The sequence below is a fragment of the Pristis pectinata genome, chromosome 8 (assembly GCF_009764475.1).
Source record: "Pristis pectinata isolate sPriPec2 chromosome 8, sPriPec2.1.pri, whole genome shotgun sequence".
Taxonomy (NCBI): domain Eukaryota; kingdom Metazoa; phylum Chordata; class Chondrichthyes; order Rhinopristiformes; family Pristidae; genus Pristis; species Pristis pectinata.
The window spans coordinates 68,534,949-68,823,306 of NC_067412.1; the positions used below are offsets into that span (position 1 = coordinate 68,534,949).

Below are 288,358 nucleotides of genomic sequence, written 5' to 3' on the forward strand. Positions count from 1 at the left end.
TAAATGAGCTTGCTAATAAATAAGTCAGCATGTGCAGACTGATGCTTTGGTTTTCAAGGCAAGAATTTGAGATGGTAAGACATCTATAATTACTTGGGAAGAATTTTCATAAGGCTCTCCCAATCTCCTGCATTAACTTTGACTAATGATTTGCAGAGGTTACATGAATGGTTGATTATGGTTGATCTCTAGCAAAAGACTGATCTCTCAATCTGACAGAGTAGTGCCAAGCCCCTGTGTGCCATTTCCTGGAAACCCTGGGCTTACCAGGGTGGATCTGCTTTGAGTAGGATATCCAGCCACATCACAGAGGTACGACTAAATCAGGCCCACTTTTTGTAATTCTGCATCTCTGCCACTGCTTCAGCTCATCTGCTGCTGAATCCTCATCCCTGCATTTATGACATGCAGATTCAAAAGTCCGAATGCTCTCTTCTCTGGCATTCTGACTTCCACTCAGACAATTGAATTTGACCAAATTTTTGCTGCCAGTATTGTACCTTGCACTATCCATAGTTCAATCTGCCTCTGTTAAATCTTTGATGGATGAAAAACAAAGTATACATGCAAGGCAACCATGTCAAGTCCCAAATTCCAAGACCTCACAACCCAGAGGAACAACATCTTTCTGCTTCCAAATCCTCAAAATTCTGGAACTTTTATCTTAATAATAATGTTTATTGATTTTCACTGATAACATCATCTGAAACAAGACTGGGCAAATTCAGCGTAAACTGGTAATGCAGAAATGCATAATAGAGAATCGAGACCACATCAGTGTTCTTTTCTATGAAAGAAAATGGTAAATACAGTTGGGCCTGATGTAAAGCCAGTCAATGTTCTGAGAGTATAGAATCCTCCCTTCTGAGTCCGAATCAGATTCTCCTGATCTTCCCTCTGTAACTTTGGAAAGGTGGTTGGCAGAAACCTTGGTGAAATGTCATGGGTGTCTATTTTTAACTATTTCCATTGTTTCTCTGGAGGTTTCTCTGTTCTCCCACTGGAACACTCCAGTGGAATTTCAAAAGGCAGAGGTTAAAGGGCCGTAGAAGTTCTCCACTGAAAAAAATGCATAATTTTATTGGAATTTTCCTTTTTTGTTTGAAATGTTTGAGAATTCCACAAGATAACAATCATTGCAATGAATATAGGTGAGCTCATTTCAGCAAAATTCTTTCTAGCTGTATCAAGGTGCCATCTCTATAACAAAACCATATTGAAAATTGCAGTGATGTGTAGCTACTTGAAGGACTGAGGTACCTTTGGATGAAGTTATTGATTAGGACATCTAAATAAGTTGATTTTTATAACCAATAATAATTCAAGGAAGATGGATATGCTTCCCAGTAAACAACCCTGATGTGGACTGACTGTGTTTGTACTGATGAAATTTATGCGTATTGAAAGCTGTTTATAAGCCAGCAAACCTACCACTTCTTTATATTTTCTAACAGAAATCTGGGCACTTTGGTTGAGAGGTTGTGTGAACGGGCTCTTTGGCTATTTCGAAATACAATATGAGCTTCCAGCCCCGCTTGGAGTCACAATGGCTATGAGTCGAGAGTTGCTGTCAACATTTCAGCTCATCTAAGTGTAGAGATGTCTGCTGATCGATTTGCTGTCATTTCACCTGTACTCTGCTACATACCTAGCACCACTGCAAAGAAGTTAATGAAAATGGTAGTGGTATATTTTTCAGGAGGTGTTTTACAATGAAAATAAGTTATGAGCTGGTTAAGGAGTTATTCTGTTACTTTTAACAGTGGACAGAGAATGAGAATTTTCATATTAAATTTGCATGTTGGGACTAACAAGATTAACAGTAAGCGTAAAATAAATATTGTGCTGAAACTCATTATGATAACCATCCGCCAAAAGTAAACTGACCATGTAGTTTGCTACCTGTCAGAATTTCTGAGTGATTCATCTGCTTGGCCACGGTATATTATCTATGTATAAATAGACAAAATGTTGTGGAGCCTCAGTCTAGAACATTTCTTGAGCTCTGTCTCAAAGCTTGACTATCACATGTTGGCTCTTTTGACTGAATAAAAAGGAGCAAACTTTGAAGGAGCAAAATCTGATTAGATTAACTTGAATTGATTTGAAAGTATGTGTCAATTTATCATGAGCTGTTCCACGAGTTCCACAAATCTGTCATTCTGAGTTAGCTGCATCCTTAATAATATCCATTATTAAGGATGCACCTAACTCAGAATGACAGATTTTTTTAAGGAGTTCAAGGTTTATCAAGTAGTGCGGGACACAGTTGTGTCATCTCTTTCAGGAGGAGCTTTAAAGACTGTCAATATAACTGGGATCTCAAAGCAACACTTTAGATGTCCTGACCAATCAGATATAGCATACTATGCAGTCCAGAAATCTCCACACCCCTTCCCTTGGGTGTTACAAATACTTGTCATCAGTTGTGTTATGATTTACCATGGAGGTTAAATAACAGAAGACAAAGCTTTGCAGAGCAAAAGTGTAAAAGGACCATGGTTACTGAAGGAATAAGGCAAAACGATTGCTGCTTTACGCATTACCATTCCTATTAAAATGTAACCCACATATACAAAACAGTTTTTGCCAGATTAGCATTATGCACATTTTCCTGCGTCGTTCTGTTATCATATATTCCCATCTTTTGTTCTGTTTGTGGGTTATTCTAACCAAAGATAGCGGATTCAATTAATGAATAGTCAACAGTTTAATAACGTAACACTCGTGTGAGCTCAAGAAGTCACTCATGTAGACATCCCCATTCAAATAGAAATCTACATTTGCATCTAGTCCTCAGACAAACCAGCAGGCAGAAGCAAGACTGAACTATCAACTAAATGCTCAAGCTTTGATAAAGCACTTTTTTCCTCACTCTGTGCAACTTGATTCAACTTGCTTTCCTCCCCAACTATTATATCTAGGTGCTTCAAGGGGATTTGTAGCTGTCGTGCTACTTGAGAAGTTGTGATAATGATATCTGGGTGCTGAAAGTGTCAGGATGTTTTGCAGGGTTTTGGTAGCTAGACTGTGATGCTCTGTTCATGTAAAAAAATGTAGAACAGAGAAAAATGTTGAAATACTGCTTCAGATAGCTGTGATTAAGCACCACTCATATTGCATGATATTGAAACTGAGTGTGATTGGTAAGATGCTCACTTAACAGGACAACATTATGTGATGTCATTGTTCTAACATTCCCCAATTCCTGATGTTTCAAAGCCAATTAGAATGAAATGCTCCTCAAATTAGCATCTTAACCAACAGAAATAGTAAAAAAAAATGAATGAAACAAAGCAATATAACCACACTGCTTTGAAGCACTACTGAAAATGCCAAACTGCAAGTTGTTACAGAACTATTATATGGACAGAACTACTAAATGTTTCTCAGATTTGGCAAGTAAATGTTTTTAATTTTATTCTTTTGATGTAAAAACAAATCATTACTCTTATTTTATTGTGACAGCATTGCACAGGGTAACCTATGCTTAGTAATTCCCAGAATGAAATTCCAGAATAAATTGTAATTTGCATATCTGATTGACGCTGATGGTCACCAAACATAACTTCAGCTCTGATAATTGTTTTCCTAAAATCCTTCTTTGTTCTTTGCAGTTATGAATACATCACTGATCCTTTCTGCAACCTTACTTCATGCCTGCTGCAGAGGTTGCTTCTGGAAGGAGGTGTGCCCATCAATCTCATAAAATGCAAAGCTCCTCTGTCTCTACTAATACTTTGCTTCTTATAAGCTTTGCTTTCCTGTCGAGAATTACTTTGTCAAAAACCACCTAGAATCATTCATGGGATTGCTTTGTGCAACTAACAAATACATATCAGACTCGCTGATTGTTGGACACTAAAAGACATGTTTCACTCTATAATGCAGCAAAATCATAGATTAAGAAGCTTGCCTGGTAATGCTTAGAGAGTTAGTGTATAAGTCAGTTAACAATGTAAATTACAGTGGTAACCTCTGTGCTATTTAATAGCAAAAGTGCCAAAAAAAGTAGTTCCTCTTAAAATTTGTGAGATTAAAGTGGTATCAAATGATCCTCTCATGGAAGTGATGTCTAAATGGGCAATACAGAGCACAAATGTGAGCAGGAAGGAGATATAGGCATTTGGCCCATCAGTCCTGTCCATTTACAGAGTACATAAATCACTCCTATCATGGATGCTACTTGAACTGTCTCATCTCAGGAATGAAAATTTTGCACGTTCATCGATCCCCAAGAGCAATAAAGCAAAACTCCACAATTCTCACCCATCATCACATCTTCTCTAATCAATCCTACCTGGATGCCCATAGCTGACAATCTTTCTCGCTTCTTTCTCCATCATTAAGTAAACCATTTAGCCATGAACTATTTATCTTTCTCAGTTTTGACCTGATGCTTCAGTGAAACCTTAAGTTTATTCAACAAACTTAATGTGCCAAAATATCATAAAGTGCAACCCAGTGGCAGGAAGCATATTGGGGGATGTGTGGTAGAACATGTTGGATTAGGTGTTTTCAAAGTGGATGAGATTTAGCAAAGGTAAGACTTCAGGTCTAGAATTCCTGAGTTAAACTTCAGTTGCATTCCCAATTGGATATTAAGCCAACTACTTCAAAAGGGAATACCTGGTAATCATAAATTTGCAATGTAACTTCTGCAGAGCATTTATGCCTGAGTTATTGTCACCTCCTAAAGAGAACACATCAACTCAGCTGTAATTATTCTGCAAGTAATATTTGGGTCAAATATGGTTTCCATTATAAAAATAATTGTATGAAATACTTTGAACTATTTGATGTAACAAAATGCCATACATTAAAGTACATTTGTACATAACATTAGAGTGTGTGTGTGATTTCTTTTTGAGGACCTGCTGCAATGAACCAGATTGTCTGATGTTGATGTTATGATGTGAGGTTATACAGAGCACCACATTGGGGTTTATGACACAGATTTGGAAGTATGGAAAAGAAGGTGGGTTCACACATTACTACATCAAACTTTGGTTGAAACTTTGCACACAGTAAAGGAAAAGCAGTTGAGGTTAGCACGGAAAAGCTTAAAGATATCTGGCTTTTTCTTTTAGCGAATGGGCTAGCCTGCTCTATTGGGCAGCATGATATTTATGCATGCTATATAATAGAGTCTCTCAGGAAAATGGATTGCAAGCCATGATCATGTATACAGGTAAGGCTTACAAGGTCAGCAGTTTTTTTTCCTGGATCTTTCTTTTGTTTGATACAATAATGCATGGACATGCACAGTGGCATCCATTTGGAGGCTACCGTGACTTGCGTTGGTGTATGTGTGACCTGCAGATAACGAGGACCACTCCTACAGAAGCAGGCCTTAATGACACATGTGAGGTCTATTGTGTTGTAAGTTAGTTGGAGTCCAGAGCTAGGAATGTGCTTCAGTTAGATCTACTTTAAATGATTTAACTCTCACTTCAGCTCCCGCTCTGGCTTCATAACTCAACACTTCCACCCATCCCCCCATGCCCCAGTGTAAAAGTTCCCACAAACCGTCCCTTGACCTACAACCTGACCCTCCACCCGGACTCCAACAGGGCCTCTGTCCTTGGTGCAAACCCGCCCCTCCCCCTCACCCCCATCCACATCACTTGCAATCCAGAGCTGCAACTGAGCCATTTACCTCTACTCTCTCCAGAATCTTGGATAGGACAGAAAAAAGGCCTTTGAACATGTTAGTTCTAGGCCCATTCTATTATGCACAACATTTGAGGACCTCGTACATGACAAGTCTGCAGTGACTGAGCTTTTACAAAAAAAACTTCCATTGGCCAAATACTCCTCCTTTAACACACCTTTTCAGGAGCTGAAGAACGTTTATAATTCACTGAATATCTTATGATATGCAGCTCAGTATGACTGCTGAAAATGAGACCTGATCACCCATCATAATCCAGTTGAATGTTTTAAAGAAAGGCATCAGTATCTCATGGTGGCTGCATGAAGCTCCATTATTATGCTCGTTGTTAATAGCATATATTTATTTTGTATTATTTTCCAACAGTGCAGCATTTATTTTCAAGTGAATTTTTCAACTGCAGCCTATCTTTCTTGGTGTTTGATTTGGAAACCACAGTGTTTTGAGTACTTTGTTGTTCCAAATTTACTCATAAACCATTGGTGCATTGGCAAATGTGATAATAAATGACGAATGGAAACATAAATGACTATTATGAGATGTTATTTTGATTTAATTTCTATTAATGTATTTATTTGCAAAATTGTACCCTTTATGTTGTGGAAATGTAGCACTCTTGAAAATTACAGCATTCAGATTTAAATGTTATTGCCGCAAAGGCATACATTTATACCAAATGTTGATCTTTTTTTAAGAAGTCACATCTATCTTCTGGGGTGAATGGAGTAAAGCAAATTTATCCCAGGAGGTTGGAGAAGTAAAGTCTGTCATAAGATGGCGGGTAAGTGACCAGAACTATAAAATACAAATTACATAGATATTTAACATGGTAATGGCACTGGTTCACAATAAAGGCTAGGTTTCGTCCTTCTCATAACTCTTAGACTAATAGCATCTTTCCCAGTATGCGTTATTGCACACATTTCAAATTAATTATATTCTCCATGGCTCAATCACCCTAACAAAACTTCTCACATGGATATCAACTTTTCTAGAAGCTCCTTGTACCATTGGGAAGATAAATATGAGATATTTGATCTGCAACTGGATGAAATCATTTTGTAGTTCATTGCATCCCTTCACCAACTCTGCAATATTTCAGTGGGCATGCTGCAGCATAGTAGCTTGTGGGGATTAAACCTTAAGGCAATTACTGTGGCACAGGACTGTTCACCAGCTTGTGTGTGAATCGAGCTGAAACCTCAAAATCAAAAGTACTTATTTCTACTGACATAGGTCAAAACAGACCTGACAGGTGCTTGGAAAACAAAAAAAAAATGCAGATGCTAAAAATTAGAAATAAAACTAGAAAATGCTGGAAATGCTCAGCAGGTGAGGCAATATCTGTGGAGAGAGAAACAGAGTTAATATTTCAATTTGGTGACCTGTCTCTCCACACGTGCTGCCAGATTGGTTGAATGTTTCCAGCATTTTCAGATTTTTGTCTTTTGCTTAATTAACCAAATCAGTATGCACCATTTCAGAAAGCTTAAATTTCAATTCTTTCTCAGTGTTCTGAAACAGATGTCCTGAAATAATTTTTGCTTTTACAATTCAGAACGTTGAAAAGGCATATGAAGAAAAAATTGAAAAATAATAGGCTACTAATAAGCAGAGCCATTTAGCATTCTATAATCATTCTATAATCACCAGGAATTACCAATTTATTTGATTTTTTGCACCAATATAATCTGACATATTGTGACATGAATTTTATTTCAGATACAAAGACCTTTAAACATTAAGTGCTAATACTTCTGTTATTTAACTGTGTTTAGGCTTCTGTTATTTTTAAAGCACATTTATTAATGCCAGGGTCCCTCTGACTCCAACGAATTGCTGATAGCCTGTGGTTGCCATGAAATTATCATAGGTGCTTTAGCTTCACACTGAGAGAAATCTCTCCAGCAAGCTAGTTCTTCATTCTATGTTGCCTAGTGATTACAACAGATGATGTTAAGTTGATTTGAAAGACACTAATGTCAAAACTCTGATATGACTCTCTTGCCTCCTATATGACAGGCAACAAAACAATTTTAAGAACTGTAATTGTTCCAATTAGTAACTTAAATTATATGATCTCTGACCAAGAATGAGGTGCCTACCATCGAAGCATGTCAGTTAAATGTGAAACAATCTGAATAAGACTAGGAGAACAGAGACATAAACCAAGGACTATGGAAAATAAGGTCGGTGAGTTGCAGGCCCAAATTGCTGTGTGGGACTGATAGAGTATAAGATATGACTAAATAGTAACTGAGGTCTGGGTCAAAAAAAGGAGAGAACTGGGAACTTTGTGTTTCGGAAAGAAATGGAAGTTTAAAAAAATTAAACATCAATGAGTTAAAAAGAGATCTGGCATTAGATTGCAATCAAAAGTCAGTGATCACGACAGTAATCAAACAACTTGAGCCTTCAAAAAGGAGATGATTTAGAAATTAAGTGGACACATTTCTGCAAAACGGAATGGGGCTAAAGGTATAGGAGTTAAAATTACAGAGAGAAACAAATCCTATGGGAACTGCAAGCTTCTCGGTACTGCAAGTTGAATATAGAAAGTACAAGAGAGACCTTAAGAAAGTAGAACAGGAGAGGCAAAGAAAACTCCTGAGAACAGATAAGCAGCTAAGGCAGAGGAAACCCTCCCAAATTTTAAAATACTGCGAATAGTTGGGGGTAGTCAATGGAAGGCTTGGAACAATAAAGAGAATCTTCTTATGGGTGCAGAGTACTAGATAGAAGGATGCTGCCAAGGTGACAATAAAGAGAAGACAGCAACAATATTACTTAGAATAAACATAGGTAAAAGGGATATACTTAAAAGGTTGGCAGTGCTTAAAGTAAAATTGTCACTGGTTTTAAGGGAAATTCATCATGGTTTAAAAAGGGAATTAAAATTGGAAATTGTGGTGACTCTGTCTACAATTTTCCAACCCTCCTTGGATATGGGATGGTGTCAGTGAATCGGAAGACTAAAAATATTGCGCATAGTTCTGAAAAAGAGGGAGAAGGATAATGCAGATCGGTCACTCTAGGCTCTCTGAGAGGGAAATGGGAGAATTTAGTGAGGAAAAATTAATTGCTGTTTAAGGAAATGTGGGCCAGAAAATGAAAATTGGCATGAATTTGATAAAAACAACTCTTATTAGACTTTATTGAGTTTGATGATGAAATATCAAAGTGGGTTGATGAGGCTAAAATTGTTGATGTTGTGCTTATGACTTCCAAAATATTTTTAACAAAGTAGCACGCAACAAAATTAAAGCTCATGGTATTCAGGGGTTGGTAGCAGGTTGAATTGAAAGTTGATTTTAAAAAAAAGCAAAGAATAATTGTGATCAGTTGTATTTCATGCCAGAGAGAGGTATAGAGTGGTGTTTCCCTATGATTAATTTTAGAATCACTGTTCTTTTTGGTGTATGTTAATGCCCTCGGCTTTGGTACAGAAGGCATAATTTCAATATTAGTGCATATGCAAAACTGACAATTGGAGTGAACAACGAGGTGGACTGTAACAGACTTCAGGAGGACATAAGTAAACTGATAAAATGGGCAGAAATGCAACAGACAAAATTTAAGGGGAATAAGTATGAGGTGATGTATTTTGGTAGAAATAGTAAAGGCAATATAACCCAACTGGTATAAATTTAACATGAGTACGGAACAGAGTGTTCTGGAGAACGTGCGCAGATTCTGGAAGACAGAAGGATATCAAGAACGCGTATGGGATTAAGAGAGGCATAGAGTACAAGAGCAAGTAAGTTGTTTGAAATCTTTGTAAAACACTGGATGATGCCTCAGCCCGTCTATTTGATCAGTTCTGGGAATCATTCTTTAAGATCTTGGAGAGGTTGCAGAAGTAATCTACTAGAATGGAACCAGTAAAGAAAACTCACTTTAGTAATCTGGCTGTAAAGTAAATGAAAGCAGTTTGATAATGACAGCAATGCCCAAAAGAGATTTGGATAAATACTTGAAGGAAAGAAGTTACACGGCTACAAAGAAATAGTATGATTATGGGATCATTAGGCTTGTTCTATCACAAATAATGGGCCAAATGGCCTCCTTCTATGTGATTTTCTTGCATGGTTATATGGAATGAAAGTGTAATTAAACCCAATTGCCAAATTTGGATGAATGTAATCTAGCCGAGTAACTGACAAAGAATATCTATTTCTGAGTTTGGGGCAAGGCATTGACTAGGAGCTGAATTCCAAGCTTGTCTTTATTGAAATTATCATTTCTGAAAACCAATAGAAACTCATTATCTATTTGATTATGTGCGTGTAAACTTGCTGACATATAACACCTCTCATTTAACTCAGATTAGCAGAAAATGTCATTCGGAAAACAATTGTGCATGTAGTCATTTTAAATAGTCTTATCTGAGTTCATCTGCTTAGAGACTTAATTGCTTCTACTGATCTTGGTAGCTAGTCAAACAAAGTATTGATCTGAATATTTTGTAGCTGAATACACCCTCAGAAAATGTTGGAAAGAGGTGATTAATTAATGAAATTCAAGGGAAGTCCATTTTTGTATGAACCCCTGGATGATCCCCTGGATATTTAAAAGGTAATACCCTGGATATTTATCTAATGGATTCTTAAGTAACAGATGGGAATTGTGCAAGTGACAATACTGGAATACTTAGATCTTTACACCATTCAAATGCTATTTATAGTTTGTCAAACTGCTGAGTAATTATGATAACACAATAATGTAGTGACTCTATTTAGCTGCAAGGACAAGCCAGGGAACTGCAGACCAATGAGCCCAACATCAGCAGTGGGAAGGTTATTGGAGGAGATTCTGAGAAACAGGATCTACCTGCATTTGGAAAGGCAAGGACTGATTAGGGATTGTCAGTGTGGCTTCGTGCGTGGGAAATCATGTCTCATGAATTTGATTGAGTTTTTTGAAGAGGTGACCAAGTGGATTGATGAGAGAAGGATAGTAGACATTGTCTTCGACATGGTCTTGCATGATAGGCTGGCCCAGAAGGTGAGATCACATGAAATCCAGGGTGAACAAGCCAATTGGATACAAAATTGGCATGGTGGTCGGACTCAGAAGGTGAAAGAGGAGGGTTGTTTATCACATTGGAGGCTTGTGACCAGTGGTATACCACAGGGATTGGTGCTGGGTCCCCTGTTGTTTGTCATCTATATTAACGATTTGGATGAGAATGTAGGTGACATAGTTGGTAAGTTTGCAGATGACACCAGAATTGATGGTATTGTGGAGAGTAGGGGGCTGAGGAGTGACCCTACAGAGGTATATAAAATCATGAGGGGCATAGGTAAGGTGAATGGTCAGTCTTTTTCCCAGGGTAGGAGAATCTAAAGCTAGAGAGCATAGATTTAAGGTGAGAGGGGAAAAATTTAAAGGGGACCTGAGGGGCAACTTTTTCCACACAGAGAGTGGTGGGTATATGAAATGAGCTGCCAGAGGAAGTGGTGGAGGTAGGTGCAATTACAAAATTTAGAAGACATTTGGACAGGTACATGGATAAGGAAGGATTAGAGGAACAGGGGCCAAATGCAAGCAAATAGGACAAGCTCAGGTAGGCACTTTGGTCAGCATGGACAAGTTGGGCCAAAGGACCTGTTTCTGTGCTGTAAAGCTCTATGACTCTATAGACAGACTGCTCCATACTGGATCCAACATGACAGAAAAGGCAAGCACACACTACCCTGCTGCCTCCTGCAAAATGCCACACAATGATCGCCTTATCTCTCGTGCAACAAATTTGAGGAGCTGACGCTCCCTTGGAATCTAATTTGAATCTCAAGTGTAAAATGCCAAAGCTGGAAATGAGCCGTGACATTACAGAAACTTAACAAGAATTCATCAGTGATTTGTTCACTTGTCTGAAATCTGAATCACAGGGTTTCTTCAGGTTTTTATAATTATGTAATTTCACAAGTAAAACAGTTTCAAGAAGCCCTCGAAAATCCCAATCATCCATAGTTAATTGTCTGTCTGAGGGAAACTGATCCTGATTAATGGTCCTTTCATCAAAGTTGGACCTTGACAAGCAATTACACCTGTTTTATATACGTACAACATAAAAAGGCAATTGAGTAAACAGTGGTAGATAGCGAGCTGGAAAAAAAAGTGCTATCAGCTGAGTGAGCAGAAAATGGCTAAAAGACCATAAAACATAAGGGCAGAATTAGGCCATTCGACCCATTGAGTCTGCTCTGCCATTTGATCATTTTTTGATTTTTTGATCATTTGATGATTTATTTTTCCCTCTCAACCCCATTCTCCTGTCTTTTCCCTGTTTCCTTTGACGCCCTTACTAATCAAGAACCTATCAACCTCTGCTTTAAATATACCCAATGACTTGGCCTCCACAGCTGTCGGTGGCATTGAATTCAACAGATTTCACCACACTCTGGCTAAAGAAATTCCTCCTCATCTCTGTTCTAAAGGGACATCCTTCTATTCTGAGGCTGTGCCTTCCGGTTCCAGACTCTCCGACTACTGGAAGCATCCGCTCCACGTTCACTCTATCCAGGCCTTTCAATAATCAGTAGGCTTCAATGAGATCCCCCCTCATCCTTCTAAACTCCAGCGAGTACAGCAGGCCCAGAGCCATCAAATGCTCTTCATATGTTAACCTTTCATTCCTGGGATTATTCTTGTAACCCTCCTCTGGACCCTCTCCAATGCCAGCACATCCTTCCATAGATATGGGGCCCAAAACTGCTCACGATACTCCAAATGTAGTCTGACCAACGCTTTGTAAAGCCTGAGCATTACATCCTTGCTTTTATATTCTAGTCTTCTTGACTAGAATCTGATCATGGCATGATCAGATTACTTTTAAGAATGACACAGTATTTGAATCTGTTTTTGTTCATTGTAGGGAAGTATTTTCCCTGCATTGTAAAGCACCTAAGACAAGGCAAGTGGTACTGATGTGGATGCTTGCTGTGCTCCCAACACTCCTGCTTCTCTGTTTGATGCCTGTGTTATATTTCCAGCAGACATGTTATAAGGCAGAAAAATGACAAGAGACCAGGGTAATTGGGTTTGACCAAATTTCAGATTTAACCTACCATGAATACTTTTCTAGGAATATAGAAGAAGAAAATTCAGGGCCATATATTTTCCTGTAATTTCAATACCTTATGGTATAGATGTGTTAACATTTGACTTCTTGATCATCTGAGAGCAATCTCAGAATCCATCCTATTCTTGTTCAGTTCCATATAGGCAACCCCCCATATTATGGCTTTTTGGGTTACAGAAATTCACCCTTACAGGATTCACAAATCACTACCCAAAAATTTGAAATGTAGAACAAAATTTGCTCTCATGGAATTTTTGTGGAAAAAAAAGTCAAAACAAAATATGTTTTTCAACTCGCATTACAGAAAATTGTGATACAGGCGGTTTTCTATGAATGTAACCCCCTATAACATGGGGGTCAACCGTATCCAGTTTCAAACAGCAAAATTCATTGATGTTACAAACTTAGTTAACCTATTTCAAATCCTCTCTTGGGGTCCCTTCTTCCTTTCTCTATCAACTTGAGCTCATCCAAACGCTGCTGTTCAAATTCAAATGTCCATTTTTCTCAAGACCAATGTGCTCACTGATTCACATTAGCTTCACACTGGCTCCTACCCCAGGCCAATAATGCTTCTTATTTAAAATTTTCATTCTTGTGTTCAAAGCCCTCCATGAACTCACATCTCCCAGTCTCTGTAACCCCCTCCTGTCCATCAACTGTCAGAGGTCATTCAATTCCAGCTTGTTTTACACTTCGTTTTTGCTCTATACTTAAGAAGCATGCCTTCACTCTTTTGCTCTGAAGCTCTCGAGTTCCTTCCCTTATCTTTGACCAAATCTTTGGTCACCTGGCCTAATATTTCCTACTCATGCATTATTTTCAAATTTGATACCATTACGCTCTGGTGAAGTGTTTTAGTACATTTTACCTTGTTAAAGGCATCATATAAATGAAATATGTCATTGATTGTGGAAAATAAATGGTTAGCGTAACGCTGCTACAGCGCCAGCAACCCAGGTTCAATTCCGGCTGCTGTCTGTAAGGAGTTTGTAAATTCTCCCCATGTCTGTGTGGGTTTCCTTCGGGTGCTCTGGTTTCTTCCCACATTACAAAGACGTGCGGGTTAGGAAGTTGTGGGCATGCTATGTTGGCACTGGAAGCGTGGCGACACTTGCGGGCTGCCCCCAGAACACTCTATGCAAAAGGTGCATTTCACTGTGTGTTTCGATTTACATGTGACGAATAAAGATATCTTATCTTTTCAACAGAATATGCAATGGGGGCCTCAGTTTGTCTGATTTTACTTGTCGTAGATACTTGTAGAAGATTTTGTTGGAAGAATGGACATCTATCCAACAGCAGAAGGAAGATAAAAGGACATGCAGCTTGACAAAGGTGGGCAGAAATAGAGGAGTAGATAAGAACCAAAAACATCACCTCAAGGAATCTGGCTGCAATAGCTGAAAATATTCAATAACCTCACAAAGAGACCTAAACTACATCTTCCAACCCCTTGTCTTTCCCTAGATAGCTGGAAAGTTGATCTGAAATCCAGTCATCTGGGTGGAGTAGAAGGGGCTTTGAGGAGTGTCAGTGTGAGAGTGGGATTATTAGTTCCAAGAAACCTGCAGGACTCACTGCCCAAGGTCAAAAGCAAGAAATATTTATAGCTGTGATAAGTTTTACCACAGGGGTCTCTGGCTGAGACGTAATTGTCATGCAAGTAGGCGACTTGGGGAACCCCCTTTTGAAATGGAGCTGTCTTGTACATTACTGGTCAGGGAGGCACAGATACGATGATCAGTTGCTTCCTCCATCTGTCACTTGTGTCCTCTGCAGGTCTTTCTTAGTGTCGTTCTTCTCCTTGATTTGGAGCTCTCAGGAGTAAAGCCAGCAGTATTCCCAAATTCAGACTGTGGGAATAAACAATCAAACAGTTCTGAACTTTCACAAATTCACTCTCAAGAAGTATTTTGCCATGCATAGACAATGAAAAAAATGTTGCTGTTAAAAGAAAAATTTCCTCCCAAAATCATTAAAGAACTCCTTTACACTCAAAAGCACCTTACTTCCACTTGTCTCAGCTGATGAAAGCAGTACACCAATAGCTCAGCAGATCATTCACAGCTTAAGTTGATTTGAGTGTGTCACAAATGTAGAAACTGCATTCTGGCAAAATAATTGTTCATCGACATGATGGGCAAATTGGCCCTTCTGAACAGTAAGATCTTACCAATCTATTGTTATCAGAGCTCCTGTGTAATAATGATAGGGAACATAACATTCAGTGGGCAGATTGTAGAAAGGTCCAAAAAAGTGTAAAGAAACCTAGAGTAAATGGTATTAAGGTGGATATTCGGTGACCTCCTGGATGTTGATGATGGGAGACTTGGCAAGATGTTGAACTTCAGGGGTAGGTGGCTGGATTCCCTCTTGATGGAAATGATCATAGTCTGATACATGTGGCATGAATATTACTTGCCATGTTCTTGTCTTTTGCCTGAATGTTGTTTGGAAATTTCTGTGCACAAGAACAAATTACTTCATTGTCTGGGGAGTTGTGAATGGAATTGGACATTGGGCTATCATTAGTGAACATCCCCACTATCCAAAGAAGGAAATTGATTGACAAATCAGTTGAAGGTGGTTGGGCCTAGGCTAATGCCCTGAGGAGCTTCTGCAACATCCTGGTTGATGTGATTGGCTGCTAGCTAACACAAACATCTGACTTTGTCTAAGTATGTTTCCAATCTTTTCAATGTTTGCCCTTTGATGTTCACAGGCCTCGGATTTACCTGGGCTCCCTAATGCACACTTGGTTAGGTGCTGCCTTTACGCCACTCACACCTCAGCTGTGGAATTCAGCTCTTTGGTCTTTGTTTGGATCAGGGTTGTGTTGAAGTCTGGAGCAGCATGACTATTTTGAAGTGCTTGGAAATGAGGCAGGGATGAACTGTTTGAATTGAAGAAATAGTTTTTAACACTACGGACAGGAAACTTTTGGTATCATGATAGAAAATATACCAGGAAGGCTGCAAAACATGAGTTAAGATAAGGCCCTAGTCTTTAGCAACTTTCATCAAGTAAGATCATCATAACACATCCCTTTACTGATATTTTCCAGAATTCAAAGGCCTCAGACCATTGTAGTGAACAAATATGACCCTGGTTTGGAACAGAAAGCAAAGGACAAACCATCAAATTTCAGAGCAAGGGCTTGGCTCAGTTGTTGGGAATTCATTTGCAAAGATAATGATTGAATGGCTGGTTCCTATACACTAGTGAGCAGCAGTACATTGGAAGGTAGCCAATTGTTTATTGTGTTCATTGGACTGTAGATAGGAAAGTCTTGAGAACACTCCCATTTATCATTTTTTCATACAAATTTACATACAATTGTTCTGTAGTGAATGAGTACATAATAGGTGTATACAATAAGACTTGGGAACAATACATTTGGAGAAAGTTATAAAAGTAGCATATATTTGTTTGGAATCTGTTTATACAAGGGAAAGGGGTTGGTCCCATCTACCTAAGGTATTCAGACTTTTTTTTTGCATATTTTTTGCAATGACATTCATCATTAATTTTACAATCTGAAAATATCCGGAGAAACCACATCTGTGGCTGCAGAAGGGTCAGATACAATTTTGTATAGAGATGAATGAAACCTGGCAGAGGAAGAGATAAAATAGAATTTTAACATTCAGTTGTCACAAGAGAAATTCCTTGGGAGTTTGCAAATGTAAGTAGCTAAAACTATTTTGAGAATATTTTCGAAAAAAGAATGCAAACAGAGATTTAAATCATTTAGCTAAGCCTATAAGTTACACAGAAAGGGAATTAATTCTGAAATGATATCTGCCCTTTATGAGACCATGCCTGTAGTATTGTTTGCAAATTTTGTCTCTCTATTTTGATGGATGTTATCAGAGACACAAATTGTAGAATTAAAAGGAGATCCTTGAGCTGAGGTGGGCTATACCACGAATTTTATGTCTTGCAGCAAACTGAGGGCCCATTTCAAAACTGGGATCGAAGAGAATAATTTACGGGAGGTCAGGGCATAGGAGTTGGGAAGTTATGTTGCAGTTATATGAGATGTGGCTGAGGCCTCACTTGGAGTATTGTGTACAGTTTTGGTCACCATGTTATAGGAAAGATGTTATTAAACTAGAAAGAATGCAGAAAAGATTTACCAGGATGTTGCCTGGACTTAGGGTCCTGAGTTACATGGAGAAGTTGCGTAGACTAGGACTTTATTCCCTGGAATGTAGGAGATCGAGGGGTGTATAAGCTCATGAGGGGCATAAACAGGGTGAAAGCACATAGTCTTTTTCTCAGGGAGGAGGTGCTAAAAACAAGAGGGCATAGGTTTAAGATCAGAGGCGAGAGATTTAAAAGAGACATCAGGGGTAGCTTCTTTACACAAAGGGTAGTATGTATTTGGAATTTGGAGTCACACATTTGCCAAACTAAGTAAGAACAACAGATTTTTTTCGCTGAAGGTTATTAGTGAACAAGATGGTCATTTCATTTCACTTTTACTGATTCTAACCTTTCCTTCTGGATTTATTTAGTTATTTGGGTTTAAGTTCCCCAGCTGAATGGAGGGATTTAAACTCATGTTACCACACCAATAGTCCAGTCTTCTGAATGTGAGTGCAGCAATGTAATCACTATACCACTGAAGCCTAAATGTCCCCCCTTGCTGCATCTGTTATTATGGACTAAGTGGGTTTGTCAGGAAGCCATGCCAGATAATTTCCTGACACAGAATGGACGCGGTTGATTTTGGGATAGAACGTTTTCCCTGTGTTCCAGGATACTTTGCTTGTATGGCCTGGTCCTTTTTCGACTGTCTCTTCTGTCTGTCATTGCTTTGCAAATGTTGGGACATAGAAACAGAGCTGTGTACTGAAGGGAGGTTTCTGCTTGCCATTTTGATTGCTACCCCAAATCCTTGAGATATGTCATTTATGTATTCAAGGTGGATACCTCCTTTTGTAAAGGCACAATTGATGTACTTGTTGTGGAATTTGGAGACACCCTACTGCCCGAGGCCTGAAATCCTAGGCCAAAATTCATTTCATTCTTCACAGGATATGTTGCACATCTTTGTAAACATAATCAGTACATCAGGGATCAGTGACTGCTGTTTACAGCAATAATGGAGACTTTATAAGACTCAAAACAGGATCCCTTCAGCAACATGGGTCTTGGCAATTCTGGGACAACCTAAGCATTTCAAGTGATGCTCATTAAATAAAAATGCAGCATGTCTAACAAACACCCACCGGCTCCCAAGAGGATTTACAAAGGGAATATAAGAGGGCAAATGATGTAAAGAGCCAGGGACCCAACATTAACGTTGACCCCACCCAGAATTCCTACTCCATTATTGTACAGAAGCTTGGATCCAGTTCAGTTAGAGCCATGGGTTACAAATGTCTGCGCTTCATTGTGCTACCACAGGGTGGCAGCAGCATCTATCCCTAAGAGTGCACAAAGACCTCCGTGCAGAGAATTTTGTTAGTGGTGTACCTTTAACTGCAGAATAAAGCCCCAAGTGCTCTTCAAGTAGAATAATCAAACGATGGATACAAGGGAAAGTGTCCAAAAACTTGATGCAACAGGTATATTTTAGGAAGGGTCCCGAAGAAGGAGAGAGATTGGAGGGTGAAGAGATTTATGGAGGACATTCCAGATTGGGCCAACATGTCTGAAAAATGGCATTAATAGTGGAGGAGATTCTCAAGATGCTCAAGTCAGAACAGATTTCAGTGTGGAGGATGGAAGTAGTTTTCGGAATGCAGGACATTTCAGAGATTCCATGAAGAACACATTGAAGATATTTAAACATGAGATGACAGTTATAAATTTGAAATTTTGGACGTTTGTTGGCAAGTATAGGTGAATGGAACATGCAAAGATATGGTGTTTGTGCTGGGGGAGAAAGTTTTGGTTATCAAAATATTCAGCACCTCTAAAACTAAATGTTGAGCTAGTCACCTGAAGTGGTGGAGAAGTTATAGTGTTATATTGTCAGCATACATTAGAATCAGACCCCATACCTACAGATGATACTGTAAGGGGGCAGTGTATGATGAGGAAGAGAACAAGACCAAGGATGAATTCCAGAGGTAAGGGTGCAATAACAGGAGGAAGGCATTACTGTAGACCCTTGCTTATGACTGAATAAGTGCACGACAAAGAGAAGGACATCTCACCCCAATGGGTAACAATGAAGGTGATGAAGGAGGATGATTTGCTCAGATATGCCAAAGACCGCAGAGAAGTTCAGGAGGATGAGGATGAATAAAGCGCCTCGATAGAGATATTGTTTCTATTGATTTGGTTTTTTTTTAAATTTATATAATAAATCTTTCTCTTTCCTTTCTTTTATATTATATTCATTTACTATGAGATCGTTGGATCTACAGATTTTTTTTATATTTTATTGTTTTTTATGATTATATATGCTATGATTGTTATCCTGATCTCTTTGTATTACATGTATAAATATTGATGCTATATATCAATCTGTATTAATTTGAAAACTAATAAAAAGATTGAAAAAGAAAAGAGATATTGTGTAAGATATAGGAATGACGTAGCATCAGTATTCTCATATATGTTCATTTTGGAAGCAAGGCTTCCTTGAATACTGTCACCAAGCCAATCATTTGTTAAGCTGTCAATCACCACATGGAAATTATGAAATGTTTGAATTACAAAGGAGCTTCGGATAATCCAAATGAAAATCTCCAGCTTGGTACCAACATAGAGCTCAATGGGAATCATATATTAGTGGGGCTCCAGCAATGCCACAGTCCTGGTTTCTCTCTAAAGTAAAATAATGTTAGCTTTCTCCAACCTCAGGAAACCCACAGTCTGGACTTCTCTGCTTTCTTGGCTGAGGTACACCCTGCAGAAGTAAGAAAATATTCAGGAAAACTTAATGGGATTAGTGGTGGTTCTTCAGCAGAACTCCAGGAATCATGCAGACTCCCTGAATGTAAGTAAACAAGAACTGTTTCTCAGCTTTTCAAATATGTACTTTTTTCTCTTTTTTTCCCCCCTGATGGTCCTGACTCATGTTGTGGTGTGGTTTTTATAGCGATTGGCTATCATCCAGTAACTCCACCAACTAACCATTATTCCTGTAAAGTTTAAAATAAGTGCTGTGGTAGGCTTCACAGCCTTGCCTGATACTGCCTTCACTCAATATTTTATTTCCCAGCAAGAGTTTATAGATTGAGATCAGGTGAGACATCCCTGGAGGAATTTTACTCTCTTTTACTGATGTTGGTTGCAGTAACCAAATAAGTGGGATCAGCTGACATACGACAGACCATTAGCCAGGTCTGGAACACACTGAACAGCCTCCCATCCTTGTGGAGATTCAAATAGTTCCACTCACGCATTGTATCAGACCTACCTGATAAGCCCAGGTCTGAATGGAGTTTAGGAGTTTTTGAATCTGTGCGATATCTCTGGTCAACATTAGTCTTGTAAGAAATGAATGGAGGTTCTGTCCCCAACATAAGAGTTTCTATTGATTTCCTGCTGGAATGAAAGCTGCAGAACAATATAATCGGTGAGGAATTTCAAGGCTTCCATCCTAAAACGTGTCCAAGCATGCACATTATAACCTAGTTTTTTTTCTCCCCTTTATTTTGCTGTATAACAAGTCTTTCCCTTGCATTCAAGGCAATGTGCAATGGTGTTTTAAGTGACAGTCATGTAATCAATAAAAGCCAACTTGAAGGCTTGAACATGTAATCTATTTTGAGCAGATGTCCCTTTTGCTTCTTCAGGCAACATAAAAGATCCCATGTCCTTATTCAAAGGGATTAACTGTATCCATTGAATACCTATCCCTTAATGGGATATATTTCACCTTGACCTGGTGATTTAAAAACTCAAGGCTCCTAATACTTCCTCTTCTACCTCTTCTAGTATTAGGAGCCTGGTGTTTTTACCCCACGTAATACTACATATTTGTTTGCCTTAACTGCAACATTGACATTATACCTCACTTTTATGAAGGCAGCCGTACAACATTCATTAAGAACCTTGTCCACATCCTCTGCCTCCATCCATAGGGCTATCTTTTTTTTCTAACTTAAACTTTGCTAGTTACATACATAAAACACCTTTGGATCTTGCTTGCCAATTACTTTTCATGCCTCTCTTTGTTTTTGTAATGTTCCTTTTCATTTCACTCCTACATGTTGTATGGTCTTCCAAGCTTTCTGTTGTATAAAGCTCTGAATGTCTGACGTAAGCTTTACTTTTTTGTCTTAGTTTACCCTTCAAGCACCTTGCCCCTTGAAGGTTCTCAATCTGGAACTCTTCCTCTGTGTTTTGTGATAACATGTTTTCTCTGAGCCCCTTCTGAAATGCCTCCCATTGCTCTGAGACAAATTTACCTTCGTTGCCGTTTCTAGTCCACGTTTGCTAGATCACATCTCTGTGTAGTAAAAGTGGCCTTCATCCAATTTAGAACCTTTACTCCAATTTTACATTTAACCTTTTCCATAACAATACTAAATCTAACTGAATTCTGATTCCTTCAAAAATAATCACTCAGTGCTACTTCTTCAACCCACCCAAATTATTCCCAAAATCTAGATGCAGAATTGCCTCCTGCCATCTTGTTCAGCTTGCTATACAGAGGTGACCCTTGCATTACAGCGGGGTTGTGTATCACCGTTTCCTGTAGTGCCATCTGCACACATGTCAAGAAGGACAAATTGGAAAAAAATAAAGTTTGTGTTAATTTATTTACTTTTTTTCATGTAAATTTCGTGAGAGCAAATTTTATTCCATATCTCAAATTTTTGGGAAGTGATTTGTGAATTCTGTAAGGGCAAATTTCTGTCACACGAATGGCTGTTATATGGGGGGTCGCCTGTACTGGCTAAAGAAGTTCTTATGAATGCAGTTTAGGAATTCTGGCCCTCTGAACCTTTTATGTGGACTGTATACTGGTTAACATTGGGGTAGTTGAAATCTTCCAATACTGTCTTGGTGTTTTTGCACGTGTCAGAAATTTGCTTACAAATTTGCTCTGTCATTTCTCTCAGACCATTTGGAAATCCATAGTATACCCTACATACAGTCCGCCACAACAGCCAGGACCTCCCGGTGGCCACCCCTTCAATTCCACATCCCATTCCCATACTGACATGTCTATCCATGGCCTCCTCTACTGCCACATTGAGGCCAGGTGCAGGTTGGAGGAACAACACCTCATATTCCGCCTTGGGAGTCTCCAATCTGATGGCCTCAACATTGACTTCTCTAACTTCCGGTAACCCCATCCCTTCTTCTTCTTTCCCCCCACACTTTTGTCTTCTCTTATTCCTATGGATCCCTTCCCCTGCCTTGATGACCTGCCCATCTCCTCTCCTCCCCTCCCCAATCCTTTATTCCATGGTCGACTGCCCTCTCCTACCGGATTCCTTCTTCTTTGCCTCTTCTACCTATCACCTCTCAGCTTATTACATCCTCTCCCCCTCCCCTACCCACCTACCTTCCCCCTCTCACCTGGACTCACCTATCACCTGCACTGACCTATCCCCTGCCTATGTGTGCTCCTCCCCCTCCCCCCACCTTCTTATTCTGGCTTCTTCCCTCTTCCTTTCCAGTCCTGATGAAGGGTTTCAGCCAGAAACGTTGACTGTTTATTTCCCTCCATGGATGCTGCCTGACCTGTTGAGTTCCTCCAGCACTTTTTGTGTATTGCTCCAGATTCCAGCATATGCAGAATTTTTTGTGTCTATAGTATACCCTCAATAGTCCAATTTTTTTGTTCTTTACTGCAGCTCACATTGATAATCCTTCTAACATATCATTTTCACAGCTGTGATTGTTTCTTTTGCCACCTGCTCTGCCATTTCTAATCCCCTCTCTATCTCACCAAAAAACACTGTAGCCAGGAATGTTTTGTTTCCAGGCCTGATCCACTTTAACCATGTTTCTGCGATAGTTATAATGTCATTCCTCCATGTGTCTGTCAATGCCTCATCTGCATTATTGATTATACTCCTTGCATAAACGCCAGTCAGACTCCTTTTCTGTCTCGTTTCTAATCGTTGTTTTCTCTGCCTTTCACATTCTCTCACTTATCTTCTCCCTTTCATTCCCAGTTCTGATAGTCTCCCTTCAAAATCTTTGCTGAGATTCCCATTCCCCTGCCAAACTAGTTTAATTGCTCCCCAGAAGCACGAAAAAACCTATCCATAATGATGTTGGTCCTCACCCTGTTGAGGTCCAACCCTTCTGGCCTCTCCAAGTTTCACCTTCCCCAGAACTGGAATCTGAAGTCCTCACTCCTGTGCCAGCCCACCTCTCCAACATGTCTCCATCAGTGCTATCCTCCTATTTTGACCACTGTTTTCACCAGGAGTGACGTGGAGGTTACTACCTTAGTAGTCCTGCTTTGTAATCTCCTTACTGACTTCTTAAAACTGGCCTGTAGGACCTCTGTTGTTCTTAGCAATGTGAATCATGACCTTTGGCAGTTCACTCTTCCCTTTCACAATTTTCTGCAGCCCCTCCAATGATATCTTTAACCCTGGCAGCAGGAAGGCAACATATCATCTTGGAATCAGTGGCAGTGCAGAAACACCTGTCTGCTCCTCTCACTATAGCATCTCCTATAATCAATTCTTGCACTCCAGAACAAATCACACCTCCAGCCAAACTGGTCCAGTACAACAATGGCACAGAGTCATAGAGTTATACAGCATGGAAACAGGCCCTTTGGCCCAACTCGCCCATGCCGACCAAGTTGCCAACCTGAGCTAGTCCCATTTACCTGTGGTTGGCCCATACCCTTCTAAACCTTTTCTGTCCATGTACCTGTCCAAATGTATCTACCCACCAATGTGGAAGTTACATATGTCACATTCACAAAAAAGCAGGACAGCTCAAATCAGGCTATTTAATACCCAATCAATCTACTCACAATCATCAGCCAAGTACTGTCGCAGGTATTGTCACAGCACTAGTGGTGGTACTAACTCACCAATACCCTGCTCACCAATACCCAGTTTGGATTTCACCAGGACTACTTGGCTCCAGCCTTCATCCCAGTCTTGGTCCAACAAGAGGTGAATTCCAGTGGTGAGGTGAGAGTGAATGACCTTGACATCGAGGAGGCAGTTGAACAAGTGTGGCATCAGAGCGCAGGTAAAACTAAAATCAGAGAGCAGGGAGAGGACTCCAGTGGTTGGAGTCATACCTTGCCCAAAGGGCACTGGGTTTTGGTTGTTGGAGTTCAATTATCCCAGCCTCAGTGTCCTAGGCCCAGTCTTCAGCTGCTTCATCATCCACCTTCCTTCTATCAGAAGGTCAGATGTAGGGATCTTCTTTTATGACTGCGCAATGTTTAATTCTATTTGTGGCTTGCTGGGAAGTGAAGCAGTGAGACTCAGGCAACATTCAGATGAGGGAAATAGCATTTGTGTCACAAATTTCCAGGCAATGACCATATCCAACAAGAACTGAACTCCCTGTTCAATAGCATTGTGAGAATAAGTTCACCAGAAGAACTGTTACAGTTCAAGAAGATGATTCACTGCCACCTTCTCGTGAACAGTCAGGGATGGGCAGTAACTGTAGGCCTTGCCAGCAATGCCCACATCCTGAAAACCAAATAAATAAAAAACAAATTCTAGTTGTATTAGACAGGAATGGACAAGTATTGTAACCTTCCTGTATGCATAGAAAATTGTTTTGTTATTCTATTGCTCCCTGCTTCAATACTTCACTGATGCACATATCAGCTGCCTTTGAAATTAGTTCCTCAGAAATTCAAGCCTTCGCTCCTGGGGCAAAAATATATTAGAAGAGCAAGAGAAATACCAAAGAATAATATCCATACAGATTGTTGTGATGTTGGTGATAGGTGTTGCCTCCTTGTTGTTTTTCTCCTGGTGCTGTTTTTGACCTGTCAATAACTGTGATTTACTGCCAAGCAGAAAGTTGTTGATGCTAAGGCTTATTGAGTTGATTTTAACACTGATTTCCACTGTTTCTTTCCAAAGCAATAAATTTACTGCCTGTGCATTGTCTGTAAAGATCATTGGAGCCAATTAGGAGACAGATGCAATTCAGTTTAGCAATTATGCCATATTCAGACCCATCCTAACATTAATTATCATAACAACTTGCTCTCATACAAAGAAAGGCAGTCCAGAGTTTCAAGCTATTTAGCAAAATTGAAATTGGTTTGGAAATGTTGACATGTTAAATACCACGATCAATCTTCAATGCCACTAGACTAAAAATGATTGTCTAGAAATTCATTAATTCCATTTTGGAGTATTAAACATCATGGCATTACGTACCTAAGTAGAATTACCTTGTTTCCCGCAACACTTCCAAATATCAGAACCAGCAAGGGTCTCGATAGTTGCCCTGAGAATTTCCTGTGGCTGCAGGCAGATTGACACGCACCAATCGTGTCAGGTCTTCAGTCTTTAAATGGACATCCTTCATGGCACCCCAACTGCTGAAATAGATGGTATTGCAGCCAGAGAGAGGCAGGAGAGAGAGTACCTGGCTGTCAGAACTTGTAGGGGTCTGGAGTTCATGACGTTAGAGATGTAATTCACATGCCCAAGATTCCCATTGGTGTTGGAAGGGTGATTTTGCTGTCCATCTGCAGCATGTCTATTTCTCCTTTACCCCATTGTGGCTCTCGGGCAATATGCTCACTGTTGCTCCACTGTTGTACTATCCAAGACTGGGACAATGCATGGCAGAACATGCCTCAAGGACCAGAGCACATTGTGAACATCGTTCTTGAACACCTGCTAATCTTTTAAGTAAGAGGAAGCAGCCTTCCACCAGCCTGGCTGCGGCCACAGAGATGACACCTCATCAGGACATTCAGTCTTCTGAGCCAAGCTGGAAGGCACACACAAAGCAAAGGCAGGAGGGTGTTTAAAATTAAACAATGTACATCTGTTATGCTTTGTTTTGTTGTTCTTATAATGGTCACTCTAATATTAATTAAATTACATTTGTTTAGATATTCTCTTACTCATATTACACTGTAACTAGGCTATGGAGTTTGTGTGCAGATGACTGAAAAAATAACTAGACTATTGTACAATAGCACCCCATTAGCAATGCCATAAGCAGGAAGGCTGAATGTGTTCACTGTAGTGTTTGGTCCTTAACATGGATCAATTATTCTCTATTATGCTTTCAACTGGCATTAACTGGATCAATTTCTTTAAGTGAATGGTTTGACTCCCTGCAGAGCTGATGAAGCAGGTGGATTGATGAAGAAGTTAAGATCCTGTCATTGCGACAGTTTATTCCAGTGAAACAATGCTACCTTCTGGATGATAGTTCTCAGTAGATAATATTGGGTCCAGCATGATGAATGCTTATTGAAAATATTTTATGTAACCTTGGCAGCCAAGGCACTTCCACAGTGACACAATTACCACTGTTACGTACCAGCAACAATAGAAACACACCGAGTCATGTATAAGTGTTAGAAACTATTTTACTAATAACTACTTGTGATAATAAGAAAAGCAAAAATGTTAGATGTTAAACATTAACCCCAAATCTAATAAACTCAAAGTGTGTGTGTGGCAAATTCCCAAACCCCAGGTCTAGGAATAGTTCTCAAAGTTCAGTTCAGCAAGTCATCAGGTGAAACATGAGCAAAGGCTTTTGCAAAACTACCAACTGAAGAGTAAATGTAGAGAGAATGTAGAGAGAAATTACGAAATCCACATGTTCCACGATGGAACACATACGACACCTCAATCTCTGATGATCTCCACTGCTTTGTTCCGAAGTATCTGCCACCCTGAAGGCATTCGATACGTGGCCACCCGCAGAAATATCTGTTTCCCAATACACGTTAACAGCAAAGTGGACTCCACTTGTTTGCTCCTAAAAATCCATACGTGGATTGTAGTGACAGACACAGCTATTGTTCTTCATCCATTGATACGGAGACCAGCAGTCAGTCTCTCTCTCTCTCTCTCTCTCTATCTCTCTATCTCTATCTCTCTCTATCTCTCTCTCTCCTCTCTCTTCTTTCTCTCTCCCCCCTCTCTCTCTCTCTCCCTTCAACTCACTGAGCAAAACAGCCAGCACATTGTTATAGTCTTGCTGTCTTGATAACACCACACACACACTACTACTCTACTGTCCAGGTGCCTTAAAGGGACATTCACCAAATAGCAACCTGGCTCGTAACACCACAGAAGTCTTCAAATATTAGCACTAATTTGGCAATGTGGGCCTGGAGAAGTTTGACCTTTCAGTGTGAATGGCCCTTTAAATGACAACATTTGAGCACAAGGAGTACATGGGGCACTGTTGGTTTTGTGACTGACAAGCAACAGTCATTCCTGGAACCAACAATGTTTAATTTACACTGGCAACATTCTAAAAAGTGTGGCATGAGAATTGACTTCATTAGGTGCATGTCTAGTACTAGAAATGTACAAGACACTGAACCTTTTAAACTTCAATGCAGAACCAGACAGGGATGCCTTTTGAGCCCTTTGCTATTTGACCTGGTCTTAGAACATTTAGCTATTGCTTTCTGAGAATCTACAGAGATTGCCAGTATTTTTAGGAGAGGTATTACCCACAAAGTTGCGTTCCATGCTGATGATTTATTGCTCTTCATTTCTAATGTTGAGACTCGGTTACCTTCTATGCTTTCTCTACTTTCCCGTTTTAGCCAATTTTCAGGATATAAACTGAATTTACACAAGAGCGAACTTTTCCCTTTGAACAATCTGATGCCATTCGATATTGACCTTCCTTTTAAAATTGTAAGAAATCATTTTCCTATTTGGGTGTAACAATTACTTTGAAGGCACAATTTGTCTGTGGACGTGAATGTGGCATTGATGTGGAGGTAACTGTTTATCTCTGGAACATTACACCCCTCCCAAAAATACATTAACCTCCAGGAAAATTGAGTACTGCTGAAGTAAACAGTCTATAACTGTTTACAACAGCAGTTAGTGGAGGGAGGAGCAATGACTGCACATGGATATGGACATTACCAATAGGTTGAAAGGGCTTCTCCAACAGGTTCTAGCACAGTGTTAAGGGTATTAGGATGACCAGTGTTTGGCTGCAGCCAAAGAACACGGCTTCCTTAATCTAGGCCTTATGGGGGAAACCAAATATTAAAACTAAGGTTTATTGTGACTTCTTTAAGCAGAAGTGTGTGGGGTAAAAACAGAAGTGCTGTAGTTATGACACAGGTACACAATTGGAGTGTAAATTTGTATATGTCATTTACTCTAGTTTCAATGTAGACTGCGTGCTGACTGATGGTGCCCGTCATCAAAGCATTACATATTTGAAATGGCTGGAAGTTCCACTACTTATGTTTGAAATGCAACAAACTTAACCCGAAGGAAGAAAAAGTAATAGCATGATTTACCAAACCAAAAGGAAGTTGTTTTCAAAGGATCTAACTGTCCACAGTCTTTGTTTGAAATGTAAGTTGTAACTGAAATGCTGCTGAGAATGGAAACACAAGAGACTGCAGATGCTGGAATCTGCAGCAAACAACAAATTACTGGAGGATCTCAGCAGGTTGAACAGCATCTGTGGGCGGGGAAAGAATTGTTGACGTTTCGGGTTGAAACCCTGCATCAGGAGTGAGAGCGGAGAGGGAAGATAACTACTATAAAGAGGAGAGGGGAAGGGGCGAGACGTTGTCCAGCAGGTAGAGCGAGGGGGGTGAAGGATGATTTACAGAAGGAGCCAGACGGGAGAGGGAGAGGGGTGGAGTTGGGAGACAGAGGCAGGTGGGTGATTAGGAGGAAGCAGACAAGGGAAAATAAAGAGGCAGATGGAGCCAGGTGAGGGGGGGGAAGGGAGGGTGAGAGTGGAGACAGAGGCTGGAAGGTGATAAGTGAGGACGTAATATGAGGTGGTGTTCTTGGAACCTCATATTCTGCCTGGGTACCTCCACCTGCCAGCCTCCCATCACCAGTTTTTGTCCCCCTCCTCCTGGTCCCACCTACTACCCACACACTTCACCCACCGGATCCCCTCCCCCATCCAGCTCCATCTGCCCTTCATCGCTCCTTAATTGTTCCATTATCACCTTCCTTACTTATAAGATTCCAGCACTTGCAACCTTTGTGTCCCCCACTTAACTCCCTCCATCCGTTGTCTCCCCCTTCCCCCCACCTGGCTCCATTTGGCTTTTTTCTTTCCCCTTGTCTGCTTCCACCTGTCATCCATCTGCCTCTGTCTCCACACTCCACCCCTCCCCTCCCACTTCCCCGCCTGGCTCCTCCCGCCCAGCATCCTGCACTCCTCCCCAGCCCAGCTATCACCTACGAGCCCCTGTCTCACCCCTCCAACTCTCCCCTTTATACCGGCTAACTTCCCTCTCCACTGTGTGTCCTGATTCAGGGTCTTGATCTGAAACATCAACAATTCCTCCTCCCCCACAGATGCTGCTTGACCTGTTGAGTTTCTGCAGCAGTTTGCTTTTCTCTTTCACTGCTAAGAATGGATTTAAAAAATGCCTTAAAATAGTTTTAGACTGTGGAATTTGTAGATCTAAGCACTTCTTTGTGAAGTTATTTTCACGGAGTTCACCACAGCATTCTCTTGTACGTATGTAAGGGGGAGATAGGATAGGGACAGAACAGGAAGAAGAGAAGAAAAGAGTCTCATTCAGGAGAAAGCTAAAGCAAAGCAGATGACAACCAAATGTAACATCTCACATTTAGTTATATCGAGATTAATTTGCTGATTCATTCATGCTTTTCCATATTTAATTTATTTCTTGAAATTCGTTGCAGCCATCCTTAGTGTTGAACTCTCCTCCTCTTTGAGAATGTCTGATGAATTTGGACATGGAATACTCCTTTTACTTTCCATTATGGATTTGAATATCACTTATTTCCATCGTGGAATGTGATTGTGCTCATTTTCAGTTGAATTGTGACACTGAATTTCAGTTGAATTGTGGGGCAGCATGGTGGTGTAGCAGTTAGCGTAACACTATTACAGCGCCAGCGACCCGGGTTCAATTCCCATCGCTGTCTGTAAGGAGTTTGTACGTTCTCCCCATGTGTCTGCGTGGGTTTCCTCCGGGTGCTCCGGTTTCTTCCCACATTCCAAAGACGTACGGGTTGGGAAGTTGTGGCAACACTTGCGGGCTGGCCCCAGAACACTCTACGCAAAAGATGCATTTCACTGTGTGTTTTGATGTACATGTGACTAATAAATAAATATCTTATCTTATATCTTGAAGTTTTGACCAGGTACTTCTGGTTGTGCTGGAAATATTGCTACAATTCTGGGGTAGTATTGGCACCTATTTGTCCAATGCTTGATTTCCAAAGGTCACACCAGAGATGGATAAAGGGTGTGGATTGGAGCAGTAGAGGTCTCCTTCCAAAGAGAGAAGATGTCATTTGTAATCTACTGAGAGATGTGTTCCATGGGTGCATAGAATAAATCCCCATCATTGTCTTCCATGGCAGACTCCCCAACAATGGCTCTGGTGAGGACTGTACCGTCAAGGATTGCTTCCTTCTGTGAATGCCTCTATTGCTGCTGTTGCCCAGTTGTGTGCTTACTCCATTGCTGTAGCAGTGACGTCCAGTAGTGTGTCAAGACAGAACAGCCGTACCCTTTGATAATCACTACAGAGAACCGCATGAATCTGTTTCCTTTTACGACAATGTGTTCTAGGAAGAATATGATCAATTTTACACTTTAATTCACTGAAAAAATGTGTCCTACATGATTGAATGTTTGAATGAATTTTTCTGCACATATTAGTATTACATGGAAGAAAAGTGAAAACTTTGACTATACTACAGAGATCACAAAATGTTAAGATGTAGATAACAGGAATGTGAGTGGAAAGAAGGAATAAATGGTTAACAACTGATTCATTGTTATTCAAACTGAATTGGTCTCATTTCAATTAAAACATATCATTTACCAAAACACCAATTTTATATTTTTCTATTTACCTTCTACTTGTCTCCTGTATAACTTCATGCTTAAACAACTTCCAGTGGAGGCAATATTACAATACAATATACTCTTTACATTAGATGAAGACATGTACCGATAAGCTACATTGCTTTGGAGATGTAAGACTCCTATTGATATTTTCCCTCAAGGATGCAAATCACAGGCATCTGACTTGCTTCTTCTTTTGAGCAGGGATGGTTCTTGTTATACCTCGGACCAAGCTAATGTAATATTTTAAGTAAATAGATACTTGTCCAAAACAAACTGAATTTCAAATGATCATTTTAACTGATGGCAATAGTTCATGAATAAAAGAGACATTGTGTATGATCGGGATATTTTCAGATAAGCTAAGGTCATGGGAGAACCGAGCTGATAGTTCACAATGTAATTCATAAGGTTTTTGCAGAATCTTTTTGTGAGTTTTTCATTAGTACCTCTCAACGTTATTCTGTTGCTGTCTTCATTTTAAATGTCAGACTATAATGCCAATACATTTTGTTCTATTTCATTAGGAAACTTGCTAATTTTATAAAAATGTCCTTTTCCATTGTTTGGGGGAGGGGTTATACCTTGTTATTTTCTTTCTCATTTCTCATTTAATGTGACCTTGTTTCTTAAGAATTAAATGTCAGCGATCTGGATGAATATAAATGCAAAATGAAGGTTTTAGTTGGCAGTGAAGGAGAACTCCTCCTGGTGGAGGTGAAGTTACTTTTGGATTTATATTGTTTCTAATTTGGTGTGAGCTTTATATTTGCTGAATGGGCTGGTTCTTTGCACTATATAAACAGCTCAATCTGTTGTTTACTTCTGTTCTTACGATGATTTAACCTTTCCTGTAAACCATTTTTGTTGGTGTTAAATAACACCAAGTACCAAGACAGAGTACCAGTGTGGATCACAATGCTCTGAGCTTCCTAATGATCTTAAAGTAACATTTTATGGCATTACTTTGGGCAACTAAAAATGAATGGAATCCAAATATTGTGTTCCTTTTACTGCACTTTATTTTGCACGACCTCTCCTCTCTCTCTATCTCTCTCTCTCTTTATCTCTTCTGTTTTCCTCTATTCTTTTTCTCTGGCTGATCCTCTGCCTTATAATAATTTTTTCTCTGTCTCTTTTCTCCCTCTTGTCATTTTCTTTGTTTAGTTTTCTCCTGGGTGTTTGTAGCACATACTGCTTCATTGATGGATTCATTCAGTATTTTTAATAGTTTTCAGATATCATTCTGTGATAAATACAGAAATAAAGGAGGATACAACAATGTATCAACCAGCAAGGTTCTTGCAAGGTACCTGCTGCAAAGACTCTCAAGTTCTTGTTGAAACAGTCTACCCAGTGACCCAGTGTGGACAGACCATGACTGATATATCCTTCACACGGCATTTGCAAGAGAAAAGCTGTGAACAGCAAGCACCTCCACATGAAGCAGTTATCAATTTTCAAAAGGTTTCTGACACTGTTGCCAGTAATAACATCCTAAAGGCTCAGTTGCAAAATGGCTGTCCACAGTATGTATACTTTCTTTGCAAGGCATTTCATGAGAGAATTAAAGCAAACATTCAAAAGTTCAACATTGATACTAACATGATCAATGATTGTCGCTTTAATTTTTTTACTACATAAAAGTTTGTGAAAATTCTAGAGAGGCATTCTAGAAGGAACAGTTGAAGAAAGAAGATGCACCTTGTTTCAGATTCTTGTGTCTTGTGTACTTCTCTGCACACTCTGCAAATGGATGTTGATAGACGTTAGAATCCATAGAAAAAACACCTATCTCCCACATGTTTGTCTCCATACATTTCAGCTTTGGTGTCTCCTTTGCTGATCTCCCCAAGTGTGCTTTTGAAGCAAGCAATTTGAATCTAGGGTGGACTGCAGCTGGTTCAAAGTGGCTGATTTCAGAGTAAAAGGCGAGTTTCTAAGTTCAATATACAGTATCAGCTCTTTGCAGATGATTGTGCATTCATGCTTGATTCAGCAGAAGACTTGCTTGTCATGGTGAATGAGTTGTCCAAACTTTCACCATGTTGATATTGCATAAACTGTTGTTATTTCTCAGGGCACCAACATCCCACCCAAAATCTACCACAACAGTGTGGCTCTACAGAATGTATCTCACCTCGGCTGGCATAAAATTTAAGCTTACAAGGGATCTTGATATAACAATCTGTAAAGTCTCTGCTGCTTTTGGCAAACTTAATTGATTTGTTTAGAAAATGAGCTGCTAGCTTTTAACACAAAGGTGTCTACCTATCAAGTTTACATCCTCAACACCATAAGACCATAAGATACAGGAACAGAATTAGGCCATTTGGCCAATTGAGTCTGCTCCGCCATTCAATCAGACTGATTTTTTTTCAACCCCATTCACCTGCCTGCTCCCCATAACCCTGAACACCCCTTTACCAATCAAGAGAAACTCCCTTCTTTATCAGTCTAAAAGGCAGGCCATGTACTTCAAGTAGGAACATAAATTACACATTTTCCACCTTCTCTGCCCTCAGAAGGTTCCTTTAAATCATGTGGATTACCAACAACAAGATCCTTGAGAGAACTAGCCCACAGTCCATGCAGACAACACTGGGCACTTGCAGGCTTTGCCTACTGGGACTTGTGGAGCACAGACCCCAAGGTTGTTTGAGAAAGCTACAGTCAAGGATCACCCAAATGCAGAAGGCGGCTCAAGGTCAGATACAATGATAAGGTCTCAAGATTTTCTACATCCCCACTCATATTTGGGAGAACGGTATTAACAGTCTGGTCAACAGTATCAGAACTAGGTGAAGACTGATACAGTCACCATGGAGAGCACCGGGAGAGCCCAGGTTCCTGCTCTGTGGGGCCACAACCACTTCCCATAATGCACCACTCTCAGTAATCAGTTGGACTACTACAACACCATGCAAGCACCTAACACATTATGTCTGTCCAGTAGGAGCTTGCATGACAGCAGCCTGATCTTCCTTGGCAACGCCCAGATATTAGGAGCCTTCTGCTTGTACTGCATTTGAAGCTGAGATTTTGCCCATTGGATTGGTTGGGCACACAAGTTTCCCACCACTGGGAAAGATGGACTGATCAGCAGTGAAAATTAAAAATCCAACCCACTATATCTTAGAACGACACTAGGCATGCGATGTGTGGCAAATTAATTTTAATGCATCAGAGCCAAACAATATAGCCGTTCAGTACACAGTAGGATTTCACATGCAACATTGAAACAAAAGGCTAGTTCCCTTGCATTTTGTCACATTGTGTGAGGGAGGAATGTGTACCACTTCAGTTGAATGGAATGGAATAATGATGCAAAGTCCTCAGTGATTACCTGAAAACCCAGGATGGACGGGTGTGAAAACAGACGTGCTCAGAGGATAACACTTTGGCCATTTGTTGTGTTTATTTGCACTTAATTTTCACAAATTACAATCTGGCTATTTGGTTGACAAATTTCCAACCTGGTGCTTTAAATGGACAAACACTTTCCTCACAAATGTGCATTCAAAATTCAGGTTCAAGCTGCAAATGATTATATGGCTATACAAAATTATACTCCTAATATTGCACACATCCTCCTTCCCAGGTTGGGAACATCACCAGCATGGCCAGAATTTATTGCCAATCCCTAATTGCCCCTGAACTGAGGAGACAGTTAAGAACCAACCACCTGGTGGGCCTGGAGTTGCATAAAAGCCCAACCTGCTGACAGTGGATTTCCTGTCCTGAATGGGATTAGTGAACCAAATGTGTTTTTTTGACAATCCAGAAGTTTTCACCGAGACCAACATTTTAATTCCAAATTTATTTAATGTTGAATTTAAATTCCCCAGCTGTGAAAATGAATTGAACCCCTCCCCGAATCAATGCTTCAGAACACTGGCTGCTTGTCCAGTAACTTAATCATTATGTTGGTTGATAAATGGGCCATCATAAAAAATCATGACATCTTATTCCATTTACTTTCTCTGATGTATCCATTTCCTTATTGGGTCTTCTTTTGTAATTGTGTTGAATCACCTTACTTGTAAGATGCTGTCACAAACTGAATTGGAGCCATTTTAGCCCTGTTCTGGGTTAGAATCAGAGCAACATGCAATTCTAACCCTGATTGAGGTCCACATTTTCTTGCAAAGGACACTGAATATCAAGACTGGTTGTCTTGTCTTAGTGTCTACTTCCTGTTCCAAACTGGATCTTGCAGTCAATTTTAATTCCCCTGCATCAGCTGAAGTATTAAGAGTAGGATTTCTGATGGGCAGACTGATCTCCAGCATTCATCCAAGATTCTGTGAGCCCTTTTGTTGTTATGTGATGGATTATCATATTAAGCAATATCTTCACCTAATGAACCACCGTAGAAGACTGTTGGTTTGTTAAATGGAGGTTTTACCCAAATCTATTGCTCATGCAACATGTCAAAGAATCAGCAATAAAGTGAGTGAATAAGATGTGATGAGCTTGAAAAGGTGACATCCGCCCTGGTTTATGGAGAAATTGTGATTTGCACAAAATGTGAGAATCCAAAACAAAATATACAAGACTATTTAATCCAAAGTAATTGTTTCCCTGTGTCAGGCTTTGGAATACTGGAAATGCTATGCCAGCTGACTGAGTCATAGGTCTGCACACAGCAGTAAGCACATTTACTTTTTGGGTGTGTTCTGGGTTCCACCCTGTGCAAGGCTGTAATGGAAGCCCTCAAAATTGTTTAGTGCTATAAATGTTGCGTTCTCACTTCAATAAGCTCTGACATCTGTGATTAAAGCTCCAAATGAAAGCAAAAATCCTACTATGTGTTTTAGTAATGAACAAAAACATTGTCATATCGGTGCCAAGCCTTAACACCCAAATAGTTTGATTAGAAGCAGTTAGATTTCAATTGAATTTTTTTCTGACATTCTTACTTTAAGTTTTTTTTCCTCTGAAAACTGTGGACTATTTAGTAAAAATTCACCTCTGGTCTTTAACACTATGTGATTTTTGCAGTGTCATCATCATATTGTAATCTCGCTCTGAAGTTCATTCTATTGAAGCCAATGGAATGAATTTCAGGGGTAAAGTACAAAGAATTGGTGATACCATAGTAACATTTTGAGCTACTAATTGAGGATGAATATCTGGTCATACATCCTCAAAGCTTCTCAAAATGAAGGTAACTTTGGATCTAATTTCATTCAGCTCCTCATCTGTTTTCAAAGTGGAAACTCCAGGTATTTTTGTTTTTTTAAAAAATGGTGGCAGGAGAGTGGCAGGAACCAGCAACGGCAACATCAGGGGCCCCAGCCACTCCAGATGAAGGGTCTCGACCCGAAACGTTGACTGTCCATTTCCCTCCACAGATGCTGCCTGACCGACTTGAGTTCCTCCAGCAGTTTGTTTTTTGCTCTGGATTCCAGCATCTGCAGTCTCTTGAAAAATACCCGGAAGACACAGCAGATAGTCCATGTTGCTCAGTTGCTAGTTTTCATTTCTCCATGCTTACTCAAATGCAGATACCACAACTGTCTGCCACTGAGTGAAGGTGTTTATTTTTGTTAGGATGCCAGGCAATGTCTGGTATTCTAACAAAAATAAGGGAACAATAAGGGATTGGAACCATTTTCAGTACCAGTATAAACAAGAGTTGATGCAGTCAACAGCACCTTGCACCAACTGGAAGGCTGTAGTCCTAGGAAGTTCTCAGCATCTCTCCACCTGCTGGTTCCTGGCAAGAGAGAATGAACTAGAGTTGGGTATCTTTTTAATAGAGAACTTCAGTGATCTCTTATACACAACAATGGACAATAAACGGAAAAAAAAACACAGCTCCGGGGAAATAGCCCCTCCCACTGTGACAGTCACAGAAAGTGCAGTCTTGATGCTGCTAGGGTTGGAGTTGGTGTTGTAGCCACATCTCTCCCTAGACTTTTGCAACTTAATACAAACAGAAAAAAACAGCAAGCATTTTTAGGATTGTAGCAAGAACCTGAAAAAAAAACAAGAAATTGTTGAATCTGGCCAATGATCTGTTTAAAAAGTGTTGGGAGTGCACATGTTCAGCCATACAATTTAACACATTAAACCTGAAAATAAAAGACCTGGCATTAAATCGGTATGAATTATAATCTGCCTGGTCTGCCTTCTCTTAGTGGACATTCATTGTGTGGATATTGATCACGTGATCAATAAACACCAACACCAGTTTCCCATAAGTCTGTGTACCATGTTGGATTTCTAAGGTTCTTTTGGTGACCAATAAATGGGAGCTAACGATCTCGCCTTCTCACCCATTGCTTTCAGAAGAGAAAAATAGGAAATTAGGTAAGATGAAAAAAAAACTTTTTTCTTTGTTGGTGTTCATTTTCTGGATATTTTGTATGGGCAGTAGGTATTCCTACTTTCTCTGAGGATAATGGTACAACGTAGTTACTGATACTGACTGCAGAAAAAAAGCTAAATTAAGGCAGATTTGTAAGGTCATTAACATGCCTGTCTTCTTTGCTCTTTAATTAGGACATTCAGACATTATTGTTGAAAACAAACATGATTTTTCAAGACTGTCAAACATGGTCATTTGACATCTGTAGAGTGAACTGCATTTGGTCCTAATTTTGATTTGAATTCCAGTATTTCAACAGATTGCAGGTTAAAGTTAATGGGTTGTTAACCTTGGCAAATGATGCAGTCTATTTTTTAATGCATGTATTTTGCATACCAGATTTTTAAAAATTAATTTTAATAATTATAAGATTATAGTTTTAGAAAATGGTTAGGAAGAGATCTCAATACTTTTTTACCTGTTGGTATAAAACAATATTTTACCCTGCTTGGCCATAAGTGGAGGTATTACATATGATCTGGAGCACAGAAACAGCTCATATGGCCCAATTGATCTTGCCAGTGTTTATTCTGCATGATCCTCCTCCCATTCTGCTTTATCTAAACCTAATCAACATAATTATTTATTCCTTCATCCCACATGGATTTATCCAATCTCCCCCAAGGTGTGACTACCTGTTATAAATGCCCTATCTACGCCATGATATAATTTAGTTGGTTTCAGATGGATCAGGACAAAGATTAAGAGTTTAGTTTTTGAGAAAAGATTAAATCCATTGGAAATAAAAGACAGAGAAGATGCTTCCGTTCAAAACAACAGCATTGAACTGTGGGAGGATTGCTTTCCTCAGCTGATTAGAGACAGATAATGCCAAATCTGGGCAAATGCACCTTATGCAATGAAGGAAAGAATGGATGAAATGGTTCAGGCTGAAAATGGAAAAAATGTAGAAGTTTTTGTTCTTGGAGTAACCCCTGGAGAACAAATATGATCTCTTCCATATTGCCCTTATCCAGAGTAAGGATAGAATGTGCACCCTTCAGTGGATTATCAGCCAAATCTTCGAGGGAAACACTTAGATGTTGCACATCTTGGTCAAGGGAAGGATTGGCTGTGCTCATTGCCATCCCTTTTCTCTTTGCTTTCTCTTTTCACTATTTTTCATTGCACAAGAGAAGTGATATTCTTCAAAGTGGGAGACTTTCTCATACAGATTTTACCACTTGGGCAGTTTCTTCATTGATTGAACTGCCTAACTTTTAGTCGCAATTCCAAATTTCATCTGAAGTGCTTTGAGCGTATCTTTGTAATGCTTGTTCAATGCCATGTTACTGCAGAGGAAAATAAACGGAGAAGATTAAATGCTCAATATTATAAATTACGTCAATTTTGCAGTGTGGATCTTCAGGGAGCATTCTAAATGATTTACTCTACAGCACTTACCTCTTTAGATACAGCTATTCTTTCTGTTCACTGTCTGCAGTACATAAATTACCATGTGGCAGGTGGGAGATCCTGTGAAGTCACAGGTCTTTCTGGCTTCCAGTACTGGAGGGAGAAAAGGCCTTACCAAAAAAACATATGGCAACAAAACCTATCATAAACATTAAGCACCAGGTGAACCTTGCTGACAGGAGTTGGTGGTATCAATCAGAATTCCCAGCACTCAGCCATTTAGACTTTGGTAAGTTTGTGTTCCCTGTATGCACTGGTGAATATGACTTGACATATGAATGGAGACTTTACTAAGTTTAAATGTGAATTCTAGACTGGTGTATTAGGAGGCACGGGTTTTTCTTAATTACTTTGGTTTAGTGGTTCTAATTATGTCAAATTGTTTTCATTTGTTTTAAATAGCTTTGTTTTTGAAAAAAAAATAAGATTAGATATCAGAGGCATTTAAACACTGTTGAGAGGCCTCAAAACTTACCATGTGGCAGGTGGGAGATCCTGTGAAGTCACAGGTCTTCCTGGCTTCCAGTACTGAAGCTCCAATGACAAAGCTCCATCTCTAACATTGCCTTCTGTTAATATCCATTGAGGCATTCTGGGGCAGGGTGTCTGGTCCATCCACCTGTAGACCTAGTGACCAATGGGCCCACACTGCTTGACTCAAGGGTACAGAAGACCAGTGACACTGGCTATCCTCAAATAGCCCACGTAAGTATGGACATGAGGGAAATGCAGGCAGTAGTTCCTAGCAGCTGGCAAAGACCGGGATGATTTATCCAGTGGAAATGAATTGTGCTCAATCTCTGTGGTCATCCAGCCAAACCACACCACGGTTGCTGCCTCCACTTCTCTCCATTGAAAAACAAGGGCAACATTCAAGCGTGGAATAGGTAAAAAACACATTGGACAATTGAGCTATGAGGAAAAGTTGGGGAAGCAGGGACTTCAAGCCATGAAAGGACTCTACTGAGAGGGTATTTCATGGAAATGTATGGATGATGCTAAGAGGTAAATCTGGAAACTATTCTGAAAAGTTCCTTAGTTCTAGGCTCATTTTTCACAGTTTGGGAAATGGTGCACAACTTCTACCATTGCCACGCCCCTGCATTTACACTGTATTTCTGTGTACTTTTGTGTTCTTGCTGCCATCCCAGGTGCTCCATCTTGTTTGGTCATGTATCAGGGATTCCCATGAGTTTGTTTTGATGTTACGCATTTTCAAGGAGGCCTTGAGAACATCCTTGAAACAGTTCCTCAGTCCACCTGGTAATCTCTTGCCATGATCGAGCATGTTTTGCCAGGAAATTGCTTTTCAGATAAGTGTCTGTTTCAGGAGTTTGCTGTTGGGCATGTGAGTGACATGGCCTGCTCATTGGAACTGACCAAGTGGAACTCATCCTGTAAACAGCCCTTATTCTGGTGATATAATACTGCCTTCACTACACATTGTTATGATCTGTTGCTCAGACTTGATTTCTTTTCAGCTGTAATGCTCTTTCCTTTTACTTTATTGTGAGGCATCCTGATTTGTTGATATTTCTAACATCTTTGCAGTATACTCACTTAAGAATTTTTAGTAAGTTATTTCAATTTCCATACTAGTTTGACAATGTGTATGGAACAAATATATCAATATGTAAATATTATCCAGTTCAGTGCTTGCTGAAAGTATTGGGTTTCACTTTTCACTTACCGGTACGATATCCCTTCAGACCATTGAACACTATTACAAGTGAGGCAAAGGAGGCATGCAATATATTCAATGCAAGGGCAATTTATGCATTCCAATCCTACCCTGGAATTTAGGAAATAATTTTTCAAACTAGTGTAGCTCAGAGGCATGATGAAGATCACTTAGGCATGCACCCTGAATGGGAGCACAAACATGGCTAAACTTGCACCCTTTCATTATAATATGCAATTGAGTGGTAAACCACCTTCAGTCTACTACATCTTCTGTAGGAATTCTTTTTTAAGAAAGGAGTGCATTGAAACATATGTGATCAGTGTTACCCATCGTCCTTTGGTTATGCTGGAGTCTACAGGGTGTGTTTCTGAATGATATCACGGAACAGTTCTTGGATGGGATTATTCCAGTTTATGGTAATGTGTTCCTGTTTACGTAGAGTCATTTTCTATAATAAGCCTTTCTGAGTTTTTGGGTGTCTTCTCTCTATTGTTTCAATATTTTTGATCCTATCTTAATCATCAGTTTCCTGAAATAATTATAAAATTGTTAATAAGATAACAATCAATTTGCAGTAGCACTTAGCATTTAAAATTCTATTTAAAACAATATTGAGATTTGAGATGCCTGAACACTTTTCACATCTGTGTCTATCGATATGTGGGTTTTCAGTATAAATTATACCAATTGTAAATCTCTCATCTGAAATTACAGGAGGTTCAAAAACTTTTTAAAATTCTCAGTATGTCTTTACTACCTCTACTTCCTTACCCCATATGCCTGTCCCTGGAAGTTGCAGTGGGTCGTACAAGTGGCAGAGAAATTCACACAAAACTTGAGTCTACTGACATTTCTACATAAAACTCTGGTAATTCACAAACCGATTATTTGCAAATCCTGATGGTTCAGCATCTGGCTCACTGGGTAATGTTTCCTGTGCTTCCTTTAAACTTGTGGGGCCCCATTAAACTGGGTACTTCTTGTACTCCCTTAAACCTAACAGAATCCTATTTCCCATCTCTCTTTAAGCTTACTGGGTTCACTGGAAAATTTATTATACTACTGTGTAACTTTATTTTTAAAATGTGAATTAGAAGTGTGTTGGGGTAGTAATAGGAAAAACACCCAATGGTCCAGAAAATCTGCCATTCTGGCATTACCAAAGTTCCAAGTTTGCCATATTAATGGAGTTTTATTGTATGTGGTTGTTATAAAAAGAACAGTCAATTAAAGTATTTGCATGGGAGAAAGGAAATTCCAGTCAGGTGGTGCAACTGTCTTATAACCTTCAATAAATCTTTCATGTAGGATCACAAAGTTGAATTACAGTGAATGAAGCAGTAAAGAGGTGTGTGTGTGTGTGTGTGTGTGTGTGTGTGTTTGTGTATGTGTGAGACAGAGAGAGAGAGACAAGAGGTGTATAGAAGATATTTTAAAAAATTACTGAGAGTGAGTGAGAAAGTGAAGATAAAGAATGGATGAGAACAAAGTCAGAGGGAAAAAGAATGAACTGAGAGTAGGAAAAGTAAATAGCAAGATTCCTTTGGGTTTCAATTAATTTGTTGTTTGCTGAACATGAAATGGGGTTATTCTGTTTGGACTTGGGTGTACATATTAAGAGCATTCTATAGCATGTTATAAAAACAGATGATACTGGAATAACTCAGCTGATCAGGCAGCATCTATAGAAAGAGAATATGGAAAAAATATGGAAAGAAACTATGGAAAGAGTTAATGTTTCAGGTCAAAGATCCTTCGTCAGTGTTGGGAAAGTGACAAAACAAATTAGTATTAAATTGCAGAGATGGTAGGGAGGAATGGATGTGATAAAGGGAATAGCTCTGACAGGGTGGAGCCAGTATTGCCATGGTGATATGCTGTTATGCTGTTTAGTTGATACACTAATGACGGTTATTAGAAAGAAACACAGGGGCATATTAAAGCTGTACATAACTTGCATATTAAAGCAAGTTAGAACTGTAAGAAATGTCCAGCCCATCGGACAGTGCCAGTGAGAGAGAGAAAACAAGTTAATACTGCAGATGGATAACCAACAGTAGAACTAGCCAAAAATGAGTTGCCTGAAGTTGTTGAATTTGTCATTGAGTCCTCAACGCTGCAACATGCGCCAATGGAGATGAGGGGCTGTTCTTCAAGCTTGCATTGGGCCTAAGAAACAGTGCAGGAATCCACAGGCAAATAGATCAGAGTGGGAGTGGGAGGGAGGATTAAAACAAAGGCAAATAGAAGCTCAGGGTCACCCCTGCAGACTGAATATAGGTGCTCCCAAAGAGGTTAGCTAACCTGTGTTTGGTTTCCCCAAGGTAGACGACACCACATTGCGAGCAATGCTTTTTATTTCAGACAAAAAGAGTCAAAGATTCAAGGATGTATTCAAAGTATCGTCATCAACGACTCTGGAGCAATACACAAAAAAGTGCTGGAGGAAATCAGCAGGTCAAGCAGCATCCATGGAAGGAAATAAACAGTCGATGTTTCGGACCGAGACCCTTCATCAGGACTGACTCTGTCAATGACTCTGCAAATTTCTGAGCCCATGACTACTCAAAGTGGAGAAGGAGCATTTGAGGTGATATGGAGAACCTTGAGACCTTGGATCAGGAGCACACTGAAGCCCCGTGTAAACGACAGAAGGAGTGGACAATCTCACAAATTACCTAACTGCCCATCCTGTCACCTGTCTCCTGTGGAAGAACCTTTAGTACTCACGTTGGCCTCATTAGCCACTTCAGAACCCACAACACTTGAGTGAAAGTATGTCATCCTTGATTACAAGGTCTGTCTGAAAGACCAAGATCAATTCTGCTGAGTCCTGGAGAGAATGAACAGTTCCATCGCTACAAATGCTGCCTAACCTGCTGAGTATTTCTAGCATTTTCTGTTTCTGTTTCCCTACATTCATAAGTATTTTAAGCAAGAAACCCCATGCAAATTTAAAATATTTCATACCACCAAACATGCTTCCTTTAAAGTCATACAACAACATATTACTCAGCACCTAAATAAAAGTGAAATCCTAATAAATAATAATTTTAATACCTTCTGTTAACATATATGCTCATTTGTTAAAGTTCTTTTCACATGATTCTGCAAATAGTTTCATCCATCTAATTTTATACATCTCGGCTTAGACCTGAATATAATTTGATAGAATGAAAGCTTAGCAATTAAGCATGACAGATTGCATCAATTAATGATTTTATAAACTAAAACAAATGAATGTTAAATGCCAGAACCACTGTTATTTTCCTCATCTCAGTGAGTTTTTGATCATACAATTTATTTGACAGTTTTACACCATTCCACAGCTCACACTGGCATGCTTCAACTTCTAAAGGAGGAAGGTTGACAATCTATTGGACACACTTCTTCTGACAAAGTGCATTCCAAAAAAAGAAAGTACAGAAAAGAAAGTTCTCACGATTCCATGTCCTCAGAAACTCTGGAGAAGACTGCCTGTGGCTTTGGAGTTGTGGGAACCAGATTCTATGGATATTCTCTCGGAAATATAAGCCTGAGGATCATTATACACACAGTGCAATCTCTGAGATAGCCCTGTGGAAGTACAGAGCTGGGACTGTTTGGAGTTGACTTGCCTGATTCTGTTGTCTCTCATGAGATCAACACATGGTATCTCAGTATTTCCCTTATTCATACTCTAAGATGCTGGAAATAGTGCTTTCATTGATGAGTTAAGTTCTTTATTTGTTGCAACAGTTGCTTTCTCTTATGAAGCCTCTTTCTGGAATGTTCTTCAAAGAATCCTGTGCAACATTGGCCTTCCATTAGTCTCATGAAACCATCCTTAAAGTGGTCACAGCATTTAAAGAACAATTATTGGCCACAAACTAATATTATGTATGAAGCATATGCTACACATGACAGGACTTGCTCCCCAGAATAGTACAGCAGTAAACTGTTGGGGCAACTCTAGGTTTCTCAAAAACATGTAGCAGAGATACTGCCACAGTGAGTCTGTTCCAGTAGCTGAGAGAGGGCCAATGATTCTTCTGGAATGTGAACTTTCTAATCATTTCTCCAGACACTGATTGTACCTACTAGAAATGTGAGATTTGGTAGCAATGGCCCCTTGTGATTTAGTAGGGTATATGTGGCTTCTTTTATCTTGTTTTGATCACCACGGGTAGACAGAGTGGTGAAGAAGGCACTTGACACACTTGCCTATATCAGTCAGGGCAATGCGTACAAGAGTTGGGATGTCATGTTAGAACTGCATAAGTCACCGGTGAGCCTGCACTTGGAATATTATGTGATGTTCTGATCACCTAGCTGTAGGAAGGGTATCATTAAGCTGGAAAGGGTGCAGAAAAGATGTTACCAGGACTGGAGTGCTTGAGCTATAAGGAGAGACCAGATAGGCTGGAGCTTTTTTCCCTGGAGTGTAGGAGGCTGAGGGGTGATGTTATAGAGTTATATAAAATAATGAGTGGCATAGATAAGGTGAATGATCACAGTCTTTTCCCCAGGGTGGGAGATTGTAAAATTAGTGGGCATAGGTTTAAGGTGGGAGGGGAGAGATTTAAAGAGGACCTGAGGAGCAACTTTTGGGTGCGTAAATGGAATAAGCTGCCACAGGAAGTGGTAGAGGAGGGTAAAATTACAACATTTAAAAGATATTTGGACAGGAAAGATTTGGAAGGATATGGACCAAATGCAGGCAAATGGGACTATCTCAGGTAGGCAACTTGGTCGGCATGGACGAGCTATGACAAAGGGCCTGTTTCTGTGCTGTAAAACTCTATGGCATTAGTGCATAGGTAAAGGATACTAAGCAATTCTCCTCACAGCTCTTTTTATTTCAAGGTGTATTACCCAGCTCTTCCAGTCAAATCCTCATCTCTTGTACCCTTCAAGTAAATCTTTTCTGCCTCTCTAGGATCTTCATATCCTTGCTAAAACGTGGTGACCAGAATTGAATGCAAATTTCCTTTTGTGGTCTAATCAATGTTTTGTCCAGGATCAACATATCTTTTGTTCTCTGACTTCATCTGTGAATCCCAGAATCCCATATACTTCACTAATTACTTTCTCAGCACTGGGTGCTGCTGACAAAAGTTCACAGACATAAGTCCCTTGGTTCCTCTGTTCTTTTTTTTCATTTTCATTCAAGGGATGTGGGCTTCACAGGCTGAGCCAGCATTTAATTGCCCATCCCTAGTTGGCCTTGAGAAGGTGGTGGTGAGCTGCCTTCTTGTACCGCAGAGCTTGAGGTGTAGGTATACCCACAATGCTGTTAGGGAGAGAATCCCAGGATTTTGACCCAGTGACGGTGGAGGAATGGTGATAAATTTCCAAGTCAGGATGGTGTGTGGCTTGCAGGGCAACTTCCAGGTGGTGGCGTTCCCATTCTTTTGCTGCCCTTGTCCTTCCAGCTGATTCAGGGGTTTGGAAGGTGCTGCACACTCTTTACACTTGCACCATTTAGCCTGCATTGTATCCCTTCTTCCCTTCTGTCAAACACACTTTTCTATATTAAATTTGGCTGCCCAGTTAGCCAGCCTATTTATATCCTCTTCCACCCTATTATTATCCACTTCATTGTTTACCTCATCTTCAAACCAAAGTCTTCCATGATCAAAGATTTTAAGGAGAGTTGTAATAAAGGACAGAGTAGAGAAGCAGGGAAGTTAAATGAGGGAGATCCAGAGATGATGTGTATGATAGCTGAAATCACAATGCCAGTTCTAGAACAATTAAAATCATACATTCAAAAGAAGCTTGAATCGGAGGAGTGGAGATGTCCTGGACGGTTGTGCATTATTACAGGTAAAAAAGCTAAGGATCACAGATATATGTCATGCTAACAAAAGGTGATCCATAATAATTATCCCTAATATGAAGCCAAGATTTATGATCTCATTGACAATCATTGTGTTTGTATAACTGGACACTGCAAAGTTGACAATAAAATTGGAACAAGGCTAATCTTAATCCCATATACAAAGAGGGCAAGACCAAATCAGATAGGCTCTAACTTCCATATTAGTGTTTACTCAATCTTAGCTGAATGATTAACCATTTAATCAACATTAGTCAATGTGAAGTAAGAGGAAGGGAGATATTTCTTGCATATCTGTAGGTGGAGGTGAAAGACTTTCAAGAGAGAATTGAACTGGGTTCCCTAGGACACAGAGAAAGGAAAACACAAGGCTTTACATCAACTTGAATGAACAAACAAAACCATCAAATGTTGTAAGCAGTGGCGAGGTTGCGAACTATAAGGGTAGGGACCATGCAGGCTGTAAAGAGATCTGGTAACTGTAGAGCAAGAGAAAGATAAAGCAGAAATGAAAGATAGACTACAGGGAGAAGAAGGGAATTACAGGAACCAGGAGATGTTTTGGATTAATGAGAAGGAGAGAGTGAAGCTTTCCTTGCACCTGACCAATTGTTTGACTGTTAATCAGAGTCTGGTTTAAAAGAGAATAACCGCCGTGATATTCTGCAGAGGCTGTACAAGTTTATAACACAGCAAGAAAGTACTCAAAAATTACTAAGTTCAGATCAGCTGTTCTTTTGGTTTCATCCATTGTTGTGGGGAGGGAATATATGGGCTTAGTTATCCCCGCCATGCAAACCTTTTCACATCCTTTGCTTTTTTTTATGTTTTGTTTTCCATCTGTTAGGAGTTGGTTCTGTGAATGTAGCTCATCCTCCAGTCCCACACTTCCTGACCAATTTAAATAACTTTTTAACCAAATAACTCCAAAAACATAGATTACTCATAAAGCATTTGTTAGAGTTCTGAACAAGAGGCTATTCAAGTTCAGAACTGCAAGGATTTTGAATAAGTCCTTGGCATTGATAGGAAAATACTTGAAAAGTAGAAAACAACGGGTTTCTGTTTAAAAAGTTGTATCAGAATTGGGGCTTATATAATGGGACAGCTTGCATAGGACTGATGTGGGAGGGCATTGCTGTTTCTAATTTACATCAATAATTTAGACCAAAGTTCAATGCAAAGTGGTCAGATGACATAATCTAAGAGAAGCAGCACAAAAATTTCAGAATTAACTGGATAATATATGAAAATGGACTGGATAATAGCTGCCAAGATTTGGTACAAAAAATATTCAAAGTACTTGACGTGGGAAGCATCAAAAGTGACATCACATGAATGAAAATGAAATAATAAAGGCAATGGTTGAAAAGGACTTAAGAATTTTAACAGATGATGCTAGAAATGTGTAGAATAAATGTGCAATAAAGTGCAGAATCATGGAGTCAAAACAGTAGGTGGCAAACCAACTATGTTGATCAAATTGTGGAGAGCTGCTTAGATTATATCTTGAGTAAAAAACGAGCTGCTAGAGGAACTCAGGAGGTCAGGCAGCAGCTGCAGAGGGAAATGGACAGTTGACCCAAAATATCAACTGTACACTTTCCTCTACAGATGCTGCCTGACCTGCTGCCTGCTAGGAGTTGGTTCTGTGGATTTGGCTCATCCTAGAGTCCCACACTTCCTGACCAATTTATGGAACATTTTGACCAAGTAACTCCAAAATATAGAGCACTCAGAATGCATTTGTTGAAATTCTGCACAAGAATCTTTTCAAATTGAGAACTACAGGAATTTTTAATAAATCCTTGGCATTGATAGGAAAATACTTGAAAAGTAGAAAACAGTGGGTTAATGTTTAAAAAGTTGTACCAGAATTGGGGCTTATATAGTGGGACATCTTGCATGTGTCAATTGTGCAGTGCAAAGGAGAGATCTGCTCAGGTATAAAATTGAAGCCCAACTCAAGCTTGACCTGAACAAAGCTAATTTGAATCCAGCCCAAGCTTGCTGACCTGTCATCTTTCCCACATCCAAATTGGCCTGACCTGACTGTTGTCATAAGTGTACCAATCTCAAGTGTACTATTCACATGCCAGTAACATATGAGTAAACTATCCTGGCCTGGATAAGGTGCTGACTCAGGTTGGGATGGTGGAGCCTGAGCTGGCCACATCCATATGTTTAAACAGAGTAGACATCCAACCTGACCTGAACCAAACACAGGTGGTCATGTCCCATTAGGCTTGGGTCAGGTATCCTGGTTCTACTCCGAGCAATGTGATTGTATTGGAGGGGCTGCCAAACATTAAGTGCTCTCCAAGCTGCACAGTGGTAATCAGCAATGGGTCAATTCTCCTTTACGATATCAATCTGTCTCAGATTAAGGACAAGTAATTTCAGAAGACACTTGAGGCTCCTAAAATTACTTGTCCTTAATCTGAGCCAGTGGGAAAAGCATCACAGTTGGTGTCTCCAAAGGGGGCATGCACTTGCACGAGATTCTGCTTGAAAATCACCAACTAAAGACGCAGTGGTAAACTGCTGCGGGACTCCCCACATTGTCATTTTAGGTCATAGTTCTAGGGGCTGATGAATTTCCAGCGCAATGACTTTGTTGTAGTCATGTTGGAAGTGTCAAGAGGGTTGTGCTTGGAAGTCAAATTGTATGGCTCCTCGATGTTCAGAAAAGATCTCAGGTCGAAATAGATCAATGAACAATATCTTTCAAGGTGGCTGTATAATTCAGGTCCTCCTGCAGCATCATACTCCCTAATTCTGCACAAGATGTGAGATAGTAAGTTTCTCCAATGTAATTTGAGTGATTTGATCCAGAGAACCCATAATGTGTTTTGCATATCTTATGTAGAAAGATCCAAAGTTTGATCCTTGGATTATGTTGAGTTGGCTGATTGTTGCTGGAACAGCATTAGCTGATGTCAGGCTACGCAGATAATGACAAAAAAACTCAATCAAACCTCATTCTTGATTATCATCTAATGGATATCTGATGGTGAGAACGTAAGTGCTTCCTCATCATGTCAGTTCTCTCATCCTTTCATACTCTCGCTTTAATTTTCAATTTCTCCTGTTGTTTCCTTTTTCAGTTTTCTTTGTTCAATGGGGTGTTTGTGCTTTGTGTCCCATTTATTTCAGTTTCAGTGGCAATTGAGAGGAAAAACAAATGTAGTGTGAAATCATCAGCAAATGCAGCAGGAGAGCAGTACTGCACGTCTGTACGCAGAGGAGGAGGAGTTACAGGAGACAATTGAACTGGGTGCCCCAGGACACAGGGAAATGGCAGCAATAGGCATCAGCTTGAATGAACAAACAAAACTGTTAAGCGTGGTCAACAGTGGGGAATCTGTGGAGTGAAGGAAGGGGCCATGGAGGCTGTAAAGAGAACTGGTAACTGTAAGGCAAGAGAAGGATAAAGCAGAATGAGAGATCGACTACAGGGAGTGAAAGGGAATTATAAGAAACATGAAGAAGTTTCAGATGAATGAGGTCTACAGAGGAGAGAGTGAAGCTTTCCTTGCACCTGACCAATTGTTTGACTGTTAATCAGAGTCTGAGTTTAAAAGTGAATATTTGCTGTGATATTCTGCAGATGCTCTACATGTTGACAGCATGGCAAGAAATTACTCAAAAATTACTAAATTCGGATCAGCTATTCTTTTGGTTTCAGCCATTGTTGTCGGCAGGGAAAATATTAGCTTACTTATCTCCTCTGTGCAACCCTTTTCACAGCCTTTGTTGTTTCTTTTATGTTTTGTTTTCCATCTGCTGGGAGTTGGTTTTGTGGATATAGCTCATCCTTCACTCCTACACTCCTTGCATGGATCAAGGCCATGAATGCCAAAGGTTATTTGATCTTGTTCTGCCTTATACCACAGCCCATACCTGAAACCTGCAGATACTATTTTCAGCAAATGTTGCTGGTAGGTGAATAGGAGAAAAAACCCTGACAGGTTTGTCACCTTCCCATTCCACATCCTGGGGACATTAAGGCAAATAAGTCACTGGCCCCCAGGTTTGCTGCCAACTTGGGTGCATTTGGTTAACTCATCACTAATCAAGAATTGAACAATGGCTCTTCTGCCCTGTGTGAATCAGTTGCAAGCTACTATTGGGTATGCAAAGCATCTTTTCCAAAGTTGTTAGAACCACTTGGAGATTTAATGCTGAACACAACTGATTTGTCACCCAAACCCAAGACTGACTCACAAGAAATTCTGCTGATGCTGGATGTATCTGGAGCAATACACAAAAAGTCCAGTCTTGATGTAGGGTCTTGGCCCGAAACGTCGACTGTTTATTTCCCTCCATGGATGCTGCCTGACCTGCTGAGATCCTCCAGCACTTTTTGTGTATTGCTCCCAACACTGACTTCAACAATTCAAATGAGGTGAGCTTCCCTGGAAGGTCGAAGGTCAGAGTTACCTGCTGCTTTTTCTTTGTCTTTGCTGATGTGACGGGTGGTGAAATGGGATCATACCCTAAACAATTTCAGCAAGATTCTTCATTCTGAACTTTCTTCAGCTCATCTACCTCCCTGAGCAAAAGCAGAGTTGTCCCTGTCCCTCTCCTCCCTTAAGAAAAATCACGAACTGCAGATGCTGGGAATCTGAAATAAAACCAGAAACTCCTGGAAATGCTCAGCAGGTCAGGCAGCATCTGTGGAAGGGGAAACATGTTAACATTTTGGGTCCAGAACCTTTAGATAGAACTAGGAAATAAAGAAATACAAGTTAGTTTTCAGTAGGAAAGATGGTGAGACAGTGATGTGTAGAACAAAGGGAATGTGATAGGATGAATCCAAATGGCTTAATGGGGACAGTTATCAGCACATTAAACGTTTTTTCTGTGTAATGTGTTGTAAATAGTGACATAGTGAGACATAGCCTGCAGGCCAGACTGTACAAATAGAATAATCTAAACTGTGCTAACATGATGACAGGCAGAAACAGCCAGTTCTGATGCAGACAGAAAGAAAGAGCGAGCTACCTAAAATTGAGCAATTCAATATTGAGTCTGGAGGCTGCAATGTTTCCAGAGAGAATGTGATGGCGCTTACCTTGATTTTATTGTAACACTATAGGAGGAGGCTGTACACTGAAAGATCAGGGTGCGAGTGGGGTGGTGAATTAAAGTGGCAGGCAACTGGAAGCTCAAGGTCACTCTGGTGGAGTTAGCACAGGTGCTCCCTGAAGCAATCCCCCAGTCTCCAATCTCTTTGCAGTCCACACTATCCCGACCTCACCTCTGTCCATTACCTTCAGAGTTATGGGAGAAATATTTAATTTCAAAGGGACAAAAATCAACATTGTGGTGAAAAATCATTGACCTGAAATGTTAACTCTGTTTCTTTCCCCAAAGATAATGCCTGATCTTTTAAGTAATTACAGCATTTTCTGGTTCTAACTCAATGTTCCATCTTAAATTTTTAAAAATACAAAACCTAAGCAATTCTGAAAGCACATGGATAACCTTAAGGTGTGGTGAGCATTGATAAGCAGTTTTATTTTACTCCATTCATCGATGCAGGAATTATGGCTGATTCAGCATGAATGTATTTGGATGGAATGAGTAGCTTACAGCATAAATATTATACAGTAGCATGCCAGTGGATGAAGAGTTTGAACTTAGCAGGAATTGGGCCTTGGAGAGTGCATCACTGAGATATCCCGACAGGAGCAAGGCCGAGCCTACCTTCTCTAACCAAACGTATCAACAGCTGTAAACTTTTAATATCTCAGACTCTAAGTTATTAAAAGCATATTAAAACAATAAGTAATAACATCAAAATGAACTAACTTATGCAAAAGGTAAGTAACTTTTTAATTCCTCACTTTCAGGTTGGGAATCCTGATCCAAAGGAAAGCCTATTCTAATCCCACACCAAGTATGGTTGGTGTAGAATTACCGAGGCAGATTCCCATGACATCCATTGCTGAAGAATCCCCGTGCAGTTGGGCTCCATCTGGAGTACAGCAATGGCGCTGAGTAACAGACACACGAATATCTGATATCAGATCAAAACTGGATTTTTTGCAGGTCCATGTAAGTATGGGGCTTACGTGATTAACTTGAAGGAGCAGACATGATTGGCTGAATGTCTTATTTTTGTTTTACTTCTTATGTTTTAAGTTTTGTCCTTTCCCCACAGATGTTGCCTGACCTGCTCAGTATTTCCAGCATCTTCTGTTCGAATTGATGTCATTGACCTATTTCCATTTTGAGTTGGAAACCCAACTCTTCCAGGGAGGTTGTACCTGATGTAAAAGCTGTTGGGTTGTCATCAGCTTTCCAATGGGATCATATTTTTAATGGATTTCTCTTCCACCTGCATCCAAACTCACAAACTCACCCGTGTTAAAACTCTGCCCTTGTTTCATAAAATTCACAAAATTTAAATCCCTGATTTCTAAACCTTCCTAATGGAAAAGTGATCAAAAATCCTCCAGAATGAGAGCAATCTTTTGATATTGATTTCAAAGACCCACTCTGCTTCTGTGTTTCTGCTTGTTCTCATTTGAAAGATGGGACCTGACATCAAAGGCAGAGACTATTAATCAATGGATAAAGCATATTCCACATACTGGCTAGAATCATTATAGAGCTTCTTTAACAAAACGGTAAGCCTAATTAATGCCTTAAATTCCAAAAGGCATGCACTGTGCACAGGAGTGTAAATTTGACATTTTTTGAGGGCCATGTTAAAGGCAATCAGAAATTGGTCTTCAAAGTCCTATGCCCATGCTTGCTTATGCTACCGGTAAGACAGAAGCGTGGTGAGGTTAATTACCTGCTGTAAATTGCCACTACTGCGGGTGGCTGGTAGGAGTGAGTGAGCGTGTGTGTGTGTGTGTGTTAATGGGCATGAGTGAGGGAATAGGTTCAATGGACATAAGTGGGGGCGATGGGACTGATGGGATGGAGCCAGCACAGTCTCGATGGGCAGAATTGCCTCCTCCAATGTTGTAAGGAAATATGAAAGTGAGGCTGTTGTTGAATCTTAAAGCTGTTTGTGTTGTCATTGCACTGCTTGTTACCCATCTGCTGAGAACTCAATGCCTGAATCCTAGGAATGTTCTTAGAGTTCTGAAACTGTATCTGCAATGAGCATTTGACTACTCACAATGACTACAGCTGTTCATAAATGTGGCTCACCACCACCTTCTCAAGGCCAGTGAGGAAATGAACACTAAATTAAAACAGAAGATGCTGGAAAAACTCAGCAGGTCAGGCAGCATCTGCGGAAAGAGAATTGGCCAATTTTTGGATCTGAGAAGTTCTGACGAAGGGTCACAGACCCCAGTTGTTGACTGTTTCTCTTTCCACAGGTCCTGCCTGATCTGCTGAGTTTTTTCAGCATTTTATTTTCTGTTTTTATTCCAGATTTCCGGCACTTGCAATTTTGGTTTTATTTTCATGAGCACTGAATGATGTTCTTACAATAACTGCCCACATCCTGGGGATGAGTAAATAAAGGTGAAGGGCACACAGGTGGCATTGTTTTGCACAGATTGTGGGAGGATGGGGAGGTGCAGTAGGAAATGCGCACTTATGGTACAGTTTGTATATCATAAGTAAGTGAAGAATGACAGGGAGTGGAGTTGTGAGAAGGAGGATTAGATATGTGGATACTACAATGGTTTCAGGTCTGCCGCCAGCCACAGCAACATTCTCCCAATAATGGCTAGCGCCATCTTTACATGGTGGTTAGGAAATGTGATAGCTTCTGTTGCCTCTGGTTCTGTGCTGCATTGTCTTGCAAGAGAATAGGATTTCTATCAGTCATTGTTGTACAATCTGTGGCAGTTACATTTGAATGGCTATCAGTATTTTCAAGCTGTGAGATGTGGGTGTGTGGCTTGTAGAAGTGCTAAGCGTGTGAGGGTGTGGCGAAGGTATGAGCCTTCATTGACAGATACCGTTTTTGTTCCAGGCATAATGTACCTCCCTATCTGAAGTGCAGTATAGACTAGTTTTAACCGGTGCTAACTGCTCTCAATATTATCTCCCTGCAAATGCACCCAGCTAAAGAACACAAAGTTGGGATGCTACCTTTACTGCAATCAAAAGCCACAGATCAATCACACATTACCATCTCTGCAGAGGTGAAAGTAAGTTGGTATGGGTCAACATGGCATATGGATAAGAAAGTGGCTAACACAATCAGTACAAAGGAGTTAAATCACCAGTTTTAGCAATGCAGCCTTATGATAAGAAATTTACCTCTAGATCTCTATGATTTTTGGGGGGGGGGGTGGCTATGAAATTTAGCCCCAATGTAGCCAAGATAAGAATATTTTTTGGTAGATTTTTACGTGTTAATACAACTTTTAAGTGTTGTAAATGAAAGCTGTAGGACTAATGACACAATCCACCTCGAGCTGACAGCCACACCTTGAACTCTGCCCTACTTGGGGCGGTTTCAGAGACACAAAAACCTGTTACTTGTTTTTTCAAATAATATGGTTGTTCTGAGTTAAATGGTGTCTGAGGCTAACAGCTGGTATGATATGACATCTGAAGAAGTATTCACTGTCTTTGATCACTGAATTTCTTCTGGAACTGCATAAGATGTGGTCAGGACTTTACACTGAATGTTGATCTCCGTGGAAATTTATTCTCATTGGTTCTGAGCATATGTCTGGAAAGCTGCTTAATTCCCCATGGACATTTGAGGTTTGCTCCACATCTTCCACTGAGGCTTTCAATGAAGCATTAAAGCTTTTTCTCCTAATCTCAGTCACTTTCAATGTTTTGCAGATTGCGTTCAATTCAATTCCAGTCACAATGCCCCTCCCTGTAAGCGGTGCAGATCAGTTTCAAGCCAATGAATAGCATGGTGAGGAGCATAACGTTGGTGCATTGCCTGACTTGCAAACAAAGGTCATGGGTAAACCACACATCACAATATCTGTGCCTATTTTGGGGGCTATTAAATTGGGAGACATCGGTTTCAAATCAGGATGCACTGACACTAACCTCAAGCGAAAGAGAGAATTGTCCACTGCAAGGTTTTTGCTTAAGAGGCTGGGACAGGTATCCTGGGAAATGAGATAATTAAGGTTTAGATGGGGTAGCAGTAAGGTAGAAGGAATTGGATGAGGAGAAAGTTAAATAAATTCAAAGGCAAATATCAAGGTCATAGAACAAAGCAGTAATTTGGGAAATAATGAGCAGGAAGGGGCAGGGAGTTTAATGGTTATAATCCCTCAGTGAACAAAGTCACACTGAAGAAATCTGGTGAAGAATTAAATCTGTGCATTGTACTTGAATTCAAAGGCATTTGTAACAAGTCAGCCACTAAAGAGTTTGGTTGAATGGATACCAAGGTCAGCAATTAAATATTCTGTGGTACTTGACATTGGAAAGGACAGGCAAAATGGAAAAAGGTGAGGATTGGGAGAGGGGTGTTGTTAACTCTGTTCATAAAAGATGACAGAAGGGCAATAATGTGGAATGATAGTGGATCAGAAAAACAGAGAGCTTAACAGTTATGGGTGAAAATAGCAGCATACTACAACATATACAGCTGCAAATATTTTATAAATTCATCTCAGGAGCAAGACTACTGGAGAAAATATTAATCAAGAAATAAGAAGGGCTTATAGCAAAAGTAATAAAATAATTTGTAGGGCACATTAATATCCTTACCCAATTGAGTCTATATGTGATCCATCAATGTAGATGACTTTTTAAGTGCCCCTGAAAAGGCAGAGTAACCCATTCAGTTCAAGGGCACATTGGACGGGCAATAAGTGCTGTCTTTTTCAGCTATGCTCATTTCCTGAATAAATGAAAAAAAAGAAACAAATTTAGCCTGATATCAGTTGCCAAGAAAGTGTTGGAATATATGAGAAGGACATGGTAACATGGCAGTTCTGTGATTTCCTATCATAAAATGATTAGACAGAATCAATTTAGTTTTTATGAAAGGAAAGTTGTCTTTGATAAACCTAAGAGTTCCTTAAGGGGATATAGGCAGCAGGATAAATAAGAAGGAATCAATGGATGAAATATATTAGGATTCTTAAATGTATTTGAGAAAGCTACCACATAAAATGTTTGTTTGGGGTTAATGTATTGCAAAGTTAGAGAACTGGTTAAAGGAAAGAAAATAGAGAGTGGGTACGTTTGCATGCTTTCAGCTTGGTATGCTGTTACTCATGGGAAGAAACCCTTACTTCTCTACTAAGAAAAACCAGGACTGGTTTGATCAAGGAATTGAGGAGTTAATTAACGGCAAATATAAGACGTTCTGGGATTGGAAGCTCCATCAGGCACCTGAAGACAGAGGTCCATGAACTAAATAACAGATGGTGGATGGACAGAACACTGGAGGCTCTGCTACTCACTGACAGCCATGATATGTGTGGGTTCTTCAGCATTGTCAAAGCCATCTATGGCTCAAATGACCAGGCTCTACCTCACTGAGAGCCAAGAACAGAGATAAACTGATCAGGTGGAAGTAGGCAGTCCATACCCATGGGAAGGAACACTTTCAAGCTGTTGTCAACTGTCACTCTGATAATGAAGTGAATCCCCTTGACTCCATCCACAGCAACCTATTCAGTCATTGACTTATTGTCCGTCATGTGAGGTGTGCTTGCCACCACACATAACCTAAAATAAATTGCAAAAAACATATACCAGATAAAGAAATAACAAGTCTCAAGAGCAGACAATATCCCCACTGAAGTTCTGAAACTCAGCAGTGAAGATCTTCATTCACAAATCCACAATCTCATCATTCAGAGTTATCCAATTAGGAGAGATTAAGCATGATTGGTCTATACTTACTGAATTTATGAATGAGAGATGGTCTTATTGCACAATATAAGATTCTGAAAATGATTGAGAACATAAATGCATAGAGGCTGTTCCTCAGCACAGAGAATCAAAACTAGGGAAGACAGTCTGAGGCTCAGGGCTTTTAGGACTTAGGAAAAATTTCTTTATTCAGAGGTCTGGCATTCACTATTCCAAACCTCTGATGCTTAGTTGTCGAGTACATTCCTGGAATGATATTGCCAGATTTTCAGAGAGAAGGATGTGGGAAACGGGTGGTAAAGTGGATTTGGAATGGATTTGCAGAATTAGCCATGAACTCATTGAATGCACAGCAGGTTTTAAGATCTATTTCCTATTACCTCAAAATAAGATTTGAGAAGGACATAAGTAGATAAGGTCCAAAGTAATATATTGGAAGAGCAGTTGATTTTAAGAGGATGGAAATTGAAACAGGGAAAATAAACTCCAAGAATATTCTGATAGCATCAGAAAAGAGCAACAGCTAAAAGGAAAGTGCAATTGGATTCATGAAAAATACCCCTCCCCCCCAACAAATAGCAAGTTAATCTCTTTTGACACCATAAATGCTGGCCTGCCAGAAATACTCACATCCTGTAAATGAATGCAGTAAAGTAAAGAAATAAGGGCATAATTAGAATTTAGGAAAAGGAATACATTAAATACACAGACAATAAAGGAATGGATGACAAAAGGATATTTGAAAAAGAGAGAAACTACATTCCAGTTGCAGGGTTTCACCCCAAACGTTGACAATTCCTTTTGTCCCACAGATACTGCTCAATCCAATAAGTTCCTCCAGCAAATTGTTTGAAACTACAGTTAAATTATCACAAAACATTTGAAAAAAAGGTAAAATATTCCAGATACACAAATAAAAAAGACATAGAACATTTTAGAAAGGGCAGAGATGATTGATGAACTGATCAAAAGAAAGAGAGGATAGAGCTACTTATGTCAATGGATTGAATACATGGATATTAAAAGGTTTAAGAGAGATAGTGTTAGTTACGTATGAAAATTCATTAGTAAAGGTAACAGATCCAAACTAACTGACAACTAATGTGATTCCTGGTATTTAAAAAAAGAGTTGGATCAAGTCCAAAGAACTGTAACTAATTAGTTTAAGTTGCTGGTGGGGAATGTAATGAAATCTTTCCTCAGAGATGCAGTAGAAAAACATATTTAAATTGTAAATACAATTGCACACTCAGTATAGATTTTAAATGAGTATGTTATACTTGACTAAACTTCCTGAGTTCTTTGAAGAAGTAATGGATAATGTGAGAGACAAAATGTATTTTGATTTTCAAAAAGCTTTCAATAAAGTGCAGCACAATAGATTTGTGTATAAGGACAGACCATGTGGAGCTAAAGGACACATGGCAGCTGGCTACAGAAAAGAGGCTGAGTAATTTTAACCAATAAAAAATGGATGAATTAGGGTTATGTGAAATGTTAAAAGTAAGGATATTTCAAACCCGTCACTTTTGGCTTCGTTGGAGGCAGGATGGTAGGACCAACCTACCCCCAAGAGCAGTTTGTCCTTTTATTACGATAAGGCTTTTGGACATCAGACTAACCCGTTACACTGATTTAACCCTGGTCATCCAGGAAGTGTGAACCTAGAAAATGGAAGGTGTCGTGTCTCTTTTCTTTAGATGCTATCTGCACAGAATTTGATTTTGCCCCATATATATTGCACTAGTGATCACTTTTGGGTGAAATTGCACCATTTAGATCAGGCATGAGTGGCATCAAGCATACCCATGACATCACTAGTTGTGCACATTTCCACCCATAACAACATAAGTTGGACCTCACAGCTATACACTATGATCATCATAGAATTAGGAGCACATTGTGCTAGTTTGTTGCTTTCCTCGCTATTTTAGACTTCAAATAATATTCTGCTGACAAAGGAAATCCTAACTGTGCAGCTTCAGAACTAACTTGCAGGATGCTCAGACACCTTCCAAAACCAAGAACATATGGTTAAGTTAACAGGGAATGTCACCTCCAGTGTATTGCTGCTGAGGGACTCATTCCAAAGACCCCACCCACCCGGGACATTCTCTCTTCTCTCCTCTTCCATCAGGTAGAAGATACAGGAGCTTGATGGCATGTACCGCCAGACTTGAGGACAGCTTCTACCCCATTATGATAAGACTATTGAACGGTTCCCTTAAACAATGAGATGGACTATGACCTCACGATCTACCTTGTTGTGACCTTGCGCCTTTTGCACTGCACTTTCTCTGTAGCTGTGACACTTTACTCTGTACTGTTGTTGTTTTTACCTGTACTACATCAATACACTCTGTACTAACTCAATGTAACTGCACTGTGCAATGAATTGATCTGTACGATGAGTTTGTAAGACAAGCTTTTCACTGTACCTCAGTACAAGTGACAATAATAAACCAATACCAATATCAGAGGAAGATCAGCAAGGGAGATCCAAAGCCTGAGGACCATGAGGCAGAGCTGCAAGGCAGCAGGAGGCAGTGGTCAGGAAGAAGAATCTAATTTGTTCACATTAAACAAAGAAAACAGGTACAATCCAAATTCTAAGCACCAGAGTCTAAAGGGAGGCAAGACCGTGTTGTTCCTTTGACCACTACTTGTGCCTGAGGAGCAAGAACACCTGTCCCAGTTCAAAAAGCACATGTCCTTCTATACTGATTTCCTGACGCTTCCCCCACCCACCATGATCAGCTCTTCCTGGATCTGGTCCTCAAAGTAATCAAACCTTCCCTGTGCAACCAGACACCACTCCCCCACCTGGTTATTGGAGCTCCTCTGCTATCTGCAGTCTATCCCCAGCAAGATCTGCGGTGCCCCTCATCCCCACTATCCCCAGCTGCACTCTCCCTCCCTGCTCCTAGCCTATGGCCAACTACGGAGACACAAGAGATTCTGCAGATGCTGGAATCTGGAGCAACACACACAGAAAGTGCTGGAGGAACTCAGCAGGTCAGGCAGCATCTATGGAGAGAAATAAACAGTCGATATTTTGAGTCAGGACTCCCAGTTCCTCTGCCTCTGCCGCATCTGTTCCCATGATGAGGTTTTCCACTCCAGGACATCTGAGATGTCCTCCTTTTTCAGTAAACAGGGTTTCCCTTCCACCACTCTACCACTATCAATTCTGTCCTCACCTGCACCTTCTCCATTACCTGCACATCTGCCATCACCCATTCCTCCCCCGACCCCACCCCGACATAACAGGAACAGGGTTCCCCTTGTCAGTCCTGATGAAGGGTCTTGACCCAGAAACATCGACTGATTATTTCTCTCTACAGATGCTGCCTGATCTGCTGAGTTCCTCCAGCACTTTTTGTGTATGTTGCTATGGCCAACTACAATATATTCCTGGCCCAGAATCAGTCGAGTTAATTGATGTTGTTGGCTTTGCTGTAGGAAACCAAATAGAAAAAAATTTCCACAGCATGTGTTCCTGAACAAAACTGTTCCCCACCCACAAAACCCATCCCAGTCAAATACTGATAAATTAAAGGCTGTTCCTCAGATTGGTGAAAGGTACGATGTTGTTTTTCACAAGAATCCACTCTTGCTCATTATTTAGATTAGATTTTGAGAACTGGACATTTGGAAGTACAGTTTAAAAATTTGCACTGCATGCCAATTTGGGAGTTTTGGATAATATATAACAATAAGATACAGGAAGGCACTACTAAAGTTGCAGAATGAGTGTGCATGTGGCAAATAATCTTCAATGTAGGTAAGTCCAACATGGCACATTTTGGTAGCAGAAGAAGTCACAGAATCCTCAGCAAATGTCTATATTTGTGATGGAATAGGAGATCAGTGAGTAAAGATACAGTAGAGCTGCAAATTAATAAGGACACATTATTTATGTTGGCATCAACACATGTTTACTGGCACCCGTGAATTTTAGCCACTGTTAATTGTTGTAGAATCATAGAAAATTACACATGGAAAGAGGAGATGTGGCTTATCATGGCCAAGTGAGCAAAAGATGGATGTTAGACCAATCCCACTTTCCAGCTCTTGGTCTGTAACCCTGCAGGTTTTGGCTCTTCAAGTGTTTGTCCAGATACTTGTCTACTGCTCTTATAGACAGTGAGTTCCAGACATACAACAAAAAAATACTGAAACACTCAGCAGGTCAGGCAGCTTGTGGAGAGCGCAATATAGTTAGTTTCAGGTTAACTTTTCACTGGAATAAGGAAAATTTAGGAATCAAATATGAATTCCAAGCCACCCCCACTCATTGTGATGATGGTATTGTTTTTAAATACCATTGCTTTTAAGAAGTAGAATTTGTCTGTCACTTCTGAGACTCTGACCAGTGATTTACAAAGGATGAAAATCTACTTCCACTAATGGCAATTTAAAGCAATTGCAAATAAGAGCATCACTTCAATGTTTCACCTCAAAATGTATCAAGCAAACTGAGCTCTGAATCTTGCTCTTTGGAGCATGGAGGCAAAGCATGTCTGAAGCCATCTGTACTGTACAGTGGTGCACTGCTGTCTTGCACAGATATTAAGAGCACATGTTAAACTCTTGCTGAGTTCCAGACAGGAATTATCACTGGTATCTTTTTATCATTGATAAGATAGGATAAGATAAGATACCTTTACTAATCACATGTACATTGAAACACACAGTGAAATGCATCTTTTGCGTAGAGTATTCTGGGGGCAGCCTGCAAGTGTCGCCATGCTTCCGGCACTAACATAGCATGCCCACAACTTCCTAAACCATACATCTTTAGAATATGGGAGAAAACCGGAGTACCTGGAGGAAACCCATGCAGACACAGGGATTGTCAACATCCTGGTTGCCTTTGCTTTCAAACTTTACCTCACCACTCCAGAGAATGGGACTATTAGGATGCTGATCCAGCTTGACTTAACCAACCTACCATCAATCCATCTCAAATCTAGAAGGCTATATTGCATTGTAACTGAAACCTTTCTGTAATCTCTGTTCAGCCCTGATGATTGATTCCAGAGTTATTATCCAAATGTTTCCTTCCCCTCCTCTTTGTTTTTTTTTGGTAGTAGTAGAACAATTCAAATTTTAATGTCCAAATCAAATATCCAAGCCAGAGCTTCCAGTGTAAAAGCATGATATTTACAATGGGAATAACTTTATGCATTGCTCATAATGTGATCTGGTCCTATGACACACCTACTATCAATAGAAAGCTGATGGTCAATTGCTGGAAGTAAATGCATTAGAGAATTGATTAAGAAAGTAGAGCAGAGAGACCATTATTATGCACTGAGGGGTCTCCCTTCACTAACAGAATGAAGCATTTCAGATCTGGTGATAAATGTTTATTCCTGGTAGATATAGGATACTCCTATTTTCCCTCCTGTCAATCCATGACATCATGTTAAAGAACAAGAATCTGTCTATCACTGAGGAGATGCTGTGAGAGCTATTTGGGATAATTGCCCTTTGCAAGGAATTTGTCCCAGAGTACAACCTGAAGAAGCAAACCTCTTTGCAAAGAATAGACAACTACTAACTACTTCAAACTCGAAGAAGCCATCACGAGCTGTAGAGATGAATCATGCTAGTGTGAGGACTGGATGGACAGAAGCATGCAGCAACACATCACAAAAACATAAGCCTGATTTAATGTGATTACGGCTGATTTAAACTGGTTTCAACTCCTCCCGCTTGTTACATTTGTCAGTTTCTTGGTAAACTGAAAAAGTGACTTTTAAAAGCTTTTAGAAGGTCTAGTGATCAAAAAATGGTGCTTAATTTTCAGAAGCTGTTCAAAGACCTGTAATTGGCCGCAGTTGTTGGAACTTCCCGGTGAATAATCTGATGTGGGGCAGTTCCCAGTATTTTAGGTGGGGCTCAGTTCCAAACAACAGGATGTTTTTTTAAACTTGCACAAAAGATTGCAGAAACTGAGATGGACATAATATTGTTTGAAGTTGCATGATATTTTGAGCTGATTTGGCTAACTTTGAGTGAAATGAGCAAGAAAAAACAAAGTCATAGAGTGGTATTTCTTTGCATTTAAAATTCCCATCACAGTGCCACCCACAGGCCAACAAATGGCTATTTAGAATAAGTGAATAAAAATTTCACCCAGATATATAAGTATATAATAGAATACAGTTGAAAGGCTACATCGGATGTTTTCTTTTGACATACAGACTGGGAAAAAAAAATTATTCCTCAAGAAAGATTTTGGGGAAAAATGAACAGAATATGCTGGAAGCTATTAACATTATTCTTTGCTGAGGATGACAAAATAATAGGAATATATTTGGAGAAGTTGGTGAACAATCCAAATTCAACCTTAATCCTCACAGTTCCTTGAACCAAAATCCTATGTCAGACTTTTTGGGAGAAGCATACTTCTTCATATTGAATCTTTAATGAAAACAATTAAAAAATAGAAAAAAACAATAGCTAAGTTTTTCATGCTTTTGTGACATGTAAGTATTCAACTTTTATTTTGTTCTTTTTCATTTTGAATATAAAAATGTTATTAGAGAAAGGTATGCAAGATGGTTAAAAAAATTGAGAAAACAGTTTGAAATAAATGATTGAACTAGGGATGATGAACAGGCTGAACAACAATTTATGTAGGTGCAATCCCTTCAAATTGCAAATATTTTTTCAAATACAAAAAGTTGATTCAAAATCTTTAATAAAAGTGACAACAGGAAATCAATTTTTATAGACCAGTTCATCAGAGTAAGGCTTAACAGTGTCAACTTGAATGTTCTACTTCATTTCTTGAACTTAAATTAAAAGATTACACAAAAGACTCAACATTGATGTTATGCAGAATTACGACAGAAGAAGCAGTCTGTTTAGCAAAATAAGATTTAAACAATGATGAAAGCCCTTTGGTTGATCTCAAATGGGACTGTGCTGGTCCTACAAGTGGCTTTGATATTCTAAGGCCAAGCAGAGGAAAAATCAGCAATGTTCCTATGCTTGATTCCCATTCAGTTACCCTAGGTAAAAAGCGGGGATATAGATGTGTGAATTAAATTAATTAAAATGGTTGGAAAGTCAACTACACTAAGCCTTTGTTTATCTGCTGATTTACTATCCATGTTCTGCGTAATCATGAGGACAGCTATGTATTACTGGAAGTGTTGATAAATAGAATGTGTTCCTCTAGAACCCTCTCCTGTGGCGTCCAGTGAATACTGTTTGCCATGAGAGGGATTGTGTTTGGTGTCTTATGCTGCCAGGTAGTGAAATATCAATGCTTGGTGTGTGGCCAGAGTCAGGTACTGGGTCACCAACAGGAACACTGGGGATCAGGAACCTGGGTGGGTATGCAGCCAAAGCCAGAGTCCAGGGCATGAGCTAGATTTGTGGCCAGAGCCCAAGTCATAGTCAGGAACACCAGGGGTCAGGAATTCAGGTTGGTTTGCAGCTGTATGTTTGAGAAGCTGCAACATACAGGCTGAAACATACAAACTGAAACTTACATAGAAGTTACCATATCCATGGAGGGATTCTCTGCTCTGTCTTTTTGCAGCCTTAGGAGCATTTGCTAGCAGCTTTAGTAGTATCTGTGTTTTTGTTTTGTTGGCTTTGGAAAGTCCATGCCTTTATCCCTCATGAATAACAAGATTAATGGCAAGGAAATAGCCATTTGTGTAAAGTACCACCTTATCCTTACCAGTGATAAAGTGGATTAGAGCACACATGAGCCCCTTCCAGAGAAGTGCTTAGAAGAATGAGGAAAAAGAAAGGTATTAAAAACAGGAGAATAACTGAGTTGTCATTGCAGTCTCACTCACCACATAGCATAATGGTACCAGGTTGTGACATTTAAAGCAGCAACTTATTTACTTATTTATTATCACCAATTTTCTTCCCTCCTCCTTTTGAAACTATTGACTGGTCACATGGGTGATGCAAAAAAACGGGTGGATTTTTCCAGATAATTCACCAAGGAGTTAGGGATGCATCACAACAAAGCTTCTGCTGACTGCTAAATGTGCATTTTCTAAATGGGATCAATGGACAGGAGTCGTTTAATGTTACCTAATTTCCCCCTCTAATACAGTGATATACATGGGGGTTAAATTTAAAATCTGCTTGGTTCGGCCTCTAAGTATATGAACTCATTTTGGTATCGAATGAGGCAAGCAGCTTTTATTTATTATTATTATACCATTCCATTTCATCAGCTTGGCTTGCATTCAAGTGGATTTGCTTATCCTAGGCATGAACATGCAGTGCTGTTAAAAATCCTGCAGCATATTGAAAAATACTACTCTTCAATGGAACCTCACAATTGTTCTGCCCAGTGCATTAAATTCATATTGCACTAAGAGGAATCCAAACCATTTAACGTCCAAAATTCAATGGTTTACACTAGTTGGGAAAAAAGTAGCAGCACAAATGAGCTGCTCTGCCTCAAAGATGTCCCTATGTGAGAGCAGGGCGTGGCCAGGGATAGGCTTTTTTTTTGGAAAATTAGTTGCTCTTATCAGTTGGGACCAAACCTTTGCCTAGGGGTATCAACTTACTGACAACAAGTGTTTTCGTGCTCGCAAATTTTTAATTTTCCACAATGGAAAACAAATGCTTGAAATGAATTAATTAAAACAAAGCAACAATTAAGGCCACCTTTCTTTTGCATGGCACCAGTTACATTTCGTTGTTGATATCTCAACACTACAATTTAGAACAGTCCTGGACAAACATTGTGAGCAAAAAACTTACTTCTGGTCGATAACATAAATAATGGAAACCCTTCAGTTCCCTTCCAAAATATGGTGCAGGGTAACACTAAGCTATTCAGACCAGTAAGGAATTAGGTTTGATCTTTTGTTTGTGCTGGATTGACTGAACTCACCTCAGAAAAAAAGTGGTCCATGGTAGTCAGCATCAATATCTTGCAGGTTCAAGGGTAAATAATATGCTCCTTTTGCAAATAGAGGTATTACTTTGGATCATAGCATACCGAGTTTTAAACAAATTCAATGGGAGAATCATGAACAGGGGTACATAGCGACAAAATTAGGGGCCAGTCATTTAAAACTAAGATGTGTAGAAATTTCTTCTCTCAGAGAGAATTGAATCTCTGGAATTCTCTGCCTCAAAGGCTGGAGGCCAGATCATTAAAAGTATTTAAAGTGGAGATAGATAACTACTTGAATGAATGAAGAATTGAAGGTTATGGGGAATTGGCACAGAAGAGGAGATGAGTTTAATATAGAACAGCCATGAATATATTGAAAGGTGAGGAAGACCTGTGGGGTCTGATGGCTTACTCCTGCTTCTATTTTCTTGTGTTCTTCAACGTGATCAATCATTTACTACATGAAATGTTCACTGCATGATCTAATCACCTGAGGAGAGTGAGAATAAGGAATCACTTAGTCAATACCCATTGGATAAACCTATTTCGTTGGGTAAGACATAGCAGGAAGCAATTGCTGTACAATGTGAAACATGCAAACACATCAACCGTCTAAAATAAAAAAAAACAGATCTGAAACCCTTTTGGGTCTTGGGAATAATCTTAGATGATTTTCAGGGGAGGCAATTTCATCCAGAGCTTTCCATATGAAGTCTGTGACATGAAGATCAAACAATTTCTTTTTATTATCCAGACAAGGTTTGCAAACTGAGGTTTCTGGGCAGCCTCAGAGCACTTTACTACTTGATAGCAATTGAAGTAAGTCCACTCCTGTGGTTGGAATGAAATCAACACATGAAATACCCTTGCATCTTCAAATAATTTAAAATATGCTATCTGGAGACCAGGAGCTGAATGATTCTCTTGGCTTGCAGGTATTGTGACTGAAAAAGGGGACCAGAAGAGGCAGAAAAGCTCATAAGATTGTAATAGATGTTACCTGGAGGGAGATGGCATTTAATGCAACCCAGCCCAGTCTGGAAAAGATCATTTAGTAAACAAAGAGACTGATGATCTTATAAAATTGTAAAGTTATGTCAAGGCATTCTTGTGAATAAACATCCTCCACCATGCTTATAACCTTCATCAGCTTACTTCACCTATTCTTTCAAAACTGAGGTGCCATGGAAACATGCTTCTGCAAAGGAGTTTCCATTCCACACAAAGAGTTATGTTCTTAACACAAAACCACCCTGGCAGCTATCACCCATGATAATGACCTTAAATAGGAAGAGGAAGGAAAAGTATGTTTGCATTTACATTGTGCCCTTCAAGTCCTCAGGATGTTCCAAAGTCCTTTACCGCCAATTAGGTTTGTAGACTACGTGTATTCTGTGAGTATTTAAACTCTAATGAAGTCCACTGCTGATTGCATTGAATAATAGATGTAAGACACAAGGAGCTGAAACAAGATTTGGCTAGTTTATTGAAAGATACTACCCTGTGCCATAATGTGTAATAAATGTGGGTAATATGTAATGATATTTACATTTCTACATTGCTTACCTCATTTTTAGAATAAAAGCTGATGTTGCACTATTACAAATTTAATGAGCCAGTCTGCATGATCTTTGAAGTGGTACTGATGCAAATTGTGTTGAACCAGCAGATTCACCAGATATTGTTGGATGACCATCCATATCTGGATACAGAGGAGCATGGGCAGGGTCACATGAGCATGAGTGGCGCAAAAGCAGGTCTGGTAGGAAATACTCAGCACAAGTGTGTTCGTTCAGAGCAGCAAAATGCTCTGTTTATAGAAAGCAAAACACATTTCTCCATTTGCTTGGAGTTTTTCTCCCCCGCAGCAGAAGCCAGTGCGCAGGTGTGGGAAATGACAGCAGCGGGAAGAGAACGGAGAGTCACCTGACCCGGTGAGTTTTTCTTTCTCCATATGCTTTGAGTTTTTTCTCCCCCCAGCAGAAGCCAGTGCGCAAGCACAGGAAGCGGCAGCAGCGGGAAGAGAACTGAGAGTCACCTGACCTAGTGAGTTTTTTTTCTTTCTGCGTTTGCTTGGGGTCTTTAACCATAAAAGAGAGGTAGGGTTTAGTGGAGTGGCCATCTTTGGAGTGGCTATCGTTGGAGTGGGCTAGAGTCAGAGTAGGAAATTAGAGGCTTTGACTCAAGAGGCTTCGACGAGAAGAGGCTGAGGCAAAAGAACAGGTAGGAAGGGTAAGTTTGTCCTTTTATTATTGCTGCTTTGGTCTTAGATTCTCTTAGTACAGTGTAGGCAGGATGGCAGATACGGCAATGGAATGCTCCTCCTGTGGGATGTGGGGATTCGTGGAACTTGATGGTCTCCCTAATAACTACACCTGCAGGAAGTGCAGCCAACTTCAGCTCCTGAAAGACCGGATTAAGGAGCTGGAGCTGGAGTTGGATGAACTAAAGATCATCTTGGATGCTGAGCGAATCATAGATAGGACATCTGACCAGGCGGTTACACCCAGAGTGCAGGATTCAGGTAGTGGATGGGTGAGCACCGGGAGAAGTAGGGGGATAAAGAAGTCAGTGCGGGGTCCCCCTGTGGCCATTCCTCTCAGCAACAAGTATACCCCTTGGGATACTGCTGAGGGGGATGACCTGTCTGGGCAAGGCAGCAGCAGCCAGGCCAGTAGCACTGTGGTCGGCTCTGAGGCTCAGAAAGGAAGGGTGAAGTCAGGCAGATCGATAGTCATAGGGGACTCAATGGTTAGGGGACAGACAGGAGGTTCTGCGACTGCAAAAGAGATGCCAGGGTGGTGTGTTGCCTCCCGGGTGCTAGGGTCCTGGATGTCTAGGAGCAGTTGCAGAATATTCTTAAGGGGGAGAGTGACACAGCCAGAGGTCATGATACCAATGACATAGGCAGGAGAGGGGTAGAGGTCCTGCGCAATGAGTATAGGGAGTTAGGCAGGAGGCTAAAGAGCAGGACCTCCAAGGTAGTAATCTCCAGATTACTCCTGGTGCCAAGAGCTAGTGAAGGAAAGAACAGGATGATAGCACAGGCAAATGAGTGACTGGGGAGATGGTGCAGGGGGCAGGGTTTCAAGTTCTTGGATCATTGGAACCTTTTCTGGGGAAGGGGTGACCTGTACAAGAGGGACGGGTTGCATTTGAACTGGAGAGGAACCAATATCCTGGCAGGGAGGTTTGCTAATGTTACTGGGGAAGGTTTAAACTAGATTCACAGGGGGATGGGAACCAGAACAACGGGTCAGTAAGTGAGGGAACGGGCAGGAGGTCTGATGTCAGGGAATGTAGTATTAGGCAGATTCCTAATAACAGATGTGATGGGACAAATGGATTGAAATGTTTGTACTTTAATGCTAGGAGTATTATGGGCAAGAGTGATGAACTTAGAGCATGGGTCAGTACATGGAACCATGATGTTGTGGCCATTACAGAGATTTGATTGAGGGAGGGACGGGGTGGGTGATCAATGTACCAGGGTTTCAAAATTTTAGGAAGAATAGAGAAGGGGGTAAAAGAGGGGTTGGATTTGCAATACTAAGTAGAGATAATATATCAGCTGCACTTCGGGGAGACATAATGGTGGGCTCAGACACAGAGTCCATATGGGTAGAACTCAGGAATAGGAGGGGTGCAATCACTCTTTTGGGGGTGTACTATGGACCTCCCAATAGTCAATGGGACATTGAGGAATGGATATGCAAACAGATTAGGGAAATGTGTAAAAATTACAGGGTTGTTGTCATGGGAGACTTCAACTTCCCAAATATAGATCGGGACCTTTTTAGTGCAAGGGGGTTAGATGGGGTAGAATTTGTCAGGTGTATCCAGGAGGGGTTCTTAAATCAATATGTTGACAGTTCAACAAGGGGAGAGGCTATTCTGGACCTGGTGTTGGGTAATGAGCCTGGCCAGGTGATTCACCTATCAGTGGGTGTACAATTGGGGAGCAGTGACCACAGATCATTAACTTTCAGGACAGCTATAGATAAGGTTAGTTATGGGGCTAGCGGGGGGGTTTTAAATTGGAGCATGGCTAATTATGAAGGCATAAGGCAGGAACTAAATAGAGTAAACTGGGAACACCTTTTTGCTGGCAAGTTCACGTCCAACATGTGGAAAGTGTTTAAGGATCAAATACACAGGGTACAGGATAGGTATGTCCCGATTAGAAGGAAGGACATGAATGTCAAAATAAGGGAACCTTGGATGTCCAGAGAAGTGATGAACGTAGTCAAGAAGAAAAAGGACAAGTATGTAGAGCTTCAGAAGTTAGGATCAGATAGAGCACGTGAGGACTATAAAGTAAAGAAGCTAAAAATGAACTCAAAGAAAGGAATTATGAAAGCCATGAGGGGCCATGAAAAGTTCTTAACAGGTAGGATTAAGGAGAGTCTAAAGGCATTTTATACCTACGTAAGGAATAAGAGGATAACGAGGGAAAGTGTAGGACCACTTAAAGATAAAGAAGGGCATCTATGTTTGGATGCAGAGGATGTTGGTGAGGTTCTGAATGAGTATTTTTCTTCAGTATTTACCCAGGAAAGGGACATGGAGGACGCAGAAATTGGAACTGAGGGTGTAAACATGTTAAGGCATTTCGAGGTCAAGGATGAGGTAGTGTTAAGTCTCCTAAACAATATTAAGGTGGATAAGTCCCCGGGGCCTGATGGGATATACCCCAGGATACTGAGGGAGGAGAGAGAGGAAATTGCAGGGTCCTTGACCAGTATCTTTGTGTCCTCTTTGACCGCAGGTGAGGTCCCGGAGGACTGGCAAGTGACTCATGTTGTTCCTCTATTTAAGAAAGGAACAAGGGAAAATCTGGGGAACTATAGACCAGTGAGTATCATGTCAGTTGTAGGGAAATTGCTGGAGAAAATTCTTAGAGGAAGGTTATACGAGCATCCCGAATCCAATGGCTTGATTAAGGAAAGCCAGCATGGCTTTGTTTCGGGCAAATCATGTCTTACTAACCTGGTTGAGTTTTTTGACAAGGTGATGAGAGAGATTGATAAAGGTAGAGCTGTGGGTGTCATCTATATGGACTTCAGTAAGGCATTTGACAAAGTCCCACATAATAGGTTAATCAAGAAAGTTTGGATGCATGGGGTCAGTTGAGAATTGGCTGTGTGGATCCAGAAATGGCTTGGCCATAGAGGGTGGTGGTTGAAGGGACTTATTCGGGCTGGAGGCCTGTGAGTAGTGTTCTTCCGCAGGGATCTGTACTGGGACCTCTGCTGTTTGTGATGTACGTAAATGACCTGGATGAGTATGTCGATGAGCGGGTTAGTAAGTTTGCAGACGATACCAAGATTGGTGGAGTTGTGAATAGTGTAGAAGACTGGCAATGGATACAGCCTGATATAGATCAGTTGCAGATGCGGGCAGAGAAATGGCAGATGGAGTTTAACCCAGACAAATATGAGGTGTTGCACCTTGGTAGGACTAATGTCAAGAGGCAGTACACTCTTAAGGGCAAGACCATTAACAGTGTTGAAGAGCAGAGAGACCTTGGGGTGCAAGTCCATGGCTCACTGCAAGTGGCTGCACAGGTAGGTAGAAGAAGGCTTGTGGAATGCTTGTTTTCATTAGTCGAGGTATTGCGTATAGGAGTCAAGAAGTTCTGGTGCATCTCCATAGAACTCTAGTTAGGCTGCATTTAGAGTATTGCATGCAGTTCTGGTCACCTCACTATAGGAAGGATGTCGAGGCTTTAGAGAGGGCGCAAAGGAGGTTTACTAGGATGCTGCCTGGATTAGAGGGCATGTGCTATCAGGAGAGGCTGGACAAACTTGGGCTCTTTTCTCTGGAGCGGCGGAAGCTGAGGGGTGATCTGTTGGAAGTGTGTAAAATTATGAGGGGCATAGATAGGGTGGACAAGCAATATCTTTTTCTGATTATTGAGTGATCCAATACCAGAGGGCATGTATTTAAGGTGAGGGAGGTAGGTTCAGAACAGATTTGAGGGGTATGTTTTTTACTTAGAGAGTGGTGGATGCCTGGAATGCATTGCCTGATAGGGTGGTGGAGGCAAATTCATTGGGGGCTTTTAAGAGGGCCTTGGATGGGCACATGAATGAGAGGAAAATGGGGCAATGTGGGCATTCTGTAGGTAGGAGGGATTAGATATTTCGGCACACCATTGTGGGCTGAAGGGCCTGTTCTGTGCTGTACTGTTCTATGTTCTATAGACTCTGTATGCAGGGCTAAAGAGAGTACAACAAGCCAAAGTAGTGACAGTCAAGCATTCAAAGCAGCAGAGGTGGGAAAATAAGGAGGAAGACAGTTACAAGGAGAGCAATAGGCCCAGGGGAAGATGGTGAGAGGTATGCAGAGCAGTAGAAGGACAAGGCAGGATGCATAGACTTGACATCCTGATTACATAAACAATGCTGGACCTCCTGTAGCATCTTATCCATAGTCACCTGTAATATTTTTTGTGGTGATTTTACCTCCCATTATAGCCAGCTGTTTATGTATAACTGCTTGTTGGTGTTAACTGCTAAGTAATGTTGGCTTTCTCTGCCTTCATTAAAATAGGCACATGTGTTGTTGAGCGGTCAAGTGGCTATATCAATATTCCATATTGCTGTCTTGATTATTTTTAATTTTGAAATTGTTGCTTTTTAATAAAGTGGTATAAATGCTGCTTAAATAGGTTCCCTCTTAGCTCATTCTCCCTCAATGTTATGTAATTTTCACTTCTGTGATTTCCTACTGTAGCCGTTTCACTCCTGTTGGGACACTGTTTGACTGTCACTACTTTGGCTTGTTGTACTCTCTTTAGCCCTGCATACAAAGTCTACGTGCCTTTGCTTTCTATAATCAGAGCATTTTGCTGCTCTGAACTAACACAGTTGTGCTGAATGATTTCCATTACAATGGTAGCTTGTTTTCTGCTAGACCTTCCTTTCCTGCCATTTATGCTCAGATGACCCAGACTTCCGGCCATTGCTCCCGCCATGGGCCAGTACTCTGTATTTACATGAATGTCTTAGGAGGATAGGTTGAGTGAACTCGGGCTTTTCTCGTTGGAGCAAAGGAGGATGAGAGGTGACTTGATAGAGGTGTACAAGATGATAAGAAGCATAGATCGAGTGGGCAGTCAGAGACTTTTTCCCAGGGCAAAAGTGGCTCACATGATGGGGTGTAGTTTTAAGGTGACTGGAGGAAGGCATAGGGAGGATGTCAGAGGTAAGTTTTTTTACACAGAAAGTGGTGGGTGCGTGGAACGCGCTGCCATCAGAGGTGATGGAGGCAGATACATTAGGGACATTTAAGAGACTCTTAGACAGCCATTTGTATGATAGAAAAGTGGAGGGCTATGTGGGAGGGAAGTGTTAGATAGATCTTAGAGCAGGATAAAATGTCGGCACAACATTGTGGGCTGAAGGGCCTGTACTGTGCTGTAATGTTCTATGTTATATGTTCCATGCTAGCCAAAATTGCTCGACCTTTTTTGAAAACATTTCCATAGATGTAGCTACCTTGCATGCCTGTTCAAGCATTAGATCTAATATTTTTTAGTAACTTGGACTGGATTTGCTGATCAATTAGTCCGCACACAGAAGTATTTCACAGTGTGTGATCTAAGAACTCACCAAAGTTCCAATGCTATGACAGATATTTTAGAATGGCTATATAGTCGCCAGTCACCTTGCCCTTCCCCTGATTCCAGTCTAGAATGGGATTGATATTTCGTACTCTCTTCTTTTAATAGTTACTAGATTGTCTTCCTTTTTGCATCAAATTTTGCAGTGACTGTCTCTTTATTCATTGTCAAATTTGAGTCAGTACTTCAGTCTTGTTGTGATTAATGGTGAACTTCTTTGACTTACCCTACCAATGCAGTCACGGGTGACTCAAAATCCTCAATGAGTTTGTCATCTTTAATAACTGCAATTCTTTGCTATGCCATCCTTGTCACTAATTTAGGCAATGTGTACTCACTGAGTTTTAAATCCTAACAAAGTCAATTGAGGAGTGTACAGACTGACACATGAGACCTAAAGAGCTCAAACAAAGTGGGTCTAGCTTATACAGGGCTATGCACAATGATTTGTACTTTTTATATACTCATTTTCTGGATCTGTGCAGTGATGGCAAGGCTAAAATTTATTGCCCATCCTTAATAGCACTCAAGAAGATGGTGATGAGTTAATGCATTTTACTGCTGCAGTCCTTCTGGTGAGGATATTCCTACAGTGCTGTTGGTTCCAGGATTTCGACCCAGTGATGATGAAGAGTTCGTATTATATTTCCAAGCCAAGGTGATGTGCAACTTGGAAGGAACCCTGAAGGTATTCCCTTCCACTTGCTGCCTTTGTCCTTCTTGGTGGTAGAGTCTGCAGGTTTGGGAAGTACTGTCAGAGTAGCCTAGGTAGGTACTGCAATACATTTTGCAGATGTTGCAACTACTGTGTCATAATACACCGTAAGTGATGGCACACTTATTTACATATACTACAAAGTTCTTTTCACGGAATCACAAAATGGTTACAGCATGGAAGGAGGCCATTTGACCCATCAAGTCTGTACCAGATCTAATATAAAAGTAATCCAACCTTTTCTACTTCCTCACCCTTTCCCCATTGTCCTGCAAATCTTGTATTATATTCACTATTATAATGTAAGAAACTTGACCGTCAATTTCTGTATAGTAAGCTTCCTCAGGCAGCAATTTGAAAATGACAATATAATCTGTCTTCTTTAGTGATGCTGATTGTGTGATAAATAGTAGTCAGGTCTCATGGGATATTTCCCCGATTTCTTTCAAAGTAATATTATGAGATCTTTTAAGTCCAATGAAAAAGTTCACCTCCAAGAATTAAATGCCCTCTCAGTATTCCTCTGGAGTTTCAGCCCAGATCTTTGTACTTGAAACCCAACCCAACCCAACCTATGGCTTAAGTACAACAAACTCCAGATCGTCAGATCTGGAGAATCTTCCTTGGATAAATCAATTGAATTGTACTATATCCATGATAAGCAAAATTAAACACAATCTGAATCAAATCAAAGCTGCTTGAAATCCTTACTGAAACATTAATAGGTAATGAGTGTTTGTAAAGAGCTCAAGTGGTCAGGTGGGGTCAAAAGGTGATAAAGCGGGGAAAGAATTTTAGACCCAGAAACAAACTGCGAAGCCTTTCATAGACTTCACAATGATTAACTGTAATTTTTACAACAGATCCCAGAGTCTTCCCTTCAGTGAATGGGGATTTGCACCGTGCAACAACTATTTTGCACAATTGGTGTGGAGGAACTATAAATACAATGTAACAAGTATGCAACTTTTACCAACAGTTATATACGTAACATGACATTTGCTAGCTTTTATCCAGGTTTGAGTGTGTCATAAGAGTATAGTTCCAAACGTTAACTTTCTGTGTCTTTTCTAGAAATCAAGATACCATTCCAAAATTTCCAGTAAGTGAAACACCCCTGATTCGTAGGCTATTGTGCTGCGATGGAGTGTTTGACAGGGTGGAATCAGTTGTTAACATTTAGTGATTAATAGCTCCAGCCATGCACAGTGAAGATCAAAGCAGAAGCATTGGATTTAAAACATAAAAGATACTTTTCTTGCTGGAATTTTGTAGAAAATGGACATCAGGAAACTTCATAAATGTACTTTTCTGCTCATCTTAACATATTACAATGGCTTCAGTTAGTAATTATTGCCATTAAAAATAGACTGTGCATTTCAGTATTTGAACAATGTATTCAAAACATATTTCTATATTTGAAATAATTACATGTTGCACAAATGGACGGTAAAAGGGATATAGCTTCCAACAGAAAGGCAATGCATTCTGTGCTGTATACACAATTATTTTTTTCTGTAAGTGTAGTTGGGGGTAAATGTGCTTAATTTAAAAGAAATACAAAGATGTAGTAATTTCTCACTCTTTTTCCTCTAGTCCATCAGAATTCAATTCTGTAGCAGAGAAGCAGACAAAGATAAATGGGAGAGCACACGGAAAGGTTTTCAACTTTTTCATTGCAGCATTCCCTTCTCCCTGGTCATTTGCCTTTTCCCATGATGCTTCACAGAATTTGCTTTCCTCCTGGCCTGATCACAGAACAAATGATGTTTTTACATTTAATGCTACAGTGCACCATAGTTGCCTAGCAATGAAAAACCTTCCCCTAATGTGCATGGTAGCTAAAGATAATAGCCCTGACAAATAGCATTGTTGAACTTATTTCACTTTTCATGTCAAAATTATAATCTTTTTGCTGAGTGATCTGTGGACTGGCCCAGTCTTTATGCCTGATCAGAAATAAAGCAACAAACAGTACCAAAGTTATGGATTCCTGGCTGGTCTCTGTAAGTACATAGATTGAATTAAAAGGTTCAAGCTCTTTCATAATATAAATATGACAGATTGCTATCCATGTACAGAACATTGGACTCGTACAAGGCATTCTGAGTTGAAAGGGGGTGTGGGAACTGTGGCCTTGGTGAGTCCAAAGTGAGTGTAAGAATCAGAGCCACTGTGACTTTAAAGCTTTAAATGGAACCATGGCCCCAGTGTATTAGAGGAAGCTCAGGAACTGGGGCCCTGATGTGTTCGAGGAAGCTCAGGAACCGCGGCCCTGGTGTGTTAGAGGAAGCTCAGGAACTGGGGCCCTGGTGTGTAAGAGGGAGCTTGGAGTCTGGGGCCCCTGTGTGTTAGAGGGAGTATGGGAACTGGGGCCCAGTGTGCTAGACGGAGCTCAGGAACCAAGGGCCAGTGTGTTAGAAGGAGCTTGTGATCTGGGGCCCCAGTGTGTTAAAGGGATCTCAGGATCTGGCACCCCAGTTTGTTAGATGGAGCTTGGAATCTGGGGCCCTAATGTTTTAGAGAGAGCATGGGAATAAGCATCTGCTGAGCTAGATACTTGCTGAACTATAAGGATTAGGATTAGAATTGGGATTTCTGAACAATCAGATAGCAGAGTATCAGAATTTTACTGTGATAAAAAAAGCAAATAGTGCCCAAGGGACAAGAAGCATGGATATATCTGAAGTTATCATCTGATTAGCTCTGCCATTAGCTTCACAAAATATAGTATATCTCTTTTAGACACTCTTTTAGGAACTTGCTGTTTTGCAGATTAACTGAAAGTTAAGTCTTTGGAGAGAAGGAGGATGAGGGGAGAAATGATAGAGGTGTGCAAAATATTAAGAGGAATAGGTAGAGTAGACAGCCAGTGCCTCTTTCCCAGGGCACCAATGCTCAATACAAGAGGGCATGGCTTTAAAGTAATGGGTGGGAAGTTCAAGGGAGATATCAGAGGGAGGTTTTTCACCCAGGGGGTGGTTGGTGGATGGAATGTGCCGCCTGGGGCGGTGGTGGAGGCAGATACGTTGGTCAAGTTCAAGAGATTGTTAGATAAGCATATGGAGGAATTTAAAATAGGGGGATATGTGGGAAGAAGGGGTTAGATAGTCTTAGGCGTGGTTTAAAGGTCGGCACAACATGGTGGGCCGAAGGACCTGTATTGTGCTGTATTGTTCTATGGTTCTATGGAACTCAGCAGGTCAGGCAGCATCTATGGTGGGAAATGGACAGTCAGCAGTTCGGGTTGAGACACTTCATTTGGACTGAAAGAAAAAGCAGAGATAGCCAGTCTAAAAAGGTGGAGGGAAGGGTCGGAGCAAGAGCAGGTGATATGTGGATCCAGGTGAAGGGGATGAAAGGCAGATGAGGGAGGGGGGAGAGTGGGAATGATGTCAGAATCTAGGAGGTGATAGGTGGAAGTGATAAAGGACTGAAGATGATGGAATCTGATAGGAGAGGAAGGTAGAGCATGGAGACTAAACATAGGTTCTCCGTAAAGCAGTTACCCAACCTGATGCAGGGTCTGGCCAGAAACATCAACCATCCTTTTGCCTCCAGAGATACTGCTTGACCCACTGAATTCTTCCAGGTTCCACCATCTGCAGTTTCGTGTTTCTCCATTTGGTTACCCAATTTGTGTTTGGTTTCTCCAATGTAGAGTAGAACACACTGTGAACACCGAATGCAGGACACTAGATTGGAAGAAGAGCAAGTGAATCATTGCTTCACCTGGAATGACTGTTAGCATCCTTGGATAATGGGCAGAGGTGAAATAAAACATGTTTCATCTTTTGTAATTGCATGGGAAAGTGCCATAGTCCCAATTGCATGGGTGTGGTTGGTGGGGATGGAAGAGCGAACTAAGGAGTCACAAAGGGAGGTGATTCTGAGGATCTACCGGCATTTGGATAGACAAGGTCTGATTATGGATAGTCAGCATAGCTTTGTGCATGGGAAATTGTGTCTAACAAATCTGTTAGAGGTTTTTAAAGAGGTAACCAAGAGTTTAGATGAGGGAAAAGCGGTGGGAGTTTTCTATATAGACTTTAGCAAGGCCTTTGACAAGCTCCTACATGATGGGCTAGTCTGGAAGGTTAGCTTGCAAGGGATTCAGAGAGAGCTAGCTAACTGGATTCGTGATTGGCTTGATGGTAGGAAGCAGAGGGTGATGGTGGAAGGTTGTTTCTCGGAGTGGAGGCCTGTGATTAGCGGTGTACCACAGGGATCAGTGCTGGGACACTCGTTTGTTGTTTATATAAATGATTTGGATTAGAATGTACAAGGCATGGTTAGTAAGTTTGTGGATGATACTAAAATAGGTGGTATCGTAGACAGTGAAGAAAATTATCAAAAATTACAGGGGGATCCTGATGGTGATCAATCCAGATAAGTGCAAGGTGTTGCATTTTGGGAAATCAAACCAGGGTACAACTTATACAGTGAATGGTAGCATCCTGGGGAATGCTGTTGTGGAACAGAGGGGCCTAGGAGTACAGGTCCATAGTTTGCTAAAAGTGGTGTCAAAGGTGAACAGGGTGGTGAAGGAAGTGTTTGGCATGCTGGCCTTCATCAGTTAGGGCAATGAGTGTAAGAGTTGGGATATTATAATACAGTCATACAAGACATTGCCGAGACCTCGCATGGAGTACTGTGTACAGTTTTGGTCACTCTGTTATAGGAAGGATGTCATTAAGCTGGAAAGAGTGCAAAAAAAATTCATGAGGACAATGCTGGGACTCAAGGGCCTGAGTTATAGTGGAAGGTTGGGCAGGCTAGGACTTTATTCCTTAGAATGCAGGAGAGTGAGTGGAGACCTTATGGGGGTGTATAAAATAATGAGGGGCATAGAAAGGGTGAATGCACACAGTCTTTTTCTCAGGGAGGGGGAACCAAAAACAAGAGGACATAGGTTTATAGTGAAAGGGGAAAGATGTAAAAAGGACCTGAGGGGCAACTTCTTCATGCAGAAGGTGGTGAATATTTGGAATGTGCTGCCAGAGAAAGTAGTTGAGGCAGGTACAGTAATGACATTTAAATGATATTTGGATAAGTATATGGATAAGAAAGGTTTAGAGTGATATGGACCAAATGTGGGCAAATGGGACTAGGTTAGGTGGGCACCTTGGTTGGCATGGACGAGTTCTGCCGAAGGGCCTGTATCTGTGCTTTATGACTCTATGACTCTAACCGCTGCCTCAGAGCACCAGAGACCTGCGTTTAATCCTGTGTGTGTGGACTTTGCGTGTTCTCCCTGTGACTGTGTGGGTTACATCCAGGCGCTCTGGTTTCCACCTACATCTGAAAGACATGTGGATCGGTAGGTTAATTGGCCACTGTATATTGTGCCTAGTGTGTAGGTGAGTGGTAAAGTCTGGGGGGAGTTTGATGAGAGTGTGGGGAGAAGCAAAAATGGGATTAACATAGAATTGGGGTAAATGTGTGGTTGATGGTTGGTGTGGATTCATTGGGCCAAAAGCCCGATTCTGTATTGTATGTCTCTACGATTCTAATTCAGAATAACACCTTGATGGAGTAGATTACAAATAATTTGCATCTTGAACTAATTTATGTGATGTGAAGCCCAGCAAAAGCTGGAATTAATGCAAGGAACAGAGAGATGTTTGACACCAACTTTGGCAGTTGGCATGGCTTGCAGGCCATCTTTACTCAGATGGAAGTGATGGCAAGTGCCATTAGAATAACGTGATTTCACCTGTGGTGTGGACATTGATGGCTAAAGTATTCAACTGTTTCTACTCTTGCGCAAACAACGGGCATCCATTTTTGCAATGCAAGCTCAAGCTGGTCCCATTATGACAATGGATTACTGTGTGTAAAGGGGCTATGTCAGCTGTCCAATAGTCTGGCTCCAATAGATTCCTAGGACTTCTGAGACATAAGGCAAGTGGTGTGACAGTATTTCCATGGAGCATAAATTTATTGGCTTCTCCAAGGAGGATATCATTCATCCTCCATTCCATTGGAATCAAATGTTTACTTTGACTTGGGTTTTATTGTCACATTATGTCCAATCACATGGTGGTCAGTGAAAGAAGGAAATGACATGTGAGACTGTTGGTAAAGAGGGAAGTAGGATTATGGTCACTGATATTGCAATCAGAAGATTTGTTTGAGGATATCTGGCTGAAAATGGGGTGTCTAATTTCTTCTCCTGAACATTCTCGTCCTCCTGTGTCTTAGCTGTTTATTTTATAGCTTTGTCCTCATGATGTCAAGGATATCAATCTACAACAGGCCACCACAAATTCTAATACGTTCTCAACCAATTAAGGCAATGTTCCACTAAAGTAGTCCAACCTCAATATACCAATGGCCTGCTTTGCCTCTCTGTTTGCATACTGCAAATAATTGTGCAGATTCTGCATGTGATCATTGAATTGACTTTATCAGCCAGTAAATATATTTTGATGTGTAGTAGCTGAACTACAGATAGTATAATGGAGTACAATAGAATGGAAGTATCATGACTGTAGCCAGGATACTGGAAATGGTTAGCGGTCTAAGGTCACAAACTTGATGGACACTGAGAGATTGGGAAGTCTCTTATTTACAGTATATCTAGAGTTTATGTGAGTTATTTTCAAAAAGATACATGAGCAATCAGTGGCACCGTGCACCATCTGGAAGCTTGCAACTCATGTAAAACCATGTGCTTGCTTGACCTGCTCCTTCTTGCAAGAGAGAATAAGTAGCTGGCCCTTTGAATAAAGAGCATCATTGACCTCTAATATGCAACAGTAAATGGCAAAGAGTTGATGGAGGTTCTGCATAAACACAGTAACTTTGACTGCCACTGGCCACATGTTCCTTACCCTAGTCTAGGGTGGCTACAGCAGGTATTAGATTTCACTGAAAATCCTCTAATAAAGTGTGGATATATGACTTATCTTTTCTGGCCTGTGTGCCCTCTGCCTATTCTCACGGTCAATCTGTATTCCAATGGCAATGCTTACTAATGCATCCAATGACTGGGAGGAACTGGTTTATGTGGAAGCCATGAAGACAGGGTATAGGAGCATAGTGGTTAATTTGTTGGACCCATATGTATAGACCTGGATTATCGATCTAGAGACATGTTCAAATACTGCCATGGCAGTTAAGGACATTAAGTTGTAGCAATTAATCTGGAATAAGAAAAATAATATTGTTGTTTGTTGTAAAAGCTTATCCTGGTTCACCATCTCCCTTCGGGTATCTTTGCCCAGTCTGCATTGTGGTTTACTCTGAACTGAACATTGGTCTAAAGTAAGAGTTGTGTGTTGATTGCCAGCTAGATTTCCCTGTTTTCTATATATCTGGGTGTGTGTTAGATATACACCTACCAATGCCTTCAGCTATGCAATATGCAGCACACATGTGCATTGGATATTATATTGGCACCAAAGCAACACCAGTACTAACCAAAGGTCAAGCAAAACAAATTTTGTGATGATATGTTTTTGGTTAGAGAGTCCTTGGAATGTATAATCTTGCCCAAAATGAAAACAGGTGAAAAAGGAATGTATTAATCAATCACTTGCACCCACTACCCAATCACACAATGCGTGAAACATGCAGTGTAAACTCTTTCAATGGGAAAACCAGTGCTAAATAACATTGGAATGGCACTAAGCTGTCAAATGATCAATTCTCCTAAATTATTCACAACCTACTGTGCATTTTCTCAACCTGTTAGTATTTCATTTGCTTATGTTTTCCATTTTGAAACTCCTCCCAATTTTGCATGATTTGGACAGATTTCTTTCTGTCTCCAGTTACAAATGACTTTGCAAACAATCATCTTACAAACAATGGTCTTTGCAATGAATACTGTATAATCCATTTCATTCTCAACCACAATTTGAATGCACTTGAATTGCCAATGCATAGAAGGTTATAGGATTAATAGAGCTGGGTTTCAACATTTGTCATGGATGTGGTGGGCCGAAGGGCCTGTTTCTACTCTTTATGACTCTCTGACAATTTGATTTTCTCTGTTTTTTCCACCTATTTCCCACATTTTCTAATCACTTCAGAAACTTATCTACTGTTCCAGATTTTCCTAACGTGGCCTAATCACTTGTTAAAAGCTCAAATCTAAGTACAATGCAACAACTGAAATTCTTTTGACCTACCTCCCTTAAATCCATTATGATTCTCCTTTATTGTACCGTACCTAACCTGGTGTTTCATAACTCAGGATGCCTTTTAATCCACAATTAACATCAGTTCTGTGGACTCTGCTAGGTTATCTATAAACCACTTTTCAAATTTTGTGATAATGTTCATTCCTAACTATTCCTCAGGGACTTGTCGTTTTTGAAACAGTTCCCTGAAGGTGATTAATGTGAATGAAGTACATATTTTTGAAGCCCATTTGGACCACTTGTTTCCTTTTAACTTCCTCAGTTGATTAATGACCTCAACATCTGAGTTTTATTTCACACCCATCCCACTCCAACCTTAGAAATTCAGATGCCATGCTTTGGAGAACTGTTCAGTTCTGTGGCCATTTGGTATATTGAATCAATAACTCAGAGCAGGCCACCATTCAGACCATTTCACTCAATCTTGCAAACTAAATGATTAAAATAATTTACATTTCTGACATCCTTCACAAAGAAAAGCTCATCTACTACTTCATTTGCCCTGGCCAGTTTATTTTCCTTTTGTTTGATTTCATACTTATCATCATCCACCATCCACAATCTTTTTCTTCCTTTATTTTCTAAGTTACTTCCTGCCCTGCCCATTTTCCTCCAATATTTTTCTTTCTTGATGATAGGCATCTGTACTTGGTGGGAAGTATTTCTAAAAACAGTTCACTTTTCTTTTGTACTTTTTCCTTCCATCTCCTTGGCTCAAGCCTAGTCCCTTAAAAATCCATTCATCTGAATCTTAATGTTTCAATTTTATTCATTTTTCACTGTCATGAGCCAAATGCAATCTTCAACATCCTCTCTGTTGTTAGAGGCTTATCATCTCCTATTTATGATCAGATATTTGGTTTTATTTTAAGCATGTTAGAGGTGATGGCCAAAAAAGTGAACACTTGAAGATGAGAAACCTTCTTGGACCTGAGAATGAAAATGACAGAGAAACTCAGAAAGATATTTTGCAGTTTTTAACCAAAAATAAAGTAAAAATATGATCCAATAATATGCAATACTACAACTGAGGATGTTGAGTCAAACCACTTCACAGGACACTACTAAAAGTATGGAAATGTCATCATGGAAAAATGGTGTGTTAACCAAGAAGGTAATCCAGTTTGGGAGGATATCACAAAGGCACCAAACAATAGTATTTGTTGTATTATAACTGAACTGTTAGGGCTTGTAATATGGGATAAAGAAAGTGAACACGAATGGAAGTCATACATGATTTGACTGAAGTTTTTGTTATAGAAATCACAATTTGATAAGGGTGTGGTGGATGCTTTTAGAACATTTTTGGTAGTTGGCTAGAAATTTAAGGCACATGTTCCAAGTAAAATATAGCCAAGTACAAAGCTACCACAAATCTTAATGCTACTCAGCTCAGTTCTTCTGGAGAATCCATGTAGCAAAAATATAGAGCAAGAGAATGAGCAAATGGGTGCAGATGTCATTCATTGTTGAGAAATGTGAAGTCAGACATTTTAAAGAAAAATATCTTGATTGGTAAGATTCTTCTGGGTGGAGATTTTCAACAACATCCACTTAAATAATACCTTTTTGCAGCAACATAAGTGGGGGAAACAGTTAGATTAAGGAGGTGTGTTTTAAGAAAGGTCTTAAAGAGGAAAAAGGTGGTAAGTTTTATAACATTAATAGTGGCTATAGGGGGTGAAGCAATTTGAATAGGAACACGTTCATTGAAAGATAACCGAGCGGGCATTTGAAGAATATAAAGCAAAACGTGTGGGAAAAGGGATTAAAATGGATAGCTTCAACATTCTCATGCTATGTTGCGATTTTAATATATCGGTGCATAATGATGCTATAATCATTAAAATATAGCACTTTGTTTAGTTGGAGTAGGGTTTCAGCACGTTGTAGCTCACCCCACCCTGTATTTGTCAGTCAACACCTGCAGCAGATCTGAAGGATGAAGACAGGTTGCTTACTGTCCATGCTTCGCTGCAGCTTAAATATAACCAGAAAGGAAAGCAGGGAGTTTTATTTGGTGGGCAAAATAGATTTCAACGTTGGCATTTAGTTTCGAAAGGTGCATTGTAACATTGGCCTATAGTTTGGTCGGTTGTGAGAGAGAGGCTCGTGGGATCAGTGGGAATCAGATCCAAGCCGGCGCCGGCGCTGCCGCTTTGAGGCGGTGCCCAAGTGCGTGGTGCTCAATACAGCGACGGGGCGTTGCCGCAAGGGTGGGGTTAGGGGCAGGCTGCTGGTTCCGATAGGCAACCGGGCAAGGTCGGCCTTTTCATTTATATATAACAACCCAGCCGACCTATATACCTCCCCGCACCAATATACACACACACCCAGTCCCAGGCCATGAGAACGTCCTCCCGCCAGGAAGCTCAGTGAGAGAGGCAGCGACCGAGGGAGGAGACAGCGAGGAGCGGCCACGGGCAAGCGGAGCGACGCTAGCAGCACCATGCACTCGGAGGTGGAGAAAGTAAGTGCGGAGCCGAGCCGCGGGCTGGGAGGGAGGGAAACCCAGCCCCGTTTCCCAGTCTGTCTCCAGTTCCGCCGCCCGCTGTCGTCGCCAACAGTCCGCCTTCTCCCGGAGCGGGTGACCGCCCTTTCCCAGCTCCTGCACGGTGCAGGGCGAGGGTGGGTCCCCGGGCCGAGGGGCGGCTGCCGCAAGCGCCCGCCTCCGCGCTCACAAAGACAGGAACTGGGGCTCTGAGCCAGCCTGGCTGCTCTTAAAGGAGGACTGCGCGGCTCCCGAAAACGCCCGGCTCCTTGGTCATGCCCCGGGCTTTCAGCCTGTCTTAAACGCGGCGCTGCAGAGTTGCCCAATGCAGAGTAAGGGAATTTATTCAGCAGCACCCATAACACCATTTTATTTTTGCACCCAGAGTATTACTTCTGCTTGCAATGCAGCATTTAACCCTTTTAAACATTCTGTGGATGGGGGTCTGGTGTATTTGAAATAGCAATTTTCCGCGCTGTCGGTTTAAATTGATTTATGCATTTAACTACTTCTTTTGCGAGGTCAGTTTTAATAGGAAACAGGTTTTAGGATAAACCTCTACAGTTATGAAAGGGAACCAACTAAAAGAGAATTGCATTATACAACACCTCTCTAGAGCGTCTAAGTAGGATTGTCCAGCTGAATAGAACTGAACAATGCCAGGGTGATCAACCAGCACTCTGTGTACAGTACACCCTAAGAAGATATATTTGAACAGTAAATTGAAAGTTCTTCAAATTTACCAAGTTTCCACTTTAAAGAAAACCACAATTTTGAAATAGAAGAGTATTATCTTGTGTACATAATTAATAAGGTTTTGCTTTATCTACTGGCTTGCTGGTTCAATTTCTACTGGATATGCTACATATAACAATGTTTGAAGATTCCTATCAGATGTGAACAAAAGACTGAAACAGTAACAAAAGGGGTGAGAATGTCCTAATAATTGTCCAAAAATGAAGCAGTACCAATTTCTGGCACAAAAGAACGGAAATTTCAGTGTAATTGATTTACACCTGTTATGCTGCATCCAAATTTTCTCTATTGTGTGAGTGAACATTTTATAGAACAATCTGCCAGTCATCAATATAACCTACGCCTTTTCAAAAGTGACTGTGGCATAAATTTTTTGGATTTGTACAGCTTTTAAAACCAGTCATACAGTTCTACTAAAAATTTTAGTTACATGGGCTTCTGTTGGATTGACTCTCTTTTCAAGCATACTAGTCATAACAATGGAATTCCACGGCCATATTTGGTTTCCAGAAAACTATTTTAAACGTATCTCCTTGAAAGTTTTGAGAAGTTCATTAGAATTGATTTTTTTTTTTGGAACCATTATTTATGGCTGATTTCCATGTTTCTATCCATCTAATGTATCCTGTTTAGAATATATTTGAGTTGAATTGAGCAGCCTAGTCTCTCTTTGATAATTGGTTTAGCTGAGGTAGGAATATAGAATGATAAAACAAAGAATGAGGGCATTCAACCATTCTGCCCATGAGACTGTTTAATGGGATCAGCCAGTCAGTGGAGGCACAAGAGACTTGGTCCTAGCCAATTAATCCCTGATCTTTCCTTGCAGCTCTAACTTTTGTCCCTTTTGTGTTTCTTCAATTCCTTTATGAAAATTACCATTGAATTTGTTTCTGATATCCTTCTAGCAGTGTGTTTCAGATCGCAAGCTGCTACATTTAAAAACAAAATCTTGATTTCCCCTCTTTACTAATCATTTCAAATCTGTTACCTTTAATTACTGATCTTACTGCTGTTCCTTATTTCACCATATTAAAAGTCTTCATGATGTTGCACACCCTCTTGGAAAATTCCTCTTAACTGCTTCTGCTTTGAGGACAACCCCAGCTTTTCTAGTCACTCCATGTAATTGAAGTTGCTTATTACAGGTCCCACCTATTCTGCACCCTGTCCAAGACCACAGTGGGCAGCAGAGTGTGCAGCAGCATTAAAACCTAGATTCAAACCTGACCTTGGGTGTTATGTGTGTATTCTCCCTGTAACCATATGGATTTCTCCAGGTGCCTTCCATGTTCCAAAGATATGCTGGTAGGTTAATTGGCCACCATAAATTGTACCTAGTGTGTGTGTGTGACTGGGGGAGGGGAGTGGGAAGAGGAAGAATTGGTGGGCCTGTGACGGAATAGATTGCAGGAAACTAACTGAGGGCTGACATAAACTAGATGGGCCAAATGCTGCCCTTTATGTTAGTGTTTGAAAGAAGCAGTTCTTGGCAAAAACCTCCGTAGTTTGATTCCATTGTGCCAGGATGCCATTCATTTGGAAGTTTTACTCCCCGATGCTTATTCTAAAATGAAAAGTTAAATTTATGGTGGAGGTATTTCTAGCTGCATATTTCTTTTTATGTGGGTAAACTACATTGTACTCATAAAATGGATAGTTTGAGTGGGTGTACACATTAAAATTAATGAGAAAATCTGTGGTATTAAAACTTTGATTTGTATTGTTAAAATTGCTCTTGTTATAGTAAGTGAACTACATCTTAAATTGCAATAAACCTTTGAGAATATGACCAGACAGGATCAATATTCAATACCTATTTATGAGCTGGATAGGGTAGTGATATTAGTACCACTTCTGCATCAGTACCAAATGTTCTGGGGATGAAACAATATTAGCTACTCTTCTCACTTGTGTATTATGTAAGCAAAATTATTATTTTGCATGTGCTTAATAAATGCTACCTTTTAATGGTTACTGATTCTGGCGGGCACACAAATTTATTGTGTTTGGCATAGATGTGGAAAAATACATTCTTTGCTTTCAATGCTTTTATGGATGCTTATCTGATGTACACCTTCCACACTGTACGGTTTAGATTCACGATAACCTAAGTCTTTTGCACAAGCCCACAGCTCAAAATGCTTCTCGACACACAAATGTATGAAGCTGTTCACTTTACCAACAGGCCAATACAATATATATCGTTTAGCTCATGGCCACTGGTAGAACCCCATCAGTTAATCAGGGGCAAAATGAAATGTCAGCTGATTTGGCCTATTTGCAACATTTGCAATACTACTAAATGCGTAAATTTGGATTTGCGAATCCTGGATAAAGGAAGTGGAAAGAAATACCTGCTTCGGTTAAGCTCTTTGATTGGATCCTAGTGCCCCTGGCTGGGAAGCAATTTTATGCAGATGTTGGGCTAAGATTGGATTTGGGTGCATCACCCTCAGTGCCATCTGGAATGAGATTGTAAATTATGTTTACACGTGACAATAGATCCAAGAAAGATAATCATCATTGATGAAATATTGTTCATGCTTTCATGGGGAAAAAGAAAGGTAGAAAATTAGACAAGTCCAATTAATTGACGTGTTGGCTAGTGCATTGTGATTTCTGCTCTGTTTCAATTGCGAATTGAAATTGACAACATTTTAGGTTTTGATGTGATATCTATGTCTTTCTCAAGAGTTGGTAGTTAAGCCTCTGAAGTTTGATGTACAAGATGAAGTGCCAAATATTTAAATATGGTGTGTTTCACAAAAGTGTTAGCTTCATCTGAATTGGTATCATGCAGAGGTAGCATTTTACCACATGTTCATACATTTTGTAAAGAATGCCAACATGGGTTACTTTGCAGAAATTTCTAACTCTGGAATAATTTGTGAAGAGCTATGAAAGTTAAGTCCTGTAGTAAAATGATTACTTATCTTGGAAATAGTAGTAATAGATTCTGAAATTGGTGCCTTTAAGCATTTTGCAAAACAATGATTTAATTAACAATAGTTACAAAGCAGTAGCAGTAAGTTAAGTGCAAAATAAGACTAGTGAATATTGGGTTTGGATTGCTTATATTCATCAAAAATGGTATGATTAATTATAAACATTATATTTTGTTATTGAGAAACATTGATTTACTTGCAGAGTTAAAAAAAATTGCACGATGGCACATGCAAATTGAAGGATTTGGGCTACTTGCCCATGATCAAGTGGTTGTGGTACTGTTTATTATATATGTGGAACAAACTTTAGATGGAGGTCGGCAAGCAAAGATATTCTGAGATTGATAGCATTTCACAGAAAATGGAATAGTGATCCATCAAGATACTCCACTCTGTAAGACCAGTGTAATTTGAAATGTTAAAAGTCTGCACAAATGATTTTAAAAATGATGATCCCTGAACTTCTAGACTGATCCTTTTAAGGGACAAACTGTTGCATGAAATCCTGTACAATTTTGGTGCAGACCTTGGCCCAACTGTTGAACATTGGAACAATGTTATTGGAGTGCATTTTAGCATCAAAGTACTTGAGAATTGTGGCTTCAAAGTTTGTCAAAGATGTCCCTGATAATTTTTCTCACTTATTGCCAGGATGCTCTGTTGTGGTGGTGGGGGGGTAGAAAAAGAATCTTGGTAAACGGTAACATTTCCTGCTAATGATGCTTCAGAAGGTGTGGGTACATTTTGGCTTGTCTACCAAGTTTGGTGATGGTTGACAATACACTGACTCTGGCCCTGTAGGTGGCTTGTACTAGAGGATTCTTCCTGTCCTCTGTTGGCCTGTGATTTTTACAAACGACACTTCTACTTTTGCACGTTGGAGAATCTGGACCCTATCAAAAGGCAACAGCAACTCTATTACTGTTGTGTGTCAATGTACTGAAAAGACTGGGATAACTTGATATATTAAAGGTACTGTATAAATGGAAATTGTTACAGTTTTAACTTGTTGAAACCTTGTATTTCTGCCTCTTAGCATTTGTGCTTGAACAGTGGCTCAAGTAGGTTTGTTGTCATTTCACCACTCTAGCAGGGTGCTGAACTGTTTCAGGTACAAATAAGAAAGTGGTGCACCCGGATAGAAAACTTTGTAATAATGGGAGTTCTGTTTTGTTTTAATGTACAGGACTACACTAGCATCTGTTTAGTAAAATGCTGACTTGGTCCATTGCAAGGAAAGTAAAGATTGCAGAACCACAGTGTTGTCATTCAAGTGAGATCAGAGGCCATTGCTTTTGCAGTTGTGTGTCATTTTATAACAGTGACTTGTCTATCGCCAGTGGAAACCAAGGTGGATGGAGTCTGATTTTGAAGTTTTCTGGTGTAAATTTGAGTTCCTTTATAGATTTTGTATGTTGATTTGCCTGAGCTCTGAGAAGAAACTGAGGAACACCATTGTGAAGCAACCTCGTGGACAGTTGGCCTTTAGGCACTACAGAGGTATTTCTTGGCTGAAATCTTTGAGTTGTCCTGAGAGGTCATGGGTAGATAGGATTGCAACAAATATGGTTAGACTTTCCACAAGCTTCTGTGAAATGGTACATGGAGATAGCATGCAAGACCTTGGTGTGAGCAATGGTGATTGGGAGGGCATGGTGACTTGGTTTTTTAAAATGATTAGTCCTTGAAGAGCAAAATCCTTTTATGCCAGGAAAAGTGTGTATTGAGAAAGTGGAAGAAAAAATGGGGTGGGTAAGGAATGTGAATTGCCACCAAACCTTGAGATTAATGAACCTCTTTCTGGGAATTATGGTGATGGTTGAGAATACCTTTTTGGAGCCTGGTTTTCCTGTACCACTCTCTCTGGCTTCTGCCTGTTTTCCATGCCCTGTAGACATGTCAACTTGGAATCCATTAACAACTCCTCTACCTCCTAGAAAATCTGGATTCTTCCATCTGTTGACCACTATGAAGCTGCTTCTATCAGGGTGCTAAAAGTTAAGGATGCTTTTACTGTGTGAAAGGTTTATATACACAATTTCTCGTTAACATCTTACTTGGTTGAAACCTATTAAAGGTTACACTAACATTTTATATTTCTGTTTTTCATATTTGTGCAAAACAAATAGAGAGGTGTTTCTGGCCTCTCAACTATCCTAATGAGGCGTTTTTGCTTATTACTGGGGCATTAGGACTACCCAGCTCCAAGTCCACCACTAAGTAAAATCTGGTCATAAAATCTGAGTCTCAGTGTGGTAAAAATGATCGAGCAATTTAACACATTGCATTTTAAGAATTATAGTCAGACAGTTCAAGTAACGTTTGTGTACATGTTGCTGAATAGCTTATGGTTGTGCTAATGTTTGTTAGTGACATAGTTCTGGGAAATTTGACTTTTATATCCTGTTCAGTAAAAATACTGGATGGTCTGAACTAAATCCTGTAGTTCCAATGAGACAAAACAAGCCAAAAGTGTAATGATTAACATAAATTAAATATGGAAAAAGCTGATAGATGAATGTGATTTAAAATATGGTTCGTCCAAGATAGAGGATCATTAACTTCGGAAAAACTGACATTACAGAGCCTTGAGTGATTGGAGGGATAGTGCGCAAAGGGTCATATGAGGGTCATCTGCCTAATATGACATAATGAGCATTTTAAAGAAATCGGGGGAATCTTTTTGTTCCCTTGTTACAGTGACCTATCAGTTACTCACAGTGGTCATTTGTGGAGGATTTTAAACTCTTCCTCAATGCAATTATATTCATTTAAAGAGCAGAACAGACACAAATCGTGGGCCAAAACCCTGGTACAGATTCTAGCTTTATTTTCTGATACAATTCTAGCTTTATTTTTCATTACAATCATTATTTGATGTTCTTGTGTCACATTTGTAGTAAGTCACAAGCCCCCTGTTTTAAATGGCTGCAGATTCTGGGCACACACTGTAGCTTGAAGCAGAGGAGAGTATTGTCTTGCTTCAGCAGACGTCCCACCCACTGACCAGCAGTGCGGTAATGTGTGCCACGTGACTACTGACGAATGCTGACAAGTGCTGTGGGCGGAAGAATAGACTAAGCTCAGAAAACCAGCAATGCAAGAAGTTTCCTTTCACTAAAAATATCCTGGACTATGTAGAATAGCAGGTCAGTGGACTCAGTTTACATGTAAATGAATAGTGTTGTGATAGCTTCCTATGTCAAACAAAGCCATGGAGTAGCAATACTTTAACATACCGACTTTAAGTAACGTTTCTGCTAGGCCCTTATGGTTAACTATTTCAGGAAATGGTGCAGGTTTTTACCAGGCTGCAACAGTATGCTTCTGTAATGTCTCAGCATGCACATTATTTTTACTTTGAGTGTTAACTTCACTTTTTTTTTGTTTAGCCCTTCCAATCTTTTGCCTACTAAATTCCTTTCTCTTCTTCCGAGCTGTATCCTCGGACTGTCATATTGATTTTGTTTCAAGTGTCTTGGTGTGGCTGTTGCCTGAATTGCACTTGTGTTTGATTGTGAAAAGCTCACTTATGCAGAAGAGGCAGACACCTGCCCTCTTGACACTGAGTCACAATGTTGGGCCTAGTTAAATAGCTGCTGTTCCACCTCTGACTTCTGATGTGGGGCACATTTTTGAGTTTCTATTTAAAACTATCATGGATACGATTTGGAGATGGTGCATTGATTTGGTAGATACCTGCACAATTTGTGGCTGGCAGAAACTGCTTTTGTTCAGATCGCCATTTTAATTGGTAATCTATAAATCTGATAGCAGTGAGGTCAGATGCAGAACCTTATTCTTTTGGATGGGACCTCATTGTGCAGATAGCCCACATGTTAGTAGAGGACATACAATCTTGGAAGTAAATGACAATCATTGTGCAGGTTTAGTTGAGCCAGTGACTTCTTAAAGGAGAAGTGGTATTTTTGGTTACTGCAACATTTCCTCAAATGAGTATGCTCTACTTTTGAATTTTTGGGCATAGTCTTGAGAAAATGTTTATATAAAAGTTTGCTTGCTTCAGATTTAGATTGCTTGCAACTATTTTTCAGAACTAAATACACTGAAGAAGAGGCCTGGATCCCACTTGCATCTCGAGATATAATTCACGTGCAAAGCACTTTAGGATATTTGTATAATTAGTGTTGGTACATCACTTTAAATGATTTGCACACAACTCAACTGGACAAACAACAGTGGGGGGGGGGAATATTGTTAATCTGTTTGTGGCAGTGGTTGATAGCTAAATATTGATCAGGACACCAAGATTGTTCTTATTTGAAAAATACAATGGTATTAGAATGAAACACTTAACTTAAGACTGCATTTTGATCTGTTTGCAGCAATGCTTGAATTTTCTCTAGCTAATTAGAAAAGTGATGTGGCACATACTTCAACCTAACTTACAGATAACCTCATGCCAAGGAGAAAACTCATTAGTAGCCATCAAGATTGTCATTGCCCTGAACTCTTTATGCCCTGGCTCCCTGCAATGCCCATCAATATTCAATATTAATAAATTACACTGTAGCTTTGCAATGCCTGAGACTTGCCTCCAGTTCTACGTCACGTGGTTGACACTTATGACCCAAGAAGAAATTCATTTGCAAAAGCACAACTGCCACAAACAATTGATGAGGAAAACTCACTAATCCTCTGGGGCAGCAGTAGATGGGCAAACAGTTTTTAGAGCACTGATCATGTCATGGGAACAAATGTTTTGTGTGTTTGTGTATATATAAATTAATGCAGCAAATTTAGTTTTTTTCATGAGACCAAACACTTCCACCATTTTCCAAACATTTCCGCTTAGTTTGCATTATCCTGACAACTCCCTTGACAATAGAAAAAGTGCAAAGTAAACACTTTATTAAAGTATGAATGACTGTCCCAAAGTACTTCAGAGAAGAATGCTGTGCAAGCCTGGGGAAGAGATTTTGGGAAGGGTGCCTGGTGGAAATTGTATTTTTTTTCTTTTTTTTTTTGAAGGCTGAAAAGAGGTAGAGGCATATGGGGTGTGGAGAGTCTTAATGGTCTGAATTCTGAAGTGTACATTCAGCAGTTAAATGGTGTTGGAGGACAGGATGTGGTGGGCTAAATGGCCTGTTTGCATGCTGCATGACTTCATGACTTGAAGGCACAAAAGGTGAGTTGGGAATGTAGAGTACACGAGAAAGTTTTTAACAATTTGTGGCAGTGGATGTGGTGAAATCCACAAAAGGGCCTGGAAAAACAAGAGTGAGAATTTTAAGATTGAGACAATGGAAAACAGCAAGCGTAGCTCAATAATGGATGAATGGGACTTGGTGCAGGGAAAATGTACCAACAGTAGGGGACTTTGGTCAGCTGATGCAGAAGATCACTGGTGGATCTGAATGGGTGAAGTACCAAGGAAGGAAGAACTGAACGGTGTCATGACCTGTGACAGCAAAGATAGCAGTTTAGTGAGAAGGACTTGAGAACCTTTAAGCCATCCCTGATAATTTCTTTATTTCATATTCCCAAATGCAACTCTCTTCCTTCTATATGCATTCTGGAAAAAGCTCCCTTCACAATTTGTTTTGCTTCTATCTGCACTTTCAGTAAGAGCTTTGGCCTTTTGACTGTTTGTTACAGTACAGCTATTGATTTATCTAATCAGACCCATGTCTCCATCTATTGACACCCTGGTTCTCATTAAAGCCATTGTTCTTGCTGAGCTTGGATGCAGCTCATGTATAGCTTGGAGCTCCATTCCCTTAAGTCCAAATAAAGTAGATTCGAATGGATGTGGTTGACGCTGTTTGAGACATTCACAATCAAATCCTGCTAGACCACAAAGAGATGCTGGGCTCAACTCTGCCAAAATTGGTTATCATTCAAGATCATCCTGGGCTACAGATAACTTTGGATTTTTTTCCTTGATGACAAACAGTCTTGAACCTGCTTCCCCATCCTCAGTAACAAAAATGAGAAACTCATTAATGAAAAACACGATGATGCTGGAAGAACTCAGCAGGCCAGGCAGCATCTGTGGAGGAAATCAGGCTGTCAATTTTTCGTTAATGGCCTGCTTTTCTCCACATATGCTGCCTGGCCTGCTGAGTTCCTCCAGCATCATCGTGTTTTGCTTCTAGATTCCAGCATCTGCAGTCCTTTGTTTCTCTGAGAAAGTCATTACTTTGTCACAGAGAGAGAGAGCATCCAAGCAGCTACCTTTGCCATAACCTTTTCTTGCCCTGACCCACAAAGTCAAAAAGTTTTCCTCCTTGGTCATAATCCTTAAACTTATCTTGTTCCCTTTCTATGTTCATGCCCTCTGCAAACTTGGCACACCCATGAAATTGCCTCTTCATCTCTGTTACCGTTTGAAATACCATCTCCTCAGTTTCCCTTCCTGGCCCCTAATGTAGGCACTCGTTTCTATTCAGGTACCTTTCCCTGTCCTAGTATGACATTGTTTTTTTTAAAAAAAAATTGAAGCTTCCATACTTAAAATTAAGAGGCATCTCCAACCTTTCCTGAAGTTAGTGCATGTGTGGTACCTCATATTCTTACCCATGTTACCCGGATATCATTGAATGAAGGCCTCCAATCAGGTCCTGCCCCTGCTGTAGTACTGAAATGGTTGATCGAAGTCACTAAAGTCATACCAAGTGATTGGCACACAGGTAATCTCTGTCCTTTTTGACTAGCTTGTAGCCTTTGAGATGCTTTACCACACCATCCTCTCTCTGATTACCCACTTGCATCCAGCTGAAAGTATGCCCTTTCATTTGGTCCAAGTCACTGTGTAAGTGGTTGCATCACATCTGCCTCTGATGTGCCTGTCTGATTCAACATACTTTCTGGAATGTTTGCAGTGATTTTTGTTGTCTGTGCATTAATAGAGCTGCTATCTCGCAGCTCCAGTGACCTGGTTCAATTCTGGCCTCCTGTTCTGTTTGTGCGGAGTTTGCACGTTCTCCTAATGATTGATTGAATGGATTTCCCTGGGTATCCTGGTTTCCTCCCACATCCCAAAACTGTGGATTGACTGTAAATTACTCCTATTGTGTAGGTGAGTGTTAGAATTAGGAGGTGGGGTTGATGGGAATATAGGTAGAATAAAATGGGATTAGTGTAAATGGGTTCTTGATGTTTGGTCTGGACTCACTGGGTTGAAGGGTCTGTTTCTATAACTCTATTCAACATTGTGGAAATAATGTCCAATAGTGGTTCGGGAACACTATTTCTACCCAGCTTTTTCAAGCAATTGGGGTTGGACCATAAATGGCTTGCCAGCAGTTCTCGTATCCCTGGATTAAATATGCGAAATAGTTATCTATTATTTGAGCTTTGGGGTTAAATGGGCAAGATTTTGCAACTGTTTCATCCATGTTTACTACAGTTGTACCTGGGCTGCTGGGCATACCTGAGAATGCACATTGATCTGGAGGTGAGGATTTGTATGGGTAGCAGTGATATCACTAAAACAGTCATACTCTTGGTAAATTTAACCTAGATGAGAACCTTTTGCATATTTGAGCCAAAGGCTTCCAATTCAGCTGACAAACTTTCAAAAATTAGATTGAGATGGCTGTGGCACAAGACTTGTTTGCGGTTGGAGTTGCCATATTTTCTGTAATGGAGTTCTGAAAGCCATTCTATGGCATTGGGCAGTTGTGGACATGGGTCTCCAGAGTTAGTATTTTGAGTATAGTTTCAAGTATCTCAAGTAACAACAGTGCTCTGATTACCTCTTAAATGCAAGCCAATGAATTTTGATCTTGGGACTTTGCAACCAAGGAAGGGTGTGTGTAGGGCCTTTGGCTAGCAGGTTCCTGTTTTTACATAGCCACCACCACTGGCCATTCCTCAGTTGTGTGCCTGGAATTCACTTATTGCTGCATCTTTGACCTGAAGGTATATTTCTATTGACCGGTAGAATATAATGTGTCAGGAGGTGAAACAGAGGTGGAACACTGATACATTCCTCCAGCAATCTACCTCTTCAAATATGGCCTGTGTGACATTCTTTTGTTGCTTTTGTTCATTGTTCTTTGAATGCTTCCAGTAGCCTAGAGTAAGCTAGTGCGTCATTGTGTACTAGATTTTGTCTTTGTGGGAGTGACTGTAGGGTCATGAAATAGTAGGAAGAGTGTGGAACTAATTGGTTTCATCTGCATTGACTTTGTTTGACTTCAGCTACCTTCTTGCAGGTGTATAATGGTTAGGTCACTTTTGTAACTAGTGTTATATTCTGAATTGTTCTATGTGGAAACAAGATGGTGATGTTACAAGCATCTGGTGGAGATATGAGCCTAATACCTCTTAGAATTTTTCAACTGGGAAAAAAATAGAAAGTCAAGCAAAATGATAATTTCTGTATCATTTTTGCATTGTTGGGAAACTATGACTGGGCATTCCCTATGTTGAGTCACCTTTGCTACCTTGTCATGATTTCCTCATCTCTAATCCTGGCATCAAGCAGTTCATTGGGTAGGAACTTTTCAAGGCACAGCTGAATTTTGATGGATTTAGGGCAATAACCAAAATGATCATTGTTCTTCTACTTCTGTGCCATTCTAGCACAGCTTTCCTTATGCACCAGAATTTTTAGCCAAGTGTTATTCAAGTGCACGCCCAGTATATATAGTTAGCTTTTGTTGGAAGATATTTTTCAGAGCACTTCTTCAAAGATATGTAACTGGATTTCCAGTGGTAATTTACAGGTGGAAGGTTTATTGCTGCATTGTGGTGATGTATGTTGAGCACTGTATTGATTGTTTTGCATGCAACCACAATCTGTGTTCAACAGAGTGGGAGGAAACTGAAACCAGGCCCATCTGACTGATTTGCTGAAATTTCGAGCATTCTCAGCTAACAGGTTTTGAAGTACAAGAATCTATGGCAGCTCCCTTTGTTTGCTGTCTGATCCTGTTGACATTCATGATGGCTTCAACCTTTTATTAGCCATTTTGTACTATTTCCATGGTACATGTTGCCATTCTCTCCAAATATTCTTGGAACTATCTGCTAAAATGTGTTCTCTGCAGTATGCATTAAATGACAAGTTGGATAGACCTCTGTGGTTGTCTGAAAGTAAAATTGTTTGAGAGTTGGCATGACATTTTAACTATTGGTTATTTACCTGAAAACCATTTCTTAGTTGGATCTATGTAGATCATCGTACTTTCATCTATTTTGTTGAATACCTTAATTTGTTGGTGTTTTTTTTTGCAATTCCAGCAGGCAGTTAGATGAAATCAGATTAAGCATGTTAAGTTTTATTTTACCAATCATAAGACTTGTCTGTTCTTTCTTTCTTTTCTCAGATGGCAGGCTTGACTTTGAGTTTAATGACAGCTGCTTTACCTTCTGGTCATTATTGGGTTGGTGCTCCACACTGCGCAAAACTTCATGTTCACTCCCTGCTTAGAGGATCACCAGTAACTCTGATTACTTGCATCATGCCAGTATTTTGCTATGGACTTGAATATCACTTGCCTGCATTGGCCAGTGGTGTTCAATTAAGTTCTGTAACATTCAATGAGTGGCATTTTTAATTATGTGGTTATATTCACATTCTTGAAATTTGCAGAGATTTGCTTTCCTGGAAGTGTATTCAATAAAAGGTTGGATGAAAAAAATAATCTGTTCCACAAGCATTGTGCAAAGGTGAATGTCATTCTTGAAGTAAACTTCGTCAGATAACAGGACAATATACCGTTCTGGTGATTATTTGAAGGCCCTTTTTACAAACCATATCGATAGCTTTTTAATCCAGATTATTGCATGCAAATTCCTCTGGTATCATAGTGGATTTGACCTTGTGTCACTGGATTATTAGTCCAGGCATTTAGATTGTGAGGTCAATAACTTAGTTCAAGGGTAATTAGGAATGGGCAATAAATCCACTCCCTCTAAATCAAAAGTGTAGCTACAAGCACTTGCATGGACCCAAGCTATGCCTGTCTTATTGTGGGATATGTAGCACAGTTTTTGTTTCAGTCCTTTCTGGGCCCACTCCCTCAACTTTTTCCAGTACATCGATGACTGCATTGGTGCTGCCTCCTGCACTCCTGCAGCACTAGAGTTTCAATACTTTAGCTGCCCATTTCCACCCTGCCCTTGACTTTACATGGTCAATCTCTGACTCTTCCCTCTTCTGGATCTCTCTGACTCCAACTCAGGAGATAGGCTAGCTACTAATATCCATTACAAGCCTACTGACTCCCAAGGTTATCTTGACTACTCTTTGTCCCACCTGCCTTCCTGTAAGGACTCCTGTTCCATTCCCCCAGTTCCTCCATCTCTGTCATATTTGGTCTGATGAGACTTTCCATACAGGCACCACTAAAATGTGGTATTTCTTTTCTGAATTGCAGATTTCCCACTAGATTTGTTGACAAAGGCCTTGACTGCATCTCATTTCTTGGTATTGGTATTCTTGTACCTCTGCTCTCATCCCTTCCCTGGGACAGAACAAGGATAGAGTTCCCCTGGTCCTCCCCTTCCACCCCACCAGTTACTGCATTCAACAGATCATTCTCTGCAGTTTCTGTTACCTTCAAAGAGATTCCACCACCAGACACATCGTACCTTCCCCTTTTCAGCGTTTTGCAGGGACTGTTCCCTTTATGACTCCACTTTTCCCATCCCATCAATCATCCTCCATCTTGCAGCACTTTCTCTTGCAATTGCAGGTGATGCCACACTGGTCCTTTTCACCTCTTTCCTTCCCACTATCCAGGGATCTAAACAGCCTTTTCAGGGGAAGCAAGGATTCACTTGCACTTCTTCCAATCTAGTGTACAGCATCTGGTGTTCACAATGTGGTCTCCTCTCTGTGAAACCAAATGGAGATCCAGCAATCACTTTGTAAAACACCTGCATTCGGTCTATAGGACTGACCCTGAGCTTCCTGTTGCCTGTCACTTTAATTCTCCATCCCCCTCCCAGTCTGACCTATTGGTCTGTGGTCTCCTGTACTATCACACTGAGGCCCAATGCAAGTTTAAGGAACAGCAGCTCGTCTTCCGTCTGGGCACATTGCAGCCGCCTTGACTCCATATTGAATTCTACAACTTCAGGTAACTTGATTTCTTGGTCTGTATCAGTCGTCCATCAGTGATATTAGCTCAGGTTGTTTTTTTTTCTTTCTCTCCTTCTCTCTTGGAGTAGAAGGCATGCCCAGTCTGACCCGTCTACCTTTTATCTATGTTCTCACACTATAACTGCTCTGATTCATTCATTGACCAGATAACCTTATGGCCTATCCCCATGGTCACCCTGATTTCACCCTATCAGAGACACTCCTCTCACCCACTCTCCCTGCAGCTTAACAAATCTGCTTTTGTTTCCTTTTCAGTTCTGACAAAGGGACTGCAATCTGAAACATTGACTCTGTTTCTCTTCCCACAGATGCAGCCTGACCTACTGAATATTTTCAGCACTTTCTGTTTCCAGCATCTGCAGTTTTCTTCTGATTTTCATGGGCAATAAATGCTGGCCTTGCCAAGTGGTGCCATCAAGTTCCAAGAAGTAAAACCTAGAAATTATTATTGCCATGTATTTTTGTGTGACCAGTGTGTATCTGGGATGAGAGTGATCCTCTTTTAATCCTGTTTTAGAGAGCAGATTTTAAAGTCATCTCTCTGAGCTTGGTTCATGTGTGGTCCTAAAGCTGAGAAGCAGTCTGACGACACATTCATCCCTTCAATTCTACAACGAAATATTCTCAAAATAAACCAGTGATTTCTCATTTGTTCATTAGCCAAAAGATTTGTCTATTGCCAAGTTAGTCAAGCAAGACTGACGTAAGTAATCTCTGCTGTGGCATTGGTCAAAGTGTACTAATTATCTTGTATGTCTGGTTAAGAAAGGTCCATTTTCCTGCTCCTCTTAGTAATCGAGATTCTACCATGGAAGTCCTTCCACGTTAATATTGGCTGAGAATATGATCTGATTTATTTGAGTTTTGTTATGCTTTAGTACTCTAATGCACACTCACTGGTGCTCATGCATGAATATTGGTTATCTAAGAGAGCGATATTGGGTAGCATCAAGTACCATGTGGAACTGTATCCAGAATGGCCTGTATCTCAGTGTATCATTTGCAGGAAATACGCTTGTTGTTATTTGATGTTGCTGCCATGAGATGCTTGAAGAAGATGGCATTTCTGGAATAAGAAATGGTGTAGCTAATGAAGTCAGAGGCTGCATTGGTATTGAAGATCCATAAGCATTTATGATACCATGTCATAAGACTTTGAGCCCTTCTACCTGTACTAAGCAATGTAACTGAGAACAAGCAGTGTTTTTATGCAGTGTATCTCTGTAGGCACCTTGATTTATTTTCCTCTGAACTGCTTGAGGTTGCAGTGAATTAATGTTCACATTACCCAGTCAGCTTAGAATATGGATTTGTTGTGGTTTGCAATTCAATTTCCATGGGAATTCAAATTGGGAAAGTCATATAAATTGGATGGAAGTTCACATCCTCCAGTGACACTTGATTCTGTGAATTAAAGGGAACAGGTTAGTGCTGGGAACCTGACTGGTGAGTCCACCTTGAAAGTCTATACTCGAGTAGCTCCTCCTTCTGAGCCCTTAACTGAACACCTCCCAACCCACCCTTTCCCAGACTTGTCTGATTTCCTCTGGCCACCTTGCGCTGGTGAAACTATTACCAGCCTTGCATTTCCCTTCCTCCTGAAAAATGTGCACTTACAAGTCATCCCTAAGCTTGAGTGTACAAAGCTTGTTGGCATGGGCAAATGTGCTACTGAATTTCCCAGTGGTGGCCGGTTAGAGTACTTTTCCTGGCCTTCATTGAACTGATTGCTTAATGTATCTTTAAGTGCTGACTAACTTTAAGGCAGTCAACCTTGGTCCTTCTCTCTGAAAGCTGCCTTTGTGAATTTTAAGATCAAAGCATAAACACATACTTATTCCCTTTTATGGTTAAAACTGCATGGTAATCATGGGTGAACCTGTGCATTACGATATTTGCTCCCATAGCCACATCATTCCTTGGCAAGTAACTTCAGCGTAGCTTTAATCTACACGAATTTCAACTGAAACTCTACCTGCACATCAGATGCCCTGCTACAGCCAGCACAATTACCACCACTTGTGTTACTCAGGCACTCCTGGCATTCACCCTATCACAGACATTCCCTTTCCTTACTCTGTCCCGGTATTGATGAAGGGTCATTTATGTAGAATGCTGCTTATTTCCACAGCTTATTTCCATCAAGCATACTGCTTGACTTGTATCTCCAGAATTTTCTGTTTTGTTTTGTTTTCCGGAAGGCACTGGCATTTTGCTCTGCCACCAATGTTAATTGATTTAATAGGCAAGTTGGGTCTTTCCCACCCAGTGATTCCAAAATGCATGGACAGGAATCCTACCTGGTCAAATGAAACTTAGTTTTGAATGATGAAGGAATCATAATTCCCAAACCATCTCCATGACAGGAAAAAAACTAACCAGCTAGGATTTCCCTTGCCCACTTCCATTATATCTGATACTAATCCTTTTCCTGACCATTATAATTTAACAATACTCATTTTATTAATTTCAAATGACTTTTAGCTTTGCCTTTTCAATGCTCGGCAGGAAGACTGTAAATAAGTGAATTTTCCTCTTGGAAAGAAAGACTTGCACTTATGTGGCACATTCACATTTCTTTCACGACATCTCAAAGTATTTTACAGCTAGCAGCCGTCAGTTTGTGCCGATCCTGCTCCCACAAACATTAATGTGATACTATTTTGACAATCTGTTTAAAGTTTCTGAGTAATAAATATCAGCCAGAGCAGCAGGGGAACTCTAATTTGAGAAAATATGCAGGATAGGAAAAGTTTAGAGGGATATGGGCCAAATGCAGGCAAATGGGACTAGCTGAAGGAGGCACCTTGATTGGCATGCACAAGTTGAGTTGAAGGACCTGTTTCCATGCTGTACAACTCTATGACTCTGAGTAGGATCTTTTACATCCACTTAGAGCAAACTGCACCTTATTTACTGTTTCATTTGATAGAAGTCACCACCAATCCTGCAGTACTGTGTTGTGCTGGAGTTTCAGCTGAATTTTGTATTCTGGTCTCTTAGGCGTGATTACAATGGTGAAAAATGTAAATGATACAAAAAAAAAACTAGGTAGTATTGGGAAAGGACAGGAGTAAAAGCAATAGAAAATTTGAAATTGTCATTAATTTGTTAAATAATTTTCTTTTTTACAGTTTTCCACAAATTCAACATCTATTCTTGAGTTGTACCGTTCACATGGAGAAAATCTGGAGAAAAAGAGTGAGGTAACACAACTTTTGAGTAATGTTGAAATTACAGTGTGGTGCATGGATATCTCTTTCTATATTTTTAACTAAACAAATGGTATGTTTATGTAAAGGAAAAAAAATGAGCAAAATTTCTACTTCTAATGTTGAGTTTCTCGCTGTTTCAATGTCCTAGTTCTTCCAAAAATTACCATAGCACAAGTTTATTCTGCAGTTTGTTCAGGATTTTGTTATTCAAATAAGACTTTCTGTTCATTCATCATATCTAACTTATCTTTCCTTTTAACTAGAAAGATTTATTATGTCTTTTGACTTCCATGCGTACTGAGTTATCACCTTTCATATTTGTAACGTTTCATTCCAGTGTCTGGTCCCATGGGCATTTGCAGTTACTTTACCAAAGCCATCATTCTTCATTCTTATGAGCCTAGGCACCAGATGTTAATGCAGTGTGGTGAATCATGGCACAAACCTGATGTACAAAAAATGATTTCCAACAGGAGTTACTGCTGATTTTGCTTGAAGCAATACAGCTAATTTTAATACACAACTGAGATTATTTAACTTGGCATGGAAAATGGTTTTGACTTGGTGGTGTTGCATGGCTGCAGAGGGGTTTATTTTTAAGAAAGTGTCACCATGTCCCACCCATCCTGTTGAAACTGGGCATGTTTAGGATTGTTGCTGGTAAGATCAGCATTTATTGCCCATTCCTCATTGCCTTTTGTATTTTGTGACTTTGAAGGGTAGTGAAGAGTTGGCCACGTTGCACTGAGCCCAAGTCGCCAATGGGTCAGGATTTGTAAGAATGTTAGTTTTTGATTCTGTCAGGATGGTTGGTGACTGGATGGATTTGTATGACTATCTCATAGGTTCACGGCCACCATTGCTAATGCCAGGTTGTACAATAATTGCATAATGTTCACTTCTATATGCAACTTCTCGAAGTATTCAGACATGGCTTGGTAAGTGACAGGCACCACATGGGCCACACAACAAAGATCTAACCACCTACTCTGGCTGTTCAGTGAATCATTGTTACTAAGATCCTACCATTGGCATCCTGGGAGATGTCACCATTGACCCAGAAACTTAAAAGGACCAGCTGCAGAAATGTTGGGCTACAAGAGCAGGTTGGAACTGATCATCTTGCAGTGATTTGACTGACTGGTTTTCTGATTTTTTTTTTTCATTTCCTCCTCTCTCCCCCCCCCCCCCCCCCCCCCCCCCCCAATCATTCTGCCATCAATGGAACACTAGGCAGCAGTTTGAGTGAAAGCTGTCCACTTGTCTAGATGTGCAACTTTGGTTGCACTTGGTGCCAAGCATCCTGCTTGATTGACACCCCAATCACCACCCATAAACATTAATTCCCTTTTAGTCCCTCCAGCACTGGCACACTGTGTAGCTATACTGTGTACCATTTACAAAATGTACCTCAGTCACTTGACACCACCTCCCAAATTCTTGACCTCTACCGCCTCACTGGAAAGGAAGAGCAGATGCATGGAGGCACAACTACTTGCAAGTTCCCCTCAGTTTGCACACCATGAAGTATATTGCTGTTTCCTTATAGTGATTGGACCTAACTAATGGAACTTTCTACCCAACAACACTGCAGAGAAATTTCAAATGGATTGTTTTTCAAGGGGATGGTTCGCTGCTGTCTTCTCCAGGATAAATGGGGATGGGCAGTAAATGCAGGCCTTTCCTGGTGGCATTCTTTTCCCTTAAATGCAATAATGATTTAAAAAAAAAACCCACAGCTGTCTTGGTGAAATTTGAGTTCAAATCTCTCCCTCAATAGATTACTGGATCAGCAATATAATCATGTTGTTACCATTCCTCATTGTGCACTTCTGTTAAATCCCCTTCAGTATCTTGCCCATGTCTCCATCTTCAACTTTGAACCTAGACTGCATTAGCTGAGAAGATGTTGATCATGATGGGCATTACAACTGAGCCTAATAACATCCTCATCCTGAATCAGCATGCTCATTCTACAATAGGGTGCAATGGAAGAGGGACCATCAAATTTTTATTTCTCCCTGATACCACTCTGGCCAGGAAAGGACACAATGAGGAAGTTGTTGCTGGCCACTTATACTGAATTAATTGATCTCAACCGGGACAACAGTAAACTTGTAAACATTTTAAGCTTGCCTTTTTTTTAAAAGGTATAATTACTCATCCAGCAAATGTGCCAACAAGTTCAAGTGTACTGAAGCGAAAAGTACAATAATGACTGTGTTTTGGGTTATTATGTACCACTTGGGAAAATTTGACTGGTCTCTTGCTTTTGTAAGTACAACTTGAGACCCTCACATGTTTTCTGCAGCAAGGATGTATGAGATGATGGTATTCCCTCACAAAGATGGGAACTTGAACCTATCTCCCTTAAATGAAAAAGTATGATGCCCAATTTTGATGTGGCACAAAACCAAGATGGTCATGTTCTACCAAATCTATGCTATTTTATCTTGCTCTTTCATGAACACTAGAACTTATGCCTATTCATTCCTTGCCAGTATCTCCATTGGTTTCTGGTTGCCATGAAAGCACAAATGTTGCTATTTAAATGCCTGCAGGGTTTTACAATTTTAATGTAGCAACACTGTGGTTAGTTACCAGGTGATCGGCACAGAGGCATTTTCTGCCAGTAACCCGTGGGCAGAATCTGCTCGGGTTGTTAATTCTGATCTGTGCTTGAAAATACAAGTGCCTGAATGAGTCCATGAGCACTTCATGAATCATGAAAGAATGATCATGAATGAGTGATGCTCTGATCTATTGAGACTCTGAAAAAGGTGACTAGGAAGAAATAAAAGCATACTAGTAGAACTTAAAGAAGTGTCCAAGAAGACAAGACAGGGCTAGCTTGGGAGTAGGCCAGAAGTACAGTCTAACATCATGAGTTTTGGCCCTGTGGAAAGCTATTCAAAAATAATTATTTTTCAATGTGAGTTTATGTGCATTCACCCTCTTTTATGATTTGCACATTTTCTATGAGGATCTTTCCATTAAAGGAATTTCCATTCCTTGTGTATCTGAAAGTTAGGGATGATGAGCTTATTGAAAAAGCTCAGATGACTAATAATAGCAGTAAAACACTGATGGGGGAGTGTTGACAGGCAGTTACTCAGTAAGAGACACTGCAACCCAGTCTGATTTTGGCCTTCACTACTTCAAGCAGGGATGGCCAATGCAATTTCTGCATTGAAATTGAGTGGCAGCAGATTTGTTTTAACTTTATTTCTTCCTTAATCCTGAAAACAGCTGCTTTCAATAGAATATCCTCCATTCTCACTTCCATAAGATGGGTGTCATTTGGTATTCTTTGCAAGATGCATTTTATGACTTAATAGGTTTTTCAGTACCTTGGAATGACATGCTGTTCTATTCCTTTTATAATCATTGAATGTTTTGAGGATTGTCTTTATCCTACTATAATCCTGTAGATGTATTCAGTCTTACCTCAGCTTCACAACCTTTGCCTCGCACAGGATGGCAATTGCAGATCCTGAGTGATTCAAAATGCCTGTGGTTTTTTTTGTGCCTGTATAAAGTAATGAAGAGAAGTTTTGGGCCAAAATTACTCATTTTAATTTTGTTTTTGAATTCTGCAGAAAGTTTTCCCAAACTTATTGAAGCTTTTATGCATTCCTTTTGCTTGCTTGCTTAAAGCCTTTTGGCATAGTCAAAAATGATGGCAGTTATCTTTTTAGCTTTGATGACAATCATATCAATAACCTGTCATCACCTTGTAGTATAAACAATCCTGAAGGCAAAAAATTTGTCTGGTATGGGGTTTTCACTCCCATCTTCAATCAAGTCTGGTTCTCTGTCCATCAAATTTCAGCCCATCTGACCAGGGCAGCAGTTTGTTGGATCCTCATGGTAGAAAGTGTCTTACCCAGAGTTGCATACTGACAACTGTGACCTGATGCTAATTCTGCAGTAGTATTAGAGCTTCATTGTGCAGAATTGCTGCAAAGATACTACAGTGGAGACTTGAAGCAAAACAACTAGAACCAATGGGAATTGGTACTGAAGTTATTCAGCATTGTCAAAGAGGTGCATGTGTGTTAGTGTGTTGCTTGTGCACTTGGTCTTAAATGTTTGTTGAGATACTGTAGTGTATTAAGCTCAGGTGTGCATTTTATGTTGGTCTCTGTTGCACACTGGTGCAATGTATGATTTTTCATGACTGGTAGACTGCAACAGCATTATCTTAGTGTATTCAAAGTCCTGTTGAAAATTGCCAGTTCCACTGTTGTGTAAAGCCAATATGATGGCATTTCGAGTTCATGACAGTTTGGTAATGGGCCTGCAAATTAAAGTGGTGCTACATGGAGGGCAGTGGGTTGAGGGGGAGGGCATGTGGAGAACCATGTCAACTATTCTGTTGTACAAGAGGCCCAAGTTATTGTGCACAATACATTAGCCTTTGCACAAGGAAACTTGCATAAAAGATCTTTCCTCTGCACGCTATGGTCGTGGTGGAGGGTGGTACTTATGAAGGAAGTGAGTTCAGTATTTGATTGGGGGAAGCGAGGGGGAAAAAATCAGAATAGGGCTGGCATTGACTAATGACTTGGAGGCAAAAAAAACTGCAGATGCTGAGAATCTGAAATAAAATCAATGAGTCAAACATTTGTGGAGAGAGAAATAGTTAACGTTTTGTGGGGTGTTGGTGCTAGGAGGATCAGAACCAGTGTCTGTGTTAGGGAATCCATCAAGTTGCACCAACTGTTGTATAAATTTGAGATTATTCAGTGGACAAGTGTTGCTGCAGAATTGTACTGGACTTGGTGTAGGGATTCTTTTGAAAACCGCTGGATGTGAGGAGATTTTAGTTTCTCTTCATTTTTGAAGATACTGGGACATTGGTTCAGTGCGTCAGCTTGTAAGTCTTGAATTGATCCACTAATCAGACCACCTAAACTGTTAACAACCAATAAAGTGGTTGTTAAATTTAACCATTATTGTCATGTGGAAAACACTGACCCATGTGCTCTCCTGTAACTTATAAACGCAAATGAAATAATGACTAGAATCCTCTTAGTGTTACTGTTTTTGTGTAAATGTTACCCTGGGCATCTGGAGAATTCCTCTGCTGTTCTTTGGATTGGGTTGTGGAATCTCAGGGGGCATGTGGGATCTTTATTTAATCTTTTATTTGAAAGAGAATACCTCCTAATAGAGTAGTACTACATAGGTGCCAGCCTAGATTCTCTGGAGTGGCACATGAATGTACAACCTTTTGGCTTAAAGCTACCTATTAGCCAAAATTGACTTGAAAGAATCAAAGTATTGATGGATGATTGAATCATCGAAGGGTGAGGATGGTGGAGGAGCAAAAGCTTAGGTCTTTGGCAGATTTCTACCACTGCACACTTTCTAGTGGGCATCATTGGAAAGCAGATGGACCTGAAAACACATTCCCCACAAAATCCTCACCCTTCTGCCCTATAGGAACCAGTGTTCTATTGCTACTCTGGCTGAGAACAACTGAGTTTTTAAGTCGTGGATCCACAACCAGGAAAAAAAAATCTGGGATGTGCCACACAGCAATATTTTTAACTATGCAACCTTAAATGTTGGATCATTCATGAAGCTTTATCAGTGAACGTTATCTTCACCATTTCTAATATTTTTATGTCACATCTACTTGCATACAAACATCTTTTACCAATTTTTCAGCCATGGGAGGAGGAAACTATGCAATCCACCAATCTCAGCGCAAACAGGAAATCAAGTTTTTTAAAAAACATTACATTCTTTACTTGGCAGCCAGAGAAAGAACAATGTTACTAGAGTCAAGACATTGCATCCACTTCAAGTGCCTCTGAAGTGGGTTTCCAGAATTGTGCATGGTATTCCCAAGAGTGGTCTACTAAGGCATTGCAAAATCTTAGTTATAACCAGTGCATCTTTTCAGATTTTTACACAATTGTTGTTCTATACATTCGGGGAATACATCTAATTAAACAAAAACATTGTGCCTTTCCAAGAGTCTCAACATCTCTACTTCCTTTTTTTTCCTTTCATTATTAGTGCAGTAGATGTGGTCTACATGGATTTTAGTTAGGCTTCTTCAGAAAGTCAGAGGGCACGGGATCTAGGGAAACTTGGCTGTGTGGATTCAGAATTGGCTTGCCTGTAGAAAGCAGAGGGTTGTGGTGGAGGGAGTGCATTCAGATTGGAGGGCTGTGACTAGTGGTGTCCCACAAGGATTGGTTCTGGGACCTCTGCTTTTCATGATTTTTATTAATGACTTGGATGAGGGGGTAGAAGGGTGGGTTGGCAAGTTTGCAGATGACAAAGGTTGGTGGTGCTGTGGATAGTGTGGAGGATTGTTGAAGATTGCAGGGGGACATTGATAGGATGCAGAGCTGGGCTGAGAAGTGGCAGATGGAGTTCAATCCAGAGAAGTGTGAGGTGGTACACTTTGAAATGACAAACTCCAAGGCGGAATACAAAGTTAATGGCAGGATTCTGGGTAGTGTGGAGGAGCAGAGGGATCTGGGGGTTCATATCCACAGATCCCTGAAAGTTGCCTCGCAGGTGGATGGGGTAATTAAGAAAGCTTATGGGATGTTAGCAATCATGAGTTGTGGGATCGAGTTTAAGAGCCGCGAGGTAATGATGCAGCTCTACAAAACTCTGGTTAGACCACACTTAGGGTACTGTGTCCAGTTCTGGTTGCCTCATTATAGGAAGGATGTGGAAGCGTTGGAAAGGGTGCAGAGGAGATTTACCAGGATGCTGCCTGGTTTAGAGTATGCATAATGAGGAGAGACTAAGGGAGCTAGGGCTTCTCTCTTTGGGGAGGAGGAGGAGGATGAGAGGAGACATGATAGAGGTATACAAAATCTTAAGAGGAATAGATAGAGTGGACAGCCAGCACCTCTTTCCCAGGGCACCAATGCTTCATACAAGAGGGCATGGCTTTAAAGTAATGGGTGGGAAGTTCAAGGGAGATATCAGAGGAAGGTTTTTTACCCAGAGAGTGGCTGGGGCATGGAATGCACTGCCTGGGGTGGTGGTGGAGGCAGGTACATTGGTCAAATTCAAGAGGTTGCTCGATAAGCATATGGAGGAATTTAAAATAGAGGGATATGTGGGAGGAAGGGGTTAGATAGTCTTAGGCGAGGTTTAAAGGTTGGCACAACATGGTGGGCCAAAGGGCCTGTATTGTGCTGTACTGTTCTATGATTATTAGCTACAGCAATCATATTAAATTTTAATTTCTCATTTGTCTTTCAAGTTGCATAACTTAACAATTTGCATGAAATTTGGGTAACAATCACCCTGTCCCTAATACCTTAATTTTTAGTGCAAGTTGGAAATGTAAAACGTTGAGGATTCTTGATATCCTTTTAGTTTATCTGGACTCTTATCCAGCCACAAATTCTATTCATGGATTTTCATGCTTTTAAGTTTTATTACAAGTTTTTCATGTGGTTCCTAATCAAAGACCTTTGGATAGTTTAAATAAATTACAAGGGAGTTCCACTGGCATCTGCATTTTTGTAATTAAGCAAAACTTTTCTCAATTCACATTCGCTGTTTCTTATTAAGTTAGAGATGTATGGTGATTTACTCCACCCTGCACTTCAATTGGCTTGCCTTTGTATTTCATAGTTAATTAGTTCAGATTGTGCCCAAGTTTAGTTATGGTACTTTATTGGCTTGCTTCCATTATTGTGGAGCTTTTCCAGCACCCAATAACTCTGACATACATCTCCCCATTAGTCTCTTTCAGTTCCCTAAAAGTGACCTGGTGTCCAAATGGTTTGTTATTCCTACTCCAAAAAAAAGTGATTTTTTTTCCCCCCCCCCAGTCCTGTTTACTTGATTCTTAACTATTAACATAAATTTGTAAAGGAGAACTGGTAGTGTTGAAATTCTTTCCTTATGTCTTTGACTTTCAAATTTTGCCTTGATCATGCAGCCAGCTGATAGCTGTAGCTTAGTGTGGCAACAACATATTTACAGTCCCTGAATGATGTTTTCTAGGGATTTTTTACATGATATTATGGAGAACTGGAGCTTGGCAAAGGCCCAGTACTTGGTGTGGATGATATCCCAAAGATGATGTCACTGTGGAAACAGATGAGGTTGTTGTATGGATTGCAGGTCCTTTTAGGTTGTTTTTCTGCATCTCCCTCCACCCTTCTGCTCCCACCCCAGCCTCCTCACACACCCCTTACCAAATGACGTGACATACCTGTTTGAAATGTTGCGAATATTCCAGTTAAAATGGGATGATATGTTACTGTTTACTGCCACAGTGCCTCAGCTGAGCATTCAAGCCAACATTTTGTTCTGAACCAATAGGTTCCTTTTACTGTCCTATGCAATTTGATGCAAAGCAGTTATCGGGTGTAATTTTGGCTTGCTATGTACTCCAGTGAGAGACTATTTAAAATAAAACAATATAAAAAGAGAAACATATTTCCCAGTTTTTTTTTCCCCCTCGTTTTCTCTCTGTCCTCTTCTGACCTGCTTAACCTATTAAGTAAACCTAAAAGTCTCTGTTGGCTGCCTTTTACCTTGCCCAAGTGCCCATGTGAGCCAAGATATTGAACTCTGGCTACCTGGTCAGTCACAAGTGGGGAAAATCTCTACTTAGGGTAATCTTGATCGTCTTCATTTCATGATGGATCTTTGGGAATAGTTTTTTATTCTTCTTCCTTACTCTGGAATATTGAGCTCAATTGTGTAGTTCCTTTTGGTGCTATGGCTAAGATCAGTTAACTTAGTCAAGACTGGAGATCCAACTAGGAATCTTCTTTCTCCATGCTATTGAAGACTTGTTAATCCATAAAGAAACTGGGGAATGTAGCATAAAAATAGACTTCTGGTCACCTAGGTTACACATGTCAAAGAAAATGTGTGACTTCCATAAGATTATATTTCCTTACAACATCGAAGGAGGCCATTTGGCCAATTGTGTCAATGCCAGCTCTCAAGGCAATCATGTTCCCCCACTTGATTCCTTGTAGTCCATTTTCTCTCACATGTCCATCCGCTTTCTCCTGCTGCCAACCTACACTAGGGCAATCTACAATAACCAGTTAACTACTATCCAGTGCTTTGGGATGTGGGAGGAACCCTGGAGGAAATTCACACAAAAGGAGAACATGTAAATTGCACACAAGTGGCACCAGAAGTTGGGATTGAACCTGGATTGCTGGAGCTGTGAGACTTGTTGTCCATAGCATTATCATTGCTTTGGGAAACTTGCAGCTTCAAATTCTGGTAATACCATTCTGTTCACTTCGTGATGAATCAGTCTGTTTTTTTGTTTAATTGAGGTGAGTTCTACTACAACCAATAACTGCAGACACATTGAGATTGACACACATGAGGTTCAAGCAGCTGCCGACAGCACAAAATGGCATGCTGCATATTGCCAGCCTGTCCGGAACCTTCCCTGTTGTCAGGCCAGCAACTGGTGAGGCATGCTGCTGCCTTGTCATGGGTGTGTTGAAAAGTTCAGGCTGCCCATAGCTGGGGCTTTGAAATGGCTGAACTGAATCTAGTGCTGTTGCTGGTACCTCACAATCAGAAGCATCAGGCAAAATGGACTCTACTCCTAAAAGGTGTGGCCTATTTTCTTCGTCTTATAGGATGACCTTTTTTGAAGGTAGCCTTGAACTCCATCTCCTGTATTATTTTACAATTTACAAAGTAGTCATAGAATTAGAAGCATTTAGTCTGCCGTCTCATACTTAAAAAAAAAAGAAGAAAAATTCACAAAAACTAATTTAATAACATTGTCTGTCTGGTCTTTACATTATTCTGAACTATGAATAGCAGTTTCCCTGCTCTAATCTAGTCACCTATCCTCTGCCCAACTGTCAGTTAGGCTTTCTGCACTTTCTTCGACTGCCTGTCTGAGCTTTACAGTGATATGGGTTGGGCAGACAAAATATGCTTCCCACACCAGGAAACAGTTTATTGTGAAACCATGAAAGAAGTAAAACCTTTCAGAAGAATGCAACCACTCTCTTGGCTCCCAGAGTTATGTTGGAAATACTGGGCACTGGATTTTAATATACATCATGATTTTATGTATGGCAAAATTTGCTTTCACTATTTTAGTGAGGATTAAGAAGAGAATTGTTTTTTCGGTGAATTATGGAAAAAGAAAAAACAGCTTGACAGTGTCAGAAAAGGCAGATTGACATTCGGATTCAGACTGTTAATCTAAATTTACCTGCTGAAGTGCCTCGATCTAAGTTGGCATTGGGGAAGTCTGAAAAATTTTTGCTGTTTCTGGTATTTGCTATCTTTAACTGAAAGAATCTGGTAGGTTCTGCAGTGGAAGGTTTTGAAAATTTATATCTGTTTTTAAGTGAGGCAAAACCTGATTTTGGAAACGTGAAATGATAATGGAATGCTGGAATTTCTTAGCACATCAGGCAGTATCTGTGTAGAGAGAAGCAGATTTAATATTTCAGCTTGATGAACTTTCATCTGAATAGTATCTTTTGTAAAGTGTTTCAGAGTTTGGTATAGCAATCTGTGTAGATTTTGTGGGCAGGAAATTCTGATGTGTAGCACAGTGTTTCGGCACACTACAAAATAGAATTATTAAAGTCCTTATGTTTAGCAGTTGTGTACTTTTGTACTGGTAGTGTGCTTCCAACTTCCAAATTCCTGAAGTTGGATACAGCTCCTCTGTGGGTATGTCATGCATACAGACTACTGACTGTGTACAGTGCTGCTAGCCAATGTGTAACACAAACATTGATATCACTTGCATGAAATTCTACTGTACATTTGAAAGTTCTAAAACTGGCACAGGATTTGCACACTGAAGGTCTCAACCAGAGATTTGAAGCCTGCTCTGATATTATTTAATGGGTGACCAATGCATCTCCTTCTAGGTAGTTTTTTTCCCTCTGTCATTGACTGCACGACAAATGGAAGGGAGTTCTCTAGCACCCAGGTCAACTTAGCTGATCTCTCCTGATTGTCTTTCCCGCATACCATCCCCCATCTCTTGCTTTCATAAAAAGATCCTCCCCCTCTTGTCCCTTCCCCCTTCACTATTTATAGCAGTAGCTTATCAAGAAGGAGAGGCCTTTGTGCAAGTTACTTCATGTAAGGTTTATTCTACATAGTGTTTTAGGGCCTGTGGACAGGAGAGTATCCAGACTTGGTGCTGAAGCAAAACTAATGTGGAGCCTTGCCCATTTTTTCGTACATGACAATTTCAGTACTATGTTTACTGAAATAAACTTGTGCAAAGTACTTGCTTTTGATCTGTTCTTAAAGCAATTTGGAAATGGATGACCCTTGCCCTCTAATTGCCAATCCCAGGATTGATTACCATACAGTAGCTGAAAGTTCTGCTCCCTGTGCTATCTTTTGAGTACTGTTGCTTGGTTTGATTGCTGACCAGCACCATTCTCAACAAAGATGCAAGAGGTTCTGCAGTACTGGAATCTGGAGTAACACACAAAATGCTGGAGGAACTCAGCAGGTCAGGCAGCAGCTATGGAGAGAAATAAACAGGACTGATGCAGGGTCTTGACTGGGAACGTTGACTGTTTATTTCTCTCTGTAGATGCTGCCTGACCTGCTGAGTTCCTCCAGCATTTTGTGTGTGTTACCAGTCTCAACAACTTAATTGCTCATTTACCCCATGTCCACTTCTGAACTTCATTTAATTGTGTTCATGCCTGCGTAATAACAGTTGAGTAACCAGTAGAACTGCAGCCTCATAGCTCCAGCAGCCAGAGTTCAATCCTGACCTCCACTGCTGTCTGTGGAGTTTGCACATTCTCTCTGTGACTATGGATTTCCCTACAGTACTCTAGTTTTCTTCCACTTCCTAAAGATGTGCTAGTTAGTGGGTTAATTGGCCACTATAAATTTTCCTTGGTGTGAATGGTAGAATCTGAGGGGGTGAGATGGGGGGGGGGGGTTGATGGAAATGTGGGGAGAATAAAATTGGTTTAGTGTAAATGGGTGCTTTATTTTCAGCAGTATGGTCCTACGGGCCTGTTTCCAAGCTGTATGTCTCTGATTCTACAGTTACCCTACCAACCCTGCATCCAGGACCTGGAAATGCATAATCTCTGATCTAAATACCAGAAGTCCTTACAGGGAAGGTAAGTGGGGAATGGTGTGAGCTGATGTAGACTCAGTGGGCCAAAATGACCTTTTTCAATGTCATAGCAAAACATGGTAAGTTACCCTTAACACAATCAGATCCACTTTTAAAACCACCTTTCTGAAGCAAGTTCCTGTTATCTCTGCCTTTCAAATTGTATTAAATGGGGCATCTCCGGCAAAGGTGTCTTCTACTGCTTCTTCATACTCCTATTTCATTTGGGGTCTTTAATGGGTTTACCCTGGGCTTCCTCATCTACAGTCAGACTTGCGATAGCATCTGCAAGCAGTTGGTTTGTTTCCATGTGTATGCTGATGACTAGTCACCCAGCACCTGTCCTGGATTCTTTCGTGTGAGGAAAGGGGAGAGGGTGAAGAGGGGAGAAGTGCTATGAGTCCATGCCAAGCAAAAGAATTCCAGCTGCATCCCCCCCCACCCCCCAACCCAGCCTTGCCATGGTGTAGTAAACATGTTTTGCATGTAGTGTTAATTCCTTATTGAGAGTCTCCAAAACAAAATCATGAAATTGGAACATTCTCCCTTTTTGAGAATGGTTTGCTTTTCTTTCTTAACATGCAGTTGAATGCCTGTGTGTTCTCAGATGGCTCAGCAAGCAGCTGCTACGTCATGAATGCATTGCTGATTGGGAAGTGGGCCAGGCCTGTTCAAGTATTTTCTCAATGGCCCTGTCCCCATCCTACCCCACCTGAGGCTATGGGGTGGAGCAACCTTGCCTTGTGCTGTGAGTAGCTCCAGGCCATTGAGATTCATGCACGTGTGCTTCATCTGTGGTCAGTGCTTGAGGCAATTACACTTTCATTTGAATTTAACTCGGTCATTTTAAGTCTAAGAATGATGAGCAGCAGGGACACTTTAAATCATGTCTGATTCCTGACCTAATTTATTTCTTGTATTGTGAGTGGTAAAACAAAGGTTGCAGTTCAGGACCTTTACAAATTTAAATGACCAGAAACTGAAACAAGCTGTGCGCACATTTGTGAAGTCCATTGCATGTGTGAAATACGGCAGGAGAGTGACACCAGTGATGGAATGAATCACGGCAGGTGTTCAGTTCACTTTCTGATGGGTGCAACTTCTGCCAGAAATGGATGCAAGCATTTCAAAACGAGTAATTTTTTTTTCGTGCAATTTCTGGATGAATGTTACAGGTGCAAATGGACTTTCCCCTCATCCAATGTCTGATGCAGGCCAAAATACTGCTGGGGATGACACTGCTTTTTGGTTGAACTTTGGTAGTCTGCAGCAATGGTTAACATGATGGTACCTGGGGAAGCTTTTGGTGAACAAGTCAAATGGAGGAAACCAGAGTGAAAATGGCTGCTTGTGGTAAGTGCAGAGTGGTGGGTATTATTTGCCTCAAAATTAGTTAAGGGTTTAGGACTGAGAGATTGGGTAGGAATTTAAATTTGACTGGTTTTGTAGGGGCAGGTATTTTGGGTTAAATGCACAGTTGAGACCTCAATACTGGAGAAATGCTGCCAGTGCACAATCCTCCAGATCCATGGTTGGATTAGCAAACTGGTGTCTTTGGCCTCTGCTAGGCCAATGTCCCCAGCACTAAGGCTCTGATTACACTTAACTGGTTCCAGGAGTTGGGGCACATTGTCTGCATGCCTGATATCAGACTCCCAAAGTGACTACTCCTAGCTCTGTCACAGCATTTGATTCCCAGGGGTTCTCAGCCCCTTTGGGGGGGGGGGGGGAAATGTAACTGACCCATGGGTATCCTTTGGGTCTGTAACCACTGAGGGCAAGTGATTCCTGGAAGATACAGAGGAGTTAGTGTCTCTATGACAGGAACATGCAGAGGATATGCACAAATAGTGGAAGGAAGGCACAATATCCCAAGCTACCCACTAACTCGCTCATCTTGTCAAGCTCCACCCTGGGCAGAAGGTGGAATGTGTGGATCCTGCGTAAGACTCTTCAGCAACTTCAGTATGCTTCGAAGTCTGGTGGAAGTGAGTCGCCTTCAACCCTGATGGCCTGCCTAGAAAGAATTGTAATATATACCACTTGAATGCGCACACTATTTAGGTTGCAACTGCAGAGAATGGGACATGGAATGGGAGGTAAAACTTTGCACAGGAATGAATCAGCAAGGTGGAGATGAAAACATTTGGGGAGTTATTAGGGGAAAATGTGCTTAATTTGTTCTTGTATGTTGATACAGATCCACTTCAATTAAAATATCAACAAGGTTGCTGCATCACTGTGACACTTGGTGGCAGGCATCAGCAACTGCATGCAGATGTGGCCTGGCATTTGAAAATACTTTTTGATGATTTAAATTTTGTGAATCCAATTTTGAAAAATCTTTTCTCAGCACCAACTGCTCTAACATTTGTATGCAGGCATTAACACTTTTAACATAGATTTTGCCATGGAGGCATCTGACTTGGTGCTCTTGTTGGATTTTGAAGTAGACCTGTGTGGTCACCTGCAGTGGTGCTCCAAGGCTAACAGCCATAATTAAATCTCATGCTTTTTGATTTGCAGAAAATCATAATTTTTAATATAAAATGAAAGATGAAAATGTATTGATTTCATCCCAGATATCAGAGGTTAGAAAATAATTATTTGGTTCAAAGTATGAATGGGCCTTGAGTACCTTCAGGCAAACTACTTAATTGTATAACAGAGCAAGCATTCTTTAGTACCCAAAATGGCAGTGTTGAGCATCCCCTGCAATTCTATCTCCTGTTAGGTTTTGGTTACAGGGATCTGTGTCTGTGTCCACTAAATGGTCAGGGAGGCTTGAGGGGGCCCTATGGCCTGTTCCTGTTCTCTTCACAGTTGAGGTACACCTGTGATATGTCTGTAGTTGCAGTTTCCAGAGCGAGATTGTGAATGCACAGACTTTGCACATGCATACTGCACAGTGCTCTAGATCCCTGGGTGGATGGTACTTTTCGTACCCTCCCCCAAAGGCCCTCTGGCTAATTACTGTGCCTGCAACATTGCTGCAGCTGATATCCTCTAACGGCAGGGAAGTGCTGGACTGTGAGACTTGCTGATTTGCATGGTTCACTAGACAGTCATCCATTTAAAAGACCTATTTTTATTACTGCCATAGAAAGCAGAATAAAGCTGCTTTATTTTGTGAGAGTAAAGCTGTATTAGAGGAAGTTGTCCTCTCAGCCTATGTTACTTGAATGAAAGTGAATCCATTTTAATAATTAGCATATGTTCTAACAATGTAATTTCTGGATATTCGAGGTATTTTAGGTAAATAAAAGAAAAAAATAGTGGTGGCTTTACAAAAGCTGAATTCAGGGTTACTGCTGCTGTAGAATACCTCTTGGTTTAATATGCTTTTTTTGAAACTAAATGGCAATCCAAAGCTAAAGCTTGTAGTTGCAGTATGTGTTTTGTGTTGGTGTTTCCTCTCATCCCAGGCACTCCTATTAAACCACACCCTGCTCCAGCACAAACTGCTGCAGTCATACTGACGACCATTACATTCCTGACATTCGGGAGTGGTTAATATTGGTTTATGTATTTTAATTGGGCAAAAGCCACTCCCTGTCTCATGGAGCTTGCACTGGACACGTAGTCTACTTTGCATCCGTTAGAGTCATGGCTTTTTTCCCAGTTTGGTCTGCAGGCAATTTTGTTTTCTTTTTAAAACACAAACTCTTACAGACAGAATGGAAAAATATCCAGTGATTTTTTTAAAAAAAATTATTAACAAATGTTTTTAAAATCTAGAAAACAAAATCAAGAATATGATTATGATATTTTTATTGAATTTAGTATTGCATCAAGGGTTGTGAGCAAGGTAGAGTGAGCAGGAGCATAGGACACTCCCCAAAATCATCCAGAAAAATGTGACCTCTGTATGGAAGCGCAAACATGTTGAACCTGTAACATTTAAGCATCCCTCAACCAGCTGATTTGAAGTCCTGTATATTTTTCTGTGACTGTATCATTTATAAGAAGCCTTCTGCTTTGTTACTATCTCCGTTAATTCAGTGTGGATGAAAACTGAGGTCCCAGTGGTGACCCACGTCTGCCTGATGGCTGATACTGAAACTGAGAAGCTTCAGCAACCTGGGGTGGGGGGGCGGTGGTGGGAGAGAGAGACTAGCTTGCATCCTCCAGGGAAGGTTAAGGGGTGAACCTGCTAAGTAATTAAAATTTATGAAGAGATTTGATGACTGGTATAAATAAAACAATGTCACTTGTGGAGAGTCTAAATTTAGGGTCCATAAAAATACCATATTCTAAGTACAATAATGAATTTTTGGGGAGAAGCTTTTTACCTTGCGGTAAGGATACAGAACTTGTTACCACAATTGATGAATGAAATTGATCCTTTTATGGGGAAGCTGGATAAAGAGAAGGAATAGAAATAAATTTATGGGGTTAGATGCAGGCTGAGGATCTTTCTGTTCTGCAATTATATGCAAGCCTAGTAACAGAGTGAGGAGTTTGGAGGAAATCTGTCAGCGTTCATGCATGATTGTTTCACGGGGATAGAAATGGTAGTGAGCTGTAGGTGAAAGCTGGAACTAGCTTGATTCTCATATTTCCCTCTTTTCCCACCCTCCTTTGCCCAGCTTGCAGCTGACTAACCTGCTGGCACTCCCTGCCTTAACTTGCACACGAAGAATGATTGCTGGCACGTGTGCACATGCAGCATGATGTGTGTCACTGTCTTCAAAAGCAGAATGTCTCTCAAATCAGACTGTGGAGAACCAGAGGGAAATTCTTAATTGCCCATTTCTCACCTGAATTGGGTAGCTGGTAGAGAGAAATTAGACAGGTACTTGAGGTATCCTTTCGACAACCAAAGCCTGCCTGATTCAATGTAGTTATCTGTTTTAACTGGATATCTAGTGGTTCTACTGAAAATACCAGCTGTTGGGATTTGATGTGAATGTTCACGCGCAAGATGGCGTGCATTCCGGACTAGTTGTACCAAGCAGTAAAAAGACTAATCAGAGGTCCTTTTAAAAAGGCCTTGACAGGCTGCTTGCAGAAGGTAAAATTCTATGTTTTTACAATCATTTTTGAGATGGGAGGAGAACCCTTGCTGCACAAATCTTCTTGTTTACTGCCAGCCTGTTTTCATCCCATGCTTTGTAAAGGTCCAGCCTGACATTGGGTACCATGCAGCAGCCATTTCTGGCTCTGGCAGCTTGCCAAGTGAATTTAATTTGGTTCCCAGTCCAAAAGTGGTTCAGGCTGCCCAACCCTGGATTTGGGTGCTTTTGCCTCTGAAACTCCTTCTGTTTTGGGCACAGATTGGAAAATCTTCTTTTATACTTGGGGAATTTTTGTGTTTTGCTGACTGCAGAGCCCGTGGGTTTCAGCCTCTAGCCAACTACCAACACTTGAATGCAGTGGGTTTGAGTGTGTGTGTGAGGAAGGTTGCCTGATACTTGATCACCTTTGGTGCATGTTCTAATTGAAGCTGGTGAATTCAACAGGCACCCAAAATTAATCATGGAATCTGAGTCTTAATGGTTAACCATAGTATGTCTTTATCCTTGGAGGCAAATCCTTTCTGGGATCTAACTTTGTAATTTCTTGCTCATTGGCAATGGTTGGATTTCCAACATGACTACAGTTTCTTCCAGATGAAGGGTCTCATCCTGAAATATCCACTATCCAGTTATCTCCACAGATGCTGCCTGACCCACTGAATTCCTCTAGCAGTTCGTTTGTTGCTCCACATTCCAGCATCTGCAGATTCTTGTATCTCCATGATTTACTGTTCAGATTTGTACACCACCTCCCTAGCACAATAAGTTATCACCGTGATTTGGTTTTCTGCTGGCCATAGTATATGAGAATGTCTGTTTTCAGGTGAAGTGGGGTTAGTGGGTGGGAGTTACTTAGGCCAGACCCTTGCAATATTTTTTTAAATAAGCAAAAAAACTATATTAGAGTGAAAAGATAAAGGCATTGCAAAGCGAAGTTCATCCTTGGTTGCCAGTTCTAAGTGTGTTATGATAGTGTCAATACATTATACCCCTGCTTCCATTCAGTTCCAATGAAACAATTTTTGAAGCAAAAGCAATATTGACCCCACAAAATAGCATGCTTAGTGCCACTGACAAGGGAATAAATTTCTCAGCATGTGAGTACAGTACAGTCCAATGATATGGCAGTTGCAAATCTGAGGTGTGACAGCAGTGGGATGCTATAATTTCAGCAGGCAAGGTTTGTTCAAAGCTTTTATTTAAAGTGAGAATTTTGAATGTAGAAGTTACCACAAAGATATGACAACAGGAAGTAAGGCTGGCTGCAGCAACTGTACACATTTGTAGTGGTCTTCCTATGATTTTTCAAAGATGTGATTCAGGATTGAATGAAATATTATAACATGCAGGTTTGATTTGTAGAATCTGCAAGGATGGAAGTACACCACAGATAGATAGATGAATAAATGCACTGTAAATAAAGCACATCCATAGGTGTGCAACTCAATAAGAGCTTCTGAGAAGCTGACCTTGTATCCAGACAAGCTACACTGACACTCTGAAAGATAACAAATTCAAGTTGTCTTATCTCCTGCGTGACATGTCCATGCAGATTTGGAAAGTGTACATTTTTTGCTTCCAGATCTGAGCTGTGCCCCATGAATATGATGGGCATTTGTAGCTGGCACAGGGGAAAGTAAGGTGGTCTCTGACGGGAATTTTGGGCAGAAGGAGTGGGAGTCCATTTAAAGGACCACAGCAAACCTGAATTGGACAAGTAGTAGCATCTGAGGCCTACCACGGGAAAGTCATCGCTAGAGTCCTCTTCGGCCACTTCCTTCAAGGGCCCAAAGAGCTGCTTCCCGAAGCGTAAGCGTGGATTCCATCCATTAGGAGGCATAATGGACAAGAAGTTATTGCAAAGTGAAGGTCAAGAGAATTGCAGGGAGCAGCACCAATTGAGAGGCATTTTGGAGCATCCTTCATGAATCTGGCCACCTTCAGAAATTCATCTCCTGAATAAGGGCATGCAAAACATGATGCTAACCAACAGATCCACTCCAGATCCAATCATTTATACAGACTAGGCCAAAAAAGCCATGTTATCACTCCAACACATTTCTCAATGTTTCTCATATGATGCTGGAACTCTTCTCCAGGAAACTGCTTGCTGGAGCAGAGCTAATATAAAAGACAGATAGGAAATTGTTCAATCTTTGTCGCCATTCCAGTACCAGGTGACACTTACGTATGCACACTGTTGAATATTTGAGCTCTAGGTTATGTTCGGTTTATTTTTATACAAGACAATAGGCTTAATATTAAATGTTCACAGCCCCGTCTCATCCCTCTATCCACCAACAATGTCTCAAATAATGAGACCCTGAAAAAATGTGGATCACTTTCTGTGTGACCATCTCTCAGTGAAGGGAGATGCTGATGATGGAGTTCACCATTGCTTTCAGTGCACCAGAATCTCCTTTTGAGGAGAATGTAGTTGAAGATCATGACTTCAAACCTGCACACCATTCATGGTCTCCAGGGTGGCAGTAATCCTTGCTTTCCTGTACAGTGGGTACCTAAAAACACTGGAGAAACATCATTTGGCTCCATTGGGCAGGCCGGGTAGATTGCATGTTTGACACCAGTATTGGCAAAGGGATGGCAAGCTCCATTATGGCAAGAAGTTACTGGAGGTCAAACTTAATGATTCAACAATGTTCTCTAGGCCTTAAGTATGTAGCTTTTTCAGCAACTTCAATTCCCTGACCTATGAGTGCTCAAAATGGAAGAGGAGCATCCTGGATGATACTGAGAATCATGTCTCTTTAGGAGCAGGCAGAAGCCCCTAGGGAACAGCAGGAGGAGGGTACTACCTGCCCCCATTTTGGCAGAGTTTTCAGGTCCCACATTGCTTCAAGAGCCTCCTCAGGACACTGGAATGGAAGCAAGTCGTCATCAACTCTGAGGAACCATCTAAGAAAAAGCACTTAATCACCTTTTTGTATATGCAGCTTGTAGAAATGATTAAACACAAACTTGGTCTATTATTTCTACTTTTTGTTTTTTCTATTTGAAATGATTTGAATTAAAAGTTGGTGTGATGTCCTGAAGGAGTGTAGTCGGGCCAGCACAGATTGTTTATGGCGGGAAAGTTCTCTCAATGTGCAGACCCTGTCTTGTTTGTAAAGAGTAATTATAATAAATTCATCAGAGTGCATCTGTTATTGTTGTCTTAGCCAGTCTAAGGATTGAGGGTGACTTACTTCCCCTTGACTGATGGGGCCAATGGGGGAACTACCGATAGGGCAGGAGGTATTGGACAGGGTGGGTGGTTTGTGAGATGGTGCAGTCTTGCCTGCATTTGCACATAGCTTCTGTGTGTTTCCAGTGCATGGCCTTCTCGATAAGCTCTCCTTCTCCACTTTGAGTGGTCATGGACAAGAGATCCTCAGGAGTTGGTGGGGATGTTGCCTTTTATAAAAGAGTTTGAACACATCCTTAAATCTTTTACTGTGTCTTTAAACTTCATTTATAAAGCACAGTAAGAGACCCTTCCGGCCCAACAAGCCCAATTACACCCATGTTAACCTACTAACCCATACGTCATTGGAATTTTAGAGGAAACCCATGCAGTCATAGGGAATGTACAAACTCCTTACAGACATTGGCGGGAATTGAACCCCAATCTCTGGTGCTGTAATAATGTTAAGCTAACTGCTACGCTACTATGCCCATCTGGTAATCTCTTCCCATGACAGAGCACAGAATAAGGGTATCTGTTTCGGGAGTCTGAGTGATGTGGCCTGCCTAGTGTAGTTGGCTGAGTTTAACTTGGGCTTCAGTACGGGGGATATGTCCATGGGAGAGGACAGCAACTTTGGTTCATTTATCCTTCCAGTGAATTTTTTATGGAGACAACATTTGTGGTATCCATTGTGAAATGCCTGCTGTAAGTAGTCCCGATCTCAGAAGCACATCAGGGGGCAAGGGTTATTGCTGTCCAATAGGCTGAGTTTGGTGCCATGTAGTGTTTTTAATTGGCTGTAGAATTTAGCTATCAGCAAATTTAAGTTGTTTTTTGTTTAAAACTCTTTGGAAAATTGTCTGGTACCATGTCCAATTTAGTAATTTGAGTTTAATGATTCAACAATTTAAGGTACTGATATTTGAGGATATTTTCATAGTCATTGCCATCTTCTTGGGTAGTCCTCTGCAGCAGCAGGCTTCCTACTTTTTCCTCTCTCATTCCCCTTCATTTTTGAGCACCAAGTATTATTTTGAATCCTGACATTTCATTTTTGCCTTCACTATTGGCATGAAAGCACAACAGTTGAAGGTGATTAACTCTGCACAAATTAGGGATGGAATCTGGAATTTTCTGACTCTATATTGGTCAATATCTGCACCACAGTCCTGGAAATTCTCAGTTGGATTCTTACATAATGTTGATTGTAGTTCACTTAGAATGTTTATTTTGGTGCAAAGTCTTCTTGGTGTATCTTGGACTTTTTATTAACCAAACTATCTAATTGATATAGTTGAACAAACTTTCATTCTTTAGGTGGGTTCATGTGGATGAAGGCTCATTGGATGGTGATTATCTGGTAACATGTTTGAAACAGGTTTGTCTTGTATTGGGTGGAGAAGTCATTCCAGATTTGAAATAGAGTCAAAATGCATAGCAGGTCCATGCTGGAAAGAAAATCACAAACAAAATCTTAACTACTTTCCCCTTTCCAACACTAGAGTTCTAGTACACTTGTGGAATTTTATGGTTTATGTTTGAAATCTGTGCTATGTTAATAAACTAAATGAACACTATTGGGTTGTATCTCCTGTTGTAAAGTCCCCAAGAATGGAATACCTTGTGGTAACTGGTTAAGAGAGAGATTGTATTCTTACAATATGTGGCTATTATTACTTTATTCAGCATCCACTGGAACTTATTTATTGAATCAAAAAGATACTTGTTTTGTGGATACATTTTGCTGGTCTCATTTTTGCTTATGATAGCCCTCTTGCCTCTTAAGTCAAAATTTGTGTTGACAATCTAAGGATCTAAGTATACAATTTAGGTTCAAGTGCTGCTGTGCTGGAAATCTTGCCCTTCAGGTAAGACATTAATCTATTTTTGTTTTTTATTTGCTGTTTTGAGTGGACATGATGCCATGGCATTATTTTGAAGAGCAAGGCACTTATCCCATTGTCCCAATCAATATTTATTCCTCAATCATTCACTGTAAACAATTTCTGATTATGACTGTATGAGGAAACTTGCAGTGCCAAAATCTGTTTCATTGCTTAAAGCCAATGAGTTTTTTTTAAGGGAAGTACTTTGGAATGTCTTGAATTTGTGAAATAATAAGTGGAAATCTTTGCTTAAGACAGATGAAAATCATATCCTATATATGCCATAACTATTTTAGTAGGTGGAGACACGAGCGACTGTAGATACTGGAACTCTGGAGCAACGAACACAAAATGCTGGAGGAACTCAGCAGGTCAGGCAGCATCTGTGGAGGGAAATGAAAAGTCAACGATTTGTGCCTGATGAATGGTCTCTGCCCAAAATGTTGACCATTCATTTCCCTCCATAGATGCTGCTTGACCTGCTGAGTTCCTCCAGCATTTTGCATTCATTGCTCCTTATTTTACTAGGTGTCTTGATGAAGGTATAAGATAAGATTTCTTTATTGGTCACATGTACATCGAAACACGGTGAAATGCATCTCTGGGTAGAATGTTCTGGGGGCAGCCTGCAAGTGTCACCACACTTCTGGTGCCAACATAGCATGCCCACAACTTCCGAACCTGTACGTCTTTTAGAATGTGGGAGGAAACCAGAGCCCCTCCAAGGAAACCCATGCAGTCATGGGGAGAACACACAAACTCCTGACAGACAGTGGCCAGAAATGAATCTGGGTCATTGGCACTGTAATAGCGTTACGCTAACCACTACACTACTGTGCTTGCCTTGACATTGTACATTTAGTAAAAATCAAAGCAGTTGTAACTTCTGATCACTTGGCTGATTTAGGATGTCCTAGCATGCTACTGGAGAAATTGTTTTGCTTAAGTCCAATGTGTGGTATTGTTCTAAGGGCATGGTAACATTGTTTATGTTTTTGGACTAGTAATCTAGAAGTCTGGCCTAAAGATCTGGTGATTCAAGTTCAAAATCCACCATGCCAGCTAGAGAATTTAAATTTAATTAATAAAATAAAAATAAATTGGAATAACAAAAATCATGATGACCATGAAACTAATAGACTTTTGCAAAAACCCATTGGTTTCACTAATGTCTCCCCTTGGGGAAGGAAATCTGTTGCCCCCTAAACATGTCCTATCTGGACCTGCCTCTGGAATGGTCGAACAAACCACTGGGTTCCAAGTAAGCAGAGTTGAGCAATAAATGTTGGTCTTGTAGGTGAACCCATGTCCAGTGAATGGTGTGTACACTCACCCTCACACATTCATACTCTACTGGATAAGTGCATCAATTGCTTTCAACCATCCTAAATTATGGTTTATGAATGCCCCTATTTTCCAGGGGCAGTCTTTGGATGAGGTACTTGTATCTCCAGGTGCACAGTGTCCTGCCAGAAAAAGCCCTGCTTCACAAAACTCATTCCAGACAGTTGAGCAGTTGTATTGGTGAGCAGATGGTGTTTGTCCTCCTTGCTGAATTAGTGGTCCTGCATTTTGGAATCGTAACTCACTGGAACAATGGGATGGTGACTGAAAAGAATCTGGATGATCTAAGAAAAGCAAAATCACTCAATGAATATGTCAAACTGGACTTCAAGGTAGCATTTACTGTACATTTCATTTGTCAGTGCACAGTGCTCTGTGACATTGGTGCTATGTAGGACATTTATTGTAATATTTATAGAATGTGTGAATGAATGTGTTTCAATAGTGTGATGTCACGTGTCATTATTTGCACATTGGTTTTGCATTTATAGTGTACATGTCCAACTGTTGCAACATAGGCTGTGAAACTTTCTTTGCCTCCCCAGGCTCAGCAATTTACATTTTATTTTTGAGTACTTTACTGTGTCATTTTGGATATCCCTGCCTTTGGTTTAGAAAATGGTCACCAGACCTGAAACAAAGTGGGGGGGAAAATAGTGATGGAAAAAATAGTGATGGAAAACCAAAGGCTTGATTTCAGGCATGGACCTTCCTGTCAACAAATTGTGATGAAAGGACTCGTCTAAAATGTTAATGTTGCCTCCATAACCATTGACTGACCTGAGTATTTCTGGTATTTTTCTATTGTTATTCACCTCTACCTTGTAGGTTGAAAATGCAGTTTACCAAAACAGCATTAACAGAGTGCAGTTTTAGAGTCAGAGTTGTACAGCATGGAAGCAGGTTCTTCGATGCAGCTCATCCATGCCGACCCCGATGTCTATCTGAGCTAGTCCCATTTACCTATGTTTGGCCCAATAGGAATAAACGGGCTCATCTGGGATAATAATCATTTCATTTTGACATTAATGTCAAAAGTACATTGAGGTTTGAAATGACTTGGGTGGGTGAGGGTGCTGGTGAAATTTCCCCAAGGGCTCTCTGGCTCACTGACTTTAAGAGAGCTGCAAAAACCTCAGATAAACCATGCACTTCAACAGGGTTTCTGCAGCTTTACAGAGAGATAAACAAGTCCCCAAGATAACTAGAGCTCTGCAGCTGAATGTTCCTCTCAGCTCATGTAAACATAGTACGAAGGTTACACACTCCCACTTTACTTGAAAAGAAAGTACTGATGACAGCTTTAGACCTATATAGAGTTTGTATGTTAATCTCCTGGCTGAAGTTGAAGGAATTTTTTGAAATCGTTGCAACTGAGAATTGGTATTTTATTCAGTAGCATATCTAACATCTGATTTGAGAGGCATCCGTGTGCAGTAAGCCACAAATTTTGCTGTAAATAGAAATGCGCTGTAGTGGAATCACAGATGCTGCAGAGGTTTCACTCAGCCATTCTGAATAGAGTACGACTGGAAGCTCCACTCTGAGTGTGCTTCATGGTTTCTAGGCAACAGCCTTGCCAAAGAAATGACCTCTCCAACGTTTATTGACAACTCATTGGTAGCCCTGTGCTCTTATCTGTGCTAGGCTAATGCAGCTGATGCACAGAGCAGCTGAGATCAATGTCTCCTGAGTTTGGTGTTCCTAATGTAAACAATAATGGAGTTAGCTCGGCTGCCGGTCCAGTGAAGGACACCAGTAAAACATTCAAAAAAAACTGCAGACATTGGAAATCTGAAGTAAAACATCAGGGTATCGGGATATACTCAAGTTGTGAAGGGAGGTCTTTGTCCTGAAACTGCTTCTCCCCCCCCACAGATGTTGCCTGAGCTGCTGAGTATTTCCAGCATTTTGTTTTTATTCCATTCTGAAGTTTAGTTCCAGTCTGTAGCTGCAGTGTAATACCTAGTGCCAATTTTATTTTGCATCAATCTCGACTGTGATTGTCACTGGGTAGTTCTGCAGTGGAAGATGTTGTCATGAGGGTGAATCCTTTCATCTTTGAAACTACACATGTTAGATTCCCAATCAGGATTTGTGAGGGAAAAATGATTAAAGTGTGCTCATTCTGAGTTTTGAATAACCTTTATCCCCTTCTCCCTCAAATCCTGAGATATTGAGACTACTAAAGTTCCCCAAGTCTTAAGGGAAGGAAAGAAAGTTGTTCTGCCTTGAACCTCTTATGGTAGATAATCTTTGAAGGATCTTGAACTACTTTAAAGCAGAAAGATGATACCTTGCCAGGATTTTTCAACCATTATGTTGATGATTGGTCCAGTTAAGATTCCAGTAATGGTGACTGGCAGGCGATGAACATGCACGAGCGCACACAGCCTCTTGCAACATTTAGGAAGTAACTGGATGAGCACATGAACCAGCAAGGCACATTAGGCTACAGACAGTGTTAGAAAATGCAATTAATAGAGATAGGTGCTTGATGGTTAGCATGGACATGATTGGTGGAAGGATCAGTTTCTGTGCTGTATGACTTGTATGTTGTGGAAGCACAAAGGTATCTTGTAATTAGCCTCTGTTCTGAGTGTGCACAAAACCAGAATGATGTACACAAAATGGTAGGAAATGGGTGTGAGAGGAAATCCTTGCATTACACCCAAATCTGACCATTCGCTGATGCCTTTGGGTTCAGGTGGAGGATTAGTTGTGACTTGCTAGTTGTTAAATAACTAGCAAGAGTTGGGTAATCCTGGTCTGTAATTTTTGGAATTTGATAACCAGCTCTGCAGTATAGAGTTGAAGTATTTCAATAGGCAATTTTCTAAATTTGGTAATAGTTCCAGAAAAATTGTTTCCGGTATTTGTTGAACAAGGAGTGGGAGATAATACACCATACAGGAAGTTACAAGATGGTCTTTTACACAGATTATGTGCATTGCATACAAGTAAGTTAGTTGTATGTTACACCAACAGAATAAGGGTTATTCAAGAACCTATATTTAAACTTTATATAAATGTCTCCACAGGGGACCACTGAGCACATTGTTCTTCCTAGCTGAGGCAGGCCTACCTGACCAGAGGGAAATACTTGGATACGAAGATGATTTGAACACACACAACCTAAACTAGAATGCCACAAGATCTTAAGTCAATAAAGGGTCCCAGATCTGAAACATTAACTTTTTCGTTTTCCATAGTTGCTGCCTTACTTGCTGTGTGATTCCAGCATTTTCTGTTTTTATGCCGCAAGATGTCGTTATGCAGCAAAATCTTCCCTACTTAATAGCTGAGTTGCCCTCTGTGTTAAAGAAGATGTGATCCACTTAAATTCTGGTCTTGTTTGCTTGAACATAGATTTGTCTTGCGCTGCTGCTTGCATTGTATTTTTATCACAACTGGATAACCTGACGAGAAATTACTTTTACACTTGGAAACATAATCATGAAAATCCGGGTCCCAATTTGATGTGATGTTCAAGAATCAAATCAAGACTTGCCATCAACTACTGAGCTTTCTTGGCAACAGCTTTGTTTGAGATTGCATTGTGGAGGAAAAATCTCCAGCAATAAAGCAAAGAGTTAAATTTCAGAAACTGCATTGGGATTTCTTCCTGAAATTTATCTTCAGGTGCCATCAGAATCTGGTTTATCACTGACTTGTGTGTCGTGAAATTTGTTGTTTTGCGGCAGCAGTACTCTGCAAAGACATAATTACTATAACTTACAAAATAAGTTGTGCAAACAAAAAGGAATAACAAGGTAATGTTCATGGACTGTTCATAACTCTGGTGGAGGGGAAGAAGTTGTTCCTAAATTGTTGAGTGTGGGTCTGCAGGCTCCTGTACCTCCTCCCCAATGGTAGTAACGAGAAAAGGGCATGTTCCAGATGGTGTGGGTCTTTAGTGGCGGATGCCACCTTCTTGAGGCACCCCCTCTTGATGGCCTCTGTGGTGGGGAGGGTTGTATCCATGGTGGAGCTAGCTGAGTCTACAACCCTTTGCAGCCACTTGCGATCCTGTGCATTGGAGCCTTGATACTGTGCTATAATGCAACCAGTCAGAATGCCCTCCACCATACATCTATAGAAATTTGCAAGAGTCTTTGACATACCAAATCTCCTCAAACTCTTAACGAAGTAGAGCCGCTGACGTGCCTTCTTTGTGATTGCATCAATGTGTTGGGTCCAGGATAGATCCTCCTGAGATGTTGACGCCCAGGAACTTGAAGCTGCGCGCCCTTTCCACTGCTGACTCCTCATTGAGGACTGGTGTGTGTTCTCCTGATTTCCCCTTTTCTGAAGTCCACAATCAATTCCCTGGTCTTACTGACATTGAGTATGAGGTTGTTGTTGTGACACCACTCAACCAGCCGATCTATCTCATTCCTGTAAGCTTCCTCATCACCATCTGAGATTCTACCAACAACAGTGGTGTCATCGGCAAATTTGCAATGTTGAATCATTATTACATATGTTTCAACATTGTAAATTTCTAGGAAATTTTACTTGGTCTTGCTATGTTACTGCATCACATGCATTTTGGAAATGGCATGGCACATGTATTCAAAAACTGTCAACTGCTTCATTATGTTGCATGTAAAAACATTTAAAAGGCTGCTGTGAATGATGCAGTTACATTTCTGCTGCCAAATGAACAGATTATAAGTGTTAGGTCAGGTGAGTTTGGACCCATCTGTTTCACCAGCTAAGAGTCCTGAGAAATGGGTGTCAACCAAAAATAATTACAATGTTTTCCAAGCATCCTGCTGACAGATTTTTAAAATTGGAGCTTGCACATCCTTTTTGAAAAAGGGGTGGGGCAGGAGGGTGGGGGTAGGAATTTTGCCATCTATTCATCCCTCATTGCCTGTGAACAAGACAGCTTGAGGGAATGAGGCCTCTCTTTATTTCCACTCTGTTGGAGCACCAGTGTTCTGTTTGCACAGGGCAGGGAGGCAGCTCTTCCCAGCAATCTGCGTAACAGCTGGACCTCTTCTGCCCTGGAGTAGTAAATTAACTGCCTGCACTCCACCCTAAAAGAGGGTGGAGCCTGTAAACCTTCAGCAGTCGACACCTTGGGATTGGGAGCTGTTCTTAACAAAAATCGGAATGGGTTGTGTGTCAGTCTGTGTGCTGTGATCTTAACAAGGAAAGGTATTCTTATTTTTGTTTACCATTTTTAACTTGCTAGTTTCATCTTTTGTCTGGGTGGAAGAAGCTGTTTGTGAGTTCAGGGAATAAAATTGTTCTGATGGCCTGCTTCTCACCCCTCCCCCATTCTCTCCCTCTGCAGAGCTCTGTAGGCACTGGCGATGTGGAGTACAGCAGTATGCTAATGCTTGAAGGAATGCCAGCTATAAGAATCAAAACAGAGCCGGCGGAACCTGGGCAAGGGGTAAGTCCAACTCTCTAGACACTTCACTAATTACTTCCAGACCTCAGGAATGTCAGGAACAAACCACCATAGTCTGAAGATGGAAGGAAAATATTTCTATCCTTGGGATGAAGCTATTTTTTAAATTTAAGATTTAAAAGGCAATGCCTAATGTCATCTTTTGTTTTACTTGCCTTTTTTAGACAGTTTCTTTATCCACAATTATTCATTTATATGACAAAAATTTAATGATTTATGTTTTATTGACAGAAGTATCAACCTTTAAAGTAAATCATTCTTGCCTGCTTCAGATTTTTCTTTTCCTATTCACATATTGTCTAAAATAATTTTTTCTTTTTTCCTAATGTAATCCCTTTCTTCACTTGCAAATGTGGGGGGGCGGGGATAGGGTGGGGGTGGGAAGAGAGGAAATAGTCTTAAGGACAACCTTCAATGTTAGACTTGCATAGGAAGCTGAAAGATTAACTCCTTCTTTCATCCTAGTCGCAGAGGTCTCTAAATCTGCATTAATATATAGGTTTAATGGTTTTAATTTTCTGGAACCTGAATTTCAATGCCAGAATCTTTAATTTAACTTAACTGTTTTTAAAATAGAGGTTACTTGCCAAGAAATATTTATTTTAATATGCTTAAGACAAACACAAGCAGATATATTTTTAAACCCCATGTTTTCCCTGAAGATACAAGCCACAGCCCTGAACCCCTCCCTGTTTTTTTTCTCTAGTAGAGTTTCCACGTCACCAGTAACATGGAACAGAAAAGAAACCTAGCAGGTTTACAGATTTTAAGTGAATGCAATTTAGATAATGCTGATATTCAGATCTTTCTGATTTATCGTGTTATTGTGGGTAAGGTTTTTGTTTTTTTTAAATGTTTAAAAATGTATAACTGTTTAGTTAGTTTTGAAATCTGAATTTTTAATTTATTACTTGATTAATCTGCATTTGAAAAAAGCAACTTAATTCTTGGCTGAATTCATTTGTTGTATCAATGGGGTTACTACATTTGGTGTTGGTGCCTTTGATGGGGGATGGGTGACAGGGTTGTTGATGGGAAATAGAATTAGTCAGAGTTCTGGATCCTGAGTGCTATCTAGAGACCACATTTGGAAAATGTGTGTGTATGGACATTGAACCAGCACCAAGCATGTTGTTCATGTGATGTCCTCAGGTGATATAAGCCACCATTATGCTTTGCCTAAGTTTTTGTTCCCTTTTTGTAAAACTTTGGACAAGCCGTATAAATGACTCTCCTGCACCTTGCCTCTATAGTGGGTGTTCTTTAGATTCTAGGTGAAAGAATAAAGAGGACAGTCAGATGTGCTCCAAACTGGATGGCCATAATCTCATGCAGATGCCTGCCTCGTTGTAAACTTGAAGAGGATTTGATTGCAAAGCCATAGGATGTTCTGATGTAGATCAGTCTGCAGCTGTCTTTCCAAAATAGGTCAATACCCAATAGGTCCTTGAGAGGATCAATAATAATTTGGTTTATTATTGTCACTTGTACTGAGGTACAGTGAAAAGCTTGTCTTGCAAACCGATCATATGGGTCAGTTCATTACACAGTGCAGTTACATTGAGTTAGTACAAAGTGCATTGATGTAGTACAGGTAAAAACAATAACAGTACGGAGTAAAGTGTTACAGCTACAGAGAAAGTGCAGTGCAATAAGGTGCAAGGTCATAACAAGGTAGATCGTGAGGTCATAGTCCATCTCATTGTATAAGGGAATCGTTCAATAGTCTTATCACAGTGGGGGTAGAAGCTGTCCTTAAGTCTGGTGGTATGTGCCCTCAGGCTCCTGTATCTTCTACCTGATAGGAGAGAAGAGAATGTCCTGGGTGGGTGGGGTCTTTGATTATTCTCACTGCTTCACCAAGACAATGAGAGGTAAAGACAGAGTCCAGGGAGGGGAGGCTGGTGTCCGTGATGCGCTGGGCCGTGTCCACAACTCTCTGCAGTTTCTTGCGGTCCCGGGCAGAGCAGTTGCCGTACCAAGCCATGATACATCCAGATAGGATGCTTTCTATGGTGCATCGGTAGAAGTTGGTGAGAGTCAAAGGGGACAAACCAAATTTCTTTAGCCTCCTGAGGTAGCAGAGGCGCTGGTGAGCTTTTTTGGCCGTGGCATCTACGTGATTTGACCAGGACAGGCTGTTGGTGATGTCGACTCCCAGGAACTTGAAGCTGTCAACCCTCTTGACCTCAGCACCATTGATGTAGACAGGTGCATGTACACTGCCCCCTTTCCTGAAGTCGATGACCAGCTCTTTAGTTTTGTTGACATTGAGGGAAAAGTTGTTGTCATGACACCATTCCACTAAGCTCTCTGTCTCCTTCCTGTACTGTGACTCATTGCTGTTTGAGATACGGCCTACAACGGTGGTATCATCTGCAAACTTGTAGATGGAGTTAGAGCAGAATCTGGCCACACAGTCATGAGTGTATAGGGAGTAGAGTAGAGGGCTGAGGACGCAGCCTTGTGGGGCACCAGTGTTGAGAATAATCTTGCCGGAGGTATTGCTGCCTATCCTCACTGATTGCGGTCTGTTGGTTAGAAAGTCAAGGATCCAGTTACAGAGGGAGGTGTTGAGTCCTAGGTCTGAGTTTAGTGACAAGCTTGCTTGGGATTATTGTATTGAAGGCAGAGCTGTAGCCAATCAACAATAGTCTAATGTAGGTGTCTTTACTGTCCAGATGCTCCAGAGCTGAGTGTAGGGCCAGGGAGATGGCATCCACTGTAGAGCTGTTTCGGCAATAGGTGAATTGTAGTGGGTCGAGATTGTCTGGTAGGCTGGAGTTGATGTGTGCCATGACCAACCTCTCAAAGCACTTCATGATGGTGGATGTCAGAGCCACTGGTCGGTAGTCATTGAGGCATGTTACTTTGCTTTTCTTTGGTACTGGGATGATAGTGGTCTTAAAACAGGTAGGAACCTGAGATTGAAGCAGGGAGAGGTTAGATATGTCCACAAATACTTCTGCCAGCTGATCATCACAAGATCTGAACACATGGCCAGGGACACCATCTGGGCCAGGTGCTTTCCTCGTGTTCACTCTAATTTGATATTGGTGGTTGTGCCTCTCTGAGGCTTTCCAGTCATTGAAATTGGGCATGAGTGTCTTTATAGGATTGTAGGATTTTCATCTTGCCTTCGTGTTTTGGAGGTTGAGGAGAATGTTCCTCTGGTCACTGTGCATGGAATCATAGTGTTTGCATCGATCATGTTTGAGGAAGGCTCTGATATGTGAAGGCCAGTTATGTGCTAGGATAAAGATCCAATTTACAATGATATTTGAATATCCTGGTTGCATAAGTGTTGTAGATCAAGAAAAAAAGTATAACTGCCAGTGCGATAACACTGGTGTTCAGTTGCAGACATATCAAAGATATTTCTGTGGTTTGGAGGATCCAAGGACTGGAGCTGCTTAAGGCTTGCACCTGAAGAATGGCCACTTGGGTTGAGCATCAAAGTGCTTAACCTGTGCAATCATCTTCCAACTCGCATTGATCAATGTCATGTTGGATTGAGTAGTTTGTTCTTGTTTTAATATAATGTATGCCACAAATAATTTGACTTCCTTTCAAGTTCAGATCTACCATTCTAATCCTTGCTGTTCCTAAAATATTGAGGTGCTTTGTATCTATTCTTTCCATTCCAGCAGGTATCTTTACCACGTCAGTCTATCATGGAGTGCTTTCATTACTGTGATATGTACAGTGGTTTGATGTGTTACAGATGAAATTTACTTTCTGCCTGTACTTGTTTGAAGTTTTCAAAGATTCGTGCTAATCATAGTATTGCTTGTATAGCAGATCTTCTCACTAAAATCAATGTGACCCTGTCCATTGCAACACCATTTGGAGCATTTCGTATAGAAGGTAATTTGTTTCAGTGTAAATTTTTGGTAAACTCATCTAGGTTGAACAAACCTGACAACATAACTGGGGTCAAGAGAGGTAATGGCTGAAATGAAGTTGAATCTGTTCAAATGATTGACAGTGTAAAGATGAGTAGTTTTTTTTTTAAAAAGTGAAGGATAAATTCTTAAGGGACTTGAGAATTAATGGTGTGGGTGCACGAAAGCCACTGCAGTGATTCTCTCACTTTGGATGGGTGGCACGGGGTTTGGGCTACTACCTCACAGCTCCAGTAATCTGGGTTCGATCCTGACCTCCGGTACTGTCTGTGTGGCGTCTGCATATTTCTCTAGTGCTCCCATTTCCTCCCATATTCCAAAAATGTGCTGATTGGAAAGTTAATTTGCAACTGTAAATTATCCCAAGTGTAGTTAGAAGGAGAATCAGAACGTGAGAGAGAATAGGTCACAGGGAAAATGAGCATGGGATTACTTCAGAAGCCAGGATTGGCTTGATAGGCTGTCATAAGAAGTTATTTTCAAAAAAAAATTAGAACTTGGAGAAGGCAGGTCTATTCATTTGGGCAGTGGAAAAGAGATGTTGGTGGAGAGTGGTGTGACAAACCATGTCAAAGGCTGTGGAGTGGTTGAGGGACCTGATAGAGCAATGTGGTCACAAACATGGGGAATGTCGTTTGATGTTTTTTTCAAATGTGGTCATTTCCATGATGTGGCAGTGCAGTTTAGAGGCTGAAACACCAGGTTGCAGGAAAGGTGGGTATGGATTGGGAGACCTCAATATATTCAAGAACTGCGATAAAGAAAGTTGAGGGGACGAGGCAACTTGCAATGCCAGATGGGTCGAATGTTTTGTTTTGAGGAAGTAGTGATGATAATGGATTTGAAAGGAGGTAGAACCTTGGATTGGCAGGGGCTGGGGGGGTGGGGCGGTGGTGGAGCTGGTGATGGTGGACATTGGACATGGCGCAGGAAGCTAAATTGGGTGGTTAGTAAGAATGAGGGTGCTGGTAGGCCTCTGAGATGGAGTTTATGAAGGGTATGAGGAAGGTTGTGAGAGAATCCCAAGGAACAGGATGGGTTTTAGAGCTGGAACATGAGATAACCTGAAGGAAGCATGGCTGGTGATTGAGGAGATCTGGCAGATACAGTGGAGTTATGACAGTGAAATCATCTGTTCCTTATAGTAGCTTTAGATGGATGGAGCAGGGAGGAAGACTTAAAGAGACTCCTGGCAGTGGAGCAAAGAAGTCGGCATTATCATGCAGTCCAGGATGATCCTTGGGCACGGCCCAACAAAGCTACAGGGGAAGATAGATGACGTGTAATTCAGTAGTAGTAGAGGAAAGTGGGAGGGGATATGTGGTGAGGGGTGTCTAGAAGTGATCAAAGATGGCCTCATTGGAATTGACAATTGGAATGAAAAGGCTTTGCGCAGTTGCATGGTAGTTGTGAATAAAGATTCCCATTTGGTGGGGGAGGTTAAAGGGAAAAAGGAGAATTGAAGTTAGACAAGAGGCATTATGGTGATTTGATGTTTGGAATAACAAACGATGAGAGGTGACTCTCTGTAGAAGGACAGGAATGAATATCTCTGTGTAACAGCTCGGGTAAGCAGCAGACAATGAGGACTTTAAAAGACAATTGAGAGGGGTGACCAAGGGGCAATGCTCAAAGAAGATGAAGGTATTAGATCAAAATGAGGTTTGGCATTTGGTAATTAGTGTCAGCCTATATCACCTGGCTGGTTTGTGCAAAGCAAGTGATGCTTGCTGTAGTTGAGTGGGAGAGCTTTGAGGGGGAAAGAGCTTGTTGTCTGTAAGCCAATTCTTGAGGCAGCATCTCCTATGGATACTAATGGTGGGGAGGGATGTGCCGGTGATGTATCGGGCAGAGGCCACCACTCTCTGCAGCTTCATGCATTCCTGTGCATTCAAATTGCTGTACCAGACCACAATGCAACCAGTCAGGACTTGGCCAAGGCTGAGAATGAAGACAAAGCAGTGAAAAGGAGAGGAATGGTGAAAGACAGAGAAATTTGGTCAGAATCTGGGATGCAAAATACCTTGGAGGAGAAAAGTGGTAACATGTCTGGATGACAACACAAGAGGAGAGCCCAAGAGGGGTACAGAGGAGAAACAAACTTGAAATATTAGCTTGGGTCTGAAGAAGCAGCCAACGTGAACATTACAACTTAAGACTCTTGATTGTCTCCTCCCCATTCTCCATTTATTCTCAAGTGAAAGAATCCAGTGACTGGAGCATGCACAAACCAGTGACCAAGTTTAGAGAAAGATGTGTTCAGTCTCAATATTTCTGGAGTACTTTTACATTTTATTGTAGAGCTGTAAAACAAAAAAAAGCAGCAAGCATAATCGCATTTAAAATTAAATGTGTATATGATGGTGTGTTAATTTCTAACTTGTGCTGTACCATTATTGCTCAAGAGGCAGTAGTTCTTCACCAGATTGGCCATATCTCAACATAGAACATTACTCAACAAGTTCTTCATTGTTCTATTTGACCACTTTGGTTCCTAAACCAGGATTAAACTCTTCAATTTAGTGTTTTGAATGGAATGTTTACTTGTTACTGGAAAATAGCCTTACTCCTCTTGTATTATTATTATTAAGCCATGGGACAGTAGGTTGGCTTTGGTTTTTCCAACACTTTTAATTGAGCCAAAGTATATATAAAATGCATGGAGATTAAAAGAAAGAGGTATGCCACTAGTCTGCATTAGTGTTTGCTCTTAATGCAAACAAATGGCCGCCTTTGGTTATTTGGTATGGACGAAAAACTATACCTGTCTTGCTTATGCCCTGAGAAACACCTTGGGTCTGTTCACAGAAACGTAACAGTTTCAAATGAAATAACAAAGCAATTGAGGAGTTGTGCTCTTTTATCAGTGGAATAGATTCCTGGTCTTTCAAGGGTTGTAAACACAATTGGAGTCAGACTGAAAGCCTGCTATCAATCCTGGTATTCAGTAGTGTATTGATTCAGAGTTTGCATTTTTTCCTCTTTTTGCTTAGTCTAAAGTACATTCACACACAGTCTAAGTAATGATAATAAATTTGGATTGCATGCTCCATGTGCATTGATACATTCTGGCTCCTTTTATGAAGGTGCTTGCAATAGAATTAATGTGAATCAGTGGTGAAACAGCCAGTTTGGCTTTGATTTCTCAGTGTTGTAGTTGGGGTTTCCTGGAGAAGGATGACCTGAATGCTGGTGTGCAGTCAGCAATGAGGTAGCAAGTTGAAATAGAAAATGGTGGAATGAGGATATGTGGAGACCCTGGATCCCAGTAGACATATTGATGGGAATTGTAGCTTTTCATGGGCAGTAAGTGGATGGCTGTACTGTTTGGTTTGAGTGAGTCTTTAAGAATGGACCCTGGATATTTTCTCGAGATTTGATCAGTGGCTAAAGATAAGTCATTCTGGTTGTTGTTTGTTATATGCATTTCGGTCACATATTATGTGAATCATGGAGTTTGGGGATGATGTCACCACTATTGACTCTACTTCTTCAGGATGGCAGACAGAGGCCCATCTTTGTGCACTGAATAGTGAGCATGATACAGTGTATATTATACTGGTATGCTTACTTTTGGGGTTATCTTCCACAGTTGTTAGTCTGCAAGTAATGGTCTTCTGTGTTTGGTCTCTGATTTCCTAGAATATTATCCAGAACAATTGGATGTAGAGCTATGACAAAAGTATACATAGAAAGGTGCCCTCCTTCTACCAGATATCTGCATTGAATGGATGTCATTTTTGGACATTTTGTGAAGTGTGCATAGGTGGCAATAATGGTAATCTGACTCCATACATTCTCCCATAGTGAATGACCTAGGACTCTCTTTCTCAGGGCTTTCTGTCTGATCCTTATGGGAGTATAGTCACAAGATCACAAGATAAGGGAGCAGAAGCAGGCCATTCGGCCCATCGAGTCTGCTCCAAGGAAAAGGGAAAAAGAAATGGGGTGGGAAAAAAAGAGAGAAAAAAAAACTATTCTAATCCCATTTGCCAGCCTTATCCCCATATCCCTTGATACCCTGACTATTTAGATATCTGTCTATCTCCTCCTTGAACACCCCCACTGATCTGGCCTCCACTGCTGTGCGTGGCAAGGAGTTCCACAATTTCACCACCTTCTGGGTAAAGAAACTTCTCCTCATCTCTGTCTTGAAACCGTACCCTCTAATTCTAAGATTGTGCCCTCTGGTCCTGGACACGCCCACCAAGGGAAACAGCCTAGCCACATCTACTCTATCCTTACCTGTCAACATTTTAAATGTCGCTACGAGGTCCCCTCTCATCCTTCTGTACTCCAGCGAGTACAGTCCAAGAGCCGACAAACGCTCATCATACTTAAGCCCTTTCATTCCTGGAATCATTCTCGTAAATCTCCTCTGAACCCTCTCCAACGTCAGCACATCCTTCCTAAGATGCGGGGCCCAAAACTGCGCACAGTATTCCAAATGAGGCCTCACTAGCGCCCCGTAGAGCCTCATCAACACTTCCTTACTTTTATACACTATACCTCTCGAGATGAATGCCAACATAGCATTCGCTTTCTTAACCACCGATCCAACCTGGTGGTTAACTTTTAAGGTATCTTGTATAAGTACCCCCAAGTCCCTTTGTACTACCGCACTATCAATCTTCTCTCCTTCTAGATAATAATCTACCCGCTTATTTCTACTTCCAAAGTGTACAACTGCACATTTCTCAACATTGAATCTCATCTGCCATTTTCTTGCCCATTCTCCTAAACTGTCTAGGTCCCTCTGCATTCTTTCTATTTCCTCTATGCTCCCTACTCCTCCACTTATCTTGGTGTCATCCGCAAACTTAGCCACACAACCATTTATTCCATCATCCAAATCATTGATGTACAAGGTAAAAAGGAGAGGCCCCAACACCGACCCTTGCGGCACACCACTAGTAACCGGTAACCAACCAGAACGAGATCCTTTTATTTCCACCCTTTGCTTCCTGCCAACCAGCCAATTCTCCACCCATTTTGCTACCCTGCCCATAATTCCATGACCTCTCATCTTATTAATCAGTCTCTTGTGAGGCACCTTATCAAAGGCCTTTTGAAAGTCTAAATACACAACATCTACCGCCTCTCCCTTATCCACCCTACCTGTGATTTCTTCAAAAAACTCCAATAGGTTGGTCAGACAGGACCTCCCCTTCACAAAACCATGTTGACTAGGTCCTATTTGCAAAGTTTGTTGAAAAGTTGTGGAAAACTTCCAACTTCTTCCAAAGATGAAGCCTTTGGATTATCGGTGTTCTATCAGTATTGCTTTATTTAGAGGTACTAGTCATGAGGTGGAAATTTTTGAACTGACAGATCATAATCTGGCTGTTTTCAGAAGCTAGCCTAATATGGTGATCCTTTTTTCAGTGTAATGCTAGTAATTAACCTGAGGTGAATTCTTTTGGAAACTCTGCTAGATTAGATTGGGAAGAGGGTCATTATTATAATGAGAGGCTGAAGGAAGTATGGACTCAAGTTTAATTGACTGCAGTGCCAATAGAGTAACACAAAGGTGTTGGAGGAACTCAGCAGGTCAGGCAGCATCTATGGAGGGAAATGGACGGTCAATGTTCTGAGTTGAGACCCTTCATCTGGACTGGAAAGAAAAGGAGATGGCCAGTATAAAAAGGTGGAGGGAAAGAGTGGAGCAAGAGTTGGCAGGTGATGGGCAGATGGGAGTGGGGAGAGTGGGAATGATATCAGATGCTGGGAGTGGTAGCTGGAAGTGACGAAGGGCTGAAGATGATGACGTTTGATAGGAGAGGACGGTGGATCATGGAATAGAAGGGGGGGGGAGGGGAATCGGTTGGAGGAATGTGTGGGTGATGGGGCCAGGAGGGTGGTGGAGGGGAAAGACATGGTGATGGGGCCAGGAAGAGAGAGAAAAGAGGGGGAAAAGGGACAGAGGGAGAGCAGTTCCCAGAACTTTGAGAATTTGACGTTCATGTTGCCAGGTGGAGATTAAGCAGGCAGAGTATGAGGTGCTGTTCCTCTGAGTGCTCCTGTCTTTGTACTAGTTTGGTCTGAGGATTGGGTATGAATCCTCAGACCAAACTAGTGAATGGGATATGAATAGGTTCCATCTTGAGCTTTGGGTTTGCTGGGGTTTACAGGCTATGTCCAACACTCCTTAGATGTATTCAAGGGGTGGATTTAAGTCATTCCCTTTTACTCTGGCATTAGTTTTTTTGAGAGATGCCTATTGTCCCTTGTCTGTTCAATACTGCATTGTTTTTATACAAAAAGTATGGAGCTGGCATAAGTGAAATTGCTCACATCTATCAATATGGGTTGTACAAAATGGTACCCCTTCACCTGTTTTCTTTTAAATTATTTAAAAAAAATTTATTTAGTGTGGTAACAGGCCCTTCCAGCCCAATGAGCCCGCGCCGCCCATTTTAAACCCAAATTAACCTACCCGTACGTCTTTGGAATGTGGGAGGAAACAGGAGCACCTGGAGGAAACCCACGCAGACACGGGAGAACGTACAAACTCCTTACAGACAGCGACAGGAATCGAACTCCGATCGCTGGTGCTGTAATAGCGTCGCCCTAACTGCTACATTACCGTGCCGCCAACTAAAGCTGAAGCTTGACCACGAAAAGCACTCAAATCAACATTGAATTCTGTCGCCTTAGTTTAGTGTGTAGTCTGCTTCTCAAATTTGGAGAGCAAGTAAATCCAACTAAAACTTGCAGGTAATAGGTAATCCATTATTTTCTTAGATGTCATTTGTTTGGTGTATGATCATTGTCTTGTTTCTATCAGACCTGCAGCCTGTTACTGAAAGAAAGGGCTACTGAAGACAGTTGGCCATAGTAACAACTAGCATGGGTGAAACCTGCTTGATATTACTAAGTTACAGTGTAATGCTGTTGATGAAACCTTATAAATGTGATAGATCTCTATAATAAACAGATTGGCATTAATTGGAAGGAATTTCTGGGTATTCGTCTGAAAGAATGTCACTGGCTTCCATCAATTTTTTTTTCTCGTGAACTGCATCCATTTGGATTTCTGGGCATACTATTAAACAGCAGCACAGCTGAGACACACTTCTAGTGACTGATCACTGGTGGAATTGCCCTGCCACTGAGGAACAATGTGGTGGTATTCCAAAAAGTAGATTTGCTGTGAAGTTTTAATATCTGTAAGAGAATGACTCTGACTAATGGTACTTGTTGGATTCACCCACTTGAACTGTAAAGTTCAGCAGATTAAGTGCACTCTGTCCTTGTTATCCACTGTGTTACTGTCAGAGCACCTGCATACTTGAGGTCAGCCCCAGACTCCATTTCAATTATTTTTCCAGAGACTCAAGAAGTGGCAATGCCTACCTATATTCACAATGTCGGTCCGGAGGGTGGGTCGGACCTGGGGTTGGAGTGCTTGGTAATTCAGCTTGCTTTGTTGTCCATGGGAAGACCATGCTCCTTCCCTCACAAGTAATGAGTGTGTAGAGTAATGCAGTAAGTAGAAGATTTGTGATGTTTACAACAGGAAGTTAAAGGTCCACCTTGTTAATGGGCACAGCATAACAAGTTGTTACCAGTGCTTGACAGCTATTTCTGTTCTGAATCCACACTAAAATAACATCACTGGGGTATTACAAACAAGGCACTGTGATTTTAGCATCAGTGCACATCAAGTAATTTCATTCTCTGTCCCCATCCTGATTGCTGTCCTCTCTGCCTACTGTGGCCCAGTCTGGTCCTGGACAACACATTTTCCAGTGTGTACAGGGAAGTAATATAATCACTGGTTCAAAATGGTCTTGGTTTCTACTGAGGTCTGCATTGGCAGGCCTGTAACTGTAGCATTCATGGAGGATCATGTAACAACCATTTAATAGAACACTATAATTTCTAGGCCTATGTTTCTTTAGTCTTTCCTAACTAAGGTGTCTCGTGCTATCATGCAGGACAGAAGTAGGGCATGTGGTCCATTGAGCCTCTGGTAGTTGGAGAAAGACTTGTCTAATTAATCTTATTGCTTGGCTCATGCCTCATAACCCAGCAACAGTTGTATCATCTTATTAGAATTATCCAGTATCCTTTCTCCAACCTTGACTTTTCCTAGAGTAAGGCACCCAAAACTAGACACATTCAACCTGTAATTTCCATGGCTTTATTATTTTCCCCTCCTATTGTACTCTGTAGCTCTAGTTATTAAATCTTGAATTTTGCCCTCTTACAGCTTTTTGCGAGAATGTGTTTATAGGATGCCAGCTGTTATCAACTTACTTAAGAAGACTTCTTTTATTTTGAAATGCTTCTCTCAAATACTTGAAATGTGGCCTAATCGCACAGTTCTTTTGATTAATGGTGTGTTGGAAATAGTACTAAGTAGTAAATATCTTTGTTCTCTGACACACAGATGTTTTTCTATCGTGTGTATCTCTTCAACAGCAGTATAAAATAACACCAAACTCTGGAGCTTGGTGAAATCTGAAACCAATATAGTTACTTCAATACTTAACAGAGCACAGAAAAACCCTACTTTTTCAGCTGCTCACTTGCTGTCGTGTCTGGGCTGGTAGATGAAGAATGGTCAGTTGCAGAATGCTGACGTCAGTCCAACCTCAACTCCCCAATAATTGAGGCATTCAGGAGAGGAGGGGGGAAAAGACTGTTGTAACTGTAGAACTTTTCAGTTGGATTATACTGTCTGAATTACATGATGAAAGACTTTAACATTTATCTAAACTAGCTTTGTTCTATTGAAAATCAAAAAACGGCAGATGCTTTGTTCTATGTTGAATAAGATCAATTATTTTATGCATCTGTGTTCAATTCTTTTTGTCTGCAATGACTTGAATTGTGTCGTTACCCTGTCCATTATAAATTCCTGAGTTGCCTATGTGAATTTCCCATGTTAGTATTCTATTCTACCAGTGTTGTGGTGCCTCACATTTGCGTTTTTCCCCATCGTTGACCTGATCTGCAGGAAAATTCCTAAGCACTGAATCAATGGGGTTGTAGCTAAGTGCACATTTCAATAATATTGCTGCCTTGTCACTTAGTATATAGTTTTGCTTCCTCTGAGGTCAGCCTCAAATATTGTTGCTTATTAATTGACCTTCATTTTCTGTCTAGCATTCTAGTTATGGACATGTATGAACTTGATTTTTATTTCCTTGTATCGTGAGAAAGGAAGAATCACCTAGCCACTGAATGAAGAAGATGTTTGAGTAAGTTGGAAATTTTCCTCTCCCTTCAATACAAGAATGACAGCCAGTTTAGTCTAGAAAACTCATCGGAAAAGACCAATGGATAAGTTCAATCGGATGTTGCCAATTTGTAGAAAATTGGTTTTGATGGAACCAGTCATCTACTTGGTGTGCTGGGGTATTAACTAATTCCTGAAATGCTGTGGTTTAGTTGTACTTTGTATTGACCTTTTTTGCCATTGCAGTTGTAACTTGAAACAGCTAGATTGTGTGCTCTTAGAATTTTCTGCTGTTGCTGGGAATGCAGCAGATCTTCAAACACAGGAAAGTTGGAGGTTCTGGATTATTTCTTTGGACCTTACTTACTGAGTTTCAAAGAATGACCTTGTCATACCATGATTATGTTGAAATTTCCCTCTTGTACCCCATACTTTTCCAGGTGGTTTTGTTGTATATGGAATCATACCTACAAATGGTGATGACTGAGTAGTTCTCTGGCTCTACATTGCATTTGGAATGTATGGAAAGGAGGAGTTTGAAAACTTAAAATTTTATTTGAACTTAATTGTCGTGGGGAAAAAAGCAATTTCTGTAATAAAACTATCGATTATAGCTGCAGTGTATATCTCATTGTCATGGGTGTTCATGCCTATATAAATATCTGGATATGTGGTGAGTCGTCTTGGATTTGGTTTTACGTTGTATAAAACTGCAAATATTATGCTTATAAAAAGGAGTTGGGGTTAACAATCTGTGGCACAAAGATTATTTGATATTAAGCATGTATATTGGAAATAGGGTTTTTGTTTTAAGGTTGCACTTGTGAAAACATGGCTATTTTGTTTAACTGCTGTTGTATCAAAATTCTCTGGAATAGGTTAGTTTAATTGCGCAATATGAGTTTTGTCTGATACACTACTCGGAGCTTGAGATTTTGTATGAAGTTTGATTGGGATGCATAGATCTGAATGTATTCATGATTTGAAAGATCATCTATGATACTTGGTCTTGTTGCCACTATTGAATGTGGGTCTTCTGATTATAATAGCAGCCTCTCCATGAACAGGTGCAAAAGCTGTCTGACAACTAGTTTCAGATCATCTGAGTATTTGCAACTACCCGTGCGACTAGATAGATGATAAAAATCTCCTAAGCGTGATATATAATTTCTGGTCATCCAAGGCAAAACTCCAAAAAGACACCCATTCTCAGAGCTTGTAGTAGAAAAAAAGTTTTTTGTATTGTTTACTGAATTACTATTCTCATTTACGCTGTAGCTTCAGACTATTCTACTAAAGTCTAGTTACTCTGTAAGAAATGTTATAAGCCTCATTTGTCAGTCTCCTTGGACAGCACCATTGTATGAATCTGGGACATAAGGGTTAATCCTGTTGACAGTTGGAGTGGGTGAGGTGATATACTTGTGAATCGCAAGCTAGTGCTCAGTGAAATGGTGTGGATGGGATGAACGGACTGCTTTTACACCTGCAGATTAGATGAGCACAGTTGAGTGGGACTAATTTTCTGAAAGATTGCTACCATGCTGTTCAATCTAGGTATTGACTCCATCATAGTTGATTTGAAAGGCAATAAAATTTAGCTAGGAGGTAGCTCATTTCATAGGCTGAGTATAGTTGAAGGGTACCAATTACCTTCATGTTTGTGGTCTTCAGTGAGAAAACCTCTCTAGAACTCTGTACAAGTAGACTTGAGTATGTTGCTATACTTTCACAGAATCTCAAAATGGTCACAGCATACAAGGAGGTCATTTGGCCCTGTACTGCCTCTATATAAGAACAATCCAGCTCCTACCGCTCCTCAACTGTCTCGCCATAGCACTACAAATACTTTGTCAAATATTGATCCAACTCTCTTTTGAATGCTACAATGGCATTTGCCGCCGCCTCTTGGCACTACATTCCATGACCAAGTTCGAAATGCACCTCCCCCCCCCCCCCCCCCCCCCCCCCACGTCAGGGAGATGAGAGCTCTGTGTACCAAAGTGTTCATGCATTGTTACTTGGCTTAAAAACTCAGATTCTTTTTCTAGTCCCTTCACTCAGTCCATTGTTCTTGATTACTTCCAACAGTGAGAACAGTTTGTCTCCATCTACTCAGTTTTTGCCCTTTTGTGCTTTGATTATCTCTTACTAGTGTAATCTCCTCTATCGCAAGGACTGTAGCTCCTCCAGCCTATCTACATAACCAAAGCATCTCTGGAATCATTTTGGTAAAGCTCTTCTGCATCCTCTCCAAAACCTAAGGTATGTTGCCCAGAACTTTTCAGAATACTTTAGTTGTGGCCAAACCATTATTTTATAAAGGTGGTTTATGGCTTCCTTGGGTTTCATTGGCTTCAATGTAAGCAACTATAGCAGCATTCCTCCTCCAGCTCTGCCCTACAAACAGCTGAGAGATAATCAATCTTCCCTCTGATACAACCAACTCCGGAGTGATCCAGTTTGTAGATCGACTGTGATGTCCTGTAGAGTAGAGTTTCTTGAACTACGGAGTTTTCTTGGATTTGAATATTATTGAAGATTTGTGTTGTTAAATGATATGGGACTTGCATCAGATGGTTTTGACAATATTTCTCAAACCTGTAAACTTCTACCACCTAGAACAAGGGTGCAACTACATGGAAAAGCTATCACCTCAGTTATCCTCCAAGTTGCACCCTGTCCTGTCTTGTAAATATTTTTCTGTTCCTTCATTGTGGCTGGGTCAAATCCTGGACTTCCCTACCTTTCAGCCCTGCCCAGCACCACCTACTCGGGCAGTTGTACATGGACAACAAATGCTGGTCTTGACAGCAACATCCATGTTGCATAAAGGAATTTATCTTTTGACCTGTGTCCAAGTGTGTGACTGAGTTCGGATGATGCATTGTTATCAGCATAATCAGCTGTGTGAAGATCATCCATAATTGTAATACCAAAATGTGTGAAGATTGCTTTCATCTCCTTGCAAGGAAAACAGCATTGTAAATCAAACTAAGCTGTTGGGTTAAGTTTTATCCGCCTATGGATCTTATTATCGCTGCTGATTTGCAGTTGAATTTAGAGTAAAACTCCAGTTTGAAACCATTTGGAAATCCTGATGCTGATTCCCTCGTTCCCTTTAAACTTACTGAGTTCACTGTCTAATGTATTGTTCTATTTTGTAGTATCTTGAAGTGAACTAAAAGTGCTGGGGTATTAATAGAATAACATCCAAAAGTCCAGAAAATGCACTTATTCACCACAGCCGAAGGTCTAAGCATGCTAGATTGAGTTTTACTGTACTGTACTGTACTCAGTTGGTGAATAAATTGATTAATCTTTGGAAAATTAATGCTTGCATTGCAACTTGTGTGAAGCCCTCAAATGAGGGCAGAATTGTGTTCTATTGATAAGATATCTTTTATTAGTCACACGTAGATCGAAACACAGTGAAATGCATCTTTTGCGTAGAGTGTTCTGGGGACAGCCCGCAAGTGTCGCCATGCTTCCAGCACCAACATAGCATGCCCACAACTTCCTAACCTGTACATCTTTGGAATGTGGGAGGAAACTGGAGCACCCAGAAGAAACCCACACAGACACACGGGGAGAACGTACAAAGTCCTTACATACAGTGGCCAGAATTGAACCTGGGTCGCTGGCACTGTAAAGAGTTATGCTAACCGCTACACTACTGTGAGCAAAAGAAGTGATATCACAAATTGAGTGCTCCAGAGCTTTCCAAAGTGCTGGAATTTCACTCAGGCTACAGTCCTGAAATCTTCTTCCTATGCAGTAGCATTTCCAAGTTGTAGAAACATTTCCTTTCAGCCATTGGTCCAGATCTCCTTGCATGGCTCAGAACCTTGGTTTGAGGAAGCTCCTCAATGTTTTGTTAACAGTAAATGAGTTGTTGCTGAAACCACATTTATCTAGCATAATGTGTGTGCATTTATGGAAACACTTTTAAATTGTGGCTCATAAATGATAGTCCTAACACCTATTTTAGATAAGAGTCCTTGAGTAAAATTTGCTGGAGCCAATATGCCATTTGGTGCTGTTAAGGTGAGATGGACCTTGAATCAATATCTAATAAATGCTGCTTTGTGTGTTTTTAGAAATCATTATGCATTGGCACTGATATTTCTATGAGGGGGAACTCCCCTCTCCCCAGCCCTGGCTTTTATATTGGGGATATGAGAGCAGTGTAAACTCAAATTGCTGCTGATGGTGCTAATGCTGAATTCTGTATGCTGATAATGTTGGGTGTTGGACCACTGCAGAAAACAGTAATGTTGCCCCTGTTGTGGGGAAGTGTCCACCCACTTGGGTTACTCTTTTCCCCATATAGGTTGCATTTAACTCTTTTTGTTATGTTACAAAATTGGCACCTGAGCTCTGCACTAGGACTTAAGGTAGATAAGAAGGAATCTCTAGATCAGGAAGATCAGCAGATTTAGCAGGCAAAACTTGTAGTTTTGTTTTGATAATCGCCAGCAAATTTGCATCACTGGCTGTACCAACTGCTACATGTGTGCTCCAATGTAGCTGGTGATGTGACCTGTATGAGTCAGAGTAACCCAACAAGTGGGCGCTACATGTTCATTGGTCACGTGTAAATTGCAGACATCAAGAGAGCTTGGGTGCAGATTGTTAGAGCTGTACCTCGGGAACTCCTAAGTATGTGCAGATGTCTGGTTGCGGTTTTACCTGCTAAATCTGCTGATCTAGAGATTTTCTTCTCTACCATAGACCCTTGTACCCAGAATTCGGGTGCTAATTTTGATACGAAATGGAGTTGAATAATCACAAGCAAATTTGCATCACGAGTTATTAGAGACTCCGGAATAGATACTACACATGTGCTCCACTGTAGCTGGTGATGGGCTGTGAACCTGCAGTGGAGGAAGCTCCAGATGGCTTTGGAAAAGCAGTTCTGGAGACTTGAAATCGTGCCATTGACTGCACCATCTTAGCATGAGCTGACAGGAAACAGCTAGAGTACTTTTGGAATGACAGTGGTGGGACCACCAAGGCCGACACCCTGAGAGAACAGGATGCCGTGCTCATCAGAGCTGCAGCCATTACTGGGCATTGCTCTTCCCTGTTCCTTGCTGCAAGCTTCCTTATGATCTTCACCCCATTCCCTGCAGCATAACTTGTGTGTGACTACTTTCCCCTGGGGAAATCAGCACCTATGGCACACTTCCCACTTGCAGGCCATTTTAGCCTGATCTCTCCCTGCACGCAAATGCCATCTGTTATGCTATTCAGTAATACACATTCACTGCTGGTATCTCAGTTGGTGACTGCAAGTATTTATTTTAGTGACTGGGTGTCTTTATTTTCTCTCTTGGTCTTCAGTTGTCTGGCCAGATTTTGATTATTTGAGATCACCTAGGTATAGAAGATTGTGGGCCATTTGCTGAAAGATGGGATTAATAAAGATGGATGCCCACAGGTCAGCATGAATGTGATGGGCTGAATGGACTCTTTCCATGCTGTATGACTATGACTCTGAGAAAGGCACAAGGGTGGAGAGTAGTGGGGAAACTGAGGTGTGGATGCTCACACCTTTTACAGTTTAAATCACAGGGAGGTGAGATACAAGGATGAGGTATGAACCTCTTTTGAGAATGACAAGTGTCCACACAATTCCTCCTCTGCAAACTTATCACCAACTTAAGTTATCAGGAGACATGAGATGTTGGAATCTGGACCAACATACAGTCTTCTGGAGGAACTCTAGGTCGAGCAGCATCTGTTGGGAATTGATGTTTGAGGTCAGGACTCCTGCACGGTTTCGATCTGAAACATCATCAATTCCTTCCCAGCCACCATCTGCACAGATGCTGCTGGGCCCTCTCAAATTCCTCCAGTAGATTGCTTGTTATTAAATTATCCATTGACTTTATTTTCTTAAAACAAAAGCCTGAGATTCTTCTGAGGTGTTTGGGGAGGGTGGGGGTTGGGGTGAAGAAGGGGGAAAGGAGGTATAAGTTAAGGGTTGATTGACAATGTGGATTTTTGGGAAGGTTGAGGGAGGAAATTGCAGAGCATGGGGTCTAACAGCAGGAAGCATGTGATGTGACAGATGGAATTGCAAAAGAAGCCAGAGTCTGAAAACCCGAACATTTTGTGAAGGGAGTTGAAGGACTGGATGTGATCCTCAGAGATGGGGATATATATGGAGTTGAAAGGATTTGAAGTTCCATGAGAATCATAAACTGGAGGGCAATAAAAAGTGTAGGTAAGTGGATGATGGGAGTTTGATTCAGGATCAAATTTTAGATGCACTGAAGAACAAAAGACAGATGGTTGGTCAAGAGTGATAGAGCAGCTCCTTGTTAATTCTTGGGCAAATTGGGGTCAGCTTCCTTGTGGGTACAGCTGCTTCCTCCTTGATTGGCCAAGTGATTGATGTCTAAGGGATTCCAATTGTTTCTTCAAAACTTCATACTGATAACTTTCTTGTTATGGACCTTGTCTGGATCACAGAATTGTATTTTGCAGTATATTTTCATTTTTGTTTTATGCTGATGTTACTTAGCAAAGCTATTGATCAGCTTTTGCTCAATTTTATGTTGCCTAACATGGATAAACAAGTTTTAAAGTTGAAAAATAACGAGGACAAATAAAACAGCTGAAATAACTTGGCAATGAGGAATCACAAATGGCCCTCAAACAATTGTGCTATTATCTTGTATTAATGGTCTAACTTGAATACATCAGCTTGGTGTACTTGCAGAGGCCATTATTGGCACTTGCAGCAAAAAAAAAATTGGTATTTATGGCAGATGGCACTGGTGATTTTAAATGACGTACAATACCTTCATGCTGGAAACGAGATTCTATTTGGAGGTCAGGACAATGTAGTGATGAGTCTCTGTAAACTGGCTGAGTTAGGGATTTAAAGAAATGTGGTAATGGACTGTGAAACACTGTTAAATGGTGGCTTTATTCCAAGCCTCCTTGTGTTACATAGGTGGTGTAGGTTTCCAGGAAATTATTCCAGAGTTTCTAGCAATATGTAGTTGGAACAAATCACCTGCATCACCCTATCTGGGACATGTCTCAAAGTTGATTCACCAGTACGTTTGTCAGAACACAGCCATGTTATTACCACAGTATTTCTCATTCTTATTTTCAAATCTCTATGGCCTTTCCTCTCCCTATTTCTGTAATGTCTGGCATAATTGTCCTTCAAGGCAACTGCTTATTATGCTCCAGCCTCTTGAATCCCCAGTTTTAACAACATTCCACTATTGCTGGGGGCTTTGCTTTCAGCATCTGAAACCCTAAGGGCAGAAATTCTCCAGCTAAACTTTGAAGATGCATCTCAAAACATCCATCTTTTATCACGCACCTCATAATCTCCCCTAATGTTTGAATCCTCTGGAAGGTCACTGAACTGAAACTGTAACTGTTTCTTTCTCCACAAATGCTGTCTGAGCTGCAGAGTATTTCCAGCATTTTATTTTCAGTTTTCCAGCACCTGGGTATTACAGCTGTAAATGAAAAGCAGGAAAAAAAAGCTCTGTTCACTGTTTGCTAACACTCTTGTGATGTCCATTGGAAAAAATTTTACTACAAAAAAAATAGAATTATATAAATACAATGTGTTAATGCACCATCATTCAGCTAATCTAACCAGATACTCCCAATAAATGAGATTTGGAGACTGAGGCCTAGCATACTCTTGCAACCTTCTGCCTTGGCTGGTTTGCACCAGTAGTTGTGATACATGAGGATGTGAGTGATTTGTATTTCTTCACTGAGATGACAAATAGTGGTGTACAAGCCCCCTGTGATTTGGTCCCTGCTGAACAATTTCATTCCAGAAATAGCTAGGAAGTTGCTCTGTTAAGGACTGCCTAATTTATTTTGGGAGATCCAAGCAATAGTATGACCATCAGTGATTTTAAAATGCCTGGCGCTGGCTGTCAAGAATGTTGTGGGGCTATAAGGACAACTACTGCTGCAAGAAGAGGGTTTTCTTCAAAGCTATCTTTTTCCAGGAAAATAATATCAATTAGGCTGCATTGGGAATTGCAGTATGTGTCAACCATCCATGTCAACCTTGAGTATATTTGGTGTATTGTAACTAGTGTGCTATGGGATCACATCTAAACAAATGCATTTTAATGATTACTCTTGATTCATAACATTTGAATGACCATCATTACTAGTGACCAAATGACCAGCATTTTACCTTTGTACTTAATGTGAGACGTGATTCTGCAGACACACCCCAGCTTTGGAAGGTTAGTGCTATCATTTGGTTCTGCCAAGTTTTTTTATATATAGTTTAATGTCTATAATATGGACAGTTCCACATGAGCAACTCTGGAGTTCATTGGAATTTGTGATTGTTATTGGGTTTTTCAATTGGTTGTCAGATTTCAGTGTTACAGCACGTAATAGATTAGTTCACTGGCATATTATCAGATTGAGGAAGTAGGATGAACGTGCCATATAACCCGTCAAAACCATTCACAGGTTTGATGAATCTATTGAATAAGCTGCCTAAGGTAGTTTGTCTCCTCAAAGATGAGAATACCACACAGCAAATGCATGCTCCTATCGTACAGCAGCAGAGAACTAAGGGGAGCTGGTACACAACAAAGGACGGAAACCTGATCATTTACAGGCCCAACCTGAAAAGCCATTGCATTCAATAATGTCTACAATGTGCTTCCTAGCAGTAATAACTTAATTTTAAAAACTGTCTGTCTAGCCTTGGCAGTTATTTAAATATTGATCATTTTGAAAATTTCTTTCAAAAATTATAAACTAGAAGTCTCTCAAATAATAACTGAATGTGTGCCATAGCTTGGAGACAGACAAGCTAAGGATTTAGGTGGGATGTAATGAAACATTAATCCTCTTTCCTACCTCTGTTGTGGCTATCTTCATGTACATCCACCCCTTTAGGAAATGGTTCTGAAATGATAATTAGTATTTTGTGATTTGAATTCTTGCTTACACTGAAGCTGATAAAGAAAAGAGCTATTTCTAGGAAAAGTTAAATGCTATTTACTGCAGGTACATGATAAGCAGTGAATAACCAGGCCTGAATTCCCACATGAAGTAATGTGGATTGGAAATTGTACTGATCCCTATTCGGGGCTTTAGGATCTGGTTGAATGTCTAACAGCAGCAACAAGGGGGTGAATGAGCTTTGGATTGGGACAAACTGCATGCTTAAGAAGGATTGCACACAATATTGCCAGTTTTAAAGAGCAGAAAGGAGCAGTTGTAAAAAGATGTCTTGAGATTTGATAATATAGTGCACTGTATTGCAGCAATGGATAATTGAAAATGGCCTTTTTACTGGAGTGAAGCATGATCATGACAATTTCCAGGTCATTTCATTTGGCTCTGGTAATTTGACCAAGTACTTTATGGCATGAGTTGCATCTGGCGCACACCAGATGATATCCTCTATGCAATCCTTTTGGGAAATTTAGTCAATATCATAGGGTACTCTAGGGACTACTAAATTAAGTGTTGTGCTGGACTGGGACCTCCCATCACCCACCCTGCTTGCTCACTGGCACACATCCAACTCACTGATCCCATCTCCCTGACTTGTGTGTTGCCCTGACCTTGTTCTTTTCCACCTCCCTTCTCAAACACCCCACATTCTATGCTGAAGCAACACCCAAAGCACTGGAGAAACTCAGCATGTCAGGCGGCATCTGTGGAGGGAAATGGATAGTTAACGCTTCAGGTCGAGGCCCTTCGGCAGTCCAGGTGAAGGGTCTCTGCCGAAGCATCAACTGTCCACCTCCCTCAGATGCTTCCTGATCCGCTGAGTTCCTCCAGCACTTTGTATTGCTCCAGATTCCGACATCTGCAGTCTCTTGTCTCCATTCTATGCTGAAGGCCTGGATTGGTGGTACTTCCTTCACAAGGTGCTTCCACAACATGCCAGCTTCTGACCAGCTGAACCTATGCCCTCACTGGTGTGATGATATTGAATGTACCTGTTCTAAAGTCCTAAACTAACTATATGGGCAGGCACGGTAGTGTAGTGGTTAGCGTAACGCTTTACAGCACTAGTGACCCGGGTTCAATTCCGGCTGCTGTCTCTTATATAAAAAATATCTTAAGACCTTGATTCTTATCAATTATCCTCACTTTAAGGAGATTATACTATTTCAACCTATAATTCAAAGACTAGTCTCTTTTCTGAAGCTGTTTAGCTGTCAATAATCACTATTTCAAGTGGCGGGTTCCTCCTTCCAACCAAGGAGGAGATGCTTCTGGCTAATGAAGCAGATTAAACACCATTATTTTAAATGGAGCACATTTACTTTGAGGAGTAAATTCTAACAGAGATTATAATTCTACAAAGAATTTCCAAACACACATGCAATTCTTACAAACTAGAAAAACGTACCAATGAGTTACAGATGAACAAGTCATCTGTTGTAGTAAGAAGACTCTGGGAAGAGATCCTTCTCAGACAGAGGCTGAGGAGTGGATTTTATGCTTTCATCTCTAACTCCTGACCACCCTTGCTGCCTTCTAGTATTTGCATTTTTTTTTAGAGGGCAAGCATACTAATCTTTGGTATCTGTTTCTTCTATTGATAAACACCTTAATCCCTTAATCCCTGGATAGTGATTTGCCAAAAATCTGAGGTTAGCAATAAGTGTCCTGGGCCTGGATAGTGAATGTACATCACACCGGATTGCCCTGGGCCTCTGAATTCAGCAACGCCTCTGTTCCCCCTGCAAATCCCATTCAGACACAACGCCAGACTCTTCCCTATCAACCCATGGGAGCAAGGACAAAGGCCACTGGTATTTGCTGTCATTGCAGGCTTCACTTTCATAGTTACTAAAGCTCATTCTCGACATAAGTATTCATTGGTGGGAGGGGACTACTTTCTCTCAAGGAACATTTTGTGGTAGAGCATCAGAAGCCTTTTCCAATTGTCAGTTCGGGTAGATTCACACAACTCTTATCCAGTTATAGTGGACTTAGAGACCACGTGCCCTAAAGGATGCACTTGGAGTACAAGAGCTATCCTTTAATTAATGATCACTCTGCAAAAAGCTCCAAGACGCCAAATAATATCACTAAAATTGCAGCCATGCCACCACCAGGAGCTTAGTGGACAGTACAAATAGCATTGCTCAAAATGAATAACCCTGTCTGGACCGTACTCTGTAGCAATGAATCCCATCCTGGGGAGAACAACCATTTTGGAGATGGGGAAAGGTACTAAAGGTTACAGTGGCCTTTGAGGCTTTTAAGTGGTGTCCTGTGTATCATCAAACATTTTATCGCACTTGAATGTTTTTTAAATGGTAAATTGGTTTATTCAGTCACATGTACTGAGTACAGTGAAAAACTCTTTTGCATTTCATTCATACAGATCATTTCATTACAACAGTGCATTTGAGGTAGTATGAGGGAAAACAATAACAGAATGCAGAATAAAGTGTTAAAATTATAGAGAGTGCAATGTGGGCAGACAATAAGATGCAAGGCTATGACAAGGTAGATTGTGAGGTCAAGAGGCCATCTTATCGTACTAGGGGACCATTCAATAATAATATAACAGCGGAATAGAAGCTGTCTTTGAGCCTGGTCATATGTTTTCAGGCTTTTGTATCTTCTTCCCAATTGGGGGTGGGGGGAAGAGAGAATGTCTGAGGTGTGTTGGATCTTTGATTATGTTGGTTGCTTTACCGAGGCAGCAAGAAGTATAGACAGTGTGAATTGAGTGTAAAGAGTGTTTACTGAGTGTGAACAAGTGCACATCCATTCAAAAAGATTGGGAATTGCTTTGCTATGGAATTCTTAGTCAGGTAGTCATTCTTTGTGCTGTACTATATTATTTAACATGCAGAAGAATTTACTCATAGATTTATTGTAATGGTGAGACAATTCAGCCCATGTTGATTTCCAGCAGAGCAATCCCATTCTCCCTTCTCCTTATTTCCCTGTACTCCTGCAACTTATTCTGTCACATGCCTATTAACTCCCCCTTGATTCTTCTACGTGTACATTAAGGGGTAATTTACAGTAGTCAATTAACTTGTCAATGCAACTTGGGGATGTGGGAGGAAACTAGAGCACCCAGTAGAAATGCACAGACAGCTCTTAAGGTCAGGATCAAGCCTGAGTCTGTGAGACAGCAGCACTACCTGCTGCACCTCCATGCCACCCAAGACCAAGCAAGAAGAGCACCAGCATCAAGATGAAGATGTCAAAAGAATGACCACAAAGAACTACAGAAAGAAGATGAGGGTGAAGAACTGGTAAACCCACACTCTCCTCAACAGGAGTCCCACACCAGGCTTCCCAATGACAATACTTTTACCTATGTGGTGTGAGACAGTATTTGATTTGGGAAAGATTCTGATAATTCCATAACATTCACCCCTTCCTGTGCACCCATTGCCAAAACAGGTATTTGATTCCCAGGAAATTATTTAGCATGTCAAAGATGCAGTCCTTCTGTCCGGTAAACAGCTGGCTGAAGCTCCCACTTAATTTCCTGGTTTCAGTTAGCCATTGCAATAAGGACTTAGGCAATTAGGTCTTTGCTTCTGATTAGGTCCAGTTGTCATCATTATTAAATCTTGAAAAAATATGAAAATTATTCATTGTTATTCTTGCACTGCCTTCACTTTTCAAGCCTAACATCCACAGCATCTTGAATGAATCTTGGAGGATGAATGCCTTCAGGCAGCCAGCTCTTCCCATTTCCAAATCTTGCAGATCCTCATCAAATGGCCCACTTAAGAACAACTTGCAGTCAAATATATTGTATTCTGCTCCTAAATATCCATCAAAGTAGCAAGGCTACTCTGAGGACAGAAGGGCTCTTAATTGTTTCCTCTTGATTTAATGGAATATTTACAGTAGTTGCAAATGATCATTGTTTCACTTGATCAAGAAATGCACTTGAGGCTCACAGTTAAATCTGAAATTGCAGCAATCCACTTGCACTGAAGCCCACTTTGCATATCAATCTATACAAGTGCCAATCAAGTATCATACATTGATAACCACAATCAAGTATTGGTGTTCCCATGATGTCTCTGTCAAAGATGCACACCTTTTGTAGCTGTGCAGTGATGTGCTTCCCACAGATCCGTCTGCCCCTGCCCTTCTGAGATAGGACAACAATGTCTTTTGAACGACTGGCCTTTCTCCAACAGTAAGGCATAAGGCACAGCCTGGCTTCTGATGGTGGATATCTTGCTGCGTTATTAAGCTGAGATCATCCTTGCCTTTCCTAAGGCAACTGAACCACTGGCTACAGGCTCTGCTTATGGGATTGGAGTCAGAGCATCACTGTGTACTTCTGTAGAACTTGAGGAAACCCAGCCTCAATAGTAAATCATTATTAAGAAGCTGTTGAACATTTCTAATGAGCCCACTAGCATGGCTAACATTAAGTCATCATGGTCCAAGGAGCCCGACAATGGCAGGCTACTGCTGGTGGCATAGATTGACCTCTGACTCCGCAAAGTGGCTAGGATAACTCCATATGGCCAAAAGCGAACAAAGTGGTGGAAACAGTTAACATTTCGGGTCCGAGATACTGTGTCATGGATATGAAACATTATTTTTCTCCCTTCACAGATGATGCCCGATCTGCTGAATTCTTCTAGCATTTTCTGTTTTTATCTCTGATTTCCAGCATCTGTAGTTCTTTTGATTTTCATTAACTCCATGTGGCCTCACAGCGTGGCATCCTGGGTTGCCCTTGTGCACCTACAGTACCTCACTGTCCTCTCTGAATGATGGTGTGAAGGTATTATGAAGAATGGACAGACATCCCATAAGGTTGGGAATTTACACTTCTGCAGCACGTGGTAGGGTCCAATCTTTTATGATAGCTGCATGAACTCTCCAATGTATTCAGCTGAGTTGCATTGGTTAAATATAGGTAAAGACCAGAGGATGAAAAACATGAGCAGAATCTACAATTGGTTAAATGCTTCACTCTGTATGAACTGAAGAGAAGAGATGGATTAACATCAGCTTTAATAGAACAAAATATTTAGTTGCAAAGGAAACTGCTGAACCAGTGACTCAAAATATGGTAACTTTTTTGTTTTCCCATGTAGTTTTGGAAGACTGGTGCTTTGCTGCACTTTTCCAATGCTTGTGGCTTGGTTGCTGGAAGGCTAGTTGTCAGATACAGTGTGTGCTCAGAATGGCCACAATGAGCCTCAGACTGAAGTCCCAGCTGGTTTACTTGCAGTCTGGGGAAGCAGGTCGAGGTGTGCAGCTTCTAAGAGCCACTGACTGCAGGGCAGCTGCTGCCGCCCCAAGAGAGGAGAAGAGTCTCGGATCCTGCATTGCTGACTAGACTCTTGTACTGGATGTGTTGCTTTATGTTGCCCAGGTGGTTAACTACCACAACCTCGAGCACTGTTAAGGCTGGCAAGTAGACCTTGTCTGCTCCCTGAAAGCAGCACCCTCAACCACCTTCTGGTTCAGGGTTAGTGAAAGTCAGGAGGACGGAGCGTGCTTCGATAGAGGCAGAAATGTGTTTCCATTGGCACTGGTGAATCATTTCCAAAGTGGAAATGAGGTTCTTCCTGCTCTGCACCAGCCTCTAAGAGAATGTGGGCATGGCCCATCCCATACACTCCTTGGCATGGTGGAGCGAGTCTAATGGGCCAGGCACTTTTCTCTAAGTGTTCTAATGTAGCCTGTGGAGCGTCTCATCCAACCCCTCCAATTCAGCAAAATGACCAGATATGACTTCACGGGAGTAGAGATAATGTGTCCCCTTCCCTTCCGTCCATGTGCATTCTTCACGGTGCAGTGAGTTGGTGCTCTATGGGAGCAGGTGGACTGGTGCAATGGGGTGCTCTTTGACTGCAGCAGCCAGTGCTGGTATCATTACCTCCTCTTCAGACAACTCCTTTGGCTGCTCTTGGACAGCAGGCTCTCTAGATGGTCTTGCTTCCAGTGCTGAGCTGTAGATGTTACATTGCATCACCAAGCATGCCTAAAGACTGAGTGAGAATGCTGGCAGTGTACTGCAGCCTGTCTTTTTTTTTACACTAACTTGTGTACATGTTTGAAGTTGCTGTTTGTTAAATGTCAGAAAGGATGAGCTCATGCTGAAGCAGGTGACCCAGTCTGGCACTGGACACATTTGCAGGTTTCCTTGAAGGCTGATGTCACCACGACTGTCCCAAGATTATGTGCCCGATTGCAAACTTTAACTATATACATATGTAATGATGCAGCCACAGTAAAAGTTATGGCCCTTGTGCTCACTGAGTCCTGCATGACATAGCAGAAGTATTCTTTAGGTATTAGACCCTTAATGATATTTATATGGGAATGGAATCTGAATGTATGGTGGTTGCATTAAACATGATTATCTTGGATGGTATGTATGAAAAGATTAGTGCTGATGAGAGTCCCAGAATTTTGGTATTGTCCCTTTTGGGGAAAAATTCCATTGTATTTTGAAGGAGGTACTGATAATGGGTTGCTGCAATCTTGCATTGTATAAACATGTGACTCTTTGAGGTCCCTGTCTGTCTAAGTGCACCTCCACTGATAGCTGTGCAATGCAGTTGGACGATTTGCTAATTTAATATCATACTGAAGTGCGAAAGCTCTGTTAATTGATAATGGTTGGAAGTGCCTCCTCTTGGTTACAGAACAATTCCTACAGCTAAAGACCACAGTAAAACACATCTGGCTGATCTCCACTTCTGCTGCCCGTGCTTCCTTCACCTGTCCATGCTCTTACCAAAGGTGTCAACTGACTGTCGTGTGCTAAAATGAACCCCCTCAGGTTTGGGAGTGTTGTCGGCCTATCACTAGTGGTTGTCATTTACAGCAGATAACAATTGTGGGAGGTGGTTGACACAGTCCTTGTGTGGAAATGTCATGGAGTGAGTGTGAGAATATGTATATGCTGGTGGGAGAGGGGGGCTTGTGGGGGAGAGAGAGATGATCTGCCCTTTGCAACACCTTCCCACCCCCAAAGCCCAGCAATATGCAGCCAACCTCTCTGACCCTGGCAGATTCATTGTCTTCCAGCACAGAAACAGGCCAGTCAGCCCATCATATCAATGCTGACCATTGTACTTATTGACTAGTGATCCTCTGCTGATCATACAGTTGAAGTGTGGTTCCTGCCTAGGAGCATGCGATGGTGAGAAATTTAAGGTCCAAGGCTTGATTGACCATGATGTACAGTTAGCTGTTCTGAATGTGTACAGTGGACATTGTAGTCAGCTTTTAATCACAGAACCGTTACAGCACGGAGGGGGCCAATTGTTCTATAAGAGTCCTATGTGAGGTGAATCTAGCTAATCCCTTGTCCATGCCCTGTCCCCATAGCTCTGCAAAATCATTCCTTTTAGGTACTCACCTGGCTCCCTTTTGAAAACAAACACTACACTTAAAGCCCCTTCTGATGCTATTCCAGTCCCTAAGTACTCGCTGTGTTTTTGTTTTTTTTAAAAAAATGAAAAAGTGTGTTCGTGTCACTCTTGGTTTGTTTGCCAATTGCTTTCATTCTCTATCCCTTTGTTCTTGACCCTGATGCCAGTGGAAACAGTTTATCTCCAGTCAGTCTGGACACTTCCTAATTTTACAAACATCTATCAGGTCTCCTTCCAACCTTCTCTGTTCCAAAGAGGGCAACTCTAGCCTCTTCAATCTATTTACATCACTGAAGCCCTTGTCCAAAATTTTTTTTCTAAAGTGTGGTACCCAATTGTGCCTGAACCAGTATTTAAAGTTCATTGTGAGCTCCTTGCTGTTGTACCCTCTGGCACAATTTGTACAACACCAGATTCGATGTGTTTTCTTCGCCACTTTTTTTCAACCTGCCCAGCCTCTCTGTATGTATATCTGTAGATCTATATGTTCTTTTACCCCTTTTTAAAAATATGCCCTCTTGTTTATTTTACCTCATCATAGTTTCATATTCTTCTTTACGATGTGGAAGCATGTCATTTGGCCCTTTGAGATTTTGCCATCTCTCGGAGCAATCCCATTCTCCCATATTTTCCCTTAAACCTCCACTCTTGCATGTGGTGATTAATATCACCCTTCAACCATTTCCCTCTCTTTTTTCCAGGTTCTCTTACCACCCACTACACTAGGGGCAATTTATACTAGCCAATTAATCAACCAACCAGCGTGTTTTCCCATTCTTCTGCCCAAAAAGGAACACTTCACACTTTTCAGCATTATTTCATCTGCTATTCCACTGGCCGGTCTGTTTTTCCTTTTGGAGTCTATTATTAACCCCCACATAGTTTACGACACCTCTAAGTTTCATGTCGTCAGCAAATTTGGATATTTTGTCCTGCCCTCCCAAGTCCAAATTATTAAGTACATTTTAAGAAAGGCAGTGGTCCTAATACTGCCCCCTGTGGAAATCCTCTGTACACTTCCCTCCTGTCTGGGGGGGATAAATGTCCTTTTCACTGTTGTTCCTTATTGCTCAGCCAGGTTCCTGTCCACAGTCACAATACCTTTTTATTCTATGGTCTTTGGTCTTGATGACAAACTGATTTTTTTAAATATATATATGCCATGCTTTCTGGAAGTCCATATGAACAACCACGTTTCCCTCATCAAACCTCTCAAATTTTTTTAACCAATCCATGCTGGCTTTCTATCATCAAAGTAAAAGTCAAAGTTGAGTTTATTGTCATATGCACAAGTACATGTATGCACAGGTACAATGAAAAACTTACTTGCAGCAGCATCACAGGCACATAGCATCATATAAGCAGCATTCACAAGAAAAACATAAATTAAACATAAATCGTACACAATTTTTACAAGAAAGAACTTTGATTAGAACAAAAGAAAAGTCCATTTTAGTGCAAAGTCCAAATGATTGTTAAAACTTTCCCACCCACCAAAATTAAACCGACTGGACTGTAGTGAATGGGTTTATCCCAACATCCTTTATGAACAATAGAGAAACATTTGCAATTTTTAGGTTCTGGGATGTATGTTTAGATGATTATGGCAAGAACCTCTGCAATTTCCTTCCTTCCTTCCCTTGAATGTAAGCTGTAGTCCAGTTGGAATTGCCTGCTTTAAGTGCATCTAGCCTTTCTAGGAGTTTCTCTTTATCAATTTGTAGTCTACCTAGGTTTTCAATTAAATCTTCTTTTGCTGAGAGCCCAGCAGCATCTTCCTTGGTGAGACTGTTGGGAAGTATTCACTTAGTACCTTTGCCAAGCCCTCTGTCTCCATTTACCTTTTGGTCTCTGGTTGATCTCACCTCTTCTCTTTCAATACTACTTGTCCACATACGACACCAAACCTTTTTAGATTTCTCATTTATGTTTGCTGCAAGTATTTTTTTTCATTCTTTGCCTCTCTTATTTCCTTTTGCACTTACCCACTGAATCAGCTGAGCTCTCGTGTGTTAACAACCTGGCATCTGTAATATACCTTTCTTGCTGTTTTACTCTATCTTTTTGGTTATCCAGGGAGCTCTGATTTTGCTTTCCTTTCTCTTATGGGAAGGTATCTAGATAGTAGTAAAATATGTACATTTTAAAGGCCTCCAGTTCTTCAATTGCAGTTTTGTTTGTCAAGCTTTGATTCCAATCCATTGAAAGCTTCCCATAATAGTAGTGAATTTTCCCATTAGTTCTGGCTTTGAGGTGCAATCCATGAAGCCTGGACAGATCCCACCTCCTCAGAGCTGGTCCCAGTGTTCTAGGAATCTAAATTCATTCTCCTGCCACTTCTCTAGCTGTTCATTCCTCCTATAGTTTCATCCTATCTCTATAGCATTTCATGTGTAGCACCAGGAGTTGTCGCTGTCTTAAACTGTCCCCTGGGATTGAGGCACATCCATTCTGGGTTTTGTGAGATCTGAAGTGGCTAATGAGGCCAATGTGGGAACTGTATTCTCTTCCATAGATAGGGCAGAAGATGCCTGGTGGTGCACTCAGTTATGTATGGCCTCTGTGTGCACCCAATGCTTGGAATTAAGGTTTACCAACCTGAATGCTCCTTCCCTACTTTGAGTGATCATGGGTCAGAAATTCCCAAAGGATCCCAACTTCCCAGGGAATGTTGCTTTACTTGAAGGAGGCTTTGAACATATCCTTGAATCTTTTGCTTTGACATTGGAAGAAATTATAAGGACAGACCTCTGAACTGAGTGTGTCTGTTTTGGGAGTCTGGTGTCAGGTGAGTGATGTGGCTTGTCCATTGTAGCGAGGCCTTCTGGTGCAGATGTTGGCCTGGGAGGGAACACTGATATTGGTTTGCTTATCCTTTCAGAATTGGAGGATTTTGCAGAGATTTAGCTGACTTCTCCAGTGCCTTGAGATGCCTGGTCTCCAGAAGCTTATAGGATCACTACTGCCTTGTAGACCATGATGTTCAAATATCCTCTTCCTCAACAGACGAATGGCTGCATAGCTTGAAGACATTGGTGAATTTCATCATCGCATCTTCCTTCACCTACAAGAGGCTCCCTAGATACGTCCATGTTTTGTAGGGTCTCTCTGTAAAGTTTATTGTTAGAAGGCAGAGGGGGGCAGGTTGATAGGATGCAGGTTGATAGGATGCAATCTGTTTCAGACATTGAGTGTAAGGCCTATCCGCTTGCATGTTTCAATTTACTGAAGCACCAGGGAAAATAGGAAGATTACCTTTTTGAGATCCTGCTTCATAATCTTTCCTGTATCCTTAAAATTTGCCTGAAGGATCTCTTCTCTTTTTTCTACCCAAGTCATTGGCACCAATATAGGCTACAGTCTCTATCAACTTTAGTGAAATCCTTGACTCTGTTGCAACAAGGTATGAACACACCCTCCTGCTATAACTTCTGCAGCCAGAAACTCCTGTCTACTCCCCTGACTATAGATTCCCCTTATTATATTGCACTCTTGACTTCTCTCTGCCTTTTCAGTACAATTGAGTCACCCATGTTGTTGTGATTTTTGGCCCCCTGTCCTTCCCAGAGCAAAACTTCTTTTCTCACACACCCCCCCCCCACCCCCCCCCCCCCCTTGGTATGTAGACGAATGTGTGTTTGAGATTAGGTCCCTTTTAGCTAAGGAGGGGAAAACTGCACTTCCTTTATTTCCAAAAGCTGTGCCAGTAAATTTAGGTTTTGGGTGGGGCTAGATTAAATTCTGTGCGGTGCAATCTATGGTCAAAACCTAGCCAATGTCAGCAGCCCTGACTAGAATTGGCATTTTGGGTGGGGTGACAGAGGATCTGGGAGCTGTTGGTGCTTGTGTAATTGTATCCCAGCGTGAAAACCACCTCAGTAGAAGAGGAATGTTTTCTTAAAAAAAATACTGCCAATGTCTCCAAACTCACTGTCTAATCTTGGTAAAAATCTGGAGAAGTAGGAAGTTAAAATGGCCCAAGTGCCTGATTTGATCTCTGCCTCCCTGTTATAGCAAACAAGGAGGCTGTAGCTTCTTGCTTTAAAAGGCAGATTGAGCTCTGAGGACACATGTAAATAATTGGAACCAAAAGGAATTTCAATCCAATACAAAGCAAATGGGTGGGGGAGTGTGCTGATGGGTGTAGTGGGAAATGTGTTTGAAAGAGCTTAAGGTAAGGGTTAAAAGCTTAGGTCAGAAGCAATAGCAAGGAGCTAAGTGTATATTGAAATATGACTTAACCTGACAAAAGATGTGCAATGTAAACTTACTCCATGGAAAGGTTCAAAAATCTGGAATTGAGGAGCATTAATAAATGAAGGGGAAGGAATGAACATGTGAATTTAAAAAGGAAAAAACCCAGTTTAGCAAGGAGAACAGTCTGAGCCTGTGACACAGCAGGGTGTGGTTATGATCAAGCCTCGTGATAGAGACATATTTGGAACTGAATTCTTCAGAGAGTAAATGAACTTGATAAGACATTGAACAGAAGGATTGGAGGAGAGCAAGGGGAAGAGCAAATGTTGAGAAATAAAGCAAGCAATCGAAGGTGATTTTCTAGAGGGAGAGACTTGGGGGGGAAAGAAGTCTTCAACGCTGAATTAAAAAGCAACCTTCAGTAATTTAAGGATTAAGTATTAGCACAGGTAACAAACAGTTACTGGCAGTTGAAAATTGCAATGTTAATTTAATGGACGTGGATTGCAATTTTGCTTTGAAGGAAATAGCAATGGCAAAAAATTAGTTTTTTAAAATTATTCCTTTTGAAGCTTTAGGTTTCCTCACTGAAACAACAGTGAAGGCCTAGCTCCCACAGCTGGAAGTGCTATGGTGAGAATGTCTACATTCTGCCTTTCTTGTTGGATCCCTCTGTTTGGGGGAGGGTTTGACATAATAATGAGACCTGAGCATTGGATTAAAAGAAACCTACACATACTAGAATTCAAAAATAATATTAAATAGAAAATACTGGAAATGCATTGATTCTGACAAAAAGGTCACACCAGAAATATTGCCCCCTCAGTCTTTCAGATGCTAATCAGCTCATTGCTGCTCATTGTGAGCAAGTATGTTTTTGAGCTTTGGGTGTAGCCCTTGTCCATAATTGGTAGTTGTGTGTGCTGTGAAACAATAACATGTTTTTCTAAATTAAAAAAAGTGCATCCAGTGTAGTTTCTGACATTGACAATGTGCATATATTTACCACTGTTCTGTACCTGATTTCATTGTTGTATGCCTCTCTGCTTCACCATCTCCACCAGCCCTGGTTTCAACAGCAGTGAAGCAATATTGATGAGTTGGTGGTGCTTACTTTGCAAAACTCAGATAGGTTAGCCATTGAGTTTCTGCTTGCTATATGCCTTTCCTTGTCCAGTTTGGGAGTAGAAACAATGACACAATGAGCAGCTTTCAAACTGTGCACATGCAGTCTTGAACTTGTGCTGTTATTTATTGTCCTTGCTCTTTAATCCTTCCTGCTATATAAATGGGATGGATTCTACAAAATCAGAAATCTTTGTATTTTAAAGTACTTCAAATAAAACCTATAATTTGCAGCTCCAATATAAAGGGAGCATTCGATGGTTACAAGAAAAAGCACACTTTTCAAATTTACACTCCCAGGGGAACGAAACAATGTAAAGTCAGTATTTTAAATGGATGTAGTACCAGGGTTAATGTATTTTTAACAAATGTAAACTAATCTTGGAGAAGCTGGGGAGACTGAGCCCTGTATGCGGCAAAGTTCACTGGTGTTTTGCTTTTGGCTTCAGGGTTGGCGTCAGATAGAGCATCTCTGTTTCATTGCTGGATTATCGTGCAGCTGGCTGCTCGTGTGGTGTTCGGGGAGTGGGAGTGAAGTGGGGAAAGCGACGCATTGAATTTAGAGCAGGAAGAAAACATAAATTAATGAGAGCTTTTGCTTTATGCATGATAGCATTCAGACATGAACCATTTTAGTAATATGATTGAGAGCGATTGAGAAGGGGTTGGGAGCTAACAACTGGGAAATTCCTTGTACACATTTTTTTACCAAATGTGAATTCATACAATATAACTTGTTTTGTTTTTGGTCAACTATGCAATGGACTCACAATTACAGTGTGAATTTACAGTCAGTTTTGTAAGCCTTCAAATAATTAATTTCCAAAATGCCAGGGAACCGTTGGGGTCATTTCTCAAGTATGTGATATTTTACAAAGTTTTTAAAAAATTATTTTCTCCCTCAGATCCGTACTGCAGCTTGTTTGTTGAGAGTGGGAACGATGAGCTCAGGTGAGTTTCAATGCTGGGTTTGCACAAAGGAAGCAGATTTTGCTCCCAGTGTGAATTGTTGTGGAAAGCAAAGGGTGTGGTGAACCTCCCACAGCAGATGTGTGAAGAAGCAGTTTTGTGCAGTATGGAACTGTTTGGTCCATGACTGGTGTTTACTTCATTTATAAATAAGGTTCATTTTGAATTGGCACACCCCTCCCTTTCTCCAATCTCCCCACCCACTGCACCCCTCCCAACCCAAAAAGAACTGGGTTAGTTCAATCAGAACAAAGCACAGCAGAGTTTCTGGACAGTTTTGTTTTTCTTCCCTTTTCCCCAGTGACGAGGTGGAAACTTGGAGTGGTGCCAGTTTTTTTTGTGTAACAGAGGAGGAGGAGAACGGATCTTGCTCACAGAGTAGATTATTTTGCGCCATTGTAAAATGTCATGATCTACTCAACTTTCTTAGACCACTTCCCAGATCACGAAAACGTGTGTGTGTGTGGGGCCAGGGGCTAGTGATTTCTGCTTTCAGTTGCCAAGTGTGTATGTTGAAGAATGGGGTGGAATTGTACCTGTTTAACTGATTTGTTTTTGTTTTTTCTTCCTTCTCAAGGAATCCAGTTGTCATTGTAATATCAGCAAAGCTTAATGATGGGCACATCTTCCTCAAAAGAATTAACCAATATTTATTGTTATATTGCTTGATTTCACATTGGTAAATGCATGTTAACCTTCCAGGATTATCCTGGAGACCCGAAATATTTAACAAATTAAGCACCTGGACATTGATCCAATCAACTTGTGAGAAAATGTGTAAATGAAGATCCAGAGGAGAAAAACGTGCATGAGAGCAGGGTGATGAAGGCAGCATGATGTATGGTGAAAACTCTAAGAAAACATCCAGGAAGAGTTGCAGCCCACAATCTGTTCTGATACAAAGGCATAAGGACCAGCAAGTTCCATTTTGCTATTCCTTCCAGCTGCCAAATTATCAATCTGTCTTGCTAACAGTAATGGACTATTGACTGCTGCTGATTGAGATTTGGTGATTCCATTCGGACAGTGAATTGGTTTTGGACTTCGGTGTGAAAATTCGTTTTGGTTTAGGTTTACGAGTCAGTAAACTGTCATCTTTAATGGCCTACTGGCAGATTAGTTTGCAATGAAGTGATAGAGTTCTTCTGTTGCATCTACCTAGGATCACAAAAATGCAGAATAGGGGGAAAGCTGGTCAAGTTTTCTTTTCTCTGAAGAAAGCATTCTGAGCTGTTTTGTTCTGGGATGCTGGGTGCAGGTCATCAGCAAATTCATTGCCAAAATGGGTTTAAGAACTGTAGAGTATAAAGGAAGATCAGGTGTTAATAATGGATGTTAACACATCTTTGGATGATCCAATGAGCTTCACAGATGACAAATTAATGTTGAAGTGCAGTTACTGTTGTTTTGCAGCCAAATAGAGCAGGAGGTTGATGGACAGTGACATTCTCTAAACAGCAAATCAGATAACTGGCTCGTTAATCTGTTTTGGTGCTGGTTGAGGGATAAATATTGGCCAAGGCACTGGGAAAGAGCCTGGTGTTGTTCAAATGGGACCTGGGAATATTTGCTTCTGCCTGAGCAAGCTTTCATGACACAACAGCAAAACCTCCCCAAAGTGCTGATATAAGGTATAGTGGTTTCACACTGAGACTGAGGATCTTGATATGCTCTCTGGCCAAGGATATCTGTAGAGGGGTTTGTAAGAAGTTGTCCATGTGAGAGCTCAAGGAAACCCAGGAGGCTGGAGGCAGGGACGTTTGAAGAATCTACCCCTCATATGATAACTTATGACCGTGGGGGAACAAGTAAAGAAATAGTCTGGTCAAAAACCACATATTGTGTGAAAAAGGAAGTCTGCTCTGATTCAACCAGTCAGGATGCAACCCTGGAAAGCTGATGGAGTTGGCACTAGAGGTATATGTGTGTGTAAGAGGCAAAAGAAACTGTTGTAGTGAGTAGTGACTCTTCCATGACCTGATGTCAGAGTGGTGATCAAGGAATACAGCAACAGTCCATGGAGATGGTGGGGATGGCTTTGGCTAATCGGGGATGTTGGAAACTAACTCCAGCCTTGCAAGTCATCTCGCGTTGTTACCTGTAGCTAAATAGGGGACCATGGATGAACTGGAGGTGGTACCCAGGCACTAATGGCAGGAATAGAAACATTCAATGTGTCGATCTTAAGCTACACTGCATTGAATAGAAGCTAGAAACCGATAAGATTGATTATAGCATTGCATGTATTATATTTTCCAATTGCGCATTAATAGTCAATAATTGACTAATTTTGGGGGTTAAAAATGAAGGGATGAGAATTCTTCTGGCTCATAGGGACACCTTAATTTATTGTGTGAGCACACCCATCAGCACATGGCTACCTAAAAATTTGGTGGTGATCAAGGCATCACTGAAAGCACATTAAACACTCTCCTTAACCCACTGTGACATTTGTAGGGTACATGAAGCAAAACAGCAAGCAGGTCGGAGTCTGGGGTGGAAATGGAGCGAAAAGAGGAGTCAGATCAGGCTCGGGTGATCGTGTGCTGGTTGAACATTGAGGTCCTCAGATTGAGGCTTTGTAGCATTGGGAAGAGAACATGGTTGGAGGGTTGTGAGGGACCCAAGGGAGTGCAGGTAAGTAAATAAAAGGGAATCAAGTGTTGAAGTGGGATCTCTCCTTTAAAATGAGCTGCTGCACATCAAGTACTGCTGTTATCATGAGGTGCCCAGTGACAGATCTCAGAACAGTATGACATAAGTTCCCCAAAAGAGGAGTTGATGAGAAATGATGTACTTCAGTGCATGTCTTCCAGGGAAGATGCATCATTTGTGCAAGTGTGACTCATGACTGGAAATGCCCAATCAAATCTCCAGTGGTGTGATTAGACCTGGGAATCTTAATGATCTGCATACCCATAGACTTGTTTTTTTTCCAGCACTGTCCAGTTTTCTAGCTCGTATGTTTGATGCTTTAAAGTGGGATAAAATGTGATGTAATAGAATGTCTATCAGTTTTAAACAAAAGTCTGGGTTTGAGAAGTAATAAAGGTCATGAAGTTAAAATATAAGGCTAAAGAAAAATGCTCAAAGGGACTGAGTCGTTCTGTGTTGGTGACTCAACAGTTTATTTATTTTTGAGAAATGGTTCACAGCATTTCAGAATGTGCTGGAGACAAATACAGGCTTCTTGTATAATTCTGCACACTGATCAAATCGCAATAGAATTTGCCAGGGATTATTTTTTTCTGTGTTCCACCAAATGTTTTCATTTGTCAGTTGTTTCAGTGGGTGACTTTTCTACATCCCAAATATTCATATATTAGGCTATAAATGTCAATAACTGATTAAATTAAACATTCAAATGTATCTTATGTTGAGCAGTGCACTAAAACGTGTCTTCACCTGGATGGCTAGGCCTTGAATTCCAGAGTCGCCCCTCCAATTTGGATTGTGCAGTCTGGTCACATGAAACACATGTAATGTCAGAGGATTCTCCAGCTCTTGTTCAAAGGTTTTAAAAAAAATATTGAAAGAGAATATGAAAGACAGATTTCATAGCTGAAGTTTATTATGCCTTTTTGCATCCACATCCCTGCACTAAAGATTCTACACCAATTGTAATTCTTGTTTTATTTCCCTTGAACTTCAGGAAATGTATTTCATCTGTATTCATGTATATCGTCAGACTGACAGCACAGATGTAGCAAGATGGAGGTCCCATTTGCCCCAGCCCAATGTTGAAGATCCTGTGCATAATCTTGTTAACGGGATCATTTTGTTTACAGAATCATGACTGTTTCTTGATGGCAGCAGAAATTCAGTGGCTTCTGACCTTGGGCTGATAGATAATTATATATATGCCTAAGGCACTCCCAACCAATAAATTGCACAAATATTCCAATAATTAAAGTTAGGCTTTTGTTCCTGCAGATCAAGGTAATGAATGTTTCTGAAGCTTTCCTGAAGACTTTGTGGAGGCGAAAGCCAGTTTGGGTAATGTGAGTTTTATCAAGGTCAACAAAGGCACAGCAAAAATGCATGGTGATCTGAAGTTCTGTGATGCCCAAGATTATCTAAACCTCTGTAGGCTGAGGGTTTCAGGTAACCCCATGAGGTGTGCCAGGAACTTCCAATGTGATGGGGAGATTATGTGGGAGGATTGGCAGAGCACATGGAATATTTACATGTGACCCAAGACTGTAATTTAAAAGGGAAATAGTAAATAAAGTGTAATCCAAATTCCTCTTCTCTGTGGATTAGGATCTAACTTTCCCATTCTTACATCCCTTTGAGATTCTTCAAAAAGCATCACTGGCTTTTGGGTATTGGTGATGAATCTAGGTTTTCTTTTGCCAATTTATTACACTAATCAGGATTCTGTAGTTGAGAGTTTAAGTACACTGTTCTTCTCCAGTGATTCAGATTATTTTTGAAAATGCAACTGAGTTTTGTTCTGTGCAGTATCCACTGGATATTACGTAGGAGCAAAATGTGGGCTCTTCCTTGGGTTGTCCTGTGAATCTGCCTCTCCTATATGATTCTGTGCACTTACTTGTAAACCATTGGGATTGCTCCTCAGTCACCTGTAGTGTTTGCATGTTGATGCATGTAATACTATAGTCAAGTTGAGGTTATTGTCATGGGCACAAGTAAGGTGAGGTACTGGTATAATGAAAAACTTGGAAAATGATAACATACCAAGGATTGAGTTTTCATGTGTAAGTGCAAAGTTTGTGTGCTACAGAGAAACGGAATCAAAATGTGATTGGGTCCTTTGCACAGCAGTTGGTAAGTACCAACATTTGTCCCCCTCCTCTAGGTATACAACATAAACATGCATGGAAATAAATGGTGATGCCAATCAACATGCAATGTGGGTGGGTTAGGATGAAAGACATGATTTCAAAGGTATGATTGGGTAAAGGTGTTTTGATGCCGTGTGCAAAATCCATTCAAACATCGAAAGGGCATGGAAGATGATTAGATCAGGGAGGGGTATGCTGATATTCTAGGGCATGTTGATACCAAGAAGGTGGTGGTGTTGGGACTCTTGAACATTCAGGTGGATAAGTCCCAGTGCCTGATGGGATCTATCCCAGGTTAATGAGAGAGGCAAGAAAGGAGATTGCTGGAGTCTTGACAGATCTTTGCCATAGGAAAGGTCCCAGAGGACTGGAGAACAGCCAGTGTTAATTTGTTTAAGAAGGGCATTAGGGATAATCCAGCAAACTAGAGGTTGGTGAACAACAAATACTGGAAAGAATAGATTCAAATGAATGAACACTGTTGACCTTTTACCTTTTTTCTGATACTATGCATTTTTACTATAGAGGGCTTGAAGGAAGAGGCTGATTAATCCCGTTGTTGTTTAGCTAATTGGTTTTACCATTACTTCCTTCATTCACCTTGCTTACAACTTGCATCATAAATAGTGAGTTAAAACATACTGTGGTGTGAGTGGCACTGTGCAGTTTGTGGTTGATCACTTTAAATGTCTCCTAGAGGAAGGAGGCTTCTAGTAATAAATATGACCTCATCCCATTTATCAAGTGGTTGATGGAGAATTAGGAAGTATGACTGATCCCATTCACTGTCTGGAAAGAGGGAAGGAATGGGATACATCAAATCTGTGTAGGTACAATGCACACAGTGGCTGTAGCCACAGTGCAGTGTGGTCATGTCACTGTCCTTTCCGTTCATCAGCAGACTGAGATGTGGCAGAGATCAACAGCAGGATCAGCAGTTCTGGAATGGTCCAGAGGTCGGGAAGCTGAGAATATCCATGACCTTGACCTCCATAGCCAAAGCAGTTTAAGCACAAGCACGTGAGAATGTGCATGAGGTCATAGACCGTAGGAAACAGAAGGAATTGAAATTTGAGTGTTGATTGTTTAAGGTAGCAGAGCTTCAAAGGAAACCTAGTAAAACCCAGTGTAAGAACTCTTTTAAGCAGAGTGAGGTTGAAAATCTCACCACAGACTACTGATAACATAATTTGGGTGCATTTTTACATCTGGTAGAAAAAATGATAAGGCAGGAAATGTTAACTGCCAAAAAATTGGGAGTTGAATTTCCCGATGGGAATGAAGGTATTTTAAAGGGGCATGGTGTTGCTATACCATCTTCAACTAATTTGTAAAGTGCAGTCCAGTTTTTTTTGGTGGTGTATAAGGGAACTTCTTGGTCTTGGTCAAATATTGGAAGGTCTCCCTGCAGATGTGCAGGCACATAATCTCATGAAGTGGAGGCCAATACTGGTCTAATTTCTTTGTGTGACTGTGGCTTTCATTACAGCATGCTCAGTTGCAATGACTGGAGGTTGCACTGGAGTGAGAAGCCAAGTAAGGCATCTCCAAAAAGCCATCATCTATCTATTAGATGGTGTGTCCTCAGAAGCGTATTGAGCATCAGGGGCTATGTTAGAATGTGGGATCAATCTATGAGCATGCATTGCACTGACCATGTGGAGCTTCCTCTGGTCGATCAAAACCTGAATGTTGAGCGATTCATAAGTAGCTCTTGGTTCAGATGGGAATTCTGACTGCAATCCATTGAAAAGCTTAACCTTGGGGAAAGCCTCCATCAATGGAAAATCCATGTGCTGGTATCTCCACTGAAGGAAAAAAAATTATAAAGAGACCAGGGCAAAATAGAACATCAGTGACCTCTGTAATGTGGAAGTGAGCAGCAAACTGGGAGGCGTGGCAGAGATCAGCTGCAACCTCCTTGAGTGATCCAGATCTTTGCCCTCCTCTGGGAGAGGTATCCAGGCATGGGTGTGAGCCTATAGTTCATAGATCTCTGCAATGACCATCTTGGTGAACCTTGGTCTCCATAGACACTGCTCTAGGAGTATGGGTCCTTGTAGACTCTAGTGCAGAATGAGACCACCTGTGCCTCCCCTCTCAGGGTCTCTGTCAATGCATCTGTCTCTTATGCTTGTGCTGCATTTCCAAGTCTCAGCAAGTCCAGTGATGATACTGTTGTTAGTGGTATCTAAATTCTAAGCTGGCAGAGGATCTTGGTAGAATTCTCAGTGGTGTTCAGTTAGTTTCAGAATGAACAGCTGATCTCCTGTGCTCTACAGCAGCTGCAGGTGAGAATGTGAGTGGCCCTTTAAATTGCCAAGCTACAGAACAGACAGCACTATGAATAGCTGGTCAGTTTGAGTGATCAACAAAAAGCAAAATTTGGAAAAACTTCACAGAATTTCACCAAATAATGGCATTTTTTAAATGTGTAACTTTTGAATGATATCTCTGGGTGCACATCTGGTGCCAGAAATGCATCATCCATGAAAATGTGTAGTAGGAATAGGAGTAGGCTATTGTCCCTGTGAACCTGTTTACGTATTAAATGAGATCATGGCTGAGCTGAAGCCATATACCTGCACTATCTCCACTGCCTTTTGGTTAGCTTGCTTCCACAGAGAATGTATACAAGTTGGAAAAGTTCTGGCAGTGAGGGAGTCATTTCCATGCTGAAGAGAAGGGCAGTTTGTGGAAAAGTAGTGGTCAGTTTTTGCACAGTTTCAAACAGGTAGATCAAAAGTTATTTCAGAAAAGGTCTGGAAAAAATGGAAGAAATGATGATCAAATCTCATGATGTTGCCTAAATGACGGCACTCAACAAATCTGAAGCGAATTCATCAGTGCTGCAAAATATTACATACACATCGAAGTATTTGTGCAAGAAATGATTAGGTCAGGACTTTGGCTATTCCCCAATGGAAGGCCTATTTAGCTTTATACACTTTAATTTTTCTAATGAAGTTCTGAAACCTTTGCAAGAGTGCAGTACTTTTAGATGAGGATAAAAGTGATTCTTAAACACTTCATTTCTGCACTTTATCCTGGATCATGTTTGGCTCATGCATCATCTTGTCCTGGCTAACCTACGTTCATTCTTAGTGCCCCATATTTAAAGCTTTCTCGACTGTATTTCTTGACTGTAAACAAGTACTCAGTTCCTCTTGTACGTTGCCCTCATGTTCCCCATTTGTTAGTAGTCATAATTTCAGCCCATGTTCTGACATTCATGCATTCTATCTCTACATTATCACTTGCCATTTTTGGTCATCCCAGTAAACTTTTTCTCCTTTGGCTTGGCATCTTCATTTCCTTGCGTGCTTTTGACGTAAACTCAAATTGTTCTTGTTGTAGCAGTACATTAAGGAGCTTAAACTACTTGAGTACAATTTTTTGCAAAGCCATTCTTTCTTTGAGAAATATTTACTCTTAACTTTTTTTTTGGCTTAATGATTTGTCGCATCTCTGGGTCATGTTGCATTTGATAAAATAATTAAAGCATTTCCTTCACCAGCCAAACCTGGCAACTTTTGCAGACATCCATATTGCCATGGTTAGATATTCAGAGCAGTCACTGTACTGTGAGCTGTCAAAAAGCCAAATGTAGCTGTGCAGGGTGGGGAGTCTTGCAGCTGGCACAGTTTTAACATGTGGCTTGACATGCAGAAAGACAGTTTTTCCAATGCTCCTTGTGCCAAAGAATTACTTTGGTAAGGTACACTTATTGCACTCATTGTTGGGCAGTTATTGATGATGTGTGCATCTGACAATTTCAACTTCAGCTGCAGAGTAAATGGAGGATCATTTGTTTTTATGCCAGAGGCTTGAGTGTAGCATGGCCACCCTGTCTCCCTGATATAACTTTGTATAGTTCTCAACTTGTTTGCAATCTTGATTTTCAAGTAACTGTCAACTGGCCAAATTAGCAGCACTTTGAAATGTGCTGGCAAGAAGCAAGTAAAATGGGGATCTCAAATTCTGTCTGCCTTTTTAATGCTGTTTAACATTTCATTTCAGTGACATACCAAAGTACTAATATTATTCCATTCAACCAATACTGTAATTGCTGATTGCTACCTTAACCTGGCAGGTCTTTACTTTGTAGTTTATTTATACAGCACGGTAACTGGCCCTTCTGGTCCAACGAGCCCGCGCCACCCAATTACACCCATATTAATCTCCTAATCTGTAGGCCTTTGGAATGTGGGAGGAAACCCACGCCGTCATGGGGAGAATATACAAACTCCTACAGACAGTGGCAGGAATTGAACCCCGATTGCTGGCGCTGTAACAGTGTTATGCTAATCACTCTGCTACCATGCCACCCCAGTGGTCTGGCAGACTGTGATAAGCTGTACTCTTCATGAGCTAGAAGTCCACGTGAATAGGTGTTTGCTTTTTGATGATAATGCATTTACTTATTTGCAGCTAGGTTGTAATCTCCATTATTCCTTTTCAATGTTTTCTGACTTCACTGGTCTCTTGGAAATCGCAGACTTTGCTACTCAAGAAGGGAGTGAGGCAGAGTCCCCTACGTTACCAGAGCAGCAGCATGTATTTATGAAGCATTGTTAATATAGTGGAAGATCATGAGGTGTATAAAGGGAGCATTTTCAAACAACCTTTGAGCCACAAACTAAGAAACTAGGACAGGCAGCCTTAAGCTTGGCCAAAGGATTAGTTTTTTAAAGAGTATCTTAAAGGAAATTGCAGTGCAATGAGAGGCTTAAATTGGATCACTCTGCTTTCTGTGTTGATTGAAACTCATGGGACTGGAAATTTCTTTCCACAACTCCAAAAAGAAAACAGCACTCCCCTGTTGAAAATTGGCAAAACCCCAAAGAGTAATTTTGTACTCGTTTCTTTGTGTCTTAGGGCCTGTTTTCAAATTAGACTCCTAATTTTTTTTTAGCAGAATTTCATTTGCTTTGACACTTACTTTTCCCTGTAGTGTAAAACCCCAACAAATGATATCAACAGCATTGAAACACAAATTAGTCATCAGTCAGTATCCCTTGCATAATGAATACACTTGCTGCAAACGCTGCCTGTTCAGATCCCTGTAACTTCCTGGGTGCACTCTCCCACCCTCTTCTACAATTGCAGCATCATTAAGTAGTAATGTGCTGTAAGGGTGTTGCTTCTACAATGGTCTATCTCTATCTCCTGTCTGCAGAGATTCCACCTGCAAGGCTAAGTACCAGAGATGTGAGAACTTGCAATAAATCAATAGGGAATGACATACTGAAACTGACACAGCGTGTGTTACACAGAAAACTGACAGTGCTGTTCTGTGGATTTCACAATTAAAGCTCTTGATTTTTGTGATGTTCAAAACAGCAGTGGATGACCCACAATGCTGTTTCAACATCGTTAAAGAGTAGTGTAGTTATTTTAGCCCAGGGAGTGTGAATCAACATTAAGCTGCCAAAGTGTGACAGTGATGTTACCAGTGATACAGTGCTCTGTTGGGGTAGAATTCTGAAATGCAAGCAGGCAGCAGTGGTGATCTGACGAGTACAGCATTGTTTTAGGCCACAAGTCTGAGATGTTTTTCCTTGTTATTTGCTGTGTTTTCAGGAAGTTGGAACAATTTAGTAGAAAAAAAGATTGGAAAGCACACATTTGGAGAACAAATTCCTGTACCTCAATCCTCAAATGTCTAGATATGTCCATGGGGCATACTTATGTGGCTAATCTTCAGAATGTCCAAGTACGTGTTGCATATGAGCCTAGCTGGTAGGTAAACGCTTGGGTTGGCAAGCAAAGGAGGCAGATGCAAGGTGATTGGTAAAGGAACCAGAGTGAAGCTGAGAATATTTTTTTTCCTAGTAAGATGCACCTTGGAATAAAGTATCTGAAGGGTTATGGAAGCAGATTCATTGGAAACTTTCAAAAGGGAATTGGACAAATACTTGAAGGGATCTATTTGCAGGTCTGTGCAACAGAAGTAGGGAAACAGGACCAATTGGATGGCTTTTTCAAAGACCTAACACCGGCACAATGAGTCACATGGCTGCCTAAAGGGCTTATGATCCTGTTAGTTTTCCATGCATCCTGCAATAGCTCCATTCCAAATGCTCTGGAATATCAGACCAGCCAATTTGCAATGTCTGGCCCCACCAACATAATATGCGGGAAAATGTTCTTGAGCGTCATGTAATTTGGTTTCCTGGGTTTGGTCGGCTCCTGAACAGATATGAAGTCACACTTCCTTCTTGTTATTTACAGTGGAGATTTTCCAGGCCACTCCCTCTAATACTGTTACAAGGTTGGCCTGAGAGGGAGCATTCATCACATTCAGGTTTACGTGTTGCTGGTAATACTGATAGGTTTTAGGTTGTTGCCATCCACGAACCTAACAAAATAATAATGGACTTGCAGGGGAAAAAAGAAAATCATGAAAAGAGATTGTAAAGGAAGTACTTTTTGAAAGATTTTTCCTCAGGTTGATAAAAATGCAATTGCTAATAAATTTATTAGACTTGTCATTATTTTGCATGATTTAGATTTTTAACTTGTTTGTGGAAATGAAACTGGTATAATTATAATTACTTCAATTACCCGAATCTTCATTTGGCAATTTCGCTATTATCCATTTAACTGGGTGGAATTATGGGATTCCCAAGCGAGGTGGATGTTCCAAGCTACAGCACAGCTTATCACTGTTGCTTTGCTACCTGCACCCCACTGCTGGACTTGATCGTAGAATCCAGTGAGGGGAGTGGAAATCAGCCCACTATGCAGGGGGCCCAGTGATTTCATCAAGACGAAATGGCTACAGTCAACTACAAATTAATTTCCTTTTTGATTTAATATTGAATTAATTTAAATGTTTTTCATTATTATCCAGTATTATAGTTTGTTTAATATTTATTTTTATTAATGTAATAAAATAGCCAATCTATTTGACAGTCGGCAAGCTGGGGAGAGGGCTTCACCAACACTCAAAGCAATTCTTGGGAGCAGGGCCTATCTGTTGCAAAGGTGCTGCATTGCACTGGGCCGTGTCTATCAACTGGGAGCCAGCTTGCCAGAGGAAGACTGCACCTGGAAACCTACTCTGTGGGCTTCAAGGATGTGACTGGTCAGGTTGGGTGGCTTGCTGGTCAGCAGAATATGCAGGCCATTGTGTTTCAAAATAAAATACATATATTCTAAAAAGTGCATTGAATAAATAGAATTACTTTTCTCTGTTTGATGCTTCTATTGACTTATTACATGTTTACTGACAGCATCCATTCACTACGAAAATTCACATCCATTCACAGTGAAAATAATCCATTATTTTCATCCCATTTGACTCTTGCCCATTATGTAGGAGTGTCAGGGGGATGTTATTGAAGTACAGCTCTTGATCCAAGTCACCCACCTTGTTATTTATTGCCTGGAATGTAAAAAGCTGCTTAAGGTCTAAGTTGTATTTACAATTAAGTTAGTTCCCAGTAACACATTTTTCAGTTGTGCAGAGTATTTGCTGCACTCCGTGGCAATCATTTTTCTCATGGGTAGACTAGCTGACTGTTCCATAAGGCCATGCTGCAGTTGGCTGAATGTATTGACTGGAGATCTACAGAGAGGTCTTTGTGAAGTGCCTGATGCATGCAGCAGGCTGCTTTTGATGGGGAAAGCTGTAATGAGGCTTCCAGTTTTTATAGCAGAAAATCTCTCTGTGTCTGTGTACATCTCGAATGGTTTGGATTGATTTGAACTGATTTGACCTGTTTCTCTGGTACAATTCAGGCTTTTTTTAAAAAAGACCTACACCCTCTTCAGCAGCACCTGTGAAAAGCATACAGTGCAATTTTTCAGTTCTCCTGCAGTAAGTTCATACCCTTTTCTTGTTACCTTGGCAACCATTGGCTCGCTGTCAAATGAGAAAATGATCCATGGGATTGGGCACCAAATGACCAAGTACAGGAGGGGCACTATATGTTTGGAAATAAGTACAGTGTGTATTTGGGGGAGGGGTAGTATACTAGCTTGATGTTTGTGTGTAGAGGCAGTGATGATAAAGCAGTAGAATTCTGCAGGATTGTATCGGCACAGGCGGTATTAGGGGGATAAGGCAAGGCAATATGTGGGGGGAAGGGAAGCACAGATTTTGAAAGGAAAATTTTTTGCTCTTTATTGCTTTATAGTACAGTCTCTCCTATGGTAATACTTATTCCATTTCTGGTGGGAAAAATGGGAATTTTTTAAAATGTGAGTAGTGATATGAGGACCTGCTGCTGCTGGAAACCTGTTTCCTTATTCTGTACAAGTGTCACTATTGGGGCCTTAGAAGCACACAGAATATGCCATGGTTTCCTGTTGGCCTCTGCTGTTTTTGGTGGTTGTAGTAATGCTGGGCTCTTTTGATAGCTATCTCCATGATGAGTGTTCCCTTGCTGTGCATTTCCCCCCCCCCACTGTATGACTTATTTGTGGAATGTAACACTGTTGATACTTTCAGTTTGTAATCATTGTGTAATTGAGTAAAACAGTGATCAGCTCAGTCTAGCCACACTTAATCTGCACAATACAAGACACTTTTGCTCTGAAGTATGTGCTTTTGATTGGCATATATTGACTATGGATATGATTCATTGACCCAGGAAGCTCACTGATTCCATGTCCAAGTGGCTGGTTATTGAAACAGTAAATTGGGCTCTGAGATGACCCTCATCCAAAACTGCACCAAAGGGGTATCTGTAGGGTAGGGGTAACTTAATATTCATTAGTTGAAGACATAGGATGGGAGGGGGGTGTGGTGGAAATATTTTAGTTAAATTTTGTTAGCCCTAAGGCACTGGGACCAGTTCTCGTGCTGTTATTCCCATTCCAGCTGATATCCATCAACTCGGTGGAAACCTGTTATCTGCATGACTTTGTGGTACAATATTGAATGCTGGGTTTGTAGTTAACTGCAGACTGAAGGAACTCCTCAGACAGAAGACATCTTCAGCCAATATCCAGTTCTTTAGCCAATTACCCTCTTGTTTCACTAGCATGATGCATGTTACTTGTAGTCACCATTTGATTAATCAAATTAAATAAAGTCTAGATGTACTTTCTCTATTGGATAGTTAAGGGGTTAGTTTCTGAATTAATGATCAAGGTCTTAAATAGGCTTGTTTCAGAATGAACGCTGGTAAGCTTCAATTTGAAGCTGAGGTAAACTATTAAAAATTCCTTCCCTGTGTTAACAAGCCATGAAAGTTAATTTTCTATCCATTGTGGGAAATTGGACCTGACTCTTGCCTTTTATTTTAGAAAGTTACATTACTGGCAAGTTACATTTTTTCTAAATAAAATAAGTGTCAAATGTTACTCGAAATGCAAACAGAAAATGTTTGATACACTCAGATGGATTGGTAGAAGCTGCAGAGAGAACAGTTAACATTTCAGACAGATGACCTGCTTTTGGATATAATTTTATCTGTTTGGTTTTAGATGCAGTGTGTAATAATTTAAAAAAAAATGGCTTCCACCTATCACCTCCACCATTTCCCCTTTTTTTTTTCCCCCTCACCCCCCCATCCAGTCTCGTCTGCCTATCAGCACTCTTTTTTTCTCCCCCTGCCCCCCCCCCCCCCCCCCCCCCCCCCCCATGGCACCTGGATCCACCTATCACCTGCCAGCCCTTGCCCCACTCTTCCCTTCACCGTTTGATACTGGCCATCTCCTCTATCTTTCAGTCCAGATGAAGGATCTTGACCCAAAACGTCAACTGTCCGTTTCCCTCCATAGATGCTGTTGACCTGCTGAGTTCCTCCAGTGCTTTCTGTGTTGCTCCAGATTCCAGCATCTGCAGTCTCTTGTGTTCATATAATTTAAGATGTCAAGTCTGCTGCACTATCTGAGGTCCTACTTTTTGAAAAGGATGTTGAACTATTTGCCTTCTCAGGATTCCACAGCACTTTCGAAATAATGCAAAAAGTTGTGACGTGGCCAAACTTCGCAAGTCTGCCAATTTCAGTAAGGTGGATAAAAATGCGCAGTCCTGGAAACACTCAACTGATCAAACAGCATCTGTGGAAAGAAAAACAGTTAATATTTCAGGCTGATGACTATTGCCACTCTTTTCCAACAGTCTGGCTCAAAACCATTAAGAGTCAATGATCTAAAATTTCCTTTGGCTTAATTTCAGCAAAATGGAGACTGCTAACTTAGGTTCCCGCCGAACCTTTTGTGTCTCAGGCCTTGGTTCTGTTATGCTTGTTGCCTATTGCCTCAAGAAGAGCAGAATGCAGCACTGGCCCATGATGGTCTTTGTAATGTCAAGCAGTGTTAGTTAGATTTTTGGTATTATTACTGTACTTGAATATTGTATTGCTTCAGGGCATTAGTACCAAATACCATTCAAGAAGGGCTGTGAGAATTCTTCCTCCTCTGTCCCAAACAACTTTTACTGAAATATTTTTTTAAGAAATTCTTTTGCATGGTGGTGGTCTTTTCAGTGCTAGGTGTTGAATAACATAATAATGCAATAATGTAGTTATTCTCTTTAATATTAGACTGGGCACATGCTGCCATAATTAGCACCTTCCCAAATGATCAGATTCCCTTACAGTATCTGTCATATTGTGAAATCACAGTTGACCCTTACCTTATGGATATTTGGGTAATGGAAATTTGCCCTTGCACATTTTACAAATCACTACCCAAGAGTTTGAGATATGGGATAAAATTCACTCTTGGAATTTGTAAAGGGGGGAAAAAAAGTAAATAAACACAATACATTTAACAATAAACACTTCTTGACACAAGCACTGGATGTACCTTTGTGTTACAGAAAATCACGTACTGATTTCTGGCAATGCAGCCCTCCCCTGTAACATGGGTGTTGCCTGCAAACTGAGATCTATATTGTAGGGCATAAGTGCACTATATTGTAGTGGCATTCATCACTAGTACAAGGAGAATACAGTGTGTCATTGGTGAGAGCACATGGCACAAGACTGGAAGATCAAATTGTTGAACATGGTTCTTTGTCTAGAAGTCTACTTAACAAACAAGACCTAATTATGGTAAAGAAAACATATTCTATGAAGATTCAAGTACTGAATTTGGGGGGAAAATAACACTTGGCGTGGTGATTGTGGAGAAATGGCTGATATTTGCACAATTTCAGCACACACTGGGCTATTGATTTTTCTATAACAATATCAAGATTGTAGATGTTAAAAGACTTTTAAAATAAAGAAATTATGTAAATTAAAGCTCAGGGGCATGAACATTTTATAGCATGCTTTGTTTGCTGCTTTCACAAGGAGACCAAGAACTCCATAAATGTATTTCCTCCTGCTGCATTAATTCCATACCTCTTTTCCCCGGGACAACGAAGTCGCTGTTTAATTGTCTCAAGCATATAATCACAACAGGCACTGTAAAAGCACATAGTTCTTCAATCACATTGGCGGTTGATGCCACCTTCCAGGTCTGCAAGAGGTGACTGGCATTTGATGTCACGTGACCACAACTCTGTCTTTGCAAACTTTACAGATGTAAATTGTGGTTCATTATCAGTAACTGGAATGACTGATTTTTCAAATCCTGCTAGGATTATTTGAAGTTTTTTTCAAAATACAGCCAGTTGTAGGTGAAGTACATCCAGCCACATCAGTAAAGTAACTGAGATAGAATTGATAATCACTGGCAAAGATCAGCACAAAGCTCCACCCTTGGCCTAGCTGCAACGTCTTACTGAAGAAGTGGTTCTTACTTGGCGAATTTTGATCTACCAAGCAAATACCATATTTTGAAATATGTTGTTTATGCTCGGATGATTTCATAGACCAATAGAGAAAATCTCACACGTGACAATTACAACTTTTGAAATCATTGTACATTGAATGAGCAATGGGTATTAGCTTTTTGTACAGCACATCTACTGCCACAAGTTGATGTCCTTCTGAATATTATGTTTTCTTGTATAGTTAATAAGTTTTGAAAGTCACAGCGAGAATGGAGACATTTGGGCACCTCCAGTTTATTGAATAACAACTCGTAGTTACTCAAATCTGGTATCATCTTCGGTTGCATAATAAACATTCACAAACTGCTTCTCTAATTAAAAGTGGTTTATAATGGTCAATTTCTTCCAAAAACCACAGTATTAATCTTTGGCAAGTATGCCCTGTTCAGTCTATCTGCCAAAATCATCTTTTCTACTCTTTATATATTACTTTCAAAGGAAAGTTTTGTGATTTCAGCAATGTTCACTGCAAACTTGTATGTGTCTTGTTTTGTAATCTGAGAACTTTTTCCAATGGTCGATTTTCTGTTTCAATGTTCACTATGTCCCATCATAGTTAAATGGTTCTGACCTGTCACAAGCAAGCACAATTGTTAGGAGCATCCTTCTTAATTTGTGCATGCCTCATTTCTTCTTTTGTTAATGCCATAAATGCACAGGGAGATTTTTGTCCATTCTGCATCATTGTTGCTTCAATTTCCATCTGAGATGTATCACCCTGTAAAAGTTAACTTTTCTTTATGATGATAAGATCTAAAGCCCATCTTAGACACTACAGCTTCAAACTTTGCAGCGCCACTTTTTAAGACACACTGCAGAACCCCTCTTGTTAAATCTCTGAGCATCTTTTCAATGCCTACATATGAATATTTGAATTTGGAGTGGGAGCAGGCTACTCAACTCTCAAGCCTGCGCAGCCGTTTAATAAGATCTGATTGTAATTTCAACTCTACAATTCCATCTACCCTCATGACCTTTCACCTCTTTGCTTCTCAGGAATCTATGTACCTCTGCCTTAATATTCAAAGGGTCAGCTTCTGTGCCCTTCTGAGGAAGTGTCCCAAAGACTCATGATCCTCTGAGAGAAGAAAATTTACCATGTCTCTTATTGAAATGGGCAGCCCCTAATTTTAGATGAAAGAGAAATTTACCTGGATCTTAGAACCCTGCCGCATCAGTCCGTGTTGGCATCTCCAAACCTGCTTTAACTTTGGCTGTATCTGCCCAAAGTTCATGGCATATTGCAGTATGTTCAAAAAAACATGACTTCTTGCCTCTGAAGGTTCTCTGTATTTGGCACTACGCCAAACTTGCTGCACTTTTTGACAACTGCATCTCAGTGTTTCTTGTGGTCTTCAGACGTTTTTTTTCCCCAGCTTTACTCATGAGCCTGCAGCCACAAAATCATCAGCAATGACCTCCCAAAAGGTGTCTGGAAAATAATTCAAAGTGTCAACTGTTCATTTAAACTTGTGTTGCCAAATTCATTTATAACATCTAGAATAGTAAAAATTTCAGCACTCTGTACGTGTGCATCTATATGATTTATCACTGGCAGTGGATATTGGCACTGTCCATCTGTTTGAGTAACCGGACATAGCACTTATTAAAGAATATAAAATCTACACTGCCATCCAGAGCAGAAAATAGGATAAGAAACAAACACACAACCTAAAATGAACACTGAATACAGGAGTGCAAAATAACATCACACACTTTATTTGTGCTAGAAGGTTTTCCTTGAAACCATGAAAGAAGATCCGAATCCAAAAGAAAACATCTTGAAACAAAAATTCATTCTGGTTGTTAGAAGATAAGAGATCCTCTCCTTTCTAAGCTTTTGACTCCTATTCATGCTTCAACCCCTACAGCTTGACACTTCTGGAATAAAAGCCACAGAATCACCAGGAAGTGAGTGGAGAATCCATGTTCTTACTCTAATTGCTGTTTTGCTGACTGTGCCGTCCTGGAGGCTGCAGCCTGCACTGATCAGAGGGGGTTTCATATTTCATCAGGCACAGTGGGCACTAGGGGATGAGAATTGTGTGAGCCTATGTGGCAGAGAGATTCTCAAGGATATGAAAATCCACAAATTTTCCTGAAAACTTTTCTCCATTCCAGACAAGGAACACGTGGGGTAAAGTTTTCAGGAAAACTTGTGGATTTTCATGTCCCTGACAGCATGTCAAAAAGAGAATCTCTCTGCCACATCTACCAGGATGGAACTAAGGGACCATGCACATAATTCCTTTTTATTCAACAGGGTTCCATAATGAGAGGTCAGTGTAACATGGTTCATCTTTCCTTTCGCTCATGTGGGCCTTATGCAGAAGCTCTTTAAGGACTCTGCTTGTCTACAGAGAGGAACACAGAACCCTGGACGTGACCTTTGAGGAGCTACTAATAAATGTAGCATAACAAGACCCAGAGGCAAAGGAAACATAAACACTATAGGTGTATGCAGACCCTCCAACCTTCCCAAGATTTTTATTACTTTAAGGGGCTCAATGATGAAGGTTCATCATATTGATTGTGCACCAAACCAAGTCCGCTTCCCCATTACAGCTGTGATTATGGGGATCCATCAGCAGGGCCAGTGTTATTTTATTTCAATTAAATGCATTCATTAAAGAGCTTTGCAGGTACTCACATTGATAGATGTGTCAGCACTTGCAATTTACATAGTGATATAATTGCCATCAAGATAAATCTCAAGAAATTTTTTCAGTCATTGCTTGAATTACAGAAAGCTCTCACCATAATGGCGAAGTGCTTATCCATTTAATTGGACTGTATATGCAATTACCTCTATTAGTGAAGGCATCTGATGGGAGCCTGAGCTGATAAACTTGATGAGATCAAATTCCCCATAAATGTCACATTGGCCAAGCAATGGTATGGTGGTTTACACCACTACTGAATAGGGCTTTGTGATTCCTAACAGGTTCGGGCTCAACTGTAGCTTCTGACAATTTACGACATAACTCTTTGAGAAGGGCATCAGCCCTTTAAGGCACATTTCCCAGAGCAGCCGGCTAGTAGGAATGTCCACTGTGGCTGATGTGGAGGAGGCAGAGACTGCAGAGGATTTAGAGAGTTCCAGGGGTGAGTGAAAGAGACCTGATAATCCCATCAACTATATGCAATATACATCAATGATTTGGACGGGAGAACCAACTGTAACATTTCTAAGTTTGCTGATGACACAGAACTGGGTGGGATTGTGGAGGAAGAACCAACAGAGCTTCAAGGCAATGTAGACAAGTTGGGTGAATGGGCAAATACACGGCAGATGCAGTACAGTGCGTATAAACGTGAGGTTATCCACTTTGGTAGGCAAACAAAAAGGTGGACAATCTGGTCTGGCTGTACCCTTCTGGTCTCAGTATTGAATTCAACAATTTCAGGAGTCTCACTTTTTCTGTGTGTGCATATATTTAGATGTACATTTAGACGGAACAGTCCTCTTAATTAAAACACAAAAAGCTGGCAATACTCAGAGGTAAGCTAGCTTCTGTGGAGAGAGAAGCAGAGTTAACATTTTGGGTTGATGATTTTTCATTAGAACTGGGAAAGGTTAGAAGTGAAAAAGCTCAAACTTGTAGAAGTAGTTGGGGAGGGGCAATGGGAACAAAAGGGGAAACTGTGTGATTGGTCCACAGCAGGAGTCTGATTTCCACTTCCCCCTTCTCTTCTCTCTGACCCACCCTGCCCCCTTCCCACCTACCTTTCCCTGAAACTTAGAACTTGTTTCACTTCTCACTTTTCCCGGCATTTGAATGAGACGAGTGGTGATAGCATCAGACGAAGGAGGGCTTTGAGGTACAAGACCATAAAACAGGGGTTGAGGCCTTTCCTGCTTTGTTCTCTACCATTGCAAAGGCCACACCGCTTGCAGCGATGGTGTGAACTTGTAGAGAGAGGGCCTTTAAGGGCTGGAGCCCTACTGTGAGTCAAAATGCTGACAGGTTTCAGAAAATCATTCTTGCAGCTTATGGAAGTGTATAAAAGCATCACGTTCATTGCACTTGACTTGTGATCAAAAATGGTGATCCTAATGCACTGTAAGGATTGCTGTAGCTAACCTTGCGGTGTAAGGCATGCTCCAATTATGAGGAATCACAAGACCCTATTTCAGTAGGCGTGTAAATGACAATACTACTCTGTGGCTAATGTCACGATGTTTAAGGTGGACCATCTGGTCTGGCTGCACCCTACTGAAATAGGCTCAAGTTCTAAGTTTCAGGGAAAGGTAGGTGGAAGGGGGGCAGGGTTGTTAATGCTATATGCATAAAGAAGAGAGTTGCACATAAATTGTGTACAAACTCAATCTGTCACTCACTTTAATATGCTCATCTGGGTTGACTGAGAGGAATTAGCAAAAGATTGCACAATCTTTTACAAAAGATCATGTGGATGGAATTTTGGTTGATGTAATGGATGAGTGAGGGATCACTGGGAAGCTCTGTAATTTTAACCTCTGATAAATGAATAGCGATGCAAGTATTTCTAGAAAAGCACCATAGATGAATTTTCACCCTTCACTGAAATATTCTTCCTTCTATTACATTTAAGAAGTACCCGAATGAGTACTTGAACAGCTGTATCCTCAGCACCATGGACCAAGAACTAGGAACTGGGATTAACCAGCATGTGCCAAATGGTCTTCTGTGCCATAAACTTTTGTGATTTCCAAGAGGTTTAACAATTTTGATGTCTATTCTGACTTCTAGTTTCTAGCAAAAATAAAGACATTAGATTTACAGTCAAATTCACAGATGCCTCTTCATTGTTCTTGATTTTGATTGATCTTTCTGCTTGGATACGTAGGTATGCATCCTTTATACAATGACGCTATAACAATTAAGCAATTACCACTATTATCTGCTACAGGGCTTCTCATGATGAGTTCCTGAAGTTTCTCTGGCCACTTAGGATATCACTTATGAAAATTCCTTCTGCTATATCCAATATCTTAGTGATTTTTTTTGTATTTAACTATAAAAGATTGAGATGTGTACCAAGTACCTGAAAAATAAATTACAGTTAGAAAAACTGGGGAATTAATACTTGGATTGCAAAGTCTGTAATTTTCCCTCTGGGTCTTCCATGTGCCTGACTCACTAATGCACAGAGGAACACAGGTGTGCATGCTGGTGTCAGCATGTCTAGATTTGACTTTCACAGTCTGAAAGGCCTGTTTCATTCTTGAAGGGAAGCTGTTTGAGCAGCCCCTCTCTTCTCAGTCCCTTTTTAAGTAATGTCCGTATCTGATTTTCCCTCTTTACCATCCTGACCTCAACCAAACTCCCGAAACAAACCTTGCATGGCAACGCCCCCCCCACCCCCCACCCCTGAAACCCACCAATTTGCCGACCTGATTGACGATCACAGATTGATTCTCCACTTCCAAGACCAGCAAAGACATCCCCATCTACAGATTGCCATGTCCCCCCTTCTCCATGATTTTATAAGATATGGTAGATGTCTTTATTAGTCACATGTACATCGAAACACATAGTGAGATGTATCTTTTTGTGTAGAGTGCTCTGGGGGCAGCCTGCAAGTATCGCCACGCTTCCGGCGCCAACATAGCATGCCCACAACTTCATAACCTGTATGTCTTTGGAATGTGGGAGGAAACTGGAGCACCCGGAGGAAACCCACACAGACACGGGGAGAATGTATAAACTCCTTACAGACAGCGGCTGGAATTGAACCCAGGTCGCTGGCGCTGTAATAGCATTACGCTAACCACTACACTACTGTGGCTGCCCAACTATTTCTTGCCTTTGACCTTTCTACTAACTAATCCACGCTTAAGCTAACCATCTGATAATCAACCCTACCTCTCTCTGTCTAACACCCCATTCCTGTCCGTGCGCTGCAACAGCCAGGACCTCCAGTTGGCCACCCACTTCAGTTCCACATCCCATTCCCATACTGACATGTCTATCCATGGCCTCCTCTACTGCTACATTGAGGCCAGGCACAGGTTGGAGGAACAACACCTCATATTCCGCCTTGGGAGTCTCCAACCTGATGGCCTCAACATCAATTTCTCTAACTTCCGGTAACCCCATCCCTTCTTTCTTTCCCCCCGACTCCTTTGTCTTCCCTTATTCCTGTGGCTCCCTTCCCCTGCCTTGATGACCTGCCCATCTCCTCTCCTCCCCTCCCCCATCCTTTATTCCATTGTCCACTGCCCTCTCCTACTGGATTCCTCCTCCTCCTTCAGCCCTTTGCCTCTTTTACCTATCACCTCTCAACTTATTACGTTTTCTCCCCCTCCCCCACCACTACCTTCCCCCTCTCACCTGGACTCGCCTATCACCTGAACTCGCCTATCCCCTGAACTCACCTATCCCCTGCCTGCGTGTGCTCTTTCCCCTCCCCCTACCTTCTTATTCTGGCTTCTGCCCTCTTCCTTTCCAGTCCTGATGAAGGGTATCAGCTCGAAACATCGACTGTTTATTTCCCTCCATGGCTGCTGCCTGACCTGCTGAGTTCCTCCAGCACTTTTTGTGTATTACCCCATTCCTGCCCCTCTCATCTATTCAATAACAAAGTGTATAAAAGGAGATCTGTTCCTGGTGTGAGATCTGTCCAGTGGTACTCGTTAACTTGTACCTTGTACATCACCGGCCTGCATGGTGGTGTGCCCACCAACAAAATGCTTATTGGCCTGTGTGAACTAAGAGACTGACACACTTTTACAGGAACAATTGCATTTCTAGACTGTGTAGCCATGCCAAAATATAGGCTCTATGATGTTTCCGCAAAGATGATAATTTTGATATTGAAAATCAATTGAGGTTTACTCTCGCTGTTGGTCGGAAATACGTAATACTTCTTGTGTGCCTGGGAAATGGACTTGGACCAATTTTGGTGTGTAGCCAACCTGGCAAGATTCTCTGTCAAAAGCTTATGTGATTGATGGTGATGTGCAAGATAATGAAGTGTGAATTCCTTCTGTGGGACAGTAGTTTATTGATGAACTTAACTTTTTTCAGGAGAGGAGAGAAGCAAAAGGGGAGTGATTTAGGTAACACTGATTTTTGCAATGTTCTGCAGAGCTCAGGGTTCTGTAAGTGATTTTTTGGTCTCAAGCAATTCAACCAAAAAGCAATTGATATACACACTAATAGCAGAGAAAAAATTTAAATCAGAATAGCTAAAATATAGCAGAATTGCAAAGAAGCAGCTATAAAATGTGTAATGATTAAGCTGTTGAGACGTATGCACCCAGTTGGTAAGTGATAATTCCCTCTGCCAGTGGTCTCAAAGCACCAGGTAAGTACTTCTGGAGTGTAGTTCTGGCCGTAACACAGGAGTTTCCATGGGGAATAAATGTACCAAACCAAGGGGCACACTCCTGTGTTGAATAAACTTTTGGGTCTGCAGCAGTGTTGATCTGAGAGATAATTTGAATACCATTAACAAATTTTCATGTGGTGCATTAGTTACACCACCAGTGTAGTTGAACAAGCTTCCACCAACTAATCCACACTACCTACTTGAAGTGTGAAATACATGAATTTATTAAGACTTAAGCTGAATTATATGACAGCCAAATCAGTTATAAGATGTGTTCTGTTTTCAAGGGCAAGTATCTTGCATGGTCTAACAAACAGTACAATGATCTTTTATCTTTTAGTCATTTCCATAATATTTATAGCATTATTTTCTGCTCTATTTTTGGCAGCAGTGGTGAAGCCAAGAAGTTCACATTTATTTATTTTTTTAACATATCTTAAATGCTTGAAGAAAATCTTACAAATCAATTTATTTGCACGGTAATGTAACTAAACTAAATAATAAATGGAAAGTTTGACATTTACAAACATTATAAAAATAAATCTTTTCTTTTCACAGTCAGTCCAAGCCTCTGAATGCGAACGAACGGAATCAGTCCCCATGTTGATAAATAATGTGAAAATGGAATCTTCTATGCTGCTTGGTGATCTGAAGAAAGATGCACCAGTGTTACTAAGCAACATTAAGATGGAACCACCAGAGGAACTACTTTCAAATGACGATAACCAGCCACAGACAGAACCTGTTGATTTGTCCTTAAATAAATCTAGGACCTCACCAGTAGTGCCACTGGTTTCATCGTCACTTCCAGTTATAACAGCAACCTCTTCATATTCTTCTTCGGACATCTCAGCTGGGGGACCAGTCAATGTTACTTCAGCCATCCCAGCAGTGTTATCACCAGGTTCAATCCTGGCCTCGTCCCAGGGGGTTGGAGGTCAGCAGATTCTGCATGTCATACACACTGTGCCGTCAATCAGTTTACCCAGGAAAATGGGAAACCTCCAACATTTGCCTGTGGTTGTCCAATCATTGCCTGTGGTCTACACAGCAGTGCAGCCAGATGGTGTGACGTCATCAATCACTGTCCCTCTTATAGGGGATGATGGAAAAAGTGAAGGTGCAGGTAAGGAAATTGATTAGTTTTCTGATTGACTCTTAAATTGTTTAGATTGCCTGCAACTTTTGATGCAATGAACTTATGCTTTATAGTGATTGGTTATCTTTCCATACGCAGAGCCAAATGACCTTGCTGTGATTGCTTAACATTGAGGCATCAGTCAGTGAGCTGGAGATTTAGGTAAAACTCATCAACTTGTATTTAGGGTTCAGTTGAAACTGGAACTTGAAGTTCCTTAAAATTTTTAAGACAGTTTAGAAATCAATCCATTCAGAATACTGGAAGCCTTTTTTTTGTGTGCAATTCTTTTTTTTAATCATTTTTCTGCACAAGTTCCAATGTAAGGGAGAAGTAGTAGGATTATCACCATTTATGTTGCAGTGACTGCTGAGCAGTGTTCATTTTCAGAAGTATATTCTGCTCCTTTTAAGCATGATAAACCTAATACACATTCTCCTCCATTTACTGTATAAACCTACAATAAATATTTTGTTTTACACTGCTCAAAGTCGACAGCATCTAGCAAAACTGCAGCTTTGTGTATTAATGGCATCTTTTTCGACGATGGTATGGGAATATTTATTTAGCACTGTTGCCTGACTTGGTTACTGGTGTAGGTGCATCCATTACACAACTAGTGCATGAGAAAACAAAGTACTTACACAAAAGATCAAATTTTTTTTTAAATGGTTCTTGTATGTTATTGCACAACTCCATAAGAGCAAGTAGTCTTTCTCTGTTCAACAGCCAGTGAAAAATTAGTACTGTTTCCCTGATTGCTCAGAGAATGTATTCAGTGAACAGTGCTGTCTTATAGGCTGATGAGGTCCCAAGTTCAAGCTCCAGACTGTGTTTGCTAATCTCAGTAACTATGCTGATAGGTTTGTGTGGTAGGCTAACAGGTCATGGATTAGAGGAACAAGTTGCTGGTCAGGGTTTCTATTAAGTGAGATAGGATTAGTCTTGCAGTGGCTGCATATCTTCCTAAAATTCAGTCAAGAGGAATATTTGAAGAAATTAAAAATCTGGAATCAATAAAAGTGCCCATAGAACTGTTGAAATGCAGTAAACCCCAATTCTAGTGCTTTCCATTATCTCCATGTTATTGCCAATATAATGCATCTAGTCACTATTAGACCTGATGCATGTATCAAGCTCCCATAAAGCAAAGCAAGTGTACTACAAGTGAGCCCACCGCTGACACTGAAATACGAAACGTGTCACACCTGGACTCCAGTCCCACATCAACTTGTTTGATTGAACCAGCATCAAAACCATCTACAGGAGGTTCAAGAAAAAGGCTTATCAATTCAGGACAGCTAGGGATGGGCAGTAAATGGCAGCTTTGCCAGCAAAAAACACACACACACACACACACACACACACACACACACACACACACACACACACAGTGCCACATGTTAGCAATCTTACCTAGGGCCTTACTCCATTTACTCCAATAAGGAATTGGTGCTTTCAGGAAGGTAGGGAAGAAAATTGATGTGCTTTGATGAAAAAAAAACATCTGTTACTTGAAATCTTGATAGTTTGTTTTAGTTTCATTTAACTAATCTTCTTCACCTCGCGCCCCCTTCCCCCCCACATTCAAGCCCATGTCAGGAAATGGATCGCCCTCTGTTGACCTGCTAAATCAGTGTAAAGTTACATATCTGGATGTTACTTAAATGACCATCAGCAAGTTGTGGAGGTCTAATGTTTTCTATTTTCTAGTCTAATTATTTAAATAAGTTCATTGGCTCTCCAAAATTGTGTGTTCGCCAAGCCAAATGTTTAAATGCTTATTCCAATTTTGGGTGCCACTAGAACCAAAATATTTATATGTATTTATGTATAAACTGCATAAGGGGATCAGGAGTAGTGTTTTTATAAGGCAGATTCAAGATTTACATGTTTTTCATTCTGTGATCTTTGCTTTCTTTTCCCTTCCCCAGTTTCGGCTCCGGTTAGAGCAGGTGGCTTGATCCTAGACCACAAGAAGGTAGAGCAGCTCAGTGAAATTATGTAATCCAGAGTGTTCTAGCCTTGTAAGTATAGGAGCCAAGTCATTTGGAAAGGAGAGTTTAGATACATTGAGACCAAAATAGCTAACTACCTTTGAGCTTTGCCTGTCAATTTACAGGCAAATAACTGTCTTCGTGTAAATATGTCAACTCCAGAAGAATAAAGCTAATGGACTAGTAGCTATAAAGTGAAATAATCTAAATACTTCCTGCAATGACCTGATTAGAGTATGATGGAAAAATTTTGTTAATGCCCTGCAGACGGGAAAACAAGATTTCCATGTCTTTTGCAAGTCCAACTGCATTGTCAGTATATTGTTTTTAATCAGAGGCTGTACCTATCTCTTTTAGGTGTTTGCATTGTAATTATAGTGATTGTAGCAACTTTGCAAAGTCTTTTGCAGACTTCTTATAATAATGTACCTTAATTTCTATTTTGAGGTGTTTTGAATTTTAATTACTGGGATCTATCCCTACTTACACGGTACAATGTGCTTAATTACGGGCATATTTTTCATTATAGTGGCAATGGTTACAGCTACAGAGTGCCAGAGAACATGTTATAATTATGGTTAGTCAGTTACTATAATGCTTAAGTTTGTTTTTTAAAATTTCATATTTACATTTTGGGTAGAAACCGCCAATCGGTACAATATATTGGAGTACTACTGAAGGTCTGTTTACTGAAATTAGTGTACTATTGGCCTTAAAAACTCCTATTTCTAAATGCTAACAAGAAAATGTGATAATTTTGGCTCAATGGAGCTCTCATGCCTCTGAGTTAGAGGGCTGTGGGTTGTACTAAGAAGCCTAGGAATTGGCCTGAGTCTATTATCTGCTGTTAAAAAAGCATTAACAATCGCTCTCTTTCCATTTTGAAATGCTCTTAAAACAACTGGAAAACTCATTGACCCTATTTGAAAACAGTTGTTAGGCTCCCTTTTAAGAGTGAACGTCAATGGCCAAACCTCAGGCATTAGATTATAGACAAACCAGAAGCAGCAAAACAGCCCTCAAATAAACTGAGCCAAAGTGGGATCCCGGTCACCTGGGGTGGTTTCAGCAGGTTTCTTCTTCAAGAATCAGTGGTCATTATTGCCAGAAGTCTTGCAAAAACAGAAATGGCTCTATGTTCATCAAATCAGAAATGAGCACAAGATGGGAGAAAACCTTTTGACAAAAGTGATGGTACTTAAAACCTTCCACTCCCAGGCTCCACAGGCAGGCACCCTCCAATTAACACTTCTTAACAGGAGGAATGACTAGACAAGGGTGCCCTCCTTCCAGGTTGTACTCACTTAACATCTGTAACCTCTGAAAATCAAACACATGCAAATGCTTGCCCTGGTCTCAAAGTCAAAGCCAGGGACATCTCCACTGTCAGAAGTCTTGCCTCAGGATCCTTGATGACTGTTATCTGTCACATATGACACTTTTTTTTCTCACTGCTGCATTTCAGGAGGCTAAAGATGCTCAACCAGCAAAGTAGAGAACCTTGCATTTCTGATAAATGTGACTTACACTCACCCCTGGAAGGGGTATTCCACTCCATTGCTGGTGTTTATAGAAGGCACTCAGGCCATTGCATTTACCTTTCACACAAATTTTTGCCATGAGAGCCTTCTGTGCAAGGAGGCTGCCTCATGGGCACAGTGTTCTTTAGTTCCTCTGGAAGCTGTCCTGCCTTCATTACAACACGTACTCATTCTTTGGAAACATCCTGCAATTGTTGGAACAGCGATGGATGTATTATGATGTGACCCTTTGTTATACTTCCTAAAGTCAGAGCTGTGTAGAAAGCTGGGGTAGGGTTTTGGTACCAGCTATTCAGTCAGTTGCCTCATTAACAACTGGCATTGACTCTCGTCGAAGCTATTTTTTGTGTGGAATGTTAAACTACTGCCAACTGACTGCTCATGTAATAAACCATGATGCTCTTCACAGGAGAACTGTTCTGATTCTACCCTCACTTTTTTTCCTATCCTTGAGTATTATTTGTTGCTATTTGTGGGACCTTTTTGTGTATAGAAAACACTACAATGGTTGGAGTGGTACCTTGCATGAATGAAGATGGTTGTTGTTGTTGGAGGTCAATCAAACCAATCCCAGGTGGGATTTTCTCATGATGGTGTCCAAGGCCAAATCATCTTCAGCTGTCTCATTGTTGATTTACCTTCTGTCATAAGGTCAGATGGAGGATGTTGGCTGATGATTACATATCTCCTTGGAAAAATGAAATAGTCCTCACCTGTATGTAGCAAGACCTTAACAATATTCAGGCAAGGACTGATAAGTGGCAAGTAACAAAAGTGTCAGACAATGACCATCTTCAACTTGAGGGTGTCTAACCACTTACCTCAAAGTGTTCATTGGCATTGCCATTGGTGAGTTCACTGCCCTGTCAACCTCCTGGATGTCACGATTGACCAGAAAGTCGACTGGATCAGCTGCATAGATACTATGGCTACAAAAGCAACTCAGAGTTTGGGTATCCAGCAGTGAGGTATTCCTCTCCTGACACCACAAATTCTTTCTACCATCAACAAAGTACAAGTCAGGAGAATGATAGAATACTCTGCACTTGTCTGGAGGAGTGCAGCTCCAACAACTCTGAAGAGGATCAACACTCTCTTGGACAACGCAGTGGCACCCTATTCACCAGCTCACTGTGACTGCAGTGTGTCCCATTTGCAAAACAAGCTGCTGTTACTAACGTATGCTACTCTGCAGCACGTCGCTAACCCTCCACCTCTACCACCATCCTGATCAAGAAGTATCTCACCTTTCCTTCATTATTGCTTGCTTTAAATGCTTGAACTCCCTTCCCAACAGCAGTATGGCAGAACCTTCACCAGATGTGCTTGTGCCTGGCTCCTCATTTTCCATCCTTCATAAACTGCTGTTCATTCAATACTCTTTTACCTATCTCACTCCAAGACCCTTTTACACATCACTACCCCACTGGCTGATTGCTTTGAATCCCAGTACAGCAACACCTTTATTTTAAAATTCTGATGCTTTTCACTCTTTCTATGGCCTTGCTTTTCCCCAGCTCTGCAGTCTTCTCTAGCCCTACAGTTCTCCGAGGTCACAACACTCATCCAATTCTGGAGACATCACAGTTTTAGTTGCTCTGTCTGAGGCAACAATGCTTTCATCTCTCTAGATCCGAAGCTCTGGAATTCCCATCCTAAGTTGCTCTGCCTAACTCTTCCTTTCAATGTGCTCCATAAAACTGTCCTCTATAAAACTGTCCTCTTTTTTTCCAAGTGTTTGATCATTTAACCAAATAATGTTTTTTATGTTAGCCGAGGTCTGGTAATGAACATCCTCATAAAGTGTCTTGAGTTATTTCATTGACTTAAAAGCACTATGTAAATGCATGTTCTCCTCCACCATTATTCCTGCACCGTGGTGCATTGCTTCAGAGATGATCTAGTATTAAATGTTTATTGGTTTAGAAAGGTTTGGCTAAGTTCATTCACAATGTGTCACTTTGAATCTTGGTCTGAAAATTGCGATGATGTGATATGTCCTGGCAGGAAGATGCAAGGACAGTGCAAAGAACAAACTGCTGGAGGAACTCAGCTGGTCAAGCAACATCCGGATGCTGCTTGACCCACTGAGTTCCTCCAGCAGTTTGTTTTTTGTCCACGTTCCAGCATCAGCAGTCTCTTGTGTCTCTACAAGGACAGTGCAATTGGACAGCAACCATCATCGCCTTTCAGCATTATTTCCTGTGTGATTATTAAAGGAACAGCTAAAACCATTTCATCCTGATTCTGTAGATGGTGTATATCTTAAATTGCACAGTAAAGTTATTTTCAGTAGCAGTTCTAATAATCACTATCTCTTCTGTGTGCTGCCTTTCTTGTGTGTGGATTGATAAGTACAGAAGATTTTGCATGTGATCAGATTAATCTTGGCAACCATTAGCCTAAAGACTAAATTTTGCAATTGATGCATCTTTCCCTCCTCTCTGGTCTGTGTTCATTCCCTTTGATCTTTGCTGCCTGATTGCAGTGCATTTATATCAGTATCCTGCTGCCGATAGCACAATCAGCAGCATGAGCTTGGGGAGTGGGTATTGGGTTGCTGTCAGAGATGTTGATGTATTAGAAGTGAACAAACCAAAGCTGTACTTTTCTAAGATATGGAAGCCATGTCCACACACTGGTTAATGGGCCGATGATGATGCCTGACCAACAAACCAAGGATGCTAGAGGCAGCATACTGTATTGTTGCCACAACCAATAGTTCGATGTGCACAGTTCTTTGCAGCCCAGATGTGGAGACAGCATGGTGGTCTGAGTTGGACAGTGCTGTACATTAATTTTGCAACCTGACTAATGTCACTCAGGTGCTGATTGGCCATAACGTGTGAATAATTATGTAGCTTTAAAGTCAATTGCACAATTGACAAGTGAATATGTTTTTATAAATGTCTTGTTCGTAAGATGAAAATCTAACCCTAGAAAATCGATTTACTGTCTCCTCACCTGAAATTGGATGTGGTTGTGACCATTCCCAGGTCAATTTGGGGCATCAGAAGTTTAGATGGTTAGCTGTGATCAAGATGCACAACAGGTCATGTGTGGGATAAAGACATAAGAAATAGAAGTGGGAGTAGACTGTTCGGCCCTTTGCACCTGCTCTACAATTCAATAAGATCATGGCTGATCTTTTACCTTGGTGCCTTTTTCCTCCACTAACTCCATATCCCTTGATTCCTTTAATATCTAAAATCTATCAATCACTATCTTGAATACAGTCAGCAACTGGGCCTCCACACCCTCATGGGTAGAGAATTCCAGAGATATGCCACCCTCTGTGTGAAGAAGTTTCTTGTCTTCTCTACCCTAATGACTGGCCCTTCATTTTGAGACTGTGATCCGTGTTTCTAGACAATGGAGTCAGGGGAAACAACTCCACATCTACTCCGTTAAGCTCTCTAAGAATTTTCTACATCTCATTCTTCTAAACTCTAGAGAGCATAGGGAGTATTGTGTAGAAATTAGACCAAGTTGTTTCAGGAACAACCATTGTTAGCCACTCCCAGGACAACCAGGTTTTCACAGTGCAGCTCCGGTTTGGCAGCCTTGTAAGGCAAGTTGCAAGTTTGACTTTGAGGTTTGCTCCCCTCTCCTTCATTTGCCTCACTTATAGTACTGAGTGAACCCCCCCCGCCCCCCCAATTCCTGACAGTAAAACTTTTGATCTTCTAACCTCACTTCCAGACCATCAATCATCCAAGGCCCATGATGGAGGCCCAATCTCCACTTCTTGGATCTGGAATTACAGGTGTGTTAGATGGCTACTCTGATGATTCAAAAGTTCCCACGATACATATGATAGTTGTGTTGTTGGGAAATCAGAATTCTCAAGTTTTCTTTGGGTTCTGGTCAGAAACACAAAGGCCAGTTGTGGCTCTCTCCGCCTAACAACAAGTGTGTTTCTGCCTTGGCTGCAGTTTATTACCTTGGGAAAGTGAAGAATGTTCCTGGTCTTGGAGCTCACTGTGATGCATTTACCTCAAAAAGTTTTGGGACCAAACAAGGACAAAAGTAAGTATAGTATTCTGTCCACACCCTCTGGACTCTTAATGATAGCAGGATCCTGTCCATTGATAACATCTTTACTGCCATTCTGCTAATTCAGCTGGACATGTAGAAATTCCCTGGGTTGTATGGTTTTGTGGAGGATGGCAATTTAGAAGTTCTTCTGAGATGAGGAATAGGAGATCAGAATTGGTTTACAGGATTAATAATGTTCACTGATCATCCTGGTTTTGAGGTCACCAGGACTTTATTAATTTTATTTTTCACTTTTGGATCAGTGACTTTTGCTTCCATGTGATGGATTATATTAGAAGCACGAACCATCTGAACAAAAGATTAAAAATTAGTAGCAACAAATGATTTTTTGTATTTGTAGGTATACCTGTGCATCTTTCACCAGTGAATAAAAAAATGCCAATAAGAAAGGTGAAGTTAACAAGTCTTCCTGTTTGAAGACAAAATAGTTCTTCAGAAGACCTTGAAGCAAGTCTTCTGAAGAGCTGTTTAAGACTATTATGTACCTGATGCAACTCTGAAGCATTTCTGTCAACAATCTAGGTGTGTAAATATTTGCTGCCAATTGTTTATTCATCAACTGCAAATGTTGGACTTGAATCATCACACCTCATTCTCATGACTTCAACAGAGAATCCACAGTAAATTGGAGAATATTGAGAAGTGTGGAGGAATAAAGGGGCATTGATTGTATATCCACAGATCCTTAAGGTAGCAGGAGGTAAATAACATGATTAAGATGCATACAGGATTCTTTCCTGTTTTAGCTGAAGCTTGGAATATAAGATCATAGAGATCATTGCTGAGCTATCCGTAATGCTAGTTTAACCACAGCCTGAGTACTGCATAAAAGTTCTGATCGCCATGTTACAAGAAAGATGCAATTGCGCTGGAGAAGGTGCTCAGGGGATTTGATGGTGTTTCCAACTCTCAAATGTTAGCTATAAAGCACGATTGGTTAAGCTCAGGTTATTTTCTTCGGAAAAGAGAAGGTTGGGTGGGGGGGGGGGGGGGAGACAATTTTATACACCTCAATTATGAAGGACCTAGGTAGAGTAAATAGAAAAGAAAAAAAGCACAGGCGTAGGATTAAAGTAATTGGTAGAAAAGATTAGAGGAAAGATCTGGAAGTTTTTCCAGAGAGCAATGAGGCCAACCTGACAGGTTGGAAGAGGAAGAAACTATCATCACATTTAGAAAGTACTTGGATGTGTAGTTCAAGAACACAATGGGAGCAGGAGTAGGCCACTTGGCCCTTCAAACCTGCTGTTCTATTTAACATGATCATGGCTAATTTGCCAAGGCCTCAAGTCCTCTTCTGTGCCACCCAGAATAGCTCTCAATTCCCCAATCTCTCAAAAATTCATCTACCTCCTCATTAAATAGCTCCAGTGTTCTTGCCTCCACAATGCTCCAGGATTGAGAATTCCGGGGAATCATCACCCTCAGTGAGAAGAAATTCCTATGTACCTTAGTTTTAAATGACTGGCCCCTAATCTTGTAACTATGTCCCTTTTGATCATGATTCTTCCACTTGAGGAAATATCTCGACAACTGTAACACTTTATTCTGCATTCTGTTATTGTTTTCCCTTGTACTACCTTAATGCCCAGACATGATGAAATGATCTGTTGGATGGCATGCAAAGCAAAGTTTTTCACTATACCTTAGTACATGTGACAGCAATAAATCAATTTACCAATTAACATCTACGCTATCGTGACCTCAAAGGATCTTGTGTTTCAATTTGATCATCTTTCTGAACTCCAATGTATACAGATCTAATTTTTTTTAGCTAATTATGATAGGACAGCCCTTTCATCCCAGGTATCAGCATAGTAAATCTCTCCTGATCTGCTTCCAGTGCCAGTATATCTTCCAAGGAGACCAAAGCTATACATAGTACTCCAGGTGTGCCCTCACTGCACCCCATACAATTGTAACAATAATTCCCTATTTCTAAACTCTAAAATCCTTGCAATGAAGACTAATATGCCATTTGCCTTCCTAACAACTTACTGCACTTGTCTGCTAACTTTTTGTGTTTCACACATAGTAAAACCTAGATCCGACTGTACCCTCTCTCTCTCGTTAGATAAGTCTACCTTTTGATTCCTCTTACGGAAGTACATGATGACACACTTTCCTACATTAAACACATTTGCCAAGTTTTCGCCCACTTATGCAACATCCTGTTGCAGAGTCCAAATATCATAATTGCAGCTTGCCCTCTCACCTAGAACTGTGAATGCAGGGCTACAGGCCAAGTGCTGGAAAGTGGGATTAAGCTCAATAATATTTTCAACTGACACAGACATGATGGACTAAATGGCCTCTTGTATTGTGAATTTTCAATGGGCTCCCTTGAGGAGCCACATATCCACTGAAAAAAATAATCTTTCAATTGATAGTAATGAGATCTTTTGGCTTTAAAGGGACAGGCATGTTTAGATACCTCCCTACCCAGAACAATAAATTATACATCACTTACCTTAATCCAAACAGTTTGGCAAGAAGCTCATTAAGTGTAGGATCATCATTACTACAGTACAGGGCACTACCAGCTTTGGGAATGGTAGGAATGACGGTAAAGTAATTCAGGATGTAGGGTGCAGTTGATGGAAAGTTTCTTTTTGAAGATTTTGAAAGCAAAAGAATGCTGAACAAATGGGAAAACTTCATAGTTCTGGGAAAAATGGAGCCATGCTGATTCGTCATAGAATAATCTAGCCACTACTCTGCCTCTTTCACTACCCCTGCAAGTTATTATCCATCAAATGCCTATCCATTCCCATTTGATGTCCCTGATTGACTTTGCACCATCCCCACAGCAGGTCATCATAGTCTCTGCTTGGGGAAGGAAGCTTTTCTTGCATTCCTTTCTGTATTTTTCACCCATCACTTTAAATAAGTCTGTTCTGGACTTGAAGTATTCATTAATGGGAACACCTTTCTACTTCCCCTCTATAAAACCTCCATGGTTTTATTTTTGTACACCACCATTAGATCTCTTTTTAATCTCTGTTTCATGGACTTTGTAGCTGAAATCCATCTTCCCTTGATCATTCTGGGTCTCTGAAAATGTAAAGCAAATAAGTGGTTTATCTCTATCCAGTTATTCAAAGTAATTGATTTTTATTTCTGCAGTGAGAATTGATCAGAGTCCCATGTCCCCAATGGAGACCAAAACTGACAGTGAGGAAGATGATGACTCCCCTAACATATCCTTCGACGGTGTTCATGAGAGCAACTCTGCCATTCTCAACATGTCAGGGGCAATGAGAGAGTAAGTATTGACACTGCTGTTTTGATGGTCTTGGCTCTCCTTCTGAGTATTTTGTGCTGCCTGAATTAATTTGTACGTATTATCATATAATCTCGTCTGTCACGAACTTGTATTTTCCACCATCTGGGCAGTGCATTGTTTTTGGATCTGTTGGTAGGTTTTAATTACTAGAAACAAAGTGGTCACCTCGTTTTGAGCCCAAAAGAGCATCAAACCCTTTGAGCGTAACTAGCTTCTATATGGGTACAACTACTTGGAAATCACAGTAATTTTTGTAAATATTTTGTTTGAGAATTTACTGCTTGAAGAAAATCCCCAATAATGTGTGCCCAGTGAGTTGAGAACTATGACTGATGTGACTGAGTGGTGTTACTTGCTTCCATTTCCGTAGGGAGGACTCAGTTTGGCCTATTGATCCGTCTCGGCTGCTGGATGATCCATATGGGTGAGTGTTTAAGCCAGATTGTGAAGAGAACAGCCAAGAGTGGTGGTTGTTTTGTTGTGCGTCTCTGTAATAAACATGGAAATAACCCATGGTAGTTGGCAAAAGTAACCAATAGTGGTGGACCATTGGTAAACGGGTCGAGTTGCTGGGTCCAACAGTTGAGCTGGGTAAACTCATTATAAGTCAGTGCACCAAGACTTAGTATTTTATTTAGAGTCTGTTTACCTGATCTGAGCCTGACAGGCCCCAAATCTGTCCTTGGGCTTGGGTCAGGTTCAGACTGGCTGTGGTTGGGTCAGGTTTTAATGCTGCTTTTCCAGCAGGTCTCTAGTTCCTTGCCACTTATTGTCGCAATAGTGGAATGATTTCTGGGGACAAATATCCTGAGAGGGCAACCAAGCAGAGAAATTATGGGCACAATAAGAGAAGATCAAATAGCATTGAGTCTTAGAGTTTATAGATTCATATAGCACAGAAACAGATCTTTTTGCCCACCATGTCCATGCTGACCGTTGTACTTATCTATACGAATCCCATTTACTAGCAGAAAGGATACAACTTCATTCATCAATTTGTCTCAAATTATTCCTGACTGTGGCAAGTGGAGGAACCAGCTGTTTGTAATCTGCAGCTTCACTGGTTCAGGGAAGAATAAAGCAGTTGAGGTTCTTGTCCCTGCAAGTCCCGGTGTGCAGAGGTGAGAGTGGCTGGCCTATCATGTATTGGCCATCAGGTGACATTCCTGTGACTCCAACAGTGGTGACCGTGTAGAAGAGTGCTGGATATCAACTTTCATGCATAGAACCACATCTGAGCAAGGAATCCGTACTTCTAGAACAGAAGGGAAGAAAACTGGAGCAAAAGTCCAAAATAATAAGATTTCATTGGATAGTAGTTGTGCTTGGTAAAGTTCTGTCCTAATTTTAAGAGCATGAAGTGTTTCTGCATAAAGTTTAGAACATCTTTTTATGGATTACTCACAGCTTTGAGTTTTTTTTTGGTCACTTATACCTCTCGCGGTAACAGTGCTTAGGTGTTGAACTGATTCATGAATACTCGGTAGCACTAGTTCCATTGTGGTGAAATTAAGGCAGCTTCACTAATATATCACTGACACCATAGGGTTAGGGTTAAATTATCAGATTTCCACTACCCTTTGTGTGAAGAAATGCTTCCTAACCTCTGTCCAGTCCATCCAGCTTGGCAGTCGAGTTGAGTTTGTCCTCTCCCACAGCCCCCTCTCCCCCCCCCCCCCCCCCATTAAGTTAGAGAGCTGACTAAAAGTCTGCCTTTGAAGGTGCTATATAAGTAGCAGAGGGCAGCATTTCATTTCATCTCCACACATTTCTATTGAGGATTGTAAACTGTAAAACATCACAGCTAGATGACTTAGCCATCTTGGGGCTCCAGTGACTGCATCAGCCCACTGGCATAGTGCTTACTCCTGAAGAGTTATTGTTCAGTTTCTGCAGTGAGTCTGCATGTGCTGCTGCTTGCTTTGTCCCGTTGATCAGTGCTGGCTTGCCACGCCTTGCCACAGAGTAACAGGCCCCCATTATGAAGTCACAGTGCACCACACCCACTTGCTGAACCAGGTCACACAGCAGCACAGTTGTTCAGAAAGCCGTGTCACATTGCACCATGTCTGAGAATAATGCACGCACTTGTGTCAAAGACCATAAAGACAAGGCTCTGCAGTTTTAAGCCAAATATAACTGAAAGCACGAATGAATGGGTTCCTTGAGAGTTCAATAATGGTTCAGAGCTACCTCTTGATCACTCATTCATAGACCTCCATTTCTATTTTTAGTGTTAGAAAACAATTTTTAAGTCTACTAAGCCATCGCCTGTTTTAATTAAACGTGCTGTCTGCATATTTCAGGTGAAAGTTTAAAGTTGTTTCAGATAATTTATGTGGACGAAAATGGTCTGTGTGCTATTTTCTTTTTCCTTGTAAATTGAAGTAAGAGAGGCCATCATTCCAAAACTGAAACCAGTTCAAGAGTTGACAAACTGCCCACACCTAGAAGAGGAGGAGAGGCAATGTTAGCAAATCCCTCCCAAATGACAAAGCCTTCCTGGATTAACGGGTTACACAAGCGTCCATCTGTATTCAGCTTTAGCTACGAGCAGCAAAACATCAGGAAGGAGTTTGCTGGCCAATTTGCTTCAGAAGGAGGTTAGTCTGTTTGCCAACTGTACACTGCAGTTGATTTACTCATGTCCTACAGTGTACTCAAATTTCCCAGTAGGACACCTCACTGCCCCCTGTTGGTGGTGTTATTTCAGGTCAGCAAAGACTGATGATTTTATAAATATAAATGCCTAGTAACTGAATTGGTGCAGTGAAGTCTTTCTGTGTTTAGTACCAATGCCCAAGTGGCATCCTCCCCTACAAAAAAAATGAAATTGGCAATTGAAGCAGAATTAGTTGGTTTACATACGGCATGAAAAGAGGTTCTGCATGAATCCTAATGGATCGTCACCTGACTTTATGCATCTCCCTTTGCTTTGCAACCAGAGATGTGTGCTAGCCCTTAAAGGCACACACTCCCTGTGGCAGCCACACAACCGCAACAGATTGAGCCATGGATGGCCGAGCAAGGCAGCATTCTTCCTTCTGTTTCTCCTACTCCTTCAGCCCAACAGGCTCTACCTAGGGTTCCAGGTGTCCTTGTTGTACTTCCTTAAGCAGGCAAGGTTGTGAAACATGCAACAAATGTCAATGAAGTTTCCACATCTGCTTGGTGTATACAGACTGCTGCAGGCAAGAGAATCTTGCCTTCAGGAAACCAAAGGCATTCTCAACCATGAACCTAATTGCATGGTTCTCATCGTACGTGCAATCAACTGCTTGGTTGGAGAGTGCACTGATGTAAAAAGCCAAGGAGGTGGAGAATAGGCTTTATTCCCATGATCCATCCTTCCAGGTAGTGCTGGCTGCTTTAATGTCCAGTAATCTGAACTCCTTGAGGATGTAGAAGATGTGTACTTCCTGGAAAGATGGAATTTGTTCCTGAGAAATTTCGTCTCATGATCCAAAAGGGCCTTCACATTGAGGAAGTGGAAAACTTTCCTGTTCTAACAATGGTTAGGGTTATTAAAGACCATCTTTATGGGCATGTGCATGCAGTCAATGACTGCCTACACTTACAGGAAGCCAACAATGCTGGCAAATCCCGGTGCCCGAGGTACACCTTTTCCTCACTGATATCAAAGTAAAGTAAATCATTGTTTCATGTACGCATAGTCTATGTGACTGCTCTGATGTAACAAAGAACAGCAAATTGGGACACAGCAGGGATCTGCTTGGAACGATCCTGTGCTGACAGAGTATCAATATGACCTTGACCTCCGTTGAGAGAGCATTTCTGGTACAAGATCATGGCCAAAGATTTTCCTACAGAAGGTCACATATCTTGCTAATGAAAGCTGTGAAAAACTGAACCTGTACATAGATTATTTATCAGAGAAGTCCAGGTAGGATGTGGTGTCTCTGAAGACTCTCTGACTTTTCAGCGATGGGAATGTCTTTCACTTCTGCCCTGAGATCCCCAGTTTACCTTGAGTGACCAATCATGGTCATCACAATGCCTCAGCAACAAAGTACTGCCGGAAATACCACCTCTGAGGCATCTATTAACTCTGTATCCCAGCAGTTAATTGCTGTAAAATACACCCTTTGTTACTTTTAGCACACTCCATAGATTTTGGATGGTATTTGACCTACAATCAACATCTTGCCCCCATCTCCCAATGTCAGCAGTGCCACACTTTTAATGAGGAGGAATGCAACAAGCTAGCACACTGTGCTCCAGGATTGAGTGGAATTGTTTCACAATGGTCATAAATAGTATGGAACTTTCTGCTTCCTTGTCGGGACAGATGGGAAGTGCTTTTTCCAAACAATGGCATCATTGGTTGTGTGCCTGACACTGGAAGATTGTCAGCCCAGCTAAAGTAAGTAGCGTATCCATCCATGGACAGTCATATCCAGCAAGGTACTTCAGTCTCTTGATACCTGTAGTTTAATAAATGATCTGCCTTCCACAGTATTCTGAGACGGCCCATTGAAGTGGCTGGCCTGCAGTTGGCACTGAGGTGGCAGGGGCACCTTTCTGGCAGAAGTTGTCTCAAGTAAATTTCTGAGTTGCTGGATGGAAGCGTTTTCCCTTGTTCAGAGTTAGTCGATGCAATTGCCTGTTAATCTGAAAAGAGCCTGTCCTGAAAATGAGGGAGAAGAGAACAAAAATGATGAGAATGCAGACACTTAAATATAGACCTGCACCATCGTCATGACAAGAGCTACATTATTTCATGAGGTTAGATCTTCTAAATGATTGGAATTCCAGTCTTTAATTCAGTTTGTGAATCCTATCTTATGATGGGTCTTTTGTCAGAAACCAGTGTATGTATTTGAAGGTTTTTATTTGCAACTATTTCAATTTTTCTTGGTTCTTATAAACCAATTAAGATTACATTTAGTTGTCGAGCTCTATAATACAGTAGCTGTGTGCCTTGGCTCCTGGGTTACAATATTGTTTCAAGGGCACGGGACAAATTATCATTCATTGGCATTGTTCATCCATGGCCAAGAACTGGTATCTTAGTGTTTTACTAGATTATCATAGAGGGGTTGGACAATATGTTGGTTTATCTTTAAAAATTAAAAACATAAAATACTGGAGATATTCAGCAGGCAGTCAACATCTGTGAAGCGAGGAAGAGTTAGTGTTTCAGATTCTGATGACGAAGCGTTAAACAGATGCTCCCTGATGTAAAGGGTATTTTTAGCATATTGTGTTTTCACTTCAGGAACTTTAGCACGTTAGTTTTGTACTACCTAAAACAAAAGTTCTCTCTGTGGTTTATTGGCCTTCATTGCACGGAGGCAGAGAGTATAGTACTGGCATATGTGGAATTCGAAACCTCAGTAACCTTTTGAGAAAAAAAATGGTTGGAGTGATCCTTCTTCAGGAACATTTTTTCAGAGAACAAGTGTTTTGAGGAGGAGCCACTTAGAGATATGTTCACCCAATTATTAAAGCAAAATCTTAAAGCTATGGAACAAATGATTTATTGTCAGGTTTTCAGCATATTCTCATAGGCGCCTCTATGCAATGGATTCATCTGGGACTGTAAGTTACCAAGATCAACCTCTGTTTTGTTTGTGACAATGGTTCCCTTTTTTCTTTCCCCTTTTCCTCTTTTTGTTTATTTGGAAATTCACACAAAATACACAATCCTGTCCCACTGCATACTGTAAATTCTGCTTTAGATCTGAAGGATCTGCTGCCTTTGTATTATTAATCATTTCTGGGTTTTCTTGTGTCTGCTGGTTTACCTGTCTAACACCTAAGTTAGAACTATACATGGCAGCTGAAAAGGGATGTAAGAATAGTTTGAAGAAATGAAAATGAAAAATAAAAGAAGAATACCTGCATTGAAAAATAGGTTGATTTTGTATTTTTTTAAATCTACGTGCTGGTATCTTTGATATCAATGATCAATAATTTTTATTTTCATTTTGCCATGTTAACTTTGCTGCTGCCTTGCATGTTGCCACAGGGCACTTTACCAGTACATAAGAAATTAGGAGCAGAAGTAGGTCACCAGCCCTGCTGTTCAATATGATCATTACCAGGATGTTGCGTGGAGTTGAGGGCCTGAGTTACAAGGAGAGGTTGCGTAGACTAGGACTTTATTCCCTGGAATGTAGGAGATTGAGGGGTGACCTGATAGAAGTATATAAGGTCATGAGGGGCATAGACAGGGTGAAAACACATAGTTTTTTCTCAGGGAGAGGTTACTAAAAATAAGAGGGCATAGGTTTAAGATCAGAGGTGAGAGATTTAAAAGGGACATCGATGGCAGTTTCCTCATGCAAAGGGTGCTGCGTTTTTGGAATGAGCTGCTAGAAATAATGGTTGAGATGGGCACATCAGCAAAATCTAAAAGCCATCTAGATAAGTACATGGATAGGAGAGGTTTAGAGGGCAATGGGCCAAATGCAGGCAGATGGGACTAGTTTGCTGGGCAACACAATCGGCATGAACGAGTTGGGCTAAAGGGCCTGTTTCCATGCTGTATGACTCTCTGACCTTTGCTGGCCTCAAATCCTCTTCTGTGCCAGTTTCTCATACCTCAGTTCCTCAGTCTTCCAAATATATCTACTGATCTGGCTCTCCACCAACATTGGGGACAGAGAATTCCAGAGATTCACACCCTCTGTGAGAATGAATTTCTACACACCTCAGTTTTAAATGATCAGCCCCTTATGTTGTAGTCATGTCCTCTTGTCTGTGACTCTCCCACTCATGAAAATGTCTCAACATCTACCCTGTCAAGCTCCCTTAGGATTTTATATGTTTGAATAAAGATCCCTCATTCCTCTAAACTCCAGGGAATACAGACCCAAACTGTCAAGCCTCTTTTGATAGGACAGCACTCTCATCCCAGGAAATAACCCGATGAATCTTCTTTGGATTGCCTCCAATGCTATTATGTTCATTTTTAGGTAAGGGACCGAAACTGTACACAGTATTCTAGGCGTGGCCTCACCAACACCCTGTTCAGCAGTAACAAAACCTCCCTTTTTTTAAATTCCAACCGCTTTACAATAAAGGCCAACATGCTGTTTGCCTTCTTAAGAACTTGTTGGACCTTCCTGCTAACCTTTTGTGATTCATGCACTAGAACACCTCGATTCCTTTGAATTTCACTCACTTATAGTCTCTTTCCAATTACATAATAATCTGCTTTTTGATTCCTCTTACTGAAGTGCATGGCCTTGGCCTTCCCTACATTAACCTCCATTTGTCAGTTTTTTACCCAGTCACTCAATCTAATCATATCCCATTGAGGAATCACAATATCCTCATCACAACATGCCTTGCCACCTATTTTCACATCATGAGCAAACCTGGAAACCTTACATTTTGTTCCCTCCTCCAGGTCATTAATGTAAATAGTAAACAGTTGAGGGCCAAGAACTGATCCCTGGAGTACTCCACCAGTTACATTTCTCCAGCCTGAAAAGGACACACTTATTCCAACTCTTTTTTTCCTATGTGACAGTCAGAACTCAATCCATGCTAACACACTTGCTCCAATACCTGGGCTTTTTAATTTACACGCCAGCCTCTTATGTCGCACCTTGTCAAATGCCTTTTGGTGATTTATGGGTCCCTTTTTATCAACTATCTCTTTCACATCTTCAAAGAATTTGAGCAAATTTGTCAAATATGATTTACCTTTCATTAAACCCTGTTGTCTGGGGTTGATTATATTCAGTTTTCCTCAATGATTAGTTATTTCCTTTATGATTATTGACTCCAGCACCTTGATAACAATAAATGTTAAACTGAATGGTCTATACTTCCCTGTCTTCTATCTTCCTGTCTTTATGAACAAGGGAGTTATATTGGCTGTTTTCTAATCTTCTGATACCCTTCTGGAATTTAGTGACTTTTGAAAAATTTCAACCAGTGGATCTGCTATCTCTGCAGTCACTTCCTTTAAAACCTTTGGATTCAGGCCATCTGGTCCTGGTGATTTGTCTGCCTTTAGCTCTGCAAATTCCTCTAATATTTTATCCCTTGTGGTTGAGATGTTTATATGTTCCTCCTTGTTATTTGAAATTAGCCCATCTGTTATTTTAGGGACATTAGCAGTGTCCTATGCCTAAAAGAATGATGGAAAAAATTGATTTAGCATATCTGTCATTTCCTTGTGTCCTGTTATTAATTCACCAGCCTCCCTATGTAGAAGTACCACACTTGCCTTAGCCCCTTTTTTCCTGTTGATATATCCATTGAACCTCTTTCTCTTTGATACTACACTCGTTTTCTCTCAAATTTTCTCCTTTCTTCAAAGCTGTTTAGTCTTTCACTGGTGGATCCTAAAAGCCTCTAGCTTTTTGCCACCCTGCTTTTCAATTTAACATTACCCTTGACCACCTCTGTTAACCACAGATTGTACCTCTTTCTCATAGAATTTCTCTTTTGTAATTGGGATAAATTCCTGCTGAGTGTTATCGACAATCTATTTGAATACCTGCCACTGTTCATCTACTGACCTCTCTTAGCTTATTTTTGTGATCTATTTTAGACAACTTCTCCTTCATACTATTATAATTGCCCTTATTTAAGGTGAAGACAGCAAGTTTAGTCCTGTGGTGTTCACCCTCAAACTGCACCTGGAATTTTATCATATTATGGTTACTACCTCTAGGTGGATTATTAACCACAAAATCTCTTATTAATCCTTCATCATTACACGTGACCATATCTAAAATAACCTACTCCTGGCTAGGTTCTGTAACATACTGTTCTAAGAAGCAATCCCTGACTCACTCCACAAATTCTTCTTCAATGATATCCTTGCCAGTTTGATTCATCCAATCAGTACGTAGATTTAAAATCTTCCATTACATCTGCAGTTCCCTTCAAATATGTCCTAGATACTGCCCCACTTATGGTTCTCCCTATCAAGAGGTCACATTTTGGGGTCCTGTAGACTACTCCCACCTGTGTCTTCTTTCCCATTTATTCATGATTTCAACCCAAACTGATTCTACGTTACTATCCACTGCTTCTATATCACGACTCAACACTGCTCTGATACCTTCCTTGATTACTACACTACCCCACTACCTTTCCCTTAAGGCCTGTTTTTTTGGAACATTGTATGACCTAGAATATTGAGCACCCAGTCCTGGATACCATGCAACCACATCTCCATTATAACTATTAGATCATACTCGTATGTTGCTATAGGTACTGTCAACTCATCCGTCTCATTGCAAGGGCCACTTGCATTCAAATAAAGACTACTAAGGTTTGATTTTTTTTTACAGTTTTTACTAACTCTGGATATGTTCTATGTTGCATACATGTTTCTTTTTTCTGCCCCAGCCTGTCACAGTCTGCTTGTCAATTCCCCCCTCGTTATCCTGTGCCAACTTTTTATTATTTCCTCTTGATTTATTAACCATCCCGTTCTTGGAGACCACCCCTCTCCTATTTAGTTTAAAGCATTTTCTGCAACCCCATTTTTTGGTATTCACTGAGATACTGGTCCCAGCATGATTCACATGAAGCTCATCCCCAAATGAACAGCTCTTTCCTTCCCCACTACTGGTGCCAGTGTCCCATGAATCAGAACCCATTTCTACCTCACTGTGCTTTGAACCCACACATGTACCTCCCTAATCCTATTTACTCATTACTTGAGCCACGTGCAAATTGGCAGTAATCTGGAGATTATCACTGCTCCTGTTGATAACGTTTATGCTAATGTATGACTAAAATTCTTTACCATCGGCATCACCGCTTGGAAGAATGTTTGTGCTACTGTAGTCCTGTCTGGGTTCAGTGACCCAAAATTAAAAACCGTGTACATTCTCCCGTTTTCACTGGGAGCAGGAACAGCCCTTAAATCAGCTGTCAGTGTGTGGAGAAAATAACAAACATGGTGCAGATTTTATCTCATGAATTTACAGCTGCTGGTAGGAAGACTCAAATGAGACTTTAAGAAACCTTCCACATACAATATTATCATTCTTAGCTGATTCTTCTGGTCCTCCAGGGAAAGCAGTGTGCAGCAGCATGACATGATGTGGGAATGTTATTGTGTTCATGTTTTTATGTTAATTAAAGTTGTTTTTATTACTTGGTCATCCATGTGTATATATATTTGAATATCTATAACATATGTAACCTTTGCCTCCTGCCTCTTGTAGTGCTCAGAACCTGCATGGAATACGACGATTGCCGAGATCTGAGTCACCTGACCCGAAAAGGAGGCGTGTCCACCAATGCGACTTTGAGGGATGTAATAAAGTGTATACAAAGAGCTCTCACTTAAAGGCGCATCGAAGGATCCACACAGGTAGGTTTCACATACAGGGTGCTGACTCCAGGGTGTTCATTGAACAGGTTTAATTATCATTTGTAGCTTTTATCTTTATCTTTTCTAGGTGGTAACAGATGCAACATGCCACATTTGTGCAAGCATAGCCAACATGAGACATGCACGTTAAAAGAATATGGATAGGGTAATAAATGATGAGAAAGGTAGCATAGCACATAGTTGTATGAATCCTTTTTATTCATCACTGCAAGCTCTTTTCCTGCCTTGTTGTAAACTGACTAATGCAAAAGTTTGGAAGTGAAATGATAAGCAAACTACCTCTACATAAACCTCCGAGTTATTCACCAAGGGAACCTTGGTACTGACCTGAGCTTAGGAAAACACTTGCTGGTTAAAACTGAAGTATTGGTTTAGTGCATTGTGACATCTGTGCTGTTTCTCAATAATTATAATTTCATTTGGTTTATTGGATTTTTTAAAAGTGTGCTCAAGTATGGTTATGATTAATGTGAAGTAAACTTTATAATGAAATCATAACATCAATGCAAACCTCTTCCTTTGGCATTCATTTGATATCTATGTCCCATTGGGGGTCTGTCTCAGCATGGTTAACCTCCAGCCAGCTAGGAGATGATGGCTAGTTTAAACAAGGAAGTTGCATTGTTGTGCACAGCACTTCTATCATTTCCCCATCTTAGAACCATCAGCAAAAGATTCCTACACAAATGCCAGCTATTCCCAGAGAGCTTTTTCCAGATAGCAGTCTAATGTTGCTCTCTTCATGGGGTCTGGCAGCAGTGTGCAAAGTTGTGCTGCTTCCCAGCACCTAAACTGGGGTATCTGCCTCCAGTATACATGAGAGTTTGGACCATTCATCTGAATAGAGAAGAACAACTGAGGGAGCAAGCTAAAAGAAATTTACAGCTTTTTGACGTAATTAAGTTTAGTTAAATGTTTAAAATCATTCTTGCAGTTTTAAGTGTTGGCAGTTGATATTTCAAATTTTTAATTATGTTTATCTTTTTTAATTGTAGGCTTTTTTTGAATGACTAGTATTCAGAAAAACTCTTTTTTTTCAGAATTGACAGTTGGCTAAGCTAGGTTTTTTTATCAGCTGTTTCATGAGTGATGCATATTCTGTCAAACCCCCTCCCCCCATGTGACAACATTTATTTTAATAAGGCCATTGAGTCCAGGGTACCTTGTACTATAGGCCAACCAGGTATAGAGACTTCATCACAGTGTGTTGCATGCTGCGTGATCCAGCCGATTGAAGTGAGCAGTGGGTGCTGAAGGAAGAGCAGCATGCAAGGCTGGGTCCGGTGGGAAGGAGGCAGACCCTAAAGAGCGGGAGACGAAGTAGCACTGAGTAGAAGTGGATATCATTGGCTATATTTGACCAGAGACTCCCTCACAGGGATGAGTATCACAAGAAGGTTAGCTAATCATAGTCCCCAGTGCAAACCAAACGCCCCTCCACAAGCCAATCCTAACACTGTATATTACACCAGTGATCAGCTGGGAGATCCCAGATTGCACACCCCTCTGCATTGAATATAACACATTAAAGAATGATGCCCTGATCCTATAACTTGGAATAGTTTGCTTCACAATCTCAGTATTTCCTGATGAGTGGCACCCAGTTTAAAGAACTCTGATCCTTGTATACCTGAGTTCTGATAAATGTCCTGAAATGTCAACTCCATCTCTGATCCCAAGGATGTTGCTTGACCTGCTTCCAGCGTTTTATGTTTTTATTTTGGATTTCCATCATCTGCAAAATATTTGTTCCCATCATGGATGGCAAGTCAGCATTGCAGCCACAGCAGCTGAGGGTAATGCACATAACAACAAGTTCATCAGATTGGCGTTCGGTGGTTAGGGAGATGCATTTCAAGCAATAAAGTCTACGGTAATGCACCAAGGAGAAATCCCTCAAGTCAAAGATAACTTGAAACTCTTGCAAAAATGGAGCACATCTGATGTTGGTTCAGTTCTTTAATTCGGCTTGCAATAGTTGGATCTGATCATCGTTTTGTGACGTTTTCCTGCAGCACAAATGCTTTTCACAATTCCTCCTACTTTTAATTCCTTAAATAAAGGGGAGTCCTGGAGAACAGGCAATGGAGAGCGAACTTTTTATCTCACCATATGACCTCACTTGTACTTCCCTGCCTCTTGTAGTTCCTCCCTTAGAGGTGACCGTGATAAGTATTGTAAGAGCAGAATAAGCAGCAAAAAAGAACCATGAAAGAGAAATCAATTTCACATGGATGTTGTATGCAATCTATGCCAGAATAATGTGGCAGCTCTGGCATCAGTACGATTATTTCCCAATCATGTGGTCTGCTGCAAAGAGACTACAATTTTTAAAAGTAAAACATTACTCTGCTGACCAGCAATCAAGATTTTGCTTGTACCAGGTTGACCTGGAATGCATGATATCAGCAATCTTTCAAGATGAGAAAGGTATGCAGAAGCTACCACATTAATCTGGCTTATTTCTGCACAGTGAAGGATGTTTTTTGCCCGAATGGATCAGGGTGAGGCTGCATAGAAGCTGGAAAAGTTTGTCACCTTCATTTGTGCTTGCATAGCAGCTGCCACTTGCACCAGTAGTGGTGTGGCAGCAAGCCCTTGGAAAGATGTGTGCATGGCCTCCAGAAGTCCTGTTCTACTCAACCACCTGTGAGAACATAGAGATGGACTCCAACTCCTTGTCATCTTCTGCATTTGGACAGGGAGGTCTGACAACATGCAACATTTCTCGTTGCGTTTCCACATCAGCCTTGATGTGAGTGCATCTCAATTGTGGTTCTTGTGCACCTTCCCTCCAACAACCCCTGCACCAGATTCCCTATACCTACCACCAGACTGCTCACCACTCATGCCTGGTGTCTCCCTGTGACACCTGCCCCTTTAACCCATGCTGTTCATTTCTTCAAGGTGGTGATATGGGGCTTCCGGTCCAGTGATGTCATACGGCCATCATTATCGTCTGCCTGTACTCCTTCGTCTCCGGTCATTCCTTCTACATGCCCTACTCCTCCTGCTTTGATTCCACTTGTCTAGCAAAAGGGAAAGGTACCCTGAAGAGACACGAGAAGGTGGTTCTGCTCAGTAAAACACTGTCATGGTGGTGCAGCAGCATAGGTGGTGCTGAGGGTGCCTGCTGTACATCAGATCACATAATGACAATAAAACATTATTGATGAACATACTTGGAGGATCCCATGTAGCACATGCTCATAAAGTGACTTGTGCCTCTGTAGCCCCTTTGTGCACGTGGAGAAGGGTGGAGCCATTGTACTGGTGAGGGCTCCCTTCCTGTACACGTTGCCTTGCTCCTGTAACTGCTGAGTTAACCTAAATGGTGATGAAGGCCTTGAGTCGCTCTTTCATTGCCGTACCATTTGGAGGTTTGGTGAGTGAAGGTGTCGGAGAAGGTTGGGTGTGAAGGTCAGTCGGAGAAGGTTGTGTGCTAAATAGATTGTGTGTGTATCTGGTGAAGATAATTACTTTTAGTGGTGTGCAGCTCATCTTGGCATAGCCCCCCCCCACTCCCAATTTATGACTTCCTTCCTGGCATGTAGTTCATTAGCCAGGACTCTCTCTTCGTGAATCTTGGAGCTTCCTCTGCCTCCCCTGCAGCCTGCCTCTCCTGCATGGCAGCTGCCGTCTGGTTGCCATGGGGAATGAGCCTTTGAAGCCTGACACCCTTCTCGGATTGCCTTGCGGCAGGCAGCCGAGTCCTGTTGAGCCTGGTCCAGTCCTGAACCGTGCAGCTCTTGTTTTAGCACTTCCTTAGCACGGCCACTTCTAGGCTGCTTCAAATGCAGTTTTGACCAAATTTTACATTTCTTGAGGGGAACCTGACTTGTCATGAGGACTGAACACAATGATGTTTTAGTGTGTTGGAAATAGGTACAATCTATGTCAAAGCCTCTGATGCCCACAAGAGGGTGCTGGAAGCCCGAAGAAACTCAGGCCTTGCAATTTACGCAATGCTGTTTATTCTGTGTTACGCAAGTGCGGATTGATTTTACCCTGTGTGAAATGTGATTGCGACTACTCCTGGGTCATTTTGACCTGGGACCTCCTGGGTTGAGTTAGCTTTGTGCATCAACTGCGATTTCTGTTTTAGACATCACTGTCCATGTAACACTCATTTTGGAGCACTGTGAGGGGAAATGGACCCAGTGGTCCTGAGGGTGACCATCATTGGGCCCTTCTGGGATGAGTAAGTTTTAATAATTGGGCTAGAATGGGATGTCTATATGCCCCACATTATTGATTATACAGACCCACCTACACACAGCAATGACAGCCCCTATCTGTCCGCACCTCCCTCCTGACCCTCCAGTCTCCCGTTTTGGACCACCCCACTGTGCCAAGTTTGTGATCCTTGAGCATTTACATTACTTGCTGCTACAATGCGATGGCCCATTCATGACCCATAGCTACTGCTCCCCTTTGCCTCTGAAACCCCAGACCTTGCCTTGGTCATGTTTCAAGAACAAAAATCTGCAATGACCTCACATTAAGTAGTTCAACTGAAGTTTGCAACAGTAGATACACGGCTATTTGGATGGATGAGAATTTCTAAGCCTTGGTGCTTTGGCGTAATGGTGTCCTGTGTGTTACCTGGATCAATGTTTACGTTCAAGTAGCAAAAAAACTTTTTTTCTCAAAAGAACGACATCATGTTTTATAATGTAGGAAATGTAAGATTTTTCACTTAGGTAGGTTGGATAGAATAACTGAATTGTTTTTAAACAGTGATCAGCTATTAAATGTTGATATTAATTGGGATTTAGGAGCCCTTAAATATGAATAATGTTAACATGCAGGTACAGGAAGCAGTTTGGAGGGAATATACCATGTTACCCTTCGTTGTAAAGATGTTGAAGTACTGAAGCAAGGAAGTTGTGCAGGACTTCACTGAGACATTGCCTAGAGAACCACTCTGAAGGAGCGATACACTTCCTTTGTGCCGCAAAGATTCACCCAATTAATTACCTGGGATGAAGGAGGGAGTGAGTAGGATAGGTCTGGAGTTAAGAAAAATGAAAAGTGACCTCATCGAAACGTGATGTTACAAGTAAGCTTGACAGGATGGAGAGTTTAGAACTAAGAGGTATAACATTGGGATAAAGAGTAAGTTGTGAACTCATTGGGTTGTGAATTTACTACCCCAGACTGAGGTTGGTAGATTTTCAAGGTAGATAGGGATTCAAGGGCATTGAAATTGGATAGGTAAGTGGCATTTAGGTCAAAGGTCAATCATGATCCCATTGATTGGTGGAGCTGGCCCAGGGAATCGTATAGTTTACTTCCTTCTGCTTATGAAAGTTTAATGTAAGACCATCATTTTGGAAGCCATTGTACTGAGTATAATCTAAGTATTTGGTGGCAAAGCAGTGGATGGAGGCTGCTGTGTAAACCCTATACTTGAAATCTTCAAGCCTGGACTGCAGCGTAAAAATGCAGAATTTTAAGACGTATTTATATTTCTGGTTACAAGCATTATGTAAAAGTTTTGCTGCATCAGTGTTAAACCAGCTGACAAATTAGAGTAACATCAATTTAACCTTTCTGAATAATATGTTTTCTGTACTGCGTTTGGAAGAAATATGATGCTGGAACATGGAAAGGGTTAGAACTGGCATCAGAAAGCAAAGAGCTCACTTGGAGGAGACAGTAAAAGCTACTGGTGAACTTGGGTGTGACAAGCTGTCAGTTCAATTTGTGGAATACAAATACACCCTAATGGTCAGAAAATTAGTTTCTCTCATCAGTAAGAGGTTGCCAGTAGAATACCAAATGCGTACTGCTCATTGATTAAGAAATCAAAGAGAATTTAGATTAAAAAGAATACTCTTTTGAGAATGCAGAATACATTGCCATATGGAATAATGAGGTGTGTGGCTTTTAAACATAGATAAGCACATGAGGAAGATTGGAATGGTTTAGACTGACAGAAGTAGATGAGGAAGAATGGGAGGGATGTAAGCGTGGTCATGGATTGGAATTAATGGACGGTTTCTACACTATATGTTTAGTGCTGTTGGTAAAGTGTTTGCCGTGTTTTTTTTCTTCATGGCTGAAAGTATGTAAAATGCCATTCATCATCGGCAGAGTGAACAGTGTCAATGCACTGAAGCCCAGGAATCCGCACAGAGGCTGACATTTCAAAGTTATTTGTGGTTTTTAATCGTGGAGACACTGAGGATCAGCTTAATGACTCCTGATGTTGCAGATTACTTATTAGGGGCTAGAGTATCACATTGAGTTAACATTACTCATCTGCTGCTCAGCAAGATTAGCCTGATGCAGTAGCTGGTCTTTCTGGGCCCAGTGCAGTCAGGTGCAGTTATAGAGCTTATAGAGTGATAGAGCACAGAAACAGGCCATTCAGCCCATCGAGTCCGGCCAGCCATCAACCACCCATTTACATTAATCTGCCATTAATCTCACTTTTTTATTCTTCCTACATTATCATCAATTCTCCCAGATATGATCACTCACCTACACACCAGGGTCAATTTACAGTGGCCAAGTAATCTGCCAACCCACATGTCTTTGAAGTGTGGGAGGAAACTGGAGCACCCAGGGAAACCCACATGGACACAGGGAAAATGTGCAAACTCCACACAGACAACACTGGAGGTCAATATTTTATTGAGAATCTGTATTTCAGCTGACCTCCATGTGCATTTGGGCATCACAGTCCTAAATGTTGGGCACAAAATCCTAATACTGGTGTGGTTTAAAATTTGGGGGAAGTATTCAGAATTGATGACCACATTTGGATTTTTAGACAGTCACTACTAGTTGAATTCATGCAATTGGACTGAATGGATAGAACAAGATTTACTCTTAAACACTGACTATGTAGCGTTTCATTGCTGAACCTGATGATCATGCTGTCACTTCAGAGGCACACATACATACTCCCAGCAAGAGTTACACAAGTTAATGGTACTCAGCTTACTGTCACTTTTGTTTGATCTTCAGCAACCTCCTGACCATTTACCACCCACCATATCAGCCTAAGGTCTCTGAAACAAACTGAAAGCAGGTGCCAACATTGCTCAACTCTGCCCTGCAGGCTTTCTACATGAACAAGGCCATTGGGAGAACTTGGTTGAGGTTTTCAGTCGTGCAATGCCACAAGGTCATTTTGGACCAGTAAACTTGTTGCTGGACATCACCTGATGATCAATAGATTCTAGTCTAGTGATGCTGAGCAATGTGTTATTGACCAACTTTGGAATTTGACTGAATTCTGATATACATTGGGGGCAGTTATAAAATCTCCTGATTGGGCTCCACATACCATTTTCCTAAATTGGAATTAGTTCAATATCAGCATTCGCCTTTCAGTTCAGATGAGGGCTTCAAACAGTGCTACACTTTGTTAGCCGCTAGAGGCATGTCAGTTTAAATGTATGTGGATTAATCCAATAAAATTGAAAATATTTATATAGGGAGATCATAGAAGGTTTTATAGGAGGGGTTAGGACATTATTGGGATTTGTAAATGTATTCTGAATGTTTACAAATGGTGGACCTTGGAAACATCACATCTGCTTGACGCTAACTTTAGATTTTACTATTACAGCAACTTTAAAATCTTTTGCAAGTTAGAAATTTGCAACTGGATTGTTTTGTGTATAACAGGAACTTAATAATGTTCCAAACAAAGTTAAGTCCTTCTCATATACAGATTCTGAATTAATTTACTCAGGTGAAGCCTTTGAATAGAGCAAGCCACTAACACTAGCACTGTATAAGGCCTTAACTGGATAGGAGAAGCCTGCCTCATGTGTTAGTTATTGATCTGTTTTGACATCGGGTTATAACAGGGGTCAAAATTCTGGCAGGTAGGTTCTCCTTATGAAGATTACTTGGTCTTTGCTCTGACTCACGCCGCCAACTCCATGCTGCCAATGTTGTTCAGACCATGAATTGGACTTTTAGTCCATCCCAGACCACAGCTCGATTGCCTGTCTGCCTCTCCGTCTCCTTGACTCCAGATGCAGCCTTCCTTATCACCTTCACTAACAGCAGCCTACCTGCTCCCTTCTGCTGGTCTGCTATGGTGGAACATGTGGCAGTCTATGAGTGCATTTTACATGCAGGACCTGTTGTATCATGCCCAATGTCTTGGACCTCATGGATGACAAAACCTTGCTGCTGTACTGGGGAGCCTTGCATAAAATTGGCCTGAGCCCACCCTACAGTGGTTTAATATACTTTTTTAGGCTTAAACTGCTCGCCAAGCAGACGGTAGAGAAATGGTTAATCCAGTGGAGATCTGCAGGATGTGTCCCATGCAGCTCGTAATAATGCAGAATAAAGTGAAATTCCTTCAACACATGTTATGTCTATGCAAGAGCCAATATGCAAAATAAATGGAATAATTTGCATATTCTCACAAAGGCTTTGTTGTATCAGCATGAGATGATAGCATGAAGAGTATTAACTTCCACCGACACATCTGACCCAATTTGTTATTTCTTATTTTCCTGAGCGTGATGTGGGATCTTGTATCACCAGCATCTGTACTGAGATGATTGGTATTCTTGCCTTGCCTGCATCATTACCATTGTGATTTTCGTAACAGTTCTTGGCTGGCAGTGAGTGCTGAGGCAAAGCACTGCATTCGTCTCTCACTTAGACAGGAAGACTTGCATTTATATATCAACCTTCACTAAGTCTTATTCGGTCACGAGGAGAGACTCGATGGGTTTGTTTTCCGTGGACAGACGTGGCTAAGGGGAGACCTGATAGAGGTTTACAAAAATGTGAGGGGACATAGAGTAAATAGCAGGAAACCTTTTCCCATAGCAGAGGTATCCAAAACTAGAGGACATGGGTTTAGGGTAAGGGGTAAATTTCCCCATGTACCTCTGCCATCCCAGTCTCTAATCCTACCTTTTTGAACAGTCTTCTTAACCCCAAAAGCTGGGCTGCCCCTCTCACTTTTCCAGTCTCCAGTGTGACTCCTTCCACCCACCTCACGACTGCCATGCCTGACCCTCCCTAATCTCAACCCTTCCCCCACTTCCCAGATCCTCCTCACGTTGTGCTATCCCCAGCCACTGTGACCCAGACTCAGGCCTTAACTGTGCACAAAATGAAAAGGTCTTTGATTGCACTAACGTGCAAGTACTGTCCTGTAGAGTGTGGTACCTTGGGCCTCTTGCGCTGTCAGACTTTGTGGTGGACAGGACTTCCATTGGCCCATGACTTACCACTCAATTCATCCACTTTGCCAGGTGCCTCACAATTTCTAGGCCACTAGAACTGAGTGTTATTAGCTTGAAATGTTTATGCTATTAAAATGCCAGCTCTTCGATTTCTTTTATTCCCCAGTTGAAGTGGGATCTATGTTACTGGGCCTGTTAATTGATGTGATTATTATGGTTAAACATTGGGCATAAATTTACTGACTCCCTCAGCGCTGATACAGAGGTTGTGGTTCCTCTGTCTATACTTCTCGCTGCCTCGGTAAAACAGCCAACATAATCAAAGACCCCACCCACCCCTGACATTCTCTCTTCTCCCCCCTCCCATCGGGCAGAAGATACAAAAGCCTGAAAGCATGTACCATCAGGCTCAAGGCTGATGTTATGACTGTTATGACTATTGAATGGTCCCCTAGTATGACAAAATGGACTCTTGACCTCACAATCTACCTTGTTATGGCCTTGCACCTTATTGACTGCCTGCACTGCACTTTCTCTGTAACTGTAACTCTTTATTCTGCATTCTATTTTTGTTTTCTCTTGTACTACCTCAAAGCACTGTTATAATGAAATGATTTGTATGGATGGCATGCAAAACAAAGATTTTCACTGTACCTTGGTACATGTGACATCAATAAAACAATTTACCAAGCCCCAGACTGACACTGAGAGAACGCTATGCTGTTGGAACTGCCATCTTTTGACTGGGATGGTAAACTTACACCCTATTACTTGGGGTTTGCATTAGATCCCATGAGAACCTTTGAAGGAAAGCAAATAAATCCCGCTATCCCAGCCCAGCCAACATTTATCTTTAGCAACACCACGTGCGGACTGGGCGACCACTTTGCCAAGTGCCCGTCTTCTGTCCGGAGTGTCCATCTTGAGCTCCCGGTGAAAGCCGTTTCAATTCCTCCCCCCTATTTCCACCATGCCCTATCAGATGTTGGCATCCTCCTCCTCCACTGCCAGAGTGAGGCCAAACGCAAGCTAGAGGAACAACACCTCATATTCCTCGTGAGTAGTCTATAACCCAATGGCATGAACACTGAATTCTCCAATTTGAGGTAACCTGCACCCCCTCTCTTCCTTTCTCTCTCCTCCTGTTCCACTCAGCTCCTCTCGCACACCCTGTTCTTTCCAAGCTCCCTCCCCCACCTGGTTCCACCTGCCTATCACTCACACACTCAATCCTCTCGGTCCCCTAACCTCTCCCAACTCTTCTCATTTGCCTGGCACCTCTCTCTTATCTGGTTTCACTCATCACCTTCCTTTCTTAGATTCCATAATTTTGTTCTCTCCATTATCATCTCCCAACTTCCATAACTATCTCCACCTTTCTCCACCTAGCTTCATCTGCCTATCAACCCCTCCTCACCTCAATCTACCTATCACTTGCCGGCTCCTGCCTCACTGCTCCCCCTCACCTCTTTGTGCTGGCTATCTCCCCTTTGCACTCTCAGTCCTGATGCAGGGTCTCAATCTGTAAAATCAACTGTCCCTTTGCCTCCACAGATGCTCCAGTAGCTTGTGTTTTGCTCCAGATCCCAGCATCTGCAACCTCTCAATTATTTAGCTTTTGGTCAGGATCCATAGACCGATTAACTAGCTGACTCAAAAATCAATGATACAGCACAGAGTGGTCCATTCCACCCAGATGGTCCATGCTGACATTTGTCTTCCATACTAACTTCTTCACATTAAGACCACATCTCCAAGATTGGCTTTAAAGTCGTTCTAAGAACCTTTAGTGTGAATGATATAAGTGCAAGATCTTCCTTTCTGTCCAATCATATCATTCAGTAGTCTTGAGAACTCAACACTCTTCTGCCTCCTGTGTTTTTGCCTCAACACCAAACCCACTTTCTCTTCCTTTCACTTCTTAAGGTGCTTTTCTTGTGTTAGGTTACAAGTTCATGGACCCTGGTGGTTTTTCATTACCTCTTCCAGCTTCAGACTTTCAAGCTAAGCTGAGGAGAATATGAAACTGTACGATCCTGGGCACTGTGGGGCAAAGGCAACCATTCTTGCCTTTACTTGACACAAAGTCAAATACTTCGCAGACAAAGCCTAACTTGGGTATTTAATTCATAGTCGTTCTGTGGTGGTTTGAGGAGTGAAGAAGTTTGCCTTTATTGATGTATAATTAAAGTGGGAATGCACTCACAGAATGAAGCTAAATTCTGCATTAAACAAAAAAATTTGGATCTTTTTTCTCATCTCTTCTTTCTCCCAACTCCCACATCCTGCAACATTGAATGCTTTCAAACAATACCAAACAAAGCCTGTAATAAGTGTGTAATCGGAAGACTAATCCTTTCCTCTTTCTCAAAATTAAATTTATACCTATCTCTTGGGTTCATATTTTTGTCTTTTGTAATTAAGAAAAGCTGCTGAATGGAAAGTATTCAGAGCTAGGGATGAAAAGTATTCAGAGCTACGTTGAATATGACTGGGACGTCTTGGAAATTGGATGTAGTGCACTTGTTCAGACAACAGGTTCAGGAGGAGCACCAAGTAAAAGTATGGAAAAATTCTAGTTGGGCAGATAGGGAATGCATCTAGTGATAATATTTTTGATAAATAAATTTATGTCACAGTACAGAAAGGATTATGGAGGGAAGGGTTGGTCTTTAATAGTTCCACAAATACATACATGCTCATCCTTTTTGGTAAATTAATTTTGCCCTACAGTCTTAGAATTCAAGATCTAGAGGATCTAAATAGAGATGCTGTGTGGTATTGGAATGCTGCATACAATTGTATAGCAATTAACACTTCTTTTCTGCTTTCCTAGGAGAGAAGCCCTACCGATGTACCTGGGAAGGATGTACATGGAAGTTTGCACGCTCCGATGAGCTGACGAGGCATTTCCGCAAGCACACTGGCATAAAGCCTTTCAAATGCTCGGACTGTGACCGGAGTTTTTCCCGCTCGGACCACCTTGCACTGCACCGCAGAAGACACTTGATGATGTGAAGGTACTTTAAGGCCAACTTCACATCAGAGTCCTTGCTCTGCCTCCATCCCATTATTCAGCATTGCTGAATTCTGACAGCACCTGCTGCAAGATGGCACCTGTGGATGCCAATTTAGAGAGAGAGAGAGAAAGAGAGAGAGAGCCCATCTGCCCTCAAAGACTGTGAAACTGTTCAAACCAGCTTTCCTTTTGATGTTAAGTACTGACTGCATTTATGTAATTTAAGCTAGGCCTGTCATTTTTGTCATAACTTTTTCTTCTTGATTACGTTAACACAGGGCAGAAAAAAGCAGGCAGCCTCTTATTCACAGCCTAAATCATGTTAAAATACAATTACATCCTCATTGACTTATGAATAACTTAAGGTTACATAAAAGCAGAAATGATGTCAGTATGAATTATTGGTGTTGTGTCTTTCAAAGAACAAAATATTCCTTCCACATTGTATCATTATATTTTCCATTTAATGTGAACAATTTATACAGTGGGAACTCACTCTAACATTTTGACTGATTTTAATATTCTGTTTTAACGTGTATTATCTGCTCAGTGCTGAGGTGCATAAACTTTACTGACACAAACTGATTTTCTTTCCTATGTTTCAGTCGTGCATTGCACATGGAAACGTTAAGCAGATATACTTATCAGATGATAAACAGCTTTCCTTCCCCTGGTAGCAATCTCCCTGAAAAATGAAATACACAGTTGTGATATAAAGCTGTGATATATATCTTTGATCAATGTCCCACTCCTCCTCAAAATAATAGCTAAATCTAGCTGTTCAGTGTGATTTCCTATAATCAACCCCACTTTGTTTTATTCAGGCTTGTGGGAGGATGTCTGCAAGCCAGTATTCTCTTTTCATTAGTTGGTACTATGATGGTATGTGTGATCTCAGAACCTGTTGATACTGCTTTTGCTGTGGCAATCCCAGTAAAGTTACAGCTCCTTCAGCAACAGAGACAAAAGCTGGTGCTGGCACCCACACAGCCTTTGGTTGTCACTGTTACCAACTGATACATCTTGGCAATAGCCTTAGTTGCCTACTGTGAATTTTTCTGCTTGTTACAACATGAAACCATTCTGGAGTTAAATGGTATAAATAAAAAGCTTATGTACATTGGTTATTAAAAGTTAACTATGAATGCGTCAATATTAATAAATGGACTTAAGATTTAAGATTTTACTATTCACCCCATTCATTTTTGTTCAGTTTGATGAACTGTGAAGCTAGATGCAAAGATTTAGAGCTTCCCCAGGGCACCTGGTGTTTATGCGTTAACCCATATAAAATGTGGCAGGTTAGGACGAAGACTTGCAGCACTAAACACCTTGCTACCAGGATGGGTTAAAGCTGCAGCTGTCCAAGATTGCATATATATGACCTGTCTGCCGTGTTGTGCTGTTTTTACTGCCCTGTGAGGTATTGGTTTGATTGTGTAATCTATTTATCTTGCGTGGTAGTTAGTAGATTTTAAAAAAACTCAGCCAGACCAGCGAATCACATTTTAATCAGAGTATATGGAAGTTTCTCAAATGGTCTTCAAGCTTTTGTTGGTGTAAGAGTGATCTCTAGATTTCATTAATAAATGACTAATGCTGATCAAAAACCAACATGCACATGTTTAATTTGACTTTTTGATATCAAGCTTGTACTATATCTAATGTACTGACCAGGATCGGAGACTTAAAGATGATCTTACAGTTTATTGGGAATTTGTAATAACATTACATGGATAACAGACACACAGTGGAACCCCATAAACAAGAGTTATAGTTCTTTACTACTTCAAAATTAAAATTTCATTCTAGGTGCTCCTTTAAACTACTTCTAAATTTTTATTCCTATCGTTCTTAAAATTTGAAATGGGACTGCTGTTGATTACATTTTCAGGAGGGCAGTTACTGGCTGTGAAAAGTTATTGAGTCTAGTATTGGGAGAACTGATTTAATCCACAAGAAGACTAGAAGCATCCAGAAGGAGACCCTTATTCAATCAGTGTTTCTTTCCATTATTTCTCTTGGCCAGTTTTCCCAATTATGTTGCCATTTGATGTTTAAACAATAAATTATGGCATTCTTGGGAGAAAAATCATTCTTTCTGACTGTGTGTAAATGGTGCTAACAGTGAGATGCTCTTTATGTAAACAGCAAACTTAAAATGGAAATTGTATTTCAATTCACATTCATGGTGGGCTGGATGTCCACTGATGAAAATAACTGTTGTGTTAAGGTATAATTCATGTAATAAATGTTGCATCTTTCTAATTTTTGCATTCAATCTTTCATAGAAGTAGATAAAATTTACAACAGATGTGATGCTGTATGGTCTCAAATTATCTGGAGCACCTTGGAACCCAATGATATCTGTCTATTAACAAACTATTACCATCTCTTTGCCAGAAAAGTCCTAATGCACTGTGACTTCCTGTCACACATTTGTTTGTGGTTCTCTTACTGTTACAGAAACCATGAGAGTGTAAAGAGGCCAGTAATATGGATGAGGTGATGGGCTATCTCATTTATTTCAAACCTTCGTTTTGTGTGCCAGCCATTTTAGGAAGGAAATGTGAATGAGATGGAAAAAATGGACAAATTGTTGCAAAGCTGCCGCAACTTGCAAATAGGTTAAACTAGCATTTCATGTTTCAAAGATGTGTTTATTTTTAAAAACAGTGAATTCAAACTCTTCATTTTTTTTGGTTATGGTAATTTTCATGGTGAAGTTGGTTGGTCTTGATTCTTTTAAAAAATGTAATTTTTAAAATTTTCTGCATCTATCTTTCTTTTGTTAAAATACAAACAATATTATTTAAGCTTAACTGTGGTCTGTTCTTTTGCTAAGATGCATTTGTTTTGCATTTAACTATTTCTCTGCCACATTCTTGTTTCAGTAACTGCAGACTTTATTCTGTTTAAATGGTGATCAAAATGGATAGCAGTTGAATCTTGGTGGGCTTTACCAGACTTACTAGACTATTACAATCTCTGCCATAAAAAGTGGAGAAGACTTTAAAGGTCATTAATGAAGTACCTTGCTTTAATTCACTGCCATCTTAATATTGCAAGTGCATTGCTAACAAGTGATTTTAAAATGTAAATGTACACTTCATGCCTTGACAACACAGCATCTTGAATCAGGAAGATGAAGATGGAGAGTGACTGCACTTTTCATTCTTGGTTGGTTATTCATAATAGAGAGACCGGCACAATGTGCCCACTGCCTCTAGCCTCCCCTGTTATAGCAAAGACTTGGCATTCATAACCAGCTCTGCCCAGTGCAGAGCTCCTCATAGAACAAGATTCTGACTTTGCTCCCAGCCATGGTGTGGAGGAGTCCACAGTAACTCTGCCATTCTGCTGAACTGTTGTTCTGGTCTAGGAATCCATAAAAGTAGCAAAGGGCCCTTTTTGGTACCAATTGCTAATGTCAAAAATGAATAAAATGCTGCTGTGAATTTTTCAACATCACTGTTTGTGAGTGTTGACAGTGTTTGAGTAATATTTTTAATCTTGTATGAAATACCTTTAAGGTAATTGTGGGGAGGCAATTAAAATGGAATGCGTAGACAATGAGCTACTGAATTGGTTCCCACCCCGCTTTTAAAATGCCTGAATTTTCAGGTCTGCGTCAATGCCTGAGTCCTGCTGGAGCCTCATGCATGTATGCTCTGTGAAATGAGGTCCTATTACATCAGTAAACCCTTGACATTGTCTTGATGTGGAAGCCCAGGAAGATGGCTACAGGTTACAGTTGTCATCATGGCAACCACAACAAAGTTTGAAGACCAGAAAAGGAATTTCAGGATTACATGAAAACTTTCCTTCCTGAGCCCAGAAGAATTCCTGAAGAACTATAAGGTTGCATTAGTGGGAGATTTTAAGTTCCCTGCTACTGACTGGAGTGTTAAAGGCCTCGACAGGGTGGAATTTGTGAAATGTGTCCAGGAAAATTTCCTGGGTCAATATATAGAGGGCCCTATTCGGGAGGATGCAATACTGGACCTTCATTAGAGAACGAGGTAGGGCAGGTAACTGAAGTGGCAATCAGGAAGCACTTTGACTCTAGTGACCATAATTCTATTAGCTTTCAGGTAGTGACAGAAAAGCCTAGGACAGGTCCACAAGTTAGGATACTAAACCAGAGCAGGGCTAATTTTGGGTGAATTAGGATATAGCAGAGGTCGATTGGATGAGCCTGTTTGAAGGGAAAGGAACGAATAGCAAGTGGGAGGCCTTTGAGAGTGTGATATCAAGAGGGTCTGACCAAGTGCATCCTCAGACTTTGTGGGAGGCTAGAGGAGAAATTGCAGAGGCCCTTGCGGAGATATTTGCTTCATCGTTAGCCACCGGTGAAGTTCCCGAAGACTGGAAGGTGGCTAATGTTGTTCCGTTGTTTAAGAAGGGTAGCAAGGACAAGCCAAGAAACTACAGGCCAGTCAGCCTGACATCAGTAGTGGGGAAATTACTGGAGGGAATTCTGAGGGACAGGATCTACCAGCATTTGGATGGACAAAGTCTGATTAGGAGGAGTCAGCATGGCTTTGTGCGTGGGAAGTCGTGCTTGATTTTTTTTAAAGAGTTTTTTGAAGAGGTAACTAAAAAGGTAGATGAGTGTAGGGCAGTGGATGTTCTCGATTTGGATTTTAGCAAGGCCTTCAACAAGGTCCCACATGGTAGGCTGGTCTGGAAGATTAGGCCCCATGGAATCCAGGAAGAGCTAGTTAGGTGGATTTAAAATTGGCTCGGAGGTAGGAAGCAGACAGTGGTGGTTGAAGGTTGTTTCTCAGAATGGAGGCTGATGACTAGTGGTGAGCCGCAGGGGTTGGTGTTGGGATCCTTGTTACTCATTATTTATAAAAATGATTTGGATGCGAATGCACAAGGCTTGATCAGTAAGTTTGCAGATGACATGAAATTAGGAGGTGCTGTTGATAGTGAAGAAGGTTATCTGAGATTACAGGGGGATCTTGATCATTTAGGGAAGTGGGCCAAGGAGCTGCAACTGGATTTCAATACAGATAAGTGTGAGGTGATGCATTTTAGAAAGTCAAACCAGCATAGGACTTATACTATGAATGGCAGGGCACTAAGGAGTGTAATGGAACAGAGGGACCGAGGAGTACAAGTGCATAGTTCATTGAAAGCGGCATCACGGGTAGACAGGATGGTGAAAAAGACATTTAGCACACTCGTCTTCATCAGTCAGGGCATTGAGTATAGGAGTTGGAACGTTATGTTGCAGTTGTATAAGTCATTGGTCAGGCCACACTTGGAGTACTGTGTACAGTTTTAGTCACCCTGTTATAGGAAAGACGTGGTTAAACTGGAGAGTGCAGAAAACATTTACAAGGATGTTGCCAGGACTAGAGGGCCAGAGTTATAGGGAGAGGTTGACCAGGCTAGGTTTTTATTCCTTGGAACATAGGAGAATGAGGGGTGACCTTATAGAGGTTTGTAAAATCATGAGGGGCATAGATAAGGTGGATGTTAGCATCTTTTCCCCAGGGTAGGGAGTCCAAAATTAGGGGCATAGATTTAGGGTGAGAGGGGAAAGATTTAAAAGGGACTTGAGGGGCAACTTTTTACATGCAGAGGATGGGTGTATATGAAACGAGCTGCCAGAGGAAGTGGTTGAGGCAGGTACAATGGTCGCATTCACTTGGATAGGTACATGGTGGGGCAGGGCTTAGAGGGATATGGGCCAAACGCAGGAAATTGGGACTGGATGGGTGGGCACTGTGGTCGGCATGGACTTGTTGGGCCGAAGGGCCTGTATCCATGCTGTATTGCTCTATGACTCTATCAAAACCCATTACATATGAAGTTTTTGTCTCTACAGCGTCTCTGTGGACAAAATTTGATGTCATGAAACAGCAGAAACTCAGACTTGGGATCCCTCAGTTTGTGGACAACCATTCATTCTTAAGTGCAAATCACATATAAAACGATTTGACTGATGTTAGATCCAGCTGACGATCATCACCTGCAGAAATTGTGCTTGTCAGGGAATTGGCCAGTGAACTACAAAACATAACTTGTTCCAGCATGCTTGATAATTTTTGGCATCATATGAACTTTGAGCAGGGTTAGACTACTTGGCCTCTCGAGCTTGCTCCACCAGTAAAATCTTGGCTCATCTGATTGCAACCTGAACTCCGCATTTCAGTTTACCCATGTTAACCTATCACTCTCTTGGTTATCAAGAATCTATTTATCCCTGCCTTTAAAATAATCATAGACTCTGCTTCCACTGCTCTTTGAGAAAGAGAATTCCAATGATTCATGTCTCACTAAAAGAAGTATTTGTCCCATTTGTCTTAATGGGTGAACAGTTATTTTCAAACTGTCACCCCTAGGCACATAATAGAACCAAAAGAGTTTTACAGCATGGAAATGGGCCCTTCAGCCCAACTTGTTCATGCCGACCAAGTTGCCTACCTGAGCTGACCCCATTTGCCTGCGTTTGGCCCATGTTCTTCTAAACCTTTCCTATCCAAGTACCTGTCTAAATGCCTTTGTAATTGTACTTGCCTCTGCCACTTTCTCTGGCAGCTCGTTCGATATACCCACCATCCTCTGTGTGGAAAAAGTTGCCCCTCGCGTTCCCTTTAAAATTTTCCCCTCTCACCCTAAATCTATGCCCTCTAGTTTTAGGCTCCCCTACCCTGGAAAAAAGACTGTAACCATGTACCCTATCTATGCCCCCATTTCATCCTATCTATGCCTCATCTATTGACATCACAAATAGCATACTGCATATTTCCTCTGCCAACTTGTTCTTGGAGATCTTGATGCAACCTACAATTTTCATTGACACTCAAAAAAATCGAGAGAACACCAATGAGATTTCAATTATGATTAAGTCTTCATTCTGACATGCCATTCGAGTACACGGCATCTGCCAGCCTCTGTTTTCAATGCTCAAGATATTTGAAACCTATATTTGAAGGCTATCATTGACTATAGCCTTTTTTTTGCAATGTTCATCAAAGCTACACACTGTAATCTTTGCCTCACTGATCTTCCTCCAGTGACATGGGGAGACTTGTGGTGCAGCACTCAATCAGGGCAACAGGTGAGTGGGCAAGAGGGGTTGTCCCCACAACCTCCTCTTCCCTGTGATTTCCCTCATTTTCATCACAACCTCTTCTGCAGCTCCTATGGGAGAAATTCCTTTAAGGACTGATGTTCTTCCCAGTGATAAGCCAAGGAAAGAGATGGCAATTGGGGAATTTTTCATGCAGCTCCCATCAGGAACTGCACAAATCCCATTTTAAAGCTCCATTGTGGATGTAAACCACAGTAACAAAGTTTTGAACACTGTATTGGCCAATTTTGTGATTTTTCTTATGGGTGAACCGATTTGTCATTGGTGCTATATGGGGTGCACATTCAGTGCAACAAAATTTTAAGCACTCCTTTTTTAAAAAAAAATGTTATTGCCACTGTAATGCTCTTGTGACTCCACTGCTACCCACACATCCTGCCGCCTCGTTTCTGATCCAAATATTCATCCTAAGATTTACCAAGCAAAGCAACAGAACATATACTTACTTCAAGAACAAATGCCATCAGCAAGACCAATTGATACTTACTAGGAGCAAAGCAAAGTTTTGGATCAGGTTTGGGAGTCCTGATTTGTGTGTGTTTTCCAACTTCAAACTCCAATTTGGGAGGGTGGGTGATAAGTTAATAATATCTTGTTACTAGCAGATTGCCATTGGCTGCTGTAAGAATCTAGAATGGCTTGCTGTTATTCATCAAGGGTCATTGTTGTTATGAACCCATTGCAAATGGCAAGGTTTGACAGAAATATAGTTGTTCTTAATATAATGTCATCTTGAAAAGTATTCTTTGCCATTGCTGATTAAAGCACTGAAAATAAGATGAAGAGATGAGTTTATGGTAGCAACAGGCAGGACTGGATTATGTGAAATGCTTTGTTTCTGGCCATTTCATTTTCTTCAATTAGCAGACTCCCTCCCCCATTAACAGTTGCAAATGGAAATGGAAGATATGTTAGTGCATCCAGGTGTCTGGACTTTTGATTTATCCATAATTAATTAATTCAACTTTACTTTGAATGAACAAACTGAAGTTTCTTCAATTGATGTTCCCAAATGTAATCACCAATTTCAAGCAATGTTGAAGCTTCACTTGTTAACTTGAATGGGCCACAGTGAGTTGGGTAAATCAGACTGAGTTAAAATCAGATAGAAGGCTACATCAGATAAAGTTAAGGGTAAGAATTGACTCTTCATTAACTAAATACACTTCTCTTTTAGATGAGGCATTAAGCTGAGGTCCTACCTGCTCTCTGTTGTGCCCATAAAAATACCCATGGAGTTTTTCAAAGAGTTCTCTCATGACCTATCCCCTACCTAATCCTCACCCAACACAAGTGAAGAACATATGATCACATATTTCATTCTGGCTGTGCATAAGTGATTTTTAAAATTGTATATCAATCAGTTGGGCTACCTTTTTCTCTCTTCCCTCCGCCCACAGCAAGTGTACGATAAATGAATAAGTGACTCCAGGGTATACTGTAATGAATCAAACATTCAAGAAGAGGAATATAGATAGAAATTGGCTGAAAACAAAGGAGAACTTGCTAATTCTGTTTAAATGCCACAGGCTCATTTTGCTTTTTTCTGACATCATGCATGAGCTATATTTGTCTGGCCGTGTAACTTTATAATTTACATTCTCTGTTACATTCCTCACGAGCAGTAATAATTGGAGCAGTTAATTTTTTTTGGTATATTTTCCAATTTATTGCCTAGATTAGAATTCCCCCCCCCAGATTTTTGAACAATTAGCCTTTCCTGTAACTAGTCACGATGGACAGGTGGCTTTAGTCGCTGGTAGCTGGGGTGATCTGCAGCACTGGTGTCTGGCCCAGTAATGGACATGATCCGATTTGCTCTTATCAGCTGCTCCCTTGATACGTCCCTGAGTTATTTGTGTGCTTTAATTTGCATTGTGTGTTTTTGCATAGTAGGAAGTTAAGCACTCATCAGGAAGTATATACGTGAATGCACAAAGAAAAATCTGCTCACAGCCTAGGACATGACATAAGTGCCACAAATTAGTTTTCTGGGAGTGCTAGGATATTCATCCAGAATCCTCAAGAGAAACATCTCATAGTATATGTACTTATAACATTTAACAGCACACCTTTATTAACCTTTGGAGAAGTGTATAGCAAGGACACTCATACAGATATCAATCCACAGCTGCTGGCAGATCTGCCAGGTATTTGTACATTTTTTTTGTTTTCATACAAACATCAACTTGGGGTTGTATTTTGTAAACTCTCAGAGGTGGAAGACTGCAAGAAATGCTGTTGTTTTTGGATCTAGGGCTGTTCTGTTATTCATGTTCTCTGAGCTCAAGTATATATTGTTGAGTCTTTGATTAATATCTATTTTCATTTATTTGACGTGTTAATAACCATTTAATAGTTTCTGAGATTCTGTAGCTAATGTGATTTGAAGAAATAGAAAAATAGAAAATATTTTACACTGAAATAGGATAGAAAATCAACTCCTTCCACCAACAGCCAATTTTATCTGGTGTATTCCCCAAGAAAATGTATGGCATTGGGGACTCACAGCAAGACTCGTAGGTTATGAAAGCTTTAATTAGCATGTTGTAACATTCAGTTTTAACATGCATATGAAGTGTATCCAATTGGAACAGATCTTAGGATTTGCTGGTGACTCCTTCCAAAGGGAGTGAATATCTAACCTACAAATAATATTGGTCTAATGACTATTTGGCCTATTTACTTTGTTCCAGAACTGATGTTGGGAGTTTTCAGGACTAGCCTTTGCTCCCCTTATTTGTACTGCAGGCATCATAAAATTCTGATTGGGTCTATATTGGACATAAAAGCTTTAACGGCATTAAACCTCTGCAAGCAATGTAAATAAAAAGAGAAAAAGAAGTTGTACATGAAGACCTTAATTTTCCGGTTAAAAGCATTCACATCTTGTAAAATCTTTTAAAATTTTTTAGGTTTAGGCTGTGAAACCCAAAAAATGTTTTGATAAGAGAGCACAGTTGATTTGAGTTTCTGTTTGGCATTGGGAATCTAATTTGTATCTATTCCAGATTGTAAATTTGGGAGGAAAAAAAGAGGGTAGGTGCTGAGACTCTACACAACCTCAGTATCTGAATACAGTTGCACATTGACCCAGAGCAGAAATTGTAAATCTGATAAACTTTCTCCACTTGAAACAGTTTTTGACTTCCTGTTCTCCAAACTGGGTGAACCATTGTCAGGCTTGGGAATAAAGTATTTTTCCATTCTCCACTGTTGCCATAAGATGTTAGAAACCATGGAGTTGCCCTTCCTGAACTGAGGAATAATCACCATTTTGCAAATATTCATTATTATTTAGTCATTGAATTGGCTCAATATGAATTTTGGTGCTCTAGTAAAGTTTACCATCTGAGTTTGAGTATAATAATAGCCACATGGCTAGAGATCAGGACAATGTCCACCCAGTGTGATCCATGCCTTCAAACAATGGGAACATTAATTACCTTTACTAATATGGAGGGTTGACTATCTAGGTTGATGAGTTATTTCTGATTTGGTTTCTACATCTCACTCCAGCTTTGCTCTGTAAAAGCTTTGCGTGTAAAAACTGTACACATTTAAAAACACATTGTCAATTTCATTAGCTTCAGTTGATGAAGTGTACAAATCCCAGCAACTATCCACATTTGACATACTTGTGCATTGGAGCATATAAAATAGTGATTTCTAACTGAGGGAAATGTGCTGGTGAGGAATGAAGGGGTGGTTGAGTGTGATGGGTTTTGGGGACAGGAGAGGGTTAAAAGAGAGATTTACTTAACTTGTTAAACCCATGGGGCATATGATAGAACTGGAGGTGGTGTGTAAATATATACCTGCCATTGACTCTTTTATACTTCAGACCCTATCCTGGGCAACAGAATTACTCGTCAATAATTTCAGCACACTATGATGTGAGAAATTGCATCTGTGTTTCTGATATTCCATCTTTAAATAACATTTCTTGAAGGTGCATAATTTCCTACTTCCACTGTACAGTGCCTCACATACTGAAATATCACATTTCAAATCTGGAATCATTGAAATGACTTGTTTATCAGATCAAACCTATGTGATCCACCTTCAATTATCTGCCTTGTTTCATAGCTAAAGTTATTTATTGGTTAAACTCTGCTTCCAGTAAAAACCTTTTGGAGTGATGCACATGAGTCCAAGAACTGCACTGTTAATTTTTCTCACATTGAATTGGGCCTCCGTGAGGGTGAGGGTCAGGTGTGGGAAGGAAACACATTATCCCATGACTGTTGGCCAGTTCCTCTGTCCCTTATTTTGTCTAACCTATTTTCTCTCACACCCTTCCCAAAATCTCAGCCCTCCAGAAGGTGTTCAACCCTTTCTGATGTATATTCCGTGGCTGCACAGAGCTCACCAAGAGTTTTCTACATATTAATATTGATAGCACAGATAGACATTTAGTTTTCGCAGGAGTTTCAACTTGAGAATATTTCAGCAGATTCACGTTCGGATAACTGCACGTGTTAATCAAATTGCTGCGGTCACTAATTAATAATCAAGAGTTGGGACCCTGAGCAAGTTTGCATGCTAAGGATACCTAACCTGAGGCTAATAAGACAGTTGGGTAGTAATGACTGTACTACTCTCAGCCTCTTATCTTGGTCCCCATTTCTGTTATGTGAGGTTCCTATTCAGTCTGAACTGGAATCACCTCATGGCCAAAAGAATTTTGGGTAAAAGGGAGAACACCATTGAGAACATGACATAGAGCTCTCCAGCACAAAGCAATTGGGTCAAGGAAGAGGAGAATCCCCAAACGGATCGCTGGAGGTTTCCTTTTGAGGCCCAAAGAGCCCTCCTTCTTCAAGGGAACCATCATCCTGATGATAACTTACCTTCCTGTCCCTTTGAGAGGTCTTGATCATGGCTGATGTTAGCTTTGTGTGTATTGTGTGTGAGGCATATAGTCCCAGATTAAAAACCCTTCAGGTTCCAAATACCATCATTTGTCTTATACTCAAACAACTATGATGCCCAAACCTGGGAATAAGGATGGCATTGACAAGAATGCTGAGATGAGCTCTTGGTACTGATTTTATAATGTTTGTACATTCAGTTTGTGTTGGATAGTTTAAAATCAGACGTGTAGAGTTTGCTCTCTTCTGCTCTTCTGTTAACTGCATTACTGGACAAATGTGCTCATTTGGAAGTTTAATGAAAGAATTATGTTGAACATTTTTGCTAGACGTTCCTATAATATTTGGCAAATAATTATCCGGCAGGTCTCTCAAGTAACAATCAAGATTAACTTGACTGAAGTGTTGCAAGCTGAGGGAAAGAAAACAAAAAGCCATTAGCAGCTCTTTGCAACATATCAGTGTAACACGTACTTTGGATAATGTATGTTAAAGTGCACAGAACTCACACTTAAAATTGAGAGTTCAGCATGCAGTGAAAACGCATATTGGCCCAGTTTACATTGAAGCTTTGGTTAAAGTAGGTGTAGTTCTTTTAATATCTCTGTATCTATGCTGCTATTACATGCAACTTTTCTGTGGTAAATTGGCTAATATTTTGGATTTTATATTTATGTAGAATGTACTGTAATTATATGCATTTATTTGAATTTCATCAGAAAATGTAATATTTTAAATGTACTAAATTGTGGAGGATAATTTTAAAAGTAATTCTGTAAGTTCTGTAAAATGATCAATGTGAATGCATGTCAATGGTTTTTACAGTTCTGACAAAATTGTATATAGGTTTATTATACAATTTTAAATCTAGTTACTAATCCAGAACTTGTGTGTAACAATTAAGATTGACAATCACAAACCCATCAAACACATGGATGGGATAATTTGTTATATTGCAGCATTTACGTTAGAGATTTGCCAGTTGGGTTTCTTAATATCTGATTGTTATGGGTCAGGGGATAATCCTATGAAATTTAGTGAATTTCTGTATAATAGTGTCCATTTCTTGCAAACTTCCATGGATAAATGATGTGTTTTACCTGTTTAAACCACTGTGCAAAATAAAGAAGTTGCTGTTTGGAGATAAATCTAAGCCGTTTGACTCTTAAAATGTGAAAATTCTATTTTTTTTTACAGGTTGCCAAGTTTTAAATTTATGATTCCAAGCTTCTACTATGCCTATACTGACTGTTTCCTGGAATGTTCGACCATGATCACAAATGAAGAAGTGAGTCCATGCAATACCAGAGTCTTAAGGTGGATGGCATTATTGCACAGCAAACTGTACCTTCAGTGTTTTTAACATGTATATTTTGAGGTAAACAGAAGGTATTTTAAATTGGAAAGGACAAGCAGCTCTTAGAACTTTAGCACATAAGAAACAGAAGAACCGGTAGACCATTTGGACCTGCTTGCTTTGCCAAGATGGTGGCTGATCTTTTACCTCAACTCTAGTTTCCTTCATTCGCATTATATATCTCAATTCCTTTTGTATCTAAAAATCTATCAATGTCTGTCTTGAATATTTTAAGCCACTGAGTCTCCACTGCCCCCTTGGGCAGAGAATTCCAAAGGTTCACTGTCCCTTTTTTTGTTGGGAAAGAAGTCCCTGCCACCTTGTCCTGATTAGCTGAGCCCATGAATTGAGAATGTAACTGTTGTTCATGGACACCTCAGCCAGGGCAAATATCACCTCTGCACCTAAACTGTTAAGCTCTGAAGAATTTTGTATGTGTTAAAGGAGATTAATTCTCATTCTTTTAAACTCAACAGAATATACACCCTGACTGCTCATTCTCTCCTCATGGGACCAACCTCCCCCCCCCCACCCAGAAATTAATCGAGAACTTTTGCTACACAGGCTCTGTGCTTCCTTAGGTGGAGAGACCAGACCTGCATGTAATATTCCAGGTGTGTCTCACTATAGTCCGATATAATTGCAGTAAGACATCTTTACATGTACTCAAATCCTATTGAAGTAAAGGCCAATGTAACGTTAGCCTTGCTAATTGCTTGCAGAAGCTGGATGTTAGCTTCCAATGATTCATGTGCAAGGATGGTCAGGTCCCCCTGAAAACCAAAGAGCCTTTCAGTCTCTCACCAATTAAAAATACTCTGCTTTTCTACTTCTTTCAGCAAAGTCAATGATCTCTTATTTTTCCACATTTGTTATCTCCTTACACATTCACTTCACCTGTCTATATCATTCTGTAGATTCTATGCATCCTCCTTACAACCCACACTGTCATCAAACTTTGTATCATCAGCACCAACAAATTTGGATATATTACCCTTGGTCCTTAATCCAAAATATTGATATAGATTGTGAAAAGTTGAAATCCCAATTCCAATTCCTGATTCACGGCCTCCAAACCCCAAAATAACACATTTATTCCTACTCTGTTTTTTCTCCATTAAGCAATTCTCAAACCACTCAAGTAAATTACCCCACTTTGTTCAATAATGTCTGGTGTAACACCTTACTGGAGGCCTCCTGTAAGTCCAAATACACCACATCAAGGTTAGCCTTTAACTATTCTGTTTGTAACAATCTCAAAAAACCCTAACAGATTTGTCAAACGTGATTTCCCTTTCCTTATTCCATGTTGAATTTGCCAATCCAATTATTAAGTTCTATATAATGGATTCGAAACAAAAGAATCCTTAATAACAGATTCTAGTGCTTTCCCTAACAATGACATTTGTCCAACTGCTCTGTAATTCCCTGTTTTTTCTCTCTCTCCTTTCTTAATGGTGAAGTTACATTTGCTGTCTTATCTGTGGTAACTGTTCCAAATCTATGAAATTTTGAAAGATGCCTACCAAAGCATCCACCATCTCCATTGCCATTTCTTACAAATCAGGTCCTAGGAACTTGTTGGCTTTCAGTACTTTTCATTTCTATCATCCTACTTTTATCTTACTTTTGCCAATTCCTTTCATCTCGTTCTTCCTGGACTTGATGTTCAACTACTTCCAAGAGGTTTTCTCTGTCTTCTGTGAAGACAGATGCAAAATAATTGTTTAAATTCTCTGCCATTTCCTTATTTACCAATTTCTTCTGTCTCAATCTGTAAGGAACCCACATTGGCCTCTGCTAATATTTTTCTTTTTTCTGTCTCTATGGAAGCCTTTAAAGATCTTGTGTTTTCTGCTGACAGGGTAAGTGGTTAGGCAGATTTTCTTCTGAAGCAGTTTGATGCTAATCTATGGGAGTATTTATATAACAGGTTCAACAAGGTAATAATGGAATTTGTTGAATTTAAGCAGTCTGTGAGGTGATGCAGCTCCCAATGGTTCAAGGAAATTCCAGAAATTTAACCCTGCAACAAGGAACAAGTAATGATGCAGGCAGGGTCTTGACCCAAAATGTTCACCATCCCTTTGCCTTCAGAGATGCTGATGACCAATTGAAGTCCTCCTGCAGCTTGTTTTTTGCTGCAGGAGAAAGTAATGATTATTAGTCAGGAAGGTGTATGTTACTTGGAAATGACAACGTTCTTACCTCAATGCCACACTTTTCCTTTTTTAATCGTACAGATTGTGAACGTGGAAATGGTTGTTAAAGACATTTCAGTGAGTTGTTGAATATAGTAACACAATGATTATGTTGGTGAGCTAGTATTCAGTTCTGCATGAGCAGCTGAGAAACTTACATTTAAATAAATCAGGAATAAAAAAAACTAGGATGGTGACCTTAAATCTATGGGGTGATGCCACTAAAGCTACCTCCAAAATCCTCCAAATGCATTGGCAATATAGGTGAAAAAATGCCAATGACCTCTTCCAGGCCAGCATCCCCAGCACAGAGGCTCTGATCACACCCAGTGAGTTGTGGTGGGTAAGCTGCATGGTAATGTGATTAATCACTAGAGTACTTCAGTCTCCTTGTTACTGTGATTCATGGGTTCCTGCCAAAATAATACATGCTGCCGCCTAGAAACCATAGCAAATCAGTCCATCCCTCTGGTTTTTATAGGATTTATTCTTCTCCCTTTTAAATATCACTAAGAAAGTGTTTTTTCTCTTCCCGCCCATCTTCAGTAAGCTCACCTTCATGCACGAGCCCCGGGCTATGGAGACAGCTATAGATAATTATGCAAATAAATGACCACAGAAAATTTTGTGTAATTAGACCTTGTATTATCATGTTCTGTGGCAGATATGATTTGCCTATATCCTTCAACTTCTCTAATATTCACCTTTTATTTTCTGCCGTTGCCCCCACCTTTCCCTCTTTACAGCCCTCAAACTCCAGCCTCCTGCAGCCATGCCTGCCTATGTGTTACCTGTTTGGAGTGCCCTGCCCTCTTACCTCCCTACCCCAAGCCTTAGGTATTGCTTGACCTTACCGCCCATCACTATGGCAAGCTCAACGCCCTCTCAAGTAAGCTTGAAGCTCTCTGCTGTGCCTTGGCAACCTCTTAAAAAGCCCATTGAGATTCTCCTCCATGCCTCCTTATGAGCAGTAACTTCAACAGCCCTTTTCTACCTCTCTGCTTAAGCATGAACTTTGAATTCTCCAACTTTCTGTACACTGCTCTCCCTCTATCCCCTTTCTCTCTCCTCCTGATCTACCCAGTTCTTCCTATACTCACCCCGGCCCCAATCACCCAATTTCTTTCCCCTCCTCCACTCACTCCATCTGCCCATTACCCACACACTCCTCCCACTGGTTCCCCTCGCCTACTGTACCATCTGCCCTCCCCATCTCCCTCGCTTGATTCCAGGCTTCCACCTTCCTCTCCTGTCAGGTTCCAACATACTTGCGCCCTTTGATTCTTCCACTTATCACCTCCCTGCTTCTGGCACTATTTCTACTCACCCCTCCTCATCTGGCTCCACCTATCACCTTCCAGCTCTTTCTCCACCCTTCCCTCCACCTTTTTATACTGGCTATTTCCCCTCCATCCTTCGTTCCAGATGAAGGGTCCCGACCTGAAATGGCAACTGTCCATTTCCTTTCATAGGTGTCGCCTGACTTGCTGAGTTCCTCCAGCACCTTGTATGTTGCTCTCTGCTTAAGCATGCCTGATGAGGTTAATCTTGCTAATCTCCTTCCTATCGCTCCTCCTTGCCTGCTGAGTATTTCCACCATGCTCTGTTTTCATTGTATATCCTCAACCAAGATTCAGGGAGAGCTTCCAAATTATACTGTGTGCTTGTGTTAAAGCTTGGTATGAATTATCTGCAAATCTATATTTTTCACAAACTCATCACCACCTCTTCTTACTTTGTCGCTTGTCCAAAATCGTCAGATTGCTTAACTGATGTAGGATTGGATGACCAGGTAAATGTTGTAAAGATTAAAGCCATTGATGGCACATTGTTGTTTAAGATTGATCCAACATTTTATTTGAATCCAGGTATTTCAGCACATGGCATTTTGTTGGCTCATTGAAACTCAATCTATGTTTACCATCTCTGGAAGTCTCTCTGGTTTGTGTTTTTAAGTTGGCTGTATGTTGTAAGCCCAGTTGTTAATAAAGATGAACTGGATGACATCCAGTGGGTGGAGTGTTTGTGCAAAGTCATCGCTATTGCTATTACCTGTGGGAATACAACATAAAGTTAAGTTCATTGATTAGTGAAAAAGTATACATTTGCAGATGATCAGCACCGACTTCTGATGTAAGCACACAGTCAAATTTGAAAATTGTTCCTGAATACTGTATGACGATGTAGTATACCTGGATTTTCAAAAGATATTTGATGAAGGTGGCTAAATAAAACAAAGGCCTCTGCAGTTAGGGGTAAATTGTTTGACTGCATAGATGATTGGTTAAATGCCAGAAAATAAAGGATAGGAATTAACTAGTTATTTTCAAGTGGGCAAACTGGGCCGTCATGTCTTCACAATCCGCATAACTTGGATGAATGTATCCAAAATGAATATCAAAAAACCTGCATATGCTGGAAATCCAACATAAAAACAAAGTGCTGGGAAAACTCATCAGGCCAGGCAGCATCTGCAGAAAGAGAAACAGTTAATGTTACAGGTCTGGGACACTTCATCATGATGGACTGAATGGCCTAACTCTGCTCCTATATCTTATGGTCTTAATAATATTGGGCATTCATTCTGGCTGAAGCTTGCTGGTAAATATTGCAATCCCACCGTGAACTGTTGAAGATTATGCATATAAATGCAAACAAATTTGGGACCTTAGTCCATGTGCCAGAGAATCTGATAGAAACCTGCTGCAAAGGTTCCAACGACAGAGCACAATCTTGCTGAGGTTACCCACTCCCTGCAGGAACTTTTCAATGGAGATTTTGCAGTTGTGGGGAAGAAGGTTAGAAAAAGGTAATACTTTAAAATTATTTTGTTGGCAAAAGTGCTTTTCCTTAAAATAAGTGGGTGATTTTGTTAATTTCATAGTTTCTTCTTAAATTTTGTGTTATTTATTTCATTTTTATCAGTCCAAAAGTTTGACACTTCCACAGGTGGAAAATCTGACTGTTGTGTGAAAAGGTTCTGTCAGATCTTAAAGATGGAGGACTCTGGACACAGTCTTTGGATTTTAAAAATAGTTTAATCACAAAGGCAAACATGGGGACAGAATGAATGGGAATGGGTGCACACTCACACACACACAGGAGATCACGAACGTGAGGGGAATTGCAATGAGGATGAGATATATATATATGTACACACACACACACACACACACACACACAATAAACAAGTTACAACTTATCAAGGGATAAACACTTCAATACCTGAACACCTTGACCCAAACAACCATTGGCTCTAACAAGCTGACTAAGACACGCCCAAACCTCGTGGTGGTGCACCCTCTTACCAGTGGTCTCTGCAGCATTGTCTCACTATTCCTGGGGCAGTTGAAAGAGGAAGAGCCAGGAACGTGCAGCACTCTTTATAGTGCTGGAGGGCTGGGTGGAGCCAGGCCAGGTACTTTAGACAGGCCAATGGTTTGGGGGTCAAGGACAAAAGTGTTTACCAAGGCTAATGGTCAGGCAGGCCCAGGAACAAAAGTGCTCTCCAAGGCCGATCCCTATGCTTACACCTGATAGGTGGGGTAAAGCCAAACCTTGACTGACAGTGGTGTCACTTCCGATCCAATAAACAATGCTGTCCTCTGACCAGAGGGGTCAGTGTTGTTACTGTCACATGACAGCCATGTGCTCTCCTACTACACTGACATCATGGCTTCAGCAGCTGTCGAAGGCTTGCCTAAGTTTTAAGGATAAAGCTTATTCAGACCCACCAACACAATTTAATTGCTTCAGGCAAGGTCCTAGAGGCACAAAAGATCTTAATGATCACATCCAAGATGTACTCACCAGCAAGTTTGGCCACATGGATTGTGAGGGGTAATCTGAGTTGCAAGCATGGGTGGTGGACCCCACTTTAGGAAGGAGCAGGTTTCTGTACCAATGTTTTTCAAGTAATATCTAGGCCTCATTAACACCTCCACAAGTCAGAAAGAACCCTAATTTAAAATTTCGTGTGATGATGAAAAATCAATCTAAAGAACCTAATTTTGAAAAAAACCTGCTGGTGGTTTTAAAAAATAATGAATGGTTTGCCTCAAAGCTGAGTTCCTCATGGAAGACTCATTCAGAAAGTCAGGAGGCATGGGATCCAGGGAAACTTGGCTGTGTGGATTCAGAATTGGCTTGCCCACAGAAGACAGAGGGTGGCGGTAGATGGAGCGTATTCTGCCTGGAGGTCAGTGACCAGTGGTGTTCCGCAGGGATCTATTTTGGGATCTCTGCTCTTTGTGATTTTTATAAATGACTTGGATGAGGATGTGGAAAGGTGGGTTAGTAAGTTTGCTGATGATACAAAGGTTGGTGGTGTTGTGGATAGTGTAGAAGGTTGCTGTAGATTACAACAGAATATTGATAGAATGCAAAGTTGGGCTGAGAAACGGCAGATGGAGTTCAACCTGGAAAAGTGTGAAGTGATACACTTTGGGAGATCGAATTTGAAGGCAGAATACAAGATTAATGGCAGGACTCTTAGCAGTGTGGATGAACAGAGGGATGTTGGGGTTGACGTCCATAGATCCCTCAAGGTTGCCATGGAGGTTGATAGGATTGTTAGGAAGGCGTATGGTGTGTTGGCCTTTATTAGTCGGGGTATTGAGTTCAAGAGCCGTGAGGTAATGTTGCAGCTCAATGGAACTCTGGTGAGACCACACTGTTCTGGTCGCCTCATTATAGGAAGGATGTGGAAGCTTTAGAAAGGATGCAGAGGAGATTTACCAGGATGCTGCCTGGATTGGAAAGCATGTCTTATGAGGATAGGTTGAGTGAGTTAGGGCTTTTCTCTTTGGAGAGAAGGAGGGTGATAGGTGACTTGATAGAGGTGTACAAGATGATAAGAGACATAGATTGAGTGGACAGTCAGAAACGTTTTCTCAGGGCAAAAATAGCTAATACGAGGGGGCATAATTTTAAGGTGATTGGCGGAAGGTATAAGGGGGATGTCAGAGGTAAGGTTTTTATTACAGAGAGTGGTAGGTGCATGGAACGCACTGCCAGCAGAGGTTGTGGGGACAGATACATTAGGGACATTTAAAAGACTCTTAGATATCCACATAAATGATAGAGAAATGGAGGGCTATGTGGGAGGGAAGGGTTAGGTAGATATTAGAGCAGGATAAAATGGCGGCATAACATTGTGGGCCAAAGGGCCTGTACTGTGCTGTAAGGTTCTATGTTCTAAAACATGCATACATAAGGTAGTTTTAAAGTAAACTATTTAACATATTGACTTCAGTGCAAATCTGTGTATCCAGTTCCATGTAAGAGACTCACTTGGGTGTCAGGTCTATTCTGATGGTGGGCTACATCTGAAAAATATGTTAGCAACTTGTTTTCTATTTTAAAACATCTTTATTCTCTTTTATATTATACATTGGATTGTTGGCCTCATTTTACAAGTACTAGATTTAGTGTTTTATTTGTTGGTGTGGTTTTTTTAACTGTGTATTTATTTTAGTTTATCATCTCTGAAAGCAGTTCTAGATATTACATTGATTTTTGTTGTGATTCATCAGTAATGCAAGACATAAAGTGCGGTGTAAAGAAAGTTTATGGTGAAACACGTAGGCCTTCCAAATAACAATTTCCTGTTCACCTTAGCACTGAGCTGGATGCCAGCCATAAATGAATTTACTATAATAAACAAAACCATGCCTGCAAAAACATTGTGTAATACAACGTTTTTGTGCTCTTTGCAATGCATTTCAATGAAAACTAAAAGATGAATGATAAACTTGGGCTTACAGAATTCATTATGAACTCCACGACTTTGTTCTGAAGTCCTCCTTAAACCAGTTCTGCCTGATATGAAAGGAATCTCTTCAAGACCAGTGCAGGCAATCTGATCTAGGTGGCTCTCCGGCATGTCCCTTCCATCCCCAATGGGAATGATTCCCACTCCTCCTACCCTAACCAATGTTGCCTGGTCCAATCAACCTTTGTGCGTACAGTGCATTCACTATTATCTGATGACTGGCTCCTGAAGATGGTTGACAGTTCAGAAGGGGCCAAAATGGATCAGCAACTTGACACATCTGGCTGGAAATAGCATTAAATATATTTGTCCTGTATTGAAAATGGAAATGTGCACAGAGAAATCTCCTCCTTCCGGTTGTTTAATTGCCTCTGTCACTGGAGACTGGATGTGGCAGAACTCGAGAGCTTTGCCTGAATGGTTAGCTGTGGGATCATTTATTTCTATGCACCACATGCACTTGGCTTCATTAAGTTGGCACTTCAATTTTTCTGCTCATGGCATACTACTGAAGTATTTTCCTGGCATATTCTTCTATATTCCTCACGGAAAAGTGATTGATTCCCCCTTTGATAGCTGCTGAACTGTGCTGCCATCAACGCTCATACTTAGACACTGTTTTATTGCACTTCTGCTGCATCAGTTAATACATTCCCAGTGACAAAAAGACTTTATGAAATAAATTCATCAACCTCCCTAACACTTAAGAGGACTTTGCCTTTGCTTGCCTCTTGGTGCTCACTCTGTGGTGTTATTTCAACTCAGACCTCTTATTTTGTTTGCAATGATCAAGTTGGCTGTTATTTGTCAACTGAAGCATTGGGGCCTGAGTGAGTTTCTCCTCTCTTTGGTGTGGAGTATTTCTTCTTCAGTATCCCCTGCTACATCAGTGACTGCCAGCACCTTGAACTATAAGGGAACCAGATGTGGGAGCACCATTAATGTCAAATTCTCCTCTAAGTCGTTCACTTTCAGACAGAAGCATATATTACTGTTGCTTCATCATGGCTGGGTTGAAAGACTGGAACTGTACCCAACAGAAATGTAGTATCTTCATTACAGGTTGCAAAAGGCTCACCATTACCTCCCTAGTCTCAATTAATAATAGACATGAGGCCGGTCATATTTGTATATTCTTAAAACTAGAATTTAAATATACTCAATTTGGACTTTGGGTTTTTTGTTGGAATTGCTACACTCTTTACCCTAATCTTTGATTGTACAGCATGCATTATTTTGGCAACTGTGGCTTTATTTGATTTAGCTACTGGGTCCTTGGCTAGATATTACATACTTTCTAGCTTTGCGTGTTGGAATAGGCTTTATCTACTGTTAGATTGGTAACCATTGATCCACTCACAAATTGCCATATTTGAATTTACATTCTTGGAAAGAACAAAGATTATGTGTAAATAATTATGTAATGACCAATAGACCAACTCCCAGTGATTAGGCACTCTACAATAGTGACACACTTGTTTCCACTGACCATTTCTCACTAGGATTCTGACTAAATCTCTTTAATGCTTCAGTGCTGCATTTACTGAATAGAACCAAAGCCAACAGCCGTCCTAATGTCTCTGTCATGCTCACAGGCTATTGGCGCCCATGAAATTTTTGATATTTCTTGAAGAGTTGGGTTTTCATGATATCCCTGCAGTCAGTGAAGTTCTGTGTTTGTAACCGGATTGTGCATTCAGGGCAAGTTGACAATATTCACTGCTGATAAATGTTGATCCTCCCAGTACGAATGCAGAGAAAACACTGGGAAATTTCTCCTTGGTGAGGCCTGGTGTGTCGTTTAGGGGCTTTGCCCGGGGCAGGCAAGAATTGTCCCGCCTATAAATCAGAAAAATAATCTGACTGTAATCTGAGTCATACCCTGGATTTAAAGCAATGCACAAAGCTTTTAAAAACATTGTTTCTGTGACATTTGGCAACAATCAATAACTTTAAAAAAACTTAAGAAAAATAACCACAATCTCTCTTAAGCATATTTAACAGAACTAAGTTAGCATGCAAAAGAATTCTTTGAAATATTTTGAAGTCTTTTTAAATTAATAATCCATGGAAAATCTGTTCTCTTTAGCAAATGATTAATTGAGTTCCTTCCAACTGTTACCTTCTATTAAATTCAGTGGGCGAAACACTCCACTGCTTCTACTCAGACCTGGCATAAGATCTTGGTCACGGTTCCCTCTCTAGGTGGTGGCAATTAGTCAATTGCTGGTTCCTTTGTTCAGTTCAATGGCAGAGCACAGACTACAGGCTCCCAGCAAGAGCACCTACTGGATTTCTGCCAAAGGATGAGCAGGCAGGGAAGCATCAAAGCTGCTGTTAGTTTCATGGAATAATGATGTCAAACCTAAATAGTTTCACAGCTATTACTTCTGGAAAATTAGGCTATTGATGTGGACACAGATGCTAGTTTTTTTCTTCTGTCCCAGTAAGGTAGTGACATTTACAGCTAATGTGAACCTTAATTAATCTTTAATTAAAGTCTTAGTAATTAGAGTAGCTACTAAGGCCAGAATAAAACAATGCATTCCCAACCTTTGACATGCCTGCTTGCTCCATTTTTAACCCAAAGTATACTTGATTCATAAAATTTGCGATTATACAACACAGGTTGTTCATCTGTTGCTATTCATGCTACTAATTGTATCGTTACTTTCAATTACAGCACACACTGGGAGGTCCTGCATTGACTATGTGGCCACAACTTCCTCTGATTGTGAAGCTGGAGGGTGGGTAGATGATGGCTCTCTTTGTGTCTACTAAAGTGTGATGTTGACCTGACATTTGCCTGTCCAGATCCCAAAGTAGTTATTAACGTTGATGCTGTTTCCTACTCTTTCGGCAAACGTTGAAAAGGTCAGGAGATCCAGAACCACTCACGTACACAGTCCAGTTCTTTGCCTTGGGAGGGTGCACAGAGCATCCCTCTTCCAAGGCAGCAGAGGTATTTCATGCCTCTTTTCTTGGAAGACCCGCAGTAGCTTCAAGCATCTTGCATCATTTCTAAAGGTACCACCAAATGCCCATTACCTGCCGGCACAAGATGTCTACAGCAGTACATTTGCAGCAGTTGAATAACGCTTACCTGATGGAAAGCCCACAGTCTGAGGGTACCTTCCTCTATTTGTCTCACTGATAGCATAAAGAATGCCCTGACTACTGGTTGATTTGCTGTCACAACAAAGAAAACGACAGTTACTGGGCAAAGGTGTTAGACCTGTCCCCCATCAGCATCCATGCCCTGAGTTAAGAACAGAAAGCCACACAACTCTCGGCACACACCCTCAGGCCAAAACTCAAAGTGTCTGTTTCTCAAGAACAAGCAGTATGCTTGACTTTAGCCAGAAGGCCCAGAAGCATTAATATCTGCTTGCTGCTATTTTCACAGTAGCAGGTTGCATGGAAATGCACATTCTATCTTCTTGGAGCAGCAGATCATGACATTGTTGTCTTTAACATTAGCTCACAGTGCAGGAGGGAGCTTGATTTAAGTGTAACAGACATTGTTGAGGGTTTCCCGGTGCTCAGGAGATCCAGCAGTAAAATGCAGCTGTTGGCCACTGCAGGCAGCTGTTCTTCACAACACACCTTGGCCAGGTTAATCAGGTGCATTCCTCTCAGATTCTCAAAGCTTGTGTCTGCCTTTCTGCTGGTCTACTCCTGACTGACGATAATTTTCTCCCTATTGAGGATCACTCTCTGAGGGATGACGTCTTGATCCACTCCCTCTCACCTTAACTGTTAATGCTAATTGCTGTGCTTGCTGTCACCTCCCCTGCTGCATGCCCTGATCTCTCTTGTTGACCAGGGATTCTCCAATCTGTGACCTCTTGTTTTGGCTCTCCTACCCGCTGGAAGACTGCTGTGTGAATCTGAAGAAGTAAATGATAAGAAGGGCATGTCATTAACATCAGAAGAACTGCCACATCCCTGGCCTGAACAGACTTCCCTTCTCTACCTTCCACATTCCCTGCTCATCTTACCTTGCCTTGCAAAAAAATTCGCAAATATCAGCCCCAAAGGCAAAAGCTATAACTTTGAAATAAGTGCATGTACAATTTTACAGCCTTCACATTGTGGTATGCAGCCTATATTTAATTAATTACATAAAACAATCTTCCAACGTTGGATTCACTGGGGTAACTATAGTACTACTCGGGGTGTTGTAGCCTTACTTCTCCTGAGGGAATGAGTAGAAGTAGGTTGCATGCTGAAGCTGCTGAACTGTGTAAAGTTAATTATTTTATCACTTCTCCATTAAACCTATCAAAACTATGCATCGTAGTTACTGCTAGTTCTGCACTGAAGCTAAGTTACCTCACTGTAGAAAATGGCTGTACCCAAATGCCGATTGTTTTCACCGCACTTGCTTAGAGACCATTTCAAGTATTGAATATTGCCAATTTTTACTGAGAGTTATATTCAGTAAGTAATCCTGCCCCTCTTTGACATTTGCTATGTGGTTGTTGGAGAGTACCAGTGTGCATTTCCTCCTGTTGGAAAGGCTAGGCTTTAACAAATACTAGCAGAATTAGTAGTATTGCAAAAAACTAATTTTAGCTGGATACACCGTGAGGTTAAATTATGCCTTCTAGTTGTTTGCAAATAGATTTGTTGTAATAGCATAACAGATGATTTACTTTTGCTCAGTGTTATTTTATCTGTATGACAAATGTACACTTTGAACAATCAGTTACTGAAAGCCATAATAACCTTTTGTTTATTAACACAGTTCAGTGAATCTCAGTTCATGCCAACTTTCCATCAGGGACTCTTGGGAGATCTTGTTTTGTGCATACAATGTAGTACAATGTAATTTTGACACAACTATCTTGCCCAAAGCAATCTCATCTTCACAATTGCACCATGGCCTTCTCCACACCATTATCAAACATGTTGAGAACTGGATACCTTTTGGAGGCAGTGCAATTTTAACTTTATCTGCCCAACAAAAGTGGCAGTAAAAGTTGCTAAGTTAAGTACTTCCTCAAAATAGCTCAGAATCAATCAATTTGAATTTTAAATTGCTCAATTGGTTAGGTGATAGAGATAACCTTCCAAAGTCAGTAGGACCCTTCTTTACACATGAATGCCTAGATCTTTATAACACCATTGGGCTCTCAGCAATTTTTGCTCAGGAGCCTGAGAGGGAAACAATGGTGGTAGACCTACCCAGAGAAGGAGCTGGAGGAGTATCAAAAGACATAGTTTAAAAACATTTATTTTACTTTATTGGGATCAGGAGGTGCAGGAGTGCTCACCTACCTCTCACACAAAAAGTATAAACTTTACTGTTAGGACTTACTGTCTCACAATTCCCTTCCTTTTCCCAACTCTTTTTCTGATTGTAGGGCCCTTAAGGGACTTAGTGGCGGTCTTATTGTGTTATTTTGCAAAGTGGAATACTTTTCCAAATAAAGGCTACAAATGAAGAAGGATGTATTGCTCAGCTAATGGTTGCAAACATAAAGTAACTGTGCTTGTCAATTATGCAGCCTTTTGTTTTAATGGGCTTCTGGCTAAGATGCTGAGATTCTGTAGTTAGCCTGAAGAAGAGTGAAATCAAACTATGGACTCTATTGTGCTGACCTTGAAATCCTTCCTGGAATTGGCATCTGTGGAGTCTGTATGGAGCTCTGCTGTGGAGGGATGATCTCACTGATGCTCTGCACCCTGGAGTCCAGCATCAAGGTCAGTAGAGAAATGGGGCAATACTCACTTTTGGAGAAATGAGTGAGAAGTTATCAGTTGCGAGCATTTTTTCTCAGGGAGGGTGGGACTTCAGCACCTGGATGAGTCAACATCTTCAAAAGTTGACAAAACATTTACAGGATTGCTTGAATCTAGGAGAGAATAAATTGCCAACATTTATACTTTGTTGGCTGAAAGCCATTGTACAAGGTGGACTCTTCCCTTATGCCAAAGTACATGTTGATTAGCTCACCTTAGACTAGCAACATTGCAGACTTCCAGTCAAACACTCCACTAATTGTTTCCATAATAACTTTGTATGCTAATAACAAGATAACAGAGAAACACCACAAAATAGCTGTCAGTCACAATCATTCACTTGTATCGTGTAGTAGCTGAAGAACAATCCACTATTTGAATGATTGTTATTCTATTTGTTTGTTCTTTCCTTTTACTTGGTCTCCTATCAAAAGAACATGTAGAGAATTTCCTACTTACCTGTAGAAGTTCTATGTATTTCCATTGTCTTTTAACAGGCTAATTCTTTAGTGTTGTTTTCCTCATTGAAACAATATCACCTCATTTGTTTTTTCTTAATCTGGTCAAGAGACTGGAAATTACAAAGCATTTATTGCTAAGAGGTTTCTGAGATTACCATTTTGTGATTGTGGTTAATAGTGAGAGCTGATATAGTGTATAAAAACAATGAATTCTTGCTTAGAAATTGGACTCTGGACATATGCAGTGCCCTATAGGGGTGTTGTGTATAATGCTGGCACTAAATTGGAAGTTAATTTGTGAAATTGGGATACCCTTTCTTTAGGAGATTGCCATTGACAGACAACTCTATGTTGTTTGTGCTCTGGCCTCATAAAGATGAAAGACATGCATAGATCTCCATTAGGACATCCCATCCACAAATGACTGTAGCAACAGGTTGAGGAGTCTATGAGCTGCAGTGGACAGTTCATGGACCCTTCAATCTTTACAGATGCTGCCAGCACTGATTTTCTTAAGAATTATAGAGAAAGTGTTTTTACATTTAACACCAATGTCACAGGCGGGTCACTTTAACGCACACATCATTCACTACTTTTAGTGTGATGTACGCCTTGCTTAATTGTGAGTTATTTATAAAGGTCATAGGCTGTAATCTTTACATCCAACTTCTGTTAAGTTATTAATAAGAGCAGCACGTGATGATAATGTTATCATATGTGGGAAGTATGACAGGCAATTAAAACCTGTCACAGGAAATGCCCCAGTTTTCTCTTGGGAGGGCTTCAATATGAAATGGGCACAAACACTTCAAAACAGGGCTAAATGGTTTTAATGCACAATTTACACATTCAAAAAGGCATAATCATGTCCATTAATTTCTTGGAATTAATGTAATGAAAATATGTATTTGTTGGATTTAATGTTTCAATCTTCATAGAATGAATATAAACTGTTCAAAAGACCTGTTTGTACATGGAATTTTTTTTGTAATTTCCTCCATATTATTGCAAAACAAACCACCAAGGATGGAATATTTGATGTAGATTCACCAGTCAGAACAAAAAGTAACAGTATCTGTTTCTACACAGACCTAAAAATACCTGTACAACATTCTCCTCTTTTTATGGTGATTAGTAAAGGCATAATGTAAAAAAGGGCAATGGATTCTTGCCTCAGACTTTAAGTATATTTACAGCGCTATATGGATGCTGTATATAGGGCTGAACTAAATTGAAAATTCTCAGCTCCCAAAGCAGGAAATGGTGAATGTTTTGAGTTTTCATTAATTATTCCAGATATATGGAATGAATGGAGGAAAATATTCTAGAAAGTAAGAAACCAACATTAGATCATCATCCTATTAAATGATAAAAATGAGTTAAATAAAATAATTTGCAGATATGGGCATTCAGAAGTATTTTGTTTACTGACACAAGAAAGGTGCAATTTGAAATAAAGCCAGCTTTTGCTATGACTTGCTTTAGTACTCACCTGAGATACTTTTTCTGTGTAACCCAGGCGAGCAGCAACAAGTACTCAATGATATCAGTGCAACAATCACTCAAAGCTGTTTTAGGCAGACTGACTAGCCTGTATTTTCCTATGTAATGATGCCACATTGCTAAATTTCAGTCAGCTGCTCCAGAATCAAGGGAGTTTTAGAAGATCAGCACAATGTATCCTCTGTCTCTGCAACATCTTCTTTAAGAGCTGGGCACAGGTTATCAGACCCATGGTTTTAGTCCCCTGAGTTTCCCCAGCACCTTCACTACAAGTTCATCATGGTCATTCAATACTTGTTTCCCCTCCAATTCTGCTGCAGTTATCGTGTCTTCTGCAGTGAAGTTTGCTTCAAATTTTTATTCTTCAGTTATTTTGTTATTCACTGTTAAAATTTCTATTTCCATTGTCTTCCTTATGCCACTCTCATTTTACATAGTTGTGGAACTCGTATAATCTTTTTGTTTATATTTTTTGCTAATTTACTTAAATAACTTATCTTCTCCCTCTTAAACGATTTTTTGGTCATTTGACAATGCTGTTTAAACATTTTTCCAGCTGCCCCTCTCCCACTGCTGCTTGTTGTAAGGCCTTTTTATTGCCATGCCGGTCTCCTTTTCTAATTGTCAGTTTCTGTGACGTGTTTCAGAGGGTGATGATGTGCGTTGGTTGTACTGAGTTCTGACCTGTTCTGATATATGAAATCATCCATCTATGTATTTTAATTTTGTTAGTGACCATAGTTCTACGAGATTAAAACCGATGTATGTTGGTGCAGGAGGTGAACTGCACACTTGGCCCATTGCAATGATGTTTGAAGAACATAGCAATAAGCAAGGATTTGTGATAAATGATGTGTCTATTTTTGAATAAGTAACTGGGGATATAGATTTGGTGTCTGCGAATTCCTCTGCATTCCAGCAACTGATTGGTGTTAGAAATGCCATAGTGATTATTTTTGTAAGCAGTTCTAGGATGGAAACTGGAGATGCTTTGGAGAAATGAAATTCAAAACCGTCACACACATGAATGAATTATGATGATGGTTATGGTGATTACTAACTTCATCTGAGTATCTGCGTCAGTTAAAAGCCTACTCTGGATCATGACCCAAACATCAATCCATTGTCCTCTGCAGTGTCTCTAACCTTATCTCCTCTGCAGATCTTCCCTCCACTCTTTCCAACACATTTCCTCACCCCCTAACACACAGCTTGCTTCTATTTCCTCCCCAAGGTCCACGGGCAGGACAATCCTGGTACATCCACCATTCCAACCTGTTTGTATCCTAAGAACATCATTTTTTTTCTCCACTCTACTGTCCCTTCCCATTAACATCTGGGGCACTGTCTCATTTTCACCTTGGACTCCCAGCTCCTTACGCCACCATGTCTCACCAGAACAAACTGAGGTAACTCTAATTCTTCACTGAAAGGAGTCTAAACCAGTTGCCACTGACACCATTCTCCTCCATCAGGCTAATGTTGAACATTTTCTCCTTTACACCCCCTCCATTAAATGATGTTGCTTCAAAAATCCACATGATTCCTTTCAACACCTGCCTCTTTGTGGCATATGTAGAATATACTTTGTTCCACTCTACTCGGGTCCACTCTCTCAATTCTTTTTCTTTGATGACTATATGAGAATTGCTTCCTGCTTTAAGCTCAGGTTGGAAAATCTCAAATTTTTGCACCCAGTTTGTACTCTTCCCTTACCATCACATGATCCATTTCTGATGCAACTCCATCTCCATTTCCAGGTTAGTTTAATACACCTACTGACTCCAACAGCTTGCCTCCTGTAAAGACTTCATTTCATTCTCCTAGTTAATCTGTCTCAGTCACACATCTTCTGATGATACAGCCTTTAGTACCAGTTCTTCTGATGAGTCTTCATTTTTCCTCACCCAAGGATACCCTCCACTGTAGAAAACAGGACCCTTGACCATGTTAGTTCCTTTTTCCATGCTCCTGCTCTCATCCTTTCTCCTAATCCCAAAATCATAACAAATCACCATCAACCCCACTTGCCTTCATGCTCAGCAAATAATATTCACCATATCTGTCATTTCCATGATGATGCTACCACGAAGCACTGTCTTCCCCACTCATCTCATCAAACCAAAAAAGACCACCCCCTCCAGACATCTTGGTTCACCACTGGAGATGCAACCCCTTCTTTCCCTCTGCCTAATATCCAAACTATTCTGTCTGGGTGAAATGGTGATGTGCTTATAATTTGTTCAATTTAATATCTTGCATTTGCTCTATAGAATGAGGTTTCTTCTTCAATTGATAAAACAAAATTAAGATCAGTTTGCCACTTTGAGGAACACCTTGCTTCAGTCTGCAAATGTGATTCTGAGCTTTCTGGACTCAATTCTCCATTCTAGTCCCTGTCCCTGGCCTCCTACATTATTTCTTTGAGGGTCATAGTGAGCTTGAGGAACAAAAACTCATTCCCTGACAGGTCACAACCTTCTGGACTCGATATTTGCATCCACCATTTCAGATACCAGTTCTGTGGCTCCTCTGCACTCATCTTTTGTTTCAGTTTTATCCCTTTAGCACTCCCTCTCATCTTGCACCTTCATCCCTTTTATAATTTAATATCCCCTGTCTTTCACCCTATCACAAATCTTTTTTTTATCTTTCATCTGTCCCCTTCCTCTAAATCCTTAAACTTATTTTATCATTAACCTTTGTCTAGTTCTGATGGAAGGTCATTGATCAAACATGTTTACTCTGCTTCTCTCTTCATAGATGTTGTCTGATCTGATGAGTATTTTCAGCATTTCCTGATTTTATTTCAGAATTTGATCATTTGTAGTATCTTGATCTTGTTTTACTGAACACACAAAAAAAATTGGACCCAACAGTTTGATCAGCATCTGTGGAAGGAACAGATAGATTTGAGTTTTGGGTGTAAACATATCTGAGAGGAAATGCAAATATTGAATGGCAGTAGTAATGTAGTCATAAAAATGGAATATAAAATTGGTCTTTATTGAAATTGTTTTTGATCATGGAGGTCGATGAAGTTTTTCAAGAATCTTTTTCCTCCAAGCTCTCTGTATCTAAAAATAAAATAAGACTGATGCAAAATTCATAATTCAACTAATATTTGCCCACTTCACCTGAAGAACACAGAGAGAGTATCAATGTCGCAGTGACATTTGCTAAACTTTAAGTGGAGCCTCCTGTTGTTAAATTTTTGAGATTTATTACCCAGTTTGCAGTTATGGAGATAATGGCTAACTTCAGCAGTGAGCTCAGCTGTCAGTTTAATGAATAGATGTTTTCACAGAGACTACTTTGTACAATAATTGCCCCATTCATGAACATTTATATCAGCAACTGAAGCAGTCTCATAGTAATACTTTAACCAGCACTGTAAGTATGGAAATACATTCAGAGATCTTTTGAGACTAGATCAAATCTCTTTTTCCTAACCTTTCTGTTATCTGATTTTGCATATTTGGTTTTTAGCATAAATAATGATATTTCAGATGTAGAATTAAATGAAGCATGGAGTTGTTCTGGTGTTTCACATTCAAGTGTATTTATAAAACTATCAGTTTGTCTTTCCTCTCTAATTTATAAAGTTTACAAAAGTTGTGCCTTCGTCAGATCCTCCATGATCCTGCAATGAAAACTGAATTTCTTATTTTACCAAAATTATATATGAGAGAGAGAGAGATGCACACAGAAAGAGAGAGAGAAAAAGAAAGAGAGAAAGAGAGAGAGATGAACAGACAGACAGAGAGACTGTGAGTGAGAGAGAGAGAGAGATAATGGAGTTAAGGTACTTAGGAAAGGTATTGGTATTGGTATTGGTTTATTATTGTCACTTGTACCGAGGTACAGTGAAAAACTTGTCTTACAAACTGATCGTACAGGTCAATTCATTACACAGTGCAGTTACATTGAGTTAGTACAAAGTGCATTGATGTAGTACAGGTAAAAAACAATAACAGTACAGAGTAAAGTGTCACAGCTACAAAGTGCAGTGCAATAAGGTGCAAGGTCACAAAAAGGTAGATCGTGAGGTCATAGTCCATCTCATTGTATAAGGGAACCATTCAATAGTCTTATCACAGTGGGGTAGAAGCTGTCCTTAAGTCTGGGTTGGGGGTTGACAGGAAAATATTAAATCAGGTCCTTCTTCCAGTAATTAAAAGTGAACTTGCATTTATCTAGCACCATTCATAATTTCAGAATACTGCAACGCATTCTACAGACAATGAAGAGCCCCTAAGTGTAATCACTGTAGAAATGTGTGAAGTTGTAGCAGGTCCCATAAGTATCAATGATACAATTCTCCACTTGATGGTCATGGTTTGAGGCTGCCCAGAATTAGGAGAATCCTTTGTTCTTTAAAGACTATTATGGAAGGTCTGTAATAAATGGTTGGAATAAATTACATTATTTTAATAACTCAAACAAGGGGTTGCAAGTCTGACAAAGCATCTCTCCTGCCAAGACTGCTTTGGAATAACCACTCAAATAATATGGTTAAAGTTGTGCTGAGGTCCCAGTCCATGCACTCAACTCAGATCAATATTGATGGAGCTAGATCTTACAAAAAATATTGGCATTTCTGTGTTGAAGTCCTGAACATGGTGGCTGATCTGCACCGGTGAATTTTGGATTGTACTTCCATATGTAATCCAGCAGTAGAGTGTGGAATTATAGCAATTCACCAACATTTACAACTTACGCCAAGGAATTTGCTGGATAACCCAGCCTAGGTACAACACTTCTGTTCATCAGAATAGAAAAAAAAATTACAGGAGTGTAAGGTAAGTAATAGGCAAATTACAATTTTTGAATTAAGTTTAGTTAAATGCTTATAATTGTTTAAAAATATTTAAGTGTTTTAGTGTGTGTTTAAAAAAAACCTTTAACTTTTTAACTGGTTTGAGTTTTAGTAGTTTTTGATTGATTCTGAAAGTCAGTGAAATTCAGAAATATTCAGAGCTGCTTGACAAGTTTGACAGCAAGAAAAACAGGGCTTTGCCATTGAGGAACAGGCTGGTACATAGCAGCAAGTTAAGCAGTGAATGGCGGTTTTGTGCTGTTGACAGCAAATTCTAGCCAAATATATTGAAGTATTTGGTGAATTCTGATCTCTGGGATTATTTTTCTAAATGATACATTTGCAGACATCATAGGTATAATATAGAATTCATGTAGAATGCAGTGTACACATTATTTGCAAATATATCTATAGGGTTTTATGATAAATGTATTTTTATGTGATCTTATTTGATAATAGAATTGAGCAAAGATTTTGCTTTCATAAATTGGAATGGAGAAATGAACCTTTATCAATGCATGGTGCAGAATTAGGCCCTGCCCTGCCCATTTATCGATGCAGATCCATGCTGCCTTATAGTGTGAAAACAGAGAAAAAGCAGAATCAGAATCAGTTTTATTATCAGTAAGTAGTAAGCAGTAATCAGTAAGCAGAATGCAGGCTGTCCCTACAGACAGGAAACATGCCTCTTTCGCTTTAACATGTTGTAGCAATTTGATCCCTAGAGAGTCTGATGCAGAAATGAAGATAATGTAAAGTTTACTTTTGGCAACATCACATAGATATCTGTTTAATATCCTCTGTTGAAGAAAATGGTGCAGTATAAAATAGGCTACTGATTTCCTATCACTTGTCTTGTACTAATGCTGATGATCCATGATATTAACATCCTCCTGCCTTTGCCCCTCTTTATGCTCTTGAAGATTAAATGAGCCTGCTGTTTGCTGGGAAGAGGGGAGGTTGCATGTGAAATGGAAACTGATTCAGAAACCCAGCAAGGCTGAGGAAACAGAAAATCCTCCCTGTTTTAATATTTGGAAATTATTAACATTTTGTTGACCCATCTTCCACCTGATATTTGGTTGGGTGTACAGCTTGGCCAGCAGGTAAGAGGCAACACCAGTGGTAGGAGGCTGCAGCAAGGACCCTAGGGGATGACGTGTGGAAGGTATTGGCAGACAGGTTGGAAAGAGCCATGATTGGTGGGGTAAGAGGTGGAGCTGTGATTGTTAGGGCTGTGGAAGGCTGCTGATCAGGAATAGGGGAGGGTGGGGATGATGACTGGAATTGGATGGCTGAAGGCTTCCTTCAGGTAGTCTTCCTGGTTGACTTCTCCTGCCTTTCTTTTACCGTCAACCCCCTAGGAAGCCAGCAAGTATACACTTCAATGTGCTTCCAATTGCATTATGAGATATGCTAATTAAGCATCCCCAGCTCTCCACCACCTTTTGTACAAGTGTGTGTTGGTGGTGGGCTGGAGTTGCCTGTCATGGAAGGTGAGGGAAGAGTTAATATTGAGGCCAATGAGTTTCTCTTCACTGATTTGTTCAATTAGAGCTCAAGGTCTCTGAAAGAAACCATTCCATTCCCACAGTTGCTGAGGAAAGGTGAAGGACGTTATTTAACTCGCCTGGGTTCAAGCATTCAGGAAAAAGGCTGATGGTCCCAATTCACACTGTCCAAATTGCCTTTTAATGAGTTTGAAGTGCTTTGCTTCCACTGCTTGTGTGTCTCTTCCATATTAATTACTTTTAGCACAATACAGGCCCTTTGGCTCACCATGTTGTGCCGACCTTCAAACCACTCCTAAGACGATCTAACCTCTTCCTCCCATATATCCCTCTATCTTAAATTCCTCCATATGCTTATCTAACAAACTCTTGAACTTAACCAATGTATCAGCCTCCACCACCACCCCCGGCAGCGCATTCCATGCACCAACCACTCTCTGGGTGAAAAACCTCCCTCTGACATTCCCACCCATTACCTTAAAGCCATGCCCTCTTGTGTTGAGCATTGGTGTCCTGGGAAAGAGGCACTGGCTGTCCCCTCTATCTATTCCCCTTAATATTTTGTTTACCCCTGTCACGTCTCCCCTCATCCTCCTTCTCTCCAATGAGTAAAGCCCTAGCTCCCTTAGTCTCTCCTCATAATCCATACTCTCTAATCCAGGCAGCATCCTGGTAAATCTCCTCTGCACCCTTTCCAACGCCTCCTCATCCTTCCTATAATGAGGCGCCCAGAACTGGACACAGTACACTAAGTGTGGTCTAACCAGAGTTTTGTAAGGCTGCATCATTACTTCGCGGCTCGTAAACTCGATCCCACGATTTATGAAAGCTGACATCCCATAAGCTTTCTTAACTACCCTATCCACCTGTGTGGCTACTTTCAGTGATCTGTGGATATGAACCCCCAGATCCCTCTGCTCCTCTACTCTGCCCAGAATCCTGCCATTTACCTTGTATTCCGCCTTAGAGTTTGTCCTTCCAAAGTGTACCACCTCACACTTCTACGGATTGAACTCCATCTGCCACTTGTCAGCCCAGCTCTGCATCCTATCAATATCCCTTTGTAAGCTTCGACAGCCCTCCACACTATCCACAGCACCACCGATCTTTGTGTCATCTGCAAACTTGCTAACCCACGCTTCCACCCCCTCATCCAAGTCATTAATAAATATCGCAAAAAGTAGAGGTCCCAGAATCGAACCCTGTGGGACACCACTAGTCACAGCCCTCCAATCCAAATGCACTCCCTCCACCACAACCCTCTGCTCTCTACAGGCAAGCCAATTCTGAATCCACACAGCCAAGTCTCCCTGGATCCCTTGGCCTCTGACCTACTGAAGAAGCCTACCATGCGGAACCTTGTCAAGCGCCTTACTAAAATCCATGTAGACCACATCTACTGCACTACCCTCATCAATCCTCCTGGTCACCTCCTCAAAGAACCCTATCAGGTTAGTGATGCAAGATCTTCCCTTCACAAATCCATGCTGGCTGTCCCTAATCAGTCCATGATTCTCTAAATGCTCATACATCCTATCTCTTAGAATCCTTTCCAACAGCTTTCCCACCACAGATGTAAGACTCACTGGTCTATAATTCCATGGACTACCCCTACTACCTTTTTTGAACAAGTGGACAACATTCACCACCCTCCAATCCTCCGGTACCATCCCCATGGACAACGAGGACTCAAAGATCCTAGCCAATGGCTCAAAAATCTCCTCCCTCACCTCACGGTGCAGCCTGGGGAATATTCCGTCAGGCCCCGGGGACTTATCTGTCCTGATATTTTCCAACAGCTCCAACACATCCTCTCTCTTGATATCTACATACTCTAGAACATTACCCTTACCAACACTGTCCTCAGTGTCATCAAGACCCCTCTCCTTGGTGAATACTAAAAAGAAGTATTCATTGAGAACCTCACCCACTTTCACAGCTTCCAGGCACATCTTCCCACCTTTGTCTTTAATCAGACCTACCTTTACTCTAGCCATCCTTCTGCCCACGTACGAGTAAAAAGCCTTGGGATTCTCCTTAACCCTGTCACGAACCAGCAACAAAAGAAACACACTGAGCATGATTCAGTGTTAAAAACTATTTTATTAATCACTACTTATGATAATACATAAAATAAAAGTAAAAATGTTAGTATGTTAAAATTAAAAAATGTTAAACCTTGAACGTTAACCCCAAAACTAAACTCTTCATGTGTGTGTGACAAAGTCCCAAACTCCAAGTTCCGGAATGGTTCTTAAAGTTCAGTTCCGCAAGCCATAAGGTGAAACATGAGCAAGGGCTTCTTCAACAACCACCGTTGTCTGAAGATAAGACGTAGATGTAGAGAAACATAGAGAGAGTAAATACGAAATCCAAATGTTCCACAATGGAACCCCAGCGACACTTCAGTGTTTACTCGGTAGTGACTTCCTCATCCCGAAAAGCATCCGAATCGTGGTCGTCCACACACAAATACCTGTTTCCTTCTACAGGTCAGCAACAAAGTGAACTCCACCCGATTACTTCCAACTTCCATACATGGATTTCAGTGGCAGACACAGTTATTGTTTCTCATCCATCGATAGAGAAAACTAGCAGGCTGGTGTCTCTCTCCCTTCTCTCTCTCTTCTTCTTCTTCTTCTGACTTCTTCAACAACGTCATTACATCCTTTATCTTCTATTGACGTAAGCACGCCCCACACACACATACACACACACTCTCTATCTTAAAGGGACTTTCACTGAGTCCGTAACAACCTTACTCGCCAAAGCCTTTTCATTTCCCCTTCTCGATTTCCTCAGCCCCTTCTTAAGTTCCCTCCTTGCTACTCTATATTCTTCACAAGCCCTGTCTGATCCTTGCTGCTTACACCTTACGTATGCTGCGTTCTTCTTCCTGACTAGTTTTTCCACCTCTCTTGTCACCCATGGTTCCTTCACCCTGCCATTCCTTCTCTGCCTCACCAGGACAAATTTATCCCTAACATCCTGCAAGAGATTCCTGAACATCGACCACATCTCTATAGTACATTTCCCCTCAAAAATGTAACCCCAATTTACACTCCCTAGTTCTCACCTTATAACCCCATATTTCACCTTTCCCCAATTAAGTATCTTCCCGTCCTCTTTGCTCCTATCCCTGTCCATGATGTTCTAAAGGTTATGGAGCAGTGGTCGCTGTCCCCCAAATGCTCACCCACCGATAGATCTGTCACCTGACCCGGTTTATTACCTAAAACTAGATCTAATATGGCATTCCCTCTAGTCGGCCTGTCAGCATACTGTGAGAGGAATCCGTCCTGGACACACTTAACAAACTCCTCCCCATTTAAATCTTTGGCTCTAAGCAGGTGCCAATCAATATTTGGGAAGTTGAAGTCTCCCACTATGATAACCCTGTTATTTTCGCATCTTTCCAAAGTCTGCCTCCCAATCTGCTCCTCAGTATCCCTACTGCTACCAGGAGGCCTATAGAATACTCCCAGTAGAGTAACTGCTCCTTTCTTGTTCCTAACTTCCACCCATATTGACTCTAGAGAGGATCCTTCTACATTATCCACCCTTTCTGCTGCTGTAATAATGTCCCTGACCAGTATTGCCACCCCTCCTCCTCTTCTCCCCCCCCATCCCTTTTAAAACAGAGAGAACCAGGAATATTCAATATCCATTCCTGCGCTGATGTCAGCCATGTCTCTGTGATAGCCACAATATCGTAGTCCCATGTACTTATCCAGGCTCTCAGTTCATCTCCCTTATTCCTGATGCTTCTTGCATTTAAGTAAATGCACTTTAGCCCATCCGCCTTACTACTTCTATAGTTTGTACTCTGCTTCTCCTTCCTCAAAACCTCTCTACCTGTTAGATCTGACTTTTCCCCATCCCCTTCTTCCTCTGACCTACTCCTCTGGTTCCCATCCCCCTCGCAAACTAGTTTAAACCCTCCCGAACCACCCTAGCAAACCTGGCTGCAAGGATATTGGCCCCCCCTCAGGTTCGGGTGTAAGCCGTCCTCTTTGTACAGGTCCCACCTTCCTCTGAAGAGATCCCAATGATCCAAAAACCTAAAACCCTCCCTCCTGCACCAACTTCTGAGCCACGCATTTATTTGCCACCTCCTCCTATTCCTACCTTCACTATCACGTGGCACAGGCAGCAATCCTGAGATTGCTACCCTTGAAGTCCTGTTCTTCAGCCTTCTGCCTGGCTCCCTAAACTCACCTTTCAGGACCTCATCCCTCTTCCTACCTATGTCGTTGGTACCAACATGAACCACGACTTCTGGCTGTTCTCCCTCCCACTTAAGAATCCTGTGGACCTGATCAGAGACATCCCGGACCCTGGCACCCGGGAGGCAACATACCATCCGGGATTCATGCTCACTGCCACAGAACCTCCTATCTGTGTCCCTGACTATCGAGTTCCCTATCACTACTGCCTTCCTCTTCTCCTCCCTTCCCTTCTGAGCAGCAGGACCAGTCCCAGTGCCAGAGACCTGGCTACTGTGGCTAGGCCCCTGCAGGTCATCCCCCCTAACAGCTTCCAAAGCGGAAAACCTGTTATTGAGGGGAACAGCCTCCGGGGTCCTCTGCTCTATCCGCCTGTTCATTTTCTTTTTCCTTTTCCCTCCCCTGACAGTCACCCTTCTATCTGCTTCCTGGACCCCAGAAGTACCTGCTCTAAGGGGGGTGACTGTCTCCTGATGTACAGTATCTACATAACTACCTCCCTCCCTAATGCTCTGCAGTGTTTGAAGCTGCAACTGCAGCTGACAATTTTTGTGAAGAATTTCTTTCTGACTTCAGCTCAGTTTTCTCTGACACCATTTTGAACTTTTGACCCCATGTCTACTGTCAAGTAGAAAGTAAAAGTTGGTTGAACTCTTTTTGTCCTGCCTATACTTACTTTAATTTAAAAAACTGATTTGTTGTAACTTTTCTTTCATTCCAATGTTTGTTTTTTTTTGGAATTTTGCAATAAGTTGTATTTCGCTCTGCTAAATCTTTTTGTCAAACAATGACGGTATTGATATCTGTCGCTGCTCACAGAGCCAAATCTTCTATAGCTTTGGAGCAGCTTTTAACAATCAATATCTTTATGCTTTACAGGGAGGATTCTGAAAAGCAGGAAAACAAGGGTAAGAGATCACAATGACTTGATAGCAGGAAATCATCTTTTATTTGCCATGTTATGCACACAAACTTGATTCCTGTACCCACAAATGGCTTAAACAGAGTTTCTTTCAACAAGGAAGTAGTCTTACTCATGATTTTATCTCTGTGTGTTTTAGATTTACCTGCATTTATTTCAAGGTAATGCATGCAATTATCTGCCTGCTGGATTATGACAAAGAGGAAGAACCTACCCTGTTGGTTTGGTGACAACAGTGAGATGTAGGTAACCTATGCATTTCCTGGAATTTAACCTTCCAAGGAATTCCATTTGGGACTGTGTTCACTGTATGGATGGTTGGAGAATATTGTTAGACCTCTCACATAAGGTTAGGCCAGAACTGTCAACTCACTTTGGACATTTTCCTGGAGTTTTTATGGTCTGCAGCCTCCATCTTCCTGCCACAGTTTGTCCAACTTGTCTTTCCTTCTGGGTCAGTGCCTTCCCACACTTTGGATTCTTGATTACCCAATCAGATCGTTCTTGATTCTCCGTTCCAAAAGCCTTTTTTCCCATGTGCCCAAACAGAAATATTCAAAGGAACTGTATTTAAAAGCCAAATCTTTTCATTTCTCAATGATTTTTTCTGCTCAAAATTAGTGTGTAATTCCTGAAGGGTGCAGGGAAATTCTGAAAGGCTGTCAGTTCGAGCCAGGCTAATGCTTGGGCCTCTCACTGTAGCATATAGTGAAAGTGTTTCAGTTCTTGGAACTCTGAGACCAATCCTCCTCTGTGCATCCAGCTGGAGTGTAATCAATGTTTTGTAAAGGCTCAATAAAATCTCCCTGTTTTTGTACTCTGCACCAATAGTTATGAAACCCAAGATCTCACACTCTATTAACATGCCCTGCCACTTTAAAGGATTTATACACATATGCATCTCAGACCTATTGTATGTCCGATATACCTTCGCTATTTAGTCCACATCTTCCATTCTTATTCTTTCTGCCAAAATATATTGCTTCACACTTTCTCTGTATTAACTTCTATCTGCCACTGTCTGACCATTCTAGCAGCCCCTTTATGTCCATTTGTATTTTCAATAAAATATACTTGAAACTCAATGCAAAGCCTGGTGTGAATTGGTGACAGGCTACCCCATGTACCTTGGTATTGAACACTTTCAGTCAAGCCTGTTAATGCACTAAGATAAGATAAGATGTCTTTATTAGTCACATGTACATGGAAACACACAGTGAAATGCATCTTTTGCGTAGAGTGTTCTGGGGGCAGCCCTCAAATGCCGCCACACTTCCAGCGCCAACATAGCATACCCACAACTTCCTAACCCGTACGTCTTTGGAATGTGGGAGGAAACCCCTGATCATTCTTGATTCTCAGTTCCAAAAGCCTTTTCTCCCATGTGCCCAAACAAAAATATTCAAAGGAATTGTATTTAAAAGCCAAACCTTTTCATTTCTCAATGATTTTTTTTCTGCTCAAAATTAGAGTTTAATTCCTGGAGGCTCCAGGGAAATTCTGAAAGGCTGTCAGTCCAAGCCAGTCTAATGCTTGGGCCTCTCACCGTAGCATAAAGTGAAAGTGTTTCAGTTCTTGGAACCCTGAGACCAATCCTCCTCTGTGCATCCAGCTGGAGTGTAATCAATGTTTCGTAAAGGCTCAGTAAAACCTCTGATTAGGAGCTGCTGCCTCTGGTGGAGTGCTACCATGTTCTGCAAGAGAGTGAACTGTGCCGGGGGTGTCACCCAATGCATTTGGGTGATATGGATGCCACATTTGAATAGCTGGCACTGTGTACTACCTGTGAAGAGCGAATGTGAGGCTTGCAGCAATGTTAAATGTGTGTGAGGGTGAGGTGATATGTATAACTACAGGTATGTGCCCTGAGTGATGTCAGTTTTTGATGCATAAATGATGGGGTTTGGTGAGCTAAGCAGCGTGGGACACATATAATACTTGAAGATGCGTTCATTGACTTTGATCACTTCAGTTCTGGTGGAATGGACGACATCCTGGTCCTCAGAGCATGTTTCCTGGCAAGAAGCACCTTGGTTACTTGCTCCCACTGGGATTGGGCATGTGTTTGGAGGGTCTCCAAGCCCCGTGGGGATATGGGAGGTCTCTCCTACCTTCAGCTCCTCCACCAATGTCCAGAAGAAAAAAAATCAAATGAATGGCAATGCTAGAAATCTAAGACAAAACAGAAAATGCTGGAAATACTCAGCAGGTCAGGCAGCATCTATGGGAAGGGAAATAGAGTCAACATTTCAGGTCGGAGACCCTTCATCAGAAAGGATGTATAGAAGCCTTTTACTCCCTTCTTTCCTTTGTGTCATGCTTCAATGTAGCCCAAGCCCAGATTCACTTTTAAAGTGACCACCAGCTTGAGTTCCAGCCACTAAACAGCTCCCCTCTGAGGGCTGCAGGCTAGCTTTATTAGTACAGGTTAGCGTTAATTGAAGCCACATTGGTTCCTGTCGCAATGTGCAAGCATTCAACACTTATTTTTGACTGTCACTGAAATCCTTGAAAAGAGCAGGAAGTATGAAGTAGGTGTACATCCATACTACAGTCACTATGTCTACTGATCCCCTTGGAGTTCCTTTTGCATTCACAATGTAGTTGCAAGTACAAGCCATTAGATGGCACCCTGGGTCAGCTTCTAACAATTTCTTAATTCTCTCTTTCAACTCTTTCATTGCCTTTGGGTTGTTTAAAACCAAATTCTTCAGCTTTGCATCTAAAAACAAGCACTTTAGACTCTTTTCTCTTTTGAAGGTTCAGATCACATTCTTTTGTCACATATGTTTGCTTGGGACCAGGCCACTTCTGGGTTGGCTTTGTATCTTGTGTCCTGCTCCTGCAATCATGACTACATCTGTCCCTACAAACCCTGACTCTGTTGTAATCACCCACATTTGCCTGCCTTGATATCGCCTTGATAGCCAATTCCCTCACAACCCTGATACTCCTTCACTTTTGCAAAGCAGCGTCATTTGCCTCTTGGTGTGCTTACTGATCCAATCCCTGCTGTTCTACCTTGCTATACTAATTAATTAATTTTGATGTGTTTGCTGATTTATGATATTTTAAAATACAGTGTTTTCCCCTTCTCCAGTTGACTTAGGAAAGGTAGATCAGGCTAGGCTTGTACCTGTAGGAGTTTAGAAGAGTGAGAAGGGACTTGATTGAAACAAATGAGAGGTCTTGATAGGATAGATGTCACGAAAATGTCTCCTTTGCTGTGAGAATCTAGAACTACTATCACTGTTTAAAATAAAGGCTTGTCCCTTTAAGATAGAGATGAGATGATTTTTTTCTCTCTCTCAGAGGTTTGTGAGTCTTTGAAACTTTCTACCTCAAAGGACAGAGGAAGCATAATCTCTGAATATTTATAAGGCAGAGGTAGATAGTTTGTTGATAGGCAAAAGGTAGACAGGGGTGTGGAGAAGAGGTGACAATCAGATTAGGCATGATCTAATAAAATGGCAGAGCAGGCATGAGGGACTGTGTAGCCTCATCCAGCTCTAATTTGTATGATCCTATATTTGCATGTTCTTGTTCACTGCTGTATGATGATATTGATTCTTTGATACCTGCAGATTCTTTAATGTAATAACTCACCAGTACTTAGTTATGTTGCAATGATCACCGATATTCTTTTGTTTTCAATGAGTTATGCTGTGAATGATCTATGCTGGGCTGTATGGGTCAAATAAAACAATTCTAAACTGAGTTTGTCAGTTTATGCCATTGTTTTAAAATCTTTGTGCAATTGCAGCAATAGCTCCTGTTGCTAGGTGTTTTAGACTACATTGCCATTACATTCTTTGTGAATATTCAGATAAAACATTTCAGCATTTTTCATGTCTTGACTCATGTGCAATGACTTGCAAAACTGATAGAATCATAGAAATTTGTACCAATGAAAGAAACCGTTCAGCTCACTGCCTTGTGTCAGTTCTCTCAGAAAGAGTCTGCTTCATCTTATTTTCCTACTCTTTATTTATCTGTTTTACATTTTTTATTCATGTAAATAGTTTTTGCCTCCTGAGTGCATTGTTGTTCTGCCACATCATGCTTCAGGCACCACACCTGTGTGCTAACATTTCTTTTTTGGCCCTAGTTTTATATTCACACAACAACACTGATTGATGACTAAATGGAAAGGGAGTTTATTAACTGTAATGAAAGCCAATATAAAAACTACCAATAGTGGTCTACCTCACAGCATGAGAAATCAGTAAAACCTGGCAATGAGAATGAAAGAGCCATTCAAACCCCAATAACTGATTTTGTTCCAATGGTTTTCTATGATTTGTAGCACATTAAAAACTACAAGGCAGAGGTTTAACAAGAAATTGATTGCACATACCTTGTATATTAACATTTCATAGGCTTGAAATTTGCCCAGTGATATGCTTTAGTTGAAACCTGATCCTGCCAGGGAAAGAAAGACCTTGGGTTCCTCTTGCTTTTCAGAAGTACCACACTCCATTAAAGAAAGTCATCAAGACTTCAGAGGCCAGCATGCAGCTATGCTTACAACTCTCCAGATGCCTCCACAAATTACAATCATTTTGGCAGCGTTATACCACTTGGCTCTCAGTAGAAAGGGAAACCTGAACACTTTGGCCCACCTGCTCATTTAACCTCCAAAGTTACTCCTCCCCAGTTTACTTCCATAAAGGTTTTATTTCTATAACTGTGGTATGTAAGTGGTACAATGCAACAATTTAATCCACCTGTAGAAATGTATTCATTTATCTATTTTCCAGGAACAAATTGTTTCAATGCCTATCCCACAAATATCTTTCTGGCAGTCGCTAGAGATGGAGAGATGATTTGTTTTTGCTCAAGTTCCATGGATAATGAGGTGGCTGATCAGACCAATGCAGGCCCTGCAGTTTGGGTGTTGGGTGGGGGAGGGTGTGATCTGGTTAGTCGGTGGGCATCTACTCCCTTAACTGTTTACCTTGGGTTTGTGGTCCCAATAAATGAGTTCAAGGTTGGATTCATCCCTCCAAACAACCACTTTAGTTCTCCCCACATTCCATCAACTCCCTCCACATCCTACCACTTGCACTAGGGGCAATTTACAGTGGCCAATTAACCTACCAACCTGGGCATCTTTGGGATGTGTGAGGAAACGGGAGCACGAAGAGGAAACCCATGCACTCACAGAGAGAATGTGCAAAGTCCACACAGGTCATGATTGAACCAGGTCACTGAAGCTGTGAGATAGCAGTTGAGGCATTGTGCCACCCTAAAGGTTCTCATTGCCACGATAACTGCTCCTTCTTCACTTTGAGTGGTCAGGGATTCGCATGTGTTGGTGGGACTGTTGTACTTTTTGAAAGGGGATTTGAGAATATCCTTGAATTATTTCCTTTGCCTACCCAGTAATCTTTTATCACAACGGAACTCAGAGCAGGGAGTCTATTCCAGTTGTCTGGTAATGTTTACCCTCTGAATTATCATGAGCAATACTGCAGCAGTTAAAGAAGGTTCCTCACCTTCAAATATACCTTTTTGCTAGGAATTTAATGATGGCATTGCCAATGATGCTCACATCTTGAAAACGAATAAGGGAAGGATCTGTCAGTGCATGCACTGTTTTCCGTGGGTGGCTAATAAGTCTGTAGATTTTATGTCTAGATATATTGTCTGAGTAAAATGTTGGTGTGATACATTTTTACACATAATAACTTTCTTCTACTCAGGTACATCCTGTCCATAAAAAAAAGTAGTAATGATCCAAAGTGACTAATTTCCAACCCTTTGGTCTACACCCCATCATCACCCAAGTGTTGTTAGCACCAGCGCTTGGTACCCTCTTGTCAGTTCACAGACAGCTAGGAAACTTAAATTTAGTTCATTAACTGATCTTGAATAAAATGTGAGAATCAATAATAGTAACTATCAAACTACCAGATTGTTGTTAAAAACATTCTTTTTGTCTGATGTCCTTTAAGGAAGGAAATCTGCCTTTCTTACCTGGTCTCTGACTTCAGGCCCACTTCTTCACTGTACCTCGGTCCATGTGACGACAATAAACTAATTTATCAATTTACGAATATGGTTGATTCTCAAATGCCTTTAATATTGCCTTTTAAGAGAGTCAGTGAACTCTATGCCAAAACACTAAGAATAAAACCAGAAAGACTACTTGCTATAAAAATATAAGAAAGAGGAGAAAGAGCATAATGAGGCCATAGTGAGGTAGGTAGTGAGGTCAAGAGTCCACCTTATCTTACTAGTGAACCATTCAATAGTTTTATAACAGCAGGATAGAAGCTGCCCTTGAGCCTGGTGGTATGTGCTTTCAGGCTTTGGTATCTTCTGCCCGATGGGAGGGGGGAGAAGAGAGAATGTCCTGGGTGGGTGGGGTCTTTGATTATGTTGGTCGCTTTACTGAGGCAGTTAGAAGTGGAGGGGAGGCTGGCTTTCTTGATATGCTGAGCTGTGATTGTCGTAGTTAAATATCCTGCTATTTCCTCCTGGAGATCTTAGGCTAATTGTTTTATAGTTTCCTGCTCTCTGTTTACTCCCTTTATTATAAGTAAGCCTAATTAGCCTAAGATCTTTTGTTAGGAAGATGCTGGAATCCATTTTTAAGGAGGAAATAGCAGGACATTTAAAACAAAATAAGAAAATCACCCTGAGTCATCATGGTTTTATGAAATGGCTATCATGTTTAACAATTGGTGAGGATGTTCTTGGAACTTCCGGATATCTGAATATTCCCTGGATTCTGGAGTTATGCTGGAGAACTGGAAAACTGCAAGCTTTGTGCCATTTACCAGTTAGCTTGTAGTCTTCCAGTTCTCCAGCATCCTCACCAGTGGCAGAAACTGACTGGTGAGGTCAAAAAAAAGCCTGAAAGTTTGCAATCATCTTCAGCCAGAAGTACTGAAGAATGATTCATTGTAGCTCTCTCCTGAGATCATCATTATCACAGGAGTCAAATTGATGTATTCAACATGATGTCAGATAAATGTCAAGGACTCTGAACTGAGTTACTGTAGCCACATTTGTTACAAAATCTATGGAAAAATCCAGCTGGATAAGCTATGCTGCTAACAAACTGTTCTAGTGCAGTTACAACACAAGGGGCTACCTAACAATGTGGAAAATTGTCCAGGTTTGCTCATATTACAAAAAAACAGGACATACCAAATCCAGTTAATCATCATTCCATCACTTTAGGCCCAAGCATCAGCAAAGTTACAGAAGATATCATTAACAATGCTACCAAATGGCATTTACTCACCAATTTCCTGTTAAGTTTTGGTCTTGCTGCTTGACTCTAGAACTCATAACAGCCTGAGTTTAAATATGGACAGAAGAGTGTGACTCTGCGAAGATCTTAGTAAAACTGAAGTCAATGGGGATCAGGGAGAAAACACTCAAAATGACTGAAGTCACACTTCATATAAAGGAAGACAGTTTTAATTGTTGGAGGTCAATCATCCTATCTCCAGGGCAACACTGCAGGAGTTCCTCAGGGCAGTGTCCTAGAGCTAACCATCTCGACTGATCCATCAATGACTTTTCTTCTTTCCATCATAAGGTGAGAAGTGGGGATGCTCACTGATAATTGCACAATATTTAATTCTATTTGCAGCTTTTCAGAAACTGGAGCAGTGCATATCTGCACGCAACAAGACCTGGTCAACATTCAGGTGTGGATTGACAAATGGCGAGCAGCATTTGGATCACACAGTGTCACGCAATGATCACCTCCCATAAAGAAGTCTAATCAACACCACGTCAGTGTCATCACTGAGTCCTCCCTAGGGATCATCATTGACCAGGAGCCTAATCAATCAGGTCCCTGAGGTCCAATATCTCCATTGTCCTTCTCTTCCAGTGGATGCCCAGATCCAGACTGGACACTGGGCAATGAATTTTCCTTGTTTCACAAACTTCAGCTGTTTAGTAATATCCAAATGGACCTTAGTTGCCACTCAAGTTTGCAAAATGATCATGGGTGCTTTATGCAATGACTATGTAGCATGCACTTTTCTGGGGTACTTGGGGCTAGGTCATGGTTGCCGTAGTTGAGATATTCAGCTTTCCACAAGTTGAGTAAGTAAGCGGAGACACAGCTTGTGCAGAGGCCTCGGAAGAGGTTACCTTCTATCAGTCAGGGCATGGTGCATTACACAATTACACAATACTTTGCATTGCAGTCAACAGTGCACAGCCACACTTAAAATGCTCCTGGCACAGAAGTGATTTCAGGAATCCAGCTTCAGGTCTTGATGTAACTTTGGAATGCAGTAAAACTGCCCTCTAGTACCAGACCTCGGGGCTAACAATGTATGGAGTATTCAGGGCAGTGTGAAGTTGGGAGTAAAAGTGGTCAGAGGTCTGGAAAGTGTTTTGAATGTTATGAGGTAGCTGAAACTCTGCTTATTCTCAGAAATCAGCATGTGTTTGTCAGGTAAAGCGCGATTTGCAATTGCGTCTGTTATATATAATGTGTCATGTAGGCTAGGCTCTGTGCTCTATAGCTACCTGTCATTGACAGGTGGTGAAATACAACTGCTGCCTTAATAATAAACAGATGCATTGGCCACTTATCTATTGTTTGTAATTGTACTCTTGTTGTGTTCTCCTTTAGCACACATGGCACATTTATGCTCCAATTCAGATTACTTCAGCCTTAACATGCTCCTACTATTGTTGCTTTTAGCTCAGTCAGAAAAAGCCATGTGATTGGAAGGCTGTCTCATGGGCATTTTTACTTCCTTTTCCCAGAAACATGATTAAGATTGTTAAAGATCATTCCTTGTGGATATTAGCAGAGATAGGTTTCAAGCTGTATTTATGGCGGAGCCTCCACTATTGTGGAATTGCAGTTGCTGCACGCATAGGATTGCTTATTTTTGATATTAGTTGAAGTTAGCAGCTACCTTGACATTTTTAGTGACCTATTTAAAATGCAATTACCTTAATCACTGCCTTTTGTAAATTACTAATTACAATTCTTTTACAGGTATTAACCTTTGGACAAAGAAGAATGAACCAGGAGTCATTTTCAATTCTGTGATATTAATAATTAATAAAGATATGTTGGTGGTGCAGCAGGTAAGATTTCCGGGCTAGTAATCCGGAGGCCAGGACGAACAATCCAGAGATCCTAGTTCAAATCCTACCATGGCAGCTGTGGAATTTAAATTCAATTAATAATCTGGAATTTAGAAAGAAAAGCAACAACTAGTTTGAGTAACAATGGTCATTCAACTGTTGTAAAACCCTATCTTGTCCATTAATATCCTATAAGGGATGAAACCTGCCAGGCTTACCTGGTCTGGCCTCTATGTGACCACAAAACCAGCCTGTGTGGTTAACACTTAAATGCCCTTTGAAATGGCCTAACAAACCACTCAGTTTTATCATTATATCCACATTGAAATAAAGAATAAAATCAGAAAAACCACCTGGTATTGACCTGGGCATCAAATTCGGATGTGGCAATGTTACTCTCAACAGAGTTGACCTAGCAAAGCCTTCCTCACAAACATCTGGAGTCTTGGGTTTAGATTGGGAGAGCTGTCCAACAGAATAGTCGAGCACAGTGTGACAAAATGGTATTCACAGAATCAAATCCTGCACACAACATGTTGGACTCTTCCATCATGACTTCTGGGTATATCTTGTCCCGTTGGGAAGATAGACCCACCAAAGATGCAGCACAGTGGTGTACAAACAGGGAAAGAGCATTCTTGTGAATCCTCAATGCTGACTCCAGACCACATGAAGTCTCAATGCATCCATGCAACACCAGCTTCCTTCTGATTACCAGCCTGCATCCCTCAGCTGCTGACTCAGTGTTTCTTCATGCAATAATCTAGAAATGGCTGAGAGCATTGGGTACAACAAAGACAAAGGGATCAAGCATCATCCTGGCTGTGGTTTTGTCGATTTATGCTCCAGAACTAGCTGCACCTCTGGCTGAGTTGTTCCAGTACGGTTACATGACAGACATCATCCTGACAATGTTGGGAACTTCCCTGGTATGTTCTGTTCACAATAAACCAGGAGAAATCTGATCCACTAAATTGCCGATCAACAAGATGTTGGAGGAACTCAGCAGGCCAGGCAGCATCCATGGAGAAAAGCAGGCGGTCAACGTTTTGGGTCGGGACCCTTCTTCAGGACTGAAGATAGGAAAAGGGGAAGCCTAATATATAGGGGGACAAAGCAGAACAGTGATAGGTGGACAAAAGAGGAGAGGTGGGGTGGGCACAAGGTGGCGATAGGTAGATGCAGGGTAAGAGATAGCGATAGGCAGGTGCAGGGGAGGAGGGGAGAGCAGATCCACCGAGGGATGGGTCAAAGGATGGAGGCAGGTGACATGGGGCAGGGAGGGAGGAGAGGAGAAGGAGAGACAAAACAAAAGAGAGGTAGGCTGGGAAAGAGAAGAAAAGAAGAGGCAAGGTTGGGGGGGATTTGGATTTCTTAAAATGGGAGAATTCGATGTTCATGCCGTTAGGCTGTAAGGTCCCAAGATGGAAAATAAGGTGTTGTTCCTCCAGTTTGCATTTGGACTTCTCCCTGTAGTGGAGGAGGCCGAGGACTGACATTTCAGTGATGGAGTGGGAAGGGGAGTTGAAGTGACTGGCAACGGGGGAGATGCAGATCGTGGTTACGGATGGAGCGCAGGTCTTCTACAAAACGGTCACCTGGTCTGCGTTTGGTCTCGCCAATGTAGAAGAGGCCACACTCGGAGCACCAAATGCAGTAGATTATATTCGGGGAGGTGCAGGTAAATCTCTGCTTCACCTGAAGGGACTGTTTGGGTCCCTGGATGGAGGTGATGGAGGTGATGTAGGGGCAGGTGTTGCATCTATGGCAGGGGCAGTGGAAAGTCCCGGGGGTGGGAGCAGGATTATTGGGGAAGGAGGAGTGAACTAGGGAGTCATGGAGAGAGTAGTCCCTGTGAAAGGCAGAAAAGGGTGGGGAGGGGAAGATATGCTTGGTAGTGGGGTCCCATTGGAGATGGTGGAAGTGGCGGAGAATGATGTGTTGGATATGTAGGCTGGTGGGATAAAATGCGAGGACAAGGGGGACCCTATCCCTGTTGGGTCTGGGAGGGGTGGGGGTGAGAGCAGAGGTGTGGGAAATGGCAGAGGTGTGGGTGCGAGCTCCCTCGACCACAGTCAGGGGGAAGCCACAGTTAGTAAAGAAGTTGGACATCTCGGATGTCCTGGAGTGGAAAGCCTCATCCAACACCTCCCCCCCCCACTGCATCTTGCCTCTTCTTTTCTTCTTTCCTAGGCTCTCTCTCTCTTTTTTTTCTCTCTCCTTCTCCTCTCCTACCCCCCTCCCCATGTCACCTACATCCAACCTTTGACCCATCCCCTGGTGGATCTGCTCTCCCCTCCTCCCCTGCACCTTCCTATCATGATCTCTTACCCTGCATCTACCTGTCACCACCTTGTGCCCATCCCACCCCCCCTCTTTTGTCCAGCTATTACTGCTCTGTTTTTCCCTGCTATATATTGGCCTTGCCCTTTTCCTATCTTCAGTCCTGAAGAAGGGTCCTGACCCGAAATGTTGACTATCTGCTTTTCTCCACGGATGCTGCCTGGCCTGCTGAGTTCCTCCAACATCTTGTTGATCAGCAATTTAGTGGATTGGAATTCTCCTGCTTTGTTGTGAACAGGACACACCAGGGAAATTCTCAACATTGTCAGGATGATAGTACTGGAACAACTCAGCTAGAGGTGCAGCTAGTTCTGGAGCACAGATCTGCAAAACCACAGCCAGGATGATGCTTGGTCCCTATGTCTTTGTTGTACCCAATGATCTCAGCCATTTCTAGATTATCGTAAGGAGAAACACTGAGTCAGCAGTTGAGGGATGCAGGCTGGTAATCAGAAGGAAGCTGGTGTTTGAATGGATGCATTGAGACTTCATGTGGTCTGGAGTCAGCATTGAGGATTCACATGAATGCTCTTTCCTTGCTTGTACACTACTATTCCTCCAGCATCTTGTTGTTTTTTCATCTAGATTCCACCATCTGCAGTTCTCTGTTTCTCTAAATTGCTGATCGATCATTTTAATCTCAATTATCAACAAAGTGATGGAAGGTATCATCAACAGTGCTATCAAATGACTCTTACCCACCAATAACCTACTCAATGATGCCCAGTTTGTATTTTGTCAGAAACATTCAGCTTCAGTTCTCATTACAGCCTTGGTCCAAATATAGATCAAAGAGCTGAACTCCAGAGGTGAGAAGAGAGTGACTGCCTCAGCATCGAGGCAGCATTTCAATGAATGTGGCACCAAGGCCTCGTACTAAAACTGAAATCAATGGGCATAAAAGGGAAAACGATCCAATGGTTGGAGACATACAGTACCACAAGCAAAGGAAGATGATTGTTGCGTTGAAGCCCCAGAACGTCAATTGCAGGAGTTTCTCAGGGCAGTGACTGGGTCCAACCATCTTCAGCTGCTTCAACTATTACCTTCCGTCTAATGAATTTCTATTGCTTCAAAGACTTTGAATGCCATTTGACACTGGTTTTATCAAGGTACGGAAAGTATTGCTGATCAGGTAATGCTGATGCAGTTGATTAGGTTTTTGTGGTAAATTTTGTAGTACCTTTAAGAATGGTGGCGCATTATGTGATACATTTCCATTTCAGCCACTGCTGATAGTTGAATATTGACTTTCTTCAAAAAAGGATGTTTCTTTGTAGATCTATCATTTTTTAAACTGTGTTATTCAATTGATCAGCCATTTCTTCTCCTTCCTCTCATATACTGCTTGTCTTCATTCTCTACATGGTGCAAATTTATTTTCTGTACCAGAAAGCTATCTTCCACTGGGGAGATATGTACAAAATAGTTTGGAGTGTAGCTGGGGAAGGAGTGTGATTTTGGGTGACTGATAATTGCATCTGGATTGGGGATTGAATGGAAGTCCTAAGGGTCTTTCACAAAGAAAAGCAGCTTAATTAAATTGTTATGTCCCCAGCAACATGCCAGAAAAGCAACGACTTAGATTTATTTAGCTCATCTGTAATTAACTTGCAACACACCCATGATATGAATCAAGCAAGTGTTTCTACTTCATGAACTGTGGGCTGAACTTTAACATTTAAATCTAAGAAGTAGGAGTAGGTTGGGATTAAATCTGATGCAATGATGGTACATCAGGGAACTACCTCCAATTGCATTTAATCCCAGTGCATTGAGCCATGAGCGAACAGTATCTTAGAAGAGGCATGTTCCTAATTTCAAATATCAGTAGTCTAATTTGAGTAATACTGATGTGAGTTTGGAAGTTTTACTATATGTGAAACAGGTTTCTTGAAACTTGCCAGTGAAACCAAGCCAAGAACAAATTAGCTTTGGGGTTGAAAATTGACAGAAAAATCTATCAATAAGTACTCCAGGCTTGCAACTGCTTTCTTGACTGCCTCTGAGAAAGGCTTTGTTTGCAGTACTTGAGGTGAGAGTCAGCTTTGTAAATATTGGAGCTAAATTGTGAATTTTGCATTTCAAGTTCCAAACGTTGGAGGAGACTTAAACTGCACTTTGCAGCTCCCAAAGGTCATATTAGCATAAGTAAAGCCTACTCGGTCTTACTTTGGAGCTCAAGCAGAGGGTGAGAAGAAACAGCAGCAGGAATGACCACAGCTGGAAGGTTAGCAGCAGGCTGCTGCTTGCACACTCCCAGCTGCACAGATAGGGTGGAATCCATACAGCAAGGCAGGTAGCACCTTGTTGGGTCAGAGGATTACCTTGCACCAGTGGCCCAGCAGGTTCTGAGTCTCTCATCACGTGCTGACAAATATTTGCTGTCTTGTGGATGAGGACATGTTGACAGTTGGACCTGGCAGCCAGAAATGATCAGTGCTGCCCTCAACTTCCTTGCCTTGGAATGGTTCGGTGGCCTGCTGGAGACATTTGCAGGACCTCAGCATCAGGGCCACATGGCACACATGATTAAGGCTGTAGTCTGATGGCTTGTTTGCCCGGGCTGTGAATCGTATCAAGCTTCCCTGTGACAATGCTGGTGAGAACGGGAGGACACTTGGGTTCAGGGTTCTGACGGATGGAGGGTGTTAACTGTCTGGACACATGGCAAACAAGGTACCCACCAGATCATCCAGGAATGTTCACCAGCTGCAACACATGGCTGCGTGCAACCACAAAAAAGATCTTCAGGAAGGTGTGTGCAAGATTCCTGGGATACAGCCTCAGCGGGCAGCAGATCCTGATCTCTCTGCACCTTGCAGAAGACTTACTCGCTGGCTGCCTGGAGACAAGGAATATGCCTTTAAATGATTGAGGGAAACGTTGGGCAATGACACCTTGACATCGGTCTTCACTGAGATTGGTTCCGATGTAGACTGTTGGTTAATGACTGCTTGTGTGCTGTTGTGGAGCAAAAATAGAACAGAAATGAATTTCTATGAGCAGTTGAATTTGAGGAGGGTGTTCCACAGTCCCTCCTGACCAATGGAGTCAAAAAAGCATGGTTGAGAGAGGCCTTATAGTCGTGTGTGAGAAGGTAGAATTCTCTATGCTGCTGGATTGACAGAATCCACACCGTGACTCAAGGAGCAGATCATCACTCACTGGGAGCAGCTGATTGGCAATGACTTTCTCTGTGGCAGACAGCAGGGAAAGCCCTCTGTAGTTGCCACAGTCAGACTTGTCTCCTTTCTTGAAGATGGTCCTGATTACAGCATCTCTGAGGTGCCTAGGTATATTTCCCTCTTCCCAGCTGTGGACAAGGAGGTTGTGGATTTGTCATTGAAGTACTTCACTGTCGAATTTTAGGATTTCAGTGGTAATATTACCTGCTCCGGAGACATTGACATCCTGAGATGACCTTCTCAACATCTTGTTGGTTAAGAGTGGCAGCAAGGCTGGCATAAATAAGCTGCTGTGGGATGTAATGAAGAGTGCTCACATCAAAGGAAGTGTTCCTTCCTGTGAGCATTGACTGCTTCTCTGTCAATGATGAATTCTCCAATTTCTGGCTTTCAGTGGGGAGGGGCCTTGCATGTTTGGACTGTAAATGGTTTTGACAGCACTTAAGAACCTGCTCAAGTAATGGCTGCCGGCAAGTTGCTGAGTCTGCTTGCTTTGCAATGCACCGATCCCCTAAAAAGAATTATGGAAAAATGTTCTTGAGCAATAGTCTTCTGGCAGTAATCAGTGCTATCATCAGTTGTAGTTGTGAAATGACTCTCAGCTTATTCCTTCTAGTACAAGAGACGTACTTTATGTAAATTGCTGAGATGGAAAGTAATTTATTTTCCATTATATTTAGAAGAGGACTGGACTTCACCATTTGAATGGCCCCTCAAAGTCATTGCAGAGACTAACCTTTGGTCTATTTAATGTCAGTAGCAGACCTTTCACATTTAGTCTGAAATAATGGTGCTTTTACTGCTATAACTGAAACACTAAGAAGTTAATGTGCCCAAAGTCCACACTATAATCTTTACAACCTGGCTGTTTGTTAGACATTCCTACATCATGTAATTATGTGAAGCCTGATGAAACTAAAGAGGATGTTGCACTGGTAATGTAGATTTATTGAGCTTGTTTCAAAATAGTGGGAGTAAACTTAATTTGAAAGCTGCAGGAACGCTATACTAAATTGTGTGTCTGGAGTCAGGTTTGAATAACTAGGATAAATTAGTTTTGTCATCACTTCCATTGATTTGGTTCTTAATTCAAGCACCAAGTTCTAATTAGTTGAGGCACTGCCTGTAAGGTACCAGCTTGGCCTTTACAATGGAATTATAGCAATGCATTCTGGGTTTGTCTGTCTGCATGTGTGAATGCAACACAGGTCAAAAGTATCACAAATGCCTTGGGGTGCCTACTAACCTCCAACCTAACTGGACTTTCTTATTTTGTATATAGTAGAGCAATGGAAAGAGAATGAGGAGTGAACTACATAAATTGCTCTGGGTTTGTGCAGTTATGGACCTGATGGGCCAAATGGCAAATTGATAAATTGGTTTATTATTGTCACATGTACCGAGGTACAGTGAAAAGCTTTGTTTTGCATACCATCCATACAGATCATTTCATTACAACAGTGCATTGAGGGAAAGGTAAAACAGTAACAGAATGAAGAATAAAGTGTTATAGTTACAGAGAAAGTACAGTGCAGGCAGACATTAAGGTGCAAGGCCACAACGAGGTGGATTGTGAGGTCAAGAATCCATCTTATCGTACTAGGGGACTGTTCAGTAGTCTTATAACAGTGGGATAGAAGCTGTTCTTGAGCCTGGTGGTATGTGCTTTCAGGCTTTTGTATCTTCTGCCTGATGGGAGAGGGGAGAAGAGAGAATGTCCTGGGTTGGTGGGGCCTTTGATAATGTTGGCTATTTAACTGAGGCAACAAGAAGTGTGGACAGAGTCCATGGAGGGGAGGCTGGTTTACGTGATGTGCTGAGCTGTATTCACATCTCTCTGCAATTTCTTGTGGACTCGGGCAGAGCAGTTGCCATACCAATCCATAATGCATCTGGATAGGATGCTTTCTATGGTGCATTAATAAAAATTGGTGAGGGCCTCATTCCATGCTGCTACCCTTCTGTGTTTCTGTGATATTTCATTAAATTCTATCTTTCAGTTTCTGTGCTGTGTTGATGTAGTTTAAATAAATGTGCTCTAAGTTATCTGAATTATTTACTTATCCAAATGAAGATCATTCTGAACCTTAAAATAAATGAAGTGGTGTATTGCATTTGGGAATTTAACCCTGTGGTTTATCTCACAGCATGTGTCTTGGTTTGCACAGTCTTGGAATTCTTTATGTCAAGAGGACTCCTGTTGCTCAATATTAGAGTATATTCAAAGCTGAAGTTATTGAATTTTTGGACAACATGAGAATTGAGAAAATAGGAATGTAGATTTGAGGGAAGAGGATTGATTATGATAATACAGATTGACAGAGCAGCCTTGAGGAGCCAACTGGTTTATCTCAGCTTACATTTCTTGTTATTTTTCTCCTGCTCAATGTTCATTAACTCAAAGGGTAAGCGTACTGAGCTACTGGATGAACTCAATTGAATGAGCAACCTAACTTCATGTAACCTTCCACACAGAGAACTAGCAGCTTGACCTAGGTTTGCCCTTATTTTCTCTCTGGAACATCATTGACTTCCATGTCTCCTGGAAGTAATCTGATATCACCATATGATACTTGAATGAAGAGTTTTGTTTGAAAATCGTAAAAACATGTTTAAAAATTGTATTACTATGCAAACAGTGTTGGAATACATCCCAAGTAATGCTACAGGGTATTTCACGTTCTGCCTACTGAGTTAGGAATCTTCTTTGCATTGTACAATTATTTTACTTTTCACACTTAGTGAATTTGATCTAAGATCAGTGCTACTGGGAACAAGTAGTGTTGAGGCTACAGCCGAACTTTCCAATCACTTCTCTGGTGGACAAAGAAATCTCTTACGGTAGCTAGGTTTACACCTGTCTTGAAGTTGTCTACTTTTCAAATTGCCTGGGCATTTACAGAATGTTGAATAAGTTCCTCATGTGATCTTTAAAAGGATAAGTTAATTATAATTTAGATCATTTAAACAATCAGAAGAAAAAGTAACTTTTTATATTTGGAACTGGAAGTCTGTCATGTACATGTGCTTCATTTTTCTACAACTTGGATTAAGTGATCATTCAGATTCAGATTTCTCTTTGTAATTTTTCCATCAGTGTATTTAAATGGTGGTGGAAAAGATTAATGGGCCAAAAGTTGTTCCAGTATTGTTCAGTTCAAGTTAACTGCCTTGTGCATTAATTTCTGAGAAATTGAGTCAGATGAGAAATAAATCAAGCAGCAAAGGTTCTGTCTAGTACTTGTAAAGCAAATACTCCCACACACACTTCTGTCTTATCAGAATTCAATCCTCAGGGTATTGTAAAATTGTCCTGTGGAAACTGATTGAATATCTGGTAAGCAGAAGGAAAAAGGATCTATTTCAGTGACTTCACTGATAACTAACAAATAAAATGTACGACTGTGAAGAAAAATGTATCACAGAGAAACTATACATCAGATGATGAGTCGTTAATATTTTTATATCCCAGCTCTGTTTCAGTGCAATTTGTTTTCCCCTCAAGGTCTGGAGATTACAAGAAGGAGGGGGAGCAAGGTCGGTCTAGAAAAGCCTGTGAGCTATAAAAAGGGAGGTAAGGACAGTGGAAGTGCCCATGTGTAGAGGGGCTATGAGGTCACAGTGCTGATGCGAGGGCAAGATGCGGGCTTTGGTGAGCATCAGGTTTTGGTGAGTAGTGATGAGGTAGTGTAGGAAAGATGTGATAGGGCTGGAGAGGATGCAGAGGAGATCTACCAGGATGTTACCTGGGTTGGAGCATTTCAGTCATGAGGAGAGACAGGAGAGGCTGGGTCTGTTTTTCCTGGAGTGGAGGAGGTTAAGGGGGGACATGATTGAGTTATATAACATGATGAGGGATACGGATAGGGTAGTCTACCGGGACCTATTCCACATATCAGGACGACGTAGACTGAGGGTAAAGGGGTTAGAGATTTAGAGTGGATCTGAGGGGGACCTTCTATCACTCAGAGAGTACTGAGTACCTAGGATAACTGCCTGAGAGAGTGATGGAGACAGAGTCACTGATAGCATTTACGAAGTGTCTAGATGAGCAGTTGAATTGCCTAGGCATAGAAGGCGATAGGCCAAGTGCAGAGAGATGTTGTGGACATGGTGGGCCAAATTGCTTGTTTCTATGCTGAGGGACGTTTGTATTGGGAATTGAAGACACATTGCAGTCAGGAGCCTGATTAAAATTTAAAATTTGCCAATTGGTTTTCCTAAGTCAAAAATGAGGCAAAAACTATAAAGGGCATTTACTGCGCTTCTTCTGCGTCTGGAAAAGTTGAAGGCAGCTACGTCACTGCCACCCCATTCCTGGCCCTTCAGTGAATCTTCATCCAAATGTGGCCTGCCTTACTCTCTCTTCTCCTGCCAAGAGCACCAGTTGGTGTTGAGGACTGTTCTGTTGGATCCCCGGTGGGGTCAGTCTCACATCTGAGTCTGGTGCCAGTGGCATTCGTTGGAGGACCCTGCAGATCTAATTAATTAATGCATAAGTCTGAATATCACACTAATATACATGCAGGGTAACAGCAGCCAGGTTAACACCAGAGCTTCTGTTTGTACTTCAGGACATTAATTTATTATCGTCTTGAAATTTATTTAAGTAAGTAAGCAAGTAAATAAATAAATAAATGTTATGATGTATTACTGTCTATCAAAATTGATGCAAAAATTTCTGAGAATACAAAAAATGTTCTAGTACACCTGGGTGAGAGGTAATTATGTGTGAAAGGAGAAAGGGGAAGAGTCTATTTATATTGATAGCATTTTTCATGACCACAGAATGTCATTAAGAGCTTTACAGCTAATGAAGCATTTTGAAATATAATATGGGAAACACGGCAGGCAATTTGCCCATAAACATTACTGTGATAATGGCCAGATAATCCTGCATATTGATGCAAATTAAGGGAAAATATTGACCAGCAAATTACTAAGACATTCCTAATAACTACAGGCCAGTCCACTTTCTATTAGTAGTGAGTGAGGTTTTAGAAATGAAAGTTAGGGCAGAAGTTAACAGGAACTTGGAGAGATTTGGATTAATCAAGGAGAGTCAGCACATCGTGTTTGATGAATCTGATTTTTTGATGAAATAACAGAATGAGAGCTGATGAAGGGAATGCAGTGGATGTTTTCTATATGAATTTTATGAAAGTGTTCATCACAGTACATAAAAGACCAGTTAACAAAAGTGAGGCTTATGGAATAGGAAGATCAGTATCAACATGGATAAAAAACTGGCTTAATGAAAGAAAACAATGAGTCATGTTAAGAGGTTGTTTATCCTAGCAGAGGACGGTGGTGTTCTGAGGAGTCAATGCTAGGACCACTGCTTTTTTTGTGGATATACATAAATGACTTGCATACTGGATTACAGATTAAAGCTTCAATATTTGTTGATAATACCAAACTTGAAGGTGAGGCAAACCATGCCAGGCAAAACAGTAGCCATGATCAAATTAATTTGCAATTAATTTGATGATAGATGCATTTATTTGCATTCCACAAGAGGTGAGTGAGACTGCAGTACCACATGGAGAAGTGTATAAACTGATGTAATTGTAACTGAACTATCTATACAACAGTAAATATGTATCCAGAAACAAGTAAATATCAAAGTTCAATGTGGCAATGTGTATTCAGTGACTGACTAATTTCAGTGTAAAAGAAAGTGTGTGGATACAGATATTAGGCAGTGATTAAACCTTCCAGCTTTCAGTTGGCTCTGGTGGGCAGGCTACTTTGTTCACTTGGTCAACATCACACTTATAAAACAGACACTCTGTTCCAAGCTCTGTCAGAAGAGATTACCAAGCAGACAGAAGAAATAGTCCAAGGCTCTGCTCACAGACCTCCTTGAAGAAGTGTCAGATTCTCACTGTGTTCCAGGAATCCCTGGCCCATGACTGATCAAAGTTGAGAGGACATCCGTTATTGTGTTGTGTGACATGATAAACATGTTAAATGGGACAGGTCAGACAGCTCAAAAAGAGGGCATTTATGAGCCACTGTAGACCATCAGCAGCAGAAGTGTACACCACCACAATCCCTAACCTCAAGGTGTGGCATGATTGTCAAGGCAGGGGATCAAGCCTGGATCAATGAGGATTGAAGGAGGGTTGCTGTGAGCAGCACTAGGCATACATAAACATGATGAGGTGACAGCCTTGATAAGCAGCAATAAAGGACTTTTCGTGTGCTAAGTGACCTCCCAAACAATGGATTTGATCAAAGCTCTGACTACATCTTGTCATGAATGGATGTGGACAATTGAACAGCTAACAGGACAAGAAGGCTCCAAGAACATCCCCATCCTTAATGATGACAGGGCCCAACATGTGAATTTAAAGGAAAGGCTGAACCATTCAGAACCATATTCTTTCAGAAGTACTGAAAAGTTGATCCATCTCAGTTTACTCCCGAGATCTCCACCATCGCAGAAGCCAGTTTGAATCACTTAACAGATCAAGAAATGGCTGAGAACAGTGGATACAGCAAAGTCTATGGGACTAGATACATTCCAGCTGTAGTACTGAAGACCTGTACTCCAGAACTAGCTGTGACTCTAACCAAGCTGTTCCAGTACACTTACAACATGGGAATGTGGAATTCCACTCAATAATGCAGAAAATTGCCCAGTTATATTGGATAAAAGGCAGGGCAAATCCAACCTGGCTAATTACTACCCATTCAGTCTACTCCCAATGATCATCAAAGTGATGGAAGCTCTGGTGTCAGTGACTCACTAGCAGCCAACTCACCAATGCCCAGTTTGAGCTCCACCAGGAACATTTGGCTCCAAGCCTTATCACAGCCTTGGTTAAAACGTGGTCCAAAGAGCTGAATTTCAGAGGTGTAGTGAGGGTGATTGATCTTGGGAAGGAAATGTCCATTTGTGGTAATTACAGAAGGTTCACCCTTCCATTTCCACAGTGTAAGTCATCCCGGGTATCTGATCAACTCTCTCCTCCCAATGGACGAAAAACACCTTCGAGGCTCACAATGCCGATTCTGTTCATCAACAGATGCAATGGACATAATATTCACCATATGACACATCAAGGAGAAATGTAAAGAGCAGCACAAGCATCTGTTCACCTCATAAAAATCTTTATGGAGAATCCTTTTCAAATTTTGTTGTTCTCAGAAACTCTTTATAATTCTAAGTCTGCTACACAATGTTACACAAATTGTGAATCTGAACAATGGGTCCACTCTAGAGTCCAACCCAGGGCAGGTGGGTCAAGCAAGGCCACGTCATTGTGCTATTTCTCTTCTCATTTTTCCTCACTGCTGTACTACACGTCACCTCCAACAAGCTCCCAATTGGAGTGGAGCTGGTCTACAAGATGAATGGGAAACTTCACCGTCTCCACTCAAGAACCATTATCATGTCAGCATCAGACATTGACTTACAACATACATACC

The 288,358-nt window shown here is 40.9% G+C and overlaps 1 protein-coding gene across 5 annotated transcripts; it reads left to right on the forward strand.

The window, feature by feature from the left end:
- The first annotated feature begins 84,395 nt into the window (after positions 1-84,395).
- On the forward strand, positions 84,396-229,423 carry klf8 (Kruppel-like factor 8). 5 transcript variants are annotated; one of them, XM_052021592.1, is made up of 9 exons: positions 91,436-91,524; positions 102,590-102,661; positions 131,511-131,612; positions 167,323-167,368; positions 191,813-192,380; positions 203,116-203,254; positions 203,646-203,699; positions 213,442-213,590; positions 225,624-229,423. In XM_052021592.1, exons 5-9 carry the CDS (start codon positions 191,855-191,857, stop codon positions 225,803-225,805), a joined length of 1,050 nt encoding a protein of 349 aa, XP_051877552.1. In that variant the 5' UTR covers positions 91,436-91,524; positions 102,590-102,661; positions 131,511-131,612; positions 167,323-167,368; positions 191,813-191,854; the 3' UTR covers positions 225,806-229,423. The 5 variants fall into 5 exon arrangements, with proteins under 5 accessions (XP_051877549.1, XP_051877552.1, XP_051877550.1 ...); XM_052021589.1 differs by lacking the exons at positions 91,436-91,524; positions 167,323-167,368 and adding an exon at positions 84,396-84,650; XM_052021590.1 differs by lacking the exon at positions 167,323-167,368.
- Positions 229,424-288,358: the final 58,935 nt, after the last annotated feature.

Excerpts from the sequence above, each read along its gene's own strand:
- klf8 (XM_052021589.1), top strand. The coding sequence starts at position 84,630 with ATGCACTCGGAGGTGGAGAAA. Across the intron at positions 131,613-191,812 it reads CGGCGGAACCTGGGCAAGGG|TCAGTCCAAGCCTCTGAATG; the intron begins GTAAGTCCAACT and ends TTCTTTTCACAG. Across the intron at positions 203,700-213,441 it reads CTGCTGGATGATCCATATGG|TGCTCAGAACCTGCATGGAA; the intron begins GTGAGTGTTTAA and ends TGCCTCTTGTAG.